At 46.5% G+C, this 288358-nt stretch overlaps 3 protein-coding genes across 8 annotated transcripts in view; all 3 read right to left on the bottom strand.

The window, feature by feature from the left end:
* Window positions 1-16254, bottom strand: part of WWOX (WW domain containing oxidoreductase) — a 1022922-nt gene extending 1006668 nt beyond the window's left edge. For 2 of the 5 annotated variants that reach the window (XM_070062786.1, XM_051847311.2), the window contains exons 1-4: window positions 15804-16254; window positions 9677-9741; window positions 8838-8895; window positions 4370-4548 (exon numbers count right to left, since the gene is read on the bottom strand). In XM_070062786.1, the coding sequence (XP_069918887.1) occupies window positions 4370-4548; window positions 8838-8895; window positions 9677-9741; window positions 15804-15910 (409 nt within the window). In that variant the 5' untranslated portion in view covers window positions 15911-16254. The remainder of the gene's footprint in view (window positions 1-4369; window positions 4549-8837; window positions 8896-9676; window positions 9742-15803) is intronic. The other 3 variants (XM_051847312.2, XM_002711692.5, XM_070062787.1) reach the window with 3 other exon arrangements.
* Window positions 16255-60449: 44195 nt separating this feature from the next.
* CLEC3A (C-type lectin domain family 3 member A) lies at window positions 60450-76773 on the bottom strand. Of its 2 annotated transcripts, none has more exons than XM_070063707.1 (5): window positions 76469-76773; window positions 75905-76063; window positions 70199-71375; window positions 65019-65102; window positions 60450-62114 (listed from the first exon to the last, which is right to left on the bottom strand). In XM_070063707.1, exons 3-5 carry the CDS (start codon window positions 70311-70313, stop codon window positions 61723-61725), a joined length of 591 nt encoding a protein of 196 aa, XP_069919808.1. In that variant the 5' UTR covers window positions 70314-71375; window positions 75905-76063; window positions 76469-76773; the 3' UTR covers window positions 60450-61722. The 2 variants fall into 2 exon arrangements, with proteins under 2 accessions (XP_069919808.1, XP_002711698.1); XM_002711652.5 differs by having other exon boundaries at window positions 70199-70470; window positions 76469-76770.
* A 33429-nt stretch (window positions 76774-110202) lies between these two features.
* Window positions 110203-279246, bottom strand: VAT1L (vesicle amine transport 1 like). Its single transcript, XM_008257643.4, has 9 exons — window positions 278874-279246; window positions 251738-251867; window positions 244415-244630; window positions 196202-196344; window positions 186252-186355; window positions 183631-183686; window positions 179912-180106; window positions 114519-114602; window positions 110203-112735 (listed from the first exon to the last, which is right to left on the bottom strand). Exons 1-9 carry the CDS (start codon window positions 279104-279106, stop codon window positions 112637-112639), a joined length of 1260 nt encoding a protein of 419 aa, XP_008255865.1. The 5' UTR covers window positions 279107-279246; the 3' UTR covers window positions 110203-112636.
* Window positions 279247-288358: the final 9112 nt, after the last annotated feature.

The following is a 288358-nucleotide window of genomic DNA, read 5'->3' as shown; positions in this document are numbered from 1 at the left end:
TTAGAATTATCATCCTTACCAACGGACATCATAAAATATCTAATTTGCTCATATTTGTTAATAGTTTTTTAATGAAGGTTTCACAAAATCCTGGTTATCACTCCTTAAATATGATGAAAAGAAACCCATCTACTGACAGCAGCAATGGCAAGTGGGTTCCCACAAACATCCTCACTAATAAGAGTCAAAACACAGTAGGTGTTGTCCAACACTCAGGCATTCAATTACCTCTCATTAGAAGGACCCTGCGTTTGAGGAGCACACGGCAGCCTGCAGATTCAAGAGGCAGCATTGTGTGCTGAGTTATTTAAATGCACAGGCAAATTAGCTTGACTGGCAGGTTGAGTCTCTAAGAAAAGCCACTGGACCTTCCAGGCTAGGAAATTCCCAAACCTCAAATACTGCATCTCCTGAGACTTCCCAGTAATATTTGCATACAATGATTACCACGGTGAAGCCACTTCTACTCCTTCTTACCCAATCACAGCCAACAAGCTGCAACACCAGGGAACTGTCAGACACCTGCCCCTTCCTGCTCAGACTACTTTGAACCCCAACAGAAAGGCTGCTCAACAGCCAGGACCGTGGTGCCCTGGGCCTCTTCATGGGCCAGGAGAAGCTCTAGGTGAAAAGCCGACCTCTCCCTGGACACAGAGACGCTAACCTCCACATAGAGGGGTCCACAAGCTACAGCTTTCAATCTCTAAAGTTCTTTGGGTTCAGAAAGCTGATTAAACAAAGGTCAGGGAAAGAAAAATGCTAGTTAGAAGTGCTAACATAATCCTCATGGCTCCCTAAAAAGGAGGGAAGAAACAGGCAAAAGGTGCAGGATACTGATGGCACGTCCCCAACAGTGACACACAAGATGTGGCCACAACCCTGCCATAGCTATAGGCTGGGGCACACGATCTACCTGCATTTCATCTGCATTCTGGCCCACTCAGAGAAGGCTGGAAAGATCTCACGTAAGGACTCGATCACCTAATGCAGGCCTCAGAAAACTTTGTCTGCACAGGACCAAATGTCAGCACTTCAAGCTTCAGGGGCCATATGGTCTCTGCTGTAATTACTCAGTTCTACTCGAACAGGCAAAGCCCCAGACAATACGGGAACGCGGAGCGTAGCTGCGTTCCACTAAGACTTAACTTGCACAATCTGGTGGTTGTCAGAGTTAGCCCTGGTTCTTGGCCTGCCCGCCCCCACCTGCCCAATCCAGACTGCAGAATCCAGACGACAGAGGCTCCAAACCTGAACTGTAAAAGCTGCAATGTGGAGGTGGGCACTCAGTATTGCAGTGAGGACGCTGGCTGATTCAAGCTCCCTGCTCAAGTGCACCCGGGGAGGCAGGAGTGACATCCCCATGGGAGTCCTGGATGGAGTTCCCAGCCTTGGCTAACGCAGGCTTGTAAGAAACAGGCCAGCCAACAGGAGCTTGCTTTCTCATTCTGTACATCTATCTCTGTCCCTCTGTCACTCAAACATTTACAAATCAAGTTCAGTAGCAAAACATAATTCTTTATTCTGACACTTCCTCAAAATCCTCCTTCCAGCTTCCAGAACCAGCCTGATCTTTCTGAGTTAAATTTAGTAAGTATCCCTTCGATTGTCTTAGTAAATCTGATATCAAAAATTCAAAATACAGCTGTATCACTCTCACCCAGAGTAGACTGATGACCACAGGACAGACCCTGCTTGGAGGCCCCTTCAAAGGGCAGGGCCCTGTTCCATCCAGACTTCCCTTGGAGTCTGCAAGACAGCACTGCAGCCCTTCACATTGGAGAGCTCCCACCAACAGCGATTCCAACAAAGCAGAGCCTTGTAGGAGATTTTCAAAAAGGGAAGAAACAAACTACTAAAAATACCAGATTCGTAAATCTGCCTTCGTAAGCCAAATCAGGCGTCTATGGTGTTAGGTGAAGAGTCGCCACTACCAAAGTAATTACCGTCAGGTTTTGTTGTAGCCCACTCTGCTTCAAAGAGAGGACACCTTCAGAGGGCTGGGGCATCCAGCAGTTTACACACAAGAAACGGGCTCCCTGGAGCTGCCGGAGCCAAGGGAAAGCCAACACCATTCAAGTTGTGACAGAAGATGACTCCCAAGTGCCCCCAAAGTCTTGGAAATGAAGACACCCAATTCAGTCTGCATTCAGCCGTTTCATTTCAAACGGGCAGAAATAAAGTAGAGATAGCAATTTATAAATTGGAGTGTTTCATAGCTCAGTAGAAGGAAGGACTTTATCTAGAAGGCACAGCCTACTTGGGCAAGGGCACTTTCCAAGGCAGCCACGCAGGACATAAAAGCTAACTCAGTTATGACGAAAAGCCATGTGCCTATCTTCAGCCTCTTCTTGTCTGTAAGCCTGATACCACAGCTGCAGAGAGAAAGTGATTTGCCAGTATTTCACGGCCTGGAATATGCAGTATGATATTATTTCAAAAATTAATACAAAATCTTAACTCTGACCTAGCCTTCTGCTTCTCTAGAGTGCAGGGGGAGGGGGAAGGCGACTTCTGCATGAAGGTCAGAGCTGAGCACAGAGGGCACTCAAAAGGAAAGGCTGCTCTCCGCCACAGGGTCCACGACACCTACGTCCTCCTGGGCTCCCCAACTGGCCTCAACACCCACCTCGGCCAGCGACACCTCCTGCCGTGTCCACAATGCAAATCACGGACATCAGGGAGGCAGGCCTTAGGGAAGGAGCCGACTGTCAGACGCAGGGAGTTCTCAGCGTGGCTCCAGAGGTTTGCGGGCCTTTCTAACCAATGCTCCTGGTTCTTCTCCACCCTGCAGATTCTCCTCTCTGTCCTGATCACACAGCCGACTGGACACAGCTCCATCAGTCCTGAACGACAGTGTCAAGATGCCGGCTTCTCAGTCTTCGAGAGCGCACTAGCTGCCTTCCCAGGACTACTAGCAGCAGGCAGATGCAGCAGTGTCAACACTCAGGTAGAAATAACCTAAGTCACACACACGACTCATTAAGAAAATGGTCTACCAACATGATTCAAGTCAGGAGGTCCTCCAGCTGAATGTCAAACAAAAAAAGCATCGTGCCTAAGTCCTTTCCTTTCTCCTCAACTACTCTGTGCTACACAGGTCCACACACGCCCACGTGAGAGGGCTCCGTTCATTCCACACGCCACACTGCTCACTGGATGACAGCCTCCAGTCACGAATTCTAACAGTGCATCTCTAGTTCTGATGTTGACACCGATGTAGAGAAGGCACCTGATGTACAAGTGCACAAAGCAGGACTGAAATACTCTCAGCCCAGGATGATGTCCGAGCGATGATTTTTAAGTAAGTCCACTTCAATTTACAAAAAACTTCCATTTGTTTCTGTACCTTATTAGACAAGTAGAGTCAAAAGTCCTGCTCTGTTAGACTTGTGACCCTGTACTATACAACAATGGATGCTGTAAGAATGGATTTTTACCTCCCGTGTTTGCCCTGATGACGCCAGGGAATGCTTGCAGGCTTGAGGAGGAGTCATTCAAAAGAAAGAAAGAGAAACAAAGAGTGCAGGGAATAAAAGCTATGAGAAAGGAAACCAATGAGGGGGAACTGAGGGGGGAGGAACTACGGGGGTGGGAGGTGACAAAAGGACAGGGAAAATGTGACACAAGACAGCAGAACGCAACCCCACTTCTTCTAACAGTAAACCTGAAGATGCAGATCCTTACTCAAAGCAGTTGGTTCTCACTGATTCTGATATTCATGCAAATGGGCCAAACAAAATCAAACTCTGGACAGTGACATGTGAGTATCTGCAGGGCTGCTGTGCCCCCAAAAGCACACGACGCTGAAGGCAGGGCACCCTCCTGAGCCGCCTACCTCACGATGGTCACTGCAGTTCATCTCTGGCCATTAAGAGGGTTAATTTAGAGGGTAAGACAAGGACTGATCTCCAGTTTTATAAAGAAATAAGATCCTATTCCCAAAGGAAAATGATATGCTCACTGACCAATCGAAACCCACAGTACCCTTTGTTCCAAAGTCATGACAGGTTGCTGCTCCCCGTATCCCATTACCAATCAATTCTGGTTTGAATAACCCAGGTAATTGGAATATGTCCGTACACCACACAGACCAGGTCAAAAACTCGGACAGAGCCTCTCGTCTCTAACCCCTGAATACCAAAATAGCCACGATCTTTGCTGAGTGCTCAGCTTGCAGAGACTTCAAGGTCGGCCCTACAAAGCCTTCCTTGGTAACACCAGGATTTAAAAGAGGCTGTGATTTTAATGAAATGATAGCTGGAAAGGTTGTAAATGCATTTTTAAATTAGAGAATTACTGTACAAAATTTCATTACAGTTAGATTTAAGTGGATTTCATTAGATAACATATCCATACATTAACAGCCTACCTATTCCTGAATTAGCTCCAGTTACCACGACCACCTTGCCAGTGAAGTCCCGGCCCTGGAGGATTTCCATGGCCGTGGTGCTGCCGTCATATCTCTGTCGGGCGGTTGGCTTTGTTGGATTATCATCCACAGTGAATGCCAGTCTTGGGTCCAAGTAGGTGGTTCTTTTATTTATATGACTGCAAAGAAAAAGAAAGAGAAAGCAGTGAAGACTAGCACTCACAAAAAATAAGATAACCTCATAGTTGAGGCATCATTTCTGATGTCCTAAAGGACTTCTTGAACCACAGAGAAGTGGGGCCCAGGCCATCTGCATTCGGGCCTCTAGGAGGATTACATTCCTCCGGGAAGCAGTTACAGGGTCCTCTCCCTCGGAGCTGCTGTGGGATTCCACCACCACTTCATGGCCACTGCCTCATCACCTCCATCCAACAGAGGCTTCCTGAGAACGCTTCAGGTTTCTACCAAGTCACGTAGCTGTGGCTGGGAGATCTGTCAGCCACTCTTTGGAGGAGATGCCAGTTAACTCTCTGAGCCTGGGACTGGTTAAAAAAATAAAGTGGAAAACCCAAAATAATAAAAGTCTTAGCAAACTGGAATCTGCATAATAAAATGCTAACAATTTTCATTTTTGTGAGTATACTCACACTTTCTATAAGCACTCTAATTTTGATTGGAGGTGATATAAACCTTGTAGAAGCAATATTAAAATATATTGCAATATACAAAGAGGTTATTCTTTGTAATACTTCTTTTGCACTTGAAATCTATTATTGTAATTTGAGATAAAGACCTCAAACATCTTAGACACTATTAAGGATCTTCCAGAAACTGATTCGATAAGTTAAAATGTATTTTACTATGTGTGTGTAATATCAGACAGCTTAAAATCTGTATCCATTACCCTATAAACACCAAGATCCAAGAGTAATTACACTTGTATGTTAAATACAAGCACAGGCTTCCCGAGGAGCATCAGGAGCTCAGTGCGGTACCTGGACAGCAGCACGGGGCCATGCTGGAGCAGGCTCACATACTCACAAAAGCCAAAGCACTACCTCTTCCTCACTCCTCAGGGACATCCCCTCCCTCGGTGGTTGCAATTGGCTTTGGCACAAGGATATGCACCACAGAAGCCAATGTGGGCTTCTTCCTGCCCGCCAAGAGCTGGCTCTTCTATTAACCCCTGCAGTGGGCTCACAGGAGTGATGGCTAGCAGTAGGTGCTAGTTTTGCTCCAAAGTCCTTACCTGTTCCTCTAGATCAGACCAGGAGTTGGCAAACTATGGCCAACTGGCCCAACCTGGCCTGCTGCCTGTTTCTGTAAATACAGTTTTACTGGGACACAGCAGTGCCCAGCATTTATATATTGTCTATAGCTACTTTAAGCATTTCAATGACAAAGTTGAATAGCCGTATGGCATGCAAAGCCTCCATCATTATCTAGCCCCTGCTGTACAGTGGACTAGGGGCTATTGACTAGAGCACATCAGAGTGCTCTGGAAAGCTGCGAGAGCACAGCCTGGCGGTCCCACCCCAGAGCAGCTCCTTCCAAAGGTGCAGGTGCGACCTCTGCAAATGTGCCATTCTGACTAATCGCCAGGTGATCCTGATGCTGCTGGCTCAGCAGCTACTCTTCAGAACTTCTGCTCAAAGCCAAGAGCTGGAGAGTAGCTGTCCAGACGTTGTGTGTGGAGACCAAGACTATACAGCAGAAACTGGTGTGATCACAGCAAAGTTTTAGAAATTCTCTGACGACTTTACTTATTAAAAGGCCAACCATGTTAAGAGAAAAATTTGGAAGAAACCATTCATAACATTCACCAAAAGGTCAATATCCTTTATTTCTTAAGCAATCAAACTTGTATACAGCAAGGTACACAAAGAGTTTACAAACTAACAAGCAACAACACACATCCGCTCTATCCAACAAGCCAGACTATCTCTTCTTCCTGGGCTGCCCATGATGGTCGAGAGACTCATCTCAAGATAATGGGTAAAAGTTTTCTCCTGCAGTGCCAGCATCCCATATGGGCACTGGTTCAAGTCCAGGCTGCTATTTTTTTTTTTTTTTTTTGACAGGCAGAGTGGTGGACAGTGAGAGAGAGAGACAGAGAGAAAGGTCTTCTTTTGCCGTTGGTTCACCCTCCAATGGCCGCCGCGGCCGGCGTGCTGCGGCCAGCGCACCGCGCTGACCCGATGGCAGGAGCCAGGTACTTCTCCTGGTCTCCCATGGGGTGCAGGGCCCAAACACTTGGGCCATCCTCCACTGCACTCCCTGGCCACAGCAGAGAGCTGCCAGGCTGCTACTTTTGACCCATATCTCTGCTATGGCCTGGGAAAGCAGTGGAAGATGATCTAAGTCCTTGGGCCCAAGCACCCGCGTAGGAGACCCAAAAGAAGCTCCTGGCTTCGGATCAGTCCAACTCCAGCATAATGGCCATTCAGGGAGTGAACCAGCAGACGGAAGATCTCTCTTTCTCTCTGCCTCTGCCTCTCTGTCTCAAATAAATAAATCTTTTCACAAAATGGAGAAAAAAAAAAAAAAGCCAGGGCCCAGTTGCTCCCAACATTGCAGGCCCATCAAGCATTCAGGTTTATTCAAAAACTACCTGTGCCATTTGAACTTGTTACTGTAACTACACTATTTAATGAACCATTACCATGTGGACTGTTAACATGTGGACTGTAAACAAACTGTCAGTCTATGAAAATACCACTGAATGTTCTGCAGAGCCTCAACCACAACTACCAAAATAAAAAAAAATTGAGGGACCAGCTTTTGGAGCAACAGTTCAATTCCAGGCTGTTCTACTTCCAATCCAGCTCCCTACTAATGCATCTGGGAAGGCAGCCAATGCTTGGGCCCCTGCCTACCATGTAGGAGACCAGGATGGAGTTCCAGGCTCCTAACTTTGGCCTGGCTCAGCTCTGGCTGTTGCAGTCATTAGGAGAGTGAACCAGTGGGTCAAAGATCTCTCTCTCTCTGGCACTGGCACTGGCTCTGGCTCTCTCTCCTGTTGCTCTGCCCTTCAACTATGTATTTTTTAAATAAAGTTTTGGTTCAATTCAGTTCAGTGAAAAAGCTTAAAATTTAAAAACTCTAGAAAGATATAGCATTCAGATTCTTTGAAATGTAAATTTTTCCTCAACTTTAAAGAGGGCAAAAGCAGAAACTGCAGATCATATACTAGGAGAATGCATGGGAAAGGAGGGCCATACTACGACCCAAGGAACAGACTCTCATTCCAAGAGTGGGCCTATCCTGTCACCAAAGGCCTAATAAACTTGAATCAAATATTAAATGTTAATATTATATATACTTTCAAAAAAATCCTGCTTCAATCAACTTCTATTAACCAACGAATCCCAGTCCTACCAAATATGCCAACCTCTGACTGAAATATTGACCACCATGAAACACGCATTCCCTTCTTAACTCATGTGGTCCAGAGAGCAGAACCTCACGCAATTGCTGGGCTCAAACCCTGGTCTGTCATGAGGAGCCGTGGGACCCTGGACACTCATCAGCAAGTAACCAGGGACCATAACGAATACTATCCACAGAGTACTGTGGTGCTCATGAGCTCATACTGCAAAAAAAAAAAAAAAAAAAAGTCATCAGAACCACACCTCCGGCCAACGCCACAGCTCACTAGGCTAATCCTCCGCCTGCAGCGCCAGCACCCCGGGTTCTAGTCCTGGTCGGGGCACTGGATTCTGTCCCGGTTGCTCCTCTTCTAGTCCAGCTCTCTGCTGTGGCCCAGGAGTGCAATGGAGGATGGCCCAAGTGCTTGGGCCCTGAGCCCGCATGAGAGACCAGGAGAAGCATCTGGCTCCTGGCTTCGGATAGGCATGGTGCACCGGCCGCAGGGGCCACTGGGGGGTAAACCAACAGAAAAGGAAGACCTTTCTCTCTGTCTCTCTCTGTGTCCACTCTGCCTGTCAAAAAAAAAAAAAAAAAAAAAAAAAAAAGAACTACACCTCCCTTATGCCGTGTATAGGTGGTTACAATTGCTATTACTGGAATTTATTCTAAGGATGCAATCAGAGATGTGTGAAAAGGTTTTACAGATAAGCATCCTCAAAGCATTACTTACAGCCATAGACTCCTAATAGCAGGACTTTAACCTCCATGCCCAATAGACACTGATCAATTGTATCTATAAAACGTTAAGACTCAAGAGCCACTGAAGTATCATCTTCCTAACAAACCAAGATATGAGAAAATGCTCACACTACAGTATTTGGGAAAGCAGGTTACTAAATAGTTCAGATAGTGTATTTCCCACTTCTTTAAAAAATAAAGCATGTGCACAGAAAATATATTCAAAGAATAAATCCAGAAATCGTTCAAAGCAGTTACTCCCGCTGCTAAGATTACAGGCATGCACTACTTTGTATTTTTCTACAATGTGAGATACATGTAATAAAAAATGGTCAAGAATTCTATCTACATAGGCACTTACTCAACAAAAAACACTTGTCCGTTCTCATCGGTTTCTTGTTCCCATCCATACGGCAAATCTGAAACACAGGGTAGACAGACAGGTCGAAGTGCGGCCAGGTGAATGGAGCCCCAGCCCCCAGGCCAGGACCAGAGGCCCCTCTCCAACCCCTGCTCCCTGGGTCCATCCTTCCCAACCAACGGTCGCCTCAACCCATCTCGGTCACACGTTCCAATGGAGGCAGCTGCTAAGGGTCCATCACCCACAGCCAGGCTCCGCCTCCCCGTCTCTTATTTTAGCCAAAACCCGTTTCTTTCCTGGTTAGTTCTGATTGCTCCCCCCAGCTGCTGCTCTTGCTGTCAATCTTACTTGACGCCAAACCATCATGAATACTCCCTGAACTGAGCCCACAGAATGTGTCTCTTCGTACGGCAGGCAGCCGCCATCTTTCTTAGGCTGACCCGTGACGCCTCACACAATGCAATAGAGCACTTCCTTTGTATTCCTATGTGCAAACTGTCTCCAGCTAGACCCTCGACTTCCTCCACGCCACAAGCCAAGGATAACTTCACCAACAGCACAGCTATGGCAAAACTTAGTAAACTGTGAGTCAAGAGCCCGAATTACTGTAATTCTTTTGTGCTCAGGTAGAAAGTCATCCTCACTCCATGGCACCACCTCAGCACCCCCTTGCCAAACCTCACAAGCTCTCAGAGCAGGAGCCCAGTTCCTGTAGGGTTCTCTACCCGACAGCCTTCCCCGACTGACACAGTGACCCACCACTCCCTGCCTCGTACATCTTCCCTATCTAACTCATGTTTCAAACACAAGACTCTGCTCTATCACAACAACATACAAACCTCCTGCTACGCGTTTTCTTTTTCCAGTTTTCGGATGCTCCCATTGAGTCTTCTCCTCAGTGTGGCTGTCAAAGAAAAAAAAAATCCACCATGCAATCGTAAGTCAAGGTTCACACGTCTAAAAAGTAAGCAACTGTGTTACACCATTTCTCCCCCAGGTAAGTCTCAGTGCCTGCCTGTCTCTCTCGGTAACATCATACACCAGGAGCAGAAATCTACACAACATGAACTCTCCTGTGTGCCTCAAGTGAGATTCCCGAGGTTGGACAAAGACGAAATCCTGCACAGGTGCCCTGTGAGCCTTGGAAGGTCGGGTGTGAAGGCAGAGGGAGAGTGTTGAGTGAGTGCCCGGCTGCAGTGAACTGGAGAGCCTAATCAATCACTCCCCACTCCCAACAGTCAGCACTTTGTCTTGTGGTTGTTTTAGTTTTATTTCAGGAGACAGGGACACAAGCCATGCCCCATTTAGAATGCTGGTATTTAGATACATTTCTGTATGATGCTGACTTTCTTCCTACAGAAGTAACTTCAGAGTGTGCTCCTCGGCACTGATTCCTAGAAGTAGTGAGGAATGCCCTCGGGCGAGGCACTTGGCACAGCAGATAAGACACAGCTTGTGGATGCCAGCAGCCTCCACCAGAATACCTAGGATGGACTCCCAGCTCCACCTGCAAGTCCAGCTTCCTGCTAATACACACCCCAGGAGGCAGTTGTTGATGGTTCAGGTACTTAGGTCGCTATCACCTACATAGGAGACCTGGGTTGGGTTTCAGGTTCCTGGCTTTGGCCTGGCTCAGCCCCAGCTGTTGCTGGCATCTGACCAGTAAACCATTAGATGAACAATCTCTACCTGCCTCCCTCCCTTCTCCATTGTTCTGCCTTTCAAACAAATAAACCTTTTTTAAAAAAACGCAGTCAGGCAGTCCTGTGGGTCACCGGCCTGTGCACCTCTCTCCAATCACTCCTCCTTGGAGGCTCCCTGTTTTCTCCAGTAAGAAGCAAATGATCTTCACACTGACCTCTGGGGTCTCCAAGAGCAACCTGTACACGAAGGCCTGCACAGAGCACTCCCAAGTGCTATTATTTGGAGGTGAGTAATTATACAAACTACCCTGATTTCTGAGCTAAACTCAGAGTTTTATGCTAGAACAACACAACAGAGTTTTAACATAATGGGCCAATGACCAGAGGCAATAAGGTATGCAGGAAAATGTTCAGTTCCTTTAGAAGGCAAGAGGCGGGACCGGTGCCATGGCGCAGTAGGTTAATCCTCCGCCTGCGGTGCCGGCATCCGATACGGGCACCGGTTCTAGTCCCGGCTGCCCCTCTGCCAATCTAGCTCTCCCTCTCACTGTCTGTAACTCTCTCTCTCAAATAAATAGATGAAATCTCAAAAAAAAAAAAAAAAAAAAGTCAAGAGGCCAGATGTTTCAAGGGACATTCTAAGGGGAGCTGAATTTCCTGGAAGTTCACATACTCATGCCAAAAAAGGACACAGTACCATTTCACCACTGACATACAGGGGGCAAAAAGGTAAATCTCCCCTTCAGTTATGTTAAAGAAAGGGAATACAGAAACCATAAATTTTATGCAAAATTTTGAAAATTGCAGGTAAGGCCTTTTTATAAACTGCTGGCTTCCAATCCATTTTTTGCCAACTCTCCATGGCTGGGCCTTGTCACGGCACAGGGACAAGGACTTAGGAGTCACAACGCCTGAGTTCCTGGTACTCGCTTGGTCACGGCGCAGGGACAAGGACTTGGGAGTCACAACACCCGAGTTCCTGGTACTCGCTTGGTCACGGCGCAGGGACAAGGACTTGGGAGTCACAACACCCGAGTTCCTGGTACTCGCTTGTTCAGTCTCCCTGGTGCTACACCCACCTCCCAGAGATGTTGAAAAGGCGAGATGCACCTGACTCCTGTGACCGTGCTTGGAGGACAATTAAATCGTTATAGGAGCAGACACTGTGAGTAGCAGAGAAACTCCTCCTTCTTATATCAAACAACATCTAACCCTAGTTGTAATGAAGGGTGGCTCAGACTTCCCAGGAAGTACTATTAGGCACAATGGGAGCACTTATATCAGTATACCCAGACATCGGCAGAAATACGCAACTTTGCTGTTCCTAGTCTCGCTAGGCCTCATGCTTGCTCAGGAATCCTCAGAGGGTACAGCTACCCCTGCCCTGACACCATAGCTGCCTTGGTCTCAAGGCACGCAACCACGGGGCCTGCAGCCCAGCTTCCACAATGTCTGCCGTCCAAATACCACAAGGCTGTGTTTTACCTTGACAGCAGAACGCTGAGACTCTCAGAGCATCCGGGTCTAACAGACCCTCAGACGCCATGCGGCACTGTGCCCGGCCCACAGTGGGCATGCAAATGCAAAGAGAAAGAAGGAATGCTTCCCAAAGCAGCTATAAAACTCAAATAGTTTTATTTATCAGAAAGACATCTGAAGAACAGAACAACCCACGTTCTTGACCTATACCCAGGTTTCTGACAACTTGGCACCATGGTCCACTCTTCTCAGCCATGTCCCTGCGGGTGGACCCAGAGCTAAATGCGGGGAAGAGAGCAGAGTTCGGTCCTGCGGACTCCGGAGCCGTGCTGCCCCTCGCCAGCCACGGGCCCCAGGGGAAGCTGGCTAACGTTCCTGTGTCTGTGTCCTTGTCGCTCAGATGGGGATAGTGACAGCCTTTCCTTCTGGGAGTTGCACAGGACCCAGCGAGCACGTGCAGAACTAAGAAAGGCATTCTTCAACCGCATTTAAATACGTAAACATGAAGATTCACTCAAAGGTGTTCATCTTCATTGTGACCTTAAATGACCTCTTAATGAAGAGGAAACCATGGCTGCCTCCCCATCTTATTCTCCCCTAAATAGAAGCCCACTATTTTTTTCCTTTCAGTAAGTTTGTCATTTGAAGACATAATTAACTGTAATCTTAACTTTAAAACCAAAGCAATCAAAATTTAATTTATACTACGTTACATGAATTCCACTTTCAGACATGCTCTCGCAGGGCTTGGGGGTTTGTGGGCATGGTTTAAAGAGAGCACAGAGGGGCTGGCACCGTGGTACAGCAGTTTAAGCCTCTGCCTACAGCGCCGGTTCAAGTCCTAGCTGCTCCTCCTCCAATCCAGCTCTCTGTTAATGGCCTGAGAAAGCAGGGGAAGATGGCCCTAGCACTCGGGCCTCTGCACCTATGTGGGAGACCTGGAAGAAGCTCCGGGCTTCAGATAGGCCCGGCTCTGGCCATTGCGGCCATTTGGGAGTGAACCAGCAGACAGAAGACCTTTCTCTCTGACTCTCCCTCCCTCCAACTACCTCTCAAACAAACAAACAAATCCAGAAAGACCTAGCTCCAAGAGAGGGGAAGCAGCCATGTGGACGGGAACGAACGGTCTCCGGCCAGGACCAGGCCAGCCAGCACCCTAGCTGCCTCGAGGCCTGAGCTCTGGGAGAACACCCAGGGGACCCAAGAGGCTGCAGCAGCCCTCCTGGCCCTGATCCTCACCCTTCTGTCCCCATCCCCCAAAGGCACTGCTTCAGGACTGTCAGGGGCCAGGGAGCAAGACGCACAGCCACAGCGGTGGAATGTTCCGGAGACGCCTCCTGCAAGCCCAGCCTGGTGAGCTTCGGAGCCGTAACACACGTGCCTTTGTGGCCTGTGAGTGCACCCGGGGGCACGTAGGAAACCAGGAGGGCCCAAGCGCACCTTCCCCAGGTTACCAACAGGGGTCTTCCTAAGACCCCAAGGTCTCAATGCAGACCAGCCCTGCTGCAGGAGGAGGAAGACCATTTAAAAGAACCAACAACTGGAAGGGTGGGATCTCAGAGTCCATTAGCAAAGTCTCCCAGACCCCCGCAGAAAACCAAGTATCACCTCCCGAGTCAGAAGGGAAAAGTTCAGCACGCTCAGCAACAGGAGAGACCAACAGGGACTGCGGGGGACCCAAGTAAGCATCAGCCAGAGCTTCCGTCAGCCCCAACACCAAGAACAGAGGGTGGGCAGGACGGAGAGATGGGCTCTCCAGCAAGGACCCAGCCAGCAGTCCATGTAACCAACAGGGCCAGTCAGGCCACTCTGAGTCCCGAGACACTGGTGGGGGTCGGAGGAAGGACTTTCAGAAGCCCAGTGCCCCCCTGAGTGCCCAGGCCATGGGCCATCCAGGATAGCAGCAGAAGGGAAGAGCCAAGGCCCTAAGGTAAGACTGGGGGTAAGAGCAGAGGGGAGAGGCAGGCTGTAGCCCGGCTCCAGGACAAACCTGAAGGAAGGCAGGAGGGGCTGTAGGGCGAGGCAGTCGGCGAGGAGAGGCCCCACTCAGGGAGGGAGCCAGGAGGGGACCCAGAAAGCAGTCGAGAGCACCTCTGTACCCCCAGAGCCCCACACGTCCTCTGCCCACAGGCACCTGCAGCTCAACTCCACCAGGGGATTTACCAGCACCCCCCCACACCGTGGGTACTGGCAGGTCCCCAGGGGCTAAAGGCGGGAGAGACAGGTGAGCAAGCGGAGGTCGGAGGTCCCTGCCCTGAGGGCGCTCACAAGCTGGAGGAGGGAGAGGAGCCAACAGGAAGGTGATGGATGCCACGGGCTGGGGAGTGCCCAGGCCAGGAGGGTCTCCCATGAGCAGTCGCAGCGCAGCTCAGCTCCAAGCGGTGCAAACTGCCCTGCCCACGGAGATGCCCCGGGCAGAGGGAACAGCAGTGCCTGTGCGAAAGCTCGCCTGGACCCCAGCGACAGCCCAGGGACCGCCTGCAGCTGCCGCTGCCCCTTTAATTCTCCAAGACCGCTCCCTTGTGCAGACACAAACCTCCACACTTGGGGGGCCCCTGAGCCTGATGGCACAACCCAAGCTCCACGGAAGGGACTCCACGGACCGGGTTCTCCCTCCCCTGCCTGCATCCTCACGCTCCTGCACAGGCCGGGCCTGCGGTCTCTACTCCCCCCTCCCCGCCCCGGGCTGCCCTGCTGCCCCCTTCAGCCACCCCTGCTTCCACCGTGCTCTATGATCAGGCTCCCAGGTGGCCGCCCCAGGTGACCCGCCCAACGCGTGAGGGACAGACCCAACACTGGGACTCTACTGTCTGTCGCTCTGCCCTTGGAGAGGGGAGCTCCTTACAGATGAGCACAAGGCCTGGAACTCAAGATCGCTGTGTGTGCTAGAAGAATGAACTCAGCGGAGCTTGTCTTGCTCTGCTCTGCTCCCCACCTGGCCACGAAAGGCAGCGGCGTGTCGCCGTCTTGGGTGGAGCAGACTCGCTGGGAGGATTTCACAGCCTACCGGGGTAGGGTGGGGGGGATGGGCCCAAATGCATTAAGTCACCATCTCTGGAATCAGGGACCCGGGAGAAACTTAGTTCTCCACGCCGCCAGGCGACGGGTGATCCGCCGCACCTGCAAAGCGCAGACAACACAGCTCCCCGGGAGCGGGGAGTCCGCTGAAGTGCGTTCTCTACAGAGACCCGAAATGCCCCAGGTGCTCCTAACACCAGGCCAGGGCGGGTGCTGGCACAGCCGCAAAGCCACCAGCACAGGCTGCTTCTGAACAGTCTCTCAGGCCCCGTGCAGACTGCTGCAGGCGCACGCCCTGGACTATGGACCCATTCTGCAGATGACACAACTGAGACTACAGCTTTCCTTCAACGGCCCGCGGGCACACAGGTCTCCCAAATGCTCCCCGGCAACGAAAGCTGAGCTGCGCAGGCCATTTGCGGGGAGAAACACACACACTCCTGGGCTTGCAACCCAGATCTCCACGGAGGGCACTGGCCATTCGCCATTTTTTTTGGGGGGGGGGGGGTTCATGTTTTTTGTTTTCTTTTTTTAAACGTCTCCATCTGTCAGGGGCGGGGGGCGGGGGGGCCAAGCCCCAGGGGTCACTGCTGCCCCTGCAGTGCCGCCGCCTCAGCAGCAGAGGGCGCGCCCGCACGCTGCCAGGGGCACCCCCGCGGGACCCCCGCGGGACCCAGGGCCCACAAAGGGGCCCGGCCCCTTGCGCGGACCCCGCGGACTCGCGCCGGCCTCTGCGAGGCGGAGCGCGGGGCCCGCGCGGGCGGCGTCCCGGGCGCCAGAGGCCGTCAGGGGTCCCGGAGCGTCCCAGGCCCGGCGGCCCCCTTACTTGGCATAGTACACCCAGCCGTCCTTGGTGGTTCTCTCCTCCCAGCCCGGGGGCAGCTCGTCCTCGCTGTCCGTGTCGTCCAGGCCCGCGTAGCGCAGAGCCGCCATGGCGGACACAGGAGGCGCGCGCTCGCCCGGTCCCCTCAGCCGCCGGGTCGCCTAGCCCAGGAACTCACTCCCGCTTCAACCGAGCGCCGCGCGCGTCGGGGCCCGACCGCTCGCGCCTGCGCCCTGCGCCCCCGCGGCCGGCGAAGCCGACTCCGCAGCTTCGATCCAGCCTCCCGAGTTTGCCGGCTGCTGGCGCCAAGGGTGGGCGGAGCCTGAAGAGAGCAGCGGCTTGGGCACGGAGAAGGCGGCCCCGCCGCTCGGCTGAAAGGAAAAGCCGGAGACCGCTCCGGGAGGCAGGTGACGGAGCGGAGCTTCCTCATCCACCTGACAGCAGGGAAGGGGCGTGCGCAGCCAGTCAAGGGCCAGGACTTCGCCCGTTGCTGGGCGACCCGTAATCACTTCCGCGTTGTCCTGACCAATCCTGCAGGAGCCCCGAGCCGTGGGGCATTCTGGGAAATGTAGTCCAAAGCCTAGCCGGACTAGAAGGTGGTGCAGCTTTCTGTTGGAGTGGCCAGGGTTCTAGCCTCTGAGTGTTTCAGAGCCTTAAGGACAATAAACGTTTCTGGTTAAAAAACCAACCAGGGCTTCTCATGACCCAGAATGATTCACAGGATTTTTCTGTGCCTATAAACACAATTTCATGGAACCTGGAGGACTTATAATCCGAATTCCTCTTGCAGCCATAGCACGGTTCTACTGATAACAGTGGATGTTGCTTATGAGGCATTTAGTGCAGGGTCTGGGCCACCAAATCATGAACTATGTCTCCCACATACCCACACTTCTGTGACGTGGGCACAACTCAGGAAGGGTGGGCAACACCCAAGGAGGCATGGCAAAATGATATATTAAAAAAAAAAAAAAAAAGACCGGTGCCATGGCTCACTAGGCTAATCCTCCACCTGCGGCGCCGGCACCCCGGGTTCTAGTCCCAGTTGGGGCGCCAGATTCTGTCCCGGTTGCTCCTCTTCCAGTCCAGCTCTCTGCTGTGGCCCGGGAAGGCAGTGGAGGATGGCCCAAGTGCTTGGGCCCTGCACCCGCATGGGAGACCAGGAGGAAGCACCTGGCTCCTGGCTTCTGATCGGCACAGCGGGCCGGCCATAGCGGCCATTTGGGGAGTGAACCAACGGAAGGAAGACCTTTTCTATGTCTCTCTCTCACTGTCTAACTCTGCCTGTCAAAAAAAAAAAAAAACCTTGGTTCCCAGAGCTGTTACAGGGACACCTACCTTTAACCATGATTTTTCTACCCTAAGTTTCAGAGAATGAATATTCTAAGGAGCCAGGTGTGTTGCCTTATGTCTTAAATCCCTAACGTGGTTTTGGTTATCGGATTCTGCTCTGCCTGCGCTTTGTGAGACAGCCTTGCTTCGCTGTCCTTGTCTAAACAAAAGCTCACTGGATAAATAAAAAGCACCTTTTCGTTCTACCACGCCGGCCGTGTCATCTCGAACCTGCCGTAACACAACTTTTCTTAGGTTCCTGTCCGTTTATATCGGCTACCATTAACTTGCTGTTCTGCTTACTTGACTTGAATCTCATTCCCTTATCCCCTAAGCCCACCTCTTCCTGTGCTACAAATAGGAAATCAGGCCACAAGGTTCCCTGACTATGGGGGATGGGAGTGAATGAGGTCTAAATGATTAGCCTCAAGTTCTTCAGTCACCTGCACCCTCTGACTGTTTAGATTTACTTGCTTTGCCTTGGTACCTGTTGCCTGTGGCTTGGCCTCACACCAGACAGTGATACAATATGGTGTCCCCAAACCTGGTAGAATTCTAAGCTTCTGGACCAATCCTTTGCTGCTCTTAACACATTAACAGTCCCCTCCACTGCAATGAGACTTTCTCAACCTCAGTGCTACTGATATTCAGAGCCTGATAATTCCTTGTAATCCCATGGATGTTAGGATTCTTTGCTATCCTGTGCATTTTAGGCTACTGAACAGCACCTCTGACTTCCAGCATTTTCCTCTCCCATTTGTAACAACCAAGGATGTCTCCAGAAGTTGTCGATTTGGGCTCCAGCTGAGAACCACTGATCCCCACTGATAGTAATTCAGGGAATCACTAACTTGTGAATCAAGAGAATGAGGCTGAGAAGCACCAGAGATCCCATTTCCAGCAGAAAATTCACGTGGGGCTACTTGGACCTTGCTGGCTGCCAATCAGGCTCTGATTGTCCAGTTCTGTAGCCTTGTCTGGGTGCACCTGCCCCCCAAAGTTTCAGCCCACCTGCATGTCAGAGACGAGAACGGCAGAAGCCCAGGTGGCAGATCCGGGCAGCAGTAATAGTCCCAGGTGAATATCATGATCTCATTATCAGCCCGCCTCTTCCCACATCTCATTGGCTGGGCTGTGCCAGGTGATGAAAGATGACATTACAGATATTTAGGAACTTCCAAGGGCTCGCCTGCCAGATTTCATACTTTACAGTCTTTTGGCTTCACTGAAACATATTGCTTGAGTCAGGTGCCTTTGCTTGCAAAGAGCACAGACGGATCTAAGGGCCAGAGTTCACGGTCAGAGTGCACATGAACTGAGCGAGTGTTACTAGGGCTAAGGTATGAGGGGGTGTAGGGACAGCTCTGTACCTTTCCTCCCTGTGGCTTCACGAGCTCTTGCATCCCCTCCACACACAACCATGGGCTGCAGTTTTTGTGCGCTCCTTCCCAGCTTCCTTTATCTCCTCGTAGCCTTGCACAGGGCTTTAACTTTCCTCTTGTGAGGCTCCTTCAGGAGACAGCCCTAGCCTCTTGATTAGGAAGATTAGAATGGTTTGAAGAGACTTGTTTGAGAAGAACATAATGTCCGCCTCAACCCAACTGAATCACGTTGATGATAAGCAAGGACATTAAAAAAAATGCTCAATGTGTGTTTATACCACTGCACACCAGATGGCCCCATGTGCTCACGATTTTAAACACCAAAGCCAGTTCCCAGTAAGGATTTTCACATTTGAACTTTCCTTTTTAATAGCTTGCTTACGCAATAACTGAGACTTTATGGGTATCAGATTGATCAGCTTTTAGCGAATGCAATTTGACGTAACTCAAAAGCATTGCATGCGGGGGGCCAAGTTCAGTGTAGCATTCCTGGAACCACATTTCTTTATTTTTCTTACCGTGAAGGTACTTGTTTCCCTCCCCTGACACTCTCATACCCAAAACACGCCACTATGTCAGCAAGGCTGATTTAACTTAAATCACCATTGCTTGGGGAACTAAGCCTGCTCTGTTTGTGCCAAACTCAATATACTAATGAAATCTGTGGGAGTTCCTGGCTCTTCTGATAAGGTTCTCATTGAGAGGCAGCAACAGGAAAAATATTGAGCAGGATTTGTAGGACAAACTCTCTTAGTGTGGCTTTATTCAGGTTGATTGTGTTAATATTTCATTACTCATGCAAACACAAAATGTCTTTGATAGGAGGCAGACGCCTACAACACAGAAATACCAGTCAGTTAGAATAAGATTGGCAGGTACTCAAGGAATTAGGGTGTGAAAGTGCTAAGTTCAAGCCAAGACCTATAGCTATACAGTGACTGGGAGAGGTTTGTGTTTTAGGGTTTCTTGTAATTTTTTTCTTTGAAATCCAATGAATATCAATTACATGCTATACAGCAGTAGCCAAGTTCCTTACCTTCCCTTATTTTCCTAAAGAGGAAAATAATAATGTGCCTACCTCAGAGCCATGTTGGGAGATTGAATGCGCCAACAAATGTCAGGGTCACATCAAGAAAATAAAGCAGTATTCACACATTTGGAATTTAACAGAGGGAACTCATTACACAACGTGTGGAAGAGCCGAGAGGACAGATGCAGGTGGGAGATGGACAGGAGCCCAGGGAGGACATTTTTGTAGCTGCAGGGTATGGCTTAGGTGCACAGCCACAAGGAAGTGGGGACACCCTGCAGGATTCTGGGAGAAGGGACAGCTACTGGTGCTGGTGGTGGGGGAACCCTCCAGAAGTCATCCTGGTGGGAGAATGGTCCTGGTCCCCCTTCCTGTCCTCCAGGCTCCTGTCTCAGGTGTGTTCCCATTGAGTGAACCCACCTGGAAGCCACAAAGCTTGGGAACCTGGGAAGCAGCATGTGTGGGAGAAGGGTATGAAGGCAACAGGTGGGGAAAGGGACTGGACCAGCATCGGGGCTTCAGGTGCTCCAGGTGTTAGCTGCAGCTGCTGGTTCCAGGATGGGGGAAGAGGGGAGGAAGCAAGAGGATCACCTGGAGCCAGCAAGGTCAGGGGCCCTGTAATTAATTAATTTCTTTTTTTTTTTTTTATTTGACAGGTAGAGCTATAGAAGACAGAGAGAGAGGTCTTCCTTCCGTTGGTTCATTCCCCAAATGGCCACTACGGCCAACTGATCTGGCCGATCTGAAGCCAGAAGTCAAGTGCTTCTTCCTGGTCTCCTATGCGGGTGCAGGGCCCAAGCACTTGGGCCATCCTCCACTGCCCTCCCGGGCCACAGCAGAGAGCTGGACTGGAAGAGGAGCAAGCGGGACTAGAACCCTGCACCCATATGGGATGCTGGCGCCACAGGCAGGGGATTAACCTACTGAGCCACAGCGCCAGCCCCAGGGGGGCCCTGTAATTTCAAACTCCAGAGACATCTGTGGAGGGAAGGGCAGGGCATGGCAGGGGAGGGGGAGTTAGTGCTACAGAGAATTACTCTGGGTGTGCTCCACTCTGGCCTCCTAAGAGGTTTTCTTCAGACTCAGAACAAAGGGAGCCTTTGCAGCTGGGGAGTGAGGCAATCAAATGTGCATTAAAAAAAAAAAAAAAAAAAAAAAAGCTTTGGTTATTCATTTGAAAGGCAGAGGAGTAGGCTCTGCCCCTCCCCTGCCTCTTCCCAGCTGCTGACTCAACAAATTTTGCAAACATCCTCCCTTCCAAAGAAATGCACCAGCCAGAAGGGAGTTGAGACAGAGGTCACCTCGTGGTCTGGATGCTTGTCTTCGGACAGCAGGACGGGCACCTCCCTAGGGGCTGCGTTTGTCTGCTCATTTGTACTTTTCATTCATTTGTTCAGCTAAACAACAACCACCCAATCAAAGTGGAGAGCAACACACTGCAGACAGGTCAAAGGAGCTGATCCCTGCTGCTGGCCCTCAGGGAGACAAAGGTGTAACTAGCCCAAGGCCTGGAAGGCAGAATAAAAAATGCTAAGTGAGGGATGACAACCCATTTTAGGAGTAGAATGGAAGAAGTGATTTGCTCATTGTGATTTTGATGGAGGGGATTATAGAAGGGGCAGAACCTTGAGCTGAATGTGAAGGTGGGGAAGTGAAAGTCTGACACCTTTGGGACCTTGGGATAAGGAGCTTTCTCCAAAACCTTGTTAAAGACCCCCTTAAGAGGGACAGCACAGTGGCGCAGTGGGCTAAGCCAACACCTGCAGCGCCTGTGTTCCATATGCATGCTGGTTCCTGTCCTGGCTGCTCCAGTTCTGACCAAGCTCTCTGCTATGGCCTGGGAAGGCAAGGGCAGATGGCCCAAGTGCTTGGGCCCCTGCAACCACATGGGAGACCCAGAAGAAGCTCCTGACTCCTGGCTCCTGGCTTTGGATTGGCCCAGGTTCTGCTGTTGGAGCTATTTGGGGAGTGAACCAGCAGATGGAATAACTCTCTTTCTCTCTGTCTATAACTCTACCTCTCAAATAAGCAAATTTAAAAAAGAAGACCCTCTACTGCTCACTCTGTGCCACTCACTTCTCTGAGCACTTTACGCCTTTGTCCCTTCTCATCTTTAGAAAGCTCCCTTTGCTGGGGGTGTGCCACTTACACTGCCTGTATTTTTAAAAGGAATCTGAGACATGGCGGGATTAAACAGTTTGCCCCACATTGCCAAGAACTGGTGTTGGAATCTATGTCTTAACCACCACACAGTGTAGCCTCTTCTTACCCGAGCATTCACTCCTGGCGATGAGTTCGTCTCCACATCCTCCACCTGCCTCCATGTCTCCATCCCTCATCACACCTTAGATTGGGCATCTCAATAATGTCAACAGTCATGGTGAGGTTGACTTGATTTTACCCTTACTTTGCAAAAGAAAGGAAACATAGGAGAATTGTGTATTGTAAATTGAAAAACCTGGACTACTCCCCCTCCCACCCCCATTAAACTAAAATTGATTAAGCAGAGAGTGCTCAAGTCTGGTGTGAAGGGGGAATACAATGACGGCAAATAGTTCCCTGTTTACTGCAGTATGTCTGCATACTCCTGCCTTGGCTAGGTTTGCACATTGCATTTCTGGGTCTGCATCTGGCGCTGAAGCGGGCAGATTGCTTTGGTTGAGCAGTGGATGAAGTGGAAGAGCCGTGGCTTGGAGGTCAGCTCATCTCCCTACGCCTCCCAGCATTCATAAACGCTGGTCAGTTACGGGCCAGGCACTGGCAAAGGCTGTCTTCTACTGTGTTTCTTCCACAGCCCTCTCCTGCTGACGCTACCATTTTTCTATTACTTCATGAACATGCAAGCCTGCTCTTTCTTAATCCCTCCACTGTGTGAAGTAAGTTCTGGCGTGCGTCGGGCTTGTCCTGGACTCTCTTCATGATCAGCTTCCCATCAAGTGCAAGCCTTATTCTCTGGAATATTATTCTCTTCAATATTCTGTGGAATATTAACACTAATTTTAACACTACAGCTGTGAGCCAAGTCCATCGGGGGACATGGGTCCTTGCTCTGGCCTCCCTGTAGTTGCTGTGTCGCCTTGGCCAAGTCTCTCCGCCAGAAGTCTCTGCATTGCAGCAGGCAGAATTGTGCAGGCCTGCACCAGTGTCCACGTGCTGATCCCCAGAGCCCCTGCATGTGTTGTTCCCTGGCCCAGGGGAATTACGGTGGAAGATGGAGTGCAGCTTGCTCCTGGGCAGACCTCAAAGAGGCCAGTTGCACTGGGTTGTTCAGGGGGGCCCAGGTAAGCACAGGGGTCCTTAAACGTGGAAGAGAAAGGCAGAGGAGGTTCTAGGTCGTGTGAAATGGGAAGGCTGTGACCCACTACTGCTGGCCTTAAAGACTGAGAAAGGGAGATCTTTGTAAACTCTGGGTGTTGTTTAAGCCACTGCGTTAGTAACTGTCACAGCAGTGACATGAGATGAATACATGTATCACTAAAGAGATGGGATTTTAGGGGTCAGTACTGTGGCACAGTGAGTTAAGTTGCCAGTTGGGATGCTGGCATCCCGTATCAGAGTATTGGGTCATGGCCCAGCCACTCCATGCTTCCCGCTACTGCACCTGGGAAGCAGCAAACAATGGCTCAAGTATCTTTGTCCCTACCACCCACATGGGAGGCCTGGATGAAGTTCCTGACTGCTGGGTTCAGCCTGGCCTGGCCTAATCTCTGCTATTGTGGGTATTTGAGGAGCAAGCTAAGGAGGAGATGAAAGATCTCTGTGTGGGGGTTGGGGGATGGGGGTTGTCTCCCTCTCCCTCTGTCACTCTGCCTTTCAAATAAAGAAATAATTTCTTAAAAAAGAGATGGGATTGTATATTTAACAAACTCTTAAATATATGATTTTATAAACATTAACAAAAATTATTAAACATCAAAGAATCTGCAGCCACTGTTTTCCCATTCTATAGCTTGACAAAGACAACTTTCTGGGCACATGCTAAGGGCTCATTCAATAATTAATGCTATTATTAATTATTGAGAGTCATTGTGGGCTCTCATCGTCAGTGCTTGCATCTAATGTACTAATACCCCCCACTGAATGACAAGGGCTACCATCCGACAGACCCCATGTTGCAAGCACTATGCTAACCACTTACCAGGAATTTTGTAAATCTGCTAGGCACCCTATGAAGCAGGTACAGTTCTTATCCTAGCGCTACTTGGCAGTTGTGCCTAACAGAAGCAAAATTTGCTTCTGAATCAGAGAAGTGGCATCACCATTCTAGAACTTTCATTCCAGCTTTGTACCACGGCACCATACATGCCCCAGCCTCCAAACGAGACAGTGTTTGTGCCCTGTAAATAGGAAAATACCTTTCCCAAATGAAGGGTCCTTACTGCTCTTTGCTGATGTACCAAGCTCAGAGGGGCCTTTGAAAGGGCAAGGGGTCGAAAGGAGATTGCTCTATGGGAGAGACTTTACGCTGCCTTTGGTTTAGAAGACTTGTTTCATTTTGTATCCCAGCTCAGGATTACAGAAGGGTTTTCGGCCTCCCTTATGCCAATGAGAACATCAGAACTAAAGGACATAAAATGTCACGACTATGGTTTTCCCCTCAGCTAATCCTGGAGTCAGAATTCCCAGTGAGTGCTTACCACAGCGCTAGATGTTTTGGGCTCCAAATTTCCAGGAGGAAATTTCAACTACAGCATTTATCTAATAAATGCCAGTTACTTGGACTCTGCTTAATCCTAGAGATAGATAATAAGATAGCTTATTCAACCCAGATAGCATCTATCCCTACTATAGAATGAATCTTGGTTCAAGGGCATGTGATTATAACAACCTAGAAGCAAAGTGTCTTTAAAGTCAAGTGCATACCTGTCTCACCCCTCCACCCCACCCCTTTCCTTACTTCCAGCTGGAACATGAATGTGGTGCAGAAAACTCGATCAGCTTTCTTGGACCATGAGATGGGAGTCGCATATAATGGAACTTAACAAATCTCGGGTAAAGCCGCCACCTGCAGTGCCGGCATCTCATATGGGCACCGGTTTGAGTCCCGGCTGCTCCTCTTCTGATCCAGCTCTCTTCTATGGCCTGGGAAAGCTGTAGAAGATGGCCAGGTCCTTAGGCCCCTGCACCCACTGTGGAAGACCCACAAGAAGCTCCAGGCTCCTGGCTTCAGATGGGCGCAGCTCCGGCCATTGCAGTCAACTGGGGAGTGAACCAGCGGATGGAAGACTTCTCTCTCTCTCTCTCTCTCTCTCTCTCTCTCTCTCTCTCTCTGCCTCTCCTTCTCTCTCTGTGTAACTCTGACTTTCAAATAAATCTTTAAAAAAAAAGAAATCTTGGAAGAACCTAAGTCCCTGAGTTTAGGGAACCTCCACACCTTCCCTTTACTCCTCAGTTTCAAACTTACACAGGAGAATAATAGTGGATGTTTAAGTTACTGTGAAGTTGAGCTTTCTTCCACTTGAGCTAAACCTAAATAAGGAAATTACAGCACATGTACTTCTTGTATTTTCTTTTTTTATCTATTTTTATTTATTTTTGAAAATCAAAGTTAACAGAGAGAGAAGGAGACACACACACACACACAGACACAGAGCGCCCACAATTGTAGCCATTGTGGCCAGGACTGTGTCAGATTGAAGCCAAGAGCCTGGAGCTTCTTCCAGTCTCCCACGTGGGCACAGGGGCCCAAGGATTTGAACCATCTTCCATTGCTTTCTCAGTTGCATTAGCAGGAAGCTGGATCCAAAGTCGAGCAACCAGGTCTTGAACCGGTGCCCATAAGTGATACCAGCATCGCAGACTCTGGCTTAACCCACTATGCTACAACACTGGCCCCAAGTTTAGATTTCCAGATTCCAGAATGTTCTGGCTGTAATTATCTCTCCTGTTCTCTGTCCCTATGTGTGAATTTACCAAAGCAAAATACAAACTACTGCACTGAGTCATTATCACAGCTTTCAGGAGAAGGTGGCTATAAATGTAGGTGTCCAGCTTCCTTCATTAAATTTTTGAGAAAGTTAAATAGAATAACAAATAGGGAAGTCCTAGTATAATGCCTCACAGAGTACAGGCACATAGTAAATGACAGTAAATATTATGATACTCAGGTTATCATTGTTGTTGCTTTATCCGAAATGTTTTGTCTAATGCTCCTATCTACAAGCCACACAATGCAATTTGGAAAAAAGAAGGACTCCTGCCATGTGTATAGTTTGTAGCTACACTAATCAAAATAACATATATTCATTGATTAGCTTTTCATAAATCAAGAGGATATTTTCAGTGACAGGGCATTTAAAATAGCCCAACTTAGTGCCTCTAGGCAACAGAGTATGTTTTATTGACCTAGAAAAACTCAAATGCAAAAAGCCTTTTCTCTGTCCATTTCCACATGGGCGAGGTGCTCGGAACTGTGATGCAATTGGACCATAAAGACCAGAGAGATGGGCACTGGGCCTATTTCTCACTGCTGGAGGCTGGGGGCGTTCACACTGCAAAGTTAGGAGAGGGGGATGGTGTCATGAGTTCGAGAGTCAGACCAACTTGCTTTTGAACTTTCATGCCACCTCCTATCTGCCGTGGGTGCTTGAGTAAGAATCTTAATTCTACAATTCACACTAGTTCCACTGGAAAAAAACGACGACGAGCTTTCTTCCTGTATCTTGAACATTCCCAGTCTCTGTTCATCTTCCCCTAATCTTTCCGTGTCTGCCATTATTTTAGTCCCTGAAGCATTCTGCCTGTCCCACAACTGCTGAAAAGAGCTCAGTTGGCTCCCAGCTGGGGCCAGTAGAAGTGGACAACTGTGTGCGGGTCTGGCAGTGCCACTAGCTGGGGAGCTTCCTCATACCTTAGTTTTCCCATTGGGAAAATGGGGGTAATGTTTTCTTCTTTTGGATGAAGGGTAATGTTAATGGCTCCCTCTTGTGGGTGTGTAGATTTTATGAGATGATGTAAGTGTTGGGCTCCTGAGAAGGGAGGACCCAGCAGGCCACCAAAATACTCCATAGTATATAAGAGATGAAAATTTCATATGATCATACTATTTTCATTTATTTCAAAGGCAGAGAAACATACAGAAAGAAAGAGACAAAGAGAAACCTTCCATCTGCTGGTTCATGCCTCCGAATGCCCACAATAGCCAGGGCTTGGTCAGGCTGAAGCCAGGAACTCCCACTGGGTTTCCCATATGGATGGCAGGAATCTAAGTACTTGAGCCATCACCTGCTGTCTCCCATGGTGTGTATGAGTAGGAAGCTGGAACAGGAAGTGGGGTCCAGACTCAAAGCCAAGCATTGCAATATGGAATGTGGGCATCCCAAGCAGCATCTTAACTATGGCATCAAACATCAACCCCAAGATTTTAAGACACTTTAATACAGATAAAATTATTTTTATGTGTTTCTGATTGTCCCTCCCACAAGGGAAAAACCCTATGAAGTGTGTGCTGCTGTTTCCGTCCTCACAGAGATGAGCTGAGACCCAGAGAGGTTAAGCAACTTTCCAGAGACCACATAGTAAGCAGAGAATATGCCTTGAAATCAGGTCCCCCAACTTGTAATTACAATGGTAAGCTGCCCTGCCCTTCAGGACTGCACAATCTGCGAGGAAAATGGATTCTACCTGGTGGTCTCATTGCCTCCTGCACACAACTCCACTTCTTTGCCTCCCCCTGTCCCCAGAGAAGTTCCCGCCCCTGTTACCACACAGCCTCCTCCCACCAGAGTAGATGGATTTTAATTAAATTCACAAGTTATATTGAGAACAGTTTAATCTAGCTAAGACTCTCTTTGGCAGACCTAGAAGAAGAAGGCGCCTAAATTAACTTTTCTGACACACAGAGATTATTTTGTCACAGAACTCAAAAGATTTTATGGATTAGCAAAGGGTATATGTCACATGCTCACTCAATTTTTCAGATAATTGGTCTGAGAAATTTTCTCCTAAAGACACCCATTACAGACATTTTTTCCTGGAAACCAGAAAAGTTACCTACACCCTACAGAGAACACAGCTGTACACTGTATCATCAAACACTCAGATCTGAAAAAGAAGGGGGAAAAAGAATTTAGTGATAACATAACAGCACATTTTGCAAGGGATATTTGTGTCATTAGAGATTGAAGGTTCTTCTGTGGACAAATGTCAGGGATATCTAAGTTGAGGTCTCTGATGGTACATTACATCATGCTAGTGCAGACCCACTGGGACACCCACCAAAAGCTGTTCCCCTCATCCTGCTAAAGGAGCCATGAATTCCTCTGGCAACAAAGTGCACCGCCCCTGAGAAGTGATCCACCATTAGTCCACAGTCAGTCAAAGCAGCCTATTCCCTTTACTGAAGATTTGTCAGTGACAAGGCTTGGAACCCAGTTCTGGTCAATGAGATGTTAGGGAAGTCTTCTGGGAGCTTTTGGGGAGATTTTTCTTCCTGGAAAGAAGGAAGCTTTGGGAAATGAGATTTTTTTTTTCCAGTTGGAACACTCTTAAGTAAACATGTGGTGCAGAAATAAGACAGGCAATGTGGGAGTGTGATCAAGACATTTCTGATACACTAATCAGTAATCAGGACAGACCGATGCAAGTCATGGTAATCAATGTATTTTCTGGTTGGGGCCACATTGCAATGGCTACACAGCCAGCGTTCCCCAACAGATATGCATCTCCTTTGATGGAACACAAAGAGGTAGTCTTTTAATGCATAGAGTCTGCCTCTCCGATTGGCAATGAAAATCCCATATGTCAAATCAGGGTTTGGCATGCCTTTCTTGACCATCAAGCACGTTTGAGTAAAACACAACACATTGTAGTCAGATATAGTGAAATGCAAGCACTTTTAAAAAATATTTATTTATTTTGAAAAAGTAGAGTTGGTTGGGGCCGGCACTGTGGTGCAGTGGGTAAAACTTCCTCATGCAGTACCGGCATCCCATATGGGTACCAGTTTGAGTCCCAGCTGCTCCACTTCCAATCCAGCTCTCTGCTATGGCCTGGGAAAGCAATGGAAGATGGTTCCAATTCCTTGGGTCTCTGCTGCCACATGTGAGACCCAGAAGAAGCTCCTGGCTCCTGGCTTCGGACTGGCCCAATCCCCAGCTGTTGTGGCCAATTGGGGAGTGAACCAGTGATAGAAGACCTCCCTCTCTCTCCTGCCTCCTTCTCCCTCTGTGTAACTCTGACTTTCAAATAAATAAATAAATCTTAAAAAAAAAAAACACCTAAACTCTAACATTGTGGAGTAGTGGGTAAATAGTGGGTAAAGCCACCACTTGCAGTGCTGGCATCCCATATGGGCACCAGTTTGAGTCCCGGCTGTTCCACTTCAGATCCAGCTCTCTGGGAAAGCAGTGGGAGATGGACCAATTCCTTGGGCCCCTGCATCCATGTGGGAGACCCAGCAGAAGCTCCTGGCTCCTGGCTTCAGATCGGCACAGCTCTGGCCATTGTGGCCATTTGGGGAGTGAACCTGCGGATGGAAGATTCTCTCTCTCTCTCTCTCTGCCTCTCCTTCTCTGTCTGTGTAACTCTTTCAAATAAATAGATAAATCTTAAAAAAAAATAAAAAAGCAGAGTTGAGAGTAGTAGTTTATTTAAGTAATGTGAGAACCTTGGAAGTGCTCTAAAGTGCCAATGGTTATTTAGAATGAAGGAATGGTCCTCAGGTCAAGGTCACTGTGGGACTGGATTGGTGTCCTCTCCAAGGCCACAGATTGCCGCAAAGGAAAGACTGTCCCTGTAGAAACACACACTGTGAGGGACAGTCCTGCCCAACTTCCCATTCAGGAAGTAGCATCCCGTGATCCCAGCCACCAAAGCCATGAGCCCCATAGCCAAGGTTGACTCTGAAGATTCTGTCCCCAAATAGCTGTTGAATCTGCCCCAGCTCCAAGCCCTCATCATTCTTCACCTTCAACAGCCTCTCATTTTTTCTCTTTTCCAGCAGGATTACCCATTAAAGCTTAAATCTGACCTTGGTCCTGGCCTTCTTAAAACTGCTGGCCAGCGCTGTGGCTCACTTGGCTAATCCTCTGCCTGTGGTGCCGCACCCCGGGTTCTTGTCCCAGTTGGGGCATCGTATTCTGTCCCGGTTGCTCCTCTTCCAGTCCAGCTCTCTGCTGTAGCCCCGGGGAATGCAGTGGAGGATGGCCCAAGTGCTTGGGCCCTGCACCCGCATGGGAGACCAGGAGGAAGCACCTGGCTCCCAGCTTCAGATTGGCGCTGCGCGCAGGCCGTGGCAGCCATTTGGAGGGTGAACCAATGGAAAAAGGAAGACCTTTCTCTTTCTCTCTCTCTCTCTCTCTCTCTCACTGTCTTAACTCTGCCTGTCCAAAAAAAAAAAAAAAAAAAAAAAAAACAATAAAACAAAACTGTTTGCTGTTGTGCATCAGGTAAAATCCAAACATTTGGTGATGACTCTGTGCTCTGATTAACCTGGTCCCTGTTTATGGCTCTCACTTATTTGGTAACATTCCTCCCTCCCCCCATCCTCCAATCACTACACTTTATTCTTTTTAATTTTTTTGATCAATACCTGGAACACTCCAGGCTGCTGTTACAGCTTAGATCTCAGTGTAAATACTGACGCATCAGAGAGACTTCCCAGCGTCCTCAGTGCAGTTCCATCTGCCAAGGCCCTCTTCCCAGACAGGAACCCCGGCACATTCCAGGGTTAGGAGGTGGATGTCCATGCCACACACCACTCCGAGGGCTGAGATTTCCCAGTGAGCAATGTGAATGCAAAGTCCTCATTGTTCAGGGCTGGAGATGGATGTGAACTAAACCGACGTGATGCCTGCATTTGGGGTTTGCAGTCCAGACAAGCACTCCACTAGCAACACGCTGTGACATGTGCCATGAAGGAAACACACACGTGTCTGAGGTGAGGAACAACCTGGGGACTTCCTTTAGATCGGGAGGGTCAGGAAGAGCCGCCAGTCCCTGACGTCCTGTTTGCTGAAGGCACCCGTGAATGAGGGATGGCTTTCTCCTCACAGACGTTTCCATCTACCTCCTTTCCTGGTTTCTGAGAATCACAAGGCAATTCATGTTCCCACTGCAGCCGTCACAGTGCGGAATCGGGCCCGATTCCTCGAAATGGTAGATCACTGCCCAGAATTGCTTGGTTAGAGGGTGACTCATGCTCTGATGGGTCCTTGTGATACACACACACACACACACACTGATGGATCCTTGTTACACACATACATGGCTTTGATGATCCTTGTTACACACACACACACAGCTGTTTTGGCATGGAAAGGAGAAATGTACAACCGTTTTGATTGAAAAACATTGCGTTGCAAGGAGCTTTTGTCTTTATTTCCCTACAAAACCCGTACTCTTTCTACAGGACAATTGTTTCTGGTGGGGGGGGGTGTTGAGTGTTTATAGTGGAAAGGGCCACTTTCCCAGCCTGTTGTCCCAACAGGTGCCTTTGACCTACAGTCAGCAGGCAGTGCTCCAGGGTTAGCCTACCTGGGTTAGATCCCTGAATCACCAGCAGGATGTTTGTGGCAATGTAACCTCCAATGCTTTAGTTTCACTGTCAGTAGAATACTGCCTGCTGGGTAGGGTAATTGAAATTGCATATGCAAACCACTCTGCGGTTTGCTGGGGGTGAATTTTGTTCTACCTGTCCCAGCTGCTTCCTGTGGATTCTGCCCTCCCTGGGACAATCAAGACAGTAAATGGCCACAACTGCTCCCTGCACAAGCCCCTTGTCAAAGGGCACAGCCCAGACCTATCTCTCCTAGTTCTACAGCTGGCTCCTCCTCTTAGACTGACTCCAGGTAGATGGGTCACTTGGTAACACATAAATTGATGACTAATGTGGAAGTTTATATTCAAATCTCAGGAAACTTGTCCTTTAAGGGACAAGAAAATTTACTTGATTTACTGAAGTTGCACCTGTAAACATTTTATATAATCTCTGCATTGAGAAAGCAGAACTACTAATTTTTTTTAAGATTTATTTATGGGGCCTGCGTTGTGGTGCAGTGGGTTAAAGCCCTGGTCTGAAGTGCTGACATCCCACATGAACGCGGATTCTAATCCTGGCTGCTCCTCTTCCAATCCAGCTCTCTACTTTGGCCTGAGAAAGCAGTAGAAGATGGCCCAAGTCCTTGAGCCCCTGCGCGCACATGGGAGACCTAGAAGAAGCTCCTGGCTCCTGACTTCGGATTGGCTCAGCTCCAGCCATTGTGGCCATCTAAGGAGTGAACCAGTGGATGGAAGGCCTCTCTCCCTGTCTCTACCTATCTCTGTCACTCTGTCTTTCAAATAAATAAAATAAATCTTTTAAAAATAGATTTATTTATTTGATTCAAAAGTCAGATGACAGAGAGAGAAAGAAAGATCTTCCATCTACTGGTTCACTCCCCAAATGGCCGCAACAGCTAAGATTGGGCCAGGCCAAAGCCAGGAGCCTAGAACTCCATCTGGGTCTCCCACATAGGTGGCAGGAGCCCAAGTACTCATGTTTTCTTCTGCTGCTTTTCCAGACACATTAGCAAGGAGCTAGATCAGAAGAGGAGCAGCAGGAATTCAAACCAGCTCTCCAACATGGAATGCCGACACCACTGGAGGGCAGCATAAACCAGTGCTCCTCAATGCCAGCCCTGTTAATTTTGTTGTATTTGGCAAGCAATCAACCCAGTTGGGTTCAGATCACTAATTTAGTCTTACCTTCTGTTTGCACAATTCCACAATCAGGTTGGATGTCAAGGTACTACTTTTAAATGTGTTCTTGGCATATGCAACTCCAGGCTGAGCCCAAGATTTGTGTCGGTTCGTACACGGAATAAGGGTATCTCCCTTCTTCATTTCTCTTTTTTCCAGAATTTTCTCTAGTTCCCAAGGGCCCATTTTCTTAGTCCTCTGGCCAGAAAAACAGGACTTGACAGAACTACTTTTTAAAAAAAGAAATACACAAATATAATTCATCTATTTTAATATAGTGGCAGTATTAAAAACTTGTATTTCAAAATAAAAATACAAAGTAAATAGTTTAAGATACTCTATGATTAAAAAAATCCTGACACCCTAATGTTACCTTACGTGGTGACAAACACTCTCCCTTGACCAAAATGCTGGTCAGGTTCCTCTGGGTCCTCTGCTTGACAGCAGTGACCTTGGGCTTTCCTTTCTGTCCTTGCAGAATGCAGTTTGAGAGAGAATCCTGCTAAATCAGTGAAGGAAAGTGGAAAATCACCTCCTTGAGTCTCACCACCTTTGCTATCTTATCTAATCCAGGTCTGTCTTCCACAATACTCCTATCAAGTCAGTTTATCCTTGGTATTTCCTCTCAGTAATTTTCCACTCACTGACTCCACCCTGCTCCTTGGTGACAAATCCCATTTGTCTTTGTTGAAGTCCCTCTTGTCTCCTCCATTGCAAGATCCTATTGCACTGGGCCCTATACCTATTGCCACAGCGCTCCTTGAATAAACTGTGCCTCACCATTTTTGGCAAGTGTCATGAATAATTCTTCTTTAACAACAGTAAAAGGGTCCTTGCAGGTGTGATTAAATTAAGGATCCTGAGATTGAGAGATTTTGCTGAGTTATCCAAGGTAATCACAAAGGAACTTGATAAAATAGAGAGAAATAAGTTAGGGGCCAGTGCTGTGGCATAGTGGGTAAAGCCACTGCTTGCAGTGCCGGCATCTCATATGGGCTCTAGTTTGAGTCCCAGCTGCTCCACTTCCAGTCTAGCTCTCTGCTATGGCCTGGGAAAGCAGTAGAAGATGGCTCAAGTCCTTGGGCCCCTGCACCCATGTGGCAGACCCGGAAGAAGCTCCTGGCTCCTGGCTTTGGATGGGCACAGCTCTGGCTGTTGTGGCCATCTGGGGAGTGAACCAGCAGATGGAAGACCTCGCTGCCTCTCCTTCTCTCTCTGTGTAACTCTGATTTTCAAGTAAATAATAAATAAATCTTTAAGAAAAAAAAAGAAAGAAAGAAGTCAGACTCATGGAAGCACATGTAAGGGCAGGAGCAAGAAGGTGAAGTGATTGAAAATAGGGTCATGAGCTAAGGAGGGAAGTGACCAGTAGAAGCCACAAAAGGCAAGAATATGAGGTCTCTCAGAACTTCAAGGCTGGCGCTGCAGCTCACTTGGCTAAGCCTCCGCCTGTGGCGCCGGCACCCCAAGTTCTAGTCCCGGTTGGGGTGCCAGATTCTGTCCTGGTTGCTCTTCTTTCAGTCCAGCTCTCTGCTGTGGCCTGGGAAGACAGTGGAGGATGGCCTAAGTGCTTGGGCCCTGCACCTGCGTGGGAGACCAGGAGGAAGCACCTGATTCCTGGCTTCGGATCGGCAAAGCGCACCGGCCATAGTGGCCATTTGGAGGGTGAACCAATGGAAGGAAGACCCTTAAAAAAATAACTTCAAAAAGAACCAGTAGTGCTGGCATCTGGATTTTAACAAATGAGACTGATTTCTACTTCTGAGCTCCGAAACTATGAGATAGTAAATCTATGTGTGGTGGAGCTGGCGCTGTGGCATAGTTGGTAGGGCTGCCGCCTGCAGCGCAATAGGAAACTAATACAGCAATAGGAAATTTTTTATTTAATTTATTTGACAGATAGAGTTAGTGAGAGAGAGAGACAGAGAGAAAGGTCTTCCCCAAATGGCCACCACGGCCGGTGCTGCACTGATCCAAAGTCAGGAGCCAGGCACCTCCTTCTGGTCTCACATGCGGGTGTAGGGGCCCAAGCACCTGGGCCATCCTCTACTGCCCTCCAGAGCCTTAGCAGAGAGCTGGACTGGAAGAGGAGTGACTGGGACTAGAACCCAGAGCCCATATGGGATGCCAGTGCTGCAGGCAGAGGATTAACCAAGTGAGCCACGGCGCAGGTCCCAGCAATAGGAAACTAGTACAGCTGGCTAAGCTTTCACAGTGAGTGCAACTATTTCCTCATTCATAAAAGTGAGGGTATTAACAGTTTTCTCTTTAACCAGGGCTGATATGAGGATGACAAGTGAATCCATGTGCAGGTCATAGACTGGTCCCTCAAAACTCTCAAGGAACTATCTCTAACACAGGCCTCTTTCTGACCATTGGCAGACTTTCTCATCCAGTAACAAAAATCAACCCTACAGAAAATTATTTAAGTGGCTAGTTTCTCAGTCCTCCCAAGGATTGTGCACAGCTAATATCCGAGATGCCAAGTGGGGAAGTTGATTTACTTCGCAGCTGGGGGTGGGGGTAGGGTTTAATTCTTCAGGGATACCATTTAAGAAGGGTTGCATAGAGGATACGAAGAACAAGCCTCCCTGTCATAATCAGCTCACGGTTACAGATAGATATTCGTCTGTTTCCCATGGCTGTAACCAAATATCTGAGACTAGGTAGGTCGTAAAACCCAGTAGCTTATTTGGCTCGCTGTTTTGGAACTGCAGGCTCTTGGAAAGGCCTCCTTGGCTGGATCACATCATGGAGGATGGATCCATGGAGGTAGAGAGCAAGGAAAATACGGGATGCTGGTGAGTGAGGAGGCACCAGTCTTGCTCCTCTCTGGCAACTAACTCATGTGAGAACTTACTCAGGGTCCTCCTCTCCAAAGGCAGCGCCCCCTAGCAACTTCTCACTGGGTTCCATCTCTTAAAGGTTCCATACCACCCCAAAATATAGCCACAGTGGGGACCAAGCTTCAAACACATTAACAGGACAAACTACATCCAAACCATAGAAATTTTGAGGTCACATAACTGCTCCCTCAATTTGACTAAAAACAGAGCTAATAGTAACAACAACAACAACAACAATGATAAAGAGTTGACAGAGCATGGGTGGCAAGTTGAAATGCTAACCCAGGACAGGCACATAGCGTAAGTAAGTGTAGCTGGCTGGGAGTGGCTGTTGTTCAAGCGTGGGGATAACAAGCATACAGGCAGGTGTTCAGACTCACAGTGGCCAGAAAACAGCGATTGTGGGGCCTACAGAGAACTGGGGAGCTGATGGTCACCTAAGGAGCCAGTGTTTCTCCACTCTGGCTAACTGGGCTCAGATCTTCCAGGCTTTTCAAACATGCTCCAAACCTAATGGAGTACACAGTTAAAGCAAACCAAGCTCTTTTCCCAATCAGACTGAGACTAGAAAGTGTTACTGGGAAAGCAAAGGGTCCTTGTCTTTATGCAAGAAAGAATTCAGGCGTGAGACAGAGGGCAGTGGAAAGCAAAATAGCAAGGTTTATTAGGGTAGGGACACCTGTAAGAACAGATGGGCACCTCTCCAGACAGAACAGTTCACATTTACGCTGGGGTCTTTAAGGAGATGGGTCTTGCCTTCTCGCCTTTTCTCTCCTCCTCTCCTTCTTCTCCTCCTGAACAAAAGACTTATTCAGTGTAAATATGAAAAATTCCTTTCTGAGTTTTTCCCCTGAAGTTATCAGACAGAGGAAGGATGTTTATCAGGCCAGGTAGAAGGGGCGGGACCCCCCCCCCCCCCGCCAAGGTCACCAGGATCTGGACAAGACTTTGAAGTGCAGATACTGGACTGTACCTGGAAGGTTATTGGGGTGACTTTGAGATGCAGATGCTGGACTACTGTAGATGTTAATTCCTTAGGCCTTTGTCACACACACATAAGCTAATTTCTGACTTCCTACCTAACAAAAGGACCAAGGAAACTTTGAAACAGGGGACCCTTATATGATTTGTTTTACTCCTTGGGAAAAACATCAGGGATTGCTACCCAGCATGATTGTATATTGCCTTATAGTCAATAATGGAAAATCAATAAAAACAGAGAAACCAATTGCCTAGGCCTACCTCTAAAAATTCTAATATAAATGATCTGGACGAAGAATCAGACGTTGGTGTTTTTAAACGACAACAATCTAAATTGACGTGTAGTATACATATGAAAAGTTCACAAGTCAAACACACAGCTTTTTGAGTTGTCCCAAAGTGAACACCTCAGCAGAATCATGGTTCAGGTTAAAAAGCAAACAAAAAATAACCAGCATCCCAGAAACCCTGCTTGGAGAATTCATAGCTTTTAAAAGCTCTCCAAGTGATCGTAAACTTCAACTGGGATTGAGATCTATCACTTTAGGGGCTGGAAAACAGAGCATTTTCATATGCGTACAGCTCAGAGTAACACCTAGAAAGCAAAGGTTCAATAACGATTCAAGGAATGGATGAGTGGGTGGTTATAAATGCACATAAAGTGGTAGTACAGATACTCAGGTAACAACAGCTTCCATGTTTCTTGACTATAAATTGATTATAGTAATGCTTGCTTTCACAATATGAAAATGGAATAGAGTATTATTCTTGTCCCTATTATATCAACTATTCAGTCTCTGCCCATTTTTTTAAAAGATTTATTTATTTATTTGAAAGTCAGAGTTACACAGAGAGAGCAGGAGTGGCAGAGAGAGAGAGAGAGAGAGAGAGAGAGAGAGAGAGATCTTCTATCTGCTGGTTCACTCCTCAGTTGACTGCAATGGCCAGAGCTGTGCCAATCCAAAGCCAGGAGCCGGAAGCTTCTACCATATCAGAGCTATGCCCCATGTGATTACTTTTTTTTTTTTTAAGATCTTATTTATTTACTTGAAAGTCAGAGTTACAGAGAGGCAGAGGCAGAGGCGGAGACAGAGAGAGAAAGAAAAGTCTTTCATCCACTGGTCCACTCCACAAATGGCCACAATGGCTGTAGCTGAGCCCATCCAAAGCCAGGACCCGGGAGCTTCCTCTGGGTCTCCCACACAAGTGCAGGGGCCCAAAGACTTGGCCTTCTTCCACTGCTTTCCCAGGCCACAGCAGAGAGCTGGATCAAAAGTGAGGCAGCCTGGACCTGAACTGGCACTTATATGGGATGCTAGCACTGAAGGCGGCAGCTTTACCCACTATGCCACAGCGCTGGCCTATAATTATTTTTGGATGCTGGAGTTTTCTCCCTGGTTGAGATAAATTTACAGAAATGTAATTATTGAATCAAAGGGTAGCAATAAAAGTAGACAGTTGGTACCATGGCCCCAAATTGTTCTCCAAGAGGACTGTTAAAACCACAGAGGCCGAGTGCCTTGAATGCCTCTAACTTGGAGGTCACACCATCGTGAGTTTGAATCCCAGTATCCATGCTCACTAGCTCCATGACCTGGAATAAAGTCATCTATTTAAAATAAATAATAGATGTACAACAGTAGTGTAAGGAATTAATAATATTCACAAGACCTCAAAAATTATTAAGATTAAAAAATAGGCACAAGGTTCATTTCTTTGGGTAATAGTTGATTTGACAATTTTTTTTCTGATTGCCCTTTCTAAATGTATTTATGTTATGTGAGAGGCAGAGAACTAAAGATAGCTCACTACAAAATACCCCAGACAGGTAGAGGTGGGGCTGGGAAGGCGCAAGCTTGGAGCCTGGAACTCAATCCCCATATCCCACGTGGGCGACAGGGACCCAACTACTTGAACCATCTCCTGCTGCCTCTGAAGATTACATCGGCAGGAAACTGGAATTGGAAGCAGAGCTGGACTTGAAACCAGACACTCGGGTAGTGGATGCAGTCGTCTTAATCACGAGGCCAAATACCCGCGCCCCTCCCCTCCGTGCGTTAAAAAGCTAAGAAAAAGGCCAGGATTTGGGGTAGGGGAGCTTGGAAGAAGCCTCACTGTGGTGGGGTTACACAAATTCAAGCCCTGCTAAGAACTGGGAATACAGAGGGAAACAAAACAAAACAGGTAAGGAGATAGCATGAAATAAAGAATTACTAAACGATTAAATCACTGCTAACCGTGACGAGTGGTGATGTAGGTGGTAGTACCACCAAAGGGTATGAAAGGTCTCCAGACTGCTAGGACGATCAGGGCTCTTAGCCTGAGAAGGGGCACACAAGTCAGCAACCGCTTGGGAACCGTGCTTTCATTTGCGCTGCCTACCTGCTGGCCTCAGCGCGCGTCTGGGAGCCACCAAGGTGCGAGGTGGGTTCAGGACCCCCGGAAAGGAGGCGCGGGGACCGCGGGGACCGACGGCACAGAGGCGCAGGAGCTGGACCCAGTCCGCACGCGGGACCGCGCGGCAACGCTGGTGGCCAACAGTGGACTCGCCGGACGCGCCACTGCGTTTGCCGCTGTCCGCTCGTGCGGGGTGCTGAATCAAGACGTGCGGGACGGCCGCAGCAGGTCGTGCTGAGCCTCCGCAAGGCCCCCTTTCGCCTCCAGTCCCGGGATGGACCTCGACATCCCTCAAGGCTTATGGAGCAATGGCCGCTTTTCACTGGGACCGACGTCTTCCAGGAGCCCTGGCCCCGCTTTCTGTAGAGGAAGGGTCAGTCCCCTGGCTTCCTGCTTCTTCCGGGGACCACGGAGAGGAAGGGTCGAGGGAGAAGGATAGTGTGACTTGCCCCGTCTTAGCTTCTGGACCCTCAAATATCGGATGGTGACAACGGATGGACACTGTGTATCCTCTCCCTCCCTGGAATTTAGTAAAGCCACAGACATCGAAGCAGCTTTTAGACTGGGAGCAAGCAACTCACATGTTGAAGCAGTTTCATCATCTGTAAAACGCAGGTACTATTTCAGAATTTCTAGAAAGTGGAACAATAGTCTCACTTCACTAAAATCTTTGTGACAATCCAACAAGACAATGCAAGGAAAAGAATGCTGCACGGTCTCAAAGGAGATGCTTAGAAAATGATATGTACTACTATCAGCTGCCAGCTGATTTCTAAGAACTGGAAGGTTAGACAAATCATTTTTTTTTAATAAAAGCAACTGCTCAAAAATTAGGTTTCAAGTGACCATCGGAAAAGCAGATAAATTTTCTGAGTACTCAACAATGTAAAGTAAATTAAAATGACAGTACCTGTTCAAGGTGTAGATTTAGCCGGAAGGAAAAACCTAAATCAGCCCTGGAGTTTCCGTTTGAAGAATGGACACCTCCAACTTTAATATTTGATGCCTTTTAGCATGATATCTGCTGAAGAAAAAACAAGGTATTTGTAAGTCTTGTAACAGTTTTGCTTTTTCACTTGTGAAAAACTACATGGCGGGCAAGGGTTGTGGCATAGTGGATAGCTTGCTGCCTGCAATGTCAGCATCCCACATGGCCACCGGTTTGTGTGCAGTCTGCTCCACTTCCTCTTTCAGTCCAGCTCCCTGCTTATGGCCTGGGAAAAGCAGCAGAAGTTAGTCGAAGTGTTTGGGTCCCTCCACCCATGTGGGAGAACTGAATGAAGCTCCTGGCTCCTGGTTTCAGTCTGGCCCAGCCCAGGCCATTGTGGCCATCTGAGCAGTGAACAAGTAGATGCAAGGTTCTCTCTCTCTCTTTCTCTCTTTCTATTTCTCTCTCTCTCTTTCTGTAACCCTGACTTTCAAATAAGTAAATCTTAGAAAAAGAAAGAAAGAAAGAAATCCAAAGGACTCTTTTCCTAAATCCAGAAATCACCACAGAGAAAAGCATGGCCCTATTTGCAGGCATCCTCAAAGAAGGACATTCTTCATAAACAGAATCTTCAACTTCAGAAACAGGAAATTCCCCTTCATGTTTAACATATATCCTTCATGCTAGCTCTGAACTCCTACATTTCCCTATTGTCTTTGGAAAGTTTCTATTGCTTTCTGAATTTCAGAGTATTTTTTATGTTATTTTAACCTCTCAATATCCTCCTTTATTGAGAAAGTTTTGTGTGTGTGTATGTGTGTGTGTGTGTGGGGGGGGGTGGGTGTAAGTGTGCGTATCTCAAATGGGTTGACTTCTGTGTAGTACCAGTAATGAGAAAGTGTGAGAAACTTAACTTGTTCTTTCACCAAGTGGGAAAAGAAATCAAAAGTGATGGCCAAGTTCACCTTGGTATGATAGCAATAACCCAAAGATATCCAAGATCGTGTTGGTCATAAACGTCTCTTCACAATGTCATGGGCACAGGCCAAACTTTTATGAACTCTAGACATTTATTCAAGCATGCCTAGTTTGGTTGAGTTTAGACATTTTGATATTTGTTACAATTTTCTACATTAAGAAAGTATTCTTAACCAGATTAACTTTGCAGTCATCAAAGGTCAAACAACTAATTAAAATTAGCAGCAGCCCTAAATGAATGAGTAACAGTGACAAAATGAAGAGAGAGATTATCTCGGGTTGGCAGGCAGCTCTCTAAATAAAAGAGCTATGTCATTAAGCAATACAATTTACTTGCCTAGACTGCCCATAAATAAAAGGTTCCTGTGGTTTAGCAGTTGCTGGGTTGTTGGAGACAGAGAGAATAATCACTCTCAACATCAGGTGCAATGCAGCAAAGTAATTAAGGCTCTGAGCTCAGACAGATCTAGGCATGAATCAAGAATCTTTTACTTATCAGCCAACTGGAAAACTTTCCTAAGTCAGCCTGGGCAAGTTGACTTCTCCTAGGCTCATCTCCTCTCTGTAGGTAGGAATTATCACAGCACCTACCTTCAGGTTACTATGAGGATTATAACAATATTCAGAAACCCCCTAGCAGGTGCACAGAAAAAAATGCCAGCAATTTTTATCTCCTTTTCTTGCATAGTTTTCCCAATCGAAAAGATGACCCCCTTCTCTATCCTTTACTCCAGCTGTCTGCTGAATTCTCCAAGGGGGATAGAATAAGAGCAAGCTCCCTGGAGGTTGGATTCTCAGATCCCATGTCCTGTGCACTCAGTTGCCATGATGAACACTTGGAGGCAGTGTGCTGTAGAGGAAAAAAAGTAGGAGTCAGACAACCTGAATTCATAAGGGCTCCACCAGTGGCTACAGGTGAAATTGGACAAATTTCTTAACTTCTCAGATATTTAGCATCCCCCTCTAAATATTGTGCATATTTTCTCATGTTCAAATAATTATTGTTGAAAATTGAATGGGATGAGAAATATAGATGTACAGTGCTTGGCACAAAGTAGATGTTCAGTTAGCACCGGGTTCTTTTCTACAGCCGATTGTTGGGGTTATCTTTTCTGAGCTCTCCCCATACAGGCTTGGATAGGGTAGTGTGATAGGCAAAAACCCATGCAGAAGGTAACAGTTTCTACTGAGGCACTGCTATATAGGATGCAGGTGAGAAAGGAATGGAAAGGGGATACCTTGAACACTAAAGTACCTTTTCACATCTTCAGTTTCCTCCCAGGGAAAGAAAACATCTAACTACAGCATTTCTCTCAAGCCCCTCAACTCTGAAAATTCTGCCTTGTTGGTAATAGCTAATCTCGCCCTCCAAAGCAAATGGAATGGATGTGGGAAGGGAAAGGCAGACAGCCCTTGCTTCAACTCTCTCTTCTTGTCATCATCCTCCTCTGATAGTTCCAACCCTGAGATAGGAACCGTCCCCTCTCCCATATGTAAAAAGAATGTCCTTAACCATTTACTGCAAATTCCTTAAGGGAAGAGCCCCAGTGCATAAACAAGACCAGGCATGTGCATGGGATTTTCCAATATACATCACCCGTATCTCCTGTGTGAGCAAGGATTTGTTCTTCAAATTCTCCTAATTTGGTTGGGCATTTGGTGTAGCAGTTAATAGGCTGCCTCAGAGTTTCTGGATTTGAGTCTTGTCCCTAATTCTAATTCCAGCTTCCTGCTAATGTGCACCCGGGGAGGCAGCAAGTACTTGGGACCCTGCCATCCACATGGGAGACTCACATTGTGTTCCAGCTCCCGGCTTTGGTTTGGTTCAGCTCCACCAGGCATTTTGGGAGTGAGCCAGCAAATGAAGGATATCTCTGTCTCTGTCTCTCTCTACCTGGGTTGATTCCATATGTTAGCTATTGTGAGTTGAACTGCTCTAAACACGGGAGTACAAATAACTCCTTCATATGCTGATTTCATTTCCTTTGGGTAAATTCTCAGGGGTAGGCAGGGCCTCATCAACTTTTGTTCAGAATCTCTAATGTTTTACACTATTTTTATTAATCTAAAGAGAACAGATTTCATGCTTTCCATAGGTACAGTTTCAAGAAGACAGCCACATTTCCCTCCTTCCCCACCTCTCCCCAAACTTCCCTCTCTCCCTCACTCCACACTCTTTCTGTTATCAGTTTTTGCAAAGACATAATTTTTTAAAAAAGATTTATTTATTTTATTTGGGCCGGTGTCGTGGCTCATTTGGTTAATCCTCTGCCTGCGGTGCCTGCATCCCACATGGGTGCCAGTTCTAGTCCTAGTTGCTCTTCTTCCAGTCCAGCTCTCTGCTGTGGCCTGGGAAGGCAGTGGAGGATGGCCCAAGTGCTTGGGTACTGCACCCGCATGGGAGACCAAGAGTAAGCACCTGGCTCCTGGCTTCGGATCAAAGTAGCTCCGGCTGTAGCAGCCATTTGGGGGATGAACCAACAGAAGGAAGACTTTTCTCTCTTTCTCTCTCACTGTCTAACTCTATCTGTAAAATAAATAAATAAATAAAAGATTTATTTATTTTATTTGAAAGTCAAAGTTACACAGAGAGAAGAGAGGCAGAGATAGAGGGAGAAAGAGAGAGGTCTTCCATCCGATGGTTCACTCCCCAGTTGGCTGCAACAGCTGGAGCTGCGCTGATCCGAAGCCAGGAGACCGGAGCTTCCTCCAGGTCTCCCACATGGATGCAGGGGCCCAAGGTCTTGGGCCATCTTCCACTGCTTTCCCAGGCCATAGCAGAGGGCTGGATGGGAAGAGGAGCAGCCGGGTCTTGAACCAGTGCCCATATGGGATGTCGGCGCTTCAGGCCAGGGTGTTAACCTGCTGCACCACAGCGCTGGCCCCGCAATGACATAATTTGAATCCACTCTACATTCATAGGCTTCATTCACCACTAACCATAATATTCAACAAGTAAAAAAGTAGGAAGAATCTCCAATTTAAGCCATCTAATCTCCATGCCTAAACCTTGTAGCCATGACAGATGGTTGTTAATTCTTCATGGACTTCTGGCAAAACATGTGCAAATAGTTAAACTGCACAGATTCTGGAATTCAGCTGTGTCTTCAAAAGGAACTTCAGGCTTCTCAGATACCAAGGTTTATACCCTTGCCACACAGTCTGTATAGTTAAGACCTTTTTGCTATGTTGCTTGGAAGGCCTTTGAATTTTCCAGCTGGATCCGTGGGGAAGAGCAGGTTTACAAACCTCTCACCTAGCAGTGAGGCAAGCTGGGGAGGGTCATTGGAGGGATGCCACCTCTGAGAGCCCAGACTGCCAAGGCAGAGTCACACTTCTACTTAAGAGAGTAGGAAGGGGAAGCTTTAGTCCTTATTTCACAGGTTGTTTCTAAAACTCTGGATTCTTGAAGCCCCAGTGTGATATTTACTCCCCAAGACATCAAGCTGAGATGCTCCAGGAAACCCAAGTCCATTGTTGGGGAGGAGCTGCTGCAGATGTCATCCAGGGATGATTTGGGAAATCCCAACTCAGTGCGGGTCTCTGCAAATGTGTGAATTTTGCACAGGTGTTGAGAGTGAGGAGGTTGCAGTGAGGCTGAAGGGTTCAGATGTCACCCTTGGTCATTTACTATCTGCAAGGGGAGGAACTACCTTGTAGTAGGTGCTGTGATGCAGCCTAGACTCCCCTCCTAGGGTGCAGGTGCTCCTTCCTGCAGCAGTGACTCCTGGTTGCTCACAGCTGAAGACCCGTCGAGGAATTGTCCTTGAGTGAAGGAAGCTGCTTCACCAAGACTGCACTCTCCCTAGAGAGCCCTGCATCCCGGCATCTGTGATGAAGGGCAAAGACTTGGTCTGTTGCCTTACTTCTGGGCCTCCCTGAAGGCCCATCTGAGCTTAGATCCTCCCACAAGAACATTTGAAGCTGCTGTTGTGACTACGTCTTGTTTCAACTTCTCTCCCCACCCATCATCACAGTCCCCATTCCCTCACAGGTGTGGATCCTAAAGACACTCCCCAACAACCCAGCTCTATGCCAATCTTATCCATGAATGTATTTCTCCAGAAAGTTGACTCATGACATTCAAGACTTCAGTGTGTTATTCTGTATGTGGCATGACTGTATCTACATCAAGGGGTCCTTTGAGAATTCCGTATCAAATCCATATCAAAATCCAAGGTGACTTCTTTGCAAAAAGAAAAGCGCCACAGAGAAAATGGCAAGTTGACCCTGAAATTCACAAAAATACAGAATAGACAATCTGGAAACATAAAAACAAATTTGAATATTTCATACTTCCCGACTTCACAACTGACAACAAAGCTAGAGTAGTCAAGACAGAGTGATAGTTGCATAAGGATAAAGAGATCAATGGAATGACATTCAGAGTGCAGGAATAAACTAGTGTTTGTGGGGAATTGATTTCTGACAAGGATGCCAAGCTCATTCAATGGGGAAAAATAGTCTCTTCAACAAATGCTTTTGAGACACCTGGACATCCTCATACATCACAATTAGCTTGGACCCTTTCTTCTTGGACACAAACACAAACATTAGTTCAAGATAGATCCAAGTCCTAAATACAAAAGCTTAAGTTATAGAACACTTGAAAGAAAACATATATGTAAATCTTTGTAAATTTGGAATAGGCAATGGTTTAGACAACAAAAAAGGAAAATTGAAGTTCATCAAAATTAAAAATGACTAAGGCTGGCAATGTGGTACAGCAGGTTAAGTCACTACTTCCAATGTCAGCATCCTTTTTGGAATATTGGTTAGAGTCCTGGCTGTAAACTTTTGATCCAGCCCCCTGCTGATGTTCCTGGGAAAGCAACAGATGATGGCTCAAGTACTTGAGTCCCTGCCATCCATGTGGGAGACCTGAGTGGAGTTCCTGACTCTGGTTTCTTCCTGGCCCAGACCTGGCCTTCATGTCCACTTAGGGAGTGAACCCAGTGGATGGAAGATTCTGTCTGTCTGTCTCTCTCTGGTCTACTCACTCTCTCTTCCCCTCTCTTCCCCGGTGGCAGATGGTTCCCATGGGGAGATGTGCTCTCTACAGAAACTCATTCTGGACTACGTGGTGGAGTCTTGGAATGCTTATGGGGTTAATGTTGCCATCACAAGACTGGATCACACACAGGTAAGCCAAAGAGGATATTTCATATTCCATTTTTTCTCATTTGCCCCGTTCTCAGCTGAAAGATTGATCATTGGCTTCCTGATGATTCACAGATAAGGCTTTACTGCCTCCTGGAAGTCTGCATTCAGAGAACTCTCAACTAGGTTGTTTCCAGGATATATCACCTAGGTGACCTTCCCACCTGGCTGCACAATGACATCTTGGCAGGCTGAGTCATCAGCACAGGGAGTGTGGGAGCTGTGACTTCTCTAATCAGTTTGTGCTAATGCAGTGAACATACCTTGGCACTAAGCCAGAAATGCTCAATCTTTGGGTAAAACATCGATCATCTCAAATAAAATTGGAGAATCCATTATGCTTTGTTCTAAAACTGATCGGGTGTCTTACACACATTAGGTAGTAACTGGAGCAGTCCAAACTGAGAGATGGCATGTGCATCAGTCATTTTTCAACCAGGATAAAAAGAGAGCCAAACCTTGCAGTGTAAAATTGAATTACCTGGGCCTACCCACCCTATCTGAAAATATCCTTCTTGAAGTCTCACTTTTTTTTTTTTTTTTTTTTGACAGGCAGAGTGGACAGTGAGAGAGAGAGACAGAGAGAGAAAGGTCTTCCTTTTGCCATTGGTTCACCCTCCAATGGCCGCCGCTGCAGCCGGCGCACCGCGCTGATCCGAAGGCAGGAGCCAGGAGCCAGGTGCTTCTCCTGGTCTCCCATGGGGTGCAGGGCCCAAGCACCTGGGCCATCCTCCACTGCACTCCCTGGCCATAGCAGAGAGCTGGCCTGGAAGAGGGGCAACCGGGACAGAATCCGGCGCCCTAACCGGGACTAGAACCCGGTGTGCCGGCGCCGCAAGGTGGAGGATTAGCCTATTGAGCCACGGCGCCGGCCCTGAAGTCTCACTTTCATAATCCCACAAGCTGTCTAGGAATCACAAGATTTTACATAGTCCAAAGGACTAGGATGTGCCAGTCGGGCTTCCATGTTTGTCTTCATGGAAGTCCTTAAGGCATGTGTCTTAGGAGTCTTGGTCACTTTAAACCTGAACATTGCAGAAACTAGGCTTTCATCACTAGAGTGTCCCCTAGGGTAGCTAAAACTTACAGACCATCAGCATGAAATTGACTGACACAACTGAGCACAGACGTTTAAGTTCGAGGACCAATTCTGTTTTTGAAATGTTTGGGTGTTGCCAGGACATCTCTAAAAGACTGTGCATATTGGTCTTTCACAAGATTTCTGTAAAGGATTTGTAGGTTATTCATGCCTGGGTAGCCTGGCCCAAGATATCTGGCACTGAGATAAGAGTTGAGACTTCCAATAGCAATTCTCAGACAATAGAATTACTGGTCCATCTGTGGAGGGACAAGATAGGGAGCCAAGCCGGCACCGCGGCTCACTAGGCTAATCCTCTGCCTGTGGCGCCGGCACCCCAGGTTCTAGTCCTGGTTGGGGCGCCGGATTCTGTTCCGGTTGCTCCTCTTCCAGTCCAGCTCTCTGCTGTGGCCCGGGAGTGCAGTGGAGGATGGCCCAGGTGCTTGGGTCCTGCACCACATGGGAGACCAGGAGGAAGCACCTGGTTCCTGGCTTCGGATTCACCTGGTTCCTGGCTTCGGATTGGTGCAGTGTGCTGGCCGTAGTGGTCATTTGGGGGGTGAACCTTTTTCTCTGGCTCTCTCTCACTGTCTAACTCTGCCTGTCAAAAAAAAGATAGTGAGCCACATTGCCGATGGCCAATGATAAAATCAATCAAACGTACATAATGAAACCTCCTTGAAAACCCATGAACAAGGGGGTTTGTAGAGCTTCCATGTTGGTGAATGCACTGAGACGTGGAGCAGGTGATGCCAGGAAGGAACATGGAGGCACCACATCCTCTATTGCAGACCTTACCCTGTGCAGCCTTTCTCTTCAGCCATTCCTGATTGATTGTAAGAATTTTCCTGAGTCCTTTGAGTCACACCCTGTGGACAGGTAGGTGTCCTCAGACATCTTAAATCTGTAGTTGGCTAAGCATGAGTATGGGTAGCCTGGGCATCCCACTTGTGGCTAATGTCTGGCACTTCCGAGAGTCTGAGGTCATGCCATGGAAGTGATTGAAGGCTGGTGTTGCTCACATCTCAGATTCGATCTGGTGCTATCTCCAAAGGCTCATTTTCCTCCATAGATGGTATTGAATAATTTCTGAGTTTACTCACCATTCCAACTGAAAAAGTTCTCATAGACTGCTAGCTAGTGGGTTAAAGTTACACCCACAAGTTGTTTTTAAAAATGGGCGGAGACAGGGACTGGCACTGCAGGTAGTGGGTAAAGCCACCTGCATTTTTTTTTTAAAGATTTATTTCTTTATTTGAAAGTCAGAGTTACACAGAGAGGAGAGGCAGAGAAAGAGAGAGAGAGAGAGAGAGAGAGAGAGAGAGAGAGAGAAGAGAGAGAGAGAGGTCTTCCATCTGATGGTTCACTCCCCATCTGGCCACAACGGCCGGAGCTGTGCTGATCTGAAGCCAGGAGACCAGAGCTTCCTCCAGGTGGTGCAGGGGTCCAAGGTCTTGGGCCATCTTCTACTGCTTTCTTAGGCCATAGCAGAGAGCTGGATCGGAAGTGGAGCAGCCAGGACCTGAACTGGTGTCCATATGGGATGGCAACAATGCAGGCAACTTTACCCACAGGGCTGCTGCTGTGGCACAGTGGATTAACGCCCTGGCCTAAAGCACCGGCATCCCATATGGACTCTGGTTAATCCTGGAGATAGATAATAAGATAGCTTATTAACCCCAGATAACATCTATCCCTAATATAGAATGATATTTTGAGTCAAAGGTATGTGATTATAATAACCTAGAAGCAACATGTCTTTAAAGTGAAGTGCATACCTGTCTCACCCCTCCACCCCACCCCTTTTCCTTACTTCCAGCTAGAACATGAATGTGGTGCAGAAAACTTGATCAGCTTTCTTGGACCATGAGATGGGAGTCACGTATAATGGAACTTAAGAAATCTCAGGGGGCCAGCACCGTGGTATAGCAGGTAAAGCCGCCAACTGCGGTGTCAGCATCCCATACGGGTGCCGATTCAAGTCTCAGCTGCTCCACTTCTGATCCAGCTCTCTGCTATGGTTTGGGAAAGCAGTAGAAGATGGCCCAAGTCCTTGGGCCCCTGCATCCACATGGGAGACCCAGAAGAAGCTCCTGGCTCCTGGCTTCGGATCAGCACAGCTCCAGCCGTCGTGGCCAATTGGGGAGTGAACCAGCGGCTGGAAGACCTCTCCGCCTCTCTCTGCCTCTTCTCTCTCTGTGTAACTCTGACTTTCAAATAAAATAAATAAATCTTTTTTAAAAAAGTAATCACACACAAAATTAATCACAAAGCTGTTCATCAGAAAATTAATCCTAGGGATATTAATTACAGCATTATTTGAAAATAAAAATGTAAATAAAATTTCCTTTTGTTTAAATACTTATTAAATATTTATCTTCAAATGTTTAGATTAAATTTCAGTCATCAGTATAATCAAAACATTGCAATCATACGTGTATAGAATACTGGGGGGGGGGCAGTGTTGTGGCATTGTGGGTTAAGCCTCTACCTGTGATGCTGGAATCCCTTATGGGTGCTGGTTCGAGTCCCAGCTGTTTCACTTGTACCTGGGAAAGCAGGGTAAGATGGCTCATGTCCTTGGGCCCCTGCACCCACATGGGAGACCTGGATGAACCTCCCAGCTCCGGGTTCAGCCTGGCCAGCCCCGGCCATTGCAGTGATCTGGAGAGTGAACCAGCAGATGGAAGAAGATGTCTGTTTGTCTGTCTGTCTCTCTCTCTGTCTCCTACTCTCTCTGCAACTCTGACTTTCAAATAAATAAATCTTAAAAAAAAAAAACACCTGTGGAACTGAGATTGGTGTTGGTTGGTGTTTGAGACACAATGGTTAATTAAGTTACCACTTGGGACACCTTCATTCCATAGCTCAGTGCCTAGTTCAAGTTTGGTTATTTCGTGCTTCCATCCAGCTTCCTTCTAATGCAAACATGACATCCCTTTACTATTTCACCGTGTGTTCCCTAAAAATATGTTTCTTACATAAAGAGTGTAACTATCAGCCGGCGCCGTGGCTCAATAGGCTAATCCTCCACCTTGCGGCGCCGGCACACCGGGTTCTAGTCCCGGTTGGGGCGCCGGATTCTGTCCCGGTTGCCCCTCTTCCAGGCCAGCTCTCTGCTATGGCCAGGGAGTGCAGTGGAGGATGGCCCAGGTGCTTGGGCCCTGCACCCCATGGGAGACCAGGAAAAGCACCTGGATCCTGGCTCCTGCCTTCGGATCAGCACGGTGCGCCGGCTGCAGCGGCGGCCATTGGAGGGTGAACCAACGGCAAAAGGAAGACCTTTCTCTCTCTGTCTCTCTCTCTCACTGTCCACTCTGCCTGTCAAAAATTTAAAAAAAAAAAAAAAAAAAAAAAAAAAAAAGAGTGTAACTATCAAAATCAGGATGATCCAATACATTACTCATCAAGGCATGTTCATGCTCCACACATGCCCTTGATAACGTGTGAAGTGTATATTTTAGGGCTGTTCAGTATTCTGGATGTTTGTGGCATTAGGGAAGAGTGTGAAGCTCTGATCCTACTCAATGTCATTTGATAGGAATTAAGGGTTGCAGCCAGCATTCGGGCACAGACTGTTAAGGCCCTATTTCCAATGTTGACATCCCGTATTGGAGCACTGTCTCCTATCCCGCTTCCTGCTGATGTGCCTGGGAGGGCAGTAAATGACAGCCTGAGTGGGTGGGCCCCTGTGACCCATAGGAGAGACTTGAATGGAGTTCCTGGCTCTTGGCTTCCAACTGGTCCAGTCCTGGCTGTTACAGGGGAATGAATCAGAATATCAAAGGTCCTTCTCTGTCTATTGCTCTACATTTCAAATAAATAAATAAATAAATATTTTTAAAAAAGAATTAGGGCTTTCCTTCTCCCTGGAGCCACGCACTGATGTTGAACTCCTGCAGTTCACCACCTTGGTTGGGTTGCCTGGCAATAGCCAGAGCTGTGCTGATCTGAACTTCCAGCTTCCTGCCCCAGTATCACATTCTTCCTTGGTGCCAAGCACAGCTCTGATAAATGGGAAGCTTGATGATAATGACCTATATCTTGAGCTAATGTTTCCAAAATTGAGCATCTTCACCCAACATTAACCTGAAAAATAGCAGAAATCCTCCTGAGAAGCTGTAGGTTAAGTGTTCTTTAATGGTAGTGTAATATGGTACTCTTTCTCTCGCTGCCTCGTTTCCATAACTTCTTTTGCCATTTCAAGTAAATTCGACCTGGAGTCCGTAGAACACCTTTCAGGGAAACTATCTATAAATGGATGTTCTTCATTTGTTATGAGACATTTCTTTGTCTACTAAGGGTTACCATTTCATGAGTCTTTTGGACGCTTTTTTCATTTTTGTCTTTTCCATTTCTCCTCTGACTCCTGTTGCAGCGAATGAATTCATTCCTCTGTCTGAATGGTCAGGGTCAGGCCCGTTTCAGTTGTTACATAAATGAGTGGGGGACATCAGAATCAGCCTATTCATTTCCTACAACTGCTGGAAGAAATGGACAAACCCTGGGTAACTGAAGGCAACAGAAGTTTATTCCTTCACAGTTCAGGAGAACTACTCGGTTCCTCTCTCCGAGCTTCTGTTGTTGGACATCTTTGAGGTGCTGCATGGATCGTAGTTGCATCTCTTCCATCTCTGCCTGTCTTTGTGTGATTTTTTTTTTGAAAGTTTTTTTTTCTTTTTTCACTTATTTGACAGAGTTAGACGGTAAGAAAGAGAGAGGCAGAGAGAAAGGTCTTCCTTCCGTTGGTTCACCCTCCAAATGGCCACTACGCCTGGAGCTACACCGATCCGAAGCCAGGAGCCAGGTGCTTCCTCTTGGTCTCCCATGCGGGTGCAGGGCCCAAGCACTTGGGCCATCCTCCACTGCACTCCCGGGCTACAGCAGAGAGCTGGCCTGGAAGAGGAGCAACCGGGACAGAACCCGGCGCCCATACGGGATGCCAGCGCCGCAGGCAGAGGATTAACCTAGTGAGCCACGGTGCCGGCCCCTGTGTGCTTTGCTTCTTCTGATACCTCTGTCTCCTCCTCCTCCTCCTCATCTGGTTCACTCCCCAGATGGCTGCAATAGCCAGAGCTGCGCTGATCCGAAGCCAGGAATCAGGAGCTTCTTCCGGGTCTCCCACGTAGGTGCAGGGCCCAAGGACTAGGGTCATCCTCCACTGCTTTCGCAGGCCATAGCAGAGAACTGGATCAGAAATGGAGCAGCTGTGGCCCGAGGAGGCAGTGGAGGATGGCTCAAGTGCTTGGGCCCCTACACCTGCATGGGAGACCAGGAGGAAGCACCTGACTCCTGGCTTCGGATCAGCGTAGCTCCAGCCGTAGTGGCCATTTGGGGGGTGAACCAACGGAAGGAAGACCTTTCTCTCTGTCTCTCTCTCTCACTGTCTAACTGTATCTGTCAAATAAAAAAAAAAAAAAAAGTGGAGCAGCTGGAACTTGAACCAGGGCCCATATGGGAAGACAGTGCTGCAGGCAGCTGCGTTATCCTCTACGCCACAGCACCAGCCTCCTGTTGTCTTCTTCTAAGTTGTCTGTTACTGGATTCAGGACCCATCCTAATCCAATCTGACCTCCTTTTAAAAGTATTGTGGACTGAGTTGTGCCGCCTCTCTCTGCCCCACCTCCAAATTCCTATGCTGAAGTTCCAACCTCTGGTGTCTCATAATGTGACTGTGTTTGGAGATAGAGCCATGAAAGAGGTGAGAAGGTAAAGTAAGTTAACATAGGTGGGGTCTAACCTAGAACAACAGGTGTCCTTATAAGCAGAAGAGATTATAGAGACAGAGAGTGAGAAGGCCAGGACCAACACCAGAATATGATGTATGTAAGCCAAGTAGAAAGGTCTCAGAAGAAACCAACCCTGCTAGCACCTTGATCATGGACACATAGCCTCCAGAAATGTGATACAATAGATTCCTCTTGCTGCAGCCACCCAGCCTATGGTAATTTGTTTGACATCCAAGCAAACTAATATGGTTTGTAAAAACCCTGTTTCTGGGGTCAGCATTATAGCACAGTGGGTTAAGCCATGGCTGAGGAAATCTGTATCCCATATAGGAGTGCTGATTTGAGTCCCAGCTGTTCCACTTGTGATCCAGTTGCCTACCAAAGCAGCAGGGTACTTGGGCTCCACATAGGAAGCCCAGATGGAATTCCTGTCTTCTGGCTTCAGCCTGGCCCAGCCATGGACATTGCGGCCTTGTGAGGAGTGAACTAATGGGTAGAAGATATCTCCCTCCCTCTCTCTCTCTGTCACTCTGCCCCTCAAATAATGATTTTTTAAAAACTTGATTTCAAAATAAAGTTATAATCAGAGGTTCTGGATAGAAATGAAATTTGGAGGTCACTAAGTGTTAAACTTACCCTATTAACATGGAATAATTATGAGAAATTAGTGAGAAATAAGTCCAGAAATAGTCTTAAAAAAAACCAAAGATTTCTTTATTTATTTGAAAAACAGAGTTAACGAGAGGCAGAAAGAGAGAGAGAGAGTGGGGGGGGGGGATCTTCCATCTGTTGGTTCACTTCACAAATAGCTGTAACAACTGGAGCTGGGCCAGTCCAAAGCCAGGAGCCAGGAGCATCTTCCAGGTCTCTCACATGGATGCAGGGACTCAAATATTTGGGCCATCCTCTGCTGCTTTCCCAGGCCACAGCAGAGAGCTGGATGGGAAGTTGAGCAGCCAGGAATCGAACTGGTGCCTATATGGGATGCTGGCACACAGGCAGTGGTTTTAAACGCTATGTCACAGCACCGGCCCCAGAAAGATAGCGTTAAGATCAGATCCTGGAGAGCCTTGAATCCCAGAGTGAGGGGTTTGGCTTTTGTTCCAGGTGTACCAACTCTGCAGAAGTGAGAAAGAAACACGGGAGAAGTTTGGAGAGAAATCTCCACGGTATAGATGGAAAGTCTGTTACAGTTCCTAGATCACTCATCCTTTTGAAGACATCCAAGGTGTGTCAGATTTAGGGAACCGATGACCTAGAGTGGGTGGGGAATTCCTTCAGGATGTGCCCAGAATTGTGAGAAAGGTCTTCTCCTACACTAACCCCTGTTACTAGGTGGTGGCTGCTCAAACGTGGCTCTTGGCATGCATACATTAGATTAGTGATGTCTGCTGTGGGTGAAAGTGGGGAGACAGAGGGATGCTATGGTTGAATGTTTGCCCCCTCCAAAACTCACGCTACTCTAACAGGATTGGAAGGTGGTACCTTTAAGAAGTGGTTAAGCTGTGAGGGCCCGCCCACACAGGTGGGGTTAACGCCATTATAAAAGGTTGAGTTTGGGCCCCTTTCAAGCTCTCTCCCTACTCTTGAGGTTCTTCCATGAGGTGCTGCAGGAAGAATGACTTTCCCAGGTGCTGGATCCTCAATCTTGGACACTCCAGCCTCCAAAACTGTGAGTCAATTCATTTCTGTTCCTTATAAATGACTTAGTCTATGATACTCTCTCACAATAGCACAAAACAGACTAGAAGACACAGGTGCCAAGTATTTGATCTGATTCTTCAACCCATTGGATTGGTTCTTGTACGCCTGCCACAGCTTGTTCAGAGTCTAAGTAATTGTGGTACAAGCAACCGTTTTTGCTATAATGTTGAGAATTTTGGACAACAACCTTTGAAAATATTCTGTAGACATTTATAGTGAGAATTCTCATCCCTGTACTTGGTTGATTCTGAACAGTGGCCTGGGTGATGCAGGGTTAGAGGGGCTTACGTGAAAACCACTTCAATGAAGGTGTTTGAGTTATTTCCTCCATTTCAGGGGACATTGAAAGGTTTGTGGGATAATACAGTTAAAAGATAAGTTTATTTTGGTGCAAAATTTTAGAAATCCATGCATAGTTTCTTTCACAGTATGTTTCTTCCAGAAGCTTTGGAAAATACCTTATGAGCTCTGAAAGTTTTTACTCACTGCAAAGCTTTGAGCGGCCTCTCTTGGCTCAGCTGTTAGTTGTTGATTCTTGAAACTTGGTAGCCATTATCACCAAGAATGTATCCCAGGATAATGCACCAGGTTGGGGCTATAATGGGTGAAGTTTTGATACAATTCTGTGGTTCCTTTTCTTTTTTAATAAATAAAACTTTTTAGGCATGCAAAGGGCTGGACATAAATAACAGATTTGTTTGAGAAAACAGGAAAATTGTTTTTGAAGCTTTGTGTTCTTGGATAAAATGATTTAATCAAATTATTAGATTCCTTTATTGTTTTAGTATACTTAGTATTATTCTCAGAACCTGAGATATGGAGGATAGAATTTACACCTTAGCCTTGAAAACAGGAAATATTTTTCTTTATTCACAAATGCTTTAATGCATTTATTCAGTCAACAACTTTTTTATTGAACCCCTGCTAAATGTGGGCTCTATCCTGTGGATAGAAATTAATAAGCAAAAATTAATAAATTAATAATAAATAATAAATGAAGCAAAAATGAATTCTCCAATTCCTGACCTCTTGGACAGGAGAGATAAATATAAAATTTCATCCGTAAAAACAATTGAAACGGCCAGCACCGCGGCTCAATAGGTTAATCCTCCACCTTGCGGCGGCGGCACACAGGGTCCCAGTCGGGGCGCTGGATGCTGTCCCAGTTGCCCCTCTTCCAGGCCAGCTCTCTGCTGTGGCCCGTGAGTGCAGTGGAGGACAGCCCAAGTGCTTGGGCCCTGCATCCCATGGGAGACCAGGATAAGTACCTGGCTCCTGCTATCGGATCAGCGCGGTGCGCCGGCCGCAGCACACCAGCTGGGGCAGCCATTGGAGGGTGAACCAATGGCAAAAGGAAGACCTTTCTCTCTGTCTGTCTCTCTCACTGTCCACTCTGCCTGTCAAAAAAAAAAAAAAAAAAATTGAAACAAGTAAGAGGTTGGTGGTGCTATGGAAACTTAGAGCAAAGGGGGGGGGGGACTCTGACTCTGGCAGAGTCTGCTATTTAAAATTTTCTATTTCCTCCATTTCCTTTTCTTTCTCATTAACAGAACCCCAATTCTATTTTGGGTAACAAAATACACAAGAAAAATGACCTTTTCCCAGCCATTCATGGATTAAGGCATGCACCCAACAGAGTTACAGCCACAGAGACTCAGCCAGCGATCTGCTGAAGGAGGTCAGTTACAAGAGAACACAGCAGGCTGGTGATGCCACTCTGCCTTCCCACCTTGGTTGTGAATGTGCTGTCTGGGGCCATGGCCGACAATTTGTGATTCTAAAGAAAGGCCCACGGAATTGTAGAAATGTTGATCCTGACTTGACTGAGCTGCTGAGACAATGCTAAGAATTGCCCACATTAAGAATTTGTTTTCATAGTCAATAGAAACCCCAGTTTGTTTAATCCACCCTAAGTCATAGTTTCAGTTACCTGCAGCCAAATGTGCCCCTGAATGCTGTCATTGGAGCTCAAAGTTTCCCTGACGAAGTTTTAATTAACTAAAGCCTGAAGAATGTGCAAGATTTAGCTAGTTGAACATGTAAGAGCTTTTCAGCAGAGATAAAAATGAGTGCCCTATCTTGTTGTAGGAGGAAAGTGATGCCTAGAAAGGTTGGGAATAAATCTAGAGAATGCAACATTAAGGAAGGAGAGGTGGAGAGGGATGAAACGCAAGACTTAAAGCCTTTCCAGGTCATATTAGAGTTTAGTTTGTTTATTTAAGACTGAGACAGACTAATGGGGGGGGGGGGAGAAAGGGATTTATTTTTAATATTTTTAGAGATTTATTTATTTGAAAGGCAGCATTACAGAGAGGCAGAGGCAGAAAGAGAGAAGAGTGGAGAGAGAGACAGACTACAAACCAACCTTCCACCAGCTGGTTCCTTCCCCAAATGGCCACAGTGGCTAGACCTGGGCCAGTCCTAAGCCAAGAGCTTCTTCTGGGTTTCCCATGTGGCAGCAGAGGCCCAAGAACTTGGGCCATCTTCCACTGCTTCCCCAGGCACATTAGAAAAGAGCTGGATCTGAAGTGGAGCAGCCAGAACTCAAACTGGCTCCCATAGGGGATGCTGGCATTGCAATTGGTGGCTTTACCCGCTACGCCACAATGCTAGAGTTTAGTTGTTTCTTATTCTTTTTTAAAAAATTTATTTATTTGAGTTACACAGAGAAAGAAGGAGGCAAAGGGAGAGAGAGAGAGAGAGAGAGAGGTCTTGTGTCTGTGGTTCACTCTCCAATTGGCCACAACAGCTGGAGCTGGGCCGGTCCGAAGCCAGGAGCTTCTTCCTGTTCTCCCATGTGGGTGCAGGGGCCCAAGGAGTTGGGACATCTTCTAATGCTTTCCCAGGCTGTAGCAGAGAGCTGGATCGGAAGTGAGCAGCTGGGACTGGAACCAGTGCCCATATGGGATGCCAGCACTTCAGGTGGGCTTCACCTGCTATGCAACAGTTTAGTTTTTAAGGAATTGGAAAGCCTCTGAAAGGTTAGAAGTAGGAGAGATGCATTTGTCCATTGTTAGACAAATGCAGTAAGTGTTGTGAATCATTTAAGGTATTATGACGGCACAGGGGAAGGAATGTCTTTTGGCAGATGTCCTATTGTGTAGAATCTTAAAGAATGAGGAGAAATTCACCAGAAATGTAAAATTCATCAATGATACAAGTGGATAATAATAGTTCTACACTGAGGAAAGAGAAGGACAGGCAGAGTGCAGCTGGTGTGAATCACTGGAGTGCAACAGGTCCTCACGAGTGGAGTGGCTTAGATTAAAAGGAAAAGAGGTAGAAATTTAAGGTGGAGGCATTGGTAAAATCTGCATATCTGTGTGAGTTAGGATGGTCATATATAATTTTTTATCCAGACTAGGAAACTTTCAGAGGGAAGAAAGTGTGTTAAAAATTCCAGAACAATTGGCAGTCACCAGCAGTGCCCTGGGTAAATTGGAATGTAACGTAAGGTTACTCTATTCAGTAAATGAGATATATTGAGCAACTAGAATAACTGGCTTTTAATCAGACATAATTTGCATATGCCATCTCCCTAGATACTTAAAAATGCAGTTCCCACTTCTCTAGAAAACTCTCACAGATGCCAAGAGCCTGCCTTTGGAATTGCACATAATAATTTCAATCTGTACTGTTGAAAAGAGTTAAAATTGACTCCAGTTTTTGAAGCCATGGAGTCAATTTCCATTTTTTTTACAGTGGACTTCTCTTTGTCCATGGAACTCTACTTCCTATCTCTGTGAACCCACATTCTTCCACTGGACTGCAGATCTTTCCAGCCCCAGCTTTCTTCATAGCTGTGTTAATCAGAGTTGTTTCACTTGACAGAAACCCAGCCATGGGAGGCACTTTTCGGCTCCCCAAGTCAAGCTCTCCACCTCTTGGGCATTTGGAAGAACTGCACTTGCAAGTCCCCCTGTGAGTGGAAGCAATTCTAGGGCTGCTGAGCTTTGTCCAGAGCTCTCTTGTCCTCTGCTGTAGAAGCTGATGGGATTTTACAGAGGTGCTGCTCCAGCGGCTCCCTCCCAGAATAGGTACAATTACGAGAGGCTTGGAGCAAAAACATAGGTACAACAACAGAGTGTTCTTTTTTAATGCATAATAGATTTGAAAATTGTGAAATAAACCATTGCTGTTTGCAGTCACTTGGGATTTGAGATTGTTACTTGTCAAAACCTAGCCCATTCTGGCTGACATACCAATTCAAAGTAGCTGGAATGAAAAGAGAAACTTGTATCACTTGGAGGATTTGTTGGGTAGCTCATGGAATCCACAGAAATAGAAGTCAACGCCTTAGGGGTTTGGAATGATAGACTAAGCAGTAAGTGAACTAACTCTCCACCCCCTTTATTTCCTTGCGCCTTCATTTCTCATTACTGATTATCTTTGTTTGCATTCATCTAGAAGGAATAATTCTATCAAAAGCCTTAAATTCACTTTGTCCTGATGTATCAGGTTCATTGTAAAGTGTTTCATTGCCCCCAGTGTTCAGATGATAACCACCAGAAATGATTCTAATTGGCTCTGCGTGAACTGTGGATGCCTCCTGGAACCAACCACAGGAGGAATGGAAGTGTCAGCTTTGCCTACTTGGCTGTGTACACAGGCTTTTGACTATTGGTATGTGTTCAATCTGTAGTTCTTTGCAGAAATTTGTTGAAATCATAGCCTATTTTATGGATTCCCATTTAGGAAAAATGAGATATGAAGAAGATGCAAATCTACTTCACTGCCACATGTTCTTGGAGCTGATAATATGTCTTAGTAGGCCCCCATAGTCCTGCTCCCCCTCTGAGTTCTAGAACTTAGTTTGTCTCTCATGCAAGCTAGCACAGTGCTTTACAGTCCATCAGAGTAAATAAGATATTTATCTAGCTAAAATTTGGCAAATGTTATTTACAATGGGCTCCAAAGACTAAACTGTGTGGATTTCATTGATTAAACGTACCCTTTCGGGTGATGATATCAAAGTTCTAACTAATCTGAGAGCACAAAAGTCTTTCTAAGTTTAGATAAGAAGTACTATTCAGCAGTACTAGGGAAGTGAAAGGCGTCATCAGGCCTTGCACCAAGCAAGTTCTCCTTCAGATCACTAAATTGAGTCTATAATTGGTGTTTAATTTAGTTGGTTTTTGCTCTAAGCCTCTCATAATCATGTGACTGGAAGCATTGGTGGAAGGCTAAAGAACTTCTATCTATTATTATTCACACAGATGAGCTGTAGATCCTGCTAGATCCTACCCTTGACTTTTGTGCTAAAGGGAGGGAACACTGCTGGAATCAGAGACTGAAGATAAATATTTAGAGCTTTGCTGTTCACACTTCGATCTGTGGTCCAAACCTTTGGCATCTACTTGAGGCTTGTTAGGAATGCACAATCTAGCCTCAGCCCAGGCCTATGGGAGCTGCAGTAAAGGAGAACACTGGGTGCTTTATAGGTTTGTAAGGTAAAAGTTTGAGAAGCACTGCTCTACAGAGAATCAGTTTCCTGGTGAGGTGTGCAGGGTCCCAGCTTTCTGAGTTTTGAATATAACTGACATCTGTCTGCAGAAAGCCAAGCCTTGGCCCTTGGGATGACACTTGTGTGACACAATTGTCGCTATCCTCCTACCAGGAAGTTACAAGAGACATTGCTTGTTGCTTATGGGCACTTTCTGTCTTGCTTCAGGATCCTCCTCCACACAATTGCTGGGAATTTGGAACTCCCTCCAGGTCTCCCATGTGGATGGCAGGGCCCCAAATACTTGGGCCATCTTCTGCTGCCTTCTTAGGTACATTAGCCAGAATCTGGGTTGAAAGTGGAGCAGCCAAGACTTGAACCTGCACTCTGATATGGGATGTTGGCATCCCAAGTGACAGCCTAATCCATTATGCCAAAGCAGCCCCACTACAATATTTTCTTTTTGGATTTATTTGTTAATTCAAAAGAGTTACAGAGAAGGAGAGCGAGAGATTGAGATCGAGATCTTTCATTCTTTCATCTACTGGTTCACTCTCCAAATGGCCACAACAGCCAGAGCTGTGCTGATCTGAAGCCAGAAGCCAGGAGCTTCTTCTGGGTCTCCCCATGGGTGCAGGGGTCCAAGGACTTGGGCCATCTTCCTCTGCTTCCCCAGGTGCATTAGCAGGAGGTGGTTCAGAAGTGGAGCAGCTGGAACTTGAACCAGTGCCCATATGGGATTCCTGCACTGAAGGTGGCAGCTTTACCTGGTACACCACAGTGCTGCCCTCTCTCCAGTGCAGTTCTCTTAGAAGTTGTCTTCTTGTCCCTGAATTGCATCTTTTATTGCTTGGTAAGCTTGTTCTCCAAGTACAGCTGAATCACGATTGTGAAAACCAGGGTGTTTTCCCCACAAATTCTGCCAGGTTTCCTGTAACTCCATGAAGCGTCCACAACGTAATCAATATGCAAACACATCCACCTTGATAGGAACCCGGGCTTTATTATTGTACACTGAAAACAACTGAAACTTAATTCCAAGCACATGCGGTGAATGCTGGCAGGGAAGGTTATTACTCACAAAACACATTTAAGATTTAAAGAAAAAATGATATTTACTTGAAGAATAGAATATGTTTAAAATTATTTACTTCTAAAAGTCTATTTCCCTTAAGCCTAAACTGCAATTTCATCTTAATAAAGTTATTATATACAATCTAATCAAACAGTTTAATGGGAATAGAATTTGGCAGAATTAAAAATTGCATAGATGTGACTCCAAAATAGTATGATTTAAATCTGATTTTCAAATTCCAAAGATAAATTGTTCCTAAAAGACTTAAATATATGATGATGATTGAAAAATTCATAAGTATATAAAGAATATAAAAAAGGAAACTAATATATATTCATACAAGTAAGTTTTCTCTCAATTTTACATAGAGAAGAGAGTAAGGAAGCTAAAACAAAAGAAAAATAGCTTTTTCTCCCTCTTTATCCATACAGTCTGCTGCCCATGCCCTGCCTTAGGGTAATCCATTTAGGACAGAAGTTATAATATAATGCTCGGAATAGAAAAAAAATGCTATCTTGTCATTTCCTGATGGACTATGATTGGGAACTTCCAATGGGTTTAAGAAAGCATAGTTGGTTAAGTCACAATCTCTTCAGACCTCTGTCTTCTGCTATGGCAGATGAGACACAAATCTCGCTTGGAGACTCAGCAATTCAGAGAAAGGGCTGTGGACTGACAAGTATTGTTGCCAAGAGGGCATACATAGGCTGGGTGTCAGGCAGAAAAGTCTTTGGATGGTATCATACCCAGAATCTCTGGTTGAGGGAATTCTCATCAACCAAATATGTGTTACATTTTAAGAAGGAAATCTCCTGGGTATTCCCAAGCTTGCTTTCCTGGATTGAAGAGATGTGTAGCTATTGTATTTTTAAAAATAACTCAGTGTATGCAGGTGAATGGGACTAGGAAAGTAAAAGGAGGATTTCATAGCGTGATGTGCAGAAGCTGCTAAACAGTGTGCACTGGCTAGATTGCTATTTTCTGATCCCCTGTGGCCCAGGGAGGGCAAAATGGCAATGCAACATGGTGGCAACATCAGCTGACTCTGTTGAATTGCTACAGACATTGGCTTCCATGTTGTAACTTTGCAATTAATAATCATGAGGTTGACTTATTCTTGGGTCCAATCAGACTATAAGTCACAACCGATCTTGCTTGGAAGATTGTTTTGACAGGGCTTCTTAAGGGATGGTAAACTCACAGATGTACCTCTTAGTGCTGCGACAGACCTCATCACTCCACTTCCCCTGAGCTGACTGGGAGAACAGGACACAGTTTTCCCGCTTGCCACCATTAGGCTGTGCACGGTCCCAGTTGATAAAGGAGATGGTGGCTCCATTGACGTCAACAAACTTGCCATCTGAGACCATGTCATTGATGCCCAGCCAAAAGTCATTGACCCCTGGCATGCTCCTTTTACCATAGTCTCGGAGGGCGTTGATTTCGTCAGAGTTCCTGGGGATAACCAAGGTCCCTCCCTTGGAAATGCAGTCTTCATTGGCTTCATGGTAATGCTTCAAGCCTTCTGAAGCAAGGTAGCATTTCTTAAGATATTTTGTTCCTCGGAGACAGACTGTGAGGATTAAAAATTTGACATATTAGGGTCTTTTTGGTGTGCAGTATGCCTAGGATTGGACTTGATCAATGGCAATAAATATTTGGGTAATGAACAACGGATGTGATAATGATGGATATTTATTCAAGAGTTTGTATGTGAGACATTGTGCAGGTGCTTTACATGAATGAACTCATATAATAATCACAAACAACCCATGATGTGCTATTTCATTACTTCCATTTAATAAACAAAACTTTTTCCTCCCTCCCTCTGTCTCTGTCCTGCTTTCTCTTTCTTTTTTATATTCTTAGAATTGTAGCTACGAATCTGTACTTTTTGTATTAATATCACATTAATGTGAGAAAGTATCAGATGGTAAAAAAATTTTTAAAAATTTTTTAATTAAAAATTTTTTAAGAGAAATTGCTGAGACTGAACTCTACAGCTGGCTGGGATTGGGCAGGCTCAAAGCCAGGATCTGGGTACTCAACCCTCTTCTCCCATGTGGGTGACAAGGACCCATGCTGCCTCCCACGGTCTATAGGGACAGGAAACTGGGATGAGGAGTGGAACTGGGAATTGAACCCAGGAACTCTGCTGGGACTGTCTTAATGGCTAGGCACACATCCTCCCTGCCTCCTCCACACCCATGGTATGACATGGAGGCTCAGAAAATTGTGACTTACAACACCTTGGCATGCCAATTGTAACTTAGATGGCTTGTAAGGACTGCCTCACCCCAGATCATGATCTTATGTCTTGGGATTCTTTGATACACATATTACTAATATTGTGTAGATCCACATGTGCTGAATTTCCCTGAGATTTTGGAACTGGATGGTAACTATTTTTAAAATTACAAAAAATAACAAGTCCGAGTATATGTGAATGAAGTGGTTTCCTTAGGCAGATAACTGAACCCTAGTAATGTTGTTCAGGTTTCTAGAATTACCCAGATATAAAGGAAGCTTTAGGGGATAGCATTGGTGAGAGAAGCTTCACAGCCATAGAGTGGATGAGCCATAGGGCTCAGGTCTCATCAGTGACTTTGACCAGCTGTGCCTCAGTTTCATCATCCATAAAGTGAGCACAGTAGTAATAGCACACCTTGTTGGAGCAGTCAGCATAAACTGGATTTGCAGTGGAAGTTGTTGGAGGATTAAAGTCTTAAAGTTAATAAGGTATTTATGGTGCACAACTCGAAATAGGGGTGTAAAAAGACCTTTCCTCTTCTGCATAGACATTGCATTTCTTTCTCTCTCTCTTTTTTTTTTTTTTTTTTTTTTTGGACATTGGATTTTCTTTGCCTGGACTGAAACAAGAGTATGTCACCCGTGTGATAAGGCAACATTGCTTACAGTAAAAATGGCCGCAGGTTGGCAATGTATGTGTGGCTGGAAGTTAAAATAGTTGCCAGAAGCTGTGTAACACCAGTCTTTGCTCAGGATGGGGCAGAGCTCCTGCGGGAGCCCTTTCCTCTCTACTTTGGGAGTTGCTGCTAGAGAAGCTGGCTCTTGTGGGTAAAATCTTTGTAACAGGGTTGTTTCCACACCAACCAGTGTGGATCTTGTTTCCTCACTCTCGAGGGTGAAGAAGAAAGCTCCCAGATCTTAGAGCGTACGGCTGTGTAGGCTGCGGAGAGCTCTTCAGCTGTGCAAAAGGAACAGCAAACACAGTCTTGCCGGCAGGCTGTGATTCTAACAGGTGTTCTTCCATGAGCACCTGATGGCAAATGTGGCCTGAGTGAGCCTCGTGAGTTTGTTCTGCTGAAGCTCGGTGGATCTTCCTGTGGGCGTCTGGTTAACATCGACCAACGTGAATCCCTTCAGTCACATAGTGGTATCTTCATTACTCATTAGAGAATAACTCCTGACTGATTTTTTTTTTTTGACAGGCAGAGTGGACAGTGAGAGAGAGAGACAGAGAGAAAGGTCTTCCTTTGCCGTTGGTTCATCCTCCAATGGCTGCCGTGGCCGGTGTGCTGCGGCCGGCCCACCGCGCTGATCTGATGGCAGGAGCCAGGTGCAGGGCCCAAGCACTTGGGCCATCCTCCACTGCACTCCGGGGCCACAGCAGAGAGCTGGCCTGGAAGAGAGGCGACCGGGACAGAATCTGGCGCCCCGACCGGGACTAGAACCCAGTGTGCCGGCACCGCAAGGCGGAGGATTAGCCTAGTGAGCTGCAGCGCCGGTCCTGATTTTTAAAAATATGTTCCTGGTATATCTGTGAAATATGAAGGAACTTCAAAAAGTTTGCAGAAAAATGGAATTAAAAGAGAAGTTGGGGCTGGCACTGTGATATAGCAGTGCCAGCATCCCCTAAGGGTGCCAATTTGAGTCCCAGGTGCTCTGCTTCCTATTGAGCTGCCTGCTAATGCACCTGGGAAATCAGCAGAAAGTGTGTGGGCCCCTTCTCCATGTGGGAGAACCCAAAGAAGCTCCTGGCTCCAGCTTTGGCTTGGCCCAGCCCCGGCTGTTGCAGCCATAAGGAGAGTGAACCAGTGAGTGGAAGATCTCTTTGTCTCTGTCTCTCCCTCTCTGTCTCTGTAACTCTGCCTTTCAAAAAAAATAAAATGAATATTTTAAAAGGTAAGTTGATTTTGCTGCCAAGCATTTCACATGCCCACATGTTTTCTATGAATTGCATTTTTTGTGAACTTTTTAAAGATTGCCCTGTAGGGGTGGATTTAAAAAATTGTTTGGCACCAAAATAAGCTTATCTTTTAATTCTGTTTTCTATTAACTTTTGGAAGTGCAAATATTAACCCACTGTACCACAACACCTGCCCTATCAATGTTTCTTTCAAAAAGATGTCACCCAGATCTTGACACATGGCCTAGACTAATGAAAACCTCTGGCAACCACCAGTCCGCTCCCTCTCTCCTTTTGGGGCTAGGCACCTATGCAGTAAGGTCTTACCTGTCTGCAGGGCTTGCATTTCCTTGAGGGCATTGACTTCTCTCCAGAGCTTTTCAACTTGGGTTTTCAGGTCTCCATCCTTTTCTGGGAGGAAGTTTAGGGTAGGCAGAATGGAACGTATATGATTAACGTCAAATAAAAGACACAGAAATAAAGCTTTGGAATGCAGAATTAAAAGCAACAGTGGTTTTGATGGACCTGAGTCTAGTGTGCCTGAAGAATAATGTATGAACATAACTTGCCAGAGAAGATGAGCAAGGGCTTGGTGGGGATCCTTCTGCAAGTTTAGGGCTCCTGTCTGTCTGTTGATCTCATCCTGTGGCTTCAGGCTCCCTGACTTGCAGATGCATCTGAGAGTGAGCTCTCTCTCAACTTCCCTGTGTGTTCCCTGGATGATGCTTTCCACAGCTCCTCCCTGTTTACCAAGCTTAGTTGTTGCCTTTTCCGAGGAAACTTCTGATTACGATGTCAATCAGAGTCCCTTCTGTGGACCTCTTTCACTCAAGCTTGCTTGGTTTTCTTCAGAGCCCCTGATCCAGTCTGTACTTTATGGACTTTGATCTGTCTTGCCATCCCTGGTGCTGTGGATGCTTCACACAGTGCTAGGTGATAGTGCTCATCACAGTGGTTGAATGAATAAACAGGGTGTACAAAATACTTTCACATTATTTTCACTTTATCTTAAAAAAAAAAAAACTGAAGGGAGGAAAATCAGATCCCCATCGTAGAATGAGGATGAACACAATGAGCTCAGTGGCCTGGCAGAAGTGCTGTAGAACTCAAACTCAGACTTCTGTGGGACCCCTATCTGTACAGTCCCCACGTATGTGATGGATCAGGCATAGTGGTTTCTAGCAGGGTTAAGAGATAAAGGACCTTGTGAAAATATACCTATATAGGTATATAGCCACTTATTTAATCTTGAATATCCCTGGATGAGTCTAAAGAATCATTCTGGATGTTCATGGCCAATCTTAGCTATAAGTAAGTGGGGGAGAATGAGCAATATTGGCTAAATTGCAATTCCAGACATGATGGGGACTTGGAAATTGACAGCTTGTGAGATTCTCAAAGTCAGGAATTATAATAAATCATAATGAACAATAAAAATATTGTCATCTACCATATACTGTGTGCCTGGGGATTCTTTCAGTATTCCTCTGCGGTAGGCACTTTATTAGCTCTGTTTGACAGAAGAGGCAAGAGAGGCATAGGAAGCCAAGTGAACCTGTGGGAGTCACCCACCCAGCTAAGGCGGTGCAGAGTTATTATTTAGATTGCCCTTAATCCAAGCCTATTCCTTCCCATCTGTCCAATCTACATAGATCTTCTTGGTCCCTTCAGACAGAGAGGGTAATTAAATCTTGTGAACTGTCCCCAGCTGCCTCTGTGGGACTACCATATGGAGAATCTGTTTTCTGTCTTGGGTTTTCCAGGACAGTGTGAATCCAAATGTGTCAATGGTCTGTGTCCTTCAACCTAAGTTTTACTAGCCAGATGTTTCCACACTAAAGTTAGGAAAATGTCTTCTAAAGTCTCCAGGAGGAGCCCCTGTCACTGTTTAGCTTCATGCTATGCATCAAAGCATCCAATAACTCAGCTCAGAAATGGAATAACCCAAGGATGTTTTTGTGAGGTCATTCAATCCAGAATAAAAACAAGAGTTCATTTAGAAAGCAAAATCACCAGCTGTTGGGGTCCAGGTGTGCGAAGCTGCTGAAGACATGCTTCTGAGCTGCAAGTTGCCAACTCTACAGGTATTGTGTCCATCCTGTCAGGTTCTTGCTTATGGATAGATGTGTATATGAGAGGGAGGAAGGAAGGGAGAAGGGGAATAATTCAAATCAATTGGTTCATTCCCCAAGAGCTGTACTAGCTTGGGCTGAATCTGGGAATGAGGAACTCACTCTAGGTGTCCCAGGGACCCCATTATTTGAGCTGTCACCTGCTGGCTCCCAGGGTTCACAGTTGGAGGAAGTGGGATTCGAGAATTGGGATCTTGGACTCAAACCCAGGCACTCCAGTGTGCAAGGCAGGCATGTTAACCACTAGGCCAAATGCCTGCCCCCATTCTGTTTAAATAAGTGGCCTCTACTGGGAGACCATAAACATTGTAATTAGCTTGAAGGCAAATTAGTTAACATTAGACTCCTGAGAGATCATTAGGAAATCATTATCCAGGTGACTTGTCTTCAGCTTTCATCCTTTGCAGCTAAGTGAATGTGTTTTGTCTATAATAAAGGAAGGCAATACACAGAACAACTATTAAACAGTAAAAATTACATTTCATTCATTAATGCAGCATATAATTTGTTGAGATCTAGCAAGTAAGTACCAGGGAAATTTTGGTTTGGAGTTAAATTGCTCAATTGCCATTTTGAGTCCCATAAAAGGCTCCCTTTCATTTTATGATGGTTGTTCTCAGAAGTAGGTACAGTGTAGAAATGCAAAATCAGTCCCTAGAAGCAACAACCAACAAAACCGTGATAAAATGTTGAGTTGTCAAGGTGTGTTGAAAGCATTCTCACACAATGAAGACAGTGCACGGTTTAGGGTTAACACTGGGAGAAACCATTAGGAAGTGTTACCAACTTGGAATTTTCCTTTTAGCAATGTCCTATGTATGCATAGGGGCCGGCACAGTGGCTTAGCGGGTAAAGCTGCCACCTGCAGTGCTGGCATCCCATTTGGGCACAGGTTCGAGTCCCGGCTGCTCCACTTCTGATTCAGCTCTCTGCTATGGCCTGTCAAAGCAGTAGAAGATGGTCCAAGACTTTGGGTCCCCGCACCCACATGGGAGACCAGGAGGAGGCTCCTGGCTCCGGATCGGCACAGCTCTGGCCATTGCGGCCAACTGGGGAGTAAACCAGCGGATGGAAGATCTCTCTCTCTGTCTCTCTGTCTCTCTCTCTGCCTCTCCTACTCTCTCTATGTAACTCTGACTTTGAAGTAAATAAATAAATCTTTTTTTAAAAAAATAAGTATGCACAAAGCAGCTCATTGGGGATGTTAAGTCAAGGGGAAATGTACTGGAAACCACAGAAAATTTCACTAAGAACAGATTAAATCATGACACCCAAACAGTGGAATATTATGCAACTATTAAAACGAATGACAGGGCAGGTATTTGGCACAGCAGGTGGGGTCTGTTTGGGATCCCTGCATCTCACATTGGAGTACTTGGGTTCATGTCCTGACTCTGCTCCCAATTCTAGCTTCCTGTTAATGCATACCCTGGAAAGCAGCAGGTAATGGCTCAAATACTTGGATTCCTGCCACCTGTGTGGGAGACCTGGATAGAGTTCTTGGCTCCTGATTTGAGCCTGGCTCAGCCCAGGCTGCCATGGGTCATTTGGGGAGTGAATCCATGGGTGGAAGATTTCTGTATCTGCCTTTCAAGTAAATAAAAATAAAAAGAATTAAGATATTCTAGTTGGAATCTAAGGGAAACTAGTTCTCCCCTTAAGAAAAACAAAATGCTAAGAAATTCCTTACATTGATTGCTGTCCAGGATTTAATAACAGAATTACTTACATGCATTTTATACAACCAGTTTTTATTTTGTTACAAGTTTTGTATAGTCAATTCTGTTTGTATTTACAAAAGTACAAATGTTAATTGTGTACTTAAGAATCTCCAGGCATGTTATCATCTAGCAGTTAAGTAAAGAATGCTGTGTGAGAACAGAGCAAGAGGGAGAAAATGGCGTTCAACTCTGAGTTAATAAATTTTGGATTTATTTCAAGGTACTTAAAATAATAGAAAGGAGAGAGGGGTAGGGAAGAACCTCTGGGCAAACAGACCTACTGGTTTACTTCCTGTAGATCTATTTTCTTAATTTTGACTAGCGTCAAAAGTCAGCAGACATGGATCCTAGGGTGGTGATTTCTAAGGTGTGCACACAGTGGGTTAAAGAAAAAAGTATGTACAGGCATGTGTGTAAGCGGAGGGGAGAGAACACATTTTCCCTGTTCATTCCCTTTCCTTGTATCCCTGCTGAGTGGTCACCATTTCCCAGTACAAACATCCACAGAATACTTGCTCCTTCCCCTGCCTTCATCTTTAGTATATACGTGAAGTACTCAGGTCATATTTTTAATCTTTAAAAGAATAAAGTACAGTATCCATAAGGAAAAAGTACTCAGGAAACCTTGCATCAGACCTAAATTTTGTAAATCAATGCCCCATAGAAATCACCAGAATACAACAGAAGACAAGCCCTCTTTTTACCCACCCACCCTTTGCTGTGTCTGTGTCTCAGCAATAAGACTTGTACTTTGTTGGGGATTTTTCTTTGTTTACTCTTTAATGAAGTGGAATTAATAAGAGTATAGTTCCATAATATTTGCATTGAAACATGTTGCCATGATGCAGAGGGTGAAATCAAACATCATCCTGTGTCTTGATACTTTTTAAATTTGCTTTGGTTTCAACATATTATAGATAATTTGCCATCATCTTCATTTTTTGCAACATTTTTGGAAGCTTTTTAACCCAGTTGAAGCCATTAAAAATTTTAAATTGGCTTAGAGACTCAATTTCCTATCAAAATGCTTTCAAACAGTTACTGACATATTGACATTTTTTTTTAAAGTTAAATAAAGATTCAGTTTCTTTTGCATGTAAGTTTCACGACATATTCTTACAGGACCAGGAATGTGGCAACGTAATGATAACCAATGACAAAAAAGAACTTCACAATGACCAATAGCTCAATCCTTGCATACACATTCCATAAAGCTATACCTGTCTTAGAAATAAATTAGAATGGAGATGTTCAAATGCTACATTGAAACAGTGCACTCTGATAATCCTATGTTCTGCCTGCCCCGATATCCGTAATACCAGTGTTCACATACCCGAGTTCACTCCCTCTGAAGAATGTGCGACGTATGAAATCCACCTGATAGTGGACACTCCCTGTAGAAGTTTTTTACATTATGAAGTATTTGTGTGTGTGTATAAAAACCCCAAGCACACACACAAACATACGCACACACAAATCTTGCCACATGATTTCCTTAAATATCAGACTGTCCCTAAGAAGTGAAAGACCACCAGCCCCCTGCAATGCGCCACACACACAGCAGCGAGTGCTGCCACTGAGGACGTGAGCACGGCCCAGCCCCTCCCCACGCTGAGGAAGCCTAGAGTTCTGCTAGACTGAAAAGTCCCCTTACCTTTCACTCGGCGTTTGCTGTGCTTCCTAGCTTTTAATCTGGCCGCGTGGCTGGTGGTCTGGTCCAGGAGTAGGGTGATCACCAGGATACAAATTACAAGTCCAGTCTTTGCCATGGCTCTCAGGCAAGTCTGCCAGCCCCGCTGAAGCTGCTGTGGAGTAGTAGGTGGCACAGCCACATGTCACTCTGGAGTGCCCGGGGCCAGCTTTATAAAAGTGGCTGTGAAGGCTGGCTGAGGTCCTGCTGACGAAATGTTTGAGTGGCCCAGCCGGCTGCAGCATAAGGTAGCTCTTTGTTCTCATCTCACATATTGGGGTTTTTATTTGTTTTTTATTTCTTCTACATTTCCTAGTCGAGTTGCCTTCTCAGAGTGTATCAGACTTAACTAAGGATTTTTCCTTATTTATTTGTTAATTTAATTTAAAGCCCGGGAAGCTTAGGGTCTTTGGCCCCATATTCTTTGATTTGAGGTTCTGAAATTTACTAAGTATACTGTAAAATCGATATAATTTCATTTCAGGGCAAAAAAAAAATTACCAAAAAAAAAAAAAAAAGGGTGGGGGGGAAACACATCCAAAGCAATGCATGTGTGTGCGTGATGTGTCATCACCTTACATTTACTTAAACCAGTGTCCCACACACTCTTGTGTCAGCATAGCTCAAGTGGACTTAGGGGATTGTTTGCTCAGTGGGATTTATGGAGACAGTTAAAGTGGATATTCCACAATAAAATCTTAGACTCCCTCCACTGGGGTTTTGTGAACTCACCAAGAACTACAGTCTTGGGACAATATATCTTACAGTGAAAAGAAAAAAAGATAAGCTACTTCTATAATAGCTAATATGTAAATAACAGTTATTTTTCATATCCCCTCCATCGAACAATTTTTTTCCCTTAAGTTACCCCTGAAACATTAACTTTGACTTCCAAATATATTATAAAAAATAACAGCAATGTGATGAAAGACTCCATATTATTATTGTTCACACCTTAACCATGGGCTTTAAGGCTAAGGCCTAGGGGCCAGATAGGCTTTTGCTCCAAAAGCTGTAGACTTTCATGCAGGTGTGTCGAAGGTTGGCTGAGTTTGACATACAGCAAAGCATCAGTGGACTCCACGTGGTTGTCTAGATGAGTAGGGGTGGACAGGGGCCAGTGGTTGCAGCAATGAGAGGTCTGAAGTGAAAGAATCCAGGGGTTACTTTTTCCTTTTGAATCTTAGTAAAGAAAACCATATTCTCACCCATCTTCATTTCCTCAGCTAGAATGACTTTGTAATCTATCTGTGTATTAACACCACTGTCAGGGCCGGTGCCGCGGCTTAATAGGCTAATCCTCTGCCTGCGGAGCCGGGTTCTTGTCCCGGTTGCTCCTCTTCCGGTCCAGCTCTCTGCTGTGGCCCAGGAGTGCAGTGGAGGATGGCCCAAGTGCTTGGGCCCTGCACCCACATGGGAGACCAGGAGTAAGCACCTGGCTCCTGGCTTTGGATCAGCGCGGTGCGCCGGCCGCAGCGCGCCGGCCACAGTGGCCATTGGAGGGTGAACCAACGGTAAAGGAAGACCTTTCTCCCTGTCTCTCTCTCTCACTGTCCACTCTGCCTGTCAAAAAATAAAAATAAAAAAATAAAACCACTGTCAGAGTACTGAGGTAAATAGTATGACATAATTTAGCAATGTGAGTGTGAAATGAAAATGATTTTTTTAAAGATTTATTAATTTATTTGAAAGGTAGAATTACAGGGGGGCAGAGGCAGAGAGAAAGAGAGGGAGAGGTGCCTTCCATCTGCTTGCTCACTCCCTAAATGGCTGCAACAGCCAGAGCTAGGCTGATTTGAAGCCAGGATCCAGGAGCTTCCTCCAGGTCCCCTACGTGAGTGCAGTAGCCCAAGCACCAGACCATCCTCCACTGCCCTCCCAAGGCCATAGCAGAGAGCTGGATAGGAATTGGAGCAACGGGGACCCGAACCAGTGCCCATATGGGATGCTGGTGCTGCAGGTGGCAGCTTCAGCAGCTACACCACAGTGCTGGCTCCATAAAAAAGATTTTTACTTGTTATTACTTTACCTATAAGGGTAGCCTGTACAAAAGCATTGAGAGCATTGCGGAAACAGGCTGGTCTCTGTTCACATCACTTCCTTCATTTATTGACCATGTGATCTTAGTCAAGTCAACTCTGAGTCTTTACTCTTTTTTTTTTTTTTTTGACAAGCAGAGTTAGACAGAGAGAGAGGAGAGAGAGAGAGAAAGGTCTTCCTTCCATTGGTTCACCCCCCAAATGGCCGCTACTGCCAGTGTGCTGCATCAATCCGAAACCAGGAGCCAGGTGCCTCCTGGTCTCCCATGCGGGTACAGGGCCCAAGCACTTGGGCCATCCTCCAGTGCCTTCCCGGGCCACAGCAGAGAGCTGGAATGGAAGAGGAGCAATCAGGACAGAATCTGGTGCCCCAAACAGGACTAGAACCCCGGGTGCCAGCGCCACAAGCAGAGAATTAGCCAAGTGAGCCACAGCGCCAGCCTACTCTATTTTTTTAATAAAGATTTTATTTATTTATATGAGAGGTAGAGTTACAGACAGTGAGATGGAGAGACCAAGAGAAAGGTCTTCCTTTCACTGGTTCACTCTCCAGATGGCCACAACGGCTGGAGCTGCACTAATCAGGAACCAGGCGCTTCTTCCTGGTCTCCCATGTGGGTGCAGGGGCCCAAAGACTTGGGCCATCTTCTGCTTTCCCAGGCCATAGCAGAGAGCTGGATCAGAAGTGGAGCAGGCAGGAGTAGAACCAGTGCCCATATGGGATGCTGGCGCCGCAGGTGGATGGTTAACCTACTGTGCACAGTGCCGGCCCCATGAGTCTTTACTCTTGACAGTTGGGCTAGGAATGCTTGCTTTAAAGGGCTGTTGGAAAGATGGCATGAAATAATGGTTTACAGAGCACTTAGCACAATATAGACTATATAATAAGACCCGTAGTATTAATTATAATAGTGTATACAATGTATGGAATACCAAGTAATTTCAGTCTTCAGAGTAAGCCTGTAGGATAGGCATTCTCCTCATCTTACAGGCGGTTGACAGTGAGCCTAAGAAAAATTAAATTGTTTTGTCTGATGATAAGATCCCAAGGGCATTAGATATTATAATCTAGTTTTGATTGACTTCAGAAGATCTGGGCTGTGAAAATGTGCTTTGGTTTAAATAGAGCAACAAGATGAATGCTTTCCAATTGATCTCATGCTTGACCCAAAAACGTTCTTTACCATTCTCCCAAACCCTTCACTAAGGAAAGATGTCGGGTAGAAAACTCAAGGTTTCTCCTGGGTGTTTGATCTGCATTGTACTCAAGCTAGACTTGCAAGGTCAAGATGTCTTTTTTCTTTAAAATAAATCTATATTATTTTTAAGCTTTTCTTCCTTTATCATAAAGCTTCTGGCACTTTTTTTTTTTGACAGGAAAAGTTAGAGACAGAGAGAAAGGTCTTCTTTTCTGTATATTCACCCCCCAAATGGCCGCTATGGCCCCTGCACTGTGCCAATCCGAAGCCAGGAGCCAGGTGCTTCCTCCTGGTCTCCTGTGCGGGTGCAGGGCCCAAGCACTTGGGCCGTCCTCCACTGCATTCCAGGGCCACAGCAGAGAGCTGGACTGGAAGAGGAGCAACCAGGAAAGAATCCGGCTCCCCAACCGGGACAAGAACCCGGGGTGCCGGCGCCACAGGCGGAGGATTAGCCTAGTGAGCTGCGATGCCAGCCTCTGGCACCTTTTTTTTTTATTTTTTTATTTTTTATTTATTTTTTGACAGGCAGAGTGGACAGTGAGAGAGAGAGACAGAGAGAAAGGTCTTCCTTTGCTGTTGGTTCACCCTCCAATGGCCGCCGCGGCTGGCGCACCACGCTGATCCCATGGCAGGAGCCAGGTACTTCTCCTGGTCTCCCATGGGGTGCAGGGCCCAAGCACTTGGGCCATCCTCCACTGCACTCCCTGGCCACAGCAGAGAGCTGGCCTGGAAGAGGGGCAACCGGGACAGAATCTGGTGCCCGACCGGGACTAGAACCCAGTGTGCCGGCGCCGCAAGGCAGAGGATTAGCCTAGTGAGCCGCGGCGCTGGCTCTGGCACCTTTTTGACTTGTTCTTCTACAAGCCATATCCTAAAGCCTATGCTGCATTCTTTAATTAACAGACTTGATTTTTTACAATAGATCTACATTGACAGAAAAAAGGAGCAGAAAATAGAGGGCATTCCCATATATTCCTGCTTCCCACCCTGACCCTTCCCACTCTTTCTTGTGTAATCAGCATCTTGAATTAGCGTGGTGTATTTGTTACAACCAATGAACAAGTATTGCTGTGTTGGTATTAATGAGAGTCTGTAGTTCACATTCCTGTTCACTCTTGGTAGTACCCATTGTGTGGGTTTGGACAAATGTCTCATGACCTGTATCTACCGTTAAAGCATCCTACCGAGTGGTTCCCTGAAGCTCACATGTTTGTTCTGATTAAAAGCTTGACAATTTGCCTCTTCTTCACCTTTACTGCTGGGTGTTCCTATTACTTGAATCCTCTGGACTCTCACTAGATGATCCTGTTCCTTTTTTGTGGCCTCAAGTTCTCTGTCTGGGGCTCCCACAGTTACCTCCCAAGCTTGGATGGCCTCTCTTCAGACTCGGTTCCCCTTTCCCATGTGACACTTCCAGTTGGGTGTCTCAGATACATGGCAAACCCACAAGTCAATGACTAAACTCTGTATTCTTACCCCACTAATGTCCTTGAGCTGTCCATGTCACAGTTTTGTTTCCGTCATCTAGAAAGTGGGCAATTTGGAAACCTGAGGGTCATCTTTATGCCCTTGCCGTCAACACCCCTCTCTATAGCCTTGTCAGCAGCAAGGGCTGTGGTTCCTCTCCCCATCTGCATGTCAGTTTGCCATCTTTGTTCTCTACTGCTCATCCCAACCCAAGTCACCAAGATCTCTTGTCCTAGCCCATGTCACCTCAGCTCTATCCAACACAAATGAATGCTCCATGCATCAGTAAAGCGAATTGCCACTCTTCTCCTTAAACCCTCCAGATTTCTTCATCATGCTTAAGATGAACCCAACCTTAATAAGGTTTATGAGGCCTTTGTCCTGATGAGGCTTTACCTGGCTCTACTTGGTGATATTCTCTGGTCACAGAGACCTTTTGCCATCTTTTGAATTGTACCCAAGTTTCTTCCTCTGCCCTAGTAGTGTCTTTGCACATGCTTTGCCTCTGTCTCTGCATGCAGTGCTTCCCACACTTGAACTTTATGTTCATGTCACTTTTTGTCTTTCAGGTCTGACCTGATGTGTCCCTTCCTCAGACAGGACTTTTCCACCTGCATAATCTCCACAGGTCCTACCCTGCTGTTTGCCTTCAAAGTGCCCCGCTTTCTTGATAGCCCTTATCACAACTGGGTACTCATTTAAGATTTCATTGACTTAATCCATTTATGTGCTGGATATTGATTCTCCAAGCTCCTGAAGGGAGGCTATGTGATGCTTGCTCAACTATGCATGTAGTTATGGTACTTGGCACATAATATTTGCCCAATAAATATTTGCTAATGTGTAGCAGGGAAGATTTGATTTGCTTCCTTCCATTCCTACCTCCTCTTGAGACTCAAGCGATAAGGCACTTGACCAACGAAGGGAAGCAGCAAGTCAACCCATGGAAGAGTGAAGGGACTCACCTGGTGCAGCGCCACTTGGAGTCATGCTAAGAAACCTTCCTTCTCAGCACAGGGGAGTCTCTGATGTCGTGTAGGTGCTTGACCTCGAGATAGACAGGGATGGGGACTTTCCCTTAACATCTCTTTCTTTTACAGGGATTCCAAGTTCAATCCAGTCTCCTTCATGGAAGAAACAAAAAACAAACAAATAAACAAAAAACCCATGAAAAACAAAAAATAAAAACCAGAAACAAAATAAACAAAAAAAAAGAAGAAAAGCTAATTGGCTGATATGGTTGGTTGGGAGAAGAGGTAGGGAGTGGAGGGTATTGGGGGTACAGGTGAATCTGAGAACATTATCAACAATCAAAGACTGCTGTCCTTGTTACAAATGCTGACTGACATTTGATGTGGCCTGCTCCATTTAGGCGAAGCCCCTCCCTCAAACAGTCAACAAGAAAAGCTGTGGAATAGCAGCAAGCTGAACAAAACTGCATCAAGAGCTGTGCACGTGCACATATGCCTATACACACACAGAGCTACATACACACCACAGGTAATGAGAGGGGGTAGCCCCTTCCCCACCTTGCCTTTGGGGAACACAATCTTCATTTCATTTTCCTGGATGCTGAACAATTCATTTTTTGTAGAGCAGGATGATGTCACTAGCTCGTCTCCTGGGCTGGATCTGGGTTTCTGAAAGGGCTATTTAAGAAGAAGCAGCACATTTTTAGCCAGGGAATAGGAACTGTAAAAATACTGCTTTTAGACAAAAAATGTTTTGATGAGGATTTTAAAGCTGTCACCAAGGTTTTATTTTCTTTAATAAATTGCTGTTTGCAGCACAACCCCTGGCCACCCTGTGTAACTGGTGTGTTTATTTCACTGTTGCTATTTTAAAGTTGCTCTAAGCTGTTTTCCAGAGTCTCCAATCCAACCAACAAATCCATCCGGCCTCACTGCTATTTGTCTATTAATACTCAAGGCTGAACACATTTGCAGGCTGTGGTCAGAGGTTCAAGGACAGAATTTAAGAGAGGTGATAGGTCTGAACTTGACTATAGCACAAGGGAGACTGAAATGCATGAAGAAAATATCAGCCTGCGATATGTGCAAAATGGCCTTGTTTTCACTTGGGCTGTTACAGCTATGATTTGCTCAAAGTGTCACAGAATTTAAAGACCATGTTGGTGACAGGTTTTAGGAAAGTGGGTAATGAGACACAGCTAATTTGAAGCAGCATTGACTAAAGAGCAAGAACTGGTGGCTTTTGATTAAAAGTTCAGATGTCACTTATTAGTTGTCACTTATTAGTTGAGTTCTTACAACTAAAGCCTATATAGGAAATGTGCAGAGAGCCACATCTCATCACAGTAGGTGGCCAGAGTGCTTGGGCTGCCTTCAGTGTTGTCATACAGATACATGAGGCATTGCACCTGCATAAGGGTCTCAGACTCACTCCTGCCATGATGCCAGTCCTACAAAGTGGGTTTCAGTTACACCCATGCTAAGCATACTCCTATGATAGAACTTCTAACACATGCAATTCTTTCACCTGCCCCATATTAAACCTTGCACATAGACTTGTCTTCTTCCCTGATATCTGGATCAGTGCTGTCCTCTTGAAGTGCTCATTGGGCACATGTGGCTGGCTAGTGGCTGCTGTGTTGATAGCACAGTTCCATGTTGAACAGAATGGCTGATGTTTAGAGGGGCCCTCACAAATGCGCTTTATGTGAAATGGTTTGACTAGGAAGTTTCAGAGTCAGGAGGTGACTCAAATTCAGTTATTCTTACTCAAGACACTATGGTAGAGGTAGAATTTTTGGGGGTCAGTTCAATAAGTAAGCTATTAGTGTGTAACCTTGTAAGAGTGAAATGACTATTCTTAGACTTCTCAACATATTTTTTTTTATTTACTTATTTGAATGGCAGAGAGAGAGAGAAGGGTGGAGGTGGGGGAGAGAGAGCGAGCTCCCTTTACTCATTCACTTCCCAAATGGCTACAAGGGGCTGGGCTGGGCTGGGCTAGGCTGAAGCCAGGAGCCCAGAGCTTCTTTGGGGTCTCCAACATGGGTATATGGGTGACAGAGGCCCAAGGACTTGGGCCAACTGCTACTTTCCCAGGTGCATTAACAGGGAGTTGGATCGCAAGTGGAGCAGCCAGGACTTGAACTGGAGCCCACATGGGGTGGGGGAGGGCGGTGCCAACACTGCAGGTGGTGGCTTAACCTTCTGTGCCACAGTGCTGGCCGCAGATTTCTCAACTTCTCACTTGGATCTTCTATTAGAGTTGACTGAAGGAGGACACCCATATCTTGGGGAAGGGGATTTGAGGGTTTATGGGCTTACCCAGGAGATCAGTGTGAAAATTTCTGGTAAAGCCAGGGCAGTGGGATTAGGATGGTGAAATCTCAAGTTCAAGAGAAACAGGCAGTCATGAAGTTCAGCTTGATCCTTGAGTTCCTGATATAATATACCGAAACATCTCTGTTTTGAACATTTCCCACTGTGGGGAATTCACTACCCAGAAAGGCAGCCAGTTCTGTTCTAGAAAGTTCTGTCTTACATAGAAAGCATTTGTCCTCACTTCTCCCTTCCCCTCCATCTCACTGTGACCCACCCTCTTTCGTGGCAATGGGTAAGGAAAGATTGCTGTACCCAAGTGAATTCATGAAGGAGCTTCTGCCCGGGTCACTGGGGCTCCACTCTGGGGACATGCAGCTACTTCTGTGAGTTTGTTTCCATTTTGATCTCATCTTGAACCAGTTCCCTCCCCTCTTCAGGACTCAGTGTTTCTCTGGCTCCTTCCCATCTTGTCTGCTTGTGGGGTCTCCCAGACATGGTGATGAAGTTGCCCTGGAACAGCCAGACTCCTCATTACTTCTTTGCTTTCCACAGCCACTTGCAGTAATGGAAAGTGCACCAATGACACCATCTAAACCTGGAGTTGAATCACAGTTCTCTCCTTTGCCAGCTCGGTGACTTGAGCAGCCTCATTAATCTCTGTGGTTCTCACTCTCCTATAAATTGGGGATCACAATGACTATTTACCAGCAATAGTGGGAAGATTAAAATGCTATGAAAATAATCAGTGTAATGACTTATACCTGTTAGAGATGTTTGTGGATTCACTTCTAATAATTTCTTCTTCTCCTTCCTTCTCCTCTTCTTCCTTCTCCTTCTCCTTTCCCCGCCTCCTCGTCTTCCTCCTCCTCCTCCTTTATCATCATCACCATCATCATCTCCTAGCACTCACCAACTTCATTTTGAAATCCATTTCTTTCTTAGCACCTAACTGACCCCATCTGGTTGCATCTTCTGTCCCATTCTCTAAGCACTAACTGCAAGGAACAGCCCATTTTTTTTAAGGAAGGCAAACATTCAACCTGGTTTTTTCCTAGGTGTACTGACATTGCAAATTTATTGTGAGTTTGGCCTGGCTGTTCTGCCAAGATTGTCCGAGAACACAACTAAGTTAGTATTCACCCCCTTCCACCAAGGGCAAGGGCAGCCCACAGTGGAAAAATCACCACAATTCCTCTCTGTGGGCCTCCCAAGCTGGACCTGGTGGAAACAGCTTTCAACGTTCAGGTGACAACAACAAGATCCTTGTTCTTCCTTGGAATTCAGAGACTTGCTGACTTTGCCTGTGCTTGGAGCAAGATCAGTGAAAATTGTAGAGAGAACCATTGAAAAGGGTTACCTTTCTCAGGATTAACTAATTTTTTTCAACTTTTATTTAATAAATATAAATTTCCAAAGTACAGCATTAGGATTATAGTGGCTTTTCCCTCCATAACCTCCCTCCCCCGCCCAACAACCATCCCATCTCCTACTCCCTCTCCCATCCCATTCTTCATCAAGATTCATTTTCAATTATCTTTATATACAGAAGATCAACTTAGTATATACTAAGATTTCAACAGACTGCACCCACACACACAAAGTATAAAATACTGTTTGAGTAGTAGTTTTACTGTTAATTCGCATAGTACAACACATTAAGGACAGAGATCCTACATGGAGAGTAGGTGCACAGTGACTCCTGTTGTTGATTTAACAATTGACACTCTTATTTACGACGTCAGTAACCACCCGAAGCTCTTGTCATGAGCTGCCAAGGCTTTGGAAGCCTCTTGAGTTCACACACCCCGACCTTATTTAGACAAGGCCATAATCAAAGTGGAAATTCTCTCCTTCCTTCAGAGAAAGGTACCTCCTTTGATGGCCTGTTCTTTCTGCTGGGATCTCACAGAGATCTTTCATTTAGGTCATTTTTTTTTTTCCACAGTGTCTTGGCTTTCCATACCTGAGAAACTCTCATGGGCTTTTTAGCCAGATCTGAATGTCTTATAGGCTGATTCTGAGGCCAGAGTGCTGTTTAGGACATCTGCCATCTATGAGTCTGCTGTGTATCCTGCTTCCCATGTTGGATCATTCTCTCCTTTTTAATTATAGCAGTTATTATTAGCAGACACTAGTCTTGTTTATGTTATTCCTTTGACACCTAACCCTATCATTATGATCAGTTATGAACTTAAGCTGATCACTTTGACTAGTGAGATGGCATTGATACATGACACCTTGATGGGATTGAATTGGAATCTCTGGTATGTTTCTAGCTCTACCATTAGGGGTAAGTCCATGTGAGCAAGTGCCAAACTGTACATCTCCTCCCTCTCTTATTCCCACTCATATATTTTACAGGGATCACTTTTCAGTTAAATTTTAACACCTAAGAATAATTGTTAATTAAAGAGTTCAACCAATAGTATTAAGTAGAACAAAAAAAAAATACTAAAAGGGATAAAATAGTAAGTTGTTCTTTGACAGGACAAGTGCTAATCAAGTCATTGCTTTTCATTGTGTCAGTTTCACTTCTACAGGTTTCCTTTCAGGTGCTTGGTTAGCTGTCACCGATCAGGGAGAACATATGATATTTGTCCCTTTGGGACTGGCTGATTTCACTCAGCATGATGTTTCCCAGATTCCTCCATTTTGTGGCAAATGACCAGATTTCATTTTTTTTTTTTTACTGATGTATAGTATTCTATAGAGTACATTTCCCACAATTTCTTTATGCAGTCTTCTGTTGATGGGCATTTAGGTATTTTGGTTGATTCCAGGTCTTAGCTATTGTGAATTGAGCTGCAATAAACATTGAGGTACAGACAGCTTTTTTATTTGCCAATTTAATTTCCTTTGGGTAAATTCCAAGGAGTGGGATGGCTGGGTCATGTGGTAGGGCTATATTCAGGTTTCTGAGGAATCTCCAAACTGTCTTCCATAGTGGCTTTACCAGTTTGCATTCCAACCAACAGTGGGTTAGTGTCCCTTTACCCCCCACATCCTCGCCAGCATCTGTTGTTAGTTGATTTCTGTATGTAAGCCATTCTAACCGGGGTGAGGTGAAACCTCATTGTGGTTGTGATTTGCATTTCCCTGATGGCTAGTGATCCTGAACATTTTTTCATGTGTCTGTTGGCCATTTGGATTTCCTCTTTTGAAAAATGTCTATTGAGGTCCTTGGCCCATCTCTTAAGTGGGTTGTTTGCTTTGATGTTGTGGAGTTTCTTGACCTTTTTGTAGATTCTGGTTATTAATCCTTTATCGGTTGCATAATTTGCAAATATTTTTGCCATTTTTTCGGTTTCCTCTTCACTTTCCTGACTGTTTCTTTTGCAGTACAGAAACTTCTCAATTTGATGCAATCCCAGTTATTAATTTTGGCTTTGACTGCCTGTGCCTCTGGGGTCTTTTCCAATAAATCTTTGCCTGTGCCTATATCTTGCAGGGTTTCTCCAATGCTCTCTAATAATTTGATGGTGTCAGGTCATAGATTTAAGTCTTTAATCCATGTTGAGTGGATTTTTGTGTAAGGTGAAAGGTAGGGGTCTTGCTTCATGATTCTGCACATGGAAACCCAGTTTTCCCAGCACCATTTATTGAATAGACTGTCCTTGCTCCAGGAATTGGTTTTAGATCCTTGATCAAATATAAGTTGGCTGTAGATGTTTGGATTGATTTCTGGTGTTTCTATTCTGTTCCATTGGTCTATCCATCTGTTTCTGTACCAGTACCATCATGTTTTGATTACAACTGCCCTGTAGTATGTCCTGAAATCTGGTATTGTGATGCCTCCAGCTTTGTTTTTGTTGTACAAGATTGCTTTAGCTATCCAAGGTCTCCTGGTTCTCCATGTGAATTTCAGCATCATTTTTTCCAGATATAAGAAGAATGTCTTTGGTATTTTGATTGGTTTCACATTGAATCTGTAAATTGCTTTTGGGAAAATGGACATTTTGATGATGTTGATTCTTCCAATCCATGAGCATGGAAGATTTTTCCATTTTTTGGTATCCTCTTCTATTTCTTTATTTAAGATTTTGTGATTCTCGTCGTAGAGATCTTTGACATTCTTGGTTAAGTTGATTCCAAGGTATTTGATTGTTTTTGTAGCTATTGTGAATGGGATTGATCTTAGCAGTTCTTTCTCAGCCGTGGCATTGCCTGTGTATACAAAGGCTGTTGATTTTTGTGCATTGATTTTATATCCTGCTACTTTGCCAAACTCTTCTATAAGTTCCAATAGTCTCTTAGTACAGTTCTTTGGAGCCCCTAAATAAAGAATCATATCATCTGCAAAGAGGGATAGTTTGATTTCTTCTTTCCCAATTTGTATCCCTTTAATTTCTTTTTCTTGCCTCATGGTTCTGGCTAAAACTTCCAGTACTATATTGACTAGGAATGGTGAGAGTGGGCATCCCTGTCTGGTACCAGATCTCAGTGGGAATGCTTCCAACTTTTCCCCATTCAATAGGATGCTGGCTGTGGGTTTTTCATAAATTGCTTTGATTGTATTGAGAAATGTTCCTTCTATACCCAATTTGCTTAGAGTTTTCACCATGAAAGGGTGTTGTATTTTATCGAATGCTTTCTCTGCATCTATTGAGATAATCATATAGTTTTTCTTCTGCAGTTTGTTAATGTGGTGTATCACATTGATTGACTTGCAAACATTGAACCATCCCTGCATACCAGGGATAAATCCCACTTGGCCTGGGTGGTTGATCTTTCTGATGTGTTGTTGCATTCTATTGGACAGAATTCTATTGAGGATTTTTGCATCTACATTCATCAGGGAAATTGGTCTGTAACTCTCTTTCTCTGCTGTATCTTTTTCAGGTTTATGAATTAAGGTGATGCTGGCTTCATAGAAAGAATTTGGGAGGATTCCCTCTCTTTCAATTGTTCTGAATAGTTTGAGAAGAATTGGAGTTAGTTCTTCTTTAAATGTCTGGTAGAATTCAGCAGTGAATCCATCTGGTCCTGGGCTTTTCATTGTTGGGAGGGAGTGTGGGGAGCAACCCGGACTAGACTAAGTTACTGGAATTAAGACTTATTCTATGCATCTGCTCTCCCACAATATGGCGCTGAGAAGGGAGAAACAGCTTCTACGCAGTTGCCTCCAGTTCAACCAATAAACTGTAGGACCTGCTCCTGATTGGAGGAGAGCAGCGTACTCGGCGTGTGGGTAGCAGAGTTGGGATTGGTGGAAGAGGACTATAAAGGAGGAGAGAGACAGCATGCACCAGGAACATCTAAGGGGAACACCTGAGGAACACCTGTGCAGCCCCAGAGAGAGCCGGCCGGCGGTGTGCCGCTCCCCTGCGGAAGTGGGGAAAGTGGCCAGGGGGAACCGCCCTTCCACGGAGGTGGAAGGGTCAGTAGCCAACCCGGGAAGAACCAGCAGCAAACCTGGGGAGGGCCGAGCAGACGAAAGAACAGCGCAGGGTTTAGTGTCGTTCCTCCACGAAGACGGGGAGCGACATAATGGTGCCGTGACTCGGATATGAAGCCTAGGCAGGGTTTAGTGTCGTTCCTCCATGAAGAGGGGGAGCGACAAGGGAGGATTAACTAATTTTCTTCCTATTAATCTTTTGTCCTCTGTGAGCTGGTTTCTTTTGGTCTAAATGGCACAAAAAATGTGCTTTCTGAGGCTGAACACCTGAATGGGTAAATCATGGAAATTGTCCTTAAATCATGAACCAAGGAAATTGTGTCCATGATCCATGTTTGTTGTAAATAACAGGAAAATGAAACAGAAAGGTGAATTATTCATAATTAATCATTATTAAAGAGAAATATGGGAAGAAATGGTAGGCAGAGGCTGTGGAAACAAGTTGACTATTACGTTCAATGGTTTGAGAGTTTCAGGGGTCTCACAGGTGGATTTGTTCAGCTGGAGACTGTAAATAAAGATTAGGCCCATGGGTGAGGTACAGGAAGTTGTATTAGGGAGTCCATAATTTGTTAACGGAGAATAGATAATGTATTAGTAGTGGGGAACTCCTGTGATGAGTTTGAAGCCAGGACATGCACCTAGGGAAAAGAAGAGACACAGAGAGAAAGTCAGAGACCCACATATTTAAGGGGCAGGTGGAGACTACAGGGAAAGAAAGTTGGTAGTCAGAAAAACTGGAGAAAAACTTCACTTTCCTTTGTGGACTCAGGAATCATTTTTTGAAGGTAAAATATGTGTTTTTAGGGAGCAGGGAGGAGACAGAATTGGCAAATAGGTCAGAAAACTGAAATTTTAAAGAGACAAAAATACAGGTTGGTTTGAGGAATTAGAAAATGACCTCAAGTGATTTGTAATGCATCAGATGGTGGAAGCCACATTGCAGTAGAAATTAAAGGAGTTAATTTTAAAGGCTGAAACGACAATACATAATATTTTCATGACTTGGGATGGAGATGACTTTCTTTCGAAAAAAATATATTTTTTTATTTATTTGAAAGGCAGAGTTACAAAGAGAGGAAGAGAGACACAGATCTTCCATCCATGGATTCATCCCCCAAATGGCCGCAAGGGCCAGTGCTAGGCCAAGCTGGAGCCAAGAGTCTGGAGATTTTTTTTGAGTTTCCCATGTGGGTGCTGGGACCCCAGCACTTAGGCCATTCTTCTGATGCTTTTCTCAGGCCATTAGCATGGAGCTGGATGGGATTTGGAGCATCTGAGATGTGGATGGCAGCATTACATGCAGAAGGCTTAACCTGCTATGCCACTGGGTGGGCAAATGGCAGCATTCAGATACTTCTGCACTTTCTGACCATGATGTCACCTGTGCATATCCCCAGTGCACTCAACACAATGTATCTAAAAGGAATGTGTTGGGACTTGCATTATGGTGAGGCCAATTAAGGCACCACTTGCCACAACAGCAGCTGGTTTGAGTCTTGGCAAGCCCTCTTCCAGTCCAGTTCCCTGCTGATGTACCTGGGAAGGCAGCACAAGACGGCTCAAACATTTGTCCTCCTACCAACCACATGTGAGACTAGGATGGGGCTCCAGGCTCTTGGCTTCTGCCTGGCCTGGCTGTTGCAGCCATCTGGGAAATGAACCAGCAAATGGAAGGTTTCTCTCTCCCTCCTTCCCCATCTTTATCACTCCCCATCTGTCACTCCCTCTGTTGCTCTGCCTTCTAAATAAATCTTAATAATAATATATAAATCTTAATAATAATCAAAAAAAGGATTATGCCAATCTTACCACCAGGATAAAAATGTAAGAAGCCAGTTTCCACTTTGTGTCTTTGCTCAGGGGGTGGAGGAGTACTTCAGACCAGGGAGAAAGCTGCAGGCCTAGTGGAGAGTTGGGGTAGTATCCGGAAACACTGCTCTTTTTCTCAGAGACAGAGCTTTTAGGGATTTAGAACATGAGCCAGCTTTTCTTTCCTTTCAGGAAACCAGCAGCTCATCCCTGTCTGGTAAACAGCAAGGGAGTCAGCGTGTTATTAGTGTCTAGTTTTCGTCCCAAGACTCCTTGTCGGCTTCTGGTTTTTCCCCCATCAGCAGAGGAGCCATCCAATTTGCATTGGATGCTGCTTTTGGCTAAAAGGTCCCTTTAAGTGGAAACCAGACACAGGAAGCACTCTCAGGACCAGGCTGTTTGGATGTGGGGAAGCGAGTTCAGGGGACTGGCTGATGTCCCTGAAAGACCTGCATTCACCATGCCTGCTTCTTTCTGGAATTTATTTCTGCTTGGGCAGACTAGGCCACTTGTAAAACACACACCAGAGAGCTGGGATTATTTTGGAAAAATCCAGCACTTGCCTTGAGTGTCCCTTACTGGGATTTATGGAGCAAACACAGTCTTGGACCCGAGTTTATCAACTGTAGTTTAGAAGGAGTCAGTAAAATAATTATTCCTAATAAGCAAAAATTGAAGAAGGGTTCCTCAAAGAGGATTGATACATTGGACTTTGAAGCCATTATTAAAATTCTGTTGCAAAAGGGCATTGATCGACATGGAAATATTCCTATTATATTTGTAAAGGGAAAAAGCTAGTTCATAAAACAGAATGTATGTGGTGGGAAGTTCTGAGTACGGGCATGTGGGTAGGGGAGTAGCCCCAGAAGAGGGGTGTGTTGAAAGAGTAGTAATGGCGTGCTAAGTTGGTATCTTTTCCCTGCTTTGGTTTTCTAAGTGTTCTGCATAAAACGTAGATGAATGTGTTGACTCTAAATGCAACACTTTTCTCGTTGGGTTGTTAGTTTGGATATTTAATGCTGCTCAAAGGCCCATGTGTTGAAGGTTGGTTTCCAGAGCCCTGTGTAGGGGGTGGAAATTTCTTCCTCCCTCCCTCCCTCCCTCCCTCCCTCCCTCCCTCCCTCCCTTCCTTCCTTCCTTCCTTCCTTCCTTCCTTCCTTCCTTCCTTCCTTCCTTTCTAGATTTATTTATTTATTTGAGAGCTAGAGTTACAGACCAACAGAGAGGAGAGACAGAGGTAATAGTCTTCCATCCACTGTTTCACTCCTCAAATGGCCGCAGTAGACAGAGCTGGGCTGACCCAAAGTCAGGTGCCAGGAGCTTCCTCTGGGCTTCCCATGTGAATGCAGGGGCCCACGGATTTGGGCCATCTTCTACTGCTTTCCCAGGTCATCAGCATGGAGCTGGAACGGAAGTGGAGCAGCTGGGACTCAAACTTGTGCCTATATGGGATGCCGGCACCACAGGCAGAGGCTTAACCTACTGAGCCACAGTGCTGGCCCTGAGGGTGGTAATTTCATCTCATTATAGTATTCAGGAGGTTGGCATGTTGGGGGCTCTGGGGGATAGGACCTAGGAAAGGGGTTCTCACGAGAGGGTTAAGCACTCTCTGTGTCCTGGCTCCTCTGCACACTCTCGACCACCCTCACCAGACACCAGGCCAGCGGTACCACTTGACCTTGGACCTGAACCTCCAGAACTGTGAGTTAAATACAGTTAGCTTCTCTCAGGTATTTTGTTGCTGACTAATGCAAGCACAAAGAAGCAAGCCAAAATTCTAAGCGTACCGCTTGCTGGCTTTTCACCAAATGAAAGTGGCTGTGCTGCTGGGGCTGAGATGATGGAGCAGGATACTCCCAGCATCCCAGGTACTTCTTTGTAACCTCTCTGAGTCAGGACGCCCCAGAGGGTAAGCTACAGTGGCTGTTGAGGAGACAGTTCAGCTGGCTTCAGTGACCGGGGTGCTTGAAAAAGTTCGTGGAAAATTGAATTAAAAGATAAGTTTGTTCTGATGCCAAAAATTTGAAATCCAAGTGTATTTTATGAAAAAGGTATGCATGGGTTTCAAAATTGTTGGGCAGCAAAACACCTTTTAATTCCATTGAAGTTTTTGGAGGATCCTTCCCCAAAATCTCCTTCCTAGAATGCTTCCAGTTATGGTGAGATAGCAGCTTTTTCTGTGAGATCTAACAACATCCCAGTAGGAGGCAGTGAGAGACAAGGGAAGGGTTCTAGCTCATGTCCTGGGGTTCTCTCTGTTGGGCTTCGCTTCCGCTTGATTTCCATCTTCCTTTCTCTATTGCTGGTCCTGTGGACCTCAAACAACCTTACAGATTGTTCCCCTACTTACATGAGCTCAAATCCCTGTAGTAAACCTGTGTGTGTGTGTGTGTGTGTATGGGTGTGTGCCTTCACTGATGGAGCTGGTACCCAACAGGAAGATGGATGATGGTGGCCTCCATGAAGGTTCCCATTGGTTTGTCCTTTCTGATATTCATACGTCTGTCAAGGGCCCCACTCTATTGAGCAGAACTGATCTGCATGAAAGACATATTATGGGAATGGCAGTGTGTGGCTTCCAATTAGGTCATTAAAGACATTATAACTCACTTTGGTCTCCTGGGTTTCTCACTCTGGGAGAAGCCAGTTGCTTTGATGTTATTTCTTGTCAATAGAAATCATTTCTGAAAAAGCCAGATTTCTAGCTTGTCATGGACTTTGCTAAATATGTCCCAGGGATGCTCAATTGACCTGTTGGACAAGACTAATAAAAAGAGGTATTGACTATCCAGCAAATGAAATGTTCCACTCCGAGTGAGAAGTCCCATGACGGGAGTTGAGATTTCTCCTTTACTTTGTATAACTGGCAAGGCTCGATTACGTATTAATCAGAGTGTTGTGGAGACAGGGCCAGAGTATGGTGACACAGTTGTGGCTCATACATAACCTAGGGGTGATGTCCCTTGCTGCTTCCTCAGCAATCAGAGCACCATTCCTGCCCACTCCCTTCCCAGGATCGCTTGTCCCGTCAAGAATAGGTGGATAGCAGTGAGAGGAAGATGCTCTGTTGGACCGTGCTGTTGGGCCAGAATGGAAAAGACCATTCATTAATCTGGATGAAATACAGCACCTACCTACCTGTGCTTTGAGATTTGTGCATTTGTTAAACATTCATGGGTCCCACCATGTGCCAGGAAGTGTTCTAAGTGCGAGGATTCAACAGTGACGACTGAGACAGAAATCTCTGCCTTGTCACACTTGAATTCTAGTGATTGCTGGCACCACTTTGAGTGTTATTCCCCATAATCTCCATCAAAGCTCAAAGCAGCTGTGAGAGGTGATGTCTGTATACTGCTCCCCATGGTGGACCCAGCACCTCTTAGACTTCTAGCAACAACGCATCTGCTGTGAAAAACAAATTCTTGAGGGTTTGGGTGGACAGGAATGGCTTCAATTCCAATATTCCAGATAAAACCACCAAGAAATATCTTATCCTCGGGCCAGGCTTCAGTCCTCTCTGGGACTTCGCAGACAGAACTCTCAGCAAGACTTGATGTCCCCCTGCTGGGACTGCAGAAGAGACAGTCCCTGGCACCCAAAGATTCTCAGGCTGTCTGGCCCCCACCAAGAGTGTGCGGCAGTAACAATGATGCCTTCAGAGGCCTTGGCTTCATGGGTTGTAAACTCAAGTGTGTTATGGGGGGGGAGGGACACACCTACTTACTGCTTGTCCCATGGCCCTCCCCTTCTGCTTCCCTCTCATTCCTGACTTTCAGTACATACTTATTGGATATCCTGCTTTCCATGGCTCAGGAATATGGTCTTACTAATCCTCCGCACAGGGTCTTAGAAGGCTGGAGTTGAGGCAGTGGCTGGGATGTTTTCCCCTGGAGGCTTGGCTGGGGAAGGTTCTTCCAAGCTCACTTGGGTTGTTGGCGGGATTCCCTTCCATGTAGTTCTATGACCAAGGACTCCATTTTAGTGCTGTCTGTTGCTCAAGGTCACTCTCAGCTCCTATGGGGTGCTCATGGTTTCTAGCCATGTGGCGCACTCATGACACAATTCCCTACTTCTTCAGAGCCAGCAAGGGAGGATCCCTTGGCGCAGTCTGCCAAGATGGAGTCTTCTATATAGTCACCCAAGCTAGGGAATGACAACATCACATTTGCCATGCTCTCTGGTTAGAAGCAAGTCACAGCTTCTGCCCACATTCAGGAGGAAGGAATTATATAGGGGTGTAACTCTCCAAGGGTCATCTTAGGGTATATATGCCACAAATCCCTGCTCTATGGACCAGATGCTATGCCCCACACTGAGAAATAACAAAGAACAAAAGAGGTATGGTTCATGCTTTGTTGGAGCTTGCATTCTTACTTGTTAGGAGCTTGTGTGCTTTGTGAGCCCATGCTCCTATCCCCTGTTTCTCTGTTTTTCCTTGCTGGAGTTGGTGTTCTTAGCAACAAAAAAGAATCCTGGCTGATACAACCTTAACTTTCAGGTAAAATAGATGTATAGATGTTGGAAGGCCAGGATTCTATCACAGGGCTCTTTCATAGAGGGGGTAGGACTTTGGGGTGAATTGCCTCTTATTCTGGGGTGAGACTATATGGGCGGAAATATCTCTTATTGTGGTTCCACTTTTAGCAAAGCATCTGGCCTTGGGCAGAACTTCACCTTCTGAGCTCCACTTTTCTCCTCTATGAGATGATGAGTGCCGGCCCTTTCAGGATCTCCTGCACCCTTCCCTGAGGTGTTGTGGAAGGCAGAATAATGACCCCTCAAAGATGCCCACAGCTTAACCTGTGGAACCTGTGACTGTGAGGACAAAGTGGACTTCCCAGATGCACAGAATACATTTAAGTTAGCGATCTTGAAATGCGCATCGCCCTGGGTTATCCGAGTGGGTCCAATGGAATGGCAGGGTTCTTTTTTTTTTTTTTTTTACAGGCAGAGTGGACAGTGAGAGAGCGATACAGAGAGAAAGGTCTTCCTTTGCCATTGGTTCACCCTCCAATGGCCGCCACGGCCAGCGCACTGCGGCAGGGGCACCGTGCTGATCCGAAGGCAGGAGCCAGGTGCTTCTCCTGGTCTCCCATGGGGTGCAGGGCCCAAGCACTTGGGCCATCCTCCACTGCACTCCCTGGCCACAGCAGAGAGCTGGCCTGGAAGAGGGGCAACCGGGACAGAATCTAGCACCCCGACCGGGACTAGAACCCAGTGTGCCGCCGCCGCAAGGCGGAGGATTAGCCTAGTGAGCCAGGGCGCTGGCTTGGCAGGGTTCTTACTAAAGATAGAAGCAGGAGGTTGGAATTAATGGGAAGGTGGTGTGATGGCGGAAGCAGAGGTCCAAGACATACCATTGCTGGAAGCAGGCACAAGCTGAGTTCAGGAGGCCTCTGGAAGCTGGAAAGGCAAGGAAACAGATTACGGCAGCCAGTTCTGCTAAAATCTTGCTTCTAACCCAGAGAGATCCAAGATGAGCTTCTAATCTCCAGAACAGAAAGATAATAAATTTCGTTTAATTCATGTTGATAAATTTATATTGATTTATTATAGCAGTAATTGTGTATTATTCAGATTTTCAGTACTATAATACCAGAGATAACTAACTTTATAAAGAGAAGAGTTTTATTTAGCTCAGTGTTAGGGAATTCAAGTCCAAGACTGGGCAGTGCCATTGGTTTAACCTCTGCGAGGGTGCCAGGGCCATGTGTGGAGGAAGACACACTGTTGATGACAGAAGGGCCTCCCACTGAGTCCCAGCCCCTCCTTAGCCCAAGTCTTCAACATCCTGGCTTTTAGGGAACACTTAATGCTCAGACCATACGAGTAGCAAATCAAACTAATCCAGGGCTGTTCTGATGCTCGGTCGCACTGTGTAAATGTATGGCATGAGTGTGTGTAGGGATCAGCTCCTGCCAGCACTCAAGAACAAATTCGTAAGTATTTAGAAATTTTGCAAGTTCAATGTTCAGTCCTTGATAGCATAAAGTTAACCATGGTGGGATCATTTATACCACAGAACTGTAGCTACGAATAAGAGCTTTTATTCCAGAAACTGGATTTGCCATCATACCACTGCATGTATGGGAGTAACCAGACCTGAGTAGGGGTAAACGTGAGGGTGAATTTCAGAGGACAACACGGGAAGGCAGGGGCTGTTTCATGTTCACATCTGAAACAGATCTTTCCCTATGTTTTGCCAGTTGTGGATTCTCAATGTAGTTAAGGGGGAAAAATGTAGTATGCTATCCTTTAACAACTGGCACAGATGGAAGTCAATCGTCCAATGCTGGCTCACGTAGAAAATCAGCCAAGAAGCCATCCAGGGGCAGGAAGATATGGGATTGCAATTGCTCAGAAATTAGCTATGTGACCCTGCAGAATGAGCACGACCTTTGTGGAGTTCGGCTGCCTCAGCTGCAGGATGGGGATCGTGCCTACATAAGATGGTGTGAAGATCAAAGAGCGATAGAGCAGAAGTTTTGTAAAGTGTGAAATTCCACCTAAATAGGCCACGATCATACTCAAAACTGGCTGAGAGCCTTCTGATGGTTTTTAATGGTGTGTGTGTGTGTGTGTGTGTTTCAGGGAACACCCAAATACTGTGGAATTTAAAGTATTTTTACTTTGAGGAAGCCCATTCTAGAATTTCTCAATATGAAATTCCAGGAATGGGCTCCTAGATGAATGTGTTTTCACACACCCCACCCCCGTGGTGACTGATTGATAATCAGCCCTGTTATATGGCGGGAAGCGTCTTTATGGGGAGTTACCAGCCTTGATGTAGGACCACGTGTAAACCACTTCCCCCTTGGCCCTCAGTTTCAGCACTGGAAATGACCTTACTAGTGATCAGCAGGGTTCCTTTCAACACCATCAGGCAGCAAAGTTCCTGGCCACACCAGACGTAGGTGCAGTAATTCTTTTGCTGGATCAAGGAAGGAGAGTGGAGTGGAGATGCAGACAAATTAGCAGTGTGTCCTTGACTGACCACCAGGTGGCAGGAGGCTCCTGACAAGTCCAAGCTCAGGCGAGAACCTGCCGTGATGAGTCCTGAATGTCCTTCTGGGCTGGGGGTCCTCCCTGGTTGGGAGAAGCCAGCAGGTGCCTTTCACAAAAGACCTCCCATTTGTGTTTTTCAATTTATCTACACATGCATTTGATTAGATAGGACTGAAACAAACTTCCATGCAACCACGTATCTGTACACTTTTTTATACCATTAGCATGTGGTTTTTAAAATGTATGGACAATCTCAAAAGAGAATTGGCAAGCTGCACCCTGACCTATGCAGCCAGGTGTGTGACAGGGCCTTCTCCATGTGAAACGACACAGAACCTCCCAGTTCTTTTTATTTCCACCATAAGAAGAACCTGGCTCCTGAAAAGAGTGTTCCAGAATGTGCCAAGATCACAAGGGCCTGGTGCCTGTGCGAGTACAGGATCCTTGGAGTCACCAGGCACCCTCAGTCAAATCCTTGGAAATACACCAGTCATTATTTCCACTGACTTTTCACAAGCTCCACTGCCATCCACACACAGAATTCAAGTTTGAGAACCACTCCCTTGGGCGCTCTCAGCGGCCTTTCAGGGGCTCTCAGGAGTGCCCTCCGAGGTCCAGAGGTGCCCCAGCCACCCTCAGCTTCACACACATGTACATATGTGTGCATGCACACAAACATGGCTTGTTTGTGTTGGTTTCTGGATTAGGATGCATGTCCATTGTAAAAATCCACAGGGTATAAAAACCAATGACAGAGAAAATAGAAATCTCTGTGGTGTTATGGGCCAGGAAGAACTGCTATTAGAAATTGGCATTTTAATGGCTCCAAACCCCCACGTCTGCTAAAATACAGCAGATGTTTTCTCCAAAAGATCTTCATAGAGGAAAACAAGGCATTCACCCTCATCTAACAAAGATCTCCTGCTTGCTTTATGATCAGACGTATTTTTCCCTCCGGGCAGAATCAAGCCTCAGTCCATCTCAGTGTGGATCTGCAGCACTCAGAGATCAAATTGTCCAACCCCTGAGGTCACAGGGCTCCTAGACTCATTTCAGGCAAGGAGGTGTAATAGAATCCACATCGCAGGTCAAGTGCTTTGCTTATCACATCAGTACGCACTGTGGAGAGTCCAGAGTGCAAGTTCAAGGACTTTGTGGAACAATTCTCTTGCTTCACAATGAAACTTGAAGCTTGTGAAATATATACTTGTCACTCTGTCTTTTGAGACTTGCTCCCCTTAGTGAAGCTGAAATTGTCCAGCTATGCTGGTGGTGGTTGTTTGAACTTCTATGAGCCAAACACTGAGCTAAGTGCTTGGTGTACATGATCTCAATTAACTCTCATGACAGCCAGCTGGCTGGTGGCCATTGTTAGCCTCATTCTACATGTAAGGAAAGTGGTGTGGTTACATAAGTTTACACCAGTTTTCCCAAGGACCCACAGATAGTCAGTTAGTGGTTGGGCCAAAATTTATGAAGTCCGTGTAGTTTGTGTAGCTGTGCCCTTAGTCAATTCAGTGCGTTGGCCATTCAGTTGTTCTGTTGCTTGCCTGTGGACAATCATGGTTGGTTTCTGCTGTTCTTCCTAAAGGAGAGTAGACACTGCTTGGCTCATTATGTAGGATTGATTACTTAATTCTCTCAGCAGTATTGTAAAGTGGGTGTTTGTCCTATTTTGTAGTTTGATAGGAGAAATCCAGGTGCAGGTAAAGGAACTTTCAGGTGAAGTTCTAAACTGATTGGTCCAGCCTGCCCTTCCCCTCGTGAGTCCATCCTCTGGGACCCGAACTGTTGAATAATCTTCCTCTGGGCAGGAGTGGGGCCTGTGATTTGCTTCAACCAAACAGAGTACCACAAGTGTAAGGGGATTTTGCAGAGAGTTAAAACCTGTGACCAGGTGACATCGTATTAATAAGCAGTTTATCAGATTATGTGATCTAATCTGGTGAGCGTTTAGAGACAGGGCCCAGGCCCTCCACACAGGGAGAAGTAGGCTGCCATGGTGAGAGATGGCCTGTGGGCCCATGTGCATGGGAGAGGAACCTGGGTTCCAGAAGGGAATATGGGCACCGCCTGCCGATGCCTTTAATTACAGTGGCAATGTCCTGTGCAAAGGACCCCACTACACCATGTCCAGGGTGCTGACCTATGGAAGCTGCAAAATTATAAATGTGTGCTGTTTTAAAGCCTGCGAGTTTGTGGTGATTTGTTAAGCAGTAACAGAAGAAGAATACAGGGAATGTCTGCCAACTACTGAAGATCACTCATCACACAGCCAAGTAGCAGAGACTCCAGACCGTGTGTGCACAGCTCCAGAGACCAGAGGCTCAAGCCCAGCCATCCCCCATGGCACAGGGCACAAATGAAGCTGGTGTTTGAGCCATGTCTGTCTGTCTCCGAGGAGTCAGTCTTTCCACCAGGCTCTACCTCCTTCTCACCTAACGCTGTGGGTCATGTCCACCACAAGGGCGATTTGTCTGTGATGTAAGCACATGCTACCTTTGAACTGAATCTTCCACTAGCCAACAAATCTGCAAATATTTACTGAGTGTAGCTAGAGTCTCTTCCCGACTTGAGAAAATAGACAAAAATATGTAGCTTTTGCCATGAAATAGACAGGTGTTGTGAAAAATAAGAAACTTTTTGCTCATGAAGCAGTTAGGATGATGATGTGGGGTAAACTTGGGTGATAGGGTGCATGTGCGGCCTGCTTGCTGCACTGGGGACTTTAACAAAGGGTGCTCTACCCCACGTACCACTGGACACCTTGGCTGTGAACTGAGGAAATGAAGTTCACATTCTAGTTGTTTTTGTTTCATTATGATTTAAACTTAATTATATTTCAAAATTGGATTATAATTCATATGGCATCAAATTCATCATTTTTAAAAAAAATTCATTCATTTATTTGAAAAATAGAGTGAGATTTTCATTCACTGATTCAAACTTCAAATGGCTGTGAAGTCTGGGGCAGGCCAGCCTAGTGGTCAGGAATTCCATGCTTGCCTTCCATACATATACTTGAGCCATCACCCACTGCTTTCCAGGCACATTAGCAAGGAACTGCATTGGAAGAGGAGCTGGGATGTGAACCTGACCTCCAATATGGGATGCCTGCCTGGCAGATAGTCGCTTAACCTGCTGTGCTGTAGCAATTGCCCCAAATTCATTTTAGCATGTATGAGTCCATGATTTTTAGTATAGTCATAAGTTATACAACCATGACCACTACCAAATCCCAGAAGATTTCACTGCCCCACAAGGAAACCCATGCTCATTGGATGAGCCCCTTCCTTGTCCATGGTCTGTCTATATTTCTATAGGTCTGCTTGTTCTGGGCATTTCATATGAATGCAATTGTACAATGGATGGCTTTTGTGTTTTGTTTCTTTCAAGTAACATCAAGTTTTCAGGGTTTATTGATTGGTCCAGTTGGGTTTAAACTTCAGGATGCATCAGAATCTTGTGTGACGATCTTATGAAAATGTAGTTTTCCTGGCTCCTCCCCTAAAATTTTTGGTTCAGATGGTCAGGACTTGGAGTCAAGAATCTCCCTGTTTGACAAGTTCTCATGGAGGTCACTCAGGTGACAAAGCTCAGTCCAAGGCTTGTCCCAGGTTTTCAAGACTTGAGCCTCAGTCTTCTCTGTCTCCTCACCAGACTGTGGGATTCTCTAGTATCTTTCTAGAACTTTCTAGAACTCCACCTACTGCCCCCAATTCTGAAATTAGCAAGAGGGCATTAAGTATAAACACTTTTTTTTTTGACAGGCAGAGTTAGACAGTGAGAGAGACAGAGAGAAAAGTCTTCCTTCCATTGGTTCACCCCCCCAAATGGCCACTACGGCCGGTGTGCTGCACTAATCCAGGAGCCAGGTGCTTCCAAGCACTTGGGCCATCCTCCACTGCCTGCCTGGGCCACAGCAGAGAGCTGGACTGGAAGAGGAGCAACCGGGACAGAATCTGGTGCCCCAACCGGGACTAGAACCTGGTGTGCCGGTGCCACAGGCAGAGGACTAGCCTAGTGAGCCGCGGTGCCAGCCAGTATAAATACTTTTGGGATTGATTCCAGGACATGTGGGTCTCAGTGGTGTAGCTGAGTCTGGTAGCCTAACAGTTAAGTCATGGGTGTTGTGAGTTTGGGTCTGCCAGGCATAGGGTTTCCAAATTTAGGAAATAAAAATGCAGGATGGATACCAACTTAATTGGAATTTCAGGTAAACAACAAATATTTCAGTTTAAGCATGTCTCACACTATATTCAAGACATGTTTGCACTAAAAAATTACTCATTGTTTGAAATTCAAATATTACTGACCTTGTTGCAGCTGAAAACCCACCAAGGTGCCCCTTCCATTACTGTGGGGCAGCGTAGCTGAAATACTGACAGTGTTTCAGCATATTGACACCAGAGTCTGGATTCTGGCACCATGTTGCTGGCTGTGGGACCAGGGCAAGTTTCTTCTTCTAGTTTCAGTTTCTCCATCTACCAAAGGAGAGCATGTAGGCTGGCGAAAGGATGAAATGAAGAACTCATGCAGATGGCTTAGCTGATGAATAAACGGTGTTGGGTATCCCTAAGATCCTAGTACCACAGTTGAAAGTTCAGTGGTGTGGCTATGGTATTGCTGAAGTCTATCCTTTTCAAAGTACCGGAACCATCTTGGGAGACCCCTGGGGGAATTCTATCTTGGTTTTGGGACTGCAGGTACTTGGCAGCTTGGAGTGGCGGACAGATGGTTTCTTTCTACATCCAAGTCTCCTGGTGTGGGGAAAACAAAACTTCTGTCCTGATGATTCATTGTGGAAGTTGGATCTTGCCAGCATTTAAATAGAAACAGCTGGCTGGAGAAAATATTGTCCCCACCCAGCAGTAAGATCTGTTTCAAAACTGTTGGTCTTACAGACAAAACCAGGGTATTCAATTTTACGCACTGGCACGACGTCTCAGCCAAGAGCCACGCAGGGAAGTCAGATGCCCAGGCCTCCTGCCTCCCTTTGCTTCCAGTTGCTCAGTGGATTGAAGTTGTTTGAGTCTTGGTGCTCAAAGGCAGCTTTGCCCAAAGTGTGGATCTCATACCGCTGGGGCACGTGCATTACAGAGCATTGATCACCCTGGGAGAGTAATCCTCCCTTCCCAGTGCTCTTTCAATCTTGATTATGCTGTCAAGCAGGCAATTTTAATTCAATGTTGGCATATCTTTTAAAATTTTTCTAAAGCTTGCTAATCTCTTTTTTATTAACAAGAAACTGGTCTCACAATCAGAGGCTTCAACAGGCAACAGTGTTTAAACCAGATTCTAAGTTCTATTAATTTTGTTAGCGTTCTACTAGTAACTTTTAAGTTTAATGTGATTTTCAACTACAGAAAAGTTGTAAAAATAGTAGAACTCCTTTAGACCATATTCCTAAATTCTCCTCCTACTTAGATTTTGCTCCATTGGCTGTATACTCTCCATTCTCTCTCCATATAAAAATTCTTTGAACCCTAAGCGAACATTCGCAATATTGTTCTACTTTATATCTAAGTACTAAAGTGTGTGTTTCCTAGAAATTGATGACATAGACATAATGCACTTAGAATCAAGTAACATGATACTTGTACAATGCTATGATCTAATCTGTATTTCATATTCAGATTTCATCAATTGTCCCAATAGTGTTCCTCCTCCCTCCCTCCCTCCCCAACCCCGCTCCACTGCCTCAGTCAAGGACCCAGTCCCAGATCACATTTTGAATTTGGTTGTCATCTCTCTACTCTTTACTTTTCTTTAGTTTGTAATAGCTTTTCAGCCTCTCGGGCCCTCTTGACCTTACAATTTGTGAAGAGTACAGGCCAGTATTTTTGCTTTAGCTTCACTTTTTAGAATGCTCCACTTTTAGATTTTCCTCTTAGATATCCTTTTAGATATTTCCTCTTGAGCCCGTATTGGTGGTTTGTGTGTTTTGGTGATGTTCCCTTTGATCCCTTGGTTAAGGTATAGCCTGTGAGGTCTCTGAACTGTAAAGCTACAATTTTCCACTTTGAGATTAGGAAGTAAATTGCAGGGACATGTTCTGAGACTAGGTAAATGACATGTTTCTCAGCAGACTTTTATGTGCAGTGGATTTCCTGACTCCCTGGTTGCTTCTGTATTTATTTGTCGGTATTCAACTGTAATTTATAATTTTTTGGTAGACTTAAGGATTTTTATATTTCAGGAATTCATGATTGATTTTGATGCTCAAATTTTTCCCAGAGTTGATAAGTGGGAACCCCTAACCTGGCTCCATTGTATTAATGTTGATGATTGAGTGCTTTAAATTCATAATAAGTGGTATTGGTTTTTTTTAACTGTGGTAATAAGTTTTAAAAGGTTTACCAGCAGTAAAAAAATACATTGAAAAGCCAGTTGACTTAAAAGAAATAATAATTATATTGATGATAGAGTGGGTCCACATATGACAAAAATCACAAAAAGTCGGTATGCAAATGATATAAATTTGGAAACTACTTCTTTTGTGCATAGTGGCTCTTCCTTATCCCCCTTTTGGGATACTTCGAATATTTGATCACTGTGTTCCAACTAACAACTTAGAATGTTTCACATGTACCTGTGTTTCGGCATGCATGCTCTGTCTCTGCCTCTTACTTCTGATCAATGGTGAAAATCCTTTGCTGGGTTACACATCCTGAACTTCTTTGGGCAATAGAAGCGCTGGCTGTATGAGTACAGTCAGGAAGCTGAACCATCCAGAGCTACAGTTACCAAGGTATTCAAGGTCGGGTTTAAAGGATCTCTTAAAAGTCAGATGGGATCTTGGGTTGTCTGCAGCAGAAATCAGGTTTGGTTTTTACAGAATCAATTTTGAATATTCAGGCTTGGGGAGGACTAGAGACCTGGTCAATTCTGGGTCCTGGTATCATGGACTTCTGGGAGCCTCCTGAGGATACCACCTGCAGGCTGAACAGGCTTTGCTTATTTTCCCATGTTCTCATCTCTGCTTTTCTTAAGCTTCAAATGACTGAAACATCCAGTTGGCCTTTGCTGGGTCAGAAGCCCCTTTTGAGTGGAGGAGGCAAGAGATCCTTGGTTCATAGAACCACTAGCATAGCATTCAAGTGGGAGAAGTCAATCCCAAAAGGAAGATATATTTGGGGAGATTTCTTTTTTTAACTTTTATTTAATAAATATAAATTTCAAAAGTATAGCTTTTGGATTATAGTGGCTTCCCCCCACCCCCAATAATTTCCCTCCCACCCACAACCCTCCCATCTCCTGCTCCCTCTCCCATTCCATTCACATCATGATTCATTTTCAATTATCTTTATATACAGAAGATCAACATAGTATATGCTAAGTAAAGATTTCAACAGTTTGCACCAACACAGAAACACAAAGTGTAAAATACTCTGAGTACTAGTTATAGCATTAATTCACATAGTACAACACATTAAGGACAGAGATCCTACATGAGGAGTAAGTGCACAGTGACTCCTGTGGTTGACTTAACAATTCACACTTTTGTTTATGGTGTCAGTGATCACCCTAGGCTCTTGTCATGAGTTGCCAAAGCTATGCAAGCCTTTTGAGTTCGCCAACTCTGATCTTATTTAGACAAGGTCATAGTCAAAGTGGAAGTTCTCTCCTCCCTTCAGAGAAAGGTACCTCCTTCTTTGATGGCCTGTTCTTTCCACTGGGATCTCACTTGCAGAGATGTTTCATTTAGGTTTTGTGGGTTTGTTTTTTTTTTTTTTTTTTGGCCAGAGTGTCTTGGCTTTCCATGCCTGAGAAACTCTCATGGGCTTTTTAGCCAGATCTGAATGCCTTATAGGCTGATTCTGAGGCCAGAGTGCTGTTTAGGACATCTGCCATTCTGTGAGTCTGCTGTGTATCCCGCTTCCCATGTTGGATCGTTCTTTCCTTTTTAATTCTTTCAGATAGTATTAGCAGACACTAGTCTTGTTTATGTGATCTCTTTGACTCTTAATCCTTTCATTATAATCAGTTGTGAACTGAAACTGATCACTTTGACTAGTGAGATGGCATTGGTACATGCCACCTTGATGGGATTGAATTGGATTCCCCTGGCATGTTTCTAACTCTACCATTTGGGGCAAGTTCGATTGATCATGCCCCATACTGTATCTCTCCTCCCTCTCTTATTCCCACTCTTATATTTAACAAGGATCACTTTTCAGTTAAATTTAAATACCTAAGAATAATTGTGTGTTAATTAAAGAGTTCAACCAATAGTATTAAGTAGAACAAAAAAATACTAAAAGGGATAAAGTATTAAGTTGTTCATCGACAGTCCCAACAAGGGCTGATCATGTCACTGTTTCTCATAGTGTCCATTTCACTTCAACAGGTTTCCTTTTTGGTGCTCGGTTAGTTGTTGCCGATCAGGGAGAACATATGATATTTGTCCCTTTGGGACTGGCGTATTTCACTCAGCATGATGTTTTCCAGATTCCTCCATTTTGTGGCAAGTGACCGGATTTCATTTATTTTACTGCTGGATAGTATTCTATAGAGTACATATCCCATACTTCTTTATCCAGTCTACTGTTGATGGGCATTTAGTTTGATTCCAGGTCTTAGCTATTGTGAATTGAGCTGCAATAAACATTGAGGTACAGACAGCTTTTTTATTTGCCAATTTAATTTCCTTTGGGTAAATTCCAAGGAGTGGGATGGCTGGGTCATGTGGTAGGGCTATATTCAGGTTTCTGAGGAATCTCCAAACTGTCTTCCATAGTGGCTTTACCAGTTTGCATTCCCACCAACAGTGGGTTAGTGTCCCTTTTTCCCCACATCCTCGCCAGCATCTGTTGTTGGTAGATTTGTGTATGTGAGCCATTCTAACCGGGGTGAGGTGAAACCTTATTGTGGTTGTGATTTGCATTTCCCTGATGGCTAGTGATCCTGAACATTTTTTCATGTGTCTGTTGGCCATTTGGATTTCCTCTTTTGAAAAATGTCTATTGAGGTCCTTACACTTATCTTGTGCTGGGCACTCATTTGAGCATTAAATACACTGAAGCCTGATATGTTTTAATGCTTCCTCTTTACAGAGGAGACAAGAAAAGGCTCAGAGGTTCAGTAACTTGTTTGAGATTGTGCATCTGTTTTTTAATTTAATTTAATTTAATTTAATTTAATTGACAGAGTTAGTGAGAGAGATACAGAGAGAAAGGTCTTACTTCTGTTGGTTCACCCCCCAAATGGCCGCTATGGCCAGAGCTATGCTGATCTGAAGCCAGGAGCCAGGTGCTTCCTCCTGGTCTCCCTGCAGGTGTAGGAGCTCAAGTACTTGGGTCATCCTCCACTGCCCCCCCCCCACCCCCGGGCCATAGCAGAGAGCCGGACTGGAAGAGGAGCAACCGGGACTAGAACCCAGTGCCCATATGGGATGCTGGTGCTGCAGGCAGAGGATTAACCAAGTGAGCCACAGCGCCAGCCCCTGAGGTTGTACATCTGTTAACGACAAGTCAGGATTCAAACTCAGTCCGTATGTTTCCAGAGTCCCTACATTGGACCACAGAGCTGTTAGTAATGTACCATCAGTTCTTGGTAGGCAAAACTAGGAGCCCACTCCACCTTCATACCATAGAGAAATACATACTTTCATTCATTCTCATTTTCTCTCTCTATCTCTTTCTATTTCCCCTTCTCTCTCTCTCCCTTTCTCTTTCTTTCCCTTTTAGGCTTCTAGGTTTTTCTAACAATTGGTGTCCCTGTCTGATAGCACCTTCTAGCAGTGGGATTTTCTTGGTTGTTTATCTCTGAATCCTTCACCACATGTAACACAGGACCATGCACAAAGGCCAACCTAGCAAATATTTGTGGAATTGAATTGAATCTCCTTAATATTGCAGAGACGAGGGTGGGGGAGAGAGGGAGAGAATGAATCAATCCTGAATAAGAACAGGAGCTTCTGATATACTCTCAATTCATCCAGTTAATAACTAAATACTCTGTCAATCTGATGTACTGGATTTTGTGCCTTGCTGGTTGATCAGTTTCAGGGGCTCATTGGGATACGCAGACTTTGGCCCCCGAACAAAGGCTGTAATCAGAGCACCCCTACCATCAGCAGTCAACTTGACTGAAGCCTGTTGTGCAGTAACAGGGATTTGAGCCTGTTTTTGCAAATAGTAAAGAAAACAACTATATTGTGCTTCTTGGTATTGGTCCGATTCCCTGTTTCCCTGCACAGCCCTTTAACTCATCAGGGCTGGTGGGCCCCTCCCACTGGCCTTGGATGGAGTTCTGCAGAGTCAGGAAAACAGAAATAATCCCTGTTCCTCCCTGAGAACTGAGAAGGGCGGGCCCCAGAAGTCATTTTAATTGTGACACTAGCCTAGCTTTTGAATAGTGTTTTCCGACTTGTTAAGTAGTAGTGTACATTTTCAGTTGCTTGGGCATTGGAGTGAGCATGGCTGTCTTTCTGGGCTCAGATGCTGGAAATTGGTTGCTAGCTTGGTTTAGGCATTTTATTGAACTTCTTGGAGCTTCTTTTTCCCAGTAAAATGGGGTTAGTACCATGTACTTTATTTTTAAATTTTACTTTTATTTTATTTGAAAGAGAAAAATGTTCCATCTGCTGGTTCACTTACCAGTACCCGCAGCAGCCAAGGCTGGGCCAGGCTGAAGCCAGGACCCCAGAACTCCATTTGGGGCCCCTGAATGAGTGGTAGGGATCTAAGCATTTGAGCTATCATCTGTTGCCTCCCAGGGTGCACATTCGCAGAAAACTGGATTGGAAGCAGAATAGCTAGGGCTCAATCTTGGAGGTGGGTTTTTCAACTACTGCACCACATTCTTGGTCTGATACGATTCACTTTATAGGGTGCTTTGTGAGTGGTCAGTAAGTTAATATATGTAAAATGTTCTTTTTTAAAAAAGATTTATTGGCCGGTGCTGTAGCTCACTTGGCTAATCCTCTGCCTGCGGCGTGGGACACTGGGTTCTAGTCCCGGTTGGGGCGCCAGATTCTGTCCCGGTTGCTCCTCTTCCAGTCCAGCTCTTTGCTGTAGCCTTGGAAGGCAGTGGAGTATGGCCCAAGTGTTTGGGCACTGCACCTGCATGGGAGACCAGGAAGAAGCACCTGGCTCCCGGCTTCGGATCAGCACAGTGCGCTGGCTGTAGTGGCCATTTCGGGGGTGAACCAATGGAAAAAGGAAGACCTTTCTCTCTGTCTCTCTCACTGTTTAACTCTGCCTGTCAAAAAATAAAGATTTATTTATTTATGTGAAAGGCAGAATTATAGAAAGAAAGGAAGAGACAGAGAGAGATCTTCCATCTGCTGGTTTATTCCCTGGGTGGCCCCAACAGCCAGGAGTTTCTTCTGTATTGTCTATGTGGGTGTTGGGGGCCCAAGTGCTTGGGCCATCTTCTGTTGCTCTCCCAGGCCATTAATAGGGAGCTGGATCAGAAGCAGAACATCTGGGACTTGAACAGGTGCTCACATGGGATGTCAGCATCACAGGCAGAGGCTTAACCTACTATACAACAGTGCCAGCCTCAAGCTGCTATGTTTATTTGGGTTCCCCAAGTACTTCGCAAGCAAAGAACATGGGTGGAAGCGGTTTATTTGGAAGGTGATCTCAGGAAGCAGGAGTCGAGACTGGGAGAATAGGAGGAGGTAGGGAGGAAAACTACCCAGGTCATGCTAATAACTGAGTAACCATTAAGGGGAACCAGGCTCAGTGCTACCAAGGGGACTCATGTGCAACACGCATCAGACTGTGACACAGTAGGACAGGAAGCAGGGGCTTTTATCCCACTGGCCCCTGTCCTCTGTTGGTTGAGACTGCCCTTGAGGATGTTGTTTCCCAACTCCATTCTGCAGAAATTATGGGTTTGCCTTATGCTAAATAAGCCCACAGGCACAGAAGAAGAAATATCAGTGCGGGTACTTGAGGTGGAAAGCTGTTTGCACCCAGGACTGACTACAGGTGAACTCTGATGTACCAAGACCTCATGTGGTGGCTTTTGAGGAGGACTGTTGTGCCGGCGCCGTGGCTCACTAGGCTAATCCTCCGCCTTGCGGCGCTGGCACACCAGGTTCTAGTCCCGGTCGGGGTGCCGGATTCTGTTCCGGTTGCCCCTCTTCCAGGCCAGCTCTCTGCTGTGGCCCAGGAGGGCAGTGGAGGATGGTCCAAGTGCTTGGGCCCTGCACTCGCATGGGAGACCAGGAGAGGCACCTGGCTCCTGGCTTTGGATCAGTGCAATGTGCAGGCCGTGGCAGCCACTGGAGGGTGAACCAACGGCAAAGGAAGACCTTTCTCTGTCTCTCTCTCTCACTGTCCATTCTGCCTGTCAAAAAAAAAAAAAAAAAAAAAAAAAAAAAAAAAAGGAGGACTTCAGATTGCATCTGACACAAGATAGGAGTTCTGTACTATGGTGGAGTGGACTCAGGGTGGATGGCCCAACATCTCTTCCACGAGGGGCTATCATTATGCTACTTGTTCTGGTAGTATAGGCTTGTCAACCAGGTTCCTTGTTAGGGTTTGAACACCACTGGGCTTCCCACACTCATGCAGACATTGAAACTCCCAAATCTTATGTTAATGGTAAATGGATTAATGGTAACAGTTGATGGATGAAGGTGGTGCTTGATCAAATTATGTGTCAGAAGGTGAGTTCCTTGGAAGGTGATTGGATTGGAAGAAGTTGCTAGCAAGAGGCCCATGATGGAATTATCATGGCATTCCAAGGAGATTCCAAGGGTAGATGAAGAGTGTGTTTTGTGTGTCTCTGCTTTATGGTTCACCATTCAATCATCTTCTGCTAACCTCTGTCTTCACTAGATGCCAACACCAATGGGACTGTACAATCTTGGACTCTGAACCACCAAATTGCAAACTAAAATATACCTTCCTTCCTAAGACAATTCTCTCAAGTATTTCGGTTGTACTAACAGAAAGGTGACTAATACATTGCCCATCCCACCATGGCCAGTCACATACAGAACTGGTAACAAGACCCAGGCAGGCCAATCAGGATAAGCATCCCTCTGCTTCAACAGTTGGCTTCCAGACAGGCTTGTGACCCAAGGTGGACTAATCAGAGCCTTCATGAAAGCACTTTGATTGACCCTGGAGCTAGTGAAGAGTGAGTTATTTTTCATTGCCAAGAGGGAGGGGATACTGTTGCCAGGAGGATATTAGTGAGAGCTGCTGGCCCTCATTTTCCTCTGCTGCTTGCTGTCACATGGAGTCCCGGGTTCTAGACCGGACGCCTCTGCTTTCTTACTGAGCAAACATGGGCAGGTTCCCTAATCTCTCTGAAGTTCAGTGCTCGTCTCTGTAAGAGCAGATGATACCAATGCTTACTGCTCAAGATATTCTTGCATTTCAGTTGGGGTATGTGTACTAGTAAATGCTAGTGTTGTTAATTAAATTTCACATGAATGAAAATGTGACTCTGACCTGCAGCAGTGTTTGGAAATGACCCCAGTCTCTCAGGATGATTGTGAGCATGGCAAGTGGGATGCTGCCTCTCTATGTGATCGTTTGTTCTCCTGGGGCCTCCCATGAAAGACTTTTCAGCTGCTGGTGAAAATCCAGGACCTTCAGTACCTCCTCCTCCCCTGTTCACTGTTCCTGAAAGAGAAAGCAGTTCTTTTCCTCTAACTCCTGCCAATTTAGTGGTCATCTTAACTCATGACCAAATAGACTATGGATGGACTTTGGAAAACTGGCTAGTGAACTGTCGCTACAATATGGTACACCATCTGTTACACCTCTCACAGCTGGGCCAAGTAAAATGGTGATGTTCATTTTGGGAAAATTTCCCATATTTTATTTCTTGACACCATTCTCCTATTAACTAATCCGTCTACCTTTAGTATGAAATCCAGAACCCTTGAAATAATATGTAGGGATTTCTAAAATCCAGTCGTAACAATCTCTTACCTGTTGATGCGTGCAGTAGCTACATGGACCATCCCATGAATCTGCCCTGTGCTTCCCCACTGACAGGCCTTAAAGCAGCTCTGCTTAGCAGGTATTAGGAGCTTTGCTCATTCTGCTCATGCCAGTGAAGGTGCAAACACACCCGCACCTGTGGTCATACATGCACACACACTTTGCCACCACAAACAAATGGAAGGAAAATACTGGATGCTATACATACTCTGTTTTCAAAAAAAGGATGAAAAAAATCTTAAAAAATATTTTAAAAAAGGTTGGAGGAGGGAGCTGTTGAGCATTTCCCAAGCATGCCATAGTTCCCAGCACTGGCAAGTGACAGTAGGGAAAAGGAACTGTTCATTGAGTGCTTACTGTGTACTAGACAGTACACTGTGTGATTTTGCTTCCTTATTCTTGTGAACATCTGTGCATCTTTGAAGACTTCACTCAAGCATCGCCTCCTCTAGGCCACACTTTGCTCACCATCTCCTTCCACTGTAGGGCTGGCTCCTCCCTGCTTTACATCCCCACTCTGCCCTTTCACATGGCCTCTTTGAAACTATATTGTATGTCTTGGTGTCCATTTCTGCCCTGTCTCTGGAATTGTCTGTCTAAAATGGGAGCCACCAGTCACAGGTGCTACTGAGCGTTGGAAATGTGCTTATTTCAAATGGAGTTGTACTGTCAGGAGAAAATATACACCAGATCTTGAAGTCTTAGTGTGAAAACAGAAGGTAAACTAGCTCATTAATACTCTTTATGTGGATTGTCTGTTAAAACAATAACATTCTTGATTCATTGGATCAAATACAATGTATTAAAACTAAATTTGTTTCTACTGTCAATGTGTTACTTACTAGAAAGCTTAACTTGGCATGGGGCTCACATTAGATTTCTACTGGATGGAATAGCTCTAGACTATGAATTTTTTGAGGAAGAGTCTGTGTCTTATTTCCTTTCTATTTCTAGGACCTGGAATAGGGTCCCATGCTCAGTGTATGCTCACTTGAAATGTGGTGAACAGACAGTATGGTATGACAAAGAGCCCAGATTCTTCTAGTTTCAATGAAAATGAGACCTGAAATTTGGCAAGATGGTGCCAATGAAGTGTTGCATCCTGGTGGCTGGTGAGGTGTTCCGTCTGTCTCCTCTGAGCATGAACTCCAGTCTACAAGTGAAGAGAACAGTTAATCAGACATAAAAGCAAAACAGAAGGGGCGGTGTGAAACAAGGGGATGGCAGGTCGAGGGAGTGGTTTCCAAGGCTGGAATATAATTGTGGAGAGCCTCAAGAGCTTCCCCCCTGGCTTCAGAAGAACAAGTAAGTTCCCAAGACAAGTTACACTAGGAGCTGTGGGCACCACTTCCCCCTCCCCCTCCCCCAGCTCCTAGGCACGCCAAATGGCCCCTACGGCTGTATCTGCAGCCACTGTCTACTTACAGCAATGTGCTGGATGCTTGGTTCACACAGGGGCAAGACAAGAGTGGCAGGCAGGCAGGCAGTGCCTTTGCTATGGGAACCTTCCTCAACCAGTGGCGCATGGGGACTGATGGATGAACACAATAGCTCGCTCATCCTTCAAGTGCGACCCTTTGGACGTGCTGACTGTGGCCCGTGGTCTCCTGTGGTGGCAACCGTCTCATCAACACATCCGAATCGGCTTCCTCCGTTTCCTCTCTCTTTTCTGCTTCCTATTTGTGCCGCTTGGGATCAGCTTCCCAGCCCTGTTTACGTGCAAATCCTGGTTTCAGTGTCTGTTTCTGGAGGAACCCAACCAATGCTAGGGAGGTCAAGGTCACTGCCTTTGGGCTTGTCTCACATCTCTCCTCCCTTTGCACCCTACATTTTCTATCCATCATCATCTCCACATCCAGGGCTTCAGGCCACACCATAGCAAATCTTCATTCCTTTCCTTGGAGATCCAAGATTGTAAGATCCAAGATTGTAAGATTGTAAGATTGTAAGATTCAAAGCTCCTCCCTCCCCTCCTCTCCAAACCTGCCACCAGCTTCTCTTGTCTTTTACTTATTCCTAGGCACTTATAGTTCAGCTATACTGTTCTACCCCTTCTTCAAATATGTCTTTGAAGATTTCTCACCTCCTTGCTCTTACACAAGTGTTTCTCAATGCCCAGAGTGGCTTTTGTTTTCTTTAAAAGAATTTACTTGTTTGAGAGGTAGAATTACAGACACAGAGGGAGAGACAGGGAGAAAGGTCTTTCTACCAGTTCACTCCCCAAGCAGTGACGATGGCCAGAGCTGAGCCCATCTGAAGCCCAGAGCCAGGAGCTTTGTCCGAGTCTTCTACGTAGGTGCAGGGGCCCAAGCACTTGGGCCATCTTCTGCTTTCCCAGGCCATCAGCAGAGAGCTGGTTCGGAAGAGGGGCAACCAGGGCAAGTACCGGCACCCATATGGGATGCCTGCATTGCAGGCAGAGGCCTAGCCTACTATGCCACATGTCAGCCCCCAGAGTGACTTTTAAGTGTTCACCCCCTTATCCAAAGTGCTGGAGATTATTATTTCCAACTGTGAGCAGGCCTCTTTCCCTTTCTGAGGGTTGTAAGTGGAGATGTGGATTACAGTTTTGATTCCAGTTTTTGTTGCTGGACTGCTTGAATGTGACAGGGCCCCTTGCTGGCTGTGTGCAGCCACGTTTAAACAGAACATGAGCATTAGACAGTACATACATGAACATGGAATGACTTCATCAGAATTTCAGTGACAACGGGATGGACTTTGCTGTTTTGTAAATTCATGTTTAGATATGTGGCATCTTAGTAACATGGGGTGTGGCTCGAGTTTGTTGACTTCCTGTTGAGAAATACGGTAAAACACAGGACAGCCTCCTCAGTCCCGAATGTCTCTTTCATGAAATCCTTGCTCTTGGAAATTTACTTTTATGTATCTTGTTGATAACCTTGGGGATTTTACATCATGAAAATGAAAACCATTGAGATGTGTGAGTTTTAAAATCAACACTTCATGGAACACTTGGATGGAGGGACAGGACAAAAAAATGCTGCCTCGACATGCATATTAGCTGCTACAAAGCAAAACAAATTTACAAGCACAGCCTTGAAATTGGAGGGAAGCAGGATCCCTGAGGGGTTTCTAGAGAGCAAGGGCTGACCACTTGAAATGCATGGCAGGTTGCTTTTCTTTTACCCTTTACTGAAAGCAGTAGTGCCGCACTGTTATGAGCATGGTCTGAAGTGGCAGAGGTGAGGCTTGAACTTGGGGAGTTCAGGCTCTATTACCTACTACCCGTGTGACCTTGGGTGAGTGCAGGCGCTCCCCAGCACATCAGTCTTGCCACTGTATCTCGGCAAATGGAAGATTTTTTTCCCCAAAAGCTATCAGGAAGACAGGTGCATTAGCACATGCATAGCTCTTTCAGCAGCACACGGTAGGTGCCTTATAAATGTTAGTGGTTGCATTTCTTTTTAACTATGCTAATGTACATCATCATCGTCAGCATATGATGTTTGAATAATTCTTTTATCTAGTGGTTCTAATGCTGGAGCGAAACGGAAGTTCTTTTACATTTTTTTAAAAACTAACCGACAAAAATTGAATCAATCACATACAACATGTTGTTTCGAACTAGGTACACATTGTGGAATAGCTAAATCAAGCTAATAACACACACTTCACCTCACATATCCATCACCTTGAATGCATTTTTAAACGCTTGTTTATTGCGGCTTCTATTTTCCCCATGGGAACTTTAGTGTCTCATTTAGGAATGTGCTCTCAGGTTTTAATTTTTCCTTTTCAGTTCCCCCTTGTTTGCATGTGCATAGCGGGGTAGCTCATCCAACAAGTGTTCATTGCAGAGTAAACAATGCCAGCCGGGGTTATGCTATGCTGAATACTTTATTATATTTTATGTAAACATAATTTGCTTTGTAGGCACAATATAACAAAAGCTCTAAAGCCACAAATACATTAGACAATGTTTCAGTTCACTCCAACGAAGCTTAAATTACAGAGAAGCCTTCCCAGTTCTTTTAAGGCAAACTGAGACGATCTTCACACTTGCGAGAGGAAAGCCACCGTGAGGCGGGAGAGAAGGGGCTCCACACGAGAGGATATGAAATGACTAATTTCAGCTTCCTTCTCCCCAACCTTCCTGGCAGAAATTGGTCTTACTGGCCAAACTCTAGCTGTCTCTTTCCACATTCTGAAAGAGGAGAGGTTTGTTGGTTTTCTAACCAAGTGGCACGTGTCTGGGTCCCAGATTAACTTGCTAGTTAAGAGGATCGGGGAGAAATGACTTTCCGTGCTTCCGCTCTGGACATCAGCAAGGTGGAATTCCCACTCCCCGGAGGAGGACAACATGGTTTTACATTGCTTCAGCCCTAGAAGATAGATTTCTGACCACCTCCCTAGGATTGTCCCTCGGGTATCTTTGTTCCAAAGACTCCCTTTGCTTTTTGGCATGGACAAAGGAAAAACACAACCAATAATACAGCATTGGGTGAAGGTGCTGGGTGGATAAGTACCCACCATCTCTCTAGAGGCCCTAGCATTGGGATGCCGAGTCCTGGGGTGCAGAAGAGGAGGATGGTGTTGGTGTCCTTTCTGAAACTCTCTCATGCCTTGGCTCCCTTAGGGCAGTACCCTCTCTTGTCATTGTATTTCACATGTACACTCACAATGAGGAGAAACTCCCTTTAGATAAATATTTGGCATAAATAAGTCATCACCCCAAGCTTAGGAGAGGAACAAGGAACTTGGTGCATGAGATGATGTTTGTTACAAAAGGCTTTGGGAGCCAAACAGGTGACTGTTGAAACACATTTATTCCCATCACTTGGGGGAAGAGGTGGGTCCGCCCTAAAGCTTGTTGGAGGAGAAACTGGGCAGTGCAGAGTCTCCCTAGTGTTTTCTGGAATGCAGAGAATCTTGGGGTGCTAACCGCATGAGCTATTAATGTTTCCAACTGGGTTTGTGAGTGAGGCAGTCAGTCTGGCCCTTTGGCAAAAAGGCCTGGAAGGAGGGAAAGAGTAGCCCCTTGAAGACACGCGAAGCCCAGTCAAACGGGGCGGGGGCGTTTCTTAAGGGTCTAGGAGCCAGGCGATTGAACAAGAGCTTGCAGTCAAGTAATCTGGTCCTTGATTTCCAAGGCACAGGGGCCCCATGGTGTCTGCAGATGGTTTTCTCATCAGAGGAGGGGGCACCTGCACATTTGGCATCAGGTGCTGAACAGCAACCTTTTCTGTCACTGGAGTTTGTTACCTGTTAAAACAGGCTTTGGCCGCAACCGGGACAGAATCCGGTGCCCCGACCGGGACTAGAACCCCGTGTGCTGGCGCCGCAAGGTGGAGGATTAGCCTCGTGAGCCGCGGCGCTGGCTGGCAAGAAAAGAGAAACTCAGGTTTTTCTCCAAACATGGCCTGCAAGGGGGCTCTTCTTGGGGGACCCATTGTGTAGGTGGCTGTTTAGTGCCAGGGATTGAAAAATAGCAGAATTGCTGATAACGATGGCAAGTACGCAACACAGGGGAGTCTCGTGAATGATCCCACATGTGGTGGGACTTCTTAAAGGGGGGTTCTGCTCAGGAGACACGGTTTCCAAGTAGAAGTCTCTGGTTGGTTCTCAGATGTGTTTGGATCAACCCATCTTCCATCCCGAAAACACCCCATACCATTCTTGCTATGCTTATGAATAAGAACCAGTGAAAGAAGCAGCCCCCAGAGGGTGAGGGGAGAGTAACTCAGACCTCTGATGGTGAGATAACCCAACAGACGTAAGGGAGTCACCTCTCAGACCGAAAACAAGTACTACTTGGAGAGTTTCAAAACCTATGGGCTCAGGAAACATCTCCTGGCCTGCCCTCTTTCTGTCGGCCAAATTGGCAAGTGCTCTTGTTAGAGGCATAGGTGGCCGGCAGCCGAGAGTGTCACTGGCCTGAACAGCTCCTGGACGGCCCTGTGTGATGACACCTTCCCGTCCAAACTCACCTTTGCCCGTGTCTGGCCTGTGGGCTTTTGTTACTTTGCAAGACTGTTCTAGAACTGTCGAGAAGGACCCAAAGATGGACAGCTTTGATACGGGGGAGAAGGGAGAGTGTAACACACAGGGCGCAGAGGGACGTAATACTGCGTGGGATGGGTTGGCACTTGATTTCAAAAACAACAGTGATCAACAGCTTTTTAGCTCAGCTGACTGCAGACAAACACAACACACACTGGACTACAGCATCAGTTCACCGAGCGCAGAACAGCTTTCTCAGCCAGGTCCTCATCTCCTCCACCAGCCTACTCAACCTCCTGCCTGGGTCCTGGGCTACTGGATGAAGGGCGTCCGCTCCTTGTTCTCGCTGTCTCCCTCGTGGTCCTCCTCCTCTTCACCGGCCTCGCTGGTCTCTGTGCTGTCGTTGGCCATCTGTAATCCAACAGGGCTTGTTAGGGCAGCCTCTGCTTACTGCCACCCCCACCCCCAACTCTGCCTTCTCTGAGCTTCTGACTTTGCTGGAGGAGAAAGTGCCTCTGTGGACCTTACTGGCCTGGTCACCCTAACCCTAACCCTAACCCTAACCCTAACCCTAACCCTAACCCTAACCCTAACCCTAACCCTAACCCTAACCCTAACCCTAACCCTAACCCTAACCTTCAGCATCTGCTGAGCTGAGCAGAGAGCAGTGCGTTCCTGTGGGGCCTGAGCCTTGTTACTGTCTCCTTTGCCATTGGGTGCCAGCCCCAGGAATGACCTCCCTGGAGCCAACCTGGCCTGCAGGGTGCTCTGCACTGAGTGTCTTCCCTCCCTCTCTCCCTCTCTCTCCCCCTCATGTCTCCTCTTCCATTGGGATGGATGGTGGTCTCAGATGCTCCAAATACCCACTCTACCCCTCTTCTTTAGGTGCCGGGGTAAAAGCCATGCTGAAGTTCAGAAACAGGAAGGGACATATGCCCAGGTGGGTTCCTGAGACCAGGCTATATAACCCTTGCTCTGATGAAAATCCCCCCAAAGACTCAGCAGGCTCTGGGTGGGTTCAGGCACTGTCTCAGCAGAGGAAGTTGGTGCCAATTATTTTGGTTAAAATCAATTAAGCTTCCCGGCATGGTTCCAGAGCCTCTCCTGTGGCTGAAATAGACTTGGTCATGTGACTAAAGGCCACATCATGGGAGCCCAGGAGGCCCAGGACACCATACCCCTTTTTCTTCCTGCCCTTATCCCCTCATTCCAACTTCAAACAGTCCTGGGGCCTATCAAGCATTTAATAAACCATATCCACACGGTTATTGGTCACTCAAACGCTGGAAAATGCCCTCTTATTAAACTGTCCTTCATCAACCGGGATGGGGATCCTGCCTCACTCCACTCTGGTTATAGAAGCCAAAGAAAGGTTTGTAAAATTGCACACTTTGGACTGAACTATGCAAGACATTTCCGACTTTTGTCTTTTCAAAAGGAATGGTACAGCTGCAAGACACACGGGTCAGCCAAGAAGAAAAGGCCTTTCTCTAAGAACTTTCTTTGTTAGGCCTCGCCTAGAGGTTGGGCTGTCATTCTAGCTGACTTGTGGGGACATACCCACCTCCATGTCACAGGCAGGGCACCAAAGCTCGGGCAGCAAAGTACCGTGGCCTGGTTATTACCTGGAGCTCAGAGCTGGGCTTGGAACCCATGTAGTGTGCTGGTCTGTGCATTGGTCTCTGCACCAGGCACTCCCCTGCCTCTGTAGCAGGCCTTGTGAGAGCAGACAGGAGCCATGCTGACATGCTGCCCTCTGGTCGTGGCTCTCAGAGATAAGGGTTTTGTTCCAGTAAAAGAAATGAAACTCAGCGGCGTCATGGCGTGGAGGGAGCAGTGGCAGAGGCAGCTGGCACCGTTCTGTTGGGCACGTGGATGTGGATTTGTCACACTTTATCAGGAAATCGTCCCACCTCGGGGAGCCAAGACCTTGCACCTGTGATAGGCTGTTCTATTTCTCTGTCCTCTCCTCTATACGCCCGTAGATTACTCTTAAAACGCTATCAGGGAAGCATCTGCTTGTCCTCGTTAGCACTCAAGCTGGGACTGCTCCCTCATCTGCACTCATTGGTTTGCCCTGGTCTCCCCCACCAGCCCCCCCAGCTGCCTGTGTTGCCCTCTGTCCCACCTGTGCTGCAAGCTGCAGACCCCTGCCTTCTGTGCACCTGATGGGGTCCCTCTGACTTTGACTCACCAGTGGCGTCGGGGTCTTTTCCACATCCAGGATTAACTTGCCGATGTTCCCTCGGTCGTGGATCCGCTGCATGGCCTCTTTCACCTGAGAGAGGCCGGGAGAAGCAAACGCTGGTTAGGCCAGCAGTGACCCAAGGGAACAGGGTGCCCGGAACGCACACCGACCTGCACCCGCCAGAGGGCGCTGCGGCCCAAGCCAAGAGGCTAAGCCGGCGACGTGGGCGCGATATGGGGGTGCGCACCAGCCTGGCCGTACCTCTCAGATGCTGCGACCCTGTCCAAAATAATTTAAAAAACTGAGGTGTAAAGGTTGTCCAGAGTTACAGAGTATTGCACGGTGCAAGGTGGCAGGGCATTATCAGTCATACTGAATTTCGACCGACCAAAGGATTTTCGAGGGTTATTCCAGCCCTGCCCACTTCAGGGTGTTAACTTTCATTCTGAGCTTGGCTAACCTGACCCAGACAGTCCAGAAAAGGGAACTGTAGGGGGCGCTGTGAGCGCCGATGGGCGGGGGTCGGCCCTGCAGGGCCAGGTGCTGCGCCCCTCTGCCCGCCACAGCGGAGTGAAATCTAAATGAAACCCAGCGCCCCCTGACTAAAACAGCAAGGGCAGAGGGTCTTCAACAGATGCGGCCTAAGTGTTTGTTCTGCAGCTTCAGCTTTTAACATATTTATATTCATTCACCTAGTCCACAGTCAATGATTTACAAAACCAAGGGGGAGGTACAGGGCCTGCCTTAGAGAGCTCAGCCTGTGGCTGCAGCAGCCGTATTTGCTGATAGAAAAGCTCAATTTGATGGAGCCCTGAAACTGTTTATACTCTGCTTGCTTTTCTGGAACTTCCTACTGAAGACATAATTCAATTTATGGGAGAAAAAAAAAAATCGCACAAAGGGTGGTTGGTCACAGCACTGCTTTTAGTGGCAAAAGGTTGGGACAATTCATACGTCATAGAGACGTCCCAGTAAGGAGACGATGGCTCTGGTCATCTACTCGGGGGAAATGCTGTGCAGCTGTTAAAGGATATAAAGATAGAAAGTTCCTAACACTCACACACACGGATAAATGGGAAAACAGACACACATTTCATTTACATCTCTAAAAACATGGACTTTTCTGGAGTATCTAGAAAGGGATATGGAGATATGACAAAGACAGTAGGTAGGGAAAATGAGTGTTTTTTAACTCCAGTGTCCAGATACTGTTATTTGGCAACATGGTGTAACATCAGCATTTAGAATAAATTAATGCATCTTTAAATGCAGTCTTTGAGTAACCAGGCGCCGGTTAGCATGAAGACTGATGGTCTTGTGTGGCTGCTAAGCTGCCTTCCCCTGAGGTACAACCCAGTGCATTCCCGCTACGTTGCTTATGCCGTGGTGGTTGCTGTTGGAAGAGCTTTCACACTCTGTCCTGACAACACCCACTTCAGTTGTGAGTATCCATGGAAGACGCTCATGTGTTCCAAAACCCGGATGCCCAAGTCCTTGATAGAAAATGGTGCAGCCTGTATGTGAGGCTTCAAAAAGTTCCTGGAAAATGTGCATCTTCTTCTGATTGCTTTTTTTGTATGAATTTTCTGAAGACCCCTCATATTTGCATCTAACCCATGCACTTCCTTCTAAATGCCTGATATAATTTACAGATAACTTGCAATACCTAAGATGGCATAAATCCTATGCAAACCGTTCTTAGACGAGTGTGTAGGGAATCACAACAAGAAAAAAGTCTGTACATGGTCGGTACAGATGCAACTTGGGTTTATAAATATTTTTGATCAGCGGTTGGCTGGATCCATGGCTGCAGAATGCGCAGAATCAGAGGGCAGACTGTCCTCGCTGAGGGTCCTACAAGTGTGGCGGATGGCTTCTGCGGTGGCTCTTGGAGATCTCCGCCTGCTGGTGCCCGGGCCCCGAGGGGACTCTGCTCTGCTCTGCTCGAGTGTAGCTGGACCTGGAGACTTCCTCCACTAGAACCCAGCTAAACGTGACGGGAAGTGACTTCCGGGAGCAGGTTATTAAAGACCGTGGCTTCCATCTTTCTGTGGGTCATATTGTGTCCTTGTTTTGAGGACAGAAGCAGCTGTGTCATGAGCTGCTCTGTGGATCCAACACATGGCAAGGAGCTGAGGACTGTCTCGAGCCAACCGGAAGTGATGGCCTCAGCCCCAAAGCCTTGAGGAGCTGGATCCTGTCCACAACCACCGAGAGAGCTTGCAATCAGCCTCTTATAGCCAAGCCTTTTTTTTTCTCTAAAGATTTCTTGTATTGATTCATTTTTAAACCATCATTAGCTTCAGATTTTTTTTTTAAAGGTTTGTTTTATTTATGTGAAAGGCAGAGTTAGAGAGCAAGGGTGAAAGAGGGAGATTTCATCCATTGGTTCACTCCCCAGTTGGCCACAATGGCTACGGCTGGGCCAGGCCTGACCTAGGAGCTTCATCTGTATCTTCCACATGGGGTGCAGGGGCCCAAGCACTTAGGCCCTTCTTACTGCTTTTCCAATCTGGCTCCCTGCTAATACGCCTGGAAGTGGAGCAGCCAGGATTGCTCCATATGGTATGTCTGTGCTGTAGGCAGCGGCTTAACCCGCCATAGCACAATGCCAGCCCCTCTTATTTATTTGAAAGGCAGAGCGACAGAGAAAAAACAGAATCTTCATCTGCTGGTGCAGTCAGACCCCCAGTGGCTACAGCAGTCAGGTCAAAGTCAGAAGTCTAGAACTCTATCTGGGTCTCCTACAAGGGTGTCAGGGACACAAGTGCTTGGGCCAGCAACCACTGCCTTCCCAGGCTCATGAACAGGAAGCTGGATCAGAAGCAGAGCCGCTGGAACTCCAACCAGTGCTCCCGTATAGGATGACGATGTCACAAGAAGTGGTTCAATCCACTGCACCACAACACTGGCCCCTAGTCCAGCCTTTAAATGAGACCACAGCCCAGCTGGCATTTTGAGTGAAGCCCGGTGGGGGCCAAAGACCCCAGCCAGGCCACCCCCAGAGGCCTTGCCTTTAGAAACCGGGGGCATCCTAAATACTCCTTGAAGTGTTGGGGACAAGTGCGGTAATAGTAGCTAATACACTTGCACACGTAATTATTACCTTGTAAGGTATCCGGGATGTCCATTTTACAGATAAGTACCCTGATGTTAAAACATATAAACAATGTACCTGATGATTACATGGCTGCTGGTGATAGATCTGTGGTTCTGACTCCATTCTGCCAGACGTCACAACTGAAATTTTTTTCTCCTCTCCTCGGAGACCGTGCCCTTTGATTTGCTACCCAAAGGCGGAGCAAAGCGGGAGCTACTGTCTCACATAAGGGCTCCCTGGAACTCAGTTTTTTATCGCCCTGGCAAATCATTAAACACCTGGGAACTCCGAGGAGATTAGGTTCTGGTTTTTAAGCTGCTTCTCCAGTCAGAGCCCAGGGAAAGGGAAAGCTGTTTTCTCAGCAGTAGAAGCTGATTGTGATGCTAGGGGAAAAGCCCCCTGCAGGGCTGCCTCTAATCTGCATACTTTTGGGACATTTCTTTCCAAAATGAACTGACTTGAAGCTCCTTGTGTGAGGAACTGATAAAGGGCCAGGAGTGTTTGAAGAGACCCTTTGTGTAGCCTGTCCTGCTGTCTCACTATCAGAATTTCCATCATCTTAGTCCCCTTGGGCCGAGCTTCGAGATGTCAAGGAGCCCTTTGGATGACAGCGTGGGGTGGGGGGAGGAAACTCCTGCTTTTGATCCTTCCTTCTCCCACAACAGGGCCTGTAGTATTTCCGATGTTGCTTCATTGTATCCACACCCTAAGCCTTTTGGGCAAATGCTTGCTGCCAGGAGCGAGGAGCCCAGAGATGAAAAATCCAGTGGTCTGGCTCCAGCTGCCACCTGAAGGGTGGGAGAAGGCTTAAGAGCCAGACCCGAACCTGGCACAAGGCTCTGCTGGCTGCACCCCAGAACTACCCCCGACAGCCGAGGGCCAGGGTAAAGGCTGCGGGAAGAGGCTTTGCTCCTACAGTGCCTGTTTGTAAAACAGATGTAGACAGAAGATGGTGGCGACAGGCTGCAGGAAAAGCTGTAACACCTGGGAAGACTGTCTCCCTTGTGGCTGCCACAGAGATCTTGGGAGAGCACTGGTCCGCTTAAAACCTGCTCCTTTGTATTGGTAAGAGAGCTGTGCTAGGTCTGCACGATCTAATCCAGGAGCTCTCAGCAGGTGGGGCACTTGAGCACCTGCAACCAGACTGGTCCACGCCTCTGTGCAGCGCTGCAAGATACATGGGGGGAGGGCAGGTGTTTGGTGCAGTACTTAAAAAATGCTGCCTGGGATGCCTGCACCTTATACTGGAGTTGCCTTGGTTTGAGTTGTGGCTCTACTCCCACTCCCAGCTTCCTGTTCATGCACACCGTGGTGGGCAGCAGAAGACTGCTCAAGTCCTTAGGTTCCTGGCACCCACAAGGGAGAAGGGAGACCTGCGTTGAGTTCTTGGCTCCTGGTTGCTAGCTCTGGCCTGCCTGGCTCAGTGGTGTCGCTTGTGAGCATTTGGACGGGAGAGCTTTCTGTCTGTCTCTGCTTTTCAAATAAGCAAATACAAATTAAACAACACACATGGGACCAAGATGTGGTAATCACACACACACAAATGAATGATAAAGATCAGTAAGAATGACTGACACTGACTGTTGAAATGACAACATTTTAGATGTATCTAATATGATACATTAAATGCTCTGGATCTGGCTGCTGGAACACTGAAAGCTTGGCACGTGGCTCGCATGGTGGTGCTGCTGGGCCACACTGGACCGGCGTTTCCGGAGCTGACGGCCATTGCCTTTGCCAGCTCCACTGCTGTCCTTCGGCCCCCCACCCCCACTCCCACCATTTCAGATGTGCCAGGCTCACCAGACTCTCGGCTTTGCCCCTGTGTGTCCTGGTCTCCCTGTAGTGTTGTGATCTGGAGTTAGCTCAGATTTGTCTGTCAACTTAGACCCGAGCCTTTCCAGGCCTTTGCTGTGTGATTCTCACTGCTGACTCACGTTTGGCTCATGTACTTCTTCTCTGGGCTCTCTTGCCACCTTGGGCGTGCTTGCAACATCAGTGGTCTGCTGCCCTAGGCTATTTAATTACTTGAGAGTCATAGAAGGGGGGAGAGAGGCAGACACACACACACACACACACACACACACACACACACAGAGAAATCCTGTCTGCTGCTTCATCCCCCAATGCCTTTAATAGCCAGGGCTGGATGGAGGCCAAAACCAAGAGCTTGGAATACAATCTAGGCCTCCCACATGGGAAATTGTCTGGCAGGAAATACTCGCACTGGAGCTAAGGAGAGAGGATGGGGGTGAAGAGGCCCAACCAGTATCATCCTGAGTTGAGTGAGTGACTGTTTAAGAGTTTGCCATGCACTTGTATGTAGGGGAGTCCGTGAATGATCCAGGCTACAGTGAGAAGGGGAAACCTTGGGGAACTTTCATTTCCTCTCCTATCTCCATTCCTAAAACATAGGTAGGAGACTGTAACATGTCCAGGGATCTCAGAGGCAGGGATAGGGCAAGCTGGGGAAGCATGATGGCCATTGAACCTGGACATAGTGACTTAGGGCAGATCCGGAAAAGTGGAGTGGACAGAAGCTGGGTCACTGTGCTCCAAGGACATCCCTTTTCCAGCATTCCACAACTTTTGCCACCTATATTTTTTGTGTCTTTGTTAACAGTCTCATAGCCAAGAAATAGTCTTATCCCCCAAGCCCATCCTCTTTGTGGATCAAGCTGTTACCCTCAAGGTTAAAGACAGACCTCAGCATGGGGACCACAGCATCCTGGTCTAGAATTTATTGAAAAGCTTTTCAGCCTGTGTAACTGGGCTTATTAGAGCAGAGCTCCTGACTTGTGCAGTTAGCCCTGATGGGTTGCCACTGGTTCATGCTCTAAACAGAGCCTGTGGCCATCTCAGAATCCGAGCATGAGCCATGGGGAAAGTGTGATTGGCTCAGACCACGTTAGCGGAGGAGCAGTAGTTGGGGTCGTACTTACTTCCACCTCCAAGGAACTAGGAGAGATGGGCATTCTGGAAGACTCAAGGGCTACAGTCTTGGGGTTCTGGCCATTCTCTGGGGTGCTCCCTTCATCCATTCTCTGGATGTCTCTGTTCATTCCCCCTGTTTACTGCATCTGCTTGGTCCTTTGTCTCCTGGCATCCAGCTGGACCTGGCTACTGGGAGATCCTGGCAGGAGGTGAGAGGACAGGAGCAGGGAGAGCTCGGGTGTTTCCTTCTTCATCCCTGCCTGAGACAGGTCTCTGGTGGAAGTCACGCCCCTTTGCAACCACAGCTCCTACTCAGGGTGGTTAGAACGTTCTGACTGCTTCTAGCTTCTGGACATCTCAATGTCCCTCTTGATTTCCCTAACCCTGAAGCATCTCAGCAAATGCTCCCTTCATGCAAATGTTTTCAAAAATCCTACAGAAGTGTGCTGCTTGTTCCTTGTTAGACACTGGTACCCATATCCATGATGTTCTTTTTTCATTCAACAAACATATTGATCATATATTTGGCATTAAGCCCTGGTAAGAAGATGGTGAGAAGAGGAATAAACAAAAGATCCCTTGCTCTTACATTTCATGGATTCAGATTTAATCAAAGAAGGACTCACCGATTGTCAGAGCCACTTGATAATTGTTTGGGTGGTGCCGTGAGAATGTGGATGGGGGATTTGTGCTCATCAAGAAGACCAGGGAGAGCCTCTGTGAAGAAGTAGTTTGGTTGGGACTTGAAGGGTGAAGAGGAAGTCGAGAGGGCAACAGGGCCACACCACGCACAGGGAGCATATGTGGAAGGAGAGACTAAAAAATGGCAATGACCTTGGGATCATTGCGGATGTGGAGCAAGGTGCTGGGCAGTGAGCCTGGGGCCTCGGTGCTGCCTTATGAAGAGTCTGCAGAATGCGGTCACCCACAGTGCATTCTAGGTTGCTACTATGCACTGGTAGCATGCTCCACTCCCCTCCACCTGAGCTGCTGGCTTACACTTATGCGATGAGGGTTACCAATGCTCAGTCTTTGTTTGGGGTCTCACTTAATGCTTCATAATATTCAATTTCCTTTTGAACGGTGTGAAAGGCACAAAGTCATTAGGATACAAATGACACTACTTAATAACCATAGCGCTTGGCTTGTGCTGTGAATAGTAATAAGCACAGCCACCTAAAAGAGGGAAAAGCCAGAGACAGATAATTCCACAGATCACTGTGCCTTCTGGTGATACATTAAAAGCTTTGAGAAAGAAGAAATGAGCAGTACTATCATGAAGATGCCCATCCAACAAAGTCATCTTTGGAATATTACTCATGAATGACGTCCACCCTGGGAAGGACTGACAATTGCTGAAAATATGAAGTCAGTGTTTAAAAGTAACACATTTTGGGGAGGTGTTTGGCGTAATGATGGAGACAGTACTTTGGATACCAGTGTCCCTTTCTGGAGTGCCTGCTTCAATTCTTAGCTCCACTTACAATCCAGCTTCCTGCTAATGCAGCTGCTGGGAGGCAGCAGGAAATAGTTCCAGCTCAGTGTCTCGGATGACAGTGGTGCGTGCATGTGTGTGTGTGTGTGTGTGTGTGAAGAGCTGAGATATCTTCCATCTGCTGGTCAACTCCCCAAATGCCCACAAATGCTTGGGCTGGGTCAGGCCAAAGAAGAGAGCACAACATGTGGGTGGACGATGCTCAGGCACTTGAACCACCCACCTGTTGATTCTTGGGATGCACCCTGGGAGGAGGTGGATCAGAACTGAAGCAGCCAGGGCTCAAACCAAGCATTCTGATATTGAATACAGATATCCCATGCTGTGGCTTAGCTGCTGCAACAAAATACCCACCCCTCAAACTTAAAATACATATTTTAAACTGGTTCTTGTTTTGAATCTTTCAGCAAAATCCATAGGTTAGAAAGCAAGGCTATTTCTGCTTGGAAGACCCTAGTTCCTTAGTAATAAGGTAACCAGCTTGCTTCCCAATGAGATTGATTTTATTTGTTCATGGATAGATAAGTATGTCATTCCATGAAGCCTGAAGGTTTTTCCCTGGAACTGTCAAATGGAAGGACATGTGGAAAAGAGTTATAACTATAAGGAGCACTAAGACCCACCAGAGCCTGGGAACTTCTCCTGTGGGTTGCCATCACTTAAAAGCATGAAAGCCACACCTGCTGACATTAGGGAAGGCATAACCTGGAAGGCAGCAGTGACTTCCTTAGGCTTGGTGACAGTGGGTTGGTTTGCATGGATTTGGGGTATCTCAGTACTTAAGGGAATTGAGACACATTGGCCATGTCACCTAGGCAAATGCAAGAGTTAGTGGGGCTTGTACACAAAATTAGAGGTATCTAACAGAGACTGCATCCAAGCCTGGGGTGCACTGGGAACTGAGAGTGGTTTAAAGTACACAGTGGACTTAAGTGTGAGACGCATTTGCAACGAGAATACCCCTGCAGAGAGCTGGCTGTCCCCTACTTGGATTAAAGAGCAGTTCTATGGAATCTTTCCCCTGACAGAGAAGGAAGGGGAGTGGTGCAGCCTCTCTCATACTAAGAACATAGTAATTTGAGAGTCATACTCACCCACAGGTTGTATTAAGAGAAGGTAAGGGTCTGAAGTAAAGTGCTGAACCCCAAATCAGGTAACTACCAAGGGAAAAGCAGAGGTGGTGAATCCATGGGGTGGTGGGGAAGGTTGTTCACCGTCATCACAGCAGCTGACACATAAATGCTATCAGGTGCTGCACAAAGCACCTTCCAAGCATGATCTCACTTCATTGTGTCAGCCCTGCAGGGTAAGTGGGAGCTTGTCAGGCTGTCAATCAGGGGTACATAAAAATATCCCCCCTTCTGCTTGAGTCTCTGTTCTCATAGAGGGGAGTTGAGATGAGAATGAGGTTTAGTGAAGCCAACGGCTTACTCAAGGTTATAGGGAGGAATATGAAGAGGCTGGGGTTCAAACCAAGCTGGGTTCAACTATGAAGCTTGAAGCACTGTTGCTAGGTGTGGGATGGGATGGGATACAAACAGGGGTGAGGGAAGAAGTGGGAGAGGGGCTGGGTCCTGTGTTGAAGCCCAGTCACACATTATTTCCTCTCGACATTTTTTTCAAGATTTATTCATTTATTTGAAAGGCACAAATGGGGTTGGGGGGGGGGAGGGAGGTTGGTTGGTTGGTTCCATCTGCTGGTTCACTCTCCAAATGGCCAAACAGCCTCCCACATGGCTGCAAGGAGCCCAAACTCTCGGGCCATCTCCCACTGCTTTTCCCAGGCCACTAGCAGGGAGATGGATTGGAAGTGCAGCAGCCAGGACACAAACTGGTGCCCATGTGGGATGCCGGCACTGCAGGCGCCAGCTTTTCCAACTTTGCCACAATGCTGGCCCCCCTCTGCACTTTCCTTGTTCCTGGCTGGTGATTCTTACTCCATTCTCTCCTAAAAGGTTTCCCAGCATAGGAACTCAGGGAATTTGGCATCTGATAATTCCTCACTGGGGGTGGGGGGAGGCATCCAGTACATTGCAGTAACCTATCTACTAGATAGATGTCAGTTGTGCCTCCCAGTTGTGACAAACAAAAATGTTTCCATGCATTGGCAAAAGTTCCTTGGGTGCAAAATTGACCTCCATTGAGAATGACAGTTTGATGAGAAATTTTTTTCCAACTCCATCCCTCTTGTTGGCAAGGGCAGGCACTTGCCTTATCTCCCCCGAGCCACGTAACTTGGATGGGGACTTGCCCATAGAGATTTGGTCCTGTTCTATGCTCAGTGCTGGCAAGAATGTGCAGTACACAGCTCAGAGATGCTCAGTACCGGAAGCACATAGCATGGCTTCTGAGTTAAGATGCTCACTGGTTATAGGGTCGGCATTGCAGCACAGTGGGTAAAACCGCTGCCTGCGATACTGGCATCTCATGCAGATGCTGGTTCATGTTCTGGCTGCTCCAGTTTCGATCAAGCTCCCTGCTGATGGCCTGGGAAAAGCAGCAGAAAGATGGCCCAAGTGCTTGGGGCCCTGCAACCCACAAGGGAGACCTGAAAGAAGCTGCTGGTTCCTGGTTTTAGCCTGGCCCAGCCCCGGCTGTTGCAGCCATCTGGGGAGTGAACCAGAGGATAGAAGGCCTCTTTCTCTGTGTCTCTCTGAAGTTCCAACTTTGAAATAAAAAAATCTTTTTTTTTTTTTTTAAAGCCCATTGGTTAGATTTGTTCTTCTCAAAATACAGGTTGAAGACTGCATACATTAGAATCACATGGGCTTCTTTTTTAAAGACTTTTTTTTTTTTTTTTTTTTTTTTTTTTTTTGTGGGGTAGAGTAAGCTTACTCTCAAATGCTCACAGTAGGCAGGGCTGGGCTGAGGCTGAAGCTGAGAGCCGGGAACTCAATCCAGGCCTCCCACACGGCTGGCAGGCACTTGAGCAGCCACTGCTCTTCCCAGGGGTTGCAATAGTAGGAAGCCGAAGTCAGGAGCCAGAGCCAGGACTTGAACTTGGGGGCTCCACTGTGGGATGCAGGCACCTTAGCTGCTGGGCAAAGTGCCTGCCCTACATGTGCTGCTTTTCAAATGGGATGCGTTGGCCTCACAATAGACCAATTTGTTGATACTGGCAAAGCACCTGCTTTTGGTACTCAGGGGCTCTGAGGGTTTTGAATCTTTGAATTCAAACAATGCCTCCTGTAACTAATACTGAGTGCTCACCAGGAGTCCCCCCATCGTGCTTGGGGAAGTTGTGGGAGGAACAAGAAAGAGAAGCCGGCTGCTTGGCTGACATGCTCAGGAGAGGGTTTACAATATTTCACTTCTGCATATCCGGGTAGGGCCCTGTTCAATATTTGGACTGAAAAATCCCAGCATCTAGGAAAGCAGAGAGCCGCAGCTGTTCCATTCTAGGGCCACAGAGAAGGCAGCAGATCTTGGAGCTGGTTCTGCACAAGCATCCAACAACTTCACTTGTGCTCAGCGCATGAAGAAACCTTCAGGATAATGTTTTGCCATCAATGAAACCCACTCACTGGGGTCCCACACTATGGGGTCCTCCAAACGACCCAGTGGCTGAGCTAGGTCTGCTGATGGCAGGAGGGGCTGATTTCCATGATGCGGACACAGGACATGGGTGAAAAGGTGGAACCAGCAGGCTACCAAAGCCACCCACAGCCCAGGGCATCTTGGGTGTGAAATGAGTAGAAACCTCAGAAGCAGAGCGTAGCAGCTGGGCCTGTCTCGTCTCAAAAGGAGACAGCAGAATCTGGTGTGCACCAGTGCCTAGTGGAGAATGCACATCCTTAAGAAATGCAAATCAGTACTGTGCCAATGAAACACAGGTCCAGCAATAAAAACTGCATTTGTGGAGCTGGCGCTGTGACGTAGTGGGTAAAGCCACCGGCTGCAGTGCCAGCATCCCATATGGGTGCTGGCTCAAATCCTGGCTGCTCTGCTTCTGATCCAGCTCCCTGCTATGGCCTAGGAAAGCAGTAGGTGATGGCCCAAGTCCTTGAGCCCCTGCACCTGCGTGGGAGATCCAGAGGAAGCTCCTGGCTCCTGGCTTCAGATCAGCCCAGCTCTGGCCACTGGGGCCATCTGGGGAGTGATCCAGTGGATGGAAGACCTCTATCTGCCTCTGTCTTTATGTAACTTTGTCTTTCAAATAAATGAATATGTCTTTAGGGGAAAAACAAACCTGCATTTGGCTATAACTACAGCCAAATAAATAATTATCTTCTTATGGAGGAGAACCCAGAAATAATGCCTTGGAAAATTAGACCCAGTCTATAGCTAAACTAACCATTCTTTCATTTTTTAGAACAATTACACCCACATGGTAACGCTGGGGAATTACATTCACTTCTGGGGCTGATGTTCCAAAGTAACACTAACTGGATGACTTAAGACAACAGAAATGTTCTCCATCACAGTTATGGAGGCAAACTGCATCCATAGAGTGGCTAAGGGGATTTATAGGATCTCCCTGTAGGATCACTTCTTCCCGTTTCTTACTGAAATAATAAATTGTATAAGTAACTGCATAGCTAGTGTGACAGCATCTATACAACACACACACAAATAATATCTGCAAGAAATAATGTTGTTAAAAATGAACACGAGTGGCCAGTGCTGTGGTACAGTGGGTAAAACTACTGCCTATAGTGCCAGCATCCCATATGGGCACCGATTTGAGTCCCAAGTGCTCCACTTCCAATCCAGCTCTCTGCTATGGCCTGGAAAAGCAGTAGAAGATGGCCCAACTCCCCTGCACCCATGTGGGAGACCTGAAAGAAGCTCCAGCTTCCATCTTCTAGTTCACTCCCCAAATGGTCACAAGGGCCAGAACTGGGCTGACCCAAAGCCAGGAGCCAGGAACCTCCTCCGGGTTTCTCACGTGGATTCAGGGGCCCAAGCACCTGTGCCATCCTCTGCTGTTTCTCAGGCCATTGGCAGAGAGCTTGATTGGAAGTGGAGCAGCCGGTACTGGAACTGGTGCCGCAGGTGCAGGATTAACCCGCTGTGCCACAGTGGCAACCCCACCACCAACTTAACTTTGATCACCACCACAGGGAGGCAAGGTTGCAGAGCCAGGACTGAGGGAAGACTTGTGGTAGCGCAGTCTGGAGATGTGTATGGAACTCCACAACAAAACCAACAAGGAGCACCAAGCTTCACAATGGCCAGGACAAACATTGCCTTATCCTAGTCAGCGGCCACACAGCCCAGGTCAAGATGCCCTTCCTGGGGTGCCCATTGCTACACAGAGAGAAGGAGTCTAAGAAGAAACGATCTCTCCCACTTCCTCCTCCTCTTTAATTTCCCCTCTCCAGGCCCCCAGAATCCACACATGATCTTTGCTTGCAGAAGGACGCCCCCTGCTGTAGCCAGTCAGCTGAGGTCTTTGTGCTAACTTCTTCGTGTGTACCGTCTCCCCTCTCAATACCCATCCAAGGCTGCCTCATTGTCCCCACAGGATTCTTTTTCTAGTTCCCACTGGGTCTCTGGGTTCCAGCTTCTGCATGCTCCCCTCTGCCCGATTCTGCTGCCTCATTCTTGATTATTGGTAGCCACAGTCTTACATCTTTCATGTCCTAAATGCTTGGGACTGTGTTGTGAAGGCAGTGAAGACAATGACAGTGCTGTTGATGCCTGACACTGATCACTTGCACATGAACTAGGCTTGTGCTCTGGGTCAGGTGTTTCCCATGGACTAGTCTGTCTGCTCCTCATCCTAACCCTGTGATGGATGAACCTTAATGATTCTCATCTCACATTTATGAGGGTTGTGGAGGCCAATAAACCTGCCTCCCACCACCTGCATAATAGGTGGAAAGGCTAGATTTGAACTGATACTGTGTATGAAATATTTACAGATAAAATTATGCTAGGTCTGGGATTTAACTTAAAAGGCACCAGAAAGATGTGGGGAAGGAAGGCAAACAGGGAACCACAATGACTGCCGGTTACTCATCCTGGAACCGTGGTGATGGGTACCTGGTGTGAAGGCAGAACTGGCGAGAGTGGTGTCAGGATTCTAATAGCACTGCTCTTGATCATACTCTGAATTTTCCAGAAAAGAATTTACATAATATGAATTGGACCCTTTCTTCCTCAAACAACTATAACAAGAACTCCAGCACCCAAATGCTGACCTGTCATACTGTATTGCCAGGACCCAGGGTGTGTGTGTTTGATGACATTTTGTAGCCCAAGGCATTTGGGTTCCTTAGAAGCTTGGTCTTGGAGAAGTTGAGAGTGTCATTCCAGTCTCTCCAGGTGGGAGAAGATAGCCTTTCCATCAAACAGCCCATCTTTGCAGAAGTAAAAAGTCCTACCTGCTACAGGCCAGGCAGCCTGCAGAGACGCTAATGCACAAGCCCTGCCCTGGAGAAGCCCGCAGGCTCAGAGAGGAGTGAAGAGGCCTGGAGATAGTCCCAGTAGAGCAGAGAAGAGCTGGGCTCTAGGGACAAATGAAGAGGTGGTGGGCTCAGGGGAGGACGTGACTCAGCTCAGAAAAGTGGCATCTGCACAGTTTTGAAGAGTGTGAGGCATTTTTCCAGGGAGAGAAAGTGTACTCTCTTGCATGAGAACCAAGTCCTGGGGAATTGAGTGGGGGACATGGTGCGACCTGGGCACCGTGTGGAGCTGTGTCCCTTGGGCTGTCTTCTGCAGGTGGTAGGGGGTAGGGAGTGGTCTCTGCATGGACTTAATCAGAGCTGGGCCCCACGCAGGCATCCTGGAGAGCAGGCAATAGAGGCAGAGAACCTGGAAACAGAGGTTATTGGCAAAGGGAACAACCACACTGGAGGCAGGACAGTGAGCCATCTGTTGCAACCCACTTCATCTTTAAGGTCATTTTAGGATGTCTGGGACTCAGATGATTCCCTAAGCAGTGAAAGGATTTTCTCAAATGACCTGTGTTTTGGGAGATTCTCCACCAAAGAGAGATGGCATCGTGGTCCTTTGATTTACCTTCATCCATTCTAATTAGTGATGGAAGCAGGTGGTCGAGACAGCCCAGGAATCTTCCATGTGTTCGCTCTGTCCCAGCCTGTGTGACTGTAAAGTCTGATGCTCAGTTATCTTTGCCCGTTTACTGAGGCACACGTGGGAAGAGAAAAGGGCTCCCTTCATCTTTCTTGCCTCTTTCCTGCTTGCTGTCAGCTGTGGTTTTTCTCCCCCTAAGCAACGAGGAATATTTATTAGCCTTGAGGTTGTGTTGCCATGGCAATGAGACAAAAACAGTCTCAGTATATTAAGGAATAAAAGTAAGTGGCCAAGGGAGGCAGCGTCTTCCAGCAACTTCCGTTCCTGCTCTGAGGCCGACTGGGGGATGTGTAAGGGAGAGGAGTGGGCAGATTTCATCACTCTTATTCCACACTTAGGTTCATGGAGGGTCAGATCGGGTTGATCCCTGAGTTGTGGCTTTGTGTGATGGTTGGATCCTCTGGAGTCACATGACAGGCTGGGTCTGGGAAGATCCCGTAACAGATAAGTAGTTTCAAAGAACTTGAGGAGGCAGTAGTGATTTCCCCATGCTAATAAGGAACTGAAGTCATGTTCATGCCAAATAGTAGGAAATGTTTGCAGAATCTTTAACAGATTTTTTAAAAAGATTTATTCATTTGTTTGAAAGGCACAGTTACAGAGAGAGGGAGGGAAGAGAGGAGGGGAAGGGAGGAGGGGAGGAGAGGAGAGGAGAGACGAGACTTCCATTTGCTGGTTGACTCCCCAAATGGCTGCAGTGGCCAGGGCTGAGGCACAGCAAAGCCAGGAGCCAGGGGCTACTTCCAGGTCTCCCATGTGGGTGCAGAGGGCCAAGCCCTTGGGCCATCCTCTGCTGTTTTCCCAGGAGCACTAGCAGAGAGCTGGATTGGAAGTGGAGCAGTCTGGTCTACAACAGGTGTGCATATGGGATGCTGGCACTGCAGGCCATGGCTTAACCTGCAGCACCATAGCACCAGCCCCAAAAGATATTTTTTAAAAATTTATTTGAAAGGCAGAAAAGAGAGAGAGAGAGAGAGAGAGAGAGGTTTTTTTTATCTGCTGGTTCACTCCTGAAATGTCTGGGAGAGCTGAAGTGTGTTAGGCTGAAGCCAGGAACCCAGAACTCAATCCAGGTCTCCCACGTGGGTGGCAGGGACTCAGGCTCTTGAGTTATCACCCACTGCCTCCCAGGGTGCACCACAGCAGGAAGCTGGAATTGGAAGCACAGGCATCCCAAGCAGTGTCTTAACCACTGTGCCGAGCCCTAGCCCCCAGGGCATACTTTCCACTACTTTTATTGAAGCAGTGATAGTTTATGGAAAGAAAGTGACAATTTCAAGTACCTTCTGTCCAAGTGGACACACAGTGATCTCACCAGGTACAGATAACATGAGTCACAGTTTTTGGATTTTCTGTGTGCCAGAGCGGTTCCAAGCATTGTGGGAGGAACAAAAGCAAGTTCTATGGCATGTGCCTCCACAGATTGGATGGATTAGGTCTGTTAGCTTCTGGATGGTTATGAAATTGAACACCTTAAATGGCCCTGTTACAAGCCAGGTGCTCCATATGTACACCCGCCAGACAGGTCTTTGTAGAACGTGAGTCTATAATTAGCCGCCTCCTTCTTCATGACTTGGGATTCCATGCAGGCTTTAGAGAAATTATCCCAGGGATGAAGGAAGCTCAGGAGAGTGTTTGGTTTCTCCGTGTGTGTGCAGGTGGGATCAGCTGAAATCTAGCCCCATCAAGGTCCCATTTGCTGGGGTTTTGCATTGTAGTCCTTTCCTAGTGTTCACCAGTCTGCACAGGGTCTTTGCATAAAGAAACGACAAGTACAAGTGCCTCTCAGCACCCACGACTACTTAAGAAACTGAAATAGATCTGGCGTAATAACGCTGATGAAAATAGCTGAGCTCTGTCTCCTGTAGGCAATAGTGATAGTAATGATGCCAATGACTGTGTTTATTGCATTCTGAGAGTGAGCCAGCAGCAGCCAGCTGACTGGTTTACAGGCATCCTCTCCCTTAAGCTTCACAACAGCTTTGTACAAGCTTTGTAGAGGTGCATACCTTATAGGTGATGAAATCAAGGATCCTAGAACCGAGCAAGACCAAGGTCCCACTCAGCTGAAAAAGAGGGAAACAGACTGCTTACAACAGTCTATCATGCTCCCCACAATTGGACATTCAGTGTTGCTAACAAGCCTGAGACACCTTGGGCCTTCTGCTGGGGGAGTGTGAGATTTAGTTACAATCTCTTGGTGCTTGGGCACTGCTCAGGATGCGAATACAAGGAATTTCTCCAGTATTCCAGTAGCATAAATGCATTTTCTAAAAGGACCAGCTCACTAAGTTCTGAGAGCAGAATTTTGCTCCTTGGCTAATTCTTGGCTGTGGGGCTGTCCCTGTGTATTGTGTGAGATGTTTGGCACAATCTGTAGTTACTACTCACTAGATTCCAGTAGTACTCCAATTGTGAGAGCCAAAAATGCCACCAGACACTGCCATCTGTCCCCTGAAGGACAAAATTGCTCCCAGTTGACAAGCACTGCCTTTGAAGTAGATGTTAGAAGTAGGAAGTTAGAGGGGCCGGTGTTGTGATGTAACAGATTAAGCCATCACCTGCAGTGCCAGCATCCCATATGATGCCGGGTCTAGCCCTGGCTGCTCTACTTCTGATCCAGCTCCTTGTTAATGTGCCTGGGAAAGCAGCAGCAGATGGCTCCTACATCCATGTGGGAGACCTGGAAGAAGCTCCTGGCTTCAGTCTGGCCCAACCTTGGCTGTTAGAGCCATTTGGGGAGTGAACCAGCACATGGACAATCTCTGTCTTCCTCTCTCTCCTTCTCTCTCATTTGTAACTCTGCCTTTCAAATTAACAAAATAAATCTTTAAAAAAAATGACATAGGAGATTGGAGGGGAGCCAAGTCTGTGGCTAGGCATCGGGTAGACTAACGCTCTGGAACCAGAGCTCTCAAGGGACAGCATTAACGCTTCTCTTTAAACAGTGTTCACTTATTTGCCCTGGTTCTGCATCAGCATTAATGCTTCTCTTTAAACAGTGTTCACTTATTTGCCCTGGTTCTGCAGACGTGAGGGGGTAGAAACAGATCCTGACAGCGCCCCAATAGCTGCCATTTGCTATTTAGGAACCCATGCCCCTTGCAACTGGGAATACTACTGCTTTGGTGGTCGAGTGATCTAGCTGAGGACACGCACCCAGAAGGGCCAGCAGGGCTGAGATAAAATCCAAGATGACTGCTGAATCTGAATCGTGGTCTGGAATTGTCCACAGGTTAGTGAGCCTGGGACCTCCCGTAACTTATTGGATGAGGGGACCGAGAGGGCTGTGATGCAAGGTGCTTGTTTGTCCAGAGGATTTCTTCAGAGATTCTACATCACTGCTGCCACTGCCGCCGTGACATGTGGGGGCTACTGATGTCTTCACTGTTTGTCCCCTGCACGGTGGTGGAATGTTGTGCTTAATTATTGATTGCATGAAGAATTGGTTCCGATGCGTCACTAGCACTTAAGTAAAGGCTCCGATGCTAAGCTGGTAAGCTATTCATCTCTCTGTGAAGCTGAAGCGTCTTCTCTTCGTCTCATGGTAACCCCACGGTGACAGCCAATAAAGAACATGAGAGGGGGAATTATCAGGGAGAGGCAGGGAAGTTGCTGAAGCACACAAAAACCTTGGACAGGAACCCAAGTTTGTCTGGCTTGGAAAGCCTGACTCTTTTTGTTATTTTTGAAGGGCTGAAGTCAGTGTGGAGGCTCAACATTGCAGGCAGTCTGACTCGAAATGACTTAGAAGGAAGCCTTGGTCAGTCTTCTTAAGCAGCCACAGTTCAGAGGGGGGAGAAACAAGAGGGTCTGGCCCCCGTGAGACCTGCAGTACAGTCATGACTTTGACACTGGGAAGGGATTTTGACCTTTGTAAATCACTTCACTGTCAGCCGGCACCGTGGCTCAATAGGCTAATCCTCCACCTGCGGTGCCGGCACACCGGGTTCTAGTTCCAGTTGGGGCACCGGGTTCTGTCCCGGGAGTGCAGTGGAGGATGGCCCAAGTCCTTGGGCCATGCACCCACATGGGAGACCAGGAGAAGCACCTGGCTCCCGGCTTTGGATCGGCACGGTGCGCCAGCCACAGCACGCTGGCCGCAGCTGCCATTGGAGGGTGAACCAATGGAAAAGGAAGACCTTTCTCTCTGTCTCTCTCTCTCACTGTCCACTCTGCCTGTCAAAAAAAAAAAAATCCTTTCACTGTCTCGCCCTCATCATTTCCACCTGAAATAGCATGAGGGGTCACCTGACCCCAGGTAAAGGTGTTTAAGACTGACTGGAAGATCGATGGGTTGTTTAAAGATCCATGGGAACTCTCTTGCTTCCTCCTCTGTGGGGTTCTAGCACCTTCACCCTCCCTGCCACAGTGGCTTTGCTAGAAATGATTGCCTTTGGGGAAGCTTGGGCAAGCAGAGTGCAGCCAGCTGGCCACCGTGTTAGACCCTGGATGGCAGAGACTCGGGCTGGAGACCACGTGATCTTTCTGCATGTAGCTACAGGAAAGCTTGTCTTCCAAGAGCCTGTCCCCAAAACAGAGCACCTGAAAGGATGATTCAGAAATACCAGCCAATCAGCATTGATCCATCCACATAACACGTACAGAGGCACACCTCGTCCATACCTATCAAAGCTCACTGTTAGGGAGAACAAGGCAAGGACTGCACAGAGCAGAGAAGTGGAGGCTGCTGCAGGCACATGAAGTGACCACTGCTGGCATCCCAAGAAGATGGTCCCCAGCTTTGCATGGGGAGATGGGATTGAGTTTTAATTCCTAGGGGCTATACCACACCTTCTCAGGACGGGAATCCCAAGGCCCACTCTAGGATCTCAGTACAATAAGCTCATCTGCCCAAGTGACCCAGCTCAATAAATTCTGGGAGCGTCTTTGCCATTGAGAGTACACGGCTCCTTTTCTTCCCACTGCCCATCCCCCCTGCACCTTGACAGACACGAAGAGATCAGTATTTGGCAAATCTGGGCTTGTGCTCAAGCATGGGATGGAAAGAGTTTAGTGGAAATGGGCTAGGCTTTGGAGCTCCTATCCCCATCTCATCATGTCCAAGCAAGCTGCCCTTCAACATGTCACTCAAACTCTCAGCCTCAATTTTCCCATCTGTAAAGGGGTGCAACAATGCCTAACTTGTGAAATGGTTGTGAGGACAAAAATGAGATAAGGGGGTAAGGCCACAAGCACAGAGCCATGCACACAATAGGAACTCAATAGGTAACAGGTCCTCTCCTCTCTTTATTGTATAGGAGCAGGATGTTCAATGTCATGGCCAACATGAAAGTGAACATTAACAGCAGAGATGACTGGGTCTTTCCAGACACTGAACAAGGAACTCAGGAAACACCTGGTGGACACTGATGTCTTTGTTTCCCTTTTTCCTCTTGAATGCTACGTGGATGAGTTTGGGGGCAGAAAGCGTGTATGGGGAAAGAAGAAAGGCAACAAATGCACAAAGGGTGTTTCAGGCCTCAGGTGGTGGGCGGAGAGGAGCTGCACTCCTTCAGCTGGGCGACAACGCGCTTGCTGGAGTGTGTGAGGGTGACCCGGCAGTGGGGTGGACACGTGGACTTACACCTGCGTGTCAGTCTCATCACCACCACTTCACAGTCCTGTGACTTGCCGCTCAAAAGTCACTTGTCTACAAAATGGGAAGCTGTGGTGTCTAGGACCTGCATGGTCCTCCCATATTGTCCTACAAGAGTGGTGGCTGAATCTGCCGGTGAACTAGCGCTTGTACTGGTTCATGATTCACGGACACTGTGCTTGTTTCTTCCCAATTCCGAGCTCAGGGAGGCCGGGTTGGTGGCCCCACATCAGCTGTGGCGGGAATATTACACTGTGGGAATTAGCATTGATAAAAAGAAAGTAGCAGACACAAATCAGCGTCTGATGACAGGTCACTGCTTGAATCTAAGTATGTGTGGGTGAACAGGATGAATAAGAACAGAGACTCTCATGGGTAGAGAGTGACTGCAAATGCAACCACGCTGTCTCCAGGCCTTCCTGTCCCCAGAGGCCTGACAAGCATCACCACCCCAACCCCATAGGAGGCGAAGCCTCATCTTCTGAGGACCACAACTACAAGGGCCTTTGCTTCATCCAGGTGGCACCTCCGGAGAAGAGACACGTGAAATAATACACTAGTAACACATTTAAAAGAATATCCTGGCTGGCGCCGCGGCTCACTAGGCTAATCCTCCGCCTTGCAGTGCCGGCACACTGGGTTCTAGTCTCGGTCGGGACGCTGGATTCTGTCCCGGTTGCCCCTCTTCCAGGCCAGCTCTCTGCTGTGGCCCGGGAGTGCAGTGGAGGATGGCCCAAGTGCTTGGGCCCTGCACCCCATGGGAGACCAGGAGAAGTACCTAGCTCCTGGCTTCAGATCAGCGCGGTGTGCCGGCCGCGGTGGCCATTGGAGGGTGAACCAACGGCAAAGGAAGACCTTTCTCTCTGTCTCTCTCTCTCACTGTCCACTCTGCTTGTCAAAATAAATAAATAAATAAAAACAAACAGAATATCCTGTACTACTTATCCATCATGAACAGCTGAACGTAAAAAGTAAAATAAAAAGAAATGATTACATTGCATCCTATCTTGATGCGGCTGCCTGCCTGCAGACTCTAGTCCCCGGGCCTGTTCCTGCTTTGTTAAAAGGAAGTGGCAAGAGGGTTAAAGCAGATTAGCAACCCACTGGGAGTCTACTGGCGATCTAATCAGGAGGACTGGAGGAGAAACGCCAAGGAAATAACTTTCTCACCGGGTGATTCAATGTGAGGCTCTTCGGTGACCAAGCCTCTCCCCAGGAATCACACATGAGAATGGAACGCTCCTTGGAAAACACATTAGATGATGCTGGAAAGTTTACAGGTAAAGAGAAAAGCCATTATTATGTTTTAGTTAATCACGGATGTATGACTGAGCTAAATGCAGGACAGAGATGGGTGTTGGAACTGACTTGGACTAACAAGAAATAAATAGACAAATTTTCAAGAATTTAGCAGGTCTGTTGGTAGCACATTTGCCAGACTGAGATTAGCCGTGATGGGAATATTTACACCATGGAAACTGATGGGTGTTAACCAGTTAGAGCTCGTCCACCCCCAGTACTCGCTGGCATACCACTGGCTGAAGCTCTTGGGACTGGGAGCTTGTTTAAGTTCTTCGGGTGCTAGCCTTGGACTTCTGGAGCTGTCCATCCTCCTTCTCCTGCCTTGGAGAATTTTTGTGGAAAGACTTGAGAAGCACTGAGCAACGTTGTTAAGTCTGATGATCTCATTTCCATGACTGCATCTTAAAGAAGAGTGATAGTAACTGTTGCCGAGCGACGTGCTGCCATTGATTGTTGTATATAAAGCAGACTAACAAGCCTTCCTTCCCGCCCACAATCTTCAATGAGCTATTTTAGCACTGGCCCTGCTAAATGCTTGAAATTTAAAATGCCCTGGGAACCCATCCATTTCTGGGGGTATAATGACTATCAGGAAATAAAACCAAACAAACCAAGATATAAGACGATAAATTGAATGCTGAGTTTTCACCCTTTTATTCCCTCAAGGCACTACTGTTTAATTTCAAACCTTTCTGTGTATTGGAGGGGAGAGGGTGTCCAGAGTCTGAAGCCCTTTGGTTTTTATTACTCAGGAATCAAGAGAAAGACTGAACCCAGTTGTTAGGTGTAGGGTAAAGGGTGGGCTCAGGAGGTATGTTCCTGTGTGACTGTTGTTAGCAAACAAGTGGTATGGTGGCAAATATGCAGCATCAAGAGCTCTGAGCGAGACCTGCTTTGTAGCACTTGCTGCTGATTACAGTCATCGGTGTAACTACTTCCAAACCTGCTGGTTCCGGGCTATGAGATAACATCACGGATGCACGGCCAGAAGGAAATGTATGTGAGCCGTCAGCTCCCAGGCCCTGGCGTATCCTGGCTCTGACACGCCCCTGAGTGTTGTTCAAATAAATCTCTTCCATTATTTCAGAGAACTGGCTGGTGCTCAGCCCTACAGAGAGGTAAAGACAGGTATTTCCCCCAAGGTAGCATAGAGATGTGGTGGTGAATACCAGTCTGCAATGCACGGGTTACTGCATTGCACACTGTGGGTGGAGCATGTAGGAATCAGGAGTGGCAGCAAAAGGTGCTCTCAGGGCAGGAAGCAGCCAGAAGATGCGGGGTGTCCAGATCTGAGCACCCCAGGGACGCAGGTAGGAGATATTTGACCTGTACCTCCAGAAATGGGGAAGGGATCCTTGAATGCACACACCAGCCAACACACCCCTCTCTCCAACCTCATACTCAGCTTCCCCTTTTACCTTCCTCTGTTCTTTTTTCCTAGTAGACCACCTTCTAACATAAAAACAAAAACCAATTCACTTATTACATTTAATGACTTTCCTTCCTCACTCATGCACCCCACACAATAGAATGTAAGCTCTAGGAAACAAAGTGGGTTCTTTTTCTTTGTTCGGTTTTGTTTTTGGATGTAACCCAAAGTGCCTAAAATAGAGTCTGGCACACAGCTGGAATTCAGTATCTGCTGAATCAGGATCCGGTGGGCAAGAGACAGAAAATGGCAACTTCGAACAGTGGTTCCAGCTGCAGTATGCATCAGGGCCAGTGGGTGATCTCCAGTGACTTCTGGTCCTTTAGGGCCAAGGTGGACCTCAGGCACTGGCTTCAGTGGTCTGCACTGAGAGATACCCAGGCTCTAGTCAGAGGGTGTGAGCCGCAGAAAGCAGTGGAGGATGGTCCTTATGATTTTAGGTCCACCCTTTCTGGGTTATGGCAGAAGCTGGGTGCATCTGCCAGGGTTGCTGGTCCAGGAGACATGGGCCAAGCTTTATCTCCTCCCTGGGAGGGTTCAGACCCGCTTTGGTGACAGGTGGATTTCCTGGTGGCTGCCACCAGCACCAAGTGGACTTGAAAGTGAAAGCAGTGACCATCCTACCTATTCAGAGCAATGTCTTTTATTTTTAGAATCATACCTTTTCCCAATTCTCAAACCTCTGGTGGCTTAGCATCTCATTTCAGAACTCTGGTTCTGGCCGGCGCCGTGGTTCAATAGGCTAATCCTCCGCCTTGCGGCGCCGGCACACCGGGTTCTAGTCCCGGTCAGGGTGCCAGATTCTGTCCCAGTTGCCCCTCTTCCAGGCCAGCTCTCTGCTGTGGCCTGGGAGTGCAGTGGAGGATGGCCCAAGTACTTGGGCCCTGCACCCGCATGGGAGACCAGGAGAAGCACTTGGCTCCTGGCGGCCATTGGAGGGTGAACCAACTGCAAAAGGCAGACCTTTTTCTGTGTGTGTGTCTCTCTCACTGTCCACTCTGGCTGTCAAAAACAAAAACAAAAACAACAAAACAAAACAAAACAAAAAAACAACTCTGGTTCTGTCCCAAATATTTGGGCAGGTCCCTTAGATCCATTGTCATCCTCAGCTCATGGGATATCACTGTTAGTTTAGGGCTCCAGTGGGCTCCTGGCATTGGATCAGCGCGGTGCGCCGGCTGCAGCACGTCGGCTGCGGCGGCCATTGGAGGATGAACCAAAGGCAAAGAAAGACCTTGTTCTCTGTCTCTCTCACTGTCCACTCTGCCTGTCAAATATATATATATATATATAAATAAATTAAAAAAAAAAAAAAAAGAAACACAGGCAGGATGCTCTGGAGAATGGAGTATCTTTGGATGTCAGCGATGTGTTAGTGCCGAGGACCTCAGAGTTTCACATCAGAATGCCCAACAGCCCTGCAAACCCGTGTTACTACTCCAGCGTGGTGGCTGGCAAAACTGAAGCTCAGGGGGCTCAGATGTTCTGTCCATGGCCCCAGGCAGTGAATGCCCCAGGTGGGCTTCACGTTCCAGGAGCCAGGACTGATCTCTGAGCATGTTTTTCTGCAGCCACGACTGTGGGTACAATCCGCCAAGTCCCAAGCTCTTTCCCATATTCTCACTTGCCATTCTCCCCTTCATCCTCATTATCTCTCCCTTCATCTTTTTGTACGTTTGTGAGATTTGAGAGAGGAGTAGGATTTTTTTCATTAACATCATAAAATGCGGAGCAGAGGAAGCACTGTGCACGCTGAGAACTCAGTACAAGACTCCTGCTGATTAAGGTGTTAAAAAAATCCCGGTGTTCCAAAGAGGCTGCTTGCTTCCGCTTTTCCAAAGCATTGTAATTCTGTAGAACATTCATTCTATTACCTGTACTGCCAATTTATTTCATTACCCATAATAAACACTAATGACATTTCTTAATTACACTCCATAAAAATCTCAGTTATCACTCTAGAATTATGTCGGATTAGACAAAGAGACATTTCATACAACCAAAAGAGATTTCACTCTGCAAATGAGTTTTTTACTATTTCTTTTTTAGAAATGCCATATATGCAGGTGAATCATTTTGCTGATTTTGGTCCAAAGTTAGAACCCAGTGGGATAAACTAAACTGGATGGGCAGATAGTGTGAGAAGAAAGGGCTGCCTGGAGAAATAGGCCAGGGGGTCCCAAGGGAACCAAGTACAACACCTTGCTCTTTTCACTCAAAGACGAAAACTGGTTCAGGGACCCTTTCAGAGGGAAAATTAGAGGGAGGTCTGTTAAGCAGCTGTGAAATTGTTCCCCAGCCTGCAGATTCATCCCTCATACCTGGGCCTGCACAGCACTTCATGGCCAGACACAGGACCTGCCATCAGCTAGAATCTCCTGCTTGTCAGTGAAACTCACAATTAAGTACTTTTCCATTTTCCGGTTGAACAAATAAGCCGATCCTTTCTCCCCGCGTCTTTTCTGCTATAAATCTTCCATGGTCGGCACTGAGCAGCGCACGTTTCAAAGCACTGTTCCACATGCCACTGTGTTCTCTTCCTATGGTGCCAGAACAAATGGCCACAGAGGCAATGCCTTACCCCAACACACGTTTAGGATCTCGCGGATCAGGGATCAGAAATCCGTGATGGCTTTCCCTGGCCTAAAATCAAGGCGGTGTCACCTGGGCTATGTTCCTTCTGGATGCTCTGTTCCTTTGGATTCCTCCTGTATTCTTTGTCTTGTGGCCTTTTCCTGTGCTTGCAGGGAGGCCTGGCTCTAAATCTCTGACTCCCACACCCCCCTTCCCTATCTCAGGGACTCTTGCGAATACAATGGGACCACTAGAGTAATTGGATCACATCTCAAAGTCCCTTTGTCATGTAAAGGAACCCATTCACAGGTTTCAGGTATGAGAATGTGAGCACCTTTTCTGGGGTCTGGGGTGAGGTTGACCTTTGCTTTCTCGCTGTCTATAATAACCATGATCATGCTGTCTATAATAACCATGATGCACCGTTTGTTCAGGCTCTCTTTTCCCCTCCATCTTTTAAACAATCCACTGTTAAGTCTGATTTGCTGAATGTCCAAAGGAGAATCTGGATCTAACCACTTTGCCCCTGCTTTTAGACCACAGCTATTCTGGCCACCACCAGCTTTTGCCTGAGTGACCTCAGTAGCTCTCTAATTACTCCCCCTCCTGGTACTGTCCTCTCCTTCCCCAGAACAGTCTACTCTGCACAGAGGAACCAAAGGACAAACGAATAAATAAATAAATCAGGCCAGGTGAATTCATTGCTCCAAGCACTCCAATGGCTTCCTCACCCATTCACGCCCTGTTTAGAAAATTCCCAGGCTCCCTGCTGTGCCCCCTGCCCTCAGACAGTGCACCAGCTGCCTTCTTCTCTGACCGTAGCTATGGTTGCATTCCTGTTTACTTCCTCACTCCAGCCTTGTTTACCTCATTGTTGTCTTCCAGATGGACCCAGCCCTCTCCCACCCTAGGACCTCTCCCTCCTTATCCAGCTCTGCTGAATACTGGGTCTGTCTACCCTCAGGTTCCTGTCCACATATCACCTCTTCAGGCTGACTCTCTTCCCGGAAACAACTGCCTTGCTCTTCACCTGTCACTCCATCTCCTCTCCTGCTTTTGCTTTCTCACCCTAGAATATGTCACCAACTGAAATGATTGGGCTGAATGTTGATTGTTTTATCCCCAAATGAATTCAAGTTCTGCGGGCAGTGTCCAATGAATCCCCCCAATTCAGAATAGTGAATGGGGCATGGAGGTGTTTAGTATACATCCAATAAATGGAATTTGGATTGAATCAGCCCTCACAAAGCCCTGTAAGGTGAATACAGTTTTTGAAATCAGAAAGCAAGGGGTTTTACACTGGTGTTGTCACTTACAAGATGAGGGAATCTGGGGCAAGTTATTTATCCTGGGCTGTAGTTTTCTCAATTACAAAGGGGCACTAAAATGCATTGCAGGCTTACTTTTAAGTTCAAATGAGATGGAATGATGACATTTCAAGGTTTATTGAACAAGGTGACAGTTGAACTGTTCTATCACATTAGTTTCCTTTTCCTCTCTTGGCCACTGTAATGAGTGAGAACTTAAGGGCTTGAGATACAGACACTTGTGCTTACCCACTTTTACTTCTCCTTCTTTCTGGACTCTTGGGAAGACTACATTTCCCAGTCTCCCTAGTTAGGTGGGGTCATGTGACCAGTTTTAGCCAGTGAGATGTGTGTGGCAGAATACTTCCCAAGTCCTTGAAATCACTGCACCGTCCCTCTGTGAGCTGTCTCAGCGTTTCCTGTTGAACAAAGACCCTCTCTGTTATTTCCCTTTGGAATTCTGTGAATCCATGGAGACCAGCAGGAATGCGGGTTGGTGGGCAGAGCGGGGAGTAGGGAAATTTGGGAGTGCTATGGCCAGTATTAAGTATGAGTGACTACATCTCAGGGATGGCTCTGCTGGTAGGCGGCAATGGCCACTTGTTGACTTCTCTAGACTCTGTCTCCACTGTTAGTTTTAAAAGGTAAAAACTGTCCTGCTCGTCCCCCAAATTTCAGTACTGCAGAGACAGTGATATGTTTGTAAAGAACTTATTATCCCAACTGTGCTGGGACAATTGTGCTTTTTGAAATTTTATTAAATGAGATACAAAGAAAAACATTTTCATAGTCAGCTCTGGGAAAATGCTATATATCCCATCAATAAGAAGTCCTGCAGGAATGACTTGGTTTACCCTAGTGTTTCTTAATCTCTATTTCAAGCTTAGCGGATGCATTTTCTGCTTTCCTCTTCTCACTTTGCAACAAAAGAATGAGACTCTAAACATTATCCTGTACCAAACGGATCAGTGACTGAAACTCTAAGCAAAATAATGCACAATAACCCCCTGTCAACCAGCTAAAACAGACATGCCCCCAAACTTCTCGGTAAAGTTACAATTTCTGCACATTAGGTCAGATTTTTTTTCTTATTAGTTAAAGTCCACAGAGTTACTTAGATATAAAGTGATAAAGTGTGGACTTCCCCCTAATATTTTTAACTTAAATTTATTGGTTTTAACCCTACCATGTGCCAGAATACACTCAAACCAATGTATTTCTTTTTGTCGTGTGATTTGCATATCCCCTTGGAGATTTATAAGCTGTCACTACATATGCAGACTGTATGATTTCCTACTGGAGTTCTGCTCTCTAATGGTCTGCATTTACATTAATAAATTTTCTTCCTCTATAAAATCAATTTTTAAAAAGTGCATGGAATACGCTTTCTTGCATAGAATTTCTTTGTAAAATCGTTATGTCTCATATAACTGGCGAATTTTATACATTAGTAAGCATAGTATTTTGACCCCAGGACCCTCCCTCCCTCCTTTCCTAAAATACCTTTGAACTTCTCATGGCCTCCTGCTTCATGGAACACACACTGCAAAATCTGGGATAAAGGTTAAATCTATGTAGGCAGCCGTTACGTGTTCCCCAGAGGTAACATGCGTGGTTGGGGGCAAGTTATTTCCTCTCTTTGGGTCTCAGTTTCCTTATTTTGAAGAGGTTTTGAATTCATTAAAGCCCAGAACCTTTTACTTCCGACACTGTGTCATTCTGTGTGGGCTGATGTCATTTTATACGAAGCTAAGCTGCGTCAGTCCGAGCCACCCCCTCAGCAAAGAATGTTCTTAAGAGGCAGTAGGTGAGGTGAGGGGAAATCTCATAAAAAGAGATCATTCTCTGGAGGAGAATGTTCTAGATTTGAACTGCAGCTTCCCCACAGAAGGGCTGTTTGCCCTGGGCAAGTGGCTACTTTGTGACATCATCTGTGCACTAGGTGGTAGCTTTGGGACCCGCAATGAGGGAAGGCCTACACTTCCGGGAATGGAGAGGCCTACTTCCGGGGAAGAAAGTCCTTGTCAAGGTCCCTGCGGGTGCCTAAAGGTCAACCAATGAGGATCAGACCCGCCTCAACCTTTAACCCCCATGCCCTGAATCTATAAAAGGAGCTCTCCCAATCTCTGACACATGACTTCCCCGGCCCCTGCTGTGTTGCTCTGTTGGGACCGGGGAACCTCGCCGGGGAGCAGAACCCCAATCAAAGCCTGAAATGAATTGATTTGTCTGCCTGGGAAGATTTGTTATGTGCCGGACACCTTGAACTAGGTATGACACCATTAGCACCCTCTAGAGTTCTGAGAGTTACAATGAGATGAAATTCACAGCTCTCGGTTTAGTGCCCGGCATATCATGCATACACCATACATGATGTTGGTTACTGCACTGGATCCTGGCGAAGCCAGAGGACCCAGTGTCAGGAGAACACACAGTTTTCCAGCCACTCTTTCTGGACCAGAAAGGATGCTCATTTGCATGCTCCCTTGGACACTGTGATGTTGGGCAGATTCACCCCGAGAGGACGTGTGAATCTCCCAAGAACGAGAGTGAAGGGCGTTCTTAGTGGTAAAGGTTTTTAACATCTGAGGATCAAGTTGGCCCAAGTACTGAAGGGTGCTCCATGCTTTCCAGAGGGTTTTCTTGAGTGCCAGGCAACTTAGCGAGATGCAAGTGGGGCACGAGCCCTGAGACCTCTCTTGCATGCTATGGCTCAGGTGATTCTCAAAGCATTACCTACATGCCATGGCTGAGAGCCATTCAAAGGACACTGTGGTGAGGGACAGGACCAAAGGATGGAGTAGGAAGTGGTGGCCATTGTGCAGCAAGCAGCTGTAAATGCATCCCCAAACACCAAAAGCAGTGACACTGGGGAAAACCTAACGGCAGCCCTGGAGGCTGTGCCTGGCTGGGGAAGACAGGCACCACGGGCTGGGGGTGGAAGTCAGTGGTTTATTTCAAGAATATTCAGGAATACAGAAGGGGGTGGGTGTTGGTGGGTCATTCCAGGGAAGGATAGGGCAGCTGCGCTCTGGGAAAGAGGAGTTGTTGGTGACTCATCCCAGGGAGAGTAATGAATTTGAGCTAGGAGGTGGCTCACTCCAAGGACAAGAGTATGCATGGGCTGTGAGTGTGGGCTGCGGGGACAGTGGGAATTCAGGTGGCTTTATGGGAAAGACGTGTAAGAAGCAGCACTGTGTGCGCTGGCCAGGAGGCTGGCTTGAAGGGCAGTTTTGGAATCACTCTGCCAACTGAAAACTTACCACCTGAGTCTTCTCAGACAATCTGCGTAACTGCTAAGTGTTTCCCACACTCTGTGATGGGGAGAAGTACAGTACTTGCCTTGTGTCATCTTGTGGGTATTGAAGCACTTCGTAAGAATGAGGTGGCTTCTGTTTCCTTCTGTGTGGCGTCTGCCTCTCCAGAGTCCTCATGAGTCCTGATCTGCTGCCCTCTCCCTCTGAAGATGTCAGTGGCTTGAGATATGCTGGCTATTTGGGGAAATGGGGCTCTTTTCTTCCACTTGAAATTTACTTTCATCTCTTAGATGTTCTCTGGAACACATCCATGATTTTGCTGGAGCTGAGAATTGCTGCTAAGGCTTTATTTATGAAGTATGAAAGGCTGAGGGAAATTCAGCATGTCTGGAAAGTCCTTAGGGAATAATACGAATCTATGTATTTAAAAACACACGTGCAGAGAGCTCTCCAAACTCCTGTTTCTACCACTGCTGACCAATGTGGCTGATCTTTCTCTCACTAATGACCCCAGCCTGGAGAAGAGTACCCCATTGTTCAGGTGGCACTGAGTCAAGGAACTAATTATTGAAGGAGAGGGAGGGGAATTTCTGGAGACAAAGATGTCACATTCCATCCGTCCACAGAATGCAGAACGCAAAATGCAAATAAAGAGCATTCAGCATGCATCAGCATCACCCTCAAGTGACCTACAGGACTTCAGCTCTCATTGGCAAAAACATTTCTTCCCTTCCTGATGCCTCTGCCAATTAAAGACATTTTGCACTGTCATTTTTATAATTGATTTTGGTGACTCATGTGATCCACGTCATTGAATGGGGGTTGATGTCAAACCTTACTTCCTTGTTCGTAACTGTTTCCTTAAATAAGAGTCCCTTTCCAGGTCACATGTGGAGGGAGAGTGTCCCCCCACAGGGCGACTGCAAGAGGAGTGGGGCACAGCTGTGTCTCTGGGCTGACAGTGAAAGCTTAGAGCTCTGGGCAGAGAAGTTGTATGGTTGGAAGAGACATTGGATGTGGGGAAGGACTTGAGAGGGCTGCAGAGTCAACCTTATTTTTTTATCTTGAAATGTCTTAGAAAATCTGGCCGCATTTCTCTGTACTTAATCAATCACTGCATCTTTCAGTTGGTCCCCCAGTCCCTTACTTTTTCAACAATGGACCACGGCAGGAAAGGATCACATGAACCTGGACCATTGATCATCAAAGAAGCAAATAAAGTATCCAGTCAATTTCATGGTCAAGGTCATTCGAAGCAAGGAGTTGGGGAGGGTGGGTTGTGGATTAAAGAAAGACGATGCTTCAAGATTTTCAGGTTGTTTTAAAGATTTCTGAAAAGGCACCATTCTGTGACCCAGCAACAACTCCACAGTCCCACAATCTCTTCTATTCTTTCAATTTCCTCTAGTCTCTCCTTGAGACTTGACGTCATCCACGGGGCCAGGGAAAAGCAAAATTGATTTTAGGCAGAAGAACTGTGAAAAATGGTCTGGGTTGGTCTCATCTCCTGCTGAGTTCATTTTATTAAATGAAGCAGAGAAAACACTAGAGCCTGGAAAGCCGAAATGGGGCCTTTTTTCAGACATTGACTTTGAGCAGAGAAAAGCAGCTTTTAGGGAATGAAGTGCTATGCATACATGGACACACACTGTTAATCCCTGCGACAATCCTTTCCATTAAGCAGTATTAATGGCCTGATTTTATAAATAGGAGGCTGAAGCTCTGGCAACTTGATCAAGGTCAAATAGTGACTATTTGGGAATGAGGGAAACCAGATTCAAGTAACTAGAAGGCATAGAGAGTGCTGGTCACTCCTGTAGCAAGGGCCAGGATTAGAATAAGGCCAGAGAGAGACTGAGGGTCACAAATTTAAGGAAGTGCTTACCTAGGCAGGAATACCTTCAATGTTGCACCCTGACCACCTGGTTTGCCCTCCCCTGGTTGTCCCTGGCCATAACCGTTGGCTGGTGGTAGGCTAGTTAGCTGTTAACTCAGAATCTTCTCTGAGCTAGATGTTGCCAGGACCACCCAAAACTCCAAACACATCGTGAGAGCAGGCGGTTGCTGCCAGGGTACACACGAATAGCTGTGTATCAGAATTCTTGTTATGGGGGAGGCCGATTGGTTGGCATGGAATCCTTCTAGTAAAGTAAAACGGGACAGAGACTGATCCCACTCTTTCCCTACCTGGAGCTTGACTGTTTGCTGATACCAGGTCTTGAGGCAAAGGAAGACATTTCTCTGCTAGGAAGAGGGAACTGAATTTGAAGGTCTTGGAAGCTCAGTTGAGGGGATGTGAAAGAAGGGGAAGTGGGGGGAAGCTTTAACAAAGCTGAGGGCAGATGCCCAAAGGGCATGGTATGTGTGTTGGGGAGGGGGCATCTTATGGAACCCAGTGGAGGAGGTGCACTTGCTGCTGGAGTGGTCCTGGCTGAAACAGACCCTGTCCATGGGCACGAGGAAGAAACCAGATCATACACCCTAGGACACAGCAAATACTGAAGGAAGAGTTTCAGACTTTTGCAGATCACAGGATTGGCTGATGTGCCTGAGTCCCAAGGATTAGGGGAACCCCAGCTGATATCAGTCTCAGGTACTAATAGAGGCAATGAGGTTCCCAGGGGTTGAGTAGGTTGCCTAATGTCCCGTGGCTGGCAAGAGACAGTGGGGCCCCACCCCTGGACTGTCCGGTTTCAGAGCTGCATATACAGAGATCCTCATGTGCACAGGGGGAAGGGAAGGTGGGACGAGAGAACCAAGACCATGAGGGACACAGCTGGGATTGTGCGAGGGGACCAGCGGGACAGATGGGTCCCCTCCATGCCAGCAGGTGGACCAGTAGCTCACACTCACTGTCCTGGAGCAGTTTTCACAGTAGTCATCTTTTATATTGCTGGCAGTGTTTGCAAAAGCTGCAATCGCCAGTCAGGATGGCCACTCTGAGCCAGAAGGGGCCTAGGGAGATGTCCTTGCCCAGCCCTCTCATTTTACAGATTGGGATACAGGCCCGGGGGAAAAGCCACACTGGTTTATGGAAAATGCCCAAGACACAGCAGAAAGCGGCTGACAAGAGGGCAAGTTGGTATATTTTGTACATATGCATCCTCCTGGGGACACAGATCTAATATCTGATTCTAGCCCACTGGAGTGGGTGCTGTAGCCCCCTTCCAGTCCTCAGACCTCAGCTACTGCTGGCAAACGACCTCACAGCTATCCCTTCCCCCAGTGTTGTCCTCCAGGGGCTGAGGCCCAAGAGGATCCAGGCTCCAGGGCCCACTGCGGGGGGAGGCGCTGAGAGTTGAGAACTTGCCAGAGCCCCGCACGGAGGCCAGAACCGCTGGCTTTGTAAGGCTGCAGTAGCAACGTGTGGTGGTTCTCAAGATGAGGTGGATAGAGAAATCAACCCAGATCCCGGATGAGTAGGTCTGGCTGGGGCTGGAATGTGCATGCTGGAGCTGCCCAGCAGTTGCAGCCCAGGTGGTTCACCCACCACACTGTGGGGAGTGCTAGTGCAGTGACCAGTTCATGGCTTGGGGAGCCCAGCTGAGCTCCGGGTGTGGGGGGGATTTACCCCGCTCTGTATCAGTTTCTTCACCTTTCCAGTGGCGAGTGCTTGGGGTGTGCACGTTTAAGGAGAGCCCCTTACAGGTGCCCAGCCTGGTGGAAGAGCACCATCAACTTGCACAGCCTGTGCCCCTGTTTTGGGTGCTGCTTTGCTGCTCCTGCACTCCTACACCCTGCGCCACTGTCACACCCCATGTCACCCCTCCTCATCATATTGTTAGCTGTGACAAGCTGCTGGCAGCTGCTTGTCTCTTCATCATAAAAAATCCCTCTCCTTTCATTCTGAAGCCAAGGCAAGAAAAGAACACTCTCTTGCAGTCATTAATAAATAGCAGGTTTCTGACAATGGCTTAGGCTCCCTTTGTCTGCTCAACTGAAATGTGGCTAACTCTGCAGCCTTGATGGGACTGACCTTGGTAATCACTGTAATTCTGTGCCTTCAAATAGCTAAGCCTGAACATGGTGCTTTTAATCCTGAGACTTAAAGAGAGTCATGCGGATTTTATATATGCATGAAACACATAGGGCTGTACACACAGATGCACAGAGCCATACAGACATGGCCATAGACACAGACACAGAGACACACAGATGTATAGACACACACACAGACGTACAGAAACACAAAGAGATACATATAGTCATACAGATGTAGGCACACAGAGACATGGACAAACCCACAGACACATAGGTATAGATACACAGAGACACACATATGTATACACACACACACACACACACACACATACACAGATTCATCTTCATCAAATACAGCATTTCACATGCTGAAATTTACCAGATAATAACAACTCAGGGCTGCTAGGTGTTAATCTGAGTTTTTCCCTAAGGTACATACAATTCCTGATTGCTACTTAAGTAGGATTTGAGGTGACTTAGAGAAAACACAAATGCCTGGAAGTCTCAAAGAAAATGACTGAGGTAGGATAAAGAGAAAACAACAGAAGAGACATAAAGTTAAGTCAGGAGTAAAATGAGCAGGTAGAATACACACCAAAGGCCCTGTGTAGGCCCCCATGGAAGCCCAAGCCTGTCTCCCACAGCCCAGGCAAAGGGTGGACCGTAACTCAATCTAGGATTTGTGGTCCTCAGAACGGAGCAAGTGAGAGTTCCCAGAGACACACAGCTCTGGCTCCTGTTCTCTTCCGTGGGTGCTCACCAAAGGGATCTCTGAGGAGGCGCCAAGTCTGCAGATACCCTTATGAGGTACACAGTGGAAGTCTTCTTACCACAAAATCTCTCTGTGGAAGATGGGGCGGCCTCATCGCTGTGCAGTCTAGGAGGTAAGGCCTTGTTTTACAGTGTTCTTGGGTTCTAACTTGCTCCAAATAGGAAACAGCAGGACTCTGACAACCATCTTAACACTCTCATCCCTGACAGTAATAGCCACTGTGACCTCTAAGATAAGGGTTGGCCCCTGAATCCTTCCTAACACAGATTCCCACTATCAACCCACCGAAGTGGCACATGAGATAAAACTGGCTTGTCATTACTGATCTAGAGTAGTGGATATTTGTGTTAACATCTGATGAACTCACTCCATGTATGTATGTATACATCAGTTTATGCACAAGCAACACACATGTACATATTTACATTCATATACATATCACGTGCACATGATGGTATTTCCAAAAGTCCATGAAAAAACGGGAATTAAAAAATGATTGCACTTGCTGTGAACTGTTTGAAGTCCTCTCATATGCACACATGTATGTCTTTTATGTGTACGCATGTATTTAGATCCTCCGTCTTCTGACTTTTGTTTAGTGTGGGGCTTCACGTGCTGAAGAGGTCTAAGGAATGGCTTTGCTCCCCCTAGCAATGGCAGCTGTGCACTTTGGCATCTACTCAGCTTCCTCCTCCTCTTGCTGTACGAGTCCAGCAGGTGTCAGTGTCCATGCCTGTTTCCCCTATCTTTGGGACCTTTAGAGCCCAGATAACATCAGAAGCAGTCAAATCTGCACAGAGCAGGACTGCAGGCGGTGCTCAGTGAGGCACATGCTTTGGGAGCCCCCAGCAGTCTCTGCTGTGATCACTCAGCTTTTCCTTCTGTGTCTGGATATGGTTTACATTTTAGATAAACGAGCTGTACTGAACCCATCTCGATAGTACCAGGTGCCTCTTGCCTTTTGAGTTCTTACTTTCAGAGCCCTTGTTCTGCAAACCCAGGAACCAAGGAGCTTGAGAACCATGAGTACATGGTTTCCTCTGTCCTCTATTTCCCACACAGACTCCCTTCAGCTCACGCTACATGAGAACCACCCCATGAAGAAGCGAGACCCGAGAAGGCAGCTCAAGTTCATCCGAAAACACTTGCATGTTCTCACATCCTGTTCGTCCCACCCCAGCCTGGGGTTGGCCAGGGGAAGGGAGTAGGTGTTCTTCAGCCCCAAACAGCACATCTCCAATTAATTCCAAATAAGCCACTTGATGACACTGTTGTGGAACACCTCACATTGCAGCACCAGCCTCTATTTCTGTTAATTAGAGGATGTTTGGTTTCAGCTCATAAACCTGGCATGGTTTCCAATCAAAATAGTCTACCAATACGAGTACAACACCCTGGAAAGCCCGGTCTGGTTTGCAATTCAGGAAGCACAAAGGGGTTTTGTGTTTTCCTCCCTGGCAGCAGGCAAAGCATCCGGAAACCCACACACACCCCTCTCAGAACTACAGAAGGACTTTTGGCCATTTATTAGTGGCTGCTTGGTTCCAATGTCCTTCCATTTCCCCCACTGACACAGCCTCTGCTGCGAAAGGTCAGAAGGATGCCTTGGTGTCACTAGCCGAGACTCTCTCGAATAAATAAGAAGCTAGATAACAAGGAATGATGGATGATTCCTGCTTCCCGAGCAGCTTAATTTCAACTAAGAGTCATGCCAAGGTGCAGAGAGGAGAGGGAGAGGGAGAAAGAAAGAGGGGGAGAGACAGAAATTCCACGGAGCATGCATTTACTGGGAGTCTATTTGGGGCAGGTATTGTGTTATACATTCTGAGCCCTGAGTTGAATAAGGGAAGCTCCCTGCTTCCAGGGAGCTCAGCGTTGGAAAGAAGAGATGCAGGAGCGAAGTAAGAACCGCCCATGCTGAGCGGGGAGAGCAGGTGCGTTCCCTTCCCATTTTAGACCCTGTTTTCAGGAGTGGACCTGGATGTTGAGAAATGACTGGAAGAGAAGATTTTCTCTCCGTCTTACAGCACAGTCAGCGAAGTGCACCATGGGTAGTGCTTAGGCTCAAGGCAGGCATGGGGACCTGCCATTGTGTTGAGAGTCACAGATGGACAAGGAGAGCAGGGGTCAAGAGAGGGGATGGGGTCTGAGTAGGATAAGCCTCTGCCTGTGGCGCTGACATCCCATATGGGTGATGGTTTGAGTCCTGGTTGTTCCTCTTCAGATCCAGCTCTCTGCTGATGGCCTGGGAGAGCAGCAGAAGATGGCATAAGTGCTGGGGCCCCTGCATTCACATGGGAGACTTGGAGAAAGCTCCTGGCTCCTGGATTTAAATCGGCCCAGCTTTGGCCATTACGACCATTTGGGGAGTGAACCAGCAGACGGAAGACCTTTCTCTCTGTCTCTCCTTCTCTCTGTTTGTAGCTCTGCCTTTCCAGTAAATAAAAAAATAAACTCTTAAAAAAAGAGAGAGGGGACAGGCAGTACAGAGACAAGTGGTCTGTGAAGAAGTCTTAACTGAGGGAAGACAGAGGGTGGAGTTAGAGCAGTGGCTTTGGGAGCGAGAGAATAACTACATTCAGGAGAAATGGAGCAGGAAGAATGGACAGAACTGAGGCTGAACATGTGTCTGCAGAGAAGGAGAGGTTACTACCTTGGCTTCCTACACGGACAGTAGTACCGTTAATTGGGCTGTAATGAGAGGAACGTTTCTAAAAGTCTGCATCAGTACTTAGCTTATTGGGCTCAGCGCATCACCTTTTCATGGCCTTTGAGACACCTGCAGAACAAACAGCTTGCTGGGCCAGCAGGGGTGGGGGTGACGGAGGGAGGCAGAGCAATTTCTTGAGCCAATTAGCAAGTCCCTTCATGCCTCTGCATTGCAACTCCACAGCTCCCCGTTCACACATTTATTGGATGTGAAATTCTTCCAAGTGTGTCTTTTTGGTAGAAAACATTCAGGCACATGCCTCTGCTCTTTATTTGCCTGATTCCTGCCTAGATGAATGGTAACAGTGGAAGGTTTCTTCGGATGATGGGGCCAGGCAGTCTCGACCTAGAAAGTCTTGGATATCCCGAACTTCAGTGTCTAGCTCTAGGTGATTGCCATCCCTGGGGCTCCCCCAAGCATAAACTGGGCGACACCCAGGGTCTTGGAGTCCTTGGAGCCCATGCATCTGCCCTCCAAAGGCAGAACATATAACACACCCACTTCATCCTCCTTGGTGTGTGTTGGCAATCGTCTCTTCTACCTTCTGAGAAATTCAGTGGAACCAGAAAGTCAGGGAAGCTTAGTGAAGGGAATCTCGGTTTGATAAACAGATCCAAATTTCTTTACCATGGTATAACAACCCTTCTGGGCCTCAGTCGATCTTATCTGTAGCCCTGTAAACCCTCTACCAAGATTCCAAATGCAATGCAACTCTGCAATACTGCTCCGAGCTGGATTAAAAACCACCTTCTTAGCTGCAACGATTCAAAGTTGAACAGGGATCTCTGGGAGTGAATTAGGGCAAATTTAATTATTCCTGTTAAATTTGCAGTGGGACCTGGGTCCCTTTAGCAATGTTTATTTGCCAATATCAAAGGCGATATGATTAAAGGCACAGCTTTAATAAAAGGGAATACCACTGAAACGAAAAAGCACATGCACACTTTTCTATATCAGAAACACATCTTAGAGCTCAAGACGGCTTAACCCTCCCTTTTTCATCTTTTCCTTCTCTCCCGGTTCTGTTCCCCTCTTGGTCCTACCTCCTGCCTGTCATCTCACTACTAACTAGGAAGAGCAGCTTAAACTCCCTCCCCCCTCCCCCTTCTCCCTTCTCATCCTTCCAAATTGGTCCTTAATCAATGTAGCGAGGCTGCCATGATAGCTGTAAGGATTCAGCTCACACTTCAGAGGCTCCATGTGGCCACGGAGATAAATTACTCAATATTATCTCTTATCTAAATCCTTGCCAGTGCTGGTGGGTGAATAATAAACGTTGATTCATTGAAGTAATATGCAACGATGATTTTTTTTAAAATCAAAGCAGTGTTCGTTAGGGCTCCTGCCTGGCATGGCTATTACTGTGAGAATGACTAATGTCACCATCATTGCAATCGCCACTCATCAGAGGGAGCTCTTTGCTCAGGAGGCCAACAACAAAGCAGAGAAATGGTGGAGGTCACTTTGAAGATGTGCCTGTCTTAGCAAAGAGCAAAACTAGATGTGGCATAAGAAAGATCCCTTTAGAAGACTAAAAATAATAAATTAATTAATTAAAAAACAACCTTGCCGTAAGTTTGATGGAAAACCTCATTCTTTCTTTGTTGACATTTCTACCCGTGATTTAAAAAGCAAAATACCAATTTATGGAACTCTCTTACCTATATTGTTCATTTTCAGAACCCTAAGTGCAGAGTAATACGATCCCCATTTTACAGGAGAGGAGACAAGAACTTTCTGAGCTTTGTAGTCATAGAGTGGCTAAGTGGCACAGACGGACTTGAACTCTGATCTTCTGACTCTGAGTCCCTGTGCTTTCTGCTGTGCCAGGTGGTAGGGACCCTAGCACAGGGTGAGGTGCTGGGGATGCCTGTCTGCCCAAGAACATGCAGTGAGTTCCTAACGCTGAGTATGATAAGCTCCAGTTGACCTGTGGGCATAGCGGGTGCTCCCAGCGGTCTGCCCAACCCCGCATTCTTGCTGATCCCGCAGTACAGACAGCCTGTTTCTTCATCTCAGACTTTCTCTTGATTATGGTGCCTGCACAGCAAGCTGCATGTGTCAGGAAATTAATGTTCCCCACCCTGGAACAGCTCTTAGCCAGTGACTGCCAGTGCTCTGGTCTCCTGGGTGGGATTCCTGCCTCTCATGGTACCCCAGTGGGATTCATGGCCCATTAGCCACAGAGGGAGCTGACTTGATAACATACCTTCTAGAGACTGGCTGCCTTCTCTCCCTCCCATTCCCATCCCTTCTACCAAGCGTGCTTGTGAGCCCTGCTTGTACATCCTGCTTTGGCAGGCCTGTCTCGGGGCCTGTTTCTGGTTGCTGAGCCCCTCTACGTGGCTGCGTCTCTTTTCCACTTCACTTGCCATTAGTCCTCCACTCACTCATCCCTTCCCGTAGGCTGGGTCTTGCGGTTCACGTTCTGATGGTTCATCAGCAGTGCCTTCTCCTGCCCCTAAGCCTTTGCTATTTTCACACACACTCGCTCTGTGCTCCCTTCATGGTCTTGTTGCAAGCCAGCTCCTCCGCAGGGCTTTCCCTGATGAGTCCCCTACAGATCCACTCCCACGCCTTTCAGGAAAGTCCTCACATCACCCACCATTTCCCCCTCATGCTTCTTTTACCCATGTGATTTGATCCCCCCCTGCCCCGCCCAAGTAGACTTGAAGTCCCCGTGTGCCAGGGAAGAAGCAGGGGGAGTGACAGCAACTGTTTAACAACAGACTGGCTGGGAAAAAAAGTATCCACATATGTACTTTGCAAGTTTATGATGAATTTTAACATCATAGAGAACGTGTAGTAACCCATGTGCAAATGAGCATAAGACCTACCATACTTTTTTAAAATTATCACTAATATAAAGAGAACAAATTTCACACATTTCCATGATGATAACCATAATTCTCTCCCTCCCTCAAGCCCTCTCCTTCCTAGTCCACATAATCAGTTTCTTCCCAGAGACTGCCTTTGTTGATCTTTGCCAAACTCTTTTATTCATAGACAACCTGTGGGTACAATTCAATCATGATCTGACAAATTGAGTTGGAGCCCCATCCGGTTCCTCTTTATGCAATAAATTTGGCGTCATTAAACCTGATATGTGATTGAAACAATTACTCGCTCTCATAGAAATTCTATTCACTGAACTATAATCTCAGCTTCAGTCCTAGAGGAGACACATTTTAAAATTTAATTTGCATCATTCACATTTTCTCCATTATTTTCTTAAGCCTAGAAAATAAACAAAATGTTGAAATCAATTCCTGATTGTAGCATTTGCCATTTTCCCTGGTGTAACTACTCCTACCATAGCTCATTGTCAAGCTACTAGAGGGACATCATTGAACATGGCCCTGGGATACGATCCATGGTAGCACACTATTACGCTTCTACCTAATAGTTCCAATAAATGCAAATAACCTCAAGAGCATAGAGTCAAAGACAGTGGATTAATTAGGACGTGATGAGTTTTAAATGTATATCACCTTTGTTCTTATTAAGTGGTTTAAATATGTTTGCATAGTGTAATATATAATAGCTTCAGTGTGTGCCTGACTCACAAAGTTCCTGACCACTTAACAGTTTGGCTCTTGTGAGCTGGTTTGGGCCACTCTGGCACAACACTGTGTGTGTTTTGTAATTCAGAGTCTAACATGTTCTCGATTACAGCAAAAGCTCTCTGAACACTTGCTGTGTGAGTGAGCGGCTTTAGTTTCAAAAAGGCAGCTGGCCAAAGAGCTTGAGAACATAAGGTGGCCTCCAAGCATTTTTTCAGCAAATGTTGTTGCTGAACAGTGGCCTCTCTGCAGAGGGAGTCCCCCTGAAGTTCATAGAATTGATCCTGGATCTTTTGCCCTATTTGTCCTACATTCCAAAATTTGCCACATTCCTCCTCACCTCCTGATTGTATTTCTGAATAGGGTCTCAAACGTTCCCTCTGGCTCGGTTGTCCAGTGTTGTCATGGGCAGCTCCTGGTCTGTTTTCCTTTACTCAGGAACACATCTCCTGCCAGCCTAGTCGGAGAATGACACATCCTGTCTACAGCGTTCCCACGGGAGCCACTCTCAGGGAAGGCTGAGTTGACAGGCAGACACGTGCAGGCATGGAATGGGTCAGAATCCCAGTGCTGCGGGTACAAATCTAAGCTCCTCCATTGAGTGGATCGTGGTGTTGGACAAACTACTGAGCCTCTCTGAGCCTCTGCCTCCACAGTCAGATTGCGTGTGCATAGATGGATGGAGTAGATCCTGGCAGAGTGCCCAGCACTTAGTAGCTCTAGAAGTCTGTTCAATTCTCACTGTAGACAACCAAGGAGGTAAGAATTGCAAGAAATCTACAACCAATTCAGAAGGAACTGTCATCACTTGGTTTAAATAGAACTGTTTAAATGTAAGCTATTTTCTTCTCTTTCCTGTCTGACTTGGTGATTTTGGACATGCTACTTTACTCCTCCGTGCCGCACTTTCGTCTCTGTGCAGTAGGGATAAATGATGCCATCTGCTTCATACGGTAATCAGTGAAACTTGGGTGCTTCATAGAACATGGTCCAGGAGCTGGTGTTGGGTGAAGCAGCCACCTGCAATGCAGGCATCCCATATAGGTGTCAGCCCATGTCCCAGCTGCTCCACGTCAGATCCATCTCCCTCTAGTGGCCTGGGAAAAGCAGCAGAAGATGGTAAAAGTGGTGGGGTTCCTGCCAACCATGCAGGAAATTTGGATGAAGTTCCTGGCTGCTGATTTTGGCCTGCCCTAGCTCAGGCCATTGCAGCCATCTGGGTAGTGAACCAGTGGATGGAAGATCTGCCTCCCGATGTCCCCCCTCTCTATGTGTTTCAAAACAAATAAATCTTTTTCTTTTTTTTAAAGAACAGGGTCCAGCACACAGTGCACGGTTATCATGCTTATTGTCATCTATTCTTGCTGTTATCACCATCTGCTGCCCACAGCCTTCTCTGGTTCTCCTCTCTCAATTCCACTCTCCTTTTCTTCTGTCAAGCCAGGGAAAGGTCAAGGCTGTCAGACGGTGTGGGAAGTGTTCTCAGCTGGCTTTTTCTGAACCCCGCAGCTTCTATTATCTGGGCTTTTTCACTTGACAATTAATCATGGAGAGCCTTGCGATGGCTTCTCTATTGTTGTCTGAAGCCATTATTCCAATCTTTCATTGCTACTCTATGCTTTTATTACCATTCTCTCTAAGCAGGCACTAAAATCATTGATGGTGAGAAACATAGTTACGGGCTTTTGCTTTTGATAGACTTAAATGGCCCAGCTCAGGGGCAAACATAGTACTCGGCACCGCTTAGTACCCCTCTCTAAGGGTTGGGGAGAAGAGCTAACATTTATGAAGTTTCAGGCATTGAGCTAGGAAATTAAGAGCTGGGGACATCCAAGTGAACATGTATGCCCCTGCCTGTAGGAAGCACGTAGCTTGATAAGGAATTGGACAGGAAAAACAGTTTCATCTGCATTTTGGAAGTACACAGGGTACTGGGATTATACAAGAGGGAGCTGGGAGGTAGATAGGAGCTGATTAGAAAAATGAAAAATGATGCTGAAGTAGTCCTATGAAGCGTGGAGCTCCTGAGACAGGTTTTGCCTGCATATTGTTTTTCTAAATAGTCTCTCCATAAACATTCCCGTAAGTTCTGATATTTTTTTTTTTGCTCCAGGTATATTGCATCAGAAGGTCAAGCATGCATATAACCCAGGCTCCTGCACGTTGGAGACGAGCCAACGTGAGCTCTGTGCCACTCCCCATGGAACTTGGGTCTACCAAGGGCGCTTCTGCATTTTCAATGACATCTTGTTGGTAACTTGATATTGCTCATGGGAGGACTATTTATACCATGGAAATTGTCAATTACCACACATCAGCACTTTCTATCTCAGGGCTGGTTGTTAAAATGCTTACTAGCATATCATGGTGTGTAGCTCCATTTGGGAGATTTCTCTGCTGTCTTCTATATGATATAACCATCCATACAGGTCTTCCTCTCTTCTCCCACAAAAGAAATTTCCTATCTGCTATACTACATACCTCCTGTATATAAATTTAAATCTTCTGAGCCCCACTCAGATTCCAGCTCCTGCTGTTGGGACCAGTTCCACACAGACTTTGACCAGCATCATGCAGGTGTGGTCTGATAGTGCCCTGGGTCCTGTCTGCACCTTTACTTTGCCCAAAGCTGTCTATGATTTGAGAACCCACTCACAGGCATGCACAACTCGGGAATAGTGGATGGTAGTACCTCCGGGATCATCCTTTACTAGTGAGAATTGATGTTAATGACACATGCTCCCCCCTTGGATTTCCCAAGAGGACAACTCTGTGGAGAGTCGTTCATCTCAACACTTCTTGCTGGGTATAAATAATGGCGTAGTGAACTCCTGATGTGAGTCAAGTTATCCAAAATTCCCCAAGAGTGATGTTCAGGGAAAAGTCCAACAACACATGCAAGGAAAAAAAGAAAAACCTGTAGTAAACACCAACTCAGACCTCCTAAATTCAACCAGACGCTGGCAGGGTCACGGAGAGAAGCAGCAGCCGCTGCTATGGACTATTGCTAACGACTGTTTTTTAAGGGGCGTGTTTTTCAACACTGCGGGCCTGTGATAAACTCATACACACTTTAGAAGCTGCCAGAACAAGGGTGAAGAAAGTTAGAGAGTGAGTCATGTTTGCAAAGCACTGAGGGATGGTACCTGTAACACAACAAGTCTCAATTGCATCTAATGATGTAAACAGAGAGTAACGAGGCAGAGAAGCCTGCTGCCCTGGAAAACAGAACACAGACAGCCAGGCCCTGAAAAATGGTAGCCAAATGGAAATGAGAAACAGGAACACAGGTGTGAAGAGAAACGAGGTCTCAGCAGGGTGGGCAGAATGAGTCCAGCTTTGCTCTCAGCTGCCTCCTCCAAGGGACGTAGGGAGAAACCTGCTTGTCAAATTTTTAGCTATAAAAAGTAAGGTTATATCTTGGAAAGAAAGAAAAGGTAAATAAGAAAAACTTCAGCATCTCCTGGTGCCACTGCTTTTTCTTGATTTTGCCTCAAATTCTTTTCTTCTGTAAAGAGAATGAAGCCATCCCGACAAAGCTAGTGTTTCCTTTTCTTGCTACAGGAAATTATTTCAAAACTCAGAGCACCTATAACATTCAATTGTGTGCCTTAGTTGCCAACAAGAAGCATGCAAAGAAAGCGTGACCTGTCACCGAGTAGGAGAGTTTCCAAGCATCTTTCATAATGACACGAAGCAGAGTTAAATTGCTCTCGTTTTCCCAGGAACCACTCCCTGTGTGGTGCTTGCAACACCATACTGTATCATGAATTGATATTCTCCTGGAAGATGCATTGATTTTCTTTCTCCAGGTCCTTGCCCCCAAATTTGTTTAAACAGCAGGTGTTCAATAACAACAATATATAAGTGAATGAAAAAAAAAAGTAAGCAACCATATGTAAATTATAAAAAAAAGCGGGGGAGTATTTTCTTAAATAAAAAATGAAGGAAGGAGCGGTGGGCATTGTGTCACCCTGGGTTAAGTGGCTGCTTGGAATGTCCACATCCCATATCAGAGTGCCCAGTTTGGGTCCTGGCCGCTGTGCACATCTGATCCAGCTTTGTGTGATGCACATATTGGGAGGCAATGAATGATGGCTCCATTGCTTGCATCCCTGCCACCCAAGTGGGAGACCAAGATGGATCTCCAGGCTTCTGGCTTCAGTCTGGCCTCGGCCGGGCTGTTGTGGGCATTTGTCGAATGAACCAGAGGACAGAAAACCTCTCGACAGTTCCTCCCTCTCTATTTCTGTCACCTGCCTTTCAAATAGAAGTTTTCAAAAAGTCAAGGGAGGAAAACAGAAACAACAAACAACACCAAAACAGCAGCTAAAGCACATATATCCTTACCCAGTATTCCTATATAGTTTAGAAGGGAAGAAGACTGATCTAAGTCTCTTGCTAGGTAAAATTTAGAAAGTATTCTAGACTGAATGACTGTGTAAGTCATATGTTGAAACCCTGACTGCCCATCCAGAGACAACAGCACTGGGAGACAGAGCCTTTGGAGATATGGCAGGGACTCAGAGTTAGATGAAGCCATAAGGGCTTGGCCCTCCTGTCTGACTCCACTATGGGAGGACACAGTGGGAAGGTTGCCACCTGCAAACCAGAGAGACTCTTAGCTAGGAACCACATTAACTGGCACCATGATTGGCCAGGACCCAAACCGGGCACTTTTTATAGCCTCTAGAACCTTGAGAATCCTTTTGTTTCAACCACCCAGTGGATAGCACTGTGTTTTAGAGGAAGTCCAAGAAGGCTAATGAAGGGAGGATATAAAATGATAAGCCAAAGATAATGTTAAAACTAAAAACTGTTAGAAATAAAGCAGGGTAGTCTGGTAAATGAATCCCACCTCTGAGCAGATAAACCACTGTATTGTTAATGAAAAAGGAGAACGAATCAATAACACCAGGAATAAGAGAGATAATGCGTATATAGAAGCATGTTTCTTTTGATAGGGGAATATAGTTGTTATGTGTTAATATCCTTTAAATCAAGTGGTATTGCATAATTGCTTCTAAAAATAAAAAATACCCAGAGCTGGTGCTGTGGCTTCGCGGGTAAAGCTGCTGCTCACATTGCCGGCATCCCATATGGGTGCTGGTTCGAGTTCCAGCTTCTCCACTTCTGATCCAGCTCTCTGCTATGGTCTGAGAAAGCAGCAGAAGATATCCCAAGTCCTTGGGCTCCTGCACCCACGTGGGAGAACTGGAGGAAGCTCCTGTCTCCTGGCTTTGGGTTGGCCCAGCTCCAGCTGTTGCGGCCATTTGGGGAGTGAATCAGAGGATGGAAGACCTCTCTCTCTCTCTCTCTCTCTCTCTCTCTCTCCTTCTGCCTCTATGTAACTCTGCCTTTCAAATAAGAAATAAATAAAGCTTTAAGAAAATAATAATAAATACCCAAGTTAAACTCCCAGGAATCAGGATGGCAGGACTAGATCAAGTGGCCATCAGCAACTCTTCTGGGAGACATCTGGGTTTGCTTTTACCATTAAAACAAAAAAGATTTATTTATCTGAAAGGCAGAGTTACAGAGAGGCAGAGAAAGAGATCTTCCATCCACTGGTTCACTCCCCAAATGGCCGTGATGGCCGGAGCTGAGCCGATCCGAAGCTAGGAGACTGAAGCTTCTTCTGGGTCTCCCACGTGGGGGCAGGGGCCTAAGGAGTTAGGCCATCTTCTATTGCTTTCCCAGAGAGCTGGAACAAAAGTGGAGCAGCTGAGACTCGAACCAGTACCCATATGGGATGCCGGCACTGTAGGTGGCGGCTTTACTTGCTACAGCACAGCACCAGCCCCTGCTTTTACAATTTTTGTGGGCCCTGACCCAATCCAACGATCCAGTGCTTGATTAAGAATAGGTCTTCAGTAAACAGTGGTGTTCTTATTTTTAGTTTCCATTAGCAGTTCTATTAGTGAGCTTTTCATCACTGTCAGTAAACCCCTGACAGAGGCTGCTTATACAAGAAGGGAGCTACTTTGACTTGTGGGTTTGGAGGTTCCCAGTTCAAGATCAGTCAGGCCCCACTGATTCAACTGTCTCATGAGGCTGGTGGACAGCAATGCTGGAGGAGGAGGAGTGGTGACCAAGCCAGGAAGCAGAGAGAGAGCAGCTGGGCCTGACTCAGGCTTTTATAACCAATCCTTTCTTGAGAACTACCTTCTGAGCACATGCCCCTGTGACCTGACGACCTCCTAGTTGTCCCACCTCCTACACACCACAACTGGTCTGGTCTTTACTCTGTTATCACCATCAGCCCATGACTTTGGACTTTACCATCTGCATGACTTTAGGAGCAACATTCTATTTACGACATGGCTATAGTGTATGCTAATTTTCACTCTCAGAGAAATGCAGGTTCAGACAGACTGCATTGTATATCCTAAGTACTTACTGCAAAGTATATCCCCAAACTTATTATCTTAAAAAATCAATTTGTTTTATTTGAAAGAGAGATAGAGACAGACAAAAGGAGGGAGAGTGAGTGAGAGACAAAGACGTCCCATCTACTAGTTCACGCCCAAATGCCTGCAGCAACCAGGAATGGGCCAGGTGTTCCATTTGAGTGCCAGGGCCCAAACTCCTGGAGACACCACTCGCTGCCTTGCAGGATGTACGTTAGCGGGAAGGTGGGTTGGAAGTGGAGGAGGAAGGAATTGAACCAGGCACTCTGATATGGGGCAGAGTGTATCATAACCACTGCATCAAATGCCCACCCTTTCCAACGTCATTTATAGAAGCAAATCCATCTTTAAGACTCGAGCTCTAAGTGGAAAAGCATGGCACACAACAAAGGGGGAGCATGCATGGTGGAGGGGACTATGGGTTTCTCTTCGTGCTTATTATGCACAATATCTGTTGTAATTCACTCAAAATTCACAGGTGTGGAAACTCCAGCACAGTGAGGCTACATTTCTTGCCAAAGTCACACTTATTAACAGACAGATCTGAGACCAAACCTAGGAGATGTCAAATAAGAACACAGATACATTGTTCTTAAAGAATTTTTGAATAAAGGGAATATCATACATTAAAAGCATTATCAACTACAAGAATATAAGGCATAATATTTTTATTCCTTTGATGTGTCATTTTTCATTTCTGTTTTTGCCAATGCTTTTTCAGACAAGGTCATCACTACCTTCTATAGCATGGTGAGGGTCTTAGACTTCTCCAGTAAATATAATGCATTTGTTTTTAGCTTCATTTGAAAGCATTTATCAGGTTAAGAAAAAAACTCGGTGATTGCATAGAACAAAAAATAGCTGTTGAACTTCACCAAATGCCTTGGTATCTACTGAGATAATTTCACGGTGTTTTATGGAAATGTGATAAATTACAGAAATAATGTGATTCACTATTGTCCCGTGACATGCACAGGTGAGGTTAATTACTGAGAATTATTCCCATGCATTTCTTATTTCACCCATGGTTCCCTGCTCCCTTTGTACTGAATAGAATGCAAAGAACAAAAAGAGAGAAGATAAACTCACTGGCCAGTAATTCTGGCAGTTGTGTATGCTTTTTTGCTTCGCAGTTAGGATGTCAGTAAATTACACATAGATGCTGAGTCCTCCATATGCAGAGGTCCTGCAGCTGTGGGTTCAGCTAATCATGGATCAAAAATTTTTTTTAAAAAAGATCGTATGCCTGTACTGAACACAGAGACTTTTCCCCTCAGCGCTGTTCTCTAAACAATACATTAGGAAAAGTATTTACTATTTTACATTTATATGTCATTAGGTATTATATGTAAGTTAAAAGTGGCTTGAAATATATGGGAGGATGTGCATAGGTTATCTGCAAACACTACACTATTTTATATAAGGGAAGGAGCACCTGCCAGTCTTCTGGGGGTCTGTAGAAGCCCTGGAACCAATCCCCTGTGAACACTGAGAGATGACTCCACGTAAGAAACTTGGATGTTTTTAGTAGCTGCAAGACCTCCAAATAAATGGTGTGATATTATGTGAAAACATCGTCATGCACAAAGCAGAGCTGGGAAAACTGTGAATGTATTTGGATTGAAAAACAGTGGCTGACAGCTTTTCAGAAATGCCCGTGAAGACAGCCACTTCCTTGGCAACCATAGGGGAGGTAAGAAGTAGCCAGGAAACGCCACAAACAAGAACACTCTGGAGAACCCTTCTTAAAATCAGCAGCTTCCCTTGCTTAGAGTACTCAGGGTGGCCTGAACATGGGTTAGGGGCAGGGATGGCCAGTGTGGTTCATTTGCTGTAGCCCCTATGCTTGGGTAAATGGGATTGCCTGTAATGTTGAGCTGAAAGAGATCTGACACTGAGATGAATCCTGTGGAAATGACTAGGGTGGGTAAGTGATGTCTGCCACAGGCTTTGGCCAAAGTACTGATGACAGCTAAGCTGTGGAGTTTGCCACACCTTGTCTCAAGGGAGGCATATTCTACTTACTGTCACGGGAGAATGAGTAAGCAGAATTTGGTACAGGTGTTTGATAGAACTCAGGCAATAATTCTTTCAAACGATTCTGTGACCATGGAGGAACAGAGCAGAAAATGCATCAGATGCGGAATGCCAGGTAAACTACAGGACAGGCGACATTCACAGTCTCATTTCTGTGTCTCAGAGCCACATCAGCCCCATCCCTGGCTCCTGTGGTTGTCACCCTGCTAAGCATTTCCAATTCCAGCCCATACTTCACCCACTAAATGTGATGCTTCCACAGCCATAAACTTGGAAATGAATCTAGTTCCTCCACTTTCCTCCACAAATCCAAAGCAAATATTGCCTCTATTTGTGACCCTGATGATAATAAACTCTTAATTTGCACACACAGGCTCAGGAGCAGAGCTGGGGCTCTTACAGTGACAACTGCAGGAGGGAACAAAAAAAGATACAGAGTAACAAAGCCAAAAATGAGGCACATTAAAAACAATAGCAGTGGTTTTGCTTAGGATGACACAATCATGGGTGATTTTCATCCTTTGTTTCTCTTTTCTAAATATTGAATATTGTGGTTGTACACTGTGTAATTTATTCTTTTAATTGCAAGAAGCAAAATGGTGCTTAAAAAAAAAAGCAACATGCTTACACAAACACACATATGTAGCAGCACCCACAAGATCTCCAGAATATGAAACTTGGCTTGGGGGACCAGCGCAATGGCACAGTGGGTTAATCCTCCACTCGCAGCGCTGGCATCCCATATGGGCGCTGGTTCTAGTCCCAGCTGTTCCTCTTCTGAACCAGCTCTCTTCTGTGGCCTGGGAAGGCAGTGAAGGATGGCCCAGGTCCTTGGGCCCCTGCACCCGCATGGGAGACCGGGAGGAAGATCCTGGCTCCTGGCTTTGGTTCGGCGCAGCTCCAGCCGTTGCGGCCATTTGGGGAGTAAACCGGCAGATGGAGGACCTTTTTCTCTCCTTGTCACTGTCTATAACTCTACATCTCAAATAAATAAATAAAATCTTTAAAAAAAAAAAAAGAAACTTGGCTTGGATCTCTGGCTCAGCTATGTCATATGAATTACTTTGCTTAGTCTGAATGAAAATCTAATTAGTGGACAAAGCACCTGCCCTGCCTATCTCTGTGGGTTCACTGTGGGGCCTGATCCCTGCAAAGGCAATAAAATGCTGTGTAAAAACGGATGTGTAGTGGGCTATGGCCCCTTTGAACTGTTACCTCTGCCCTTCCCAGCACAGCTTTGCATGCAATGGCATGTAAGGTGAGAGTTTGTTTGGACTATGTCCATTTGCTGGCCTTTATGCCACTAAGAAAAGGCAGTGAGAGCTGGGCATTTGGCCCAGCAGCTACAATACCAGGTGGATGCTCAAGTGACTTCCACTCCTGTTTCTGGTACCTGATTTCAGACCCTAGAAGAACATGGTAACAGTTCAGACAGTTGGGTCTTTCCATCTCCATGGGAGTCCTGGATTCAGTTCCCATCTTGGGCTTCAGTCTCAGCCTAATCCCAGATGTTGAAGGTGTTTGGGGGAGTGAGCCAGTGGATGGGGACTCTACAGACCTGTCTGTTTTTCTTCAAATAAATAATTTTTTAATGTAGTGAATTAGAATCCAAATAGCTGGTCACTCGTGCTTGGGGTGAGACCAAGAGGACAGCGGTGATGCTGAAGCACTGGCCTTGAGTCGAGGGGATTTGTTCTCCCACCTGGAGACGTGCGTCCTGGAGGAGGCGGCAGCTTGCCTCACCTCAGACTTCTCATCTGAAATACGGGCATAGTTTCCCCATCCTCAGAGGCTGATGTGAGCATCCCGTGGCACCAGCTGCTGATCATGGGAATAAACCCACGAGGTGTTCACTGAGCAAACTCACGAAATGGAAATGCTTAGTTGTGCATGTGCTAGGGAAGCTATGAGGCTGACACATGCTTGGGAGGAGACAGGGAGAGGAAGAAATAAACTATAGTTGTAGCAAGTACACCCCCGTGGTAGCATTTATATCCATCATGCAGTTTGCTGCTTAGACATTGCTTGCAGTAGTCTTTGGCACAGGTAGGAAAAGCAAAGGTTATCATTTCCATTTTACAGATGTTGAAACGAAGGCTTGAGGCTCAAGGTCTCCCATCTGTAATCACAGAAGTCTTTTCCCCCATGAGCCGGGATGCCTCCGATCACAGAGACGGGGCGACCAGGATGAGTGGCTCAAGACAGAGTCATCTAGCACACTGTTGGAGGGGTGGAAAGCCTTTGTTTGATCCTGGCCTCAGGAAACAGCCACCATGAGTCCTGTGATGTGATCTCATAGATCTTGGCTGTGTGACCTCACCCAGCTCACTTTGCTCTCTTCAAGCCTCAGTTTCCCAGTCTGTAAAATGGGGGAAATAATAGTTCCTCCCTTACAGGATTGCTGTGACTTCAGATGCGCTAATGCCCAGAAAGTGCTCAGCACATTGCCTGGCTCAGGGCAAACACGACTTTAGCCACCGTGGTTATTTGTCATTCGTCCAGGGCCCTGCAGGCAGCTGCTCGCTTAGAGTTTATTAAATGACTAACAGGAGCTTGGCACTTTCCTGGCAGCGTCTCCCAAAACAAACTAACAGTTTAGTAATCAGAAACGAAATGGTTGGAGAATTGGAGGAATCCAAACACCAGCATGTGTTTATCATTTGTGCCGTTAGGAGCTTCTGTTCCATAAAGCAGCTCCCCCAAATGCCTTTGGAAATGAGCAAAAGCATAAGGAAAGAGCACAGTGAGTCTGTTCACATCACGGGGGCAGGAACTCAGAGCGGAAAATGCCAGACGAAAGAGAGGCAGGGGCTCCACCATTGCACGCCTTCCGAGATGATACTGGAGACGACTGTGTCAGGGCTGTGCCCTGAGAGCTCGCCACAGGCTGCCTTGGGAGGTCTGCCCAAGCACCCACTCCATGATCCTGTGTCAGATGCTGGAAGCGAAATCCAGGACAGAAAGAAATGAGCTAACTTTCCCATGGACACACAGCCGTAGCTGCAGGAGGAAGGACTTACTCGGGAACCTGCCCTTTTAACCCTTGGGCTGAATTTTGTCTCTTTAGCCCTTTACAAAACATTTTCCCTTTTTGATTGCATCCAACTCAAATTGTATCTGGATTACACTGTGTCCTTCCTGTGAGCTGGTGTTGTGGTGTAGCTGCTAAAATGTGCCTGTGATGCCAGCATCCCATATGGGAGCCACTTTGTGTCCTGGCTGCTCCATTCTGATCCAGCTCCCTGCTTGTGTGCCTGGGAAAGTGACACAGGACGGCTTAGGCCTTTTCACCCATGTGGGATACCCAGAAGAGGCTCCTGCCTTCGCCCAGCCATTGTGTTTTTCTGGAGAATGAATCAGTGGATGGAATACTTGTCTGTCTCTATTCTCTCTAACTCTGCCTTTCAAAAAAATAAATCTTTTAAAAGGTTGTGTCCTGGGCTGGCACTGTGGCTTAATAGGCTAATCCTCCGCCTTGCGGCGCTGGCACACTGGGTTCTAGTCCCGGTCGGGGCATTGGATTCTGTCCTGGTTGCCCCTCTTCCAGGCCAGCTCTCTGCTGTGGCCCGGGAAGGCAGTGGAGGATGGCCCAAGTGCTTGGGCCCTGCACCTGCATGGGAGACCACGAGAAACACCTGGCTCCTGCCTTCAGATCAGCGCGATGCGCTGGCTGCAGCACGCCGGCCGCGGCGGCCATTGGAGGGTGAACCAACGGCAAAGGAAGACCTTTCTCTCTGTCTCTCTCTCTCTCACTGTCCACTCTGTCAAAAAAAAAAAAAAAAAAGGTTGTGTCCTTCCCCTCCTCCCCAAATCCACACATTGAAGACCTAAGTCCCAGGGCCACAGACTGTGACCAGGAAACACATGTTTGTAGATACAATTTGTTAAGAGGAGGTCATACAGGAGTAGAGCAGAACCTACTCCAGTATGACTGAAGTTCTATGAAAAAGGAGTCAGGGAGAAATCACCCCACCACTGTCTGAGAATGAGGGTCAGTCGTTCTAGGAAAATGAGGTCACAGGGTCCGGACAGCAAGCTAAGAGTCCCCACCTGTTGGTTCACGTTCTTATCCCATCTATTTAGGCTCACACTCTGTAGGAGATGAACCCACTGGGACAAGAATAACAGAATCCTGGGCAGCAGCCAGGGAAGTGGTGGTACTCCCAGTTTTCAAGGATGAAACAGATGCTCCAGAAGGGAGTGGGTACCGGAGGGGGAGAGCGAGGCAGTAGCCTCAGCATGTGCACCTGCCAGGATACAACCTTCTCCATGCATTCGGCGATTTAAAAGTAGGTGCTCATGTTCAAATGCAGTGTGGCTCTTCTTTTAGCCAATCTAGTGACTAGGGAAGAACCTGCAATTAACCTATCAGTACAGATACCTTAGAAAATACTGGAAAGCAGGCCTCTATTGCCTTCTTGAAAATGAGATCCATAAAGCGATTTCTCCATCACCTTTAAAGGCAAATAGATCATCTCAGCATTTGGAGGTGGTAGAATCCTGGCCTGGGCCGCACAGCCAAGATTAGCTTGCATTGATTTCATCCCTGGCTCACAAGGAAATCCAGTTTGGATGTATTTCCAGCCAAGTGACATTTGTGAAGGCAAGAGCGATTGTTTTCCTCCTAACAGGAATCTGGAGCTGAGCTCACAGACTCCTAATAAGGAGTGCTGAGTTGAGAATAACCTAATTGTGCAACATAGTCTGGTCGCCAGTGTAGACAAAACGGTCTGGTTAGAGCCTCAGTGGGAGATGCCGCACCAGTGATGGAAATGCATGGGCTAAGGCCCCAGAAATGTTTTGCATGACACAGCCTGTGTTCTCCTGGCTTGCCCTGAGTCCCTGACACCAAAGATCCAAACTCTAGGCGGGGGTGGGGAGGATAGGCATCAGCCGTGCATTGTGAAAATCACCACTGCTGTTCTCTTGATCTTAGCCAAAAGGTCGAGAAGCAATTGCTGCCTTTCAACGTTGACTCTCTGTGCCTTAGGAATCCCTCCAGTTAGGAACGGAAGGACCATGTCGACATTCTTGCTGTCTTGCATGAACATGTAAGGCCAAGAGGCACGCCCCAGGGTCTGAGAGTGGAAATTCCCAGCTCAGGGTTGGGGTAAGAGGTGTGTGTGTGTGTGTGTGTGTGTGTACTGGGGGGTAGAGGAGCCAGTGTCCTGCCCGAGTCTTGAGAGGTGACTAGAATTTTTTACAGGCAGAACAAGTTGGAGGGACAAGAGGCAGAGCTGACAGCACTGACACAGGCAGGGAGGCGTGGAGGCGCGGGTTGCTAGAGAACAATGGGTCCATCTGAGTAGATCCCGTCTCCCCTCAAGCCTGGCCTCCCCAGCTCTCAGTGCTCGGGCTGATGTACCTTTGATCTGTGCTGGATGCACCAGCCCCCCTCACTGTTAGCTCCAGGCCTCTGCCCAGGCTGTGATGCAAGCCTGGGTGTCACCCCTCATTCATCTCCCTTCTTGGCTTTCTTTTCTTTCTTTTTTTTTTTTCTTTTTTTTGACAGGCAGAGTGGACAGTGAGAGAGAGAGAGACAGAGAGAGAGAGAAAGGTCTTCCTTTGCCGTTGGTTCACCCTCCAATGGCCGCCACAGCCGGCGCACCATGCTGATCCGATGGCAGGAGCCAGGTGCTTCTCCTGGTCTCCCATGGGGTGCAGGGCCCAAGCACCTGGGCCATCCTCCACTGCACTCCCTGGCCACAGCAGAGAGCTGGCCTGGAAGAGGGGCAACCGGGACTAGAACCTGGTGTGCCGGCGCCACAAGGCGGAGGATTAGCCTAGTGAGCCGCGGCGCCGGCCCCCTTCTCGGGTTTCACTCACTGCCTGTGCAGTTGTCCAACTATTGAGTTCTGCCATGGCCTTGTAAATGGTTGTGCGTTGTCCACTGAGGCCTCTTCCTCTCTGATGTCCCCTCTCATGTCAACTCTAACCAGTCCTATGCTCTCTCTGTTTTTCAACGACTAATGTGCCTTAGAGGGGCCTTCAGCAAGTTCATGGGAGATACGAATGGTACAAATGCGTACATGAAAAAGCCGTGCATGTGTTTTAAAAATTTTCTAAAATTTTTATTAGAGCGAGAGAGAGAGAGAGAGAGAGAGGAAGGAATGGGGATGAAATGGAAGAGACGGGAGAACATTCCCACCTGGCTGACTCACTTCTGGCTAGGCCTCGGCTGGGCCTGGTCAAAGCTGAGACTGGGAATGCCCTCCAGCTCTCCCACGTGAATGGCAGGAAACCAACTACACGAGCCATGGTCACTGCTTCCCAGGGTGCAGGAGGCTGGAGGTAGGGGCCAGAGCCAGGAATTGAACCTTGGCATTCTCATGTGGCATGCAGGCATCTTAACCAGTGTTTTAGCCACTAGGTTAATAACTGCCCTTGAATTTCCAAATTTTTTGCATCAAAACAAGCTTTTCTTTTATTTTCATTTTCCACGAACATTTTGAAGTGTTTGTAGCTGTATCAGCAAATAAATGATATCTGTAAATTGACTTTAGATGTAACTCATGTATAAGACAATTCACTAATTTAAAGTGTGCAATTCAATGGTTTTTTAGTATATTCACCACACTGTGCAGCCGTCACCACCATTCATTTTAGAATATCTTTATCCCTCCAAGAAAAGCCACATGTTAGCAGTCCTTCCACATTTCCCCAACTCCCCCAGCTCCAGGCAAACACTGGTCTATTTCTGAACAGACCTCCTCTGGGGACACTGCTCCTCTTGGCTGTTTTCCAAGCATTTGTTCTGTTCAATACCAAATGGGAGGCTTACGCTGGCGGTCAGCCTGTCCTGCCCACATGTTCCCTTCCTGACCTTTAGCATTCGGACTTCTGTCCTCATTCTCCTGAGAGGGCATTCAGAACATCAACAGTGACCATGGCACAATCCAAAGGCTTTTCCTCCAAGCCAACACTAGGGAGCTGTCAGGTGGCCAGAGTGGTCCCTTTACTACTGCCCATGTCTGGACACCTGGTCCTCTGCTTGTTGCGTGAAGGAGGCGCTGAGGTTAGGGTTCTGCCCTCGTCCTCCACAGTGGAGAGGTTCATGTAAGGGCTTGAGAGCCTGCCTGTCTAGCTTTCAGTGCCGGCTTTGCCATGTACTAGCTGCATGACCTTGGGCGACTTACTCATCTCCATACTCTTCCATTTCCTCGTTTGTGTCGGTAGCCATCATTCCATGTTATCGTGGAGACGAAATGAGCTAAGGAAAATTCAATTATAAGCAGGGAGGTAGGGCCCGTATAACTTCCAAAGCCTCACTTGTACCACCTGTAAGACAAGCGATACTAGCACCTGGGCCTTGGGGTTACATGAATCAACATATACAGCACTTAGAGCAATGCCCGCCGAATCGTGATTCATCCAGCGGTGTTACCAGTAGCAGCAGTCCCCCGGCCCTCTTCTCTCACTGTGGCTGAGGGTTTGGGTTGCCTCTAGACATCTCCACGTGCATATTGTATCATCACTTTAAATCAAACTCCCAGCAACACCCACTCATTTCCTTACGTTTGCTCCTGTCACGGCTACATACATGTTAAGGCTGGCATCCCCGCTCACGGTCTCTCCGGTTGAGCAGCCCTTGGTCGTCTCTGATTCTTGCTTCTTTTCGGTCTCTCGCTTCTGCTCTCCTTTCTTTCCAGTGACTCAGATTCCTTCATTTTTTTCCCATACCACTGCTCCCCTTCCCCCCACACCTTGGTCATAGGCTTTCCAATTCAGGCCTTAAAAATTCCTGTCCCCAGTCCATCCTCCAAACCATTGTGCACCTGACACAGTGCACACTGCCTGCTTCGGGGTGATGCTTTGAACATACTCCCCCTACTCCGAGCTGTGCCCAGGCAGGAACTTCTAGATCTGTAAGGGAGGTCCTGCCAGCTCCTTGTCATCCGCCATGGTTCAGCTGGGTTTCCCAGCCCGCTAGCTTGAGTTGGGCCCCCTGTGTCAGATGCTTAGCACCACCCTGTAACTTCCCAGTCTGGTGTTGGCGTGGAAGCCTGTGGCATATTTGTACCTGACAGTGCCCTACACACACACACACACACACACACACTGTCTCCTGAGGCATTCAACTCCCTTTAACTGGTGTTCCACATTAATCTACCTTTTCATTAAAGGACCGTCTCAAATCCAACCCCAGATTCCACCACCCCCCTTCAGACAGACCTGTCTCTGTGTATAGATGTTGTGATGGCTTAGAATAAAACACACAAACATCCTTAAAGCACAACTATTAGTGTGGAGGTAAAAATGCAGGTGACACCAGATGGGGAATTAGGAATGCCTAAATTAAAAAGTGATTGCATTTGGGCACTGATGTCTACCATGGCCAAGGCAGGGAGACTTGGAAGAAGGAAAGGTATAATTAGCATAGTTTAGTAAAATGTAACCAATCAAGCCAGGTTTTCAAGGGGTTGCAAACTGTCCTACCCTTAAAGAGAAGGATGACATCATCTCCCGGAGCAGCCCCATTAGGACTTTGTGCAATAGGAATTTCATCTATGGTTGTGCTGTCCAATTTGGCAGCCACGAGGCACATGTGGTTTTTAAGCACCTGAAATGTGGCTAGTGACACTGAAGAGCTGAAGTTTTAATGCTTCTTAATTTTAGTAAGTTGAAACAGCTTCATGTAACTAGTGTTACCAGAGTGGAGTCATGGGCATTCCACAGTCATGGACTTTGATGCAAACACTGTAGAATACTACAGATACTGTCTTTTTGCAAAAGTTTCTAAAAATTGTTAGGGTATACATGCAGCTGTTGGTGTATTATTTTTAAATCACTTATTAGAGAGACAGAGACAGAGACAGACAGATAACGGTCCCATGCATTGGTTCATTCCCCAAATGCCCACCGTCTCTGAGGAACCAAGGCTGGGAGCTAGGACTGCAATCCAGGTCTCAACATGGGTGGCAGGAACCCAGTTATCTGAGCCATCACCTGCTCCCTCCCGAGGTCTGCATTAACAAGGAGCTGGAGTCAGCAGCAGAGCTGGGGGTTGAACTCAGGTACTCTGATAGGAGATGCGGGCACCTGAACCTCTAGGCCAATGCCTGCCCCTCTGTGCACTACTCAGCAGCAGATGGGCTGTGGCAGTGTTAATCAGAGGTCACAGCTGTCCAGCCCAGATGCATATCTTTACAGGGATCACATTAGGGGCCAGGGTGGGGGTCAGGGAACTGAGAGGAGGGAACAGTGCCATGCTGCTTACACCACACTCTCCGTCAGCTGTCCCACACCCAGGCGGTCAACTCTCGCTCTTCCACCTGTCAGCAAAGGTGTCCATTATTTGAATGCATTGCTCAAATCCACCATTCTTCCCTCATCCTCAGCCAGCAACCTCTGCTTGGGTTAGCCCAGACTTCTCTCTCCACCCCGCCTACTCTGTACGCACTCCCGCATCTGTGATTTTGCTCACACTCCTCCTGCTTGTAATATCCTTTTTGTAACTCCGAAATTACTCAAGCAATTTCTGTAAACCACCTCTGAACATCTGTTCCTCCTCAATGTGGTTCTTTCTCATTTTCAAGATTAGTTGCCATTGAAACAGTTTCTGTGATGGACTACTAAGCTATTCTCTGTTTCATAAGTTTTAGCTTTCTCTCAAATCATAAACTCGTGGGCAGGAAGCATGTTGTCTCTGACTTCTGTAGACTTTAAGTCCTAAAGTAGTATGAGCACACAGTAGGTGCTCAACAAAATTCCTGCTGCTTGGTTGACAAACAGAAGTGTGCTTTGCCCCTCTCCCACCTGTAGATCATGTGGAGAGGTTAATTTGTTTTCGCCTCAATGTGCAGTTACATATTGGATATGTGGTAGCACACCTGAGGCTGCAGTATTCCCACTCTGCTTTCTGTATTAAACTTACAATAAAGTCAAAGACAGATGGCTAAAAAGAAACCCTAATTGTCTCTGATATTATTAGATCTTCTAGTTTGAGGGCTGAGAGAGCCCAAGAGAATCTTCTTTTAATACCTATGGGCTTTATATTCCACAGCTGAAATTATAGAGATGGCTGTGCAGCAATTTTGTGCAATCATTTACCAAAGGGGAGAGAAAAAAATCATTCTGGTCTTCTTTCTTAGGTTTGCAAGTAATAAGCTTGCAGTACTCTCTTCAAGCCCGGAAGAGCTGTGTGGGCTTCATTACTAGTGCTGTATGGTCCAACTGTAGCTCTAAACAGATGCCTATAAATATTGCAGGAAAGAGCCCTCAGAAAGTTGGTGGGTGTTACTAATGAATGCCTGTGAATGTTTTTGTTGGCAAACAGGTAGCAGCTGTCTATCTCTTCTCTCTGGAGGACTCACCTGCTATGAGAATCTGTATTCCTTTGGTTTTCGGGTAATGGTTTTTAACTCTTGTTTGCTCATCGGCAGTCCGTCTGTCCGTCCGTCTATATCTATCTATCTATCTATCTATCTATCTATCTATCTATCTATCTATCTATTTATCTATCCATCCATCCATCCATCCATCCATCCAACTATCTAGGAAACAGAGAGAGTGAATTCCCATCCACTCATAATAGCCAGGTTAGGGATGAGGCTGGAATCAGAAGCCCAGAATGCAAACCAGGTCTCCCACAGTGACAGGAACTCAATTACTTGAGCCATTATCAGTGTTTTCCAGGGTCTGCTCAGGAGCTGAAGCCAGAACACAAACTCAGGTACACTAGTATGGTATATGAGTGTCTGAATTGCTGGGCTCACTGCCTACTTCCAGGGTTTCTTTGGAAGCAAGTGGTCCTCATCCAGGTGTGATTTTGTCTGTTTCCACTGTCCTATGCACTTGGTATTAGACAATGTCTGGAAATGTGTTTTATTACCTTAAGTGGCAATAGAGGATGCTACTGACATCTAACAGGTAGAGATCCATTAGGTGTAGAATGCTAACCATTCTAAAATGCCCAGGGCAGCCTCCCAACAACCAAGAATTATTCAGGCCAAAATAGTAATTGCATCCAGGCTGAGAAACCCTATCTGAAGGGAACAACTTAAATTACTTAGGATAGCTTGTTCATTCATGCATTTATTCATTCACTCACTAATTATTTCCTGTTAGGAAATATCTACCTAGTCATATTCCTGTGCATTGATGGAGTCAGTAATTCATTTTTAGAATATCTATCTATTAAATGTTATTTATTTGAGAGAGAGGGAGAGGCGAAGGGGGAGGGGGAGAGGGAGGGAAAGGGGGAGGGGGAGGGAGAGAGGGAGGGAAAGGGGGAGGTAGAGAGGGAGCGGGAGAGGGAGGGGGAGACAGAGAGGGAGAGGGAGAGAGAGAAAGGCCCCATCTACTGGTTAAGTCCTCAAATTCCTTCAACAACTTCCTGCTACACCTTAAGCCAAGAGCTAGGAACTCAGTCCAGGTCTCCCACATGCGTAGCAGGAACCAAATCACCTTCACCATCACTGCTGCCTCCCAGAGTCTGCATTAGCAGGAAGCTGTAGTCAGGGGTGCAGCCAGATACTGAAGCCAGACACTATGAACTGGGACATGGGTATCTTAACTGTTGGGCTAAACCCTCAGCCTGTGTAATGTGTATTTATGCAGCATCTACTGCATGCCACGCAGCGAGATCTAGAACATGAGTCCAGATCTTTTGCAGCACAGAGTATGCTTTCTAGTGGAAAAGAGACCAGGGTCTGAATAAGTGAACAAATGAATGGGCACAGTGATCTCAGGCAGTGGTAAGCATCATGGACAGCATGGTAAAGGGAGGGAATGACCAGGGCTGAGCTGGCTGCACATGCTACCGTTTTCAAGAGGCTAGGGTGTGAAGAATGGCCTCTCTGTATTGGTCATATGGAGCTGAGACAGGAGTGATGAGGAGCAAGCAGCCTGGCCACAAAGCTGGAGGAGAAATGTTCAAAATACAGAACACGACAGGTTCAGAGGCTCCAGTCAGGGAAGGCTTGGCTGGGTTCAACGACCAGAAACACACCTGGCTGAAGCTCTAATGGAGCAGGTGAAGTGGGTGCAGTGAGGTTGATGAGAGAGGCAGAGTCCGGCTGGACAGGGCCTCACAGGCATCAGTAAGGAGTTAACTGGAATTTCAGGTTCAGAAAGGAACCATGGGAGGCACGGATGGAACATGAGATGGTTTAAGCGATGGGAGTCCATGGGAGCTGGGCAGAGAATCCCCTGCAGAGGGCCAGGAGGGAAGTGAGTACCCAGTCCTTGCTGGAGGGGTCCAGCTTAGACAATAGTACTAAGAGTGGCGATGGAAGGAAGGAAGCGGATTCAGTGTCAAGTCCTGGACTTGCCTGCATGTGACACAGGACCCCATAGAGCAAGCTGTGGCCTGGGTTTTCCTGGCTGCAGTTGGTGTAGAGTTCCTAGTTAGCCCTGGAGTTTTGGCTCCGTATCCTCAGTGGACTCAGTCCTTGAGCCTGTTCTGACTTTGCTCCCACGCACGTGGAGCTGTGTTTTCCTCTAGCAGGGGTGGTTGAGAGGAGTGCTGGTGTCTTCTGTGTATCACACATCCTGGTCAGACGCTCCCTATGAGAGCAAGGCTGCCCCTTTGGCTTGTGGGTCAGTGCACCCTTGGATTGAGACCATCTTTGACTGCTTGATCATTGGACCCCTGCAGTTGCCCAGGACCCTGCCTCACAAATTCTGCTTCTTCCATAGCAGAAAATTCTCTGGGAACTATGTAGTGTCACTCCCTGCCTCTGATCCCTGGGAGGCCCCCCGTGGCACTCAGAGTAAAACCCAAAGTCCTAGTCAGGCTGTCCTCGCGCCATTCCCTCCTTGGCTCAAAATAACGCATCTTTGGAATTCACTGTCATCTTTCTTCCCTCATCCTTTGCTTTTGAGGTCTTTTTCCTTCAGCATTGTACCTCCATGTGCGAGTTCAGAGGACAGCTACCCAAACACCTTCCTTCTTTAAATCAGTCAACAGCATGTATTCCCAAGGGGCAGGATATCTTTCCCCCAAAGATGGGAAAATTGGCTCTTAAGAGAAGAAAAAAAGTACTTACTCTTTTAATGTAAAAGGCACATATAGAACATAAACATACACACACATGCAGAGTACTTCAAAAAGTTTGTGGAAAATGAAACGAAAAGATAAGTTTACTTTGATGCCAAGTTTTAAAATCCATGCCTAGTTTTTTTTTTATAATAAGCATTTTCCAAGAACTTTGTGAAGATTCCTTATGCTCAGACTTCATTTTTTTTCACATCAAAATAAAGTTATCTTTTAATTCTATTTTACATGAGCTTTTGGAAGTACTCACAATCTCCCTCCCCTTCTCACTCTTAAGATTTCATGGGGAACCAATGAGGCAAAAAGATACATATAAAGCTCCTTGAGGGAGTCACAATGAAAGAAGTTGAAAAGCTCTGCTCTGTAGAAACTATGTTTCTACGCTCCACTTACTCTTCACCACATACCCTAGTTTATTTCCTTTCAAGGACTTATTATAGACAGCAGTTACCCTGTGGACTTGTATTTGCTTAGGTATTTTCTGTTCCTTCCAGCTCTTCTGAACTTAAGCTCCATGGTATCCAGGGATCTCGGCCATCTGTTCTCCATTCTGTCTCCAGCATCCACACAATTCTGGGCACACACCAGTCATTCCCCAAGTTTGTGATTCAGTAACCACCGTGACCAAAAATGACTTCTAATATTAGAACAATAACCCACAGGGACAACTGGATCCCTCCTGGATTTCAGTCCTCCCTTAAATGCAACCGGATTTGTTGGGCTTGTTTGGGCACTGAGTTTAAGTCTAAGTCCTCTTCCCTGCCCCATGGACAGAATTAATCTCTTAACCCTGGACTCATGCATTCCTAGTTTCCTCTCCTCCCTAACCCTAGAGAAGCCAGTTTCCATGGTGCCCAGTCCTACCCTGTTCCTCTGAAATACTATGGTAAATACAGTCTAGATGCTGGGGTTCATATCATAAAAAAAAATATTTCGAGAAAATTTTAGCAATAGTCTAACCATCTTGGCTATTACACAGCAGAAAGCATGGATGAGTATCTGATTTGATTTAGCAATAAATTGAATCACAGCGAACAATCAGCAATAGGAAAAGACTGGAAGGAAGTAAACCAAGATGCTAATGATGTTACTCTTCCCTGCACTGTGGACTGGCTGTTTATTTTTTCCTTATGTTTCTGGTTAGTTTATGAATTTCCTGTAATGAGCTTGCATTCCTTTTATCAAAATAAAGAATTCTGGTGGATGGGTTTTTGTAGTGTTAGAGACATATACAGGCACGTTGCGGGATCAAAGTTCTAGGACCAGTGTATTTGATTACACATTGATCACCCCAAAAAGACTTTCTGGGGAGGATTTCTGTGTGCAGAGAAGCCGCTGGATTTGGGCCCACTAAGTCTAGCAGGCAAACAGCAGTACTCTTCTTGCCAGAAATACACCCACCATCTGCTCCATAGAACTCTGCATTTGTTAGATTTTAAAAAAGTCTCCGTGACTCCCCAAAACACACCAAGAATTGTTATACCATAAGGCAACTCATCCATACATACTGCAAAGCAAACAAACAAGTGCATTTCTACATCTTTTGTGTATTTTTCAGGGCCTTCATGGCTCCTTAAAGCCAGGGTTACAAAATCATGACGTACAAGGATTTCCTGAGGGATCTGCCTCCTGAAATCCAAGCTACTTCCCTATTTCTCCTCATAAGCAGCTGCTGTTATTTGACATCCCAAATGCTCAAGTCTCCCCCTGCATCCTGAAGGGTTTTCTAGACCCTGCCTCCCCCTAGTGAGCCTCACACGAACCAACACAATGCATTCATGCTTCAGTATCTATGTGGGCTACATTAGGGGTTCTTAATTCTTTTGTAATGGAGGGCTGCTTCCAAACAGAACTTTTGTCAGATCAATGAATAGACTCAGTCCAACAATTCAGCAATAATGATAGCGTCCACCATAGCTTAACAAGGTCTCTCGGAGTTCAAAGCATCTGGGCTCAACACACAAATCATTTCAGCTCTAAGCTATCACCTGCCTTGACCTTGATCTCTTCTATACCCACAAGACAACAATATACATGACACCGCAGCAGTATAACCAAGGTGAACTGAGCACATCCATCAACCATCAGTGGCCACTTGGTGAAGGTTCATGTCCCAAATGAGGCACGTGGCCTGGGAACAATGGAGGAACTTAAGTAGTTCTTACATCCAAAGTCCTTTACTATGAGGCAATGACTTTTTACGGTCCTCATTTCAAATAAATGTAGATAAAGATCATATAGCAAAAGATTATACAAGGGTACTTCAAAATGTTCATGGGAAAACAGGATAAAAGGATGTTTGTGGGCCGGTGCCATGGCTCACTAGGCTAATCCTCCGCCTTGCGGCGCCAGCACACCAGGTTCTAGTCCTGGTCGGGGTGCCGGATTCTGTCCTGGTTGCCCCTCTTCCAGGCCAGCTCTCTGCTGTGGCCAGGGAGTGCAGTGGAGGATGGCCCAAGTGCTTGGGCCCTGCACCCCATGGGAGACCAGGAGAAGTACCTGGCTCCTGCCATCGGATCAGCACGGTGCTCCGGCCGCAGCGCGACGGCCGCGGTGGCCATTGGAGGGTGAACCAACGGCAAAAGGAAGACCTTTCTCTCTGTCTCTCTCTCTCACTGTCCACTCTGCCTGTCAAAAAAAATTAAAAAAAAAAGGATGTTTGTTTTGTGCAAAATGTATAGCAATCCCCAAATAGTTTTTAATATGCCTTTCTCATAAGCTTTTTGAAGAGTCCTCAAATGAATGGATTTCAATACTTTTTACACTAAAATAAACTTATCTTTTAGTTTCCATTTCCCATGAACTTTTTGAAACACCCTTGACTTCGGCTGCCCACACCTGCCTGGACTGAAAATAGGTGGTTATTTGCTGAGGGAAAGCCCCATCCTTACCTCCTCCAGGGCCCACAGGGAGTCAACCACGGGCTTGATCTTCTTCTGGTTGTACAGCGCTAGGAGCTTGTCCACCACTCCTCGAATGAGGCCTGCTCGGCCCTGTTTGAAGAGCAGATTTAGCAGGGAAAACCCTGCAATGACTTTGTTCTCTTCGTACAGCTTGATGGGGTTCACTTTCTCCACCTGCCACCACTGAAAGGAGAGATGGTGCTGGGTTACTGATGACTACACACAGGGCCTCGTTGCCAACACGGTCAGGGGAAACTGAACTGCAGTGGGGCAGACTCCAGCTGGCCAAGAGGCAGCTCCTGCGGGTATACTTTTTTAAATTTCCTATTTCTTACTCTAGACACTGCTATGAGTGTGTGAGAGACAACAGACAGTGGTGCTGATAAGCTCAGGCTCTAGGTAGGAAAGAAGAGTCCATAGCCAATGACAGGCTGAGCATCCCCAATCTGAAAATCTAGAGTCCCCAGTGCTGCTAAGTCCAAAACTCTCTGAGCTCCAGCATGACGCCACAAGTGTAAAATTCCACACCTGGCCTCATCTGACTGGTCACAAGCAAAATACAAGCATGGTAAAAACAATGTATAAAATTACCTCCAGTCTATGTATATGGTAAAGCATGAATGAAACATAAGTGAATTTGTTCTGAAGATATCATGTTATTCCAAAACCTAAAACATTCCCACATCTGAAACACTTCTGGTCCCAGGCTTTTTGGATAAGGGACACAACCTAGACCTGGCCCCATGCTGCTACAATGTTACTGATATGGTTTGCATCATCAGCCCTGGAGCTGAGTGCTGGCTCTGCAGCTTATTCACTGTTACCCTTTCTGCTTCATTTTTCTCAGCTGAGTACAGTGGCAGGATGTGACCTCCAATGACTCTGGAATCGCATTTTTAATTAAGTGTAAAGCATGTGTCTCAGTCAGTGGCGGTGGTGAAGTGATGTTGGGCTTGGGGAAGGGAACAGGGTGACAGAGAAGTTTACAAAGGGTTGGGGCACATGGTAAGGCCCCACACTGGAGCACCATTCTGCCTGTAGGAGCAGCTTTGCTAGCAGGGGAATAATGGCAAGACAAACATTGGGGGGTGGGGAGGAATTTATCAGGCAAAGTGGAGTAAGGGAGGGTAACATAGGAAGAAGGAATGGCATGAGGAGCAGAGCAGTGTTGGGACTAAACCAGTGGTCCACAATTGGAGACACTTCTGCCTCCTAGGAGAGGCCTGGTGATATTTGCGGATACGCTTGGTTGCAGTGATGGATAAGGCAATTGCCCTTGGCTTTAGAAGCCAAGGATGCCACTGAATATCCTATCATGCCCATGGCAGCCCTTAAAGAATGACCCAGCTCGCAGATCAATAGCGGTGAGGTTGAGAAGCCCCGGTCTGAAGTCCTGGGTGGGGAACAAGCAACTGGGGAGTGTGTGTGTCTCCGTGCTGTCTCTCATCTCCCCTTTCAGGTGTGAAAATAAGTAAAATGCCCATTGACAACCTACAGAAATGGTTTTTCCTTTCCAAAAAGAATTCAGGAGGCTCACAAAAATAAAGGATTTTGCTAAAAATTTTTTTGTTTGTAATTGGGAAGGAAAATAAATGTGGGAAAGACAGGTCAGAAACCAGGCTGAGGTTCATACAGATAATTCTCTACCAAGGTACTTTTGCAAGGGTCTGGGGGTAGCTCAAGAAAAGCTGTGCATTTGGCCATATTTTGACAAATGGTTCCTAACCTGATTCACGTGGAATCCACAATTGCCACATAGCTGTTGGTAAGAGAGTTTAGAGCCAAGTACTCAGTGTGGAATCCATCCCAACTCTGCCACTTAGTAGCAGTGTGACTTTCAGCAAGTCACTCGACCTCTCTGTGCCCGGTTTCTTCACTGTACCTCCCAGGGTCATTGAGCAGAGTCAGGGCATGAGCTAGGAGCGTCAGGAACATAAACAATTTTTATTATGATTTGAATTTGAAAGGGACGTTTTTGATGTAGAGAGTCTGGGTCTGGGGTCAGACTGCTCTTCAAATGTGAATTTCATGTGTTAGTGTCACACTGTGGCCTAAAAGCCGATGGCACCTGTCACGAAGAACGAAGGGCAAGCTTTTCAGATGCAACACAGTTCCTAGAGCCGAGGGAGAAATCCCTGACTGAGTCTAAGTGTTTGTTTTTATTGCATGTGTAGAACAAAGTTTTTAGAACTTTCCAGAGCGAAGTCACATCCCACTGTTTGGCATGGCGTCTCTCCAATCTGCTTTTCATTAACCAGAGCATTGGACCAGTTCTCTGAAAGGGAGCAGTGTTCATTCTTGACCTCCAGCCACTACGCTTTCTGGTAACGGGCAGCTGTGTTTTGGGCAGAGGAGAATCGGTCTCCTGCTGGCCATGTTGTTACGAATGCCTTCACTGAGCGCAAGCACACTGCAATTATTTTGTTAACATTGTGTTTGTCGGGACTGTGCATTTAGGGGAGAAAGGGAAAACACTTCTGATAATTGCATGTGATTTGGGAGCAGCGTGGCTACTCACAGCAGTCTCAGCATCGCGTTAATTACAGGCACAGCAACAAAACAGCTGCGAGTGGACAGCACCGTGTTCAGGGGACACTCTGCAGACAGCAGCTTCCACTGCACTCTGTTCTTCTTCTGCATGAAATGTTCTTCTTCTCCAAGAAATGTTGGAGCCCAGATTATCCTTGACCCAGACGTTCAAGCCCAAATGCAAATGGGAGCCCTTTGGTTTAATTTTGGGAGGGAAGTTTCCAGCAGCCAGAGCTGGCTCTTAGGGGGCATGTGAGTACCCACAGAATGAATGTGTAGAATGAATACTGTGCTCCAGATACCTCTGCACCATGCTGCCCTGTTCCATTTCAGCCACCTGTGCTCACACCATCCTGAGGTTTGAGAGCCATTTAAAGTGCCATGTTGATAAAATGTCTTGCCTGTTCTGGGTTTGTCCCCCTCAGTAGAATGTAAGGGCCAGAAGTCCACTGTGATACCTGGTGCCTGGCTCAGTGTCACATGTATCAGATGCTCAGAGAATGTTTGCAAGTGAGCGAATAAACTCATGGGCTGCATAATTTGGAGGCTGGAGTGGTTTAGTTCCTGGAAGTACAGCGCTGGGAGGGAGTGCACCTCTGAGTAGGTGCCTAGTGGGGTGAATGCCCAGAGAAGTGGCTTGTCAGTCAAAGACAAAGTATCTACTGTATTCAGAATATGTTCACTCGAGACAGTGCTTTATGAACTTGCCCTTGCCTAAAAATCATCCTGGGAACTTGTTAAACTTGTAGGATCCCCACTTTTGTCTCTTACTTGGTAGGATGAGATCACAGAGAACCTCGACTACATGGAACCCATAAACCTGGTGAGAAAGTGACTAAACTGGAAGACTGGTTTCTCTAAGAAAGAAATAAAATGCTACAGCCGAGTTCATTTTGAACTGATGTTTGGAAACGCCAACACCTAAGCCATCTCTGCTGAAAAACATCAAGGCTTTTTGGGATTTCACTGACACTCCTACCTCTGCTTCATTTAGGCCATAGTAGCCCAAGCCTTGGTCCTGCCTGGTGCCGTGAGCAGAGAAAGGACACAGGCTGTACTGAAAATGAATGATACAAATAAAGCATGAATAGGATTAGGTGAGTGTGTAAAGAAGAAGGAGCTCACAGCATGCACACCAGCACACCACCACAGCATGTTTCACCTGCATGGATACTTACCGATTTGGCAAAGCTGAAGAAGCTCTTGGTCTCTCCGGTTACCATGTTGGATGAGCCTGCAAATAGAAGAGTCCCAAATCAAGTCGTTGCTAATGAAAATCAACACTTGTTGATATGCGTGGACAAATGGTACTTGTGAGATAGACTGGCAAAAGCTGTTTTTTTTTTTTTTAATTTGACAGAGTTGGACAGTGAGAGGGACAGAAAGGTCTTCCTTCCATTGGTTCACCCCCCCTCAAATGGCAGCTATGGCCAGAGCTACGCCAATCCAAAGCCAGGAGCCAGGTGTTTCCTCCTGGTCTCCCATGCGGGTGCAGGAGCCCCAGGACTTGGGCCATCCTCCACTGCCTTCCCGGGCCACAGCAGAGAGCTGGACTGAAAGAGAAGCAGCCAGGACTAGAACCGGTGTCCATATGGGATTACGGCTCTGCAGGCAGAGAATTAACCAAGTGAGCCACGGCACCAGCCTAAATCAGATATAATTCAGTTTTGCCAGATGAGGGGAGTGGGGATGGGACATCGAGTTGACTATTTTAGTGAGGTGTCCCTGAGACAGAGAGTGACATCTTTCCTGGTACCCATTTCATTATATTGGAAAGCTGGGTCAGTAGCAAGAGTATGATCAAGGGCAAGGTTTTAATATAGTAATGCATCGCTGAAACGTCTTCCTTTTTTTTTTTTTTTTTTTTTTTTTTGGCGAGTAGAAAGGAACTCCTGTGTGAACCTACTTTAGGGTTTTGAATTTGATTCCCTGGCAAGTGAGAGGCCTGGGGTCGTGATCTAGGCTGGCCATTTGAGGGGTGGCAGAAGAGGCAGATAATTTCAATGGGTGGGAAAACCAAAGTACGGTTGACAGCAGGTGAGGGTGGAAATCAGTTCAGAAGCCAAGAAATGATGCACCCAGTGCCCAGTATGTCATCTCCAAGGAAATCTAGGCAGAGGGGTGAGAACCATGGGAGACAAATGGTGTGGGAAGCTGAGTTTCAGTAACTGGAACCAGTGAGATTCAGAGGGCAGGTGGTGGGTGGAGTAAGATTCCCTAGGATGCTGTCTCGATGAGAACACGCCTTTGTGGAGTGATGGGAGAGTTCTCACTGCTGGGATGTTCAGATACCACAAACTGCCTTTTCAACAACTTCCCTGGCCTGTCCTCAAAGATTCAGGAGTGAGATATTCTCATAAAACAGATACTCAAAGGAAAAAAAACCACAGTTTCAATTTTTTGACCTGGGTAAGCTAGTAGTTAACCACTGCTTCTGCTTTGATGTGGTGTCTACCACCTGGAATTACAGAACCAGATTTTGATGATTTAGTGACCAAATTATTAATCTAATGAATTAGATAATTTTGAGATAATCAAGTTGAATTACACCAAAATGACGTCACAGACCTGGGGCAAAAACAGAAGTTCCTGTACATGACAAGTAAGGCTGAATAAATTTTCCATCTGCATTTGACTCACAGGTTAGTCATAGCTGATAGCCCTGAACTGTGCATTAACTCTCCTAAGTGTTTTTCATCCATAATAGTATTAAATTATGCATCTGTTTTCAAGTATATATATGGCCAGGATCGAAATCACCAGAACATTCCAGCAATGGAATGTTCACCTGTCTGGTGAGTGTGAGTTTCTTTCTATTATAATAATTTGATGACAAGAGAAAAATGCTTGAATGTTTATACCCCACAAACATCTCTTTTATAAGCTCCTCAGCTAAGAGCAGGGAAATGAGTAATTTTTTCCCAAGGTATCCAAAGTTTGGGCTCAGTTCTCTTGTGCCTATAAATATCTCTTTTATAAGCTCCTCAGCTAATAGCAAAGGATTTTTTTAAAAATATAAGCTACCCAACAGTGAAGCTCTATTTCTATTGTACCTACAATAGAAGTGCCAAGAATTTTAAATATCAGATAACTCTTCTATCACCTTGTTTTAGAACATGACACATGGCTTTTGTTGACCCCGTGGAGAGACTAATGTTTAATTTAGTTTGCGTGCCTAAGACAGAGAAGAGAATGAGGCTCTAGACACTCATTTGCCATAGTTGTTCTGGAGAAAAGTTGCACCCAGTGGTTTTTTCATAAATCTCCCTCAGACCCAAGAACACAGAGGTAAATATGGAAGCAGATGGAACTGGACATGTGCTGAATTCATTTAGGACTCACAGGAGAACCTGGAGGCAGGAGAGCCTGGCCTTTACAACTTCAGCTCCAATGGGGAAGAATCCCCCCTTGAAACTTCCATGTCCTACCTCCACTTCTCCACTGCACAGCAGGCCCTTCATGCCTTCATTTTTGAACTTCCTTTGAAGCCGTTGGTATTTTCTACCTGTGACAACTTCCATGGGTCAAGTCCCTTAAACAGCTCATCTCAGTGATCACATTTGCCTGGCCTTGCTGTATCCCTTTTGAAATGGTAGCATAGAAGGCACTAGGCACCTAAGTTGTTTTGTAATTGAAAACAACTATAGTGATACGATAGAAAACACCGAAAAATTAAACACCCACAAACTCCCTACCCCAACATATCAGCTTGCTTCATTTTTCATAGCCCTTTGCCTTGTAGGCACAAGCATAGCATCTCCTGCTGCTGACCATGGTCCTGCTTCTTTGTAGCACTCACCATATAAAATGTATGTTCCCAGAGGTTTGAGAAGACTGAGGCCTTTCCCGGTATTGTCCCCACACAGGCAATCCAAAACAATGTCCACACCTTCAGAAGAAATTCTAAATGGTAAGAAGACAAGGCAGAATTACTGCAATGCATCAGGAAGCTAACCACCCAGCCCTTTCCCTTTGGGTCACATTGTTTGACTCACAGAGCCAAGTCACAATGAATACGGCAGAAGCCCAGGGGGTACTAGTCATTGTCCTTGAGCCACCAGGGCTAATCGGGGGCTGCAGCTCACTACCACCACTCGGCATCACAAGAGTGTTGTACCTCATCTCCCTAACCCAGGAAAAGATCCAGATTCAAAATTCGAAGTGTGGTTTCCAACAAGTAAGTATGGCTTCCACGCTAACTTAAAGTAGAAAAAGACCATAAATGAACCCATCATAAATCAGGGAGATCTGTATCATAATACCACAGAACAGCTAAGACCTGGCTGGTAGCTGCTACCCGCAGCAAGCCTGGGGTAGGACAGTTAATGTGGGCATTAGAACCAGAGGGTCTGGGTTTGTATGTAGCTGCCTCCATCAACTTCTCTGAGCCTTGGCTTTCTCTTTTGCAAAGCAGAATTACTATGTTTCTTTGTAGTAAGAATGAAAAGAGGTAACCAAAAAATACTTGGCTTAGCTTGCCATCTGACAAGTGCACAGTGTCTATTTGTGGAGCAAAGGCTATGTGGCAGGCTCTGTCCATTGTGCTAAGGCTGGAGTCACAAACAAAACCATGTTCCTGGCTTCCTGGAGCTGATGATGTAGCAGAGCCGTGTTTTCCTCTCTTCTCAGAGACAGAAGAAATAAAGGCACATTTATCTGACCTGCAGACATCTTCAGGTCAAACCTACAACTGACTTTTAGAGGAAAAGGGTTGAATTGAAGCAATCTTCCTACAGCAACGGAAGGTGGCAGAGTAGGGGAAACCCACGTTTGCTCTCTTAAACAAACAAAATGTTTGCTGATCTCTTGTTCTATTCATTTATTTATACATTCATTGATTCTCTTAATCACTAATGCACTTAGCAAACACTTGCTGAGCTCTGCCTGCTAGAAGACATGACAGGAGAGAACTGGAGACTGTAAGGGAGGTATTCATGTGCATGGAAATTCCTATCATGGCTGTGCTCTGCCCTATTCTGAGAAGGACAGCGCTCTCCAGGTTTCTGAGTTTGCAGGATTATCTCATCTGAGCAAGGATTCCCCCCATGCTCACCCCTGCAAAGTGCAGGCATGGTCAACAGCTAGGTCCTGGTTCAGTCGTCACTAGGAACCTGCAGGTGCATCTCCTGGACTCAGACACTGAGGTGGCTGTCCCATGTCCAGTGACAGCTGAGTCTTGTTGGGAATGTGTCCTTCCAAAGCCCTCGAGTCATGTTAAAAATCTAGCCCATCACCAAGACTCATCTAAACCATCAGCTTAGCTTCCTGCCTAATACGGCTGACACCTGCACTGGTTGGACTTCTGTTGTCTCACCTGGAAGTTCAGAACCAGGGAATTGGGACAGCAGGTCTCACACCTTAGTGTACAAGGGAACTGCCTGAAGGAACTGTCAAACACAGGTGGTAACTGTTCACCTTGTCTGTGACTTTCTGATGTAGCAGGTCTGAGGGGAGTGCTCAAGATGTAGATTTCTAACAAATGCCGAGGCGCTGCTGCTGGTCCCAGCCCCACACTGGGAGAGCCACCGTTCTAACTCAGCTACTCAGGAGCCAGCATATTTTATTAATTATTTTGTGCATTGAATGTTCAGTGCTGAGCACCACACATGGCACTGGGGGATGGAGTGGCAAAGTCAAACTTGATTTCTCCTCTTTGCAGACACATTCACCAATAATCACCAAAATAAAAATGAAGCTGAAACGGGTGTGCCACAAAAGTGCGATAGAACTGTGCACTGGGGGTTTTCCCAACCAGGGTTGCCAGAGAAGGCATCTCTGAAGAATTGAAGGAGATAACTAGGTAAAGTGTGCAGAGAACAGCATTCAGGCAGTGAGAAGAACATGTGCAAAGGCCCTGGGGTGGGAGGGAGACTGGGAAGCAGCCAGTGTGGCTGACAGGAGAAGATAAAGGGGACTTGCCGCAGGTGGAGCACGCACACTCTGTGGTATGTCCTAGGCTGGGGCCTTCCACCAGCTGATAAGTTTTGCCACCTGGCATGTGATGTGCACCAAGTAACTATCTTCCTGTCTCCGTCGTTGCTGCCTGGGTCTGCTTTATGCCAGGTTTGCTCCCTCTGGAGGGAGTGGAGCTTGCTCTGCTTCTACCAGGCAGCCCTCCTGGGTGAGCCAGTCCTCCCCATGAGCTCCATTTCTCCAAGACCTGTCCCCTGGCTGCCTGATGACTTCCTGAAGTCAGGGACCACTTTGCCAAGTGTAGGCTGTGCGTATCTTCGAGGAAACCCCTCATGGATCTGCCCCAGTACTGAGTTTGCACTTCTTCCCTAATGCTTCTCATATCTGTATTCTACTGATGGGTTCACATCTCTCCAAAACTGCCAAACACACTTCCTTGTATTAGCCACTCCACATCGCCTATTGCCCTATCCTCTAGGCTCTGACTCTGCAGAAATGCAAAGGCTTCCCACGGCAGGGGTAGACCTACAAATTCCTGCCCACTCCCCCATCCACTAATAGCTCAAGGCATTTTAGCTTTCTGACTGTTCTAAAACTTTCCTACCTCAGGGCCTTTGCACGTGCTGTGATTGCTGCCTGGAAAGTCTTTCCCAGCTCTCCCTCGAGTCGGCTCACTCGCACATGGGCTCCCCAGGGGAGCAGTAACTAACCTCCCATGGGAGTCAGCAGCCCTCACCCTCAATTCACCTACAGGTTAGTTCCCTGATGCATAGGTGTCTACTCTGGGGATAGTTTTTCAGTATGTATCTTGTGCTATAATCATTTTATCTACTTGCTTACTTATGTGTTGACTGTGTCTTCCACCAAAATAAATGAGCCCTGTGTGTCAGGACCCAAATCATGCTGCTTATTGTTCCATTTGTGGGCCCTCTCGTTCGAATGGATGTAGTGCCAATGCTCAATAGGAGTATGTTGAGTGAATGTATGAGAGATGCGATGAATGGATGAGACATCAGCACAGCCGTCCCACATCTCTAGCCCCAAGCCTCCTTGAACTCTCTCCTGTACACTGGCTATCTCATAATTAGTCTCCACAGCAGGTGTTGGGCACCTCTCCCAAGCTTATGCAGCTACCACTGCTGGCACCCAGATCTAGGTCTAGTCAGACATCAAAGTGGAAGGATTTTTCACCACTCTCAATCTAAGACTTAATAAGCATTCGAGCAGTGAGATTTTGGAAGCATCACTCTGGCAGGCAGTTCTGGGAAGCTGCCAGTTGATTTTAGTCTTTGAAGAATTCAGTGTTGTCTTAAAATAAACACATATGTATCCAGATTTTGATCTTATTTTCTTTTCATGTGTATTTATTTTTGTATAACTGAGGAGGGGGAGGTGTTAGATCTTCCATCTACTGGTTCACTCCCCAAATGCCCACAACAGCCAGTGATGGGCCAATTTGTAGATAGGAGCCCAGGACTCCACCCAGGTCTTCCACATGGATGGCAGAATGCCCAAGCACTTGAACCGTCATTGGCTGTCTCCTGGGATAGATGAGGAGGAACCTGGGTCAGAAGCAGAGGAGTCGGGATTTCAATCAGGCACTCTGGGGATGCAGGCATCCTAAGGGGCAGCTTAACCTTCTGCACAACACCCAGCCCCAGAGCTTGACCTTGCTCTTCCAGATGTCCAGCCCAAGAGGGCTCCGTTTTCAAGCTATTTTTCCTCCGGATTACGGGAGAGGCCCAATGTCAGGGTCACAAACACTTGTCCTAGATTTTCAGCCACTGGACAACCATTGCTGAGTACTTCAGTTGAGGCACTGGGTGTGCAGAGCTGGGAGGATGTATACGAAGGCCCATTTTCCCTCACATCTGGGGGCTTGTGGGCTCCTAGGAAAGGCCAGTGTTGGAATGTGCCCCCCCCAGGAACGATGTGTAGGGAACTTAATTGTCATTGTAACAGTATTAAAAGGCGGGATCTTTAAGAGGGGCATACGCCCTGAGGACTCTGGCCTCGTGATGGATGAATTAAGGAGTGCGTGTGCTCTCCTGGGAGTGAGCACCTAATAAAAGGCTGAATTCTGCCCCCTCTAACCCTAACGCTAACCCTAACTATAATCCTCCCCACCTCTCCTTGGGCATCTCTGCAGCTGAACCACATGATGGGAGGGGGATGTACGTGCACAAGGGCCACAGAAACCACACATCTCCCTCCGGCTGCATCTTTTGGAAGACTGGAGTGGGTGAGTCAGGATAAGTAGGGGAGATGGATTCTGGGGTGGGGGAGAAGCTGAGCAGGGGCAGATGTCTTCTCCAAGGACCTGAGGGTGGCGGCGCTGGGGCCACCGCTGTGAAAGCATTCCAGCAGACACTGCTGCTTTGAGGGCAGGAACGTGCCTTCGGGTAACAGTGCTCCATCCCCATCCCATCCTCCCACGCTGAGTACATGGACCACACTGAACCGGACTCCGCTGGGGCCATTGCACAGGGCCCTGGTCCCTCCCAGCAGCAGCCCTGGGAGCAGCCCTCCCCGCAGTGGGCTCACAGTGGAAAGCCCCTGAGCAGGGCTCTGGCCGGAAGAAATGAAATCAGGCGAGGCACAAGCGCCCCTCCCCACCGGCCCACCCCCATCTCTGGCCATGTGCATCCTGCCTGCGTAGGTATAATAATTACATAAAACATGGAAGGCTGGAGCGGAGGTGCAAGCATGGTGGTTTCCACGCCAGCTTTCTCCTGCTGTCATAAATCTCTGTGGATTTTAAAAGGAAACGCAAATAGCCCCAGCTCAGGGATCCTCTGGCCAAATTCTGCAGCGAGATATTTTGGAATTGCTGAACTCAGAGCTTCCTGTGTGTCCTTCCTTTGTCCGCACCCCCCCAGCCTCATCGCTCCACTGTGAATGCTGCCTCTCTGCTCCCTACCCACGCGGGCCAGGGAGGAATTCACCCCCAGGGGTGGTCAGTTCTGATAAAGCCATTACTCATGGGGGAGGGGTGAGTCCTGCCTTTGGCCCTGCCCTTGCCCCTATCCAGGGTCAACTCTCCTCTTTATGACCCTGACTTCCACTCTGCCTCTGTATCTCTGAATGCACTTTTATCTAGATGGAGGGGACTATCGCAGTTCCCCCTCCCACCATGGCTCTGCTCCTTTCTGCTACTCACACCCACACTCACTCTCACGTGGCTGTGGCTGTTGCCGTGGCCGGGGTGCAGCTGGCCCATGGGCCGCTGAGGAGCCAGGCTGCCTGTTGGAAGGCATGGGGCAAGCAGTGTGCGATGCTAGGATGCAGGAGAGGCGTGGGTGAGGGCTCCACAGCCTCTGTGATGTGGCATCTGGGGTGCCATGGACATCTCCTTCATCAAGTGGGGCACACCCCAAAGCCAGTTCACGAATGTGCTTTGGGCTTCCATTTAGACGCTGCTCACCTGTGTTCTCCTGTGGGCCCTGTTAGGGGTCCAGCAACCCCCCGCTGAGCGATCGGACCCACTAGTCTACAAGCATCAAGTCAAGAGACCCGCGTGTCTGGCTCACTGCTGTGTCTCTGCAGCCGTCTGCCGACATCAGTAACACTTGAATGAATGAATGCATGCATGTAAAGGCGGACATAATACAGTGTACCCATTTCCCACCAGATGAAATTTAAACATGCTTTTTTTTAAGCATTTTTTTTTCTTTCAACAGCCTCATTGAGACAAGAAGTGACCTGCAGTAAATTGCCCATTAAAGTGGACAGGCTGGTGAGCGGTGACGTCTGTCCTCACCTGTGAAATCACCAATCCTACCCCGATATAATCGACATATCCTTCCCACCCAGAAGTTTCAAGTCATCTCGTCCCGCAAGAGGAGTTTGGTAAAATAGAAAGTGCATAGACTCGCACAGCTTTGAGGCCAGATCCCCTCCTGGGACTGGGCTTCTCTAACTGGAAATGAGGAATTTTTGCCTTGCAGGACTGCCTCAGGCACACACAAAGTGCTGGAATCAGGAGTGGGCGGGTAGCCTAGTGGTAAAGGTGCCGGTTAAGATGCCCACGACCCACATCAGAACCCAGCCCTGGGTTCCGCTCCTGATTCCAGCTTCCTGCTTGTACAGACCCTGGGAGGCAGCAGGTGGTGGCTCAAGTAATTGGGTCCCTGCCACCCACATAGAAGACCTGGTTTGATGTCCTAGCTCCTGACTTAACCAGTCACAGCTCCAGCGGTTGTGAGCCTCTGGGGAGTGAACCAGCAGATGGGAGCGCTCTGTCTCTCTAATTAGTTGATCTGAAATGCTCTCATCACTGGTCAGCAGCGTGAGAGGAGACCAGAAAGGGCAGCTGCTGTTGTCTGCACTGCCCTGTCCCAGCTGCCCTTACTGCCCACTCCCCCAGCACCTCCCTGGGGCTGTGCCTCTCAGGCCTGCGCTGACCTCTCTCTCCTTACTCCTGAAGCCCTTACAGACAGATGCACACAACTCAAAGCTTCCACCTCTTGCTTGCGTTCCCCCAACACAGAGAGTAAGTTAAGTCTGTATCATAAACATTTTTTTCTGTTACCCTTATAATGCCTGGATAAGGCTGAGAGGCATTCAAAAGAGACTTACTGGCTGGTTTATAAGAGTTTTCATCTCAAAACATTTTATTACATTTTTCTAGTTCACCATACATGTAGAAGTGGAACAATATTAATGATCAAAAAATAAAAGGGAATCACCCTGCATTCCCTTCTCTCCCTATTGCATGCTAGGGGGTGCATATTTCCCCGTCCTTTCATTGGATGTCCATATGCACGAGAATTTGCACAAAGCTATGATCACCGTGTAGCTGGAATTTGGCATTCTGCTTTTCTGTCAGTATGCTGTGCTGCCATAGGCATTTTTCCGTTTTGTGACAGCCTTCATAATTGTCATTTGTAAGGGGCTGCATAATGCCGAAGTCTGTGGGTGCAGCATAATCTGATCTATTTCTCTTCTGCGCACAGCGGAGGCTGCCTTGGAATTTTCACGGTTGCAGACAATGCCAGGACTCTCCCTGGCAACACAGCGCCGGGCTGTGACCAGGAAGCAGAAGCAGCACCTGGCCTTGCCACAGGCAGCTTTGAATCTGTAGCTTTTATCTCCTGCTTGATTGTTTCCCGAGGGTAGGGCTACTGGGAAAGCAGGCATAAACGTATTCTTAGGTATTTGACATAATTCCAGGTCTCAAGATAAAAGCACAAGGATTGCTGGGATTGCATCTGCAGGAAGGTGGCGGTGGGTGGGTCTCAGGTACGCTAGGCTCTGCTCTTCTGACAGCAGGGAAATCACCGATTCAGGTGTTCAAGGAACAGGGCAAGGGCAGTGAGCAGACGGCGGCCGGAGTGGTTACCTGGGAAATGGCCAAGGCAGGGGCTGGCTGGGTACGGCTGTCCTCTGTGGGGAGAACCGCCATCTCCTGACCCTCTTCTCCCACTACTCCCACGTCCTCCCTCCCCTGGCTGCACTGGCCTCTTCCAGACTCCCAAATGCACCCAGGACCATAACACATGCCCTTCCCTGGGCAGCTTCTCGTCCTTTCTCAGCCTAAACCTCATCCTTTCATGGATGTTAACATCTGGGTGTTCACCAGCACCTTGCATTTCTCAAATGTGGGACTCTCTGGATTCTCTAGATAGTCTGAATTTTTTAAAATTTCATTTAAGGTATACACTTTTCATGTATTTCATATATACAGACTTAGGAACATAGTGATACTACCACCCTATCCTCCCTCCCACCCACACTCCAACCCTTCTTCCTCCTCCCTCTCCTATTCCCACTCTTAGTTTTTACAAAGACCTATTTTCAGTTTACTTTACATTCATAAGATTAGCCCTACACTAGGTAAAGAGTTCAGCAAGTAGTATGAAGAAAAAAGCACTGTCCCTCAACATCTCCATGCTGGAGCTGGAGATCAGGGATTCTCGAGGTAGTTATTGCCTGATCTCTTTTCCTAACACAGAACCTAGCCTATCACAGATACTCGAGCATATTTGTTAAGCAGGGGAGTCCACGAATCAGTGAAAGCCTGCTTGAAAAAAATGTCATTTAAAAGTGCAAGAGAAGATAAGAACGGAGAGTAGTTCATTTTCCAGACCATAGCTTGGCAGACTCAAGTTAAAAGTGTTGAGAACTGCCAGAGAGTTCTGAACCAGTCAGATGGAAGTCTTTAAAATCATCCGGCAACCTCTAGACATGCGAGAAACAGAGGGTGGACTTCTCATAGCTATCTTTCATGCTATACGTTCATGTCCTGCTGGAAACATTGGGACAACTGTATGTTGTATGCAAATCGCTACTTCAAAATTTTGAAACAGACCAGGAAATTCAGACCATGGGAAGACTCTCCTTGCTAAGCATGGCCCAACTTTCACCAAATCTGGTCTGAATCTGTCACTTTAGTTAACCAACTCTCATCCTCTCTGACCTTTAAATTTTGCATCTAAATCTGTGAGTTGGAGGGAACTGTTTATCCATGCTAACTGGGCAACTTAACTGTTCCTTAAAATTTAGTGCTGGAAAGTGACCACATTGCAGTAACAGCTCTGGGCCATCTCGAAGTCCCCGCAGGAGCTCTGAATAGAGCAGATCCTGACCGTGAGTGGGGAGCCCTGAAGAGCAGCAGCAGTGAGACATACAAATCATCTGAAATCTTGCTGCTAACTGGATTTTCCACCAAATCACTGTGTTAACACCCACCTGATCAATAACTTCAGGATCACAGGTGGGACATGGATCAGGTGGCAAAGCCTGCTGATGGACATCCCAGCTTCATGCCTGTCTTCATTCTCTGCACCAGTGATTGTCCAAAACCCCAGTCTGATCGTGTCACCACTTTGGTCCCTCAGGGGCTCTTGGACACACCCAGGTGGGCCTCCACACTCCATGGCTTGGCATATGAAGTCTTCATGTGCACCTGGTATCTGTCTCCTTCCCCAGGCTCACCTCCTGCCTCTCCATCCCTTACATCCCCCACCCCAGGTGCCCCTTTTCCATTCATAACTTGCCCGGGCAACCAGACCTCCTGGGACTTGTACCCCCATTAATCTTTCTTGCAGTTCTCTCAGCTTCAGAGGCACTTGCACACCTCAGTATGCATGCACGAGACATTCCCTTTGTAGAACAGACCCCTCTGTACCCTGTTACTTCTACAGGTGGCCTCTCCAGTTGGGCTTCACTCTTCAGAGAAGCACTGTGTACACAGCAAGGGCCTGAGCTCCAAAGTCAGAATGCCCGGTTTGAGTCCAGGTTTCAGTGTTTACTAAGCCGTGCAGGCCTGCCTGGGCACAGCGCTAAATGCAAGGTTTCCAGTTTGCTTCCAGTAAGGTGTGGCCAAAGGACCTGAGAACTAGCAATAGAATATGAGCAACACAAGTATTCCTTCTGGGACTAACCCAACAAAGCTCCCATTCATGATGCTTCTGTGCTGTTTCCCCATTTACCAGCAGGAAGCAAAGGATTGTAGACCCAAGACAACAGGGGCACAAAAACCCTGGGTCCCTGACTATTTCCGGAAGACCATCCACCAACTATCCACCTTAGTTACATGATTGAATGAGAAATAAACATCTGTGTGTTGAGACAGTGCGGTAGCAGCTAGCACTGCTTTAATGTTTTGGCTTTGCAAGTTACTCAGCTGCTTTGTTCCTCAGGGATAATAATAGGATTTAAGAGGATTACATGAGCTAAGACATGTGCAGTATTGGGCAGAGAGCTAGGGATACTAAGCTCCCCAATGTATGTATGTGTTCTATCACTGTTCTTAGCTGCCTTTTAAATGGATGCAAGTGTTCTTCAAGAGAAAACCAAGGGCCAACCTGGTGCTCTCCAGAGCAAACACCTTACCTTTTTACTTCTTGCACATAGTCTGCATTTCTGTCGAAGAGGTGGGTCACCGAGTCTTTGATTGCTTCATGCTTGAAGGTAGAAGCTGTTCCAAAGACAGTCACATTGGGGATGGTGGAGCACAGCTGAGCCACGGCCTGGCCCTGCAAGTGAAGTACAGTAGGCAAGTCAGCCATCAGAGTCACCATCTAGCTAGCAGTCCTGCTGGCTGTGGAGCAGAAGTGCTCATCTTTGGCATTGCTGACATCTTTTAGCCTTTGTTGGCCGATAGATGCATTGTAAGATGCTTAGCAGCTTCCCCGGCATCTACCCACTAGATTCTAGTATCCCCATCCTCCAAGTTGTGACAACACAAACTGTTGAGATATTGCAAAATGTCCTTTGGAGGGCAAAAATCTTCCTTGGTTGGGATCCACAAGTGTGGAAGAAAGACAATGGGGGTCATCCACACCCCAGGGCCTAGACTGACTATTATTTAACCACAGTGAGTGACAATATTGCTACCTACTCCATAGATATCTCAGAAGATGTCTTGGAGTTCCCAGTAGCAGACCATGACACAAACATTTGAATGTGAGTGCTTTATTTGTAAGATGGTCTCAGGAAAGAATATGGGATTAACACAGATGAGGAAGGCAGTCAGGAAAGAACTTGCTCTCAGGACCACATCCATCAGGGACTACTGGGGCTCGTACGTGCTAGGGAACTCCATGAACAAACGTAGAATACAGTTCAGATGATCACAGCTGAGGGGTGAGGAGCCCAAAGTATTGATCCAACAGATTTCCATGTGCTATTGATTGAGGGCTTCTTCTCCACCAGTAATTCTCACATACATCTGGCTCATCTTCACATGTCAAGGGTGCCCCCACGACCAGATGAGACCCCCATAAGCAACCTTCAGCATGTTGAGTTGGGTGTAGACAAGATAAGTATGACTGACAGCATCTGCTACAGAGAGGGTTAAATGAGGGTTTACGTAACACAGACCAAGGACCCAGCACAGAACGAAACACTTAGTAGATACTTCATAAATCTTAGTTATCATTCCCCCTAAAGGGCTTATTATATTCAGAGCTGAAACATCCAGGCATATAAAGAAAAGGTCAAGATGAGTTTTAAATATTCAACAGCCCAGGGGGAACTCACAAATACAGTGAGGAGTGGTGATTTTCCCTATCTTTTTCAACATGGTCAAAATTTAAGTTGTTGGACAAAATACTGTGACCACATTCATTCAAAGATCTTCCAATAAAATCCAATTTGCTGGTAATTAAGTTGTATTCTAGAGCCAGGCAGTATTTTCCCAGTGTTCCATCCACCATCTTCAGGGAAATTATTCTACCAAAGTCATCTACAATATTAATTTCCGCCATCATCTTATTTTCATGTCTTCATAGTGGTGGACTAATTCAGGTTGGCAGGTCAATTTATGGAAATGTTATCACCAGTTGCAATTAAAGACAACACTGAGAGAATTACAGAATGTCAGAATTGGAAGATCATCCAAGTACCTTCTCCCCATCACTGCTTTATAGATGCGGGAAAGGACACTCGAAAGGTTAAGGCCACCTAGTTTTTCAGAGGCACATCTGGGATTCCAAGCAAGGTCTCCTGACTTCTAGTTATTGCCATTTTCTATTATGCCATGCTGTCTCCTTATTTTGACATTTTAAGCTAAGCAGACTTTTAAATTGCTCCCTAAAATAGATATGTCACTGGCATGCTTACTTGGAGGTCAACATTTCAGAGCCTGGGCATGGACCTGACACTCTAGACAAAGCACAGTTCTCTGTTCTAAGAATAACTTGGTATTTGTCTAATTTTTTATTCTAGATTTTATAAAACAAAGAGGGGGACTATGGTTTCTTGTGAATACAAACATTTGCAAACACAGAATTTCTCTAAAACTCACTTGTCTCACAGTGACAGCTCCACGTTGATAGGGCTTGGGATAACCTTGTTAATACTGCAATGGCAAACTAGAATTTGACCCATTTTATTTGTCCTTATAGTCTCATCTGTCCTGTGTCCTTGGGTAAACATGGCTTTTCGTCATTTAACTTTGCTTTAAATGTCCATGTGTCAGATTCTTACTGCTGTAGATGCCAGAGTATCAGAAATGACTAGCACATCATCTTCTCTGGTTGCAAGCTGGCCATGGAGTTATGGGTTTTCATATCTCACTACCATTTTTGATAGGTGTCTCTACCTGGCTGCCACCAAAACTGTACATCAAACTCATGGCTGTCTCCAAATACATTACTGCTTATGCTGGGATTAGTTTGTGAGGGCTGCTGTAACACAGTTCCACGCACCAGGTGCCCTAAACAACAGAAATCTTTTCTCCATTCTGGGGACTCAAAGCCCAAAATCATGGTGTGGCACAGTTGGTCCCTTCTGAAGGCTGATCTGTTCTAAGCCTTTCTCCTTGGCTTGCCAATGACCATCTTTTCTCTGCATCATCTTCCATCATTTTCCATCTATGCCCATCTTTGCCAAGTGTCCCCTTTTCACAAGGATATCAGTCATACTGAGTGAGGGCCCATCCAAATGACCCCACTTTAACTTGATGACTTCTGTGAAAACCTTGTCTTCAAATAAGGTCACATTTTGAGGTCCCATGGGTTAGGACTCCAATCTGTGGACAGGGAGGGGCCAAGTTCAACCTGTATCACTCCTCTCACTAAATTCCCCAGTTTGGTGGGTTGCACGATACCATTCACCCATCCCTAAAGCCAGGAACCTGGGCATCACCTTGGACTCCTCCTCCCTCACCCCCACAGTCAGGGTCTTCTTTCTTTCTCCCTCTGTGATGGTCGCTTCCAAGGCTGGGTCTTCACATCTACTTTCCTGGATGATAACAGCACCTTCTGCCTGGCATCGCTGCATCCTCGTGTACTCCTGTGCCCAAAGTGACTCTTCCCAAACACAGCACTCAGCATTTCACTATTCGTTTTGAAATTTCCCAGGGCCTATCATGACTTTCAGAATCCAATGCACACCCTTGAGTTTATCTGTGATTGGATCCATCTGCTTCATTAGCTTATTTCTTTCTACTTTTCCAATATTTGCTCCCTACAACACATCGGACTTCAGGCACTGCTGATCAAAACTTGCCATCAGCCTGGTGCTGTGCCACTGTTCTCAGAATGAGCCTTTAACCTTGTTTCACTAATGAGATAGCTGACGTTGACAGAACTGCCTCCTCCAAGGCTATCAGAGTAGATCTTGGTCTTCTTTGCTACTGGCTGCTGTGCTCACCCACTGAGCAACATCTTGAAACTTCTATTTGCTCGTCTTAAATTTGTGAGCAGTTATGCCATAGACAGTCTGGGATACTTGTGGAATTATACAATACAATGCATCAAAGATTTAGAATGGTACATTCTCAGTAAAAATTGCTATTACTGCTGTCAAAATTCCTCTTAGCATTATTATTATATTACCACTAGTAGCTTATCCACTGTCATCAATCAACTCCTGAATAGTTCATGCTATTTTAGTTTCAATGCCAGTTTTCTTGCATGCTTTTGCCCTTCCTTCCTCTCTCTCCTTCAAATACAGTGGCTCCTCCTTAGGCATCTCCTCTTCCAGGAACCCTTTCCAGTCTCCCAGGCAGAGTTGGTTTGGTGCCCCCACAGGTCCGGGTGGCTCCTTCCCCAGGTAAATGACCCCCAAGCCTTCTGTCTGGGAGCTCTGTGAAGCGGGGACTCTGAGAGACTCACTGTGTCTTAGGCAGCTCTGTACCCCAGCACCCAGGGCAAGGCCGGGCACACAGTAGGTGTATGGTAGCACTGGCTGAATGGGTGAATGAGCACCTGCAGTAGGGCAGCCCTCCTGGGCTTTGGCATTGTGCAACTGAAATACAGCACACAGTGAACACATGCATGCTCTGGCCCAAGCCAAGCCTTTCCACTTCCATTTTCAAGAGAGAGATATTTGGGGTTCAAAAGAGAAGATGTGATGAATCTGGGTTATTTATAAATTTACATTGTCATGTATAACATACCAGTGTTGTATAGTAAATCTTGTAAGTATATGAAATGTAAACACAAAACAATTATATATAATTAGAATAATGTACAATTAGCATTATGTACTGGTATTAAATGTATTGCATAATTAGTGTATATATTTAATTATATATGTATTCAGTAACAGAATTATAGTAATATAGTTTATATAATGAATGTGCTATATAAACATAATATATAATATAAGTATATATTTATATAAAATAAATATATGAATAATATGTTGAAAACACAAACTCAGTATCTTTTGGGAGCCCTTTAGTTCTCCATCAACTCTCTGAGGTAACAAAAATCTCTTAAAGATCCTAAATGATTATTTTTTAAGATTTACTTATTTGGTAAGTCAGAGTTAGAGAGAGAGGAGGAGAGACAGACAGAGAGAGAGATCTTTCCTCTTCTGTTTCACTCCCTAAATGGCCACAATGACCAGGACTGGGGCAGGCTGAAGCCAGGAGTTTTTCCAGGTCTCCCATGTGGGTACAGAGGCCCAAGCACTTGGGCCATCTTCCGCTGGTTTCCTGGGCACATTAACAGGGAGCTGGGTCAGAGGTGGAGCAGCTGGAATTTGAACTTGCACCTTATAGAAAGTTGGTATCTCAAGTGGTGCCTTTACCTGCTAACGCCACAATGCAAACTCCCTCGATAATCTTTCAAAATAAACAATACCCACTATTCTGCAGTTCAGAGACAAGCGCTTTCCCTCACATGGTCGGAAAATCTGCACCTCCCTCTCTGGCTCTCAAGGTGAGTCAGGAGCAGCACCTCATTTATCTCTCCTCTCCTACCTGCTTACCACAAAGCATGGACTCAATAAACATTTGGGGAAGACAGTGAACTTTCAATAAAAAGGAATTTGCCATTTAATTCCAGACCCAGCACATAAAGTGAACAAGACAATATGTTTCCCCGGCACCAGCAGTAAACGGAGGTTTGCATGTACTTGTTCTTAATTGACTCTTCTTCCCTCTTTTGAACAAAGGATCCTGCTCCAAGGGCTTAACAACATCGCAGTAAGAGCAGCAATTTCTTTTGTTCCACCATGTGCCAGGTCTTAAACAAGCGCTTCAATAAATCCTTAACCCACTTTTACAGGCAATATTTCTTGTTTCCCTTTTACACCTAAAAGTGGGGATTCAAGGAGGGAAAGAAAGTTGGTCAAGACTGCATGGCTTGTAAACGGAAAAGCTGCAGTTAAACCCAGGTATCCCTGACTCCCACCCACTCTGCTAATGAATCTTCTTCTCCGTCCAGCTAAGCACTCAAGTTGTCTCAAGTTGTTAAACCAGAGACTGAAATCTCAGAGAAAACCAGGGGTGCTTAGCATCAGTCTGGAAGGCCTCCTTGATCCACTCTTGGGAGACCTTTGTCCCAGGTTTACATGGACAAACAGACACTCAATCAGCTTTCCATCCACTCACTCCTTGCTCCAGGGCTGCAGGGATCTCTTCAAGCAGAGCGAAGATAGAAAACATGGGGACAGTTGTTAGGGAGCCGTTTTAGGATGAGCTGTTACTCCCACCAACAGACTAGTAGTTCAAAGCAAGATGTTGTTCTAGAAAAGCTTGGCACAGTAGACAAGTGACTAGAGAAGTGACTGCATCCCTATAAAAGGCTTAGTGTGCTTCCTGGTGCATATTAAATACAGAAAAAGTGGCAGTTTTTAGCTGTAACAGAATTGGAATAGGGATGGAACCTGGCTAAGATTCGGGTTACCCACTAAGGGGGTGTTGACAATAGATAATTCTATCAGTGCACTGGGATTCAACATTCAGCATAAGGCTTCAGTTAAGAGAAAAGGCATGGATGAGTGGTCTCTACGATGTAGACACTGTCTATCTCCGCAGCCTTGTTTCTCAAGAACTCTAGCTTTAACCCCATTTCTTCCAAAGCTCCACTTTCTCTCCCCAAAGCATCCTTGCACATACGTGGCCCTCTCTGGAACCCTCTTCCCTGTCTTTTCTCCCAGCTGATTTCTCATCTCAGCCCCTCTGAGTCACTCATTCCATCACCGCAGGGCTTTGACGAGTGCCCCTAACACATCAGATGCTGTGAGAGGAGCTGGAGACGGGAAGGTGAGCTGCTTATTTGTGGTCTCTGTCCATTCTAACTGAGATATGCAGATAAAAGTATAATCACATACGTAAACCATGGGAGTGACAACATCAATTCCAACCACTGGAATAAGACCATTTGGGGGCATTGCATGTTTTGAAAATACACAGGAAATGGGGAGCATGCATTAAAGTGAAGGGTAGGCCCTGTTGGGGAGAGACCGGACTAGGGAAAGGAAAGTACTTCCTATGATCAAAGTTCTCGTTCTGAGATGTGTCTTGTGATTGAGATGTGTCTTAAGTTTATCTATGACTCAGTGCAACCGTTTTTATATTTATTGATTTTAAAATTTATTTATTTGAAAAGTAGGCACACACACACACACACACAAACACACACCTCTTCCATCCACTCGGTCACTCCCCAAATGGCTGTGATGGCTGGTATGGACCGGGCTGGAGCCAGGAGCTTAGAACTCTATCTAGGTTTGCCACATAGTTACATAGGCCCAAGCACCTGAAGCATCTTCTGCTGCTTTCCTAGGTGCATTAGCAGGGAGCTGCATCAGAGGTGGAGCAGTTGGGACGTGCGACTGAATCTGGTGCTATGATATAGGGTACCAGCTTTGTAGGCAGTGACTTAACCTCTGTGCACAATGCTATTCCCATTTTAAAATGGGGACTTAGACTTGATGATCCCTATCATCTTCCCAGTTCCTAAGATTTCCAAGTCACACTGACCAGTTCTTAAGATGGGCCAACAGAGGTCTAAGCCTCCCAAGGTGAATGAAAGTTTATTCACTGCCCCAAGTTTGATGAAAAATGGAACTTTCCATGGTGAATCTGACATTTCCAAGATCACTTTTCAAATAGAATTCTGTTTCTCTCTAGCTGCTTTCACTTTGAAACAATTCATGGAAACCACTGATCGCTGTTTTTTATCCATGTAAACCTGAGACAAAGATCTCCAGAGAGTGGATCAGTGAGGCCTTCCAGACTGATGCTAAGCACCATGGTTTCCTCTGAGATTTCAGAGACCCAGGGACTGAAAAGAATTAGCAGAATGAGAGGCGGAGCCAAGATGGCGGAATAGTGAGGGCGTGCACCGACAGTCCGGGAAAAGATACTTTAATAAAAGTGGAGTTATGGTAGCCTCAGGAAAAGGATCAGGGAAAAACTGCAGAGGAAACTCTTCTGGATCTAGTGGCTGTGACTTGGAGGACCTAAGGGGAGAGCAAGGTGGCCCACTGCGTGGAAGCTGAGCCGCGGGAGCCGCCAGGGCCGCTGGACCCACCGGAGCTGCAGAGTCTGCGCACCAGTGCTGGAAGGGGAAGTGAGCTAAAAACCTCTCGGTAACCTGAGACATTGGTGGGGAAAGGCAGAAAAAGCCTGCAGAGAACGAGGCCTGAAACCCCATTGGGGAAAGTTCACCAGATTGGCTGGAGGAGAGAAAAAATCGAATAAATAAGGGGAACCTGCATGGACATTTAGCCTCTCTCTCCACTCACCTTACAAAGCTGAGCAAGACAAAGGGCAGGCGCCGTTTTACGTAAGTAAAGCAGTGTGCGCCATTTTGCATATGTAAAGCTGGTGTCTCTCATTAGCCAAGCAGAAAACCCTGACTCTGGTAAGCAAACGAATACCCACAGGAGCCAGATTTCATACATCAACTACGCTCAATTCCACTCAGCTGTGTGGAATTACTTCCCAACTGAGTCAAAAAAAAAAAAAAAAGAGAGAGAGAGAGTGAGAGCAAGCAAGAGAACAATCAGGGTGAATCACCTTTGGCACACCCTTAACCCTGTAGAACCAGAGCTCTCTGGCCACACCCATCACAGCTTCTAAGGATCCATCAAGAGTCCATCTAGAGTCACAATATAACGAGAAAAAACCAAAGAATATCTCCAATGTGACAAACAAACACAAAAGCCGAGGTAACAAGAACAAGGAAGACACTATGACACCCCCAAATGAAATAGACACCCCAATTCAAGATTATGAAGATGATGAGACAGAAGAAATGCAAGAAGCAGATCTCAAAAAATTGATAACAACATTAAGAAGTTCTCAAAAACAAATTCTCGAACTACAGAAATCCTTAATGGACAAGATAGAAAATCTCTCTCGTGAAAATGAAATATTAAGGAGGAATCAAAATGAAATGAAACAACTAGTAGAAAATGAAACTGTAATAGTGATGAGAAATCATAATGAAGTGAAAAATTCAATAGATTAAATGACAAACACATTAGAGAGCCTTAAAAACAGAATGGGTGAAGCAGAAGTGAGAGCACAGGAAAATATACAATCAAACCAAAGAAAAGAAGAGGAAATTAGAAATCTAAAAAATATTGTCAGGAATCTTCAGGATACTATTAAAAAACCCAACATTCAGGTTCCAGGAGTTCCTGAAGGCATGGAGAGAGAGAAAGGATTAGAAGGCCTTTTTAGTGAGATATTAGCAGAAAATTTCCCAGGTTTGGAGAAGGACAGAGACATTCTAGTACAGGAAGCGCATAGAACCCCTAATAAACATGACCAAAAGAGATCCTCACCACAACACGTTGTAATTAAACTCACCACAGTGAAACATAAAGAAAAGATCCTAAAATGTGCAAGAGAGAAACGTCAGATTACTCTCAGAGGATCTCCAATCAGACTCACAGCTGACTTCTCATCAGAAACCCTACAAGCTAGGAGGGAATGGTGAGATATAGCCCAGGTACTAAGAGAGAAAAACTGCCAGCCCAGAATATTATATCCTGCTAAGCTCTCCTTTGTGAATGAAGGTGAAATAAAGACCTTTCACAAGAAACAGAAATGGAAAGAATTTGTCGACACTCGTCCAGCCCTGCAAAAGATGCTTAAAGATGTGTTACACACAGAAACACGGTCATCAGTATGAAAGAAGGTAAATGAAGGAAACCTCACACCAAAAGATCACAGGAAGATCAAAACATATATCAGAAAATATCTTTGGCAAATGGCAGGGCAAAGCTACTACTTATCAATAGTCACATTGAACGTTAATGGCCTGAACTGTCCAGTTAAAAGACACTGATTGGCTGATTGGCTTAAGGATCAAAACCCATCTATTTGCTGCTTACAAGAAACACATCTTTCCAATAAAGATCCATACAGATTGAAAGTGAAAGGCTGGAAAAAGATATACCATGCCAACAGAAATGAAAAAAGAGTGGGCGTAGCCATCTTAATATCGGACAACATAAACTTTACCACAAAAAACTGTTAGGAGAGACAAAGAGGGACACTATATAATGATTAAGGGATCAATTCAACAGGAAGATATAACGATTATCAATGTATATGCACCTAATTACAGGGCACCGGTTTATTTAAAAGATTTGTTAAGGGACTTAAAAGGAGACTTAGACCCCAATACAATAGTACTGGGGGACTTCAATACTCCACTCTCAGAAATAGACAGATCAACAGGACAGAAGATCAACAAGGAGACAGTAGATTTAAATGATACTATAGCCCAAATGGATCTAACAGATATCTACAGAACTTTTCATCCTAGACACAAAGCATTTACATTCTTCTCAGCAGTACATGGAACCTTCTCTAGGATTGACCACATACTAGGCCATAAAGCAAGTCTCAGCAAATTCAAAAGAATCAGAATCATACCATGCAGCTTCTCAGACCATAAAGGAATGAAGTTGGAAATTAGCAACTCAGGAATCCCTAGAGCATATGCAAATGCATGGAGATTGAACAACATGCTCCTGAATGAACAATGGGTCATAGAAGAAATTAAAAGAGAAATCAAAACTTTTCTGGAATTAAATGAGGATAACAGCACAACATACCAAAACTTATGGGATACAGCAAAAGCAGTGTTAAGAGGAAAGTTTATATCAATAGGTGCCTACATCAAGAAATTGGAAAGGCACCAAATAGATGAGCTTTCACTGCATCTCAAGGATCTAGAAAATCTGCAGCAAACCAGACCCAAATCTATTAGGAGAAGAGAAATAATTAAAATCAGAGAAGAAATCAACAGGATTGAATCCAAAAAAAATTACAAAAAATCAGCCAAACGAGGAGCTGGTTTTTTGAAAAAATAAACAAAATTGACACCCCATTGGACCAACTAACTAAAAAAAAAATAGAAAAGACCCTAATCAATAAAATCAGAGACGAAAAAGGAAACGTAACAACAGACACCACAGAAATAAAAAGAATCATCAGAAATTACTACAAGGACCTGTATGCCAGCAAACAGGGAAACCTATCAGAAATGGATAGATTCCTGGACACATGCAACCTACATAATCTGAACCAGGAAGACATAGAAAACCTAAACAGACCCATAACTGAGACAGAAATTGATACAGTAATAAAGGCCCTCCCAACAAAGAAAAGCCCAGGACCAGACGGATTCACTGCTGAATTCTACCAGATATTTAAAGAAGAACTAACTCCAATTCTTCTCAAACTATTCAGAACAATTGAAAGAGAGGGAATCCTCCCAAATTCTTTATATGAAGCCAGCATCACCTTAATTCCTAAGACAGAAAAAGATGCAGCAGAGAAAGAGAGTTACAGACCAGTTTCCCTGATGAACATAGATGCAAAAATCCTCAATAGAATTCTGGCCAATAGAATGCAACAACACATCAGAAAGATCAACCACCCAGACCAAGTGAGATTTATCCCTGGTATGCAGGGATGGTTCAGTGTTTGCAAGTCAATCAATGTGATACACCACATTAACAAACTGCAGAAGAAAAACTATATGATTATCTCAATAGATGCAGAGAAAGCATTCGATAAAATACAACACCCTTTCATGATGAAAACTCTAAGCAAATTGGGTATAGAAGGAATATTTCTCAATACAATCAAAGCAATTTATGAAAAACCCACAGTCAGCATCCTATTGAATGGGGAAAAGTTGGAAGCATTCCCACTGAGATCTGGTACCAGACAGGGATGACCACTCTCACCATTCCTAGTCAATATAGTACTGGAAGTTTTAGCCAGAACCATGAGGCAAGAAAAAGAAATTAAAGGGATACAAATTGGGAAAGAAGAAATCAAACTATCCCTCTTTGCAGATGATATGATTCTTTATTTAGGGGCTCCAAAGAACTGTACTAAGAGACTATTGGAACTCATAGAAGAGTTTGGCAAAGCATCAGGATATAAAATCAATGCACAAAAATCAACAGCCTTTGTATATACAGGCAATACCACGGCTGAGAAGGAACTTCTAAGATGAATCCCATTCACAATAGCTACAAAAACAATCAAATACCTTGGAATCAACTTAACCAAGAATGTCAAAGATCTCTACGACGAGAATCACAAAATCTTAAATAAAGAAATAGAAGAGGATACCAAAAAATGGAAAAATCTTCCATGCTCATGGATTGGAAGAATCAACATCATCAAAATGTCCATTTTCCCAAAAGCAATTTATAGATTCAATGCGAAACCAATCAAAATACCAAAGACATTCTTCTCAGATCTAGAAAAAATGACGCTGAAATTCACATGGAGGCACAGGAGACCTTGGATAGCTAAAGCAATCTTGTACAACAAAAACAAAGCTGGAGGCATCACAATACCAGATTTCAGGACATACTACAGGGCAGTTGTAATCAAAACATGATGGTACTGGTACAGAAACAGATGGATAGACCAATGGAACAGAATAAAAACACCAGAAATCAATCCAAACATCTACAGCCAACTTATATTTGATCAAGGATCTAAAACCAATTCCTGGAACAAGGACAGTCTATTCAACAAATGGTGCTGCTGGGAAAACTGGATTTCCACGAGAAGAACCATGAAGCAAGACCCCTACCTTTCACCTTACACAAAAATCCACTCAACATGGATTAAAGACTTAAATCTATGACCTGACACCATCAAATTACTAGAGAGCATTGGAAAAACCCTGCAAGATATAGGTACGGGCAAAGACTTCTTGGAAAATACCCCAGAAGCACGGCAGTCAAAACCAAAATTAACATTTGGGATTGCATCAAATTGAGAAGTTTCTGTACTTCAAAAGAAACAGTCAGGAAAGTGAAGAGGCAAACGACAGAATGGGAAAAAATATTTGCAAACTATGCAACAGATAAAGGGTTGATAACCAGAATCTACAAAGAAATCAAGAAACTCCACAACATCAAAACAAACAAGCCACTTAAGAGATGGGCCAAGGACCTCAATAGACATTTTTCAAAAGAGGAAATCCAAATGGCCAACAGACACGTGAAAAAATGTTCAAGATCACTAGCAATTAGGGAAATGCAAATCAAAACCACAATGAGGTTTCACCTCACCCCGGTTAGAATGGCTCACATTCAGAAATCTACCAACAATAGATGCTGGAGAGGATGTGGGGAGAAAGGGACACTAACCCACTGTTGGTGGGACTGCAAACTGGTCAAGCCACTATGGAAGTCAGTCTGGAGATTCCTCAGAAACCTGAATATAACCCTACCATTCAACCCAGCCATCCCACTCCTTGGAATTTACCCAAAGGAAATTAAATTGGCAAACAAAAAAGCTGTCTGTACCTCAATGTTTATTGCAGCTCAATTCACAATAGCTAAGACCTGGAACCAACCCAAATGCCCATCAACAGTAGACTGGATAAAGAAATTATGGGACATGTACTCTATAGAATACTATACAGCAGTCAAAAACAACGAAATCCGGTCATTTGCAAGAAAATGGAGGAATCTGGAAAACATTATGCTGAGTGAATTAAGCCAGTCCCAAAGGGACAAATATCATATGTTCTCCCTGATTGGCGTAAACTAACTGAGCACCAAAGGGGAAACTTGTTGAAGTGAAATTGACACTATGAGAAACAGAGACCTGATCAGCTCTTGTCCTGACTGTTGATGTACAATGTAATACTTTATCCATTTTAGTATTTTTTTTTGTTCCAGTACTATTGGTTGAACGCTGTAATTAACACACAATTATTCTTAGGTGTTTAAATTTTAACTGAAAAGTGATCCCTGTTAGGAATCTGGAAAGCATTATGCTGAGTGAAATAAGCCAGTCCCAAAGGGACAAATACCATATGTTCTCCCTGATCGTTGACAACTAACTGAGCACCAAAAAGGAGACCTGTTAAAGTGAAATGAACACTATGAGAAATGGTGACTTGGTCAGCCCTTGCCCTGACTGTTGATCAACAACTTAATACGTTATCCCTCTTAGTATTTTTTTGTTTATTTGTTCTACTTAATACTTTTGGTTGAATACTGTAATCAATACACAGTTATTCTCAAGTGTTGAAACTTAACTGAAAAGTGATCATCGTTAAATATAAGAGTGGGAGTAAGAGAGGGAAGAGATGTGCAATTTGGGACATGCTCAAGTTGACTTACCTCAAACGGTAGAGTTAGAAACATAACAGGAGATTCCAATTCAATCCCATCAAGGTGGCATGTACCAATGCCATCTCACTAGTCCAGGTGATCAATTTCTGTTCACAATTGATCATAATGATAGGACTAAGAGCCAAAGAGAGCACATAAACAACTAGTGTCTGCAAATACTAGCTGATAGAATAAAAAAGGGAGAGAATGATCCAACATGGGAAGCGAGATACACAGCAGACCCATAGAATGGCAGATGTCCTAAACAGCACTCTGGCCTCAGAATCAGCCCTTAAGGCACGTGGATCTGGCTGAAAAGCCCATGAGAGTATTACAGGCATGGAAAGCCAAGACACTCTGGCAAAAACAAAACAAAACAAAACAAAACAAAAAACAAAACAAAACCAACCCTACATGAAAGATCTCCGTGAGTGAGATCCCAGTGAAAAGAACAGGTCATCAAAGAAGGAGGTACCTTTCTCTGAAGGGAGGAGAGAACTTCCACTTTGACTACGACCTTGTCTAAATATGATCAGAGTCAGTGAACTCAAAAGGCTTCCATAGCCTTGGTGACTCATGACAAGAGCCTAGGGTGATTACTGATGCCATCAACAAGAGTGTCAATTTGTTAAGTCAACAACATGAGTCACTGTGCACTTACTCATGCAGGATCTCTGTCCTTAATGTGCTGTACATTGTGATTTAATGCTATAATTAGTACTCAAACAGTATTTTTCACTTTGTGTTTCTATGTGGGTGCAAACTGTTGAAATCCTTACTTAATATATGCTAAACTGATCCTCTGTATATAAAGAGAAACGAAAATGAATCTTGATGTGAATGAAAGGGGGAAGGGTGAGGGAAAGGGAAGGGTTGCGGGTGGGAGGGAAGTTATTGGGAGGGGAGCCACTGTAATCCATAAGCTGTACTTTGGAAATTTATATTCATTAAGTAAAAGTTAAAAAAAAAAAAGAATTAGCAGAATGAACTGTGGATATAGTAAGAAGGTGCTTGGAAGACATGATGAGAAAAGACTTTTTCCTTCCAAAGAATTGTCATCTTCACAGATGCATTCAGATTGGCAAAGATAGCTGAAGAGTATCACGAAATCTAGTACACTGGACACTTGAATCATCTTTGTATTTTCCTTATGACAGCACAAACTTCCACAACGGGATTCAGGCACCAGGTCACAAACATTTTTTAGATCAATGCTGTCATTTGCCTGCTCGACAATTCAGTTGACTCAATTGCTGAAAGAAGAAATTCAGATCCCATTGTGTGGGTTGATCCACGTGACCCACGATCAAAGGCAGCAGAGAATATTTCACATTCTCACCTACTGTGCTCTACAGATCAGTCAGCTTTTCTTCTTCTTTGTCTTGTTTGGGACTACAAAGCTGTTGACCTGTACACGACACTTGCTGTAACACACAGATGCTGGCAGTATCAATAGCAAGAAGCTAGAAGGATGTGTGGCCAAAATAGGAGAGAGGGAAAAAAAAACAGAGTGGGATGGGTATTTTTTAAAAATATATTTCTCAAAATATAAGTAGGAACCAATTTTTTATTTTCTTGTCCACACTTGGTAAACGGTACCTTTTACTTTTCCTCTTGTATTCATTGTTATAAATCACTGCCTCTCAATGTGTGGTGTGTCATAATCAATAGCATCAATATCACTGGGGATCTGCTGAAATACAGATTCTCGGTCCCTGCCCAGATCTACAGAAGCAGAAACTTTAAGAGTGGAGTCCTTGCCATCTCAGGTGTCTAAAAACATTTTATGTACGAGAGAGAGAGAAACAGAGAGAGAAATATCTTATATGCAGGTTCACCACCCCGTACACATGCTTCCAAGGACTGAGGCTGGCCAGGGCCAAACCCAGGAGCTGGGAACTCAGTCCAGATGTCTCACATGGGTGGTAGGAACTCAGCTACTTGAGCCATCACCTGCTGCCTCCTAGCGTCTAAAAGGATAGGGAGCTAGAATCGGGCACCAGAGCCTGGTATTGAACCCAGGCACCATGGTATGGGATATAGACATCTTAACCACTAAGCCAAATGGCCACCCTGCAATCTCAGAGGATTCTGATACAATTCAAGTTGAAAAACACTGATGAAAATTATTCTTGATGGTGTGCTCCATGGGATTCCGATCACAAGGCTCCTATAATGCTCTAAATATCTCAATACAGGTATTTTATTTAAAACGCAAATGAGGCCTTATAATTACTACACAGTTTAAAAGTTCGCAGGAGGATTCTAATGGGCATGCCCCTCTGTAGAGGCTTCCTCCCTCTAATTTGCTCCATTATGCCACTGTAGCAATCCACTGTAGCAGTCCACTTCCTCTTAGCCTTGTTGAGGTTGACATCACACCCCATGGGTTCAGTGTGTGGGACTCTGAGATCAGGATATGACTAACACAGTCTCCTGTGACAAGAACACAAGAAGAGACGTTCTCATGCTCACCCACTGTGTCTAACGCTTGGACATGCTCAGCCTCCTGAGCTGTAGGCACAGCTGCTGCTTGCAGGGTTTTCCTAGTCAGTCTTAGCTCTGCCCTGTCTGTTGGCTGCCAATGTGACTATTCAACATTTTCTTTTTCTCAGACTGCTCTGAGCTCATTGCAAAGGCAATGGGGTGAAGAGGTGAATAGAGAAAATGGGTAGAGGAGGTTGCTTCATTCAACCTCTTCTGCACAGAGCTAGTTGAGTGGCAAGCTGGGTTCCAAATGCTCTACAAATGACAGTGCATTCCGTCTTCATCATGGCCTCTGTGAGATGAGTGCCAGCTTATCCTCACTTTCCAGACGAAGGAACTAGAGTACGGAGAAGTCCGGTAATTACCCAAAATCACACAGCAATCACAGAGCCGAGACATGAACCCACGCAGTCTGACTCCAGCTTCTACAATCTTCAGCACTGCTCTGCAGGCTATGAGGGAGGAAGGATGAGAAACCATGGATTCTGGTAGTGACTCTTGCCAACCATTGCACCAGGGCCTTCACACCCATCTCAGGCATCGTTGTATTCCCTCCATGAAGAAAGACTCAGAAAGGGAAAGAACACTTTCTGAAGGTCATCCTCCTTGTCACTAAGCCCTGGTTCTCCGTGCTTTGCCACTGGCCTCCAAAACCATGAGACAGAAGATGGGGTGGCACAGGGATTTCAGAGCAAGGTGAAGCTCCCAGTCCCATCCGTGAGTCAGTCCTAGACTCTCACTACCTGGTCAACTTTCGGCAAGTTGAGCCTGGTTGAGCCTCAGATTCCTCCTCCCTAAATCAGGGGGTGAGAATGGATACTCCCCAAGGTCACGTGCAGACCCAAGGAGGCGACACAGGTGCTGTGATTCACCCAGGATTTATCCAAGCATGTGTACAATAGCTGACTCCTCCCCAGTTACCCTCCAAAGTCAGTTCTTCAGGAAACCTTTCCAGAGATCCCCAGGTGCATTGATATTTTCTGTTTTACCGCAGGCTCACTCACATCACCACTCAGGTATCCTCCACTTTCTCCTACGACTCTTCTCTTCTGTCCTCTTCTTCCTCTATCCTCCGCCCTTTTTCTCTACCACACTCCCTCTCTGTATCTCCCAGTATCTCCTTTATCTCTTTGTAGCTTCTCCTAGGCTGTAAGCTGCTGAAGGGAGGGACCACATTGTATTTCCTTCTGTATCCACAGAGTCTGCTGCATAGGTCTCGGTGACTGTGTACTGAGAGGAATAGATAGAAGTCGGCTGATCAAAGAGCAAGGTTGGCTGGTGTGGCGACTCACTAGGCTAATCCTCTACCTTGTGGCGCCGGCACACGGGGTTCTAGTCCTGGTCGGGGCACCGGATTCTGTCCCGGTTGCCTCTCTTCCAGGCCAGCTCTCTGCTGTGGCCAGGGAGTGTGAAGAACCTTAAAAATCAAACCAAGATGGAGTGACTTAAGCTAACACTATTAAAAACAAGAAGTCACCTTTGCCCCAAATAAAAAATTAAAGTTTAAAATTATAGCCCTAAACTTTTTTCCCCCAAAGCTAAAATTAGGTGCAGCTATAAAAATAAGGGACCTTATGCTTAGCTAGCTGCGACACTTGTGCCTGGCTGTGCTAAGACCTAACCCAGTTTGTATGCCTCCTAATACTCAAATAACGGTGTGGGAAGCAGGACGCTGCTCTCCCACAAGGGGAACAAAGGGAGCAAGACATCCCCTCCCCCCACAGGGTGAACAAGATGGCGCTGGCAGGGAAAGGAACTACTAAAGAAGTAAACAACAAAATGGCGACGAGGTGCATGCCTCCCGTGTGATCCCATAGCTGATTGGATAGAAGATGCATGCCCTTCACATGATCAGCTCGCGGATTGGACTGCTGTGTGCATGGACTCTATAGTGCTTTTGATTGGTCGCTGCGGGTATATAAACCGTGTGGCTTGTACTGGGGGTGCTCTCCGGACTCCCGAGTTCAGGAGGCCTGTCTGAGCAGACGCCGAATAAATCCTCTTGCTTTTGCATCAGCTGGTCTGGAATCTGAGTCTCTGGGGTGTGCCTCTCGATGTGTTAGCATCCTCATTCTGAGGGTCTAACAGAGTGCAGTGGAGGATGGCCCAAGTGCTTGGGCCCTGCACCCCATGGGAGACCAGGATAAGCACCTGGCTCCTGCCATTGACTCAGTGCGGTGCGCCGGCCGCAGCTCACCAGCCACGGTGGCCATTGGAGGGTGAACCAACGGCAAAGGAACACCTTTCTCTCTGTCTCTCTCTCTCACTGTCCACTCTGCCTGTCAAAAAAAAAAAAAAAAAAAAGGCAAGATAACCCAAACTACCCAGGATGTCCGGGCAACTAAGGGTGGAATGAAGGGAACATGTCCTTCCCGTGAAAGGGGAGACCTGGGAGGGAAGAAGGTCCAGATGCTTGTTTGGCTCACTATATCCCTGGGTTCGATGTGGACAAGCTCTGCCTCTATAAGAACATCCTTGGGGTGGCCTGGGTACAGATTTATAGCAAGATGGAGGGATTTATGTGCATGCCTGGTGCTAGTATCTTCTTGTCTTTTTTTTTTTTTTTTTTTTTTTTGGACAGGCAGAGTTAGACAGAGAGACAGAATTATACACAGTGAGAGAGAGAGAAAAAGGTCTTCCTTCCATTGGTTCACTCCTCTAATGGCCGCCACAGCCGGCGCTGCGCCGATCTGAAGCCAGGAGCCAGGTGCTTCCTCCTGGTCTCCCATGGGGTGCAGGGCCCAAGCACTTGGGCCATCCTCCACTGCACTCCCGGGCCACTGCAGAGAGCTGGACTAGAAGAGGAACAACCGGGACTAGAACCCAGGGTGCCAGCGCCACAGGTGGAGGATTAGCCAAGTGAGCCACGGTGCTGGCCAAGTATCTTCTTTTCAACTATACACATCGTGTTGGGAAAAGAATAAGGGCAACAAGTGAAGATCACAGGAATAGTGTTAGGATAAAACAACAGATCTGGGCCTATGAATATATTTCACAAAAACCCATCAGAGACTCAGCACACAGTATGTTGTGGTACTGGTTGCTCCTAAGGTGGTTTGAAGATGCTCCTGGAGATAGACGGAGGTGGGCTTGCCCCTCCCTTTGTCCCCAGGCCTATGTAAAGCAGAGGTCTGCTCCTAAGAATCTGGTCACCTGTAGGGACAGAGATGTGTCCTGTGAGGGATTCAGCAGCAATGATTCTGGCTCCCCAGCATGAGCTTAGCTCCCACCCAGTGCCTGGAGCATGTGATCAGGTCCTCCACAGTGGTGTTTCCTGACCCCTGGTCATCAGAGCACAGCACACAGCCTCAGGGCTGAGGCAGAGTGAGGTGACCCTGCTTTCCTGAAGTTTCTGCTAGGGTGGTCCCGTGAGCCTGGCGCCTACTGGGATGAGGTTCCTGTGACAAGTCTTCCTTCTGTAGCCCAGTTCGAGGCCCATCTGGCTTCATTTCATGGTATATTTGATGGTCAATCCCGCATGGAGTACTCTTGTTTGAGGAATAAGGAGAGGCAGCCCTCAGGCAGTTGTGGGAGAGAAGCATAGGTGTGGCCTTGGAGAGGTAGACTGTAGGGGGTCCCCTCTTTCAGGCTGGCTCTGATGGGAGTCTTGGACACACAGGAGCAGAAACGGAGTCCTCATCCTACTTCCACCTTCTTTGTGTTCTGCCCTTTGAGTCCCTCAGAAGAACAGAAAGGGCTGGAGCACAGGCAACAAGGGCCCTACCCGAGGCAGCTCAGCATTCGGGGTCACACGGACTTTGGAGTCAGGCAGACCTGACCGTGGACCCTTGCTGCATTACTGATGGACTGTGTGACCTTGGACAGCTCCCTCATCTCCCTGAGCCTCCGTGATCCCGTTGATGAAATGGAGGAAGGACTAAAGCCACAAAGCATTGGATATATGCCCATATGCAACAGGCTAGTGCACTCCCGGTGGGCTCTGCACAAAGCAGATGCTTAGTTAATTCCAGCACCCTTTCTCTTGCTCCGAAGGCCACACCATTCTGTGCTGTGGTAAGCAGTCTACTAACATCAGGTCACGTGACTCTTTCTCAGGCCCTCTGGGATTCATGACTGTCAACTGCAGGGCAGGTAGCAGAGATGGGAAGGTGCCATCTGCAACCACAGCCACCACGTCCCTCTATCCACTGGAGTTTTGTGTGAAGTAGACTGATGGACCTGTACCTCCTGGTGGGCAGAGCTGTGAGCTCCTGCAACTGGAGTGAGGACATTCCTTGTTTGGGTGTTTTTGTGAAGGATATAGCCTGCCCACTGCATATTTTAACTCTACTAACCAATCCTTGTGGGGATCCTTGCAAACCTTATGTCTCTTATCAACAGTACTCTCCAAGTGGTGGAGGCTGTGCAGGACCACAGGACAGTCCACGCTGCCTGAGAGGCAGACTCCAGTGACCATGTGGCTGAAAGCCTGGCCAGGGAGCAGTCCAGCCCACCAGATGGCAAAGCCCCCTCCATAGGACTCTAAATCACAGAGGATCAGAGTCACTTCCAGGCTGGCTGTCTTCCATGTAGTGCATCTGGATAGATTTCCTGGATGACTGCATTCGCATAGTGGGATGCCGGATTCACATTTCCAGCCAAACTACAATTTGTACCAACAGTTTGGAGCTATGGATTTGATAAATGTATCTCTTTCAACAACAACAACAAAATCAAATTATTGTTAGGTAGGGTAACCATATAATTTATTGTCTAAATTGTTATTCTTGGGAGTGGAAGAGGATGCTACTATTAATTTTCCTTGATCAACAGACATAAACTTGAAGTATCCTGGGAAAAATAGATAATGTAGTCCTTCTAAAGTTCAGTCAAGGAGGAGAAATGCTAGGGTAGCTAGGGTAGCCAGGACAGAAGTGAATCGGTGAGACTCGGATTCTGATCCTTGGATCTGTCACTCATCACTTAAGGGAATTCGACCTAGCTCTTCTGAACGGATAGTCTTACATATCTACTGTTGAGGAAGAGTTTTGTACTATTTGTGGAATTTTTTACTTTTTGGAGGGTTAAGCCCATGATTATAAAGTAAAGTAGAAGTATGTCATTATAAAAAATTAAAAGAACAGGGCCAGCACTGCGGCTCACCAGGCTAATCCTCTGCCTTGCGGCGCCGGCACCCCGGGTTCTAGTCCCGGTCAGGGTGCCGGATTCTGTCCCGGTTGCCCTCTTCCAGGCCAGCTCTCTGCTGTGGCCCGGGAAGGCAGTGGAGGATGGCCCAAGTGCTTGGGCCCTGCACCCCATGGGAGACCAGGAGAAGCACCTGGCTCCTGCCATCGGATCAGCGCGGTGCGCCGGCCGCAGTGCGCCAGCCACAGTGGTCATTGGAGGGTGAACCAATGGCAAAGGAAGACCTTTCTCTCTGTCTCTCTCTCTCACTGTCCACTCTGCCTGTCAAAAAAAATTAAAAGAACAAGAAGAAAGGAAGAAGGAAGAAGGGTGAGAGTGAGGGCAGGAGGGTGGGTGCAGTGAGAAGTACCATTATGCTCCTACATCTGTATATATGAAATTTGTTCACCTTATATAAATAAAATGATTTTAAAAAGCAAAGTAGCATTACTACTCATCCAAAAAAAAAAAAAAAGAGAGAGAGAGAGAGAGAAAGATAGGGTATTGTCTACCTTCCTCATTGCATTGAGATGCAGGTACACAGCCTTGCAAGGGATCAAGAACAAAGTGGAGCTTAGGAAATAAACGCTTATTTCCCCTATGCCTGTGTTTACACATCTCTTGTAATGCTTGTGTCCTGAACACAGGAATCAGTTAGCTGACCTGCAATGGTGCCTGGCAGGAGGCAAGCGCCCTTCCTTGGAATGATTGTTTTCACAGCTCAGCAGTCTGCCTTCATGCCTTGTTCTGAGTGTCTGAGCTTATTGAAGACACCTCACTAACCAGGCTTCTCACCAGGAACAGATCCCGACCTTGGTTCGCACAGCTTCTGATGTGATCAACAGTTTCATTTGAAAACACCTGCCCTGGGCACGAGCTACTGAAACTCTCAAATCATTGCTCTGCTCCCACCATCCCTCAGAGATTAGACATCAAGACACACATTGCAACTTCAAATCCTGTGACTGAGCTTCTGATACAGGCAGGAGAGAGCCCATCACAGCTGGAAGGTGACATCAGATGCTTCTGGATCAGAGGAAGTTTAACAGTCCTGTTGGGAACTGAGATGCAGTGGTCAGGCGTCCAGATAGGGGTTCCCACTGGGATGTTTCGTCCCATTCATTTTATCCTTCCCACCTCTCCATGGTCAGACACACTCTCTTGAAACAGCAGTCACCTTCTTAAAGCACTTTGTCCTGTCCTTTCACTTAACGGTTAACATACAAAGTTAACTCTTTGTAGATGCAATAAGAATAAAGTTATTTCACTCCTAATGTTTACAAGCTGTCTCTCTTAACCAGGAATACCAATGCTGTGGCTTTAGTCACCTCATCAGCAGCCCCTGACATGGTGCCAGGATCATGGAGGCTATATAACCTGGAGATGAATGAACAAATGAATCATGAATGAATGATAACCTCTTCACATTTTTCCCTTCCTTGACATCTTGGTGAGGCAATACTCTCTTCCTTTCCTGGAACCCTTCTCAGTGGCCCACAAATTTCACATGATAATTTCTCATTTCATCCAGTCAATACACTCATGTGCCGTGTACCTGGTGCACCTACTTGATGCTGCATCTTGTTGCCAGGTTCCAGGGACCCTAAGGAGAATGCTCCAGAGAGAGACCTGTGGAAGTCCTCCTGATTACGATCACTAGGTGCAACTGAGCAAGTCACAAAAGCATTCAGAACATTCATTTTTACACACACACATGGTACTAGTACCCTCCTCAAAGTGGGTGTAGAAGTGAAGGAGATGGGGATAGACATTTGGCACAGTGGTTAAGATGCTGTTTGGGACATCTGCATCCCACATCATAGTGCCTGGATTCCAGTCTTGGCTCTCCTCCCAATTCCAGCTTCCTGCTAATGTGCATCCCAGGGGACAGCACGTGATGCCCTTGGTGGTGGCATTCCTCCTATCCACATGAGAGACCTGGATTGAGCTCCTGGCTCTCTGCTTGAGCCATCCCAGCCCTGCCTGTGTGGGAACTTGGGGAGTGACCAACAGTTGGGAGTTCTCTCTCTCTCTCTCAAATAAATATAACACACACTTTAAAAAAAAAGGAATGGAGGATATGACCCCTGAAAGGCTTTACAGCCTGCTAATATGCAGCCAATATTATGTTAAGAACTACCTTTGCGTTCCTGTCTCTCCAGCATGATCTTGGATCAGGCAGTCCCACATGGAGAGCTAAGATGGAAGAGCCAAGATGAGCACTGAAACTATAGAATTGGAGACTCTCAAGACCTAAAAATGTTCTTGGCTCATCCACTCCAGCCTCCTACCTGGTGCAGGAGGAGGTCCCCAGCAGCTTTCACCAGAGCTATTTCCAGGATGAAAGCTAATGAGATGGAAATGGAGAACTGACTGCCTCCCAAGTTAGCCCATTCTATTTGGAGGTCACTCTAATTGTGTAGAAAGCCTTGCTTATATTATGCTATCGGGAGCCTCCCTGTGAATTCGGCTCCTGGGAAATCTGGCATACAAAGCAGTACAGTGGTGTGGCTTGTAACGTTTTTTATTATGTGGTTGATATTTCCAACATTATACCTCATCTGGTTCTGCTCTTTCTCAGTGTAAGCATGTACAATGCAGCCAGCTCTTTGCGGGGTGCAGTGGTAAATGGAGCTGCATCCAGTGGACAATGGCCTGTAGGGTGGCAATCCTCTTGGATGTGGCCCAGTGGGCTCACCTCCCTCCACTTGGGCATTGACAGTTCTGGGTTCCTGTGTTCACAGCCTACTTTTGTATAAGACCGTTTTGGGGAGCACACTTGAATGGATCAAAAAGATCAAAATAACACTTAAAAAGGAGGGATGACAATCATGGTATAAAAATATCTCATAGTCTATCAAGGGACCCAAAGTAGTCTTATTCTTCCCTCGATTTTATAGCTCTCACTGGCCTCATAGGACTCTCTTTACCCATGAGCTTAGGACAGGTTCCCTTACAAACAGATGATATTTCTTAGGCAACAGCTCCAGTGGAGGTTTCTCTCCTTGCTCATGGCAGGTTGTATCTCATGTTACACTGAGATCCACACTGTCCACACTCCAATGGCTGGCTGGACAAGTATCCTTAGTTGTACCAAAAGTCAGGTGGCACAGGTGGAGTGAAATGTGCTCCACCTTGCCGTGGCTTGGGGGTACCCTGTGATGGCAATGTGATTCAAGGATCCTGAGTTTCTATGTCAGAAGCATGGGGGGTTAAGGGATAGGGGGTTGGTTTGGCTTTCATTTCCTTTCATCCTCCACCTACTCACTGTTTGGCCACGAAATATTTGTAGGTTGCACTCAACAAAATTATAAAGGTAGCCGAAGGTAAAGCACTCACACATTCAGAATTTCTGGTCTACTTTCCAGTCCCTAAAGCTTTAGCATGACTGAAAGTGTTTATTTATATAAGCACTCACACACTCTGTACATATTACTAAGTTCTCCTGATACACTTAAACATTAGAGAAGGAAAGGCCTCATTTTGGAGTGGAACATTCTACTACAAGCTCTACTAAGCACTTTTTTCTTTTTTTTGACAGCCAGAGTGGACAGTGAGAGAGAGAGAGACAGAGGAAAGGTCTTGCTTTGCCGTTGGTTCACCCTCCAATGGCCGCCGCGGCTGGCGTGCTGCGGCCAGTGTGCTGCGGCTGGCCCACCGTGCTGATCCGATGGCAGGAGCCAGGTACTTATCCTGGTCTCCCATGGGGTGCAGGGCCCAAGCACTTGGGCCATCCTCCACTGCACTCCTGGGCCACAGCAGAGAGCTGGCCTGGAAGAGGGGCAACTGGGACAGAATCTGGCGCCCCGACCGGGACTAGAACCCAGTGTCCTGGCGCCGCAGGTGGAGGATTAGCCTATTGAGCTGCAGCACCGGCTCTACTAAGCACTTTTAAAAAACTGTTGATTATGAAAGCAACACATATTCATAAGAACAATATTTAGAAAATACAAAAACCATAATAATGTTATAACTATAATGTCACATCTCAGAGATAAATAGTCTGTATAATTTGAATTATTCCAGTAGTTTCCTAGTATGTATTCTCAGTATTTGGCTATTTATAGAGTGTAATCACACTGAATAGACCCCTGTGTACCATGATATTTGTTTCTTTCTAAACTTATAATTGTGAATATTTTTGTGGGTCATGAAAATCTTTTTACCTAATAATTTTTAACAGATGTGAAATACTCAAATGCATGGATATGTCATGACTCCTCTTAACCAATCCTGCCTTAGGAATTTATGATATGACACTATTATAAACCACATTTCAAAGAATATCTTTATCTATAAATCTTTGGCCTTAAGTTTCAGAAGGCAGTTTAAATCTGTTGTATCCACTATCATATATTTGTGCCTAGCACATTGTTGAACAAACTGCAATTGAAGTGTTTGAAGAGAGACTGGCTATCAGCTAACTCAAGTTTACTTCTTTAGATGATATTGCTAGTAGTTAGTGTAGTACCCTGTATTTTCTATGATGACCCGACTAGTATGAAAATACAGGGTCCAAGGGCCCACAGAGTTCTAAAGAGCAGCAGAGCCCTGTAGCCTGTAGCCTGCAGGAGGACAGAGTGGAGCCCTCTGAAGGCTCTCTCTGCCTCGAAGAATGCATTTTTGTATTGGGAAATCAAACACGGACACTGCCTTACTGACTCACAAGCTGTTTTAAGTAATGAAACTGTGTCTACACGTGGCTCGTGTTTTTGACGATAAGGTACTCATTTATTAATTCTACATACTTAATGTGTCTCCCCCTGTGTAATTAACAGCATCATTATTATTAAACAGATGCTGCCTGCCCAGAACAGATGAAGTTCATCAATTTAATTTGATCCAAACATTGCCCAGAACCCACTCCATCTTAGACGCTGGGCTATGTGCTGGAGGATCAGAGAAGCCCAGGACCCACTCTAACTTCACGAAGACCCATCTAGCACAGGAAGATCAGGGGAGTAATCATAGACTACTAAACCTGGCATAAAGAGGCTGTTCATTAGCACACAGCTGTTGGGTTGATGGATGCATGCATGCATGTATGTGTGTAGCCTGGGGTGGGCAATGTGAGGTAGTGTAATGGATACAGAGATAGGAGAGCAAGGGTGACTTCTAGAAGGAGGCAGCATTGAAATGAGGCATAGACGTTGGCTGGAAAATGTTGTGGTACAGTAAGTTAAACTGCTTCTTGGGATGCCTACATCCCATACTGGAGTGCCAGATCGAGTCCTGGTGCATGTGCTTCTGGTCCAGCCCCCTACTAACATACCTGGGAAGCAGCAAATGATGGTTCAAGATCTTGAGTCCCTGCCATTCATGTGGGAGACCAGGATAGAGTTTTGGACGCCTGGCATCTGCCTGGCCCAGCCCTATCTTGCAGTCATTTGGGAAGTGAACCAGTAGATGGAAGATCTGTGTGTGTGTGTGTGTGTGTGTGTGTGTGTCTCCCTCCCTCCCTTCGTCTGTTACTCTGCCTTTCAAATAAATAAATCTTTAAAAAAATTCTGCCGTAAGTAAAGGAACACACTTCAAGTAGAGTAAATCATTACCCAGTAACATCAGTCGTTCATTATCAGTTAAGTCCAGGAGACAATTGTATGTGCTTTGCTTTCACATGATTGGCAGTGCAGCTCTATGACCTTCCAGCAGATACAACATCACTAGAGGGCAGGAATTTTTCAGCTTAATTGTAACAATCTGGGACCAGTGTTGTCCATGCAGTCCATCACTGACTGAAATGTCATTATGCGACACCTGTCTCCACACAGGTGCACATGGGTATGCACATACATCACACACACACACATACAGAGTCTATATAGATGGAGAGATCTACTTGCTACTTGGCTGTGAGCCCACCTCCTATATAGATGGCCATGGACACACAGCCTGTTCTATTTGCCACTGCATTCCAGATGCCTGGCTGGTGCTATGCCCGAGAAAGGTCCTACGGGTGACCGAATGAGGTCCACCACTGGCCACCTGCATTTTCTGGTGGAGGCAGGCAGAGGATGGCAGGTACCCCTGTCAACGCCCCTACAGACCCGTGCTTCCAGTTATAGCTGTCTGTCCACACCGTGAGGTCACGTGACTGAGGAGGAGCCCCAGGAACAAGGAGGAAGACTGCCCTCTGCTTGGCCCTGGCCTTGGCACTGAACTCACGCCTTTTTCTCACCATGGGGATGGGTTCTGGAGAACAGAGCTCCTTTCAGTCACTGTTCTTGAGGCTTAAAATACTTGCCCTCCTTAGCGCATTCCTGACTGGACGTGTCTCCTAATCGCTTCAAATCTGGGCTTTCAATCTCACTGCTGTAATTAATTCCCTGGAAGATTTAGAACTTTCTGTGGGAGAACTCAGCGATCCCTGGAAAGGAAGCTCTTCTGGGTGAAATATGTATTTTCTAAAATGGTCACCACTATGGAGGTTGATTTCCTGTGGGGGCCCCGGAGATGAGGGGTAACACACCCACAGGTCTGTACTGGGGTGGCTCTTGTATTCCCACCACCCTGCTTACCCTCATGAGCTTCACACCTGCTCTGTCACTGCCCTGCTGGCTTCTCCAAGGCCAACACAACCCCCATCAGAAAAGACAGCTTGTAGCAAGGTCATTTTGATGCTCCAAAAATAGGTGAGTGGTCAGAAGCTATAAGCAGATGGGTAGAACTGTGCCTGCTGCCTCCTTCTCATTTCCTGACCTCTCCTTGCTCTCAGAAAGACCCATCCGGGTTGAGTTCCACCTCCATCTCTGCCAGCCATGTGTCGTTGGATGACTGCTTTACTCTAGTAGGTCTCAATTTTTAAAATCTCAAAATGAGTTGACAGTAACAGTCCATACCTTGTGGAGTTGTTGTGGGCATGAATAAAATAATGAATGCAAAGCACTCACCAGCAGACTTGTGAAAAATTGAGCATGGAGAAATACATCCCTGTGCTTAGTTTTCCACATGTGTTATGTATATACATTAACACAACAGTATTTTAAAATTACTATTTGGTATTGGAATTCACTCATCCATCAGTTTATCCCTTCAAAGCATTATAAATAAAACTCAGGAAGTGAGTTTGTGAGTATGGACAATGGAAGGACTGGAGAAGCTGACATCACAGGGGAATCAGGGCTTTGATCTTTATTCTTGGCCACCGCTCTCACTCATCACCACCAGCTCCTCAGCCTGGGGCACTTGCAATACCTGGAGCTCTCCGGAGTGCCATGGCCCTGGCCAGCTGGAAAACTCCCATGTCGCCTTCAGGACTCTGCTAATGAGTCATCCCCCTCCCCTAATGATTAGCCATTGTTTCCTGAATTACTTCCAGGGGTTCTATTATTGCAGCCCTTGCAGTCCATTCTCACGTTCAATGGCTGGTAGGTCTCCTGCAGAGACCTGAGAACCTTCTCAGTGCAAGCTCCTGTCTTCTCCAGCTTTGTCTCTGCAGGGCCTTGAACAGGGCCTGGCACAGAGCAGCCAGCCATCGACATAACTGGGTTTCTTCTGACCCTCAGGTTTGTTCAGCCCTTAGAACTGTTTTCCAAGTTTCCCCCTTGAAACACAGTGACTAGCCTGATTTTGAAAGGTCCTGATGATAACAGCCTGGATGCCACTGTGTCGTTCACATAAAGGAAAGCACGTCCTTGCAAGAGGTGAGGCTTCCATTACCAGGACACTTGCCTCCAGAGGAAGCATCCTCCAGGCTCTTCCAGCCATGCAGGAGGCCCCTGTCTTCAGTGAGACAACTTGCTGGAACTTTCTGCCAGCTCTCTGATATACAGAGTATACCCGATGAGGTCTGACACTGATGAGAGAGAACTGGAGGTAGTGCTTGATCCCTTTACTACCTTGAAACCGCCACGGTTGGGTATGAAGATCTGTCCTGTGCAGTGGGTCCAAGAAGGAGTGTACACAACGGGCACTCTGGCCTCCTGTGGAGCTATATATGAGCATTTCTGAATGCTCATGATAAACAGGTATTTGTTGCATTTAGGGATGTTTGACCTAATGATAAATTTTCACAGCCAGGTTCACCTAAAGTTTGAAGCTGGAGTTGTTGTAAGTTAATTTAATGTGGAAAGGATAAAAAAAGCACATAAGACAAGCATGCGTCTGTAGTTTGGACATTTGCATCTTTCAATCCATGCTGAGCGGTCTAGCAATGCTACTTACAGGGAAAAGTCGCTTCGGGGGCATTATGGGCAGTGCCGTTGTTGACTACTTTAGACCCATTAAATGAGTTTTGTCAAGTGAGAAAACTGAGCTTTAGAACTTAAGATGTGTGCCCCAGGTCACACAATGAGCAATAACGGGCAGGAATTGAAACTACACCCACATCCTAACCAATGTCCTCTCCTACCACCCAGGTCCACACAGTCATTACAAAGGGGCTGTGTATTACATGCATAGAACTGGTCTACTGTGTTTGCTCCTGCCGTACAACACCCAGGAGCGAGGGCATGAGTGGCAGACAGGTTTTATGGACTCATAATAACAAGTGAACCTGAAGATGAACGGCCTCCAAACACCTCCCAAGGGACTTGTTGCTTTACACAAAGGAATGTGACTGACAGGGCCCAAGTACCAGTTTTATGCCACAACAGGAAGTGGGCTCTTCTACCTGCTGGGCCCTCAGCCAGAGAGGCTGGGGATCAGAAAAGCTCGAAAAAGAGGTCATAGGTTTGGTTTTGACGCAATGGGTGCCCTTTTGTGAGAAATTTCCCATCCAACCCCCTTCCTGCTTAACAAATGGGTTGCCAATCTGCTTTTTATTACCAGACTCTAAAATATGTACAAGGTAATTATCCTACGGTCTATTGTCTCTGATTTGGACACAGTCACAGGCACCATTTATTACAAGCCCACTGTGAGCTGGTATGGTGCTAATGATGCTGTGTATTATCTCATTAAAATTCCCAGCCACCTGGGAGGCAGGAGTTCCTGTGCCACTTTCACATACAGGAGGCTGAGTCTTAGGGACGTGGTGTGACTGGACTATGATCATCCAGTTAGGTGCTAAGGTCATTTCTACTGCAAAGGCTCTCAACTTCTATGCTATAATAAACATTCACTAACTCAGAAGGTTGAAATCAATAATAACACATCCTTTAAATCTATGTTTAATGTGATTCACCCATTACAGTGATGATGCTACCTGACTCTCACGAAGCCTCTGAGAGAACCGTTCTGTTCCAACGGCTCTAGATCCGATGTTCTCAGACTTGAGCATGGCCCATGGCATGGCTAGCTAGAGAAGTCCAGCGAAATCATTTGTCTCGCCTTGCTGAGGCAACCACAGATGTCAAAAGTCGATAAATCTATAGCAGGCTAATTTTTAGGCTGATAAATTTTATATGGGCCCCAAATAATGTTATAAATACCCCAATAACCCTTGGCAGAAGAAAGGTTCTGCACCTGGTACAGTCTCCAGGAAAGTTCAGCAAAACATCAAATGCTGGTCCCATCTTGGAGTTTCTGATTCTGAAGCAGGTCTGAGTGTGCATCTCAAGAACTGGTATTTCTTTCTCATTTGTAAAGATTTATTTTATGGCTTATTTATGTACAAAGAGTGACATAGAGAACACACCCACACACATGGAGGGAGAGAGACCAGTCTTACATCTGTTGGTTTACTCCCCAGTGAACAGCTAGGGATGGGAGAGGCTGAACCTGGGAGCCTAGAACTCCATCCAGGTCTCCCACGTGGGTGGCAGAGGCCTAACTACTTGGGCCCTCATCCGTGCTGCTCTCCCGGGCGTGAGCTGGATCACAGCAGAACAGCCAGGGCTCAAACCACTGCTCCCATATGGGATGCTGGCATCACAAGCAGTGGCTTAACCTGCTGCATCGCAATGGTGGCCTCCAGACACTTGTGTTTCTAACAAGTTTGTGGATTATGTTGATGGTTCAAAAACCATTTTGAAATTTTACTGCTCTTTCTATAGTAATTCACTGAAGATTCACATCAATGCTTTGATCTCATTATGAAGGGTGAAACCAAGGTCCAAATGAGCTAAACAGCTTGCCCAAATAAAGAGAAGTTCACTGCTAATCTCTCACTGATGCTCCTCTTCTTCAAGCTACGCTGACAATAACTACACTTTCTCCCTCCCTCCTCCCTCTTTCCCTTCCTCCCTCTTTCTCTCTCTCTCCCTCCTTCCCTCTCCCTCCCTCACTCCCTCCCTCTCCTTTCCTCCTTCCCTCTCCTTGACAGTATGCCAAACCCAACCATAGACAGCTAGAGGCCAGCCCCCAATTACTGAAAGCACATTATGAAGTTGTTCTGATGCTTGGGCTGGTATATATCCTGGGTTTATTAATAGCTAGAGGAGACCAAATGGTCTAGAAAGAAACAGGTATTCACCAGCTCCCTGTCCATCCACCAATTCACTCTTAGAATTTACGAACTTCCTCTGGGCACTCAGCAGAGCTCTGGACAGGACGGCACATTCTCAGAAAGGAGAAGCTGAGCTTTCTGAGTTAAATGTTCTTACAGTCGCAGCACAAAGGCTAAACCAGAGTCATCACTGGGAAATTCTCCCAAGAGGCCGGGTAGAGAGACAGGATTGCTTGGAGTTTGGATAAAAAGCCTGATAATCGGAGTGACTGTCACAATAATCTGTGTAGGCAAGTTTCCTGGAAAAGGACTCTAAGGGAGACCTGTATGAATGGGGCTTACTGGAACATGCTCTTAGGAACAGCATCCTTAAAGAAGTGAGAGGCAACAGTGGATACAGAGAGAAAATGGGCTGTGCTGCACCTGCAAGGTGTGCTTCATCCAGTCCCAGAGGAACTCTGAAGTGGGACTAGCCTTCCAGACTTGTTCCCCCTGAGCCAAGGGCCTGGCTTTTGTAGTCATTCGTCCAACAGGGATTCGATGGGGGCTGTAGCAGAAACCTTGACCAAGGCAATCCCTTCCCCTCAAGGCTACTTCTAGAGAGTTCCCAGAAACTAACACTCCTTGCAGCTGGAGAAAGTAGTACCTTGGTCCTGAACCATGGTCCAGAGGGCCTATCACAACATCCACTACTGTTTCATTAGGTACTGTTTACTGGGCATTGTGTACATGTTTTACATACATCACAACACCAAGAGGTGTAAAGTCATTACTGTATTAAACATGGGAAGCTAAAGCACAGGCAGGTAGTTTGAAATCTGTTGCAAAGACTGAATGTTTCACTGCTGTTAACTGGCTCTCTGACTCCATAAGAATTTTCAAAAGGGGATTATGGTAGGGTCACAGGGTTAGAAGAGGGGATAGTGGTGAGGAGAACCAGAGGTAATGAAGTTTTCAACTGGAAGCAGAGACTGGGAGCATCCCAAAGAAAATATAGGATCACCAGTACAGGCAGACAAGGATGTAGACCACAGAGTCCACCTAATGCTACAGAAGAAGCACCTGGTCTGTCTCACTCTACAGAAGAAAGCCCAGGTCTGCCTGACTATGAAAAAGGAGGGCCAGGTTTACCTCATCATACAAAAGGAACTTTGAATCTAGCTCATCGTGCAGAACAAATCTAGATTCTACCTCATTTAAGAGAAGAAACATGGAGTCTACTTCATTGCACAGAAGAAACACCAGGTCTATCCTATCTTCAGCAAGAAATATTGGATCTTACAGAAGGAACTCATCTTACAGTAGAAACACAGAGTCTACCACATTTGCCATAGGAAATATTGTGTTTAGGAGAAATCTGAGGCACAGGGTAGGAAGCAGTTTGTTCTGGAACCCAATATCTTGATAGAAGAGCCAAGGACACAGCCCTGGATGCCCGACACAGACAGCTTCCTCCCAGTGCTCTGAGATACCCTGGAGCAGGATTTTGGTACCCCGTCATCTTGAAATCATGTGGCTTTCTCATTGGCCTGCTCCAACCTGTTACTCCCCCTAAAGTCCCCAATGTAGGAACTTAGAAAAATGCCAACCATGAAGTAAATCTCTGCTCAAAATCTACTGATTCATGTGGCTTTTAGAACAAGGATAGGGAGAAAATCATCAATGAACATGGCCATGATGTTCATGTACATAACACGGGGTCATGTGCCAGCCAATCACCATCTTTTTTTTCTCTACTCACCTCCTCTCTTGCCATACTTTGGTCAGTTCCTCAAACATGCCCAGGTCCCATGTTGGTGCCCATTCTTGTAACATTTGTCCCTTCTACCTTCACTCCTTGTTCCTTTCTTCCTCCTCATCTGTTAAATAGCATTTCTAAGACTAGTTCTAAGCTTAGATAACTAAGCTCAGTCATCTCTGATCCCCTAGGCAAGGGCATAGGGCATCCTATTCTACAGTTACAGTATCCTTTATCCCAGTGCCTTTGATGATCTGTGTCCTTGTAGGTCCACGAGATTGCAGATTTCAGGAGAGTGGGACAGACCTGAGGGTACTCTCTATGGAATAAGCAGTGATGAACACAGTTTTCCCCAGGGCTTGTACCTGACAGAGGCTGAAATAAAGTGGGGCAGGGAGAAATAGAAGGAACAAATGAGGAAGAGTGAAAGAAGTGAGGCAAAAGAAGAAAAACAGGAAAGAGAGCGGGCACAAAGAGTAAGAGAGATGAAATGAGCCAAGTAGAGAGAGTAAGACAGAGGAAAAGAAAGAAACAGATAGAAATGGACAGAAAAAGAGGTTGACAAATAGCAGAAAGGAGAGTGACAGGAAGGAAGAGGCAGACATGAAGCAGCAGTGAGTTTGCTGGGGATGGGCAAAGAGGGATGGGGGTAGGGCAGGAAGAAGGGCTCCAGCTGGTGTGAGGAAAAGGTGGGACTCCAGTGACATCTCCCTATCCTGCTGTACAGCTGAGGAGCCCTCCTATATTCTGAGCAAGAGGGAAGCAAATAGAGACGGGGAACTGGAACTCATCACAGAGTGGCTATGGGGCAAACCCAATCAGAGTGACCAGCAGCCAGCCTGGGGGTGGGGCCCCCAGGGCCAGGGAAGGCATCAGCCTGAAGGGTGACAGTGGGAACTCAGAACAAGTGACTGCAGTGCACTGAGGCCGCTTCCAGCTCTGTGTCTCCCTCCTTCCCAGCTGAAAGGCTTGTTCTTCTTCATAAGGGCAATCATATTCTGAAAAGTAACTGTGGCCTTTCAGGTGTGTCACTGGGGAAGTGGATGGGTCCCCAGAGCCAGGTAAAATCAGCAAAGACTGGTCCCTGTGTCTGGAGTTCTCAGCATGTGTCCATGAGACCAGGAACCAGAGAGCTAAATTTTCCTTGAAGTCTAGTTAATTCTGTGTGTAAGGAAACTCATGTTTGGCAAGGGCTTTGAGACAATCTCCCTGATTCACGAGAGCACGGAGCAGCTGACTATCTGGGAGAGACACAAGGGAAGCAGAGACTGCTTTATCTGCCCTCACTCCAGGCTGACTGTCATATTTTCTGTTCTCTTCTTTCTGGATGTAAATGCCAAAGTACCATTGAGTAATATTTTCTGATTGGATCATCATCATAATAATGTGATGGTAATAATAGCAGCAATAAGAACAGCTTCCATAGAATGTTCAATGTTCCAGAGAGCAGGCTAAGCTTATTACACGATGCCCTTTAAAAATGTCATGTAGAGGGGCTGGCACTGTGGCGCAATGGGTTAACGCCCTGGCCTGAAGCACCAGCATCCCATATGGGCACCAGTTCAAGACCTGGTTGCTCCACTTCCTATCCAGCTCTCTGCTATGGCCTGAGAAAGCAGTAGAAGATGGCCCAAGTCCTTGGGCCCCTGCACCTGCATGGGAGACAGGAAGAAGCTCCTGGCTCCTGGCTTCGGATTGGTGCAGCTCTGGCCATTGCGGCCAACTGGGGAGTGAACCATCAGATGAAAGACCTCCCCCCCCCCTTCCTTTCCCTTTCCTCTCTCTGTGTAACTCTGACTTTCAAATAATAAATAAAATAAATTTTAAAAAATGTCATGTAGAGGTGGCATGTGGTGGCATAGTGGGTTAAGATGCTTTTTGGGGCACGTACATCTCATATCAGAGTGCCCGATTTGAGTCCCAGCTACTTTGTGCTTCCCATACAGCTTCCAGATAATACTCCTGCAAGGCAGTGGATGACGGCCCAGTATTTGAATTCCTGCCACTCACCTGCGAGATAGCGTTCTGGGCACCTGGCTTCAGCCTGGCTTAGCCCCAGCTGTTGTAGGCATTTGGGTAGTGAACTAGCAGATGGAAGAGCTCTGTGTGTCTCCTTCTGTCCCCCACCCCACCCCATCTCCCCCCACCCTTCCACTCAAATAAAATTTTAATATATTTAAAGAAAATAAAATGCATCAAAAGCTCCTGGTTAGGTGTTACACTCATTCTTCAGAGATGGAGAAACAAAGCTCAAAGAAGTTAAAGGCTCCACTCAAGGTCTCTGGCCTGGAGGTGAAGGAAACGAAGATAAAAAATGATGGAGGGCCAGCGCCGTGGCTTACTTGGTTAATCCTCCGCCTGCGGTGCTGACATCCCATATGGGCACCAGGTTCTAGTCCTGGTTGCTCCTCTTCCAGTCCAGCTCTCTGCTGTGGCCTGGGAAGGCAGTGGAGGATGGCCCAAGTGCTTGGGGAGACTGGGAGGAGGCACCTGGCTCCTGGCTTCAGATCAGCAAAGCTCTGGCCATGGTGGCCATTTGGGGGGTGAACCAACGTAAGACCTTTCTCTCTGTCTCTCTCTCTCTCACTGTCTAACTCTATCTGTCAAATAAATAAAAAAATTATTAAAAAAATCAATGGTGTATATGCACCATTGAGGTGTTCCTAACTCCATGGATGTGATCACATCCAGGCTCCGCCTGTGGTCCTTCCCTGCCTTCTTTCTTTTTTTGTTTTATTTTCTGACAGGCAGAGTGGACAGTGAGAGAGACAGAGAGAAAGGTCTTCCTTTGCCGTTGGCTCACCCTCCAATGGCCGTGGTGGCTGGCGCACTGCGGCCGGCGCACCACGCTGATCCGATGGCAGGAGCCAGGTACTTATCCTGGTCTCCCATGGGGTGCAGGGCCCAAGCACTTGGGCCATCCTCCACTGCACTCCCTGGCCACAGCAGAGAGCTGGCCTGGAAGAGGGGCAACCGGGACAGAATCTGGTGCCCCGACCGGGACTAGAACCCAGTGTGCCGGCGCCGCAAGGTGGAGGATTAGCCTAGTGAGCTGTGGCGCCGGCCTCCCTGCCTTCTTTCCTCCCAGACATTGGCACTCATCCCTTCTACAGATGTTTCTCAGGCAACACCAAGGTGCCAGGTGTTGAGCTTAGCGGTCAGGGTATAGGCTCCGCCTTGCCTTCCTGGACCTGGCAGCTGGAAGTTAACGTCAAGGGCAGCTCTGGTGCAGAATCTGCCAGGCTCCTGGAGAAGTGGGCTGTGTCAGCTGAAGAGCCTCCCTGGAAACTCTTAATGTGGGAAGTTATGGTAGCTAAATTTTGGTGGGCGGGGCCGGCATTGTGGCACAGTGGATGAAGACACATTGGTGTACAAGTTCAAGTCCCAGCTTCTCTGTTTCTGATCCGACTCCCTGCCAATATGCCTAGGTAGACAGTGGAGGATGTTCCAAGTACTTCAGTCCTGGCCATCCATGTGGGAGACCTGGATGGAGTTCTTGATTCCTGGCTTTGGCTTGGCCTATCTCTGGCTATTGTGGGCATTTGAGGAGTGAACCAGAGAATGGAAGGTTGGGGGGGGGGGTGTCTCCTCTATCCCTCTCTCTCTCTTCCAGTCAAATAAATAAATATACCTTTTAAAAATAACCTTCAGAGAGTATTAATTACGTGCCAAGGTTTGAACCTGCCCCCCATTCACAAGTAACACCCACGACCGGTACTAACATCATCCCCCTCGACAGAGCAGGAAGTTGCAACTAGGAGTGGTTGGGAAGGTGCAACTGGGATTAAACCCAGGGGATCTGACTGCACAGCTCATTCTCTGCTCCTCAGAGTCGCATGCTACCCAACAAGGAGGTATAACATTTCCTCAGAGTCCAGTACACCGTTCATGCTAACAAAATCGGTGATGCCTTTGCCTCCCTTCAGTTCTGTGATTCCACGCTTGTGCCTGCTAGTTGGAGCCTTGAAGGATGCAGAATCAGCAGAGCTGGGCCATGGGTTGATAGAAGGGAAAGTGAATGGGACAAACACAGGGGCATGAAAGGAGGTTGCATGCAACTAACACTGCCCACCTGATGCAGACCAAAAACTATGTAGGAAGAAGGGCCGGCATTGTGGTGCAGCGGGTTCAGATGCTTCCTACCATGCCAGCATCCCATATGGGCACTGGTTTGGGTCCCAGATGTTACACTTATCTTTTTTTAAAGATATATTTTGTTTATTTGAAAGGCAGACTTACAGAAAGAGAGTAAAGGGGGGAGGGGAGATGGGGTAGGGAGAAAGAGAGAGAGATTCTCTATGTGCTGGTTCGCTCCTGGCCAGGCTGAAACCAAGAGCCAGGAGCTTCTTCCAGGTCTCTCATGTAGGTGCAGAGGCCCAAGGACTCTTTCCCACGCACATTAGCAGGGAGTTGGATTGGAAGTGGAGAAGCCAGGATAAGAACCGGTGCCCATATGGGATGCTATACCACAATGCTGGCTCCCCAGATGTTCCGCTTCTGATCCAGCTCCCTGCTAATGCCCTTGGGGAAGAAGTGGAAGATGGTTCAAGTTTTCAGGCCCCTGTCATCCAGATAGGAGACCCAGATTGGAGTTCCAGGCTCTTGGCTTCAACCAGGCCAGCTAGCTCCAGCTGTTGCAGCCATTTAGGCAGTGAACCAGTGAATGAAAGAGCGCTCTCTCTCTCTCTCTTTCTCTGCCTTTCAAATAAATTCAATCTTTTTTAAAAAATAGGAAGAATATTTAGAATTTTAGACAACATGAGCAACAGCCCAAAGGCTGCTTAATAGATTAAAATTCACAAGATTGCTGGGAATGATTTTTTTCCACCTTGGGATTAACTCAATGACAGGACCTTCCTTAGCTCAGCAAATTACTCATTCAGAATATAGAAAAAGAGATTTGCAAAAGCTTTTTGATTCACAGATGCTTATTGCATTCATTATATGGCAGGGACCAGGCATAAGAATTGGACCCCGTGCTCTGATGGAGAGGCTTAAAGTTGGGAGGATGGAAGAAAGTAAGCAAACAAACTACTTAGTGACACTAGCAGCTGACAGTTGCCCCTGTCCTCAGCATCAAGACATCTAATGTGCACGGAGGCCCTCTGAGGAATAAATGTGTTGCTGTTATTCCCTTGTGTGAATGAAGAAACTGAGATGTGGAGCTTGTCCAATGGGGTGGACTTGGACATGGACTGTCTGAGTCCAGGGCCCAGGGCCTAGGCTGCATATGTTGCTCTTGGGAGAGCAGAGGAGAAAGACCACGAACCCTGTGGTGCAAAAAACCAGCCCCACAACTTGTGAAGCAGAGGAATGTGGTGGGCCCTCAGTACCCACAGGGGAGTGGACCTCCGAAGATGCTCAGGTTCCTCACGTAAAGCATCATTGTTGCATTTGACTTATGTGCATCCCACCATACAATTCATCTCTCAGTGACAGGTACTTGCAGAACCTAATACAGTGCAAATGCTACGTAGTCACTACACTGTTTTCTTTAGCAAATAATGACAAGAAAATGTCTGTGTTCAGATGTGATTTCTTTGGAAAGTATTTTTGATCTGCAATTGGTTAAATTCATGGATGTGCATCCCATGGGTATGGAGGGCTTTACTGTACTAGCTACCGACACAGGTAGTTCTAACAGGAGTTCCTGTTTCCCCTCTTGCTCACATAAAGTCCAATGGTACTGAGGCAGGACCTGGACAAGGCTGAGGAAGGAAGTGCAGTTATTCAGGGTCTCGGGTTCAGGGAGTCTTTTGCCATTTTCAACATGGGCTCCACAGGTTGACTTCTGCTCCGATCAGGAACCTGGGGAGAGGGACTGCAGAAGACCTTGCAGGAAGGGGCAGGCCTGGGAGTGGTGAGTACCACATGCCCCCTGCCCACTCAAACTCAGCTGCAAGGTCATGGAGCAGGCCGGCTGCCTTAAAAATGCTGTCCCAGGCTGGACAGCTGCTTGCCAGCAGCGATTCTGTCTCTCGACGCACAGCACAGATTTAGGTGATCAGCTGGCAATTTCAGCCAGCCACAGTCCTTGCATTCCTGAAGTAACCAGACACAGGGAGGCTCAGCCAGGGGCAGGAGGCGGAGGGGAAGGCCCAGATGGCAAGGGTCGTGTGTGCCAGGGAGCTAAGGAGACTGGATTTATCCAAGCATAATGGGAGATACTGTTGCTTATAAGCAAGGGGGGTGATTAGAGAGAGCAGAGTGTTGGGAGAACCATCTGGTGCAGGAAGGAGACTGAGGGCAGGAAGTCACTGAGTGCCTGTTACAGCAGCCCGGTGACGTGGGTGGGTGTAAGACACGCCCTGCTTTCTGGAACTCTCTCTCTGAAGACCTACCTCTACTTCTCACAAAGGTCCCGCTACCTCGTATGAATGGTCACCCCAGCTCCTCTTTTCACAAAGGCTCTCAGCTCCACTCTTTTTTTTTTTTTAAAGATAAATTTATGTATTTGTTTCAGTGTTAGAGCTACAGAGACAGAGGGAAGCAGAGAGAGGGAGGGAGGGAGTGAGGGAGGGAGGGGGGGAGGGAGAGAGAGAGAGAGCTCTTCCATCTGCTGGTTCACTCCCCATACGGCTGCAACAGCCAGGGCTGGGCCAGGCAGAAGCCAGGAACCAGGAGCTTCATCCGGGACTCCCATGTGAGCAGCAGGGACACAAACACTCAGGCCATCTTCCCTCACTTTTCCCAGGCCATTGGCAGGGAGCTAGATCTGAAGTGGGGCAGCCAGGACTTGAACCGGCACGCGTATGGGATGCGGGTGCTGCAGGCCATGGCTTAACCTGCCACACAAAAACGCTGGCCCCTCAGCTGCACTCTTGTCCAGCTCCACTCTGCTCATCATCCTCAGATCAGAGTGCACATGCCACTTCCTAGGGGAAGCCTTCCCTGATTCCATCCCCCTTTATCCAGGTCACTTCTCCTTCATAAACACTCACTTCAGCTTACATCTCCCTTTTATAGCAAAGTTATACATGTGGTTGTTTGATTTATATGCTCAATTTTCTTTTATAGCACTTCTTTTTTAAAATTTTATGTACTTATTTGAAAGACAGAGTTACAAAGGCAGAGGGAGAGAAAGAGATGAGAGAGAGATGAGAGAAAGAGAGAGAGAGAGAGAGAGAGGTCTTCCAGTCTCTGGTTCACTCCCAAATGGGCCAGGATGAAGCCAGGAGCCAGGAGCTCCATATGGATCTCCCATGTGGGTGGCAAGGGCCCAAGCACCTGGATCATCTTCCAGTGCTTTCCCAGGTGCACTAACAGGAGCTAGACTGGAAGCAAAGCAGCTGGGACCTGAACCAGCAGTTACCACAGTGAGTGCCAGTATCACAGGCAATGGCTTAAACAACTGTACCATAACACTGGCCCCTACAGTGCTTCTTTTTGAAAGAAGAGAATCCATCTTACCTGCTATTGAATTTCCTAGTGCCTAATTCAACATCTGGAACCAAGGAGACGCTCACTGCATATCACTACATAGATGTGGGATGAGTGCATGAGTAAATGGATGGAATAAACACAGGATTTGGACATTGGTAGCACGTTACTTGGAGAACTAACCCTAATTCTTAGGAGGCTGGTTTGAGCAGCAAGGTAGATGCTGGCGCCTTTCATGACCAGTGACGGTTTTATGTTCAACAGAATGCACTCTTCTAGGGATGGTAGCACACAGACTTCTCTTGTCTGCGAAAAAGGTGTGGCTACCTTCTGCATCCATACTCTTCATCACACAGGGTCCTCACCCCACGTTGTCATGGTTGAGTGTTAAAATGATGTGTCGTTATCAGTCAGGGAGGGCCACCAGCACATGGGCCCATGGGCGATGTGGAGGAGCCTCACGATGCACTCCTCCCTTTTGTGGTTTCTCCTTTAGAACGGTTTGAATGACACTGGGAATTGCCCCATCCATAAGGAATAGAATTTAACCTTCGAATGGTATCCACTTAATGTTCTCTGAAAGTGAAAGTCTGCCTTCCTTTCAAGACGTGCAGCCCAGCACAGGCTGCTGTGAGCTGAGCTTCTCCCTACCTGTCCATCGCTTCCTCCAGTGTCTCAGTTGAATGCCTGTGGAGGGAACTTCATCTGAGACCAGTGGAGACTTGGGGATGCTTCATCCAGACCTTTCTGTGATTTGCAGTTGCAGCCAGCCTGGAAGAAGTGTCAGCTGTCTTTACAAGGTCTTTGAAATATCTTCTTGGTTGGAAAATTTAGAAGGTGCTATGGCAAGGTGGAGGAATATGCCCAGGTAGGAATGAGAGGATTAGAAAATTCATTCAGCTTAGCAGAAGCCCTTGGCTATAATACTGTCTTTCTTTCTCTCTAATGATTGCCTAGGCAATTTTAACTTTACAGAGAAATTAAAAAGTTGAAGACAGGGGCCAGCATTGTGGTGCAGTGGGTTATGCTGCCACTTGCCATGCTAGCATCTGGTATCAGAGTGCCAGTTCAAGTGCCAGCTGCTCCACTTCCAATCCACCTCCTTACTAATAAACCTGAAAAAGCAGTAAGAGATGGCCCAAGTGCTTGCACCCCTGCCACCCGTGTGGGAGAACCAGATGGACCTCCGAGCTCCTGGCTTCAGTCTGGCCCAGCTCTGACCACTGTGGCCATTAGGGGAGTGAACTAATGGATGAAAGATCTCTTTCTATCTGTCTCTTTGTCTTTCTCTGTCATTCATCTTTTTTCTAAAGATTTATTTGAAACACACACACACATACATATACACATATATGAATATGTGTGTAAACACACATGTATATATATGTGTATGTGTGTATGTGTGTGTGTGTGTGTATATATATATATATATATATATAGAGAGAGAGAGAGAGAGAGAGAGAGAGAGAGAAAGTTCTTCTATCCACTGGTTTTCTCCCTAAATGGCCACAATGGCTGGGGCTAGGACAAGCCAAAACTGTGAGCCAGGAGCTTCTTTCCGGTTTTCCACATGGGTGCAGGGGCCCAAGCACTTGGGCCATCTTATGCTGCTTTCTCAGGCACATTAGCAGGGAGCTGGATCAGAAATGGAGCAGCCAGTACTTGAACTGGTGCCTATATGAGACGTCAGTGCCACAGACAGAGGCTTAACTTTCTACACCACAGCACTGGCCTCATCATTCTGTCTTTGAAATTAATAAGATAATTTTTTAGAAAAATAAAAGATATTACAGAGACTTACTCTTTGCCCCAATTTTTGTTAATGCCAATGCCTTATATCACTGTAGTGCACTTACCAAAACTTGAAATTAACACTGGCTCCATACTATTAACTACAGATTTTACTGGAATTTCGTTCATTTTTCTGTTAACATCCCTTTTCTGCTCCAGGACCCAATCCTGGCCACCTATTGGATTCACTTGTCATGGTTCCTTGGTTTTCTCTGGTCTTTTTCGGTTTCTCAGTCTCTGTGTTTCTCAGCATCTTGACAGTGTTGTAGAATACTGGTTGGACACGTTATAGAATTTCTTTCCATTTGAGCTTGTCAGTGTTTTGTCATGGTTAAAATGGAGCTATGGGTTTGGGGGAATAATATCCTAGAGGTAAAGTGCAGTTCTCATTGATCATCTCAGGGAGTTCACGTAGTCCCTGCTTTTACATCCAATATGTGACCACATGCAACTCAATAAACAGTTTTTTCAGCCCCTGTTTCATGTTTAGTGTTACGAATATAACACTCTTTCTCCCCTCTCTCTTCCTTTCTCTTCCATTCTCTTCCCTCCCTCCCTCTCCCTGTTCAACCCTCCCTCCCCATCTCTATGCAAGATATTTTAGTATCATGCTAAATCCTTCGTTCTCAATCCTCACATGATGTATACACCATTTCCATGGCCTCCTCGGTAGAGCTGAGGTTTGGGTTCAGGTTTGCCTGCCTCCTTCCTACCACACAGCTGTGCCTCCAGTACACCATGGCTCTGCCCAGGAAATGTGGCTTGAGGATGAGTGCACCCACACACAAAAACCTTAGCAGTTCTCCCATAACTTTCATGAGAGGGCTGGGGTTAGCCAGACAAGGAAGCACAGCAGAGCTCCTTAAAGGAGGTGGCATTTGAATTTGGTAAGAATGGCCTGGAAAGAAGGAACAGAGGCTCCAGGCATTGGTTTGACCTGAGTTCACTGTGACTGGAGGATGGACTGGAGAGTGGGTGGAGGAAGATGTTTCCCTTGCCTCATCTTTACAGAGACACTTTCTAGAGAGGATGTACAAGAGGAACATCTCATCTCCATGCCTGCCTGTTGCTAAGGGACATCCAGGTAGAGCAGCATCAGACACAGCTCAGGAAGCCCAACATGTGCCCTGGGACCTTCATCCACAATCATCTCAGCTCCTCTGACTGCTGGGAACGAAGGGCTCTGCCTGCAGGGATCTCTGCTCAGATGATGTGATGATAAAGGGAAAAGGACTTGGAAACCGGAAAGAACCAGATGTCAGCCATAGATGCAAGCAGCCTCCTCTTAACAGTAAGGTCACGGCTCAGAAACTGAAGGTGCTCGAAGTCACTGAGAGGCTGCGTTCAGTGGGGTTGCCAGCCAATTCTTTGGTGTTCCTTGCATGAGTCTCATTCCGTTGCTTATTTTGTTACTTTCCCTTTAAGGGATTGGGAGTCCATTTCTAACCAGGTTCTGAAGATTTGATTATGGGCATTACTGTCACAGGCCATCTGGTCATATTACCATCAGACAAAAACCGTGTCTTCAAAGATCTGAGAGAACAGGGGAGGCACTTGGGCGATTCCACTGACAGCGCAGTCTGCTCTGAACTGAATTATTTTCCTATGCTAAATTAAAGTTTCCTTAAAATCGACTAAATTTGGTGTTCCTCACATGTTGTCTGCAAATTCCCCATTTCAGCCTTTGATGAAAATCAGACGGAAGTCTTGATGCCAATTAGGACTGCAAACTTTACATAAATCCAATTTAGGTAAATTTCTCCTAATTAGGCTTAATCTTCTTTGTCGTCTCATCCCCGTGAAGTTAGGCAGTGTGAATCCCAGCCACAGTCTTTTGGTGTTTTAAACTTTCTATATTTAGCACTGGGTAGAAGTTGAATAAACAGTGATTAAATGAAAGGATGAGTCATCTGGGTTTTCTCAACCTTCTCGGTTGTTGGATGGAAAGAGAATAGGTTTTGGAATCAGCCGGTTTAGGGTTCAAATCCTATTTCTGCTATTTGCTAATTTGCTACCTGCATTTTCTTGAGGCCTCTGTGGGGTCACCATAGTTAGAAGAGGGAGGGAAGCAGCTCAAGGGAAGTATTTGTGTTCATTTACTAATGCTACTAATGCTACTGGGACAAAGCACCACAGGCTTACTGCCCCCATACCTCACTGATTTGTCAAATAACAATTCTGCAGGTCTGAAGTCCAAAATGGGTTTCATTGGGCTGAATTCAAGGTGTCAGCAGGTCTGTGTTCTCTTGGAAGACTCCAGAAAAAAACACATTTTGGGGCTGGTGCTGTGGCGCAGAGGGTTAATGCCCTGGCCTGAAGCGCCGGCATCCCATATGGGTGCCGGTTCTAGTCCTGGCTGCTCCTCTTCTGATCCAGCTCTCTGCTATGGCCTGGGAAAGCAGTAGAAGATGGCCCAAGTCCTTGGGCCCCTGCACCCACGTGGGAGACCCGGAAGAAGCTCCTGGCTCCTGGCTTCGGATCAGCACAGCTCCAGCCGTAGTGGCCAACTGGGGAGTGAACCATCAGGTGGAAGACCTCTCTCTCTCTCTCTCTGCCTCTCTTCTCTCTGTGTAACTCTCTGACTTTGGAATAAATAAATAAAATCTTTTTTTTTTTAAAAAAAAAAAAAAGAAAACACATTTCCATCTCTTCCAGCATCAAGAGGCACATGCATTCTTTGGCGGGTGGCCTTCCCCCATCATCAAAGCCAGCAGTGTAATACCTTTAAGGCTCTAACCAAGGAAATCAACCCACATCAAGATCCTTACCTTGATCACATCTGTAAAATTCCTTTTGGTGTGTAATGGAACAAACCCAGGGCGCCAGGAGTCCTCTGTGGACTTCTGTGGAGGCTCATTATCCTGCTTGAACAGCAACCTTGCAGTCAGAGGCTGAACTTCACAGATCTGACAAAAGGTGATGGGAAGCACTCCAGCCATCTGCAGGGTGTCCCACGTGATGCATAGGACAGCAGCCATTTGTCTTCTTGGGAGGAATCTAGTTCTAACTGTGATGGGGGGTGGGGGTGAGTCTCTGGTCTTTCTACTGGGGGTACAGAGGATTATTCAGGCTCTCCTTAGAATTCCTTAGTTTCTGTAAGATGGTGAGAGCTGCACCCCAGCCAGCTGAGTGTTTCACATACTAGGGGTCTTCAAGAGGTTTATAGAAAATGCACATTGCCAAAAAACTATGCTTTAAAAATATTTGCACCAGAATAAACAAATCTTTTAATTCCATTTTCTATGAACTTTCTGAAGTACCCTCATATTTGGACCTGTAGTTAGCTAGAAACCTTTCTCTAATGATTGGGAGAAATGTCCTTTGGGGAGATTTGCCCATATGCAAGAAGGGCAGTCCATCCACTCCTTTACACTACGGAGATGGAGCCAGAGCACAGCATTTCAGCCCTAGGACGTTTGCTTTCTCTGTATTTTGCTTTATGCTCTTGGGTGTTACCAGGATCACAGCATTAGCGAAAACTGCATGGAAATATATGCATTTATTGTACTAGCTTTTTTGAGCATGCTCATTGCATTTCAGCCTACATTTATTATGAGAAAGCACAGAGAAATATCCTCAAGTTTCAGAAATCAGTACTAGTTAAGGGTTTCCCTCATAACTGCTTCACTTCTATCAAATGAATGCTAGCTCACACAGATGCTCATTCTCCCTATTTTTGCTAACCACTGAAAAACTAAGAGACACAATCATTGCTCACCTTGAATATAGCCTTAGGTCATCTGCATTCTGTGCATTAACTTCTTTTCCTGCCCTTATTGTTTCTTTTTCCTAGTTCTTCAACCCATTTTACATTTTAGCCATTATTGTTGGTAGAATCTTTAAACCCAGAATAAGGCATGATAACAACTCTTGTTATTTCCTGAGACTTTTTGTCTGTAGTGAGACACAGGCCTCTGGAACATTCCTCTTTGTTCCAGGAACAAACTAAGTTGAAAAAAATCCAAACATGAAACATCTTGAATGAGGCCAATGCATAAACACTGACTCTGGGCAGAAGTGAGTCCAGCATCATTGGCAAGACTGGAGCTTGTGTTGATAATATGAAATGACTCTCTAACACTTTGCATTCTGAGCACACAAAGATCAAAAATGCCAGCATTCTAAACAGCTTGTTTGCTATCAGCAGATTGCCAGAAACTAAATCCATTCCTTTGCTAAGGAATGCTTAGCTTTTATTATATCTTTACTCATGGTCAAAAGACATCTGCAAATTTGCTACAGTAATTGAAGATATCCTTCTGAAGGCATTGCTAAATGTACATGGTTTGAGATATGAACTAGTTTTTTTAGAAAGGAAAAATAGAATTATGCTTTATACTGCATAGGGTTTTGAGAGTAGAAAGACAGGAACAAAAATACCCTCAGTATTAACGCAACCTCCACTGAAAGTATTTTTGACCTATAACCAATCATAAGATTGAATCTGGCATGTCAGGACCTTCTCTTTCTAATCTCTACATCTATAGAGTCTAAAACATTGTGCATATTTAATGAGCGCTTGGGAGTTTTAATGCCCTCTGCTCTCACTCTCAGAAAAACTAGAGTTCCACCAAAAGCCCAGTATACTGCTAGAGGCATGCAGTAGCACTGAATGAATGGCACAGAGACACATCCAAAGAAGGAATTTCCACTATCCCTAATGTCCAGAGCAGAAATTCAGATTTTAGTTGCTCACCCCCTTGGCAAAACACAAAAGACAGATGACACGCAAAGAATTCCCAAGTGTAGTCAATCTCCTGGGTATGTACTTAGGGTTCTTTTTTTTTTTTTTTTTTTTTATGACAGGCAGAGTGGATAGTGAGAGAGAGAGACAGAGAGAAAGGTCTTCCTTTTGCCGTTGGTTCGCCCTCCAATGGCCGCCACGGCTGGCACGCTGTGGTCGGTGCACCGTGCTGATCCGAAGGCAGGAGCCAGGTGCTTTTCCTGGTCTCCCATGGGGTGCAGGGCCCAAGCACTTGAGCCATCCTCCACTGCACTCCCTGGCCACAGCAGAGAGCTGGCCTGGAAGAGGGGCAACCGGGACAGAATCCGGAGCCCCGACCGGGACTAGAACCCAGTGTGCCGGCACCGCAAGGCGGAGGATTAGCCTAGTGAGCCATGGCGCCAGCCTGTACTTAGGGTTCTGTACTTAAGCTGTCTCTTGGAATCCATGGAGATTTGTTCCAGAACCACCTTGTGGATACCAAGGTCTGAGGATGCTCAAATCCCGTACAAACTGACACAGTATTTTCATATCACCTGTGAGCATCTTCCTGTAAGCTTTAAATCATCTGTAGAATACTTATAATGCCTAACACAATATAACCACTATGTAAATAATTGTCTTGTGTAGGGAATACTGACAAGAAAAAAGTCTGCACATGTTCAGTACTGATGAAATTTTTCCTAATATTTTTGATTCACTGTTGATCGAATCAATAGGTGAGGATCCCAGAAATACGAGAGGGATGGCTATCATTCCCAGTGTGCTAGTACAATCTCTAGCCACCTTTCCCCTACTCAAGAAAATGTATCAGAACACAAATGAGTAAGAATGTCATCCATACCAGAACCATCTCAAATGTACTGCAATGTATTGAAAAAGTAAGCCATCCACATTTTTTGGCATCTCATCTAATATTAGTAGTGTGTGACTTGTGAGGTATCTCGTGACGAATGACACAAGATTTCATCACGATACCAAGACCAAGGGTGCTTCTCAGGGAACCTTCTCTGAGGCTCACCGTGCCCTCAATACAGTCGTCTAAATGGGCTTTGCCACCCATATCAGTTCATTTCAGAGATTATTTATACTCATACCAGAATCTCATTGCCAACTAAGCGTCACTCCACTTTCACCACCTGGCCCTCTGAGAAGAGTCATGAGCAGCCGACTTACCACACCACCGCCAGCCGAGTGCACAAGCACAGACATCCCTTCTCGGAGGTTGGCGACCTCAAAGAGCATCACGTAGGCTGTGACGAAGTGCACGGGGAATGCGGCAGCCTCAGGGAAGCTCATGTCCTCTGGGATCTTATAGACGAACTCCACAGGCGTGCAGACCACCTCTGCCCAGGCGTTGTAGTTGACAAATGCCATGACCCGGTCCCCAATCTGGGCGTGGAGAAACACAGAGTTAGTGGAGGCAAGTTCAGGGCAGAGTCTTGAGGAGAGACTGGAATTATAGGGAGCTGTCCATGGTATGAAACATCATTATTTCTCCTAATTCTCCTACGTGTGAGCTCAGTCAAAATTCTTCTGAGTTCTTTTCTTTTATGATTTGATGAAATAAATGACTTTAAAAAAGAAAAGTGCAGCAAAAATCAAATTTCCACTTAATGCTCGTAAGTCATGCAACTGATTAGAAGAACCGTTGACAATTCTGTGTTTCCTGCCCATGCAACTTCACCACTACCCTCTCCTCTCAGAAGCAGGGAAGATGCTTGGTGGAGGGCCCTTCCCCCCTCAAAACTCTGGACATCATTTATGTGATGGCAAGACACCTGGGAAGTATGCACACACCTAATGAAAGTTGAAACTACTGAGAAGTTCCCTTTCTTTCGAAGCCAGATTTCGCCTGACCAGCTCTTGTCCTCCCTTTAAGGTTTATGAAAGCCTTTCTCAGTCTCAAGTTCTGGGTGCTGGGGTATAATTGTAAATGAGGTACAGTTCATACTTTCCAGTTGTTCCTATTCCCTAAAAATTTAATGTGGCAAATAATATGAGGGACAGAGCTTAGAAGGCAAGTCCGTTTGGAAATGATACTTTTGTACAGACTGAAGCCTCAAGCCAAAGACATGAAGCTGTAATGGTGATGTTTCAGACATTGGTCCAGAGATAACAGAGATCACTTTTTGTGCAGGGAAAGCTGGGCTGTGGTGGTGAAGGGACGTGAGAGCAGTCTGGAGAGGAGCTCTAGAACCCTGGCCAGGTCTGTGCATTTCGGAATGGAGCTACCACAGCCTCAGCTTGGCTGACACAGTATTTCCAGGGCTGGGGGATGATGTGACAGAAACAAAAGCAACCAATCATGGTGCATTCGGTCCTGGGTGATGAATTGAGCTCAGGTAGATGACATCATTGGGGACATCACCAGAAAGGGTCTAAATGGGCCTGGACACCTCTGCTCCAGCTGCCAGAGCATCCTCTTGGAGGGCTGGGTTAGCCCGACACAGGTGAGATGACTGGGTCACAGAAGCAAACTGTCTGCACCAGTTTGTCTTCCAGGGCTCCCTTGCTAGCAACAAGAGTGATGCACAACCTGGGGCAAGCAATGAGCCAGTGTGATGATCTGATGGCTGGGCGTGGAGGGCTTTCTGTGTGCCTTGTCACATCCCCTTTCCCCATTTGGGAGGCTTGGCATAAATACAGGCAGGTCTCCCCCTCCCAAATACTCCAGAGTCTCTGGCAAGGGACGAGTCTTGCCTGGACTTATCTGTGTATTATCTGTGGCTGCAGGTTCCAGCTAACTTATTTTCTCCTCTGTTTCATATCCCTAAATGTCCCTGGACTCCTTAGGTGTTAGAAGGAGGAGATTTTCTGTCCTGGTAGTGGCAGCAGTCTGTCCCAGGGAGGAGACAGTTAAGAATAAAACATCAGGGCACAGAGGATTAAGCCTCTGCTTGTGACACCAGCATCCCATATCAGAGTGCTTGCTCAAGACCTGGCTGCTCCACTTCTGATCCAGCTTCTTGCTAATGCTCCTGAGAAAGCAAGAGAGGATGGCCCAAGTACTTGTGTCTGTGCCACCCACGTGGGAGACCCTGATGGAGCTCCTGGCTCCTGGTTTCAGCTTGGCCTGACCCTGGCTGTTGAGGGCATTTGAAAATTGAACCAGAAAATGAAGATCTTTCACTCTCTGTCTCCCCACTCCCCACCTTTGAAACAAACAAACAAACCTTCCTTTCTAAAAGGATAAAACACCAGCCAGTGATGACAACGTGGCAGCAGGGGTGGGGATTAAGATGATGTGAAAAAAGGAAAATGGAGTTGAGCCCCTGCACCTGCCCACTCTGAGCCCCTGCGTCTCCCCTGCACCTGTCGTGGAAAACAGCAGGCAAAGCTCGGGGAGCTGCATCTGGGAATCCTCCTTTCCTCGCAAGGACTTTGATCTTCAGCTAACTGTGTGTTCTTGTTGCTTTTAGGGAGATTCTAGGGCATCACTGGCTCTCCCAGCTGTCAGCAGCCTCAGCCAAGGCCACAGGAGTTTTCTTCCTGCTGATATTTTTGTAGAGGCAGAGGTACCATAGCTCCTGGCTCCAGGTGAAAATTTAGCCTGCCCTCTTTGGGGAGCCTCCCCCCCTCCACTAAGAAACAATGCAAGAAGTAGATATAATACCCTCAACCTGGATTCTCATCTGGTTCTATCCCTCAAAACAGAGTGACCACAGGGAAGGTACTGAGCCGGTGTTTCCCTCGGGGAGTGCCTCTGTCCATCAGGGATTGCTTCTCTCTCTCTCTCCCTCTCTCTCTCTCTCTCTCTCAGGACTCAGCAGAAAGGTTGAGTGATGCAGTATGCATGAACCTGGCTCCTACATTACCTCAAAAAGACCATCCCGACTCAGGGCGTGCCCCTCCCTTCCATGAGGTTCCATCACATCACTCATTTCTATGTTCTTCAAAGCACCTGTCCCTTCTAGCATCATCTCACTCATTCATACATCCCATCTCTTTTGCCCACTCCCTCCCACCCCCAGTTAGGATGACAGCTCCATACTCAGCTTACTGAGCCCCTCCTGCCTGGAGCAGTGAAGGCTCTCATTCAACACTGGTTGAGTGAATGAATGGATGAACACACCTAGAATACGATTAAGGGCAGGAGGAGGTCACTAAATGTGAGATTCTCCTACAGGATTTGGGAATCAAACACAGGCGTACGTGTTTCTTTGAGTTTTTTTTTAGGGGGATTTCTCCAGGGCTCTTGAGAATTTGATGAAAACTATACATCCTATCCAGGAAAATAACAAAAGCAAAAACATCATCCAATGTGCACTCCCTCATCTTCTTCATGGGTGGACCCCTTGAAACCCACCTATGGAAATCTCCCATGGGGCCAGGGAGGCCAGGCTCCTTCTGTCTCCTCTTGAGCCTAAACTCTTGTGTCCCCACACACACCATGGAGTGTTTGCATCAAAGGTTATCTTACAGGCACAAGCTCTCGTCTAACCTCCCTTGTTTATAGATGAGGGAAACCGAGGCAATGGGCAGGTTGGAGCTCTGCTGAACTTGTGCCAATCACTCAGGGCAGGGACAGAACTAAAATTCTCTCGTTTGTCTTCCACCACCCCTTGTGGATTCCCTGGCAGTCTGGCTTGTTGTGATGTTTGTGCCAAAGCTCAGCACTGGATCATTATCACAGAGGACGTGGAGCTGGGTGCAGCAGAAAGCCATGCAACTCTAACGCAGAAGCCTGAACGGTAGAGATAGCAGAGGACGCCGCTGGGCGTGACGACGTGCGTTATGTGGCAGGCATTTTCTGAAGGCGTCACATGTTTTAGCTCGTCTAATCTTTGCAAAACCGCTACAAAGGCATGGCTGGATACTCCGTTCTTTTTATCAGTCATGTACCAAGCGAGACACGATGCAAATAGAAAAACAAGAGCAATTTTCCCTTCTCAATGCTAAGTATCTTTCATAGCATATTATTTTTAAATGTGAATTATAAAGAAGTAAACTAATGCTAAGAATTTCCGTGAGCTGCCAAGTGCCAGTGGTATTGGATCCTTCTGCTCATTCTGTTATTTGATATGCTAGTTGCTTATATTAAAGTTTTCAAGTGCAGTATTCAAATTGCTGTGGTCAGAGGAAATTCTCATCAAATTCGTGGCTTCCATACACCCGTGGTTTGGTTTTGATATATTTTTCTTATAACTGACCACTGTTTTCTTTGTGATTTAGTTTTCTCTTCAACCCTTCCCTAGCAACAAAAAGCCTTTTATGTGATGGGTTCTGTAAAGTCCCTTTGGAGATGAAGGATCATAGATTTTACATTTAAATTGAGGCAAAAAGAGATTAAATCATGTGCCTAAGGTCATTCAGGTAAAAATCAGAGCAAGGATTTAAAACCAGTAAGGCGGTCTTACTGCAGACATGGATAATTAACTCATTACACCCCAGATGAGTGCTGCAGAAAAGATAAAGTTACAAAGGGCACGCAACAGAGGAATCCGGGAAATCTGGGAATGATAGTTGAAGTCTTCAGGTCTCAGTTTCCCCATTCTAAAATGGGTATAATATTAGCAAAGAGTTCTGATGAAGACTAAATGATATAATATGCCCACAGTGTACTCAGATGATGCATGGAAAACGAGGAACGCCAAAAAACATTAGCTCATAAAAACAGCAGATTTGTTCCTGACCTAATTCACAATTTAGGGATCATAAGCTAAGCACAGGGGCCAGCATTGTGGCATGACAGGTTAAGCTGACGCCTGCAATGCTATCTTCCCATAGGGGTGCCTGTTCAAGTCCCATCTGCTCCACTTCTGATCCAGCTCCCTGCTAATGTGCCTGGGAAAGCAACAGATCACCCAAGTCCGTGTGTCTCTGGGGTACATGTGGGAGACCCAGATGAAGCTCCTGGCTCCTAGCTTTGGTCTGGCCTAGTTCTAGCCATTGCAGCCATTTGGGGAGTAAACTAGCAGATGGAAGATATTCTCTCTCTCTCTCTCTCTCTCTCTCTCTGACTTTCCTCCTCTAACTGAACTCTGCCCTTCAAATAAATGAAATAAATCTTTTTTTTTAAAGCTAAGCACAGATTTGCTATATATCATGAGGCAGAAGGAACAGCGCTGTGAGGAAGGAACCAAGGGAAAAGAGGAGCTGTCCCACTGGGAATAAGCGACCCAGTCTGGGAAGGGTTGAAGACCTAGTGATGAGTGTCAGGGAATCACCTTTAATGCAAGGATTTAGACCAGAAGATAACTACGGCTCAAGACTGACATCCTCGTCTTTACCAAGTCATGAAAACCCAGACATGGGCACAATGCTGTTGGGTAGCTGATGGCCTCAAGTACCAATGCGGAGTGTGATGGACAGAGTATTTCCAACACCTTGCAGTGGTGGAGTGGCCACCACAGCAGGGCAGACCACGCCTGAGTCTCTCATTCAATTTTGCTTCATCATTTCCATTTCATTATCAAAATGGCAAATGGTGGCTAAGCCATAGGATCAGCCCCAGCTTCCAAGTCTAGAGGCAGGCACCTGTAATATATATCCAGTTCACATCATTATTGGGTTCTGCTAAGAAAAAGAAATCAGTCCTGAGTGAATGAGCCCAAATTACTCCTTTACCTCTGGGCCTCTGGCAACAACTTTTCAATCCTCTTGCAATTGATCAAACCGGGAAAGCTATTTAGTGTGCTGCTGCGTGGATTCTCATCTCCAACATGATTGAAAATCTGAAGTCAAAATTGTAGGGGGAATATTAGGATTGGTTTTCTCCCCTGTTCCACCCCGACTGGAAATGGTGTAGGTGGCTTCTTTCATTTGCTTGTGCAGCTGCAAGTCATTGGAAAAGAAAGGGCTTGAAGGGTGGGATGGATAGTAACTTGCAGGGCTAACCAGCAGAAGATAAATCGTATTTAAAGGAAAACATACATAAGCAAGTATAGTAAGTTCTCCCTCTAAACCAAGTTTGCAGCATCACTGTTTACTGTTGTATTATAAAGTATTTGACTATTCATTGCTCAAAGTTAGAGTGAGTAGTCTGATTCTTTCATCTGGGGCCATGTGTAGGAGTGAGAGGCAGACAGTCTTATCTGCAGCACTGAGAGAGAGAGAGAGAGAGAGGGAGAGCGTGAGACAGAGAGAGAGAGGGAGAGCGAGAGAGAGAGATGGTATGCTGCTGGTTAGGTTTCCTACCTGGGGACAGACAATGTAAATTCTGTGAAGGGAAAGGAAGAGATAGTTTTCTTCTTCTTTCTCAATATTTTTCTGCTGTATTATCTGGAAACTATTGACCAAAAATACTGATAAATGGAATGAGATTTCCAGAAAGTCATCATAATGAATTTGGAGCACATCGATATTTTCAGAGTACATTGAGGCTTAGACGCATTGAATCTGAGAAGCAGGCTCCAATTCAATTCCAAGGGCACTTTGGCTTTGCAGTACATAGAATTCTTCTTCCTTTCCTCCACTTAATATTGCAGCATTTGGGGGCTGGGACCAGAAGAAAAGATCATGAGATTATGGGAAGCGTAAAAAGGTTACAGTGCCTTGAATCCAGTTGCTATGACTGCTCACCACACTTCTGAGCTCACAAAAAACTGAATCCTTGTGAATGTCACCTGCAGGGACAAAATATCAATCTCCACCTTGCATGGTTATGCCAAGGCTGAGAACGGGTAACTTCTGATGGGTTCAGTTGGTGGTTTGTTCTCAAATGTTGGCCCCTTTTGTCCTCCCCAGGGGAGAACTTAGTGATCAGCAAAAGTTCTTAGACCTGATTTGCACTGGTTTTTCTCCAAATTACTCCAACTTTGTACAACTGACTTGTCCACAGTTCTTCTGTTTTTATTGATCAGATTGTACTGGATTTGCTTTATCTCACCAGGAAGGGTCATGCATCTTTTCTCAAGTTAAAATTTTTCTATTCTGGAGAATATTGAACAAGCAAAGAAGCTATCATCATAATGTAATAAACCCCGTTACCCACTGCTCTGACCCTAACGCCATCAGTTTGTGGTCAGGGATGTCCCACATTCAGGCATCGTTGCTACTTGACTTTTAGAACTTTTTCATCCCCAGTGCTACTTCCTCCATTCCTGAAATAGGAATTTATAAATGCTCACCTAAGTGCATCAGTTAAGTGAATATTTAAAGGAACTGAGCTATAAAATTTAGAGGCCATTTCCCCCAAAATTTTGGGCTTTGTAATTGATTTTTAAGGTGATGTGAAAATGGGAGGCATGAAAGAGGGAAGGAGCCAAAATCCTTAGTTCATCCAAAACCAGAGTCTCTTACTCACTGTCTGTATAACATGAACAAGGGGCAAACGACAGGATCTGTCCAGCCCATTTCATCAGATTGTTACCAGGGGCAACCAACACAGTATAGGAGACAGGCATGAGACGTTTGCAAAATTCTATCATCACAAACATTGTTAATAAAAGCCAAATAACAAGAAAGAAATATTGATAATATGTGGCCTAGGTTATTTCCGACACACCTTTTGCATAACCTTTTAAATCTGTGATTACAGCAGAGCTGGCACATTACCTCATAGCCTTTCACGCTGTCTCCCAGAGCTTCCACAATCCCAGAGCACTCGAATCCTGGCACCAGGGGAGTCTTGGGAGGGTTGTCAATATTTCCTTGTCGCACCATCAAGTCAATGAAGTTTAAACCACTGTGAACAAGAAATATAAAGACAAAACTTCAAAATGCGATTCAAAAACAGCCACACCCTGAATTTGTTTCCTTCCCTTCCCTTTTCCTTCTCTTGCTTTCCTTTCTTCCTTTTTCTTTTTAGCAGTGTCCCTAATAGTCACGCCACTTAACTAAATGTCAACAATAAAGCAAAATTCAATTATCTCCATGCAGACAAGTAATGCTTTGCTGGCAATGAAAACAACAGTTGCAGAGTTTACACCCAAATTCGAAAGATGAGCCCTTTGTCCTTTCTCAGAGTCTGTTTACTCTTATTTTAAAAGCACAGATTGGTGACCCTGGGTGTTGGACATTCTAGCACTTAGTCAAGGGTAAAAAATAAACTAAGAAGCGGTTATAAGCAGCCGGATACAATGGCCACAGCCAATTATGAGAAGGAGAGTGGAGTTCTGGTTTAAAAGGTCTCAGAACACACAACCATGTCTCCTCGATCATCACACATGCTTAAGCCAGCCCGGTGCATAAAGGGCGCTCACAGCAGTGGTCAGGAGGCATCACAAGCCTGCATTCTGCTCCCCAGCAGACGGTCGTCAAAGAAGAGAGCGTGGAGACAACCCCATGGATGTGGGAATAGTCGTGACCCTAAGCATATGGGAGTATCAAAGTGTTCTTTCAGAAGCCTATCACCGGTGTTTTGCAGTAACACATTATTTTTATTTATTTATTTATTATTATTTTTTTTTTTATTTTTTGACAGGCAGAGTGGACAGTGAGAGAGAGAGACAGAGAGAAAGGTCTTCCTTTGCCGTTGGTTCACCCTCCAATGGCCGCCGCGGCTGGCGCGCTGCAGCCGGCGCACTGCGCTGATCCGATGGCAGGAGCCAGGAGCCAGGTGCTTTTCCTGGTCTCCCATGGGGTGCAGGGCCCAAGGACCTGGGCCATCCTCCACTGCACTCCCTGGCCACAGCAGAGGGCTGGCCTGGAAGAGGGGCAACAGGGACAGAATCCGGCGCCCCGACCGGGACTAGAACCCGGTATGCCGGCGCCGCTAGGCGGAGGATTAGCCTAGTGAGCCGCGGCGCCGGCCAACACATTATTTTTAAAATAAGGAAGCTATCATTGACATGTATCCAATCATCTCCACAGAAAACCACACATACTTGATGCCAGAGATGCTACCAATGCTCCGGTTTTATGTTTTGAGAACTACTCTTGAACATTGCATTTAACACTCCTTTCCTAATCACATGGGAAAATCCATTCCTGTAAATAAATGTTTTTCCCAACAGATGCACTTACTGTCTTCATTAACTACCATCAAAGGCAGACTTGGCTTAGAGAAACCAAACCCCTCTCTCTGACCCAAGCTCTGTCGCTCCCCCTCTTTGTGGAGGAACGACACAGGACCCTGCGCTGTTCTTTGGTCTGCTCGGCCCTTCCCGGGTTTGCTGCTGGTTCTTCCCGGGTTGGCTACCGTCCCTTCCACCTCCGTGGAAGGGCGGTTCCCCCTGCCACTTTCCCCACTTCCGCGGGGGAGCGGCACACCGGCTCTCTCGGGGCTCTCTCGGGGGCTGCTCAGATGTTCCTTCAGATGTTCCCGGTGCATGGGGTCTCTCTCCTCCTTTATAGTCCTCTTCCACCAATCCCAACTCTGCTACCCACACGCCGAGTACGCTGCTCTCCTCCAATCAGGAGCAGGTCCTGCTGTTTATTGGTTGAACTGGAGGCAGCTGTGTAGAAGCTGTTTACTCCTCTCCCAGCGCCATATTGTGGGAGAGCAGATGCATAGAATAAGTCTTAATTTGAGTAACAGTCTAGTCCCAGTTGCTCCCCACAAAGCTCTATCAGCACCTAGCCACAGCTTCCTTTCCAAGATGATTTGAGCTACTTTTTTATATTTTAAGATTTAGGTATTTGAAAGGAAGAGTTACAGAGAAGCAAAGAGAGGGAGGGAGAGAGAGAGAGGTCTTCCATTCACTGGTTCACTCCCCAAATGGCCACAACGGCAGAAGCTGAGCCAATCTGAAGTCAAGAGCTTCTTCCGGGTCTACCAGGCAGGTGCAGGGGCCCAGGGATTTGGATCATCCTCCACTGCTTCTCCAGACCATTGCAGAGAGCTGAATTGGAAGCAGAGCAACTGAGACTCGAACCCGTGCCCAGATAGGAAGCCGGCACTGCAGGCGGCAGCTTTACCCAGTATATCACAGCACCGGCTGTGAATACGTTTCTTTTTTTATTTATTTATTTATTTATTTTTAACAGGCAGAGTGGACAGTGAGAGAGAGAGACAGAGAGAGAGGTCTTCCTTTTAGCCGTTGGTTCACCCTCAAATGGCCGCCGTGACCAGCGCACCACACTGATCCGAAGGCAGGAGCCAGGTACTTATCCTGGTCTCCCATGGGGTGCAGGGCCCAAGCACTTGGGCCATCCTCCACTGCACTCCTGGGCCACAGCAGAGAGCTGGCCTGGAAGAGGGGCAACCGGGACAGAATCCAGTGCCCTGACCGGGACTAGAACCCGGTGTGCCGGCGCCGCAGGTGGAGGATTAGCCTATTGAGCCATGGCACTGGCCTGAATATATTTCTATAATGTGTATATATAGACTCCCAGAGGTACTTTGATAGTTAATAGTTATTCAGGCCATTTATTAATCAACATGTCCCCCAATAACATGGACAATTTCTTAAAATCTTGGAGACACCTGAATACAAATCCTAAGTCCACCTCTTCTACTTCATGTAACCTTGGATAAGTTGGCTAACTCTTCTGTGCCTCAATTGTCTCACCTGTAAGGAGGATGGGGTTATGGTAGTACCCACTCACAGGGTTGTTGTGAAAAATAATAAGAAAAGCACTTAATCATGGTGCCAGGTATGCATTCAATAGATCTTAGCTTTTAAATTCTATTTTAGAAGGCAGAAGTGTGTTTCTGAAAGACTCCCATTTAAAAAAAAGTTAAAAATAGTCTCTGAGCTGACATGGGAAAACTCTGTCTGTAAACTGACCTTCTGTAAAATGGCCCATTTTCTGACACAGTCAAATAAAGAAAGCATCATGTATGACAATAAGAGGAATTTCAACAGCCCAAACCAAGCGCTGCGTCTCACTCCGTGCATATTTTAGCTCTCTGGGTTTTCTTTCTGTGAAACATTATGATTTCCCAAGCCCCCGATGGAGAAAGGCTTGGCGTTCTGCAAACATGGCAGCCCCTGGGGAAGGCCCCATCCCAGCCGCTTGTTAGGCTGCTCTGTAAAGCAGTCGTCAATCACCACCCGGCAGGCACTGGGCCTGCTGACCGTAAACTGAGAGCCAGCTGCTTACTCTCAGGGACACAGGCTGAGACTGACTTTATAAAAGTGGTCCTGACCGGCGCCGTGGCTCACTTGGTTAATCCTCCACCTGCGGCGCTGGCTTCCCATATGGGCGCTGGGTTCTAGGCCCGGTTACTCCTCTTCCAGTCCAGCTCTCTGCTGTGGCCTGGGAAGGCAGTGGAGGATGGCCCAAGTGCTTGGGCCCTGCACCCGCATGAGAGACCAGGAGAAGCACCTGGCTCCTGGCTTCGGATCGGCATAGCTCTGGCTGTAGTGGCCATTTGGGGGGTGAACCAATGGAATGAAGACCTTTCTCTCTGTCTCTCTCTCTCATTGTCTAACTCTATCTGTCAAATAAAATAAAAAAAAAAAAAGTGGTCCTGACAGGTCATTGAAAAGGCCACCTATTTCCAGGATGCAGGTCCATCCTGAGAGTGACGATGGGTTAGAGCTGTTGACTGCAACACTGAGGAGGTGAACCGTTGTCACGGGACCTGTTTCGTGGTGCCCAACTACACCGCTGCTCTAGGTGTGATGGACCTAGCATTTGGCTGACAGATTCATTTGTGGCAGGACCTGTGCTAATGACTTTAGTTTCATTTTCAAAGGCTCAGTGATACTCCTATGAGCCATAGCCTATCACATCCATTTTTCAGATAAGAAAACTGAGAGCCAGGGAGCTTAAGTGATGTGCTTCATGTAACATCTTTAGAAAATGTCAGAAGGGATTTTAGTTTCAGCCATGTCTAGAATTTGAGCCCTCACCCAACATACTCTGCCTCCTCTTTATGGGAACTTCTCTTCCCATAGCTGGCTGAGGGCTCATGTCCAAAGCTTCCCTAACTCCTTATCTCTTCTCACTGTCAGCAGCTGATTTCACCAGTGGTGGGCCCAGTACTGGGGAGTGGCCATTCCTGATCTCAGGAGCAGCCTGTTCCTCAACACCCATGAACGAACGGACGATCTGGCCCAGACCTGGATGCTCTGTTGAAAACTGTGAGTTGAGAAACACAGCAGGCGAGCCATTTTGTGACAGAAAGCGTGTCGGGGAGGAACTGAGCTGGAGAACTGGCTGGCTGAGCTCTGGGGAGGTTTAACTGAAAATGAGAATAGTGAGAGAAGCAAAAGAAAAGAGAGAAGCATGATGAAGAGCAGCGGAACTGACCCAGCAGCCTGCGTGGGGTTGAGGCTGTACAGATTCCCATTGCCGTGTTACATAGAACGGGAGGATCCAGGCTGTAAACATGGTGAGGCCCAGCTCCATCAGGACTCCTGCTCTCTGATTTCCATGGGGTCCTTTGTCGGTTCACATGCATGTCGGTGTTACAACCTCTTTGCTTGGCTAACTTGTGTGATCTGATCCATCAAACGGAAGCAAATACCAACACCAGTCACCCATGGGGACAGGTGTTATTGACTCCACTTCCACTTTTTTTTTTTCAAGATAAAACAAATAACAATTGTTTAGAGATGTTAAGTTACCTGCCCATGGCCATATAGACAGTGAATGGTAAAACCATGGACTTCAGCTTGGGCCTAATACTTTCATTTTAGTTTTTCCACTGCAGCAGAAAAAAAGAAGTGTGGTGGTGGGGGGGGGTGTATTAAGCCATGTATCTTCATAATTATATTTGCCAGTATTCACTAAGATAATGTGATTTTTACCTGGAATTATTTTGGGGGTGGCAATGACTATACCTGGTGACTCAGGCACACATAGTGGTAATCTTCAGATGTCTCTCTTAATTTTTATGTAACTCTTCAACATTTAAGATCATTGCAAAAAAGAATGTTGAAAAGTACATGACATAATGTTCTGCTAGGTGTTCTTATTTTTCTCAGATTGGTATCATTGTAATAAATAACATATGACTTTTATTTTTCTCTCCATACAGAATTATTAGTCAGAGGCTGGTTTTAAAGGGTTATTACTGAGACACAGCATTTGGAAGAAATGAAGGCAGAGGTTTGAGGAAGGGATCATGAAAAACTCAAAACACAGGATAGATATGGTCCCTGATTTGTGACAGAAGATAATGAAATTTGTGGACAGTCCCTTTGCTATTTTCCCTATATTTCCATAGCATAACACTTAAACTAGCTGTATAAGTGCAAGTGTAACTGTTTTCTTAAATCCCTTACCTTTGATAGCTTAGCATAGTTTTGCAGTGTGTTTTCATACAGATCTCACTGAACTTTGTACCAATTCCCACAAAATAGTGCAGATATCATTATTCCCATGAAATAATGTGAACATTATGACTCACATAAGCTAAATGACTTGCCAGAAACACACAGTTAGTATATAACAAGGCTGAGACTTGAGTTCAAAGTCTTCAAACTCCTTGTTTATTATATATCACATGACACCATGAAATGTCAAATGCATTCATATGCAAGTGCATCAAATGTTACTAAAGTCAACAACTTCAAGATGAGACTAAAAGGAAAATGTAGAAGGAAACAGATGTAGATGCGTGGGTTTCAGTCCCTGCACTGCCACCGGTTGGCTGTGGACCTTGGCTGAATTGCCGAACCCTCAGCTCATACTGTGTTCACATGATGGTTCTTCTTGTGGGCTCTGCTTAAAATACCCTCTGAAATAGAAATACAGGTCGATAGGGAGAAAGGCTTGATGAGTGACCACTACACGTGTGCTTTGCCTCTCTGTAGAAGCTGAAACCCAGCTGTGGCCCCTGTTCTCTGTACTTTCTTTTCTGTCATCTATTAAGCTAGCAATGTCATTCTATAAAGTCTCATGAGAGATGTTCAGTTGTCTTCATTTCATATTCTGCCAACGCCAACAAATGTTGCTCCCTGATGATGCTACATGCTCGGTATTAAGATGTGGAGCATTTTAATCTCCATTACATACAGAAGAAAGGTGAAGCTCAGCTCATCCAAGATCAGATAGCAGTTGCCACAAATGGGGACTCAGCCCTTTTCATATGACGTCCATAGTTGACCACAAGAGTGTCATTCTGTTGGCTATACACAATGGTAGGCTGCTCTGTGTTCTTGTCCCCAAAGTTTGTTGTTTTTGATATGCTAATAATATCAAATGAAGACACAAATGATTTCTTAAAAGACACCACTAAGTGGATGGGAAAAGAATGAGCACAACTATAGTTGATTAGTGTTCCAATCTGAGATGAAAATTGGCCCAAGCAAGGAGCTGAGCAAAGAGAGAAGTAGCCATGGAGAAGATCCGTTGGCTTCTATTCTCCTAGTGAAAGGAAGGCGAGGGTTGCTCATCTCCAGGGAGTTTAGGTCTCTTGCCATCCTGTCCTTTCTCAGCTTGCCAGTATCCTCAGCATTGACCGTGGGCATCAAAACATTGCCACACAACATTGTGAATGGAAATTTCCTTCTCCCCACAACCTACTTCTTATAGACACAGACCATAGAGCCTCATCATATACTTTGATCTTATGCTCAGTAGAATCCCACACTTTGCCCCATCATTGGCCCAATTAAGAGACCCATTACCAAAGAAATAATCTTCAGAAATCCAGTGTTTTATTATTGAATGATATCATTGAGCATGTCATTTTTTATTTACTCATTTTTGCTTCTTTATGAATAGAAAAATTCTTCCTCAAATCTCAGCATGTGGATTAGTTGTATGGATCTTACAGGCCCAACATAACTCACTACATAAACTGGTGAGGGTTTTTTATAAATTTTGTTTTATTTTGTTTTGTTTTGTTTTTGCATTGACTATTAGAAAACTCTGAGCCAAATTTGGGTTATTTATCCTTTATATTACTTTAATGCTCTACTTTCTATTTCATTTAAAGTTCTGAATGCTTTAGAGTTTCCATTTAGAAATCTTACCAGTAAAGCGATTTTTTAAAAGATTTATTTTACTTATTTGAAAGGCAGAGTTAGAGAGACAGATAAGGAGAGACAGGGAAAGAGATCTTCCATCCACAGTTTGACTCCTTAAATGGCTGCAATGACCAGGTCTGGGCCAGGCCAAAGCCAGGAGGCTGAAGCTTCATCAGGGTCTCCAGTGTAGGTACAGGAGCCCAATCACTTGGCCATCTTCCACTGCTTTCCCAAGTGCATTGGCACGGAACTGGATCAGAAGTGGAGCAGCCAGGACTTGAACCAGCGTTCATAGGAGATGTCAGTGTTGCTAGTGGCAGCCCAGTCGGTGCAGCACAGGGCCAGCCCTGAAGTAGGTTTTCAAACTTCACTGTACATTTACATTCCCAGGAGGCTTGATAAACACGAAGTTTTGGACCCCTCCCTGAGTTCCTGACCATTCTTATAGAATCACTGATCTATCATTTCTTTCAAAACTAAGGCAAGTTCCTTCCAGAATGAGACAGGGTAAAAATTAATAGATGATTAAATGGATATGAAAATGAAAAGCTCTCTCTTTGTCCTCTAGGACAGTTGAATTTTTTGATCCTAGTCCAGAAGATTATGCTCACTCTGGTTAAATGTAGTTTTTATTAGATTAGGTTCATCATTCCAATTCATCTGTCTCTTTCTTAGATCCTAATTCCTTCATCCAAAAATTGGCACAACCCTCCTGGATTTTTATCCTCTGCAAAATGTGGTTATCAGGCCATTGGCTCCTATGTGAAAGTTGCTGAAAAAAATATCAGATAGGCCATCACATTCTTGTTACTAAGGTTATTTGTGAAGATTGTGGAAAGAATTTAAAACCTAAGGGTAGCTGGCATTCGAAGTTCATTCGACCCATAAGCTCTTTGATGCTATGAAATATCTTCCCAACACTTGAACTCACGTGAACTAAGGGCCCCGTGGAGGACAGGAGGCTTCATTCTGGGGCAGCAGCGTTCAGTTCCCTCCCTGCCACACTAGCAAGGGCTGAGCAGTGGGCAGTGTGGCTTGACTGAGCCTCGGTCCATCATTTTGGGGACACATGTCAGGATCATCAAGGCATGTATTTGTTTTCTAACTGTGCAGATCCCAGGCCCAGTTCTGAGTGCCTCTTTAGCCTGGGCACACGTTCCCCTCGCTGTAAGGGCTGCAGAGGACTGCTCTAAGAGTCCCCATGACAAACGTGCCAGAAGGGCTCTCACACAGAGCTTGTGGGTAGAGACCCTCCCCGCAACAAGAACCCAGCAGAAATCTGGAAACCCTCATTCTAATTTTTCTGATGACCGAGACTAGGGAGAAAAGGAATTGATTTGTGATTGGTAATCACAATCAATAACTTTTTGGGCATACTTGCTATGTATGAGGCATGATGGTAAGTGCTTCGTGTGCAAGATATCATCTAGTTTTATAAAACCATGAACAATGCTGAGAGACAAGTGATGTGACCCCCATTTCACAGAGAACCAAACTCCATGTGGCACAGTGAGGTTCACAAAGTCAAGGAGTGAAAGCCAGCCATGTGAACCCGAGGCCTAGGCTCATGACTACTGCACTTTGCTTTCCTTTTGAGATGTCATCACTCCATTTTCCCAAGGACAGGCCCTCTCCAAGCCAGTGGCACATGGAGTGTTTACTCTACATTGAGCAGTAAAGTAGGTACTGGGCACTCAAAGTTAACAAGTGAAAAATTCTCCTGGAGAAACATAATCATAAAAGCTAATTATAGGGGCAGGCACTGTGGCATAGTGGGTAAAGCCACTGCCTGCAGTGCCAGCATCCCATACAGGCGCTGGTTCCAGTCTCAACTATTCCACTTCTGATCCATCTCCCTGCATATGTGCCTAGGAAAGCAGTAGAAGAAGGCCCAAGGCTTTGGGCCCCTGCACCCACATGGGAGACAAGGAAGAAGCTCCTGGCTCCTGGCTCCTGGCTTCGGATCCGTGCAGCTCTGGCAGTTACGGCCATCTGGGGAGTGAACCAGCAGATGGAAGTCCTCTCTCTCGCTCTCTCTGCCTCTGCCTCTCTATAACTGTCTTTCAAATAAAAAAATAAATAAACTTAAATTTTAAAAACAGCTAATTGTTTTTTTTTTTTTTTTTTGGACAGGCAGAGTTAGACAGTGAGAGAGAGAGAGACAGAGAGAAAGGTCTTCCTTTTCCATTGGTTCACGCCCCAAATGACCACTATGGCCAGCGCGCTGCACCGATCTGAAGCCAGGAGCCAGGTGCTTCCTCCTGGTCTCCCATCGTCACTCTCAGGATGTACCTGCATCCTGGAAATAGGTGGCCTTTTCGATGACCTGTCAAGACCACTTTTTTATTTTTTTGACAGAGTTAGACAGTGAGAGAGACAGAGAGAAAGGTCTTCATTCCATTGGTTCACCCCCCAAATGGCCGCTATGGCCGGAGCTATGCCATTCCGAAGCCAGGAGCCAGGTGCTTCTTCCTGGTCTCCCATGTGGGTGCAGGGCCCAAGCACTTGGGCCATCCTTCACTCCTTTCCTGGGCCACAGCAGAGAGCTGGACTGGAAGAGGAGAAACCAGGACAGAATCCAGCGCCCTGACCGGGACTAGAACCTGGGGTGCCAGCGCTGCAGGCATAGGATTAGCCAAGTGAGCCATGGCGCCGGCCTAAAAACAACTAATTGTAATACAATGTGATGTATGGTTTTATTGCATATAGATAAAGTGCTTACACAGCCATCAGGATTTGTGCTAATATGTAAAATAATAGTGAAGTCAAAACATCAACCCTAGAACTTCTTCCTCATATCAAAACTAAAATTTAGGACCCACTAATCAACCTTCCCCTGTTTCTCCCTCCTCAGCCTCTGACAGCCGCCATTATACTTTTAAATTCTATGTGATCACCTTTTGTTAACACTCTACATATGGGTTCTGGAGTTCTATCACACAGTAGGGTGATTATCAGAATGCTAATATACTGCATATTTCTAAGTAACCATGAAAACCCCTAGCAGGTAAGATTTTTGATGTTTTCGCCAAAAGGAAATGTTCAGTGTTTGAGGAGAGAGATCTGTTTGCCCTGGACACTGCATAGTGTGCTCTTGTATTGAAATATCAATGGTACCCCATAAATAGGTATGCTCTTTTAATTACAAATATATTAACACCCAGAAAGAATTTCCACAGAGCTATCTTCTGCAGTCACCAAAGCTAAGTTCGCTTTAGCTTCTTGCCTCATCCTCAGGGTAGGCTGAAAATTGGACCTCACATTTTTCATCTCAGAAACAGGAAGGTAGTGTACCCAGTCAATAGGGCGCCATGTGGATTAAGGGTGACAGTAACTATAAAACAGTAAATCCCCAGAGTAAGTACTCCATGACAAGCAACTTCTGTCAGCACCGTCGTCACCATCATCATCGTCTTCATCACACAAGGAAGGGGTCATAGGTCAGATTCCTAGCGAGGCAGACCCTGAGATCTAACCGGGAATTCAGCAGGACAGGGTGGGGTGAGGGATGCACCTGGGCACAGGGAGAAGCTGAGGCCAGTTCCTGAGCCAGCAGGGTGGCTTGAATAATTCTGAATCAAGGCAAGGGATTGGGCTGTTCCCAGGTGAATCTTGGGCAAGGCAGCTTCCTTCGGCTGAGGGTCACTGCTCAGGAGGCCCTGGCCACGCGCTGTCAGCAGCCATCTCTCTAGCAGCCGGAAGAGTGAGCGCAAGGGTCCTCCAGGATGCTCTGCTGGCGTATCCCAGAATCCTCTGCAAGCAAGATGGTGTGATCTCCCCTTTGGAGTTCTGTTCCCTCATGGTTACAAGTAGTTAGCACTGGCAGTGAATATTTATGGAATCCCTTTACCTGGTGGGCCCTGGGGAGGGAAGATCTAGCTGTTCTTATGAGTGAGAAGGCAGACAAGAGAAGGAGATCTTTAGATAGGGACCATAGGGACCTGAAGAAATCAAGCCATCAGAGACAAGGAAGGCACAGAGACTAAGGAAAAGAAAACAGAAAAAGTTAGGAGGCAGATGAACTACTGAACGACACGCAGGATTGCTACACTACTTGGGAAAGTCTAAGAAAGAAAGGGTTCTCTCTGCATCTGTGGGAGGGATCACAGAACCCTGGAGGAGATGCAGGCACCAGGAAAAACATCACCAAATTGCAGGGCCAGTGCCGTGGCTCACTTGGTTAATTCTCCGTCTGCTGCGCCGGCATCCCATATGGGCGCTGGGTTCTAGTCTCGGTTGCTCCTCTTCCAGTCCAGCTCTCTGCTGTGGCCCAGAAGGCAGTGGAGGATGGCCCAAGTGCTTGGGCGCCTGTACCTGCATGGGAGACCAGGAGGAAGCACCTGGCTCCTGGCTTCAGATTGGCGTAGCTCTGGCCGTAGTGGCCATTTTGGGGGTGAACCAACGGAAGGAAGACCTTTCTCTCTGTCTCTCTCTCTCACTTTCTAACTTTATCTGTCAAATAAATAAATAAAATAAAATAAATTTATTTAAAAAAATCACCAAATTGCAAATAGGAAGCAGTCACCAGCACTGTGCCGGGTGAGCAGTGATCTCGGCTCCACGGCAGCCTCTCCCAGCTCGGGAGAGAGCTGAGCAGACCAAACACGAAGCTTCGCACTGAGTAGCAAGGGAGAGAGCGCCCTTCTTTATTCTGGTCTTGTCATCTGCTAATACGTTCACCAGAGCACTTCACTCCAATCCGCGCGGGGTCAGGCGGCAGATGTCTGATTCATTTCCTCATTTCCTGAGGAGCTGAGTTTTTGTTTTGGTTCCTTAATCTCAGCTGATAACTTGAAAATGCCTAGGAAAACAGGCATTGATCTCAGAACATCTTGTTTACGATGCTCTTCTTTTTCTTTTTCTTTTTCCCATTTCGGGTTGTTAGCTCAAGGCTGTGAGCATAGACTGACACAAATCCACCGTGGAAGAAACAAACATTCAGTGGCCCAGATAAGCACACCTCTTATGCAAATCTTAAGGTGCACTTCTTGTTTAAGAACAGCCAGCATTGCGCGGGGTGGATTTTGGGAGGGAGAAGCCAGCTACGTTCAATCGGAGGACAGGAGGCAAACGCTTCAGATGCCCCAGTCCCTCTTGTACCCATTGCTGGCCCATAGGTTTCTTTCTTTCTTCCTTCCTTCCTTCCTTTCTTCCTTCCTTCCTTCCTTCCTTCCTTCCTTCCTTCCTTCCTTCCTTCCTTCCTTCCTTTCTTTTTTTTGACAGGCAGAGTGGACAGTGAGAGAGAGAGAGAGAAAGGTCTTCCTTTTCCGTTGGTTCACCCCTCAATGGCCACTGTGGCGGGTGCACCGCGCTGGTCCGAAGCCAGGATCCAGGTGTTTCTCCTGGTCTCCCATGCAGGTGCAAGGCCCAAGGACTTGGACCATCCCCCACTGCCCTCCCGGGCCACAGCAGAGAGCTGGCCTGGAAGAGGAGCAACCAGGACAGAATCCGGCGCCCCGACCGGGATTAGACCCGGGTGCTGGCGCCGGAGGCGGAGGATTAGCCTATTGAGCCACGGCGCCGGCCCCGTAGGTCTCAATACTGGTGCCCTTGAGGTTTGTCTCCAGTTAACCCTGCCACCCTCTTGAACCACTATTTTTATTTTTGAACTATTTATTTAATTCAGAGAGGGAGAGGGAGAGAAACAAGCACAGGCTCTCCCATCCACTGGTTCACTTCCCAAATGCATGCAGTGCCACTGGACCGGTGCTGAAACCAGGAGCAGGAACTCAGCCCAGGTCTTTTGTGTAGGGAGCAGGAACCCGTTACTCCAGTCATCACTGGTGTTTCCCAGCGCCAACATTAGCGGGAAGCTGGAGTCAGGAGCCAGAGGCAGGAATCAAATCCTGGCACTCCTATGTGGAACGTGTGCATATTCACTGGGAAATTAACTCCTAGGTGGAAAATCCACCCCTAGCCACTATTTGTAAACAAACAAGCCACTGCAGCCCTATGGGACATGTGAAATTCTGACCCATGTGATTTTTTCTATAATCTATCATTTCACTTATTAACTAAATAATGCTGTTGTCTCACAACACGCCTCCTGTACACAGTGGCCATGAGGGCATCATAGTTTGGGGAAGTTGTACAAGTCCTTTGTTGCTACTAGGTCTGAGAAAGGAACCCTATTAAGATACTATGTGCATGTTAGTATCCAAAACACACTTCAGTAACATTTCCTACATGGAACACAATAGCCAAGGGAACACATTGACAGTGCAAATATCTACAGCAGGTTTTCAACAAAACAGAAAAGCATGATGCGAGTGGGGCCAAGTCGAGCTCTCCCAGATTCAAGACTAACCCTTCTGATTGTTGGACCTGGAGTTCTTTATCTACTCTCAGCCCCTCCTAGGAACACAACAGCAGTATTTATTCCTGAGAATATTTCTGAAAAGGTTACCATCTCTGTGCTCCACAGTTGAGGCTGACCCAGGCATCCATTTCAAATGAGTGCTAGGCAATGATGGGCATCATGGAATATTCAATATTGTCCAGTTGAAATTCAACAGATGCTCTGTGTTTGGGGGCTTGGCTGGGCACAAGTGTTACAGCACTGACAATGACATCTGTGCTTCTCAGGAGTTCAGAGACCAACAAATAAATAACTACACGGTGTGACAATTCCACAAAATGAGGCTTGCCCCAGGGTCATAAGCTAGCACAGAGGTTGGTGGTTAACTCATTTTGCTGGGGTCAGGTGCTTCTCACAGGAAAGCACTACTCAGGAATCAGTGTGTCCTTTGGTCCCCTTCTCCCAGTTATTCCACCTCCACCCTCTCCTGCTCCGTGGAAAGCTACAGACTTGATATCTTCCAGGCGAATCCACAGAGAGGCAGGGTCCCTATGGAGAACCGCAATATTTCTATTGTGACAGTTACTTCCTAGGATATTGCTGTTAATGACAATAATATTTAGAACACAGTTGTTTCAGTAGAAAGAAACAGGCGAGTGAAGGCTGAAACAGCCCGGTCACAGAAATGTTCTGGGTCTACGGTGTCCTGTATGGGAGCCACTGGTCATAGGTGGTCACTAAACACGTGCAATGAGGTTACCATGGCCAAGGAGCTGAACTTTGAATTTTTCCAATTGATATTTAAGTTGGATTAGCCTACGAAGGAAGCCGTAGCCAAATCCCTACTCTACTCTCTTCTCTGTAGACTAGGAGCACCTGTGGAAACCTGTCAGTGTTCAAAGCATAGCACAGGGCCCATCAAAGGCCAGTGAACAATGATTCGTCCACCGAAGGTGCAAGTAGGAGTGATTCAAGCAAGCGTTTTCCTTCCTCCATCTCATTAAGGGAATTATCTCTAAGCCATGCTTGACTGACTGCCTTGTGGTGTGTGCTGGAATAATGGTGAGGGGGAGAACAGAGAAGATCAAAGACCTGCATGAATGGTGACGTGCCTTAGAAAGAGCAAAGATTTACTCTTGGAAGGCGAAAGAATAGCTGTGAAAAGTGAGCAAAGATGGATGCCAGGAGAAGAGATACAAGCACAAGGTGTTAACATCTGGACTGCAGGGAGCTTGGAGGGAGTAGGGGGCGTGAAGGGGGAACAGAGATGGGAAAACCACATTTTCAGGACGTTTCTCTCTGTGGCACGAAAGGATGCAACTTTGGTGTGTTGTGGAGGACTTCAGTTTGATCGTGTTGTCAATGACTTGGAAGTTAGCTCTCTATTCAAGAGCAAAACAGCTGCAGCTATCTTAAGGATATGACAGGAGGAAGATCAGGAAAAGATCAGACGGCTGTTCAAAGGGCAAAAGGAAGGGAGGGAGGGCAGGCTCCCAGGAGTGCTACTGGCTGCGGATAGAAATATGGAGGCTCACAGGGCTGGGAGGGTGGGAACTGCCTTTGCAATTTATTCCCTGTGACGGCTGGGTCCCTGAGGTCTGGCCTGTCTCTGGAGCCAGACAGAGAAGGTCCTTGAACCTGCATACTTGTTCAGGAAGGTGGGTGCATCGATGGCTATGTTGCACATCCCCGGTTCTGGCAGCAAAACACTGAGTCAAAGTTTATTACGAGGTCCCCAAGTGGAACAATTTTAGTGAGTTTAGCAAGAAGGATAAAGAGAATCCAATTACAAAATCATTCAGACCAATCACAGGAATGGTGGATTTAATAGCTCCCCATTAGCTGATTGAACTAGGCATAGCACAGATAAATGAAAAGCAATTTTTTCTGATCCTAGACAAGGGATGCTTTTTTTTTTTTAAGAAAGTCTGTAACATGATGGATGGCCTGTTCAAGATGCAAATGTGTCTGTGTTGGGAGGCAGGAGGGCACTATGGGAGTGCAGTTTGTAAGTCTCATCCAAGTTCAAGGAAATCACAGCACTCAGACTGTGTGAGCCCAGAGGACTGCCCCACTGTGTCTCTGTTTGCGTGGAGAGCAGCTAGGTCTCATGAGACCTACAGCAGCAAAGTGCCCTCCCTCTAAGGGGAGACGGAGAGAGAGACTCCAGGGTTGGATGAAGACGCGTGCAGCAATGCATTCTCAATGTCGCATTTGCCACCTCCCTGGTCACCTTCCTGCTTCATGGCTTGTGTCTGGGACAGGGCTGCAAAAGGTGAGTAAAAGGAAGAGAAAGTGTGGGAGAGAGAGACCCTAACTTACAGTCCAGCTATCTTTACCTTCCTAGTTGTTAGCTCTTTAGAAATTTCCTCTACCTCTTATTTATTTATTTATTTTTTCACCTTTGACATGTTTGGGATCTCCATACAGAGATCCTTGGCACAGTACCTGTGGGCATAGAAAATGCTCAATAAAAGCCATTAGGATAGTGATGACGTAGATTAATGATAAGAATGTCCTTAAGAACAACCCCAGAGAGTGTAAGCTCAAGCTGAGAGCTTGATTCTAGCGAGAATGGAGAAGAAATGGCGACATATAGCCAGCACTGTGGCGCCGGCATCCCATATGGCTGCCGGTTCAAGACCCGGCTGCTCCACTTCTAATCCAGCTCTCTGCTGAGGCCTGGGAAAGCAGTAGAAGATGGCCCAAGTCCTTGGGTCCCTGCACCTGTGTGGGAGACCTGAAAGAAGATCCTGGCTCCTGGCTTCGGACTGGCACAGCTCTGGCCATTGCGACCAACTGGGGAGTGAACCAGAGGATGGAAGACCTCTCTTTCTCTCTGCCTCTCTTTTCTCTGTGTAACTCTGACTTTCAAATAAATAAATAAATCTTAAAAAAAAAAAAAAAAGACATGGGGACATACAGACTCCAGTGAATGGTAAAGGGAGCAGGACAGGGCAATAGGAAAGGGTCGAAATCAGTGAGGGAACCAGGATAAGTGTGTTTCTCGGCATCTGTGAAACCCTCCCTGGGGAGACCTCGCAGTCCTCTGGAAGTGTGGACAGTGGAGGCTGGGGCCTGACACCTATGGAGGAAGGTAGGAGCACACTCATGGAAATGCTGTCTGTTCTGAAGTCTGTATTGGACATCCAGGCTGATGGGCTGGGGTATAGGAGCACTTCAAGAATGCCTGGGGAAGCGCTCTTGGAATACAGTTATCAGGAGCAGCACGAGGGTTCTCTCTGAGATCTCTGGCCTGCAGCACTCAAGGAAGCCGATGTCAACCAGGAGAAGATTACAGTGTGTCTTGACAAGCCAGAGGCCCACAGCGCCCGGCTCAGGGGAAGCAGTTATCAGAGAGGGCAAAGGGTGATCGTCTGGCTCCAAAAGAACAGGGTGTTCTAAGGAGAAGTAGGAATCCCTGAAAACACAGTTCCTTTCGTGTTCTTGAGTTCTCACGCAGACACCTGCCTGCTGGAGGTGTTGGGGGCGTCTGCAGTCTCTGGTTGGAGAAAGCTGATTTGAGGGAGGGGAGTCTGAAGCCATACTCACTTGGAATGGCCAGGTCTTATTTTTTAGTGATGTGGCAACTTCTACAGAAGTGTACAACTAACAGGGCTGGAAGGGTGGAAGTTGCCTTGGATGAGACTTACAAACTGCACTCCCATAGTGCCCTCCTGCCTCCCAACACAGACACATTTGCATCTTTGAACAGGCCATCCATCATGTTACAGACTTTCTTTAAAAAGCCCTGGGAGAAAGCTGGCAGCGCATTTACTCAGCCCTAAATGCTTATGGAGTGCCTACTGTTAACCAAGCACCTGGCTTGGTGTTCAACAGTTACTTGATAATAGCAAAATTTCTAAGATTACCAGACAGATTCAAAAGACAATGGGCCTTCAACTTAAAATATTATATAAGTAATTTAATGTGATTCAACATCTTTGTGCTGAGATATAAGAACCCAGCACAGGGAAGGGAGTTGCCTTCTCCAGTCCCTTCTCTGATTCTTCACTTTTTCTGGGTAGACAATGGAGCCTCCTGTCTGCTTGTGATGGGCACCACTTTGACCAGTCCAGTGTTTCTCACCCTCATTTTCTGGTAACTGCCCTCCATTCCTTTTGGGGTATCTACCCCTCCCTCTTTCCTAACATACACACACAAACATACACACACAGTCCTGGTGGGGCTGTCCATCATGGTGCCCCATTTTTCTAGCCCAGGGTAGGAGTGTATCAGATATAAATGTGGTCAATCTCAGCTCTTCATTTCCTTAGGCAGGAAAGAGAGAAAGAAGAGCAAAAGATCTCTAGGAGCTGGTGTGTAATTTTCTTTTTTTTTCTTTTCTCTTTCTCTCTCTCTCTCTTTTTTTCTTTTTGAGAGGCAGAGTTAGTGAGAGAGAGAGACAGAGAGAAAGGCCTTCCTTCCGTTGGTTCACCCCCCAAATGGCCACTACCGCCAGCACGCTGCACCGATCCGAAGCCAGGAGCCAGGTGCTTCCTCCTAGTCTCCCATGCGGGTGCAGGGCCCAAGCATTTGGGCCATCCTACACTGCCCTCCCAGGCCACAGCAGAGAGCTGGGCTGGAAGAGGAGCAACTGGGACAGAATCCAGCGCCCCAACCGGGACTAGAACCTGGGGTGCTGGCACCGCAGGTGGAAGATTAGCCAAGTGAGCCGCGGCGTCGGCCCTGGTGTGTGATTTTCAAAGGGCCAATCATATCCTATCCTTGATAGATGAAAACTGGGAGAATACAACTCTCTTTGTGCTGGGGCTTGCTGAACTTGCATAAGGCAGCTGGAGCTAAGGGCTTCCCCTGTTCTCAGTCTCAACAAGAGACATCATTGGAGTAGGAGCATATGAAGCTGACTCTTAGAGAGAGAGAGAGAGAGAGAGAGAGAGGATTAAAGATGGGAGGAGAAGGGGAAGGAAAGGGAAAGTCCAGAACTCTAGGGCAGATTCACCATGCCAACCAGCCATCCAGCATGGCTGAGATAAAGAGAAGTCAGGAAAGCAGTGACTGGTCTTTCTTATGGAGACTTCGAAGCTTGGCCCGGTTTCAGGCACACAACTGAAGCACCATACATTTTGGTTCCATTTTTTCCTTTGTTCATCTGGGAATTATTCTTGATCTTCTTGCATATGTCATGACATCATGGCACATCCTGGGGTATTGTACCCTTTAGGGGAGACACTTGAAGTCTGAATGGGGGAATTCATTCAGAAAAATGTATTAAGTATGGAGAGATTTGCTAATTGTCCTATTTCTCTACATCTCCTCACCTGTTGAACACACTTTATGATGCAGGCATTATCGTTTCATTCAACAAATAATAAATATATCAATTTTATTGCTAGACACTTTAGGTACATTATATTTCTTTTTATGCTTACATGAAAAAAAAAAAACTTGGTGGGTACATTTGAGCAAACTGAGGTTTCAAAATGCTAAGTCATTTTCATAAGATTATACATAGGTAGCCAAAGTGATCAGAGCCAGGACTGGAATCCAAGCCTATATCCCTTCCAGCATTAACTATTTTATAACCAACAAACATGCTGTCTCCCATCAGGTTGGGTGTGTTGTCATTGCTAGACCAAGGAATGAGTCGTTATCATTCTTTGCACAGATGATAATTATCCTGCATGGGGATTTGGGGACTGCAGTCATTTGGCGAGGAGTTTAGGAGCGAGGAGACCCACTGATTTGGCTTGGGTTCTGTTCAGAGGCACTGTTAGCACTTCTCTGGCTTCAGGACAATGTGGGTGGAGATTTGGCCAGGTTGGGGATTACTGACAAAAGAGACAGAAAACAGAAACTGATCATATGCTCTCAAGAAGCCATCATGGTCAAAGATAAAACAGCTCCTTTCATTGGAGCATCTGTTTTTGTCTCCTGGGCTTCAAATGTAAAATTCTCTCCTTTTAATACCATGTTTCAGCTGATTTTCTGTAAGCAGTCACACTTGGAGGACCCAAACTCATTTGTGACTACTGTCTGCCCTCCTTTCCTATGGAGAGTCTCTTCTCGCTTCTAATGAAACTCTCTCTTCTATGACAAATGCCAAAGTGGAAAAAGATTCCTTTAGGAAAGAGAAAAGCCAGGAGCAAGGGGGCCCAGAGGTGCTATTATTTCATGGCTAGGTGAACGCCAGCAGCAAGCTCACAGGCTGTGGGATTTTCATACCTTTGAAAAAACAGCAAACTGAGTTCCAGAAGCTGAGTTGTCTATGCACCTCCAGCTACCAGAGAAATCCCTGCCACCACCCTTGGGTGTGTAAGCAGAGGGCTGATGGGAGGGTGGCATTAAACAGTCCAAGTCCACTCCCAGTCCTGGGCATAAGATTTGAAAGCCAGCACCGTGGTCCCAGCTGTAAAAGTAGTCTGATGGGGAGCCAGGAGATGGCAGTTCTGTCTTTGACATCTGAGTGATTCAGGAAGGAAAATAACCCGTATTGAGGACCTACCATGTGCAAGACGCAGTAGGACTTGCACAGACTCTCCACCGTCCTTTGTAACAATACTTACAAGTGGCTTTTATCCCCAAGGTGAGGACATGTGCAAAATGGAAGTGCTTTTTGCTTAGGATCACACAGCCACAGGGAGGCAGAGCGTCTGGACCCAAATCTATCGTGGCTTCTCACTATCTCCACTCAACCTCTGAGTCCAAGTTTCCTCTTCTAGTTAAGAAGAATGCTAACTTCTGGGCTGTGTATCTCTTAGCATGTGGTGAGGATCAGATGCAGAGTCAGTGTGCAGATTGGGGTCTGTCTCTGCAGAGATGCTGCACACGGGGAGGACAGGGTGGGTGTGATGTGTGATTACTGTCACCCATTGCCTTGGACGCCATGAGCCCCCTGCTGCTCGTTAGTTCCTGACTAGTGCCTGTGCAAGGGCACTTCAGAAAATCTGTGAATAATCTGAAGTAAAAGCTAAGCCTATTTGGTGCACACATTTTTTTGAAGTCTAGGTGTTATTTTTTCATAGACAGCATTTTTTTTTTCAGGAACTTTTTGAAGACCTCCCCTCCACCTCCATAGGCGTGATTTAAAAAAAAAAATTCTACCAAAAATAAACTGATGTTTTAATACAATTTTCCACAAACTTTATGAAGATTCCTGTATATTTAAGACCTGGCTGTGGTGTATAGGAACCTACTGTATATCAGATGTTCTGTAAGCTTTTATCTCCATTTGCTAAGTGAGACAATTAAGGCTTATGGAGCTAAGCAACTCGCTCAAAAACACGTGGTTGATAAAGAACACAGCAAAATGTTAACTCATGTCTGCCTGAATCCAGAGCCCAGTGCGCTAACGGACAGGTGGCTTCCCGCCCACGTCCACTTCCCAAGCACTGGGCTGATGAACCTTTTCCAAATGCACCCAGGCCGTCATTCCTGCTCTACCTTCAGGTGCTTCCTCTGGATTCCAGGTCATTTTTAATTTCTTAATTTTACCCCTCTGCATTTTAATCACGAGGACATATTTACTACTAACAAAAGTAATCAGAATCATGACAAGCCGGGTGTCTTTAGTGAATTAAAATGTTCCAAAGGGCATTATTAAGCTATTTGCAATTTACTTCTCTTATATTTTCCTGAAACTGTTTCCACTTGGATGCATCCTATTTCGGGTAAAATATTATTACAGCTTTTAATTTCTGAATCTTGACCTCTGCCCTACGTATTGTTGCCAATTTTCTCCTATTATTGAGGTTATTCTTTAGTAGCCTTTTTTTTTTTTTCAAGAATTCGGAGGAAGAGAGGAATATATAGAGATACAGACTGAAGGAGAAGGGGTGCAGAAAGGAGAAAGGACAGAAGGGCTTCTCTACCAGTAATGAGATCACAATGTTATCGGGGAATGAGATGGCTAACCACAAGCAGAGGCACAAAAGGGGCCATCAAAATATACTTCTTGCTTTTCCCCTGAGACCGACAGAGGATCGCTGGTTCTGGGTTTCCTCTCTTCCTCCTTACTGGACAAGCAACAAGCCATTGCATTACGGGACGAAGAGCTGGCATTGTCCCCATCCTTAGCCCTCATCAGCAAGGATACAACTAAGGAGAAAATGGAAACTTCAAAAATTAAAAAAGACCCCTGAGCTGGCAGCTGCATCTGTTCACCACCAAGTGAGACTCAAGTATGACTCAGCATCAAGTCATCATTTCCTGTCAAACCCTGATGCCCCCATCCAACACAGCATGAATCAGAACACTTTATTCCAGCCTCCAGGTCACAGTGGTTCCTGGCTTGGGCATTAGAGATTCTCTGCGCAATTTCTCCACTTTGCAAACATCTGTGTCACTTAACCTCCTGGAGTCCATTTGCTTATTTGAATAAACACAGGGAATATCATGTTGGTCCTATTTCATTGCATCAACCTTATTAGCGACAGTTTAATGCTGTGTTGTTTGGGGACATCTTGTACTCAGTCGTCAGTGTGGCAACAGCCCTATCAAGGTGAAGGAAGCAGAGGAAGGTGACCCAATATCTTGCTTGTATCCCAGGAGTGGTGATTGTTTAATCAGCATGCACATTCCAGCTCAATGGTCATAGCAATTTGTTCCTAGGTGCTTCCCCAAAACACCCCATTCCTCACAAATTTAGGGAAAATGAATGCGGTACAGAAATACAATGGCTATTTGGGCGTGGGGAAGCAAGCAGGATGGAGCTGCAAAATTTTTAGTCTTATCAACCTCATTTCAAATCAGGTATCCATGGCTATTTTTCCATATTCCTGTCTCTGTGTCTGTCTACCTCTCTGTGTCTCTTGGTCTGTCTCTCTTTTTCTTTTGTACCTTGGTCATTGGGTCTCTCTGACTCTGACTCCCCCGTGTAAGGAATCCAGGAACAAGCAGACCTGGATTTTCACATGGCTCTTCCATTTAACAGTCTGTGATCCTGACCTGTCTCTGAATAGAGAAAGTAATGCTGATCTTGTTGAGTTGCCATTAGGATGAAATGAAACAGAGCGTATAGAGCAGGCAGCTCAGTTCTTGGCTCCTAACAACTGCTCAATAAATGTTACTTCCTTCCCCTCTATTTCCAACTTACTGCACCTCCATGACTTATTAGAATCTCACCAATCTTGGCTTCCTTCTAGTGTGGCCTGCCCTCAGCCCACTTTCAGATCAGCCAATGGAGCCATGACTGGCTGGAACCATTTTTCATCCAATTGGTCTCTTTCCAGCAGTTTCATATGGTCTCTTGTTGTAAATCACTCCGGGAAAATAAATGTCCCCAATCCATTAGTGCCTTTCTACCACAAGCCAATGTGAGCCACAAACCAGACAAGGCTTGTTAATGGCCACTTAAATGTATTCCTGCAGTCCAATCTGGAGACCCTCTGCCAGCCTCAGGTCCTGCCATCCCCTCTGCAGGACACACTGCCTTGTGACCAGGCTGATGAGGGCCACAAAGGCACAACTCCGCCCCTTATCAGTTAAGGGGCCACATACTCTGATTTGCCTAGGACAGGCCCAGTTTACCTCTGCTAGCCCAGAGATGTTATCAGTAATGCCCTCTTTCACTTTCAGAAGAGCTCCAGTTTACATGATAAGCTACATGGATAATAGTTTAGACCATCTATCAGCCACTTGTTATATGGAAAGCATCATCACCAAGGTCTTTACCCCTGAATCTCACTTAAGCTTCCTCACTACGTCATGAAAGGTGGTGCCATTTTCATCTCCTTTTTATGGGCTGGTTTACGCAACATGGCCAAAGTCAAGTGCTGTAAAAGGCCTTCTGTGGGTGGTTTGCCCCTCCCCCAACTGCCAGGGGTGCCAGCTACTCATGGCTCAGAGCTGTCCCTTCCCCTGCAGGACTGTCCTTAAGCAGAAGCCACCTGCCCCTGAGACAGTCCACACGCCCACTTCGGATGTAGCCCATTGCCAGTGACACGGAAGGCTCTCCTGTTCCTTGCTTCATCATGGGACATGTCCTTGACTGGCTCCTCTACTGCCCCAGCCTGCTTCCCTTGCTTTTTTTGTCCTCAGTAAACCTCTTGATAAAGGGTCCTTGTGTCAGTCTCTGGCTCTAAGGAGTCAGATCCAAGACACCCATTTAGCAAGTGGCAGAGCAGGGACACATAGCTAAGAAGGTCTGACTCAACCCCTAAGCAGAAGTGACCTGATCTTGCCTATATGACATACATGATTAGAAGGATAGCCTGCAGGTTGTTTGGTCATCAAGAAGCATAAATAGGATAGGTCCAGATATGACAAGAGTCTCAACAACAACCCTTCCTATTGGATGCCGACAATTGGCTGGCCTCTTTAATGCATCTGATCCTCTCATCCACAATAAGGTGAGGTTCCTCTCACTGCCCCCACTTTACAGATGATGAGACATGCCCACTGAAGTCACCAGGGTAGGAAGAAGTGACATTTAAACTTATATCCAAGTCCATCTTTCTCTAAGAACCACATGCTTTCTCCTCTTGCTGTGTAAACCATTCAATGAATTCTTGGAGAAATGGGTCTTCTCCCATTGAAGTTGATGGTTTTTTATAATTTGTTCGTTTATTTGACAGATAGAGTTACAGACAGTGTGAGAGAGAGACAGAGAGAAAGGCCTTCCTTCCATTGGTTCACTCCACAAATGGCTGCAACGGCCAGAGCTTCACCGATCCGAAGCCAGGAGACAGGTGCCTCCTCCTGGTCTCCCATGTGGGTGCAGGGGCCCAAGCACTTGGGCTATCCTCCACTGCCCTCCCAGGCCACAGCAGAGAGCTGGACTGGAAGAGGAATAATCGGGACTAGTACCCGGTGCCCATATGGGATGCCGGTGCCACAGGTGGAGGATTAACCTAGTGTGCCATGGCACCGGCCCCTAAAATTGATGCTTTTATAACAATTTAGAGAGAAGACTTCTCCCTCCAGCCCCCCATCCCAGCACTTTTGAGCACATATCTCTACTTTGTATAGGAAGCCATATTACTCTGGGAATAGCCAGAGAATGTTCCCTTAAGACAAAAAAGGAGAAAGGGAACCATGTTTATTGAAGAAAGGAAGGAAAGCAAAGCTAAATGCCAAAGGTTCAGAGAGGCAGATTGCATTTCCTGAGATTTTTCCACCAAGGGAGTCAAAATGAGACAAAAGGAGAGGTGGGTTTAAATCCTAACTCCACTATTTATGTTATTTTTGGGTGCAAATTACTTAATGTCTCCAAGCCCCAATTTGCTGCTCTATAATATAGGAAAAATACCTACCAGTCCATGCATTACAGAAAGTAAATGAGACAAAATTTGTCTATCTTTTTGCTTCTCTTCCATTATCATAAAATATACAGAGTAGAGTAACTAGCTTGAACTCTCATTCCAGCTCTGACTAACACTGGTTCAGATGAACCAGCAAAAAGCATATCTCATGTGTTGATAAAAGGTTTTCATTAAAAATAGAGAGCAGATAAAAGGTGGCTCTTCATCCATGAGGCCATCAGCTGATTCATAAAAATACAGAATGACTCATTCTGGATCCCAAGGCTAAAACTTACAATCAGTGAGCATCCTTAGCCAGCCACTCTCAGCCCAGTGAAGAAGGAAGGGCCCAGCGAGCCAGCTTCACAAGGCTGTTTCATCCTCCCTTGCAAAACCGATTAACTCTGCTTCCAGCTTTGCAAAAGAAAAATCAATCTGGGTACTTTGCAATACTGTATTCCACATGCACCCCCTTGCCTGCTTGGCTTTCTGAACAACTGGGGTATGGAATCTGCAGTCACTATGGTGTGTGTGTGTGTGTGTGTGTACGCACACAGCTCCACTGAAGAACAGATTCGTGTGCCTGGTTTTGAAAAATCAATCTGCTGGCCTTCATCTTGACATTTATTATTTCAAAATGCTTCGGTTCTGATGAGCATTGATGCAGTTAGCATAAGGTTAGAGAACACGGACCCATTTGCATTGCCCATAATGCTCTTATCTTTAAGAACTAGCTGCAATATTTTCCACTCTCTCAATATACATTCTGACATAGGAGTCCTGTAACCCAATCTTCAATTTGGATGGGCGGTCATAAATCACACACACACAATTGTGTGTATATCCATGTGTATGTATATGTGTGTACACATATAATATTTTTGGTGTTGTGCTCAAGGAGGTACAGTTACCTATCTACAGTTTCAATTGCACTGAGTAGAAACTCTTCCACCAACCGGTGAAGAAAAACAGTGACTCAGCCATCCCTCCTCCACGTTCTTTCCCCAATCTATTCTTCTAGCAATAACTTTCTCCGGATGCTTAGTGCACCAAGCTTTGGGGATTTATTGTCAAAAGGGGTAGATATAAGCTCTACCTTCTGAGCTCAATCAGCTTGGATCAGGAAGAGTTCATAAAGAACTGTATAGGAGCCCCCCGCCCCCACCGTTTGCAAAAGCCTCTTCCTGCACCCTAAAATCCCCAGAGAGCCCTGGAGTGGCGCTTAAGAGTGGAACACCACCAGCTGCTCACAGGAGTGAAGCCAAGGAGAGATTAGTACCCAGTGCCCCTAACAGCTGCCTTCTCACTGGCACATGAAGCCTGCATCTGCTGTCAAGGTGGCAAAGGGAGGGGCATCTCCCGTACATTTTTCTTGCCTGGATTCTGGGCTTCAGATCTAACCCTACCCTGAGCTGGCTGCCGCTGCTGCAGCCTGAAGGGACAGACGCACCCTGTGTGAGCGCAGCAAACTCCCTCGGACCCCTCACAGGCTGCACGGAGTGCTGGGTCCAGGGACCTTCTCCCGGGAAGCCCTCTCCAGAACTTCAGGGAAAGGATCAGACCACGCAGTGCCTGCACGCAGGAGGTTTAAACATCCCGGGAAACCTCAGCTGAGCGTGGGTGCGGACTTCTCCCCCGAACAGTGCCGGTCAGAGGGCACACCTTACAGTCTGGCTCCTTCTGAGATGCGAGTTCGGAGCAGGTAGACCAGGATTCCCCCGCCGCCCCAGAAGAAACACAGAGGAAGCTCCCGGGGGAGGGCGAGGGTTGGGCTGCAGTCCTGGCCTCACCCCTCCCCTGGCTGAGTCGCTCCTTACCTAACGGTCTCCTCCTCTCCCCACACCAGGCCACAGGAGGGAAGCGTGCAGGAGGGGGCACTCAGCCCCGCACCCTGCGCCCAGCCCCATCAGGACAGAGCACCGAAGGTACAAAGGTTGAGAATGGAATCCCGGCCAGGCCACTGCGTGGCAGCTCAGTGACTCTGGGCAGATCCCTCAATCCGAGCGCCAGTTTCATCACCTAGATGGCCTCTAACTCATGGAGTCCCAGAAAGTATGAAATACGATCGCACATGGAAAACTCGGAGAACGGCGGCTGGCACTCGCTAAGGCTACTGTCACTGTTACTTATCTAACCATGTGAACCCCCGACCTCCCGTGCGGGCGGGTCCCCCAGGAGCTCACTCCTCCCTCCGGCCTCCCCCGGACCCGGCCTGGGAAAGGTGGAAGACAGCTGTCAGCATCTCTCCAGCCTCTGCCGGCCGCGGGCCACAGGGCGCCTGGTGGGGACGCGGCGGGGGTCCCCGCGGCAGCGGCCGGGACCAGGCTCCCACCCGCCCGGAGCGCGCACGGAGGAGAAAGCGAGAAAAGGCGCGGATACTGGACCAGGCTTTGACGCGGATCTTGAGCTCGCCGTCCTGAGGCTCGGGCATGGGCTTCCTGGAGAGCCGCAGCTTGTTGAGCCCCCCGAAGCCGGTCAGCACCACGGCGCGCATCTCCTGGGCGTCCCCGAGGCGGTGCGAGCCGTCGCCGCAGCCGCCCTCCGCCGGCTCCTTGTTCGCCTCCTTCTCGATCATCTGCTCCGTCTCCTCCGCCTTCTCCACGCCTTCCTTGGCCATGGCGCGCGGGGACACGGGGCGCACGGGCTGCGGTGGCTGCGGCGCTGGGGGCTCGGGCTCCGCTTGCGCGGGTTCCTCCTGTTGAATGTGGGATGCTCGGCCGTGCAATGGCTGCAGCCTCTGCGAGCGGTGCCGCGGTCCACAGTCTCCGCCGTAATCCTCCTAAGAGACGCGCCTAAGCCTGCCCCGCCCCCGCTACCACCCCTCTTCCCTACCCAAAGCAAGCCTGGACAGCAGTCTCTTAACTAGTCACGGATGAGGCTGTTGGTCGCCCCCCAAATCCCGGATCCGTCCGAGATTCGTGGGTAAGACACGCCCAGAGAGGCCGCCTTGTCCGGACTCGCAGGTGCAGTACTTGGTTATATACGGCGCAGGCTCGGGCGCCTTGAAATGGACAGAGATGAATGTCTGGGCCTGGAGGCTGCCTTCCCGCGACGGGGTTGCCTTCTCTGCCCACACCGATCTGCGGGGACCGGCGAGCTGGCCGGGAAATTGGGTTGTTTCCCACACCGCCGCTTCCGGCAGGTGGCAAACTATGGAGGTTTCACCCTGAGCCCCGAAGGGTCTTTCCCTGCGGTCCTGCAGCCTCAGCCCGCTGCTCATTCAGCCGCATCCCCTGGGCGGCTTTAGGATGAACAATTCTCACCTCCCACGCCATTTAGGGTCATTCCGGAGGTTCCGCCAAAGAACCCTGGACCGGAACAGAGTCCTGTTCTGGACCCCAGAAGATTAAGGTGTCCCCCCTAGACACACACACACACACACACAGTAGCTGGCTTTTTGTTTGGCTTGTTATGCAGCCCTTTGCAAAAAAAAAAAAAAAAAGAGAGAGAGAGCTCATAGAAAAACTTGGATTTTCTAAAAAAAAAATAGAGGGAGAAGGGTGGCTTTCTTGAGGCCATTTAAGGAGGGAGATGCAGTGGGAGCATGGGAAGGGTGTGTTCTATCACTGCCAGACTTGGGAGATTCGCTCAACCCCCCTGAGACTCAACACCCTTGTCTGTAAATTGGGTGCACTAATTTTGCTTTCTGCCTTGTGCTAAATGGGGGAGGGGTGGATATGATTTCAAAGCCACTGTGGTGCTTACCTTTGAGGAGTTCCAGCTCAGAGCCTGAGGCTCAAAGGACACAGTCAAGGAAAGGCTGGACATGGTGAACGACAGAGTGCGAGTGGTGCTGACCCCCTCCCCACACCCCTCTGCCTTTTTTTAAAAAGATTTTATTTATTTAAGTGAGAGGACAGTGAGAGGGAGAGAGAGAGAAATGTCTTCCTTCCGCTGGTTCACTCCCCAGATGGCCGCAACAGCTGGAGCTGTGCCAGTCCAAAGCCAGGAGCCAGGTGCTTCTTCCAGGTCTCCCACGTGGGTGCACTTGGGCCATCTTCTACTGCTTTCCCAGGCCACCGCAGAGAGCTGGGCTGGAAGAGGAACAGCCTGGACTAGAACCAGCGCCCATATGGGATGCTGGCGCCACAAGCAGAGGATTAACCCACTTCGCCACGACGCTGGCCCTGCTCCTCTGCTTTAAGTGCCCTGGTCTTCCAATCTTCAAAACGAGCGTTACATCCCTGCCCGCCACACCTGAAGTCCCCTTGGACTGGAAGGCGTGCTCCACCTCTTTGTACTGGTGTAAATTTCCACTTCTCTCTCCCCTCCAGCATCTGTTCCTTAGAGAAGGTTCTCCAAATTCCAGGCTGGATCTGGATCCTGTATTTCACGCTCTCCGGTTAGCTTGTGTATGATTACCATGGTCACATCTGCTTTATTCATGTGAACTTCAGAAGTCCCACTGGGAAGCAGGAAAGTGAGGCAGGGAGTGACAGAATCCAGTGCAGGTGCACTGATGGGCGGGTTACCCCACTGGACAGTGAGTCTCCCCAGGGCTTAGACATGATTATTAAGTAGTAAAATATGCTCAGGAAAGGCTTCTGGAATGAATGCTGGAGCCAGTGAATGCAGCTGCTCTGTGGGAGTCCATGGGCAGGAGCCATGAACTTGTCCAGGGAGTTGGAGAAGCCCTAGCCAAGGAGGAGAGGTTTGAGGTGGACCCTGGAGGATGAGCCTGGTTCTTCAGGCAGGCAAGGCCACAGGCACCTTCAAACACATAGAAAGGCGACAATCTAAGTGACTTTGAGGAGACACTGGTTTCCATGTTCACAGTCACTGAATGTGAGGCTGAGAGGTGGGTTAGAACTGGCTTTTTAAGGGGCACCCTTACCAAGTTATAAAATGTACCAATCATGGAGGCAATGGCACCACAGAAGGCCTAGGAAATAAAAGCAGTGCGGTGGGGTTATGGCAACCAGGTTAAGCTGCTGCCTAGGAGGCCCACAGCCCATACTGGAGTGGGCCAGTTTGAGTTCTGGCTACTCGACTTCTGGTCTAGCTTCCTGCTAATGCACCTGCGAAGTAGCTGGTCTGACTCAGGTACTTAAGTCCTTCTACCCACTGGGGAGAGCCAGATGGAGTTCCTGCATCCTGGCTTCAGCCTGGTCCAGCCCCAGCTCTGGCAGCCATTTGGGAAGTGAACCAGCAGTTGGAAAATCTCTCTCTCTTTCTCTGTGTCACTCTGCCTTTCAAATAAATAAGTGCTTTTTAATCATGTGATACAATTTTGGCCAAAGGGGAGAGTTTGCATTACCAGAATTGGATTTTAGGGTAATAGCTTTGGCACTCGGTGGATGATTGACAGTTACTGGAAGTGTGGCGATCAGTTGGAGAAGACAGTGCAGGCAGAATAAATAAACGAGAAGGCCATCCGCTGAGGCAACAGCTGCAGGATGGAAGGGGAGGAGCTAAGTGCTGAGTAGACAGGGCTTGCTTAGGGGACCAAACATTTATTATAAACCCAAGTGTCCAAATTGTTAACCCTGTTCACATCGGGAGGCAGAGTGGTTAGGCTGGATACTGTCCGGAAGCAAGAATCTGAGTGCCGGTGGTTAATTTTGGAGGTGATCCCGGGGAACTCCACTTGCTTGGGAAGCAGGGAAGTGAGAGGCCATTAATGAGCAGGTTACCACAGTAGACAAGTGGGACTTCACCCAGGAGACCCTTGAGAGGCAGTGTAGGTAAGCCTCAGGGTTGTCCTGGCCAAGGAGTGAGGAAATACATGTGTGTTCACCAAATTCTGCACTTGACTGAATGAGAGTACCCCCTGGAACTGACAACTCCCTGGCACTTCCATCCTGTCCCTGCATACCCGGGCTGGGAGAATCCTTAGGCAGAGAGCTTGGGATGCTGTCTCTAGGAAGTGCCCAGCGGTGAGTTCCACAGGGGAGAGCCTGTTGTTGAGGATGCTGGCAAGCACATGTTATTGTCTGGGGAGTCTACCAGTGCAGACACTTTGGGTGGGTTTTGTAATTGGAGTCTCAGAAAAACCATATGAAGTAAGAATTCAAATCCTCACTCTAAAGAAGAACCTGAGTTCTCACATGGTGAGTTATCATGGTGAAGAGAGCCGAAAGTGGCCAGTGCCACGGCTCACGAGGCTAATCTTCCACCTTGCAGCGCCGGCACACTGGGTTCTAGTCCCTGTCGGGGAGCTGGATTCTGTCCCAGTTGCCCCTCTTCCAGGCCAGCTCTCTGCTGTGGCCAGGGAGTGCAGTGGAGGATGGCCCAAGTACTTGGGCCCTGCATCCCATGGGAGACCAGGAGAAGTACCTGTCTCCTGCCATCGGATCAGCGCGGTGCGCCAGCCGCCGTGCGCCGACCGCGGCAGTCATTGGAGAGTGAACCAACGGCAAAGGAAGACCTTTCCCTCTGTTTCTCTCTCTCACTGTCCACTCTGCCTGTCAAAAAAAAAAAAAAAAAAGCCAAAAGCTTGTGGTGAAATACAAAACTGACTCCACATCGATTCTGCCAACATCGTGCCATACAAGCGTATTTGGGTGGGCCCAAGCCAGTTCTGCCCCTGGCTGATAATACTCCATGGCATTTTGGAATGGTCTCTGTTTTCTGCTCAACCTCCTAATATCTCTTTTCCTCCAAGGTCCCTTGTGTGGTGTTTATCACCAGTGTTTAGTATCTGAAGCTGGGTAACTGTAGGAGAGAGGCTTATTGAACTCACAGGTCTGGAGGTTCAAGGGCATGGTGGTACCCAAGTGGTTCTGGTGAGGACCTCCTGACGTATGGCATCACGTGCAGCAGTGAGATCACACCACCAGACGAGAGGCCAGACAATGACTCAGGGGTCAGACTCAGTCATATAAAAACTCACCGTCCCAAGAACTCAGGGTCCCGTGAGAACTACCCCAATCCTTCTGAAGGTGACCCAAGGACCTCACGTTAGGCCCCACCTCTTGACATCACCACACTGAGGACAAAATGTGCAACGCAAGAACCTTAGGGAGAAAATACAAACCATAGCTGCTTGGTTCTGAGTGTCTTCCTTCAGCACTAGTAAAGGAAATCTACTTGGAAGTCAGCACACAGCAAGTTTAAGAGAAAATGTTTGTCTTATAGTGTCTTAAAGGGAATATAATTACTCCCTCCAAGGGAATCTTCTGGCTGTTTACAAACCGCAGATTGTAACTGGTAGGCAGTTGATCGTCACAGGCACCTACCGGGAACACATCACAGGCCCTGAGGCTTGGCAAGGAATACCCCTTGTGAATCCCATCTACCTCTGCCATCAAATATTCCCAACTCAGCTCCTTTCTGTGGAACATAGCAAGAGTCACGCTGCATGGCATATCTCCAAATAAACACCATAAATCAATTTTTAATTTATAAAATTAGATGATAAAATTGATTCCTTGGGCATTCATTCAGAGCCTCAGTAATGAACTTTACTGCGTCGTAGGGCAATGTTAAAGAGCAGCCACTGATGGTGAAACAGAGTATTACAGCTCAGCTGTAAGAGTATTACAGCTCAGCTTGGAGTATTAAACCTCAACTCAGAGTATTACAGCTCAGCTCTAACAGTATTACAGCTCGACTATAACAGAGTATTACACTCAGAGTATTAAAGCTCAACTCAGAGTATTGCAGCTCAGCTTGGAGTATTATAGCTCAGTATTACACTCAGCTCAGAGTATTAAAGCTCAACTCAGAGTATTGCAGCTCAGCTTGGAGTATTATGACTCAGCCAGAGTATTACAGCTCAGCTGTAACACAGTATTACACTCAGCTCAGAGAATTATAGCTCAGCTCAGAGTATTACAACTCAGCTCAGAATATTACAGCTCAGCTCTAACAGTATTACAGCTCAGCTCTAACAGAGTATTACACTCAGAGTATTAAAGCTCAACTCAGAGTATCAAAGCTCAACTCAGAATATTACAGCTCAGCTCTAACAGTATTACAGCTCGGCTATAACAGAGTATTACACTCAGCTCAGAGTATTAAAGCTCAACTCAGAGTATTACAGATCAGCTTGGAGTATTATAGCTTAGTATTACACTCAGTTCAGAGTATTAAAGCTCAACTCAGAGTATTACAGCTCAGCTTGGAGTATTATAGCTCAGTATTACACTCAGCTCAGAGTATTAAAGCTCAACTCAGAGTATTACAGCTCAGCTTGGAGTATTATGACTCAGCCAGAGTATTACAGCTCAGCTGTAACACAGTATTACACTCAACTCAGAATTATAGCTCAGCTCAGAGTATTACAACTCAGCTCAGAGTATTACAGCTCAGCTCTAAGAGAGTATGTGTGTTTGTGTGTGTGTGTGTGTGTGTGTGAGAGAGAGAGAGAGAGAAAGGGAGAGAGAGAGAGAATGAAAGGGAGGGATGGAGAGAGAGAGAGAAAAGGAGACTGTATAAGGGTCACATGCGGGAACTCCTCAAGGTATTGACCATCTGAGAGGGAGAGCACACAGCAGAGGTGAAGCTATGGGAAGGGCAGCATTGTGGAACAGCAGGTAAAGCCTCCACTTGCAGTGCCAGCATCCCATATGGGCGCCAGTTCAAAACCTGGATGCTCCACTTCCAAGCCAGCTCTTTGCTGTGGCCTAGGAAAGCAGTGGAAGATGGCCCAAGACCTTGGGTTGCTGTACCCATGTGGGAGACCCAGAAAAAGATCCTGGCTCCTTGCTTTAGATTGGTCCAGTTCCAGCTGTTGTGGTCATTTGGGGGTGTGAACCAGCGGATGGAAGACCTCTCTCTCTACCTCTGCCTCTCTGTAACTGCCTTTCAAATAAATAAATAAATATTTAAAAAAGAGAGAGAGAAGATATGGGAAACTATCTTAGTCTGATTTTAGGAATATTTTTCTAAATCATTTCACAAGGATTGGTAATTTTCTAGAGAAATGTATTACTTGGGGCAGATGGTCTATATCTTCAACTATATCTTTGAATAATATTTATTTTATCACCTTTGATACAATTAGGATCATTTATTATACATGCAACGTATATTTAACCTTCAAAACAATTCTTTGCAGTAGGTATTACTATCATTATTTTACAAAGAAAAATCTATATAAACTAAGTAGCTTTCCCCAAATTTTTAATTACATGCTACAATGGCTATGGCTTTATATGTTGCTCTATATTTCACTTAAAATTCCATTAAATAGGTCAAGAGGAGGGAAGTAAATTTAGAAGGTTGATAATAATATAAGAGAGGTTCCATTGTGGCCAATGGAAGGCTTGAGAGAAACCGCAGAGCCCCTAGTAAAGGTTGTGCCCTCTCATTTCTTGTAATTTGTGCTGCTGTTTGAAAGATAATGGAGCATGTTTTCCACAAACAAGTGTTATTCTCCAGTGAAGGACTGGAGAAATGTGCAGCCCACCCCAAATTTGCTACATCTCATAGGACCAGTCATCTAATTAAACTCCAATGATGCCAGAGAGGAACAGGAAAGTGAGCTGATATCTGTTCATCACCTTCTGAGTGCTGGCCTCGTCCTATCACTAATTACTGGAGATAATGCTAATGGCTGGTGAACAAGACAAACATAATCTGAATCCCGATGGGGCCAGCAGTCTAGTGAAGAGGCATGTATTGGTCTACGTTGGATTCTCAGAAGTGAACCTTTCTAGTTCAGAGAATCAAGTGCAAATAGCTTGTTTGACAGGTGATCCCAGGAAGCACTAGTAGGGATATGCAGAACCGTGTCAGGGCAGGGAAAGCAGTCCATACAAAGTTCATAATCCAACAGGTGTTCACTTTCACAACTCGGGTTAACTCCTGCTCAGGAACTCAGCAGACACCATAGAACACTTCAGAGCTAACAGTCAAGCAGGAAGGTAAATGGAATATTCACCAACTCCTGTCAATCGCTGGTTTGAGAGATTCTAGCAGGTGCTAACCTGCTCTGTGCCTGGGAACTGGAAACTTGACAAAGCTGTCTAAAAAGACTTGCAGGTGTTAGCAGTTGGAAGCATGAGGACATCAATGGTGAGCTCCCAGAGAGTATAGGTGGGGGCATTGACAGCCTCTGCTATTGATGTTAAACCATAAGGAATCACATAAGTAACTGACCACTTCCAAGTTCAATAAATGCTGTAAAGGAAAAACACAAGTTGCTGATTATGAAAGTGGTGGTCATGTGTTAGCTTCGGCCATGATAACAACACACGAATGGACAAGATTTGAAGAAGATCTAGTACATCAGATTGGTATGGAAGCTCCACAGAGTCATCAAGGACCAAAGTTCCTTCCGCGTCTGCACTCCACCTCATGCAGGATTGACCCCCTCCGATGATGTGACACATAGCCATCAGGCAGGCATTGTAGTCAGGGGATTAAGTCTTTGCTTGAGATGCTCACGTCCTATATCATCAAAGTGCTGGTGAGAGTTGTAGCCCCTCCGCGTCTGACACAGCTTCATGGGAGGCAGCAGGTGGTGCACCGCTCATGTGCTTGGGCCCCTGCCACCCATGTGGGAGATGAAGATGGAGCCTGGCCCAGCCCTAATTGCTGCAGCCATTGAGGGAGTGGCCCAGCACTCTCTACCTCTCTGCCTTCCAAGTTGGGAGAAAATGAAGTACACATATATTAAAAAAAAAAAAAAATAGAAGGGGCTGACATTGTGGTGCAGCAGGTTAAGCCTGCTAGTTCAAGTCCCAGCTGCTCCACTTCCATCCGTGTTCCTACTCATGCACCTGGGAAGGCAGCAGGTGATGGCCCAAGTATGTGGGACCCTGCCACCCACACGAGAGAAGGGGGTGGAGTTCCTGCCTCCTGATCTTGGCCTGTCTTAGCCCTGACTGCTGCAGCCATTTGGGGAGTGAACCAGCGGATGGTTCTCCCTCTCTCGGTGTCTCCTTCTCTCTGTATCACGCAGCTTTCAAATAAATAAACATATAAATCTTTTTCGAAAAAAAAAATAAAGGAAAGGAAGCAAGAGAAGACAGGCAGGACCATGCCCATCCCTCCTCTTAAAAAAAAAAATACAGCCGTCACACTCAGGCCGCAGTACTGAGATGAGTGGAACAGGCAAAACACCAATATCTTTCTTTTTAAGGACACTTCAGGGATACAACCTCACATAGCTACTTGCCACTGTTTTTTTTTTTAACCAAAGCTCAGCCACATGGCTACTCTTAATGCAAGGAGGCTAGGATATATAGAGTCTTTTCTTAGTTTACTAACAACATCCCAAGTAAAAGTCAAGGTTCTGTAATTGATAGGGACGGGGGTGGGGGGAAATAAAACTGAATTCCCAATCTCACAGCAGTGTGTTCCGCAGATTCTGCTGAAGGACTTTCAACAAATGATGAACAGAACGTACGAAGAAGGAAGTAGAGATCCTATGCCTTTCTCCCCAGAGCACAACACCGCTCACGGATCCCAATTCCTGGGACAAATGCTGCCCTCTCAACAACTTTTCCTGGACATGTTTTTACCCTATTGGATTTTTTTTCTCCATAGAAATGAATTCAACCGCAATTTTATAATAGAAGTTAATGGAGGGCTGGCACTGTGGCGCAGCTGGTTAATGCCCTGGCCTGAAGTGCCGGCATCTCAGATGGGCACCGGTTCTAGTCCTGGCTGCTCCACTTCGGATCCAGCTCTTGGCTATGGCCTGGGAAAGCAATGGAAGATGGCCCAAATCCTTGTGGGAGACTCGGAAGAAGCTCCTAGCTCCTGGCTCCTGACTTCGGATTGGTGCAGCTCCAGCCATTGTGGCCAACTGGGGAGTGAATCATCAGATGGAAGATCTCTCTCTTTCTCTCTCTCTGTGCAACTCTGACTTTCAATAAATAAATAAATCTTTTAAAAAAAAGTTAATGGAAAACCCAATTCCCTTTCCATCAGCAAAAGGACTAATCAAAAGACTCTGAACCATGTTAGTTCTTTTTTT

The sequence above is a fragment of the Oryctolagus cuniculus genome, chromosome 18 (genome assembly GCF_964237555.1).
Source record: "Oryctolagus cuniculus chromosome 18, mOryCun1.1, whole genome shotgun sequence".
Lineage (NCBI taxonomy): Eukaryota > Metazoa > Chordata > Mammalia > Lagomorpha > Leporidae > Oryctolagus > Oryctolagus cuniculus.
Note: the sequence above shows the minus strand (reverse complement) of the source record. Positions and strands in the feature narration are given on the sequence as shown.

Excerpts from the sequence above, each read along its gene's own strand:
- CLEC3A (XM_070063707.1), bottom strand. The coding sequence starts at position 70,313 with ATGGCAAAGACTGGACTTGTAATTTGTATCCTGGTGATCACCCTACTC. Across the intron at positions 65,103-70,198 it reads CAGCAAACGCCGAGTGAAAG|AAAAGGATGGAGACCTGAAA; the intron begins GTAAGGGGACTT and ends ACTTCCTCCCAG. Across the intron at positions 62,115-65,018 it reads AATGCAAGCCCTGCAGACAG|TCTGTCTCCGAGGAACAAAA; the intron begins GTAAGACCTTAC and ends TAATCCTCACAG.
- VAT1L (XM_008257643.4), bottom strand. The coding sequence starts at position 279,106 with ATGGCCAAGGAAGGCGTGGAGAAGGCGGAGGAGACGGAGCAGATGATC. Across the intron at positions 180,107-183,630 it reads TCTTCAGCTTTGCCAAATCG|TGGTGGCAGGTGGAGAAAGT; the intron begins GTAAGTATCCAT and ends CTCTCCTTTCAG. Across the intron at positions 114,603-179,911 it reads CCCTGTGGGCCCTGGAGGAG|GTGAAAGAGGCCATGCAGCG; the intron begins GTAAGGATGGGG and ends GGCCTCTCTCAG.